Source organism: Neofelis nebulosa, chromosome 17, assembly GCF_028018385.1.
Source record: "Neofelis nebulosa isolate mNeoNeb1 chromosome 17, mNeoNeb1.pri, whole genome shotgun sequence".
In the NCBI taxonomy this organism is placed as follows: Eukaryota; Metazoa; Chordata; class Mammalia; order Carnivora; family Felidae; genus Neofelis; species Neofelis nebulosa.
Window position 1 is genome coordinate 45,737,911 of NC_080798.1, and position 288,358 is coordinate 46,026,268.

General features: G+C 38.9%; 1 pseudogene; it reads right to left on the reverse strand.

Annotated features, from left to right (window-relative positions):
• Window positions 1-4,505: 4,505 nt before the first annotated feature.
• On the reverse strand, window positions 4,506-147,034 carry LOC131499207 (UPF0711 protein C18orf21 homolog; annotated as a pseudogene).
• Between the last annotated feature and the right edge of the window lie 141,324 nt (window positions 147,035-288,358).

Genomic DNA, 288,358 nt, shown 5'->3' on the forward strand with positions numbered 1-288,358 from the left:
TGAAAAAAAAATTTTTTTTAATGTTCATTTTTGACAGAGAGTGAGCAAGCATGAGCAGGGAAGAGGCAGAGAGAGAGGGAGACACTGAATCTGAAGCAGGCTCCAGGCTCTGAGCTGTCAGCACAGAGCCTGAAGTGGGGCTCAAACTCATGGACTATGAGATCATAACCTGACCTGAAGTCGGATGCTTAACTGACTGAGCCACCCAGGCGCCCCTTCCCCACTCCATTTTTCATGTATTTCTAGTATTTCATTTTTTACCTTTAACGCTTGGATCATTTGGGAGTTTTTCTGTACAGTGTCAAGTTGGGAAACAACTTTACCTTTTCCCAAACTGCTACTCAACTGTCCAGACATTTATTAAAATGTCCTTCTTCATCTCAGTAATTTGAAATGTTATCTTTACAATATAATAAATTCCTATTTACATTTTGGTCTATTTATTTTTATTAATTTTTTCTTTAATGTTTGTTTATTTTTGAGAGAGAGAGTATGCAAATGGGAGAGGGGTAGAGAGAGAGGGAGACCCAGGATCTGAAGCGGGCTCCAGGCTTTGAGCTGTGATCACAGAGCCTGACGTGGGGCTGGAACCCACAGAGTGTGCACCATGAGATCATGACCTGAGCTGAAGTCGGACGCTTAACCGACTGAGCCACCCAAGTGCCCTATTTTGCTCTGTTTGGTCTATTTATGACCATTTTGGCCTGTCTCTTCAGTCACCAGTTACACATTTTTAATTAGTGTGCTAAGAGGTCTATTTCTTACATTTCTTCTCTTCAGAGTTTTCCTAGATATTTTAAAATTTATTTTTCTGTATGAATTTAGAATCAGTTTGTCTAGTTTTAGGTAAAAACAAAACAACAAACAAAAACCCCACCTTGTTGGTATTTTATTGGATTGCATTAAATTAACTGAGAGAGAATTGACTTTTAAGTCTTTCTTTCCAAGAATACAGCATCTCTTTTTCATATTACTATTTATCCTTTGGTAGTAGTTCTTTTCCCCTGTCATTTGGTTTTGCACATTTCATATTAAGCTTGTTCCTAGCTGTGAATAAGCTCTTCCTTCCATTATACCTTTTAACTGTTGTTTTATTATATAGAGTGTATTGATTTCTTTTTAATTCTACATACTGCCACCTGATTGAATTATCTTGTATTTTGCTGTGGTATTTCAGTGGATTTACTGGGTTTACAGATACAAAATCATATCTCAAAATAGAGATAGCTTTGCCTTGTTTCAATCTTACACCTCTCAATTCTCTCTCTAATCTAATTGCATTAGTTCAAGTTAGTGTTAAATATGGTGATGACATCTTTGTGCCTAACGTTAGCATTAATGCTCCCAATGTTTCTACATTATATCAGAAGTTGACCTTAGGGCTGATTTTATGTGTGTGTAGGTATGCACCTGCATGCACTCATCTACCCAGATCCCCCCAGCTGCCCCAGAGGTCACCTGTGGACAGTTATTTTCCATAAGGCAGGCTTCCTGGCTCTCTCTGCTTAAGCACATTCACTAACTGTGGGAGGGTGTTCTTGGCCTTTGTGAAGACAAGACAGGGTATCCTGTGGGACTCTTGGTTCCAGAGTGGCCCCTTCACCCAGTGAGGTTTGGAAGTCAGTAGATCAAATATTCAAGCTTCTTCATCTCTTCACCTCTTTAAGAGATGTGTTCCACAGTCTATCAGAACACTATATTCTAGAAGGTTTAGGAAAAGGTGAGGATAGAGAGTATAGCTGTTACTGTTGCCCAGCATCTGGCATATGGTAGACAGTCCGCATATTCTCTCTGTGGAGAGGCTGATTAGGGATAAAGGAATACAAGGTGCTAATCTTACCCAAATGGCCCTGGGTGCCCAGGTTTGTTGAGTCTTGGGTAGTCTTCTGTGGAATCCTTGATCTAAGGGCAAATGGAATGGAACTCCTGGTGCTGCTCTTAAATCAAGGCACATGTATTGGCAGTTCTCATAATGGAGGCAGAACTTTATCTGGAATCTTTTAGGATTTGCTTCTTTCTTTGACATTAGGAAAACTTGCCAGAATTTGTGTGTGTGTTTGTGTGGGTGTGGGTGTGTGTGTTACCTCCCCCACCCCTCTCACTCTTTTCTTCTTTGCCTCCTAGCAGACAAATTTACAGTTTCTGGATCTGTCTTATAAATATTTTTTCTTCCTTAATCTCTGAGGTGTTTATGTTGTGTTTTGAGTGAATTCTTGGGCTATATTTTCAACTTGAAGATTTTAATTTTCAGCTTTGTCCATTTTGGTTTTAGATAACCAATTGAGGATTTAATTTCATTGATTTTTTTTAATGTTTATTTTTTCAAAGAGCCAGAGACTGAGCTGTCAGCACAGAGCCAGATGTAGGGCTCTAACTCACTAGCTGTGAGATCATGACCTAAGCCACCCAGGTGCCCCTAATTTCAGTGATTTTTAAAAAGATTTTATTTTTTTAAGAGCAGTTTTTGGTTCACAATAAATGTAAGTGGAAGGTAAAGAGATTTCCCGTATTTCCCATATATCTCCTGACCCCAGCATGTGCCTAGCTTAAGCCATTATCAACATCCTCCACCAGAGTGGTACATATCTTACCACCTGACCTTGTCATGACATATCCTGCTTAAAGTCCATAGTTGACCTTAAAGTTCAGTCTTGGTGTTGTACGTTTTATGGGTTTGGACAAGTGTGTAATGACTTATATTCATTATTATAATATGTATGTATAATATTATATGGAATATATTATTGTACGGTAATATAGTATCATCCAAAGTATTGTCACTGCCCTAAAACCCTTATATTCCTCATCCTCTTACCCTCCAACTCCTGGCAACCACTGAGCTTTTCATGCTCTCCAAAGTTTTGCCTTTTCTAGAAAGTCATGTAATTAGAATCATAGAGAATGTACCCTTTTCAGATTGCCTTCTTTCACTTAGTAATATGCATTTAAATTTCCTTAATGTCCTGTCATAGCTTGATAGCTCATTTCTTTTTACTGCTAAATTATATTCTATTGCCTGGATGTACTTAGTTTATTTGTTCATTCAGCTACTGAAGAACATCATGGTTGCTTCCAAGTTTTGGCAATTATGAGTAAAGATGCTATAAACATCTGAGTGCAGATGTTTTTTGTGTGGATATGTTTTCACCTCCTTTGGGTAAATACCAAAGAGCAAGATTGCTGGGTTGTATGATAATTGTATGTTTAGTTTTATAAGAAATTGCCAAAATGCCTCCAAAAGTGGCTGTATCATTTTGTGGTCTTAATAGCAGTGAATGAGAGTTCTTGTTGGTCTACATCCTCACCAGCATTTACTGTTGTCAGTGTTCTGGATTTTGGCCATTCCAACAGGTGTGTAGTGGTATTTCATAACTGTTATAATTTACATTGATATGGAATATGATGTGAACATCTTTTCATATTCATGTTTTTAATATATGTATCCTTTTTGGTGAGGAGTCAAGGTCTTTAACCCATTTTTAATTGGATTGCTTTCCTATTGTTGACTTTTTTTTTGTAGTTGAAAGTATCTAGATTATTTATTGAAAGAATTTTTAAAAGACAGGTTGAATACAACCTCAGTCTATCATTTTGGTATATCTATGTTCCAGAAAAGGTTTAAGATAGTTAAACTGTTACTATGTTATATTTTGCTGTAAATTTTAGGCATAGAAATAAGTCTTCACCAGAGCAAATGAAATGCCACTTAGGATAAAATATTACTAGGAACAACAGAAAGTTGTAAAATATGAAATTTTGGGTATCTGAATGATTTACAATCAAGAATGATCCATATATTTACTTTAGCATGCAAAACAGGAATTATGTTCAGCACTCTAATACAGTTATGCCGATAATTGTGGAAAAACAAGGACACTTGATCCTTTTCCTGAATTAGCAATAACAGACACCTAGAAAGGAGTGAGTAGGTCCCCTCAGAAAGGTCTCAATTTCCTTATGAAAGAAAATGACTAATGTGCTAATTAAGGGAAAGGAAAATAATAATATAACCACTCAATGTCCATAATGTCTTTGCTGTTTACAAGGACCTTCCATATATTGTTGATCCTCACAGCCACCCTATGAGGTAGACAGGTTTCAGTTATGCATGTAAAAAAATTTCTTTTTAACATATATTTATTGTTGAGAGACAGAGACAGAGCATGAACAGGGGAGGGGCAGAGAGAGAGGGAGACACAGAATCTGAAGCAGGCTCCAGGCTCTGAGCTGTCAGCACACAGCCTGATGTGCGGCTCGAACCCACGAACTGTGAGATCATGACCTCAGCAGAAGTCGGACCCTCAACTGACTGAGCCACCCAGGCGCCCCTCAATTATTCATTTTAATGAAGTATTTTCTCCATAAACACTGAAAAATGCCCAGAGAAGTTTGCTCCTGAACCCTAGTATCCATGTATTTAAATAAGTAAAGCTTTAAAACAGATGTTTTTCTTACTACCTTTAGTTTCAGAGTTGCATTAAACATTTATTTTCACAGCGTACCCTTTACAAAGATAGTAAGAAATTTCTGAAGTCCACCTTTGAATTCTTTTGGGATTCACTCTGGCTAGCAACATTTTTAATTGAGAGAAGTGTTTCTTAGTTTTGCTCACACTCTTTGAGGAGCAAGTGAGTGTTGAGTGTTGAGATGTTGGTGTCCTGAATATCAAGGTTGAGCTCTTGCATTTGGAACCACACGTATGATTTATGTTTGTAGAACTCAGAGTCTTTCTGGTGTCTTCAGGCCAAGTTTAGTCATAGGAGTGGTAGGACTGCTCTTCAGTGTGGATAGAAAGCTTCTACTTTCACCATGATATTTAACTGTTCTGTTGCATGTTTTACAAGTAATCAACACACTTTTGGGGTCTTTGTATTTTTTCTCAATTTTTGCTTCTTTAAAACTGAGTGTATATTTTCTTGCCTCTCACTAAGAAGTTTATGTATTTTGGGTGGCAGTTTGGATTTGGGTTTGAGGTACACTTGAGAGTTATCCAAGATGAGCAACTGGAAACAGTGTGCACATGTTCCTTCAAAAGTGATGTTATCATTGTGTGATGAACTGTAGGCCCAGAGGAGATAGTGGGCCTGGCCTGGCCAGCTCTCCTGTAGTTGCCATGCTGTAGCCTCACAGTAGGGCTTCTGCCTCTTGGCTATAACTGCTGGAAGCCGCTCCCTGCAAGATAGGAGACTCCAGGATCTGGCAGCCTGCTGGACTTTGACCTCTGAATCCCTTCCTATTGTTGACTTTTAAATTCTTGGTTTATTTTGGATAGTATACCTTTATCAGATGTGTCTTTTTGTTTTTATTTTTTTTAATGTTTATTTACTTACTTTGAGAGTGAGAGAGAGAGAGAGCATAAGTGGGGGAACATAGAGAGGAGAGACAGAACCCCCGAGCAGGCTCTATACCATCAGGGCAGAGTGTGATGTGGGGCTCGAACTCATGAACCATGAGATCATGACCTGAGCTGAAATCAAGAGTTGGTTGCTTAACCATCTGAGCCATCCAGGCGCTATCAGATTTGTCTTTTGCAATCATTATTCACAGTCTGTGGCTTGTCTTCTCCTTTTATTGATAAATCTTTCTCAGACCATGAGTTTTAAATTTTAATGAAATTCATCTTATCCATTATTTCATTCATGGATTGTGATTTTGATGTTGTATCTAAAAAGTTACTGCCATTCCCAAGGTTATCTAGATTTTCTTCTACGTTATCTTCTAGTTTTATAGTTTTGTATTTTATATTTAGGTATGTGATCTATTTTGAGTTAATTTTTGTGAAGAATATAATGTCTGTGTTAGATTTATGTTTTTCTATGTGGATGTTCATTTGTTTCAGCACAATTTGTTGAAGACACTATGTTTGCTCCATTATATTACCTTTGCTGTTTATTTATTTATTTTGAGAGAGAGAGACAGAGAGAGAGAGAGAGAGAGAGAGAGAGAGAGAGAAGGAGTAGAGGAGGGGCAGAGAGAGAGAGGGAATTCCATTCCTCTGGGCTTGAACCCATGAGCTATGGGATCATGACCTGAACCAAAATAAAGAATTGGATACTTAACCAACTGAGCCATCCAGGCACTCCACTGCTTTTGCTGTTTTTTCAAAGATCAATTGGCTGTATTTATGTAGGTCTATTTCGAGGCTTTTTATTCTGTTCCATTGATCTGTCTCAGTGACAAATTTTTGCTTATTTCATTTCTAATTTGTTTTTATTCATAGTTGCCTGCTCTTATTTTATGAATGCAATGTTCTGTCATATGTTTGTGTGTGTGTATAAATAATTTGTGCATGTATAAATATATATATCAATTTATATACATTATAAACATTATATATGTAAAATATTAAATATTAAAAAATATATAGTATAAAATATTAATGGTGCAACAGTGATTTCAGGAGTAGATTCCTTAATGCCCCTTACCCATTTAGACCATCCTCCCTCCCTGTTTTTATATCACTCCAGCAACCCTCTGTTTGTACTCTATATTTAAGAGTGATACATGTTTTGTCCCCCTCCCTGTTTTTATATTATTTTTTCTTCCCTTACCTTATGTTCATCTGTTTTGTATCTTAAAGTCCTCATATGAATGAAGTCATAGGATATTTGTCTTTCTCGGACTAATTTTGCTTAGCGTAATACCCTCCAGTTCCGTCCAGGTAGTTGCAAATGGCAAGATTTCATTCTTTTTGATTGCTGAGTAATACTCCATTGTATATAAATACCATGTCTTCTTTATCCATTCATCCATCGATGGACATTTGGGCTGTTTACATACTTAGACTATTGTTGATGGTGTGGCTATAAACGTTGGGGTGCATGTGCCCCTTTGAAACAGCACACCTGTATCCCTTGGATAAACACCTAGTAGTACAATTGCTGGGTTGTAGAGTAGTTCTATTTTTAATTTTTTGAGGAACCTTCAGGCTGTTTTCCACTTTGCATTCCCACCAGCAGTGCAAAAGAGATCCTCTTTCTCTGCATCCTCGCCACATCTGTTGTTGCCTGAGTTGCTCATGTTAGCCATTCTGACAGGTGTGAGGTGGTATCTCTTTGTGGTTTTGATTTGTCTTTCCCCGATGATGAGTGATGTTGAGCATTTTTTCATGTGTCGGTTGGCCATCTCGATGTCTTCTTTGGAGAATTGTCTATTCATGTCTTTTGCCCATTTCTTCACTGGATTATTTGTTTAAAGGCTGATTTCCTTTTTTTTTTTTTTTAATTATTTTTTTAAATATTTATTTATTTTTGAGACAGACAGAGACAGAATGCGAGTGGGTTAGGGGCAGAGAGAGAGGGAGACACAGAAGCCAAAGCAGGCTCCAGGCTCTGAGCTATCAGCACAGAGCCCGACGCAGGGCTCGAACTCACAAGCTGTGAGATCATGACCTGGGCCGAAGTTGGACCCTCAACCGACTGAGCCACCCAGACACCCCAAAAGGCTGATTTCTTAATGTAATGTTAATGTTTCCAAGTTTCATCCATGTTGTAGTATGTATCAAAACTTCATTCCTTTTTATTGCTGAAAAGTATTTCGTTGTATAGATACACCACATTTTATTTATCCATTCATCAGTTGGACACGTGACTATTAGGAATAGTATTGCTGTGAATATTTGTAAGTTTTTGTGTTGACATGTATTTTCAATTTTCCTTTGTATATACCTAGGAGTGAAATTTCTAACTCATATGGTAACTCTAGGTTTAACATTTTGAGCAACTGTCAGACAGTTTTACAGAGTGGCCACACAATTTTACTATGCCGCAGTAAAGTATGAGGGTTTCAGCTTCTTCGTGTGTCGATTCTTCCCTTGTTTGATGCCTTTTCTTTTGTGATGTTGGTTTTCCTAAAATGTTCAGTGATTCTTGGTTGTCGGCTCCTTATTTTGGAGATTCTTGGTTGTTGCTGTATAGTGTTAAGTTTTGGATGTTCTATAATTCAGCAGATAACTATAATATGTACATAATTTTAAGCTACAATTAACCCAAATGCTCAGAAAATGGAAATGGATCTTCCTAATTAAAACAAAACAAATCAAGAACACAAAGCAAAAAACCAAACTCACTTTGCTTGAATTCATGTGTTGAAAATTCTTTAAAAAACATTTACATTTTTGTAAAAGGAAATTTACATAAGTTTATGTTTTACTTGGAAACTGTGTTCGTAACATAAAATAACACTGGAATTTTGGGGATTTCAAACACCTTAATGTCGGTTATGTGAGTATGAGTGGCTCAGGTTGGAGATGATGATGATGATTTTTATAAGTTCCCTTGCTAAATGGACTCTGTCATCTCCCAGCAGTTCACTGAACATGTTGAGTCCCTTCCAATGTTGGAGCATCTTCCATGCTGATGCCTGCCGAGCATGCTCCTGGCCACTTTTTGTGTCTTGATTCCAGGCTGCTCATTTGATAGAGAATAGAGTCAGTGCTGAGAGTATGCAAGGCAGTTTTAGGCATCAGAGAGAGGTACTGTTGAGAACGAGTCATGATGTCTGTGCCTCTAATAGGCATTCAGGAAACAAGGCCATGCTCTCAGTGTGGCACATGGTTGTGCAAAAGCAGAAGGCCAGTACAACTTCCTGGACAAATTTGGCATTACCTAGGGGTGAGTGCTGTAGACTACAGTTGTACCTGGGTCTGAGAATGGTACCTGGTCCCGGGGGATTCAAGATTAGGAAAGCAAAGTGAATTACAAATGTAAGTGACTATGGAGCTGGATCTTAGCTGTGAATCCTGAATGGGCCATACCTAATTTATTGAATTTGTCTTTCTTTCATGTGCGTAAATTGGAGGTGGTGCCATTCTGGGTGTGCAGGAATAACATACCTTACCAAGGCCACTAGAAAATAGGGTCTGCAAGTAAAGAATTTCCTGCTCAGAAGTCCTACATGTATTCCTATTCTACTCTGAACCACAGGTAGGCACAGTAGCTCAACTTGGTTTCATAGAAGCTGGATCATCTATATTTTTATGCTAACTACATTTCCCACTGTGAAGTTTTCTGCATAAATCCATATGCTACTTTTCTCCCCCAGAGTAAGAAGTTCCCTTTAGGTCAGGAAATTCCAATCTTATGGTAAGTTAATGTCACAAAATTTTAAATATTACTACTTAAAAATAGTATTTCCTATGTGGTGGCCATTCCTTGTGGTTACTACAGGAATATACATTACATTACAGTACATTAAAAAATACATTATTTGTACACCAATATAATTGTTGAACAAAATGGATTCCTTTCTTGTGTGGGTTGATGTGTTCTTTTCTTCCCTGGCATGTTTTATTCCAGTGGCTGTCTTTTAATGTCTAATCAGAGATATTCCACAATGCATGCCTCCATTTGGCCAATTTCTTAGAATGTGAGTGTTTCAGGTCTGTAATACAGGAAAAATAAGAATCATGCTTTTTCACTATCAGTTCTGACTACTGGTGTTTGACCTAGGAGTTGGAAAAGTACTTTGTGATTGTTGGAGAACAGGCCTTTCCTAATATATGCATGGTGTCATTATTGTTATTTTGTGATCTACTTAATGTTATCAGATTATGTCCACCACTTTCCCCATCTGTTCTCTATGTTATCTTTTGAAATATTCCCCTGGGTGGACTATGTGGGATTTGCCTTTATGGCATTGTGTACTCGCTTTTGTCTATCAGCCCATTTTTCTACAAATGGATTGTGATCTCACTGCTTGTTGAGATATCCAGATTCAGGTTGTTTTTACAGTTACGTGTACTAGTCTGTAATATTCTTGTTCCCAAAAGACTGAAAAATAAAAATTTCCACATTGTACAATTAAAGACAAAGTGCTCTAGTGGGAAGGCTTTCTGTTTTTACATGGGAGGATATAGTATGTATACACATAATTTGAATACCTTTTTAGAAAACATGCTGTTGACTTATTAAAAATGAAAATGGGGGACACCTGGTTGGTTCAGAAAGTTAAGCATCCAACTTTGGCTCAGGTCATGGTCTCATGGTTTGTGAGTACAAGCCCTGTGTCAGGCTCTGTGCTGACACCTCAGAGCCTAGAGCCTGCTTTGGATTCTGTGTCTCCCTCTCTCTCTCTCTCTCTCTCTCTCTCTCTCTCCTTCTCCTACTCATACTCTGTCTCTCTCTCTTTCAAAGAAAATTATTTTAAATAAATTTTTATTTATTGATTTTTGAGAGGGGGAGAGAGAACAAGCGAGGGAGAGGCAGAGAGAAAGGGGGACAGAGGATTCAAAGTGTATTCTACATGGACAGCAGAGAGCCCGATGTGGCACTTGAACCCATGAACCATGAGATCATGACCTGAGCTGAAGGCAGATGCTTAACCGACTGAGCCACACAGGTACCCCAAAATTTTATTTTAAAATGAAAATGAGGGATGAGATCAGGGATAGAGGAACTTCTATTTTAACAGAACAGCCATAATTTTCTGCTGCTGCTAGTGATGGGAATGTAGATACTGCTTTGTAGTTCTTCTAGAGTAATTCTGTAAACACATTTTCTTTTGGTGGAAAGAATCCTATCTCTCTAAGAGTACTTGTGTATCTTTTCTATGGACAAACTTAGTTGACTTTCATGGACCTTTAATGATTGAAGGATATTACGTTAACATTGTATAAAACGGGATATTTCAACATTTTTTGGTTGCAAGTACTAAAAAACACAAACTAATATAAACAAATAGGGAATGATGTCTCAACTACCTGAAAAGTGCAAGTGGGCTTTAGTGCAGGTGGATCCAGGAGTTCAGATTTCATCACCAAGACTTACCAAACTCTCTCTGCCTCTTTACTCTCTTATGTTGGTTTGTGCTCAAGTAAACTCTTACATGTGTTGGCAAGATAGCTCCCAATGGTTCCAGACTGATAGACATTTTCCAGGGGAAGAGATCATTTTTATCTTGAATTCTCCAGCAGCAAACTAGGAATTAAGCTCTGTTAGACTTGGGTTATGTGCCCATCACTATTAGGAGGATGTATGCTGATTGGCAAGGCATCACTTGCTCCTGGATCTGGAGCTATAATCCTCTTGAACCACCTGAACCACTGCACAGAGCATTGAAGTAGAGTGATATCTAAAGGAAATCCCACCTGCAGGATGCTAAGCAGGCAAAAATAGCAGCTGTTTACTACAAGTGGTGACTTGGAAGACACATAGGATTTTCCCAGAGCACAGAAAAACTTCTGTACACATCAAGGAAAGCAGTATATAGAAGAAACACTGAATTTTTTAGTCCTAGTGTTGCCTTACAGAATAATCAGAACTGATTCTTTCATTATGATGCACCTTATTCTTAATAATTAAATATATAACAAATAATGACTTTTACACTCAAATATTTAATTTTTGTTCCAGAATATTAAGTATAATTTGTTTAATATCAAGGAAAAATGATTAGCTACCTACACACCAAATCTTGAAACTTGACTTACTTAATTATCATCTGCCATTGAATATTTTATTTTTCAGGTGAGAAGTCTGTGAGGCAGAGAACTATACTCCCCAGAAACAGTTTATGCTTAGAAGCAAATTTTGTATTTGCTGCTATCTGACTTAGAATTGAAAAAGGTGAGCCCAGTATGGAGAAGGGAAGTACTGACATTTGCAAATTAAGCTGCTGAGAACAGTACTTTAAGTTGATCTGTGAATTTTCCTCATCATGGTGTCTCAACCCACAAACATGGTTGAGAATGACTGTCACATGGTTGATAGTCATTTAGTGAGCAGGAAATAAATGGGAGAGAAACATGGTCAGCTAATACAGACTCCCGTTATTGTGCTCCCCTTGCCAGCAGGGGGAAGTTGGTTTGCTTTCTCTGGTGTTGCGCAGGTGTAGGCAAGAATCTGATTTCTTGGTGGAAGGAAACATTCCTCATTGGTGGGTAGCAACTGCAGTACAACTTGTGGAGGAGGAAATTTCCAGGGGCAGAGGTTGCAAGAATGGGAGAGGACAGTCTGTGCCAATGTAATAGGATCACGGAATCACAGAATGTTAGAGGTAAGAGGGATTTTTGAGATCATCTAGCATGTCATTTCATACAGGAAGAGAATGAGGTGATGTGACTTATGTAGGGAATCTTTTGCTCAATGTGAGTGGCACATGGCCTAATGGGGAAAGTGTGACCTTTGGAGGCAGACAGACCAGTGTATACTTGCCTTTCTTCTCCTAAGAGTGCAATCTTGAGCCACTGACTTAACATCAAAGTGCTTGGGACATGCAGTTGTTTAGTGGGGCATTAATAGTGATAGTGTAGGTAAAGCACCTACTGGAGTGCCTGGCAGATAGTGTGTGTTCGGGAAATACTAATTGACTTCTCTCATGCTAAGAAACACCTGACTTTTTTTTTTTTTTTAATTTCCTTTAGTTAAATATGTGATCTCTATCTTTTTTTTTAAATTTTTTTTTTTCAACATTTTTTATTTATTTTTGGGACAGAGAGAGACAGAGCATGAACGGGGGAGGGGCAGAGAGAGAGGGAGACACAGAATCGGAAACAGGCTCCAGGCTCCGAGCCATCGGCCCAGAGCCTGACGCGGGGCTCGAACTCACGGACCGCGAGATCGTGACCTGGCTGAAGTCGGACGCTTAACCGACTGCGCCACCCAGGCGCCCCTGTGATCTCTATCTTGAAGAGCTCTTATGAGCCTTTACTTTATAAAACCTAGCACAGTGTCACTGATGAGTGCCAATAATCCAATCATATTTTATTGATTTGACTTCTTTGAACCTAAGCCTTTTTCATGAAGCAGGGGGATAGATCTGAGTTCATATTTACTTGATAATATTAGGTGCTTTGTTTCACATCTTAACATGGAAGTCAATGCAAATATAAGTAGAGATGACCATAGTTACATGTAACACAAAATGATTTCAGAACTTGAACCTAGTTTTCCCCTCCTTTTTTTAAATCTCCCATCTACCCACTCACCCTCATTGCTAAGTTCCCACCTTACTGGCTTTCAGTACATTCCTCCAGAACTAAGTTTCTCCTCCACAACCTTGACGCTCTGCCTGATATGTTCATTTCCCATTCTGCTTGGCTCTTTGTTGTCATTCAGCTATTTTAAAAGCTCTTTGCTGATCAGCTCTCTGAGATGGCCCTTAGTCCTTCTATATCACATGAATATGTTACATTTTCAATAGAACACTGCTTGTTTATTGATACTGTTTGCTCCCAATGAACTATTAACTTATAGTAAGTAGTTACCATAGTTATCTCTGTTATATGAATAACTACATAGTAACTATGTAGTTGTCTCTCTTGCTTCTCATTGCATAATCAGTGCCTAAGGCAAGTGCCCAACATACCGACAAGTGCTCAATAAATACCTGTTGGGTTAACAAAGGTTGATTTGAATGACCCATATAGGTGGCACTGTGCACTATTAAAAGATCTGGGCCAGTATTCTAAAGCTACTTCTACCCCAGATTATGTAATTTGGGAAGAGAATTCCACCTTTTGAATCCTGATTGCTTTTCTGATAAGCTAAGGAAGTTAAACTAGGTCACATAAGGTTTCTTAGCTCTTCCATTTTGTGATTCTGTGTCTTTTTTCTTCCCTGCTGGACAATTGACAGGGTTCAGAACACACTACCCCAAAATATGACACCAAATTTTAAGCTGAAGTAATTTGAGAAATAGCTGGTACAGAAAGGACTTTGTGACCTCTCCCTTCGTTCCTGAAGAAGGTACTAAGATCCTCATGTGAGAGGTGCCCTTCTTACACCCAGAGGAAACTGTCTCTTATCTGCCAAGATGGAGGAATGCTGAGAGGAAGTCCGTACCAACAGGCCTTGCTCAGTTTCCTCCAGTTACTATTTTTAGCTCATACCCTTTTGCCCTATCAAGTATTCCCATCATTGTTGACTTTTTATCAAACCTAGTATAAAAACTCAGGCTTAACTGCTTATTCAGGTCTTTCATTTTCTTATGAATGCTTTAGTGTAGGGCAAAACTTAGATTAAATAAATACTTACATTTTTATCCTGTTCATTTGTTTTTGTCAGTTTAATTTTCAGGCCCAGCCAGGAATCCTAAGAGGATCGAGGAAAGTTTTCTTTGTCCTATACTATCTAACAAGAATTTATTTTTATAAGTACAGGTGATCTTTTAGATGGCTTTTGTGTATCAAAACACAAAGCTCATGCCAGCTGGTAGCTGATGAGAAAGAGGTATTATCCAAGAAAGAAAGAGTAGCTTTACATGGGGTGAATTATTCCAATACTAGTGGAAGATACATCCATAAGCACTAAATAATTTTTCTGATAAATGGAAGAACTGTAATAGCAATTAAAATAAATATACCATTCAAATTATTTCTTACTATGTAATTTTAAGAAGAGTTATATAGGGGTACCTGGGTGGCTCAGTTGGGTGAGCATCCGACTTCAGCTCAGGTCATGATCTCATGGTTTGGGAGTTTGATTTGAGCCCTGCATCGGGCTCTTTGTTGTCAACACAGAGCCCCCTTTGGATCCACTGTCTTCCTGTCTCTCTGCCCCTCTCCTGCTCGTGTTCTCTCTCTCTCTCTCTCTCTCTCAAAAATAAATAAATACTTAAGAAAGAAGAGTTGTATAAAATTACAGGTCTTTTGTGATTTCCTTCATGAACAGATACTAACAATTTGCGGAATTCTTTTCCTTTCTCACACCATTTGCCTTTCACAATAGAGAGTACTATTTAAATACTCTATTTTAGTTTCCTATTGCTGCTTTAATAAATTAACACAAACTTGAGAGTTTAAAATATCACAGATTTATAATTGTTCGGGAAGTCACATATCTGAAATGGATCTTATTGGGCTGAGATTGAGGTGTCAGCAAGGCTGTGTTTCTTCTGGAGGGTCAAGGGGATAATTTGTTTTCTTGGACTTTACATCTTTCAGAATCTGTCCACATTCCTTGGCTCATGGCCCCTTCCTCCATCTTGGAAACCCACAATGTCCATATATGACTTTTTCATACCACGTCACTTTGGTACTCACTCTGGGCCTCCCTCATCCACATTTGAAGATCCCAGTGATTACATTGAGAATTCCCAGTGTATTCTCTGTTTTAAGGTCAGCTGATTAGTAGCCTTAATTCCATCTGCAACTTTAATTTCCCTTTTCCAGATAATGTGTTCACAAGTTCTGGGAAACAAGACATAGATATCTTTGGGGGGCCATTATTCTGCCTGCCACACACTACTTATGAGAAATGTGGGACCCAAGAAATTTAACAAAAGTCCCCTACCCCTGGACAAGCAGAGCAAGACTAACTCCATTTTGTGCTACACCCACCATCTCATGTATAACATCCACATGACCTACTTATTGCTTAAGACACTCCCCACCCTAGTCAAGCCACTGAGCACACCCTTACTGGAAACCAGCTCATATAAGAATGCGGAACCCCTAAACGCCAAAGAATGTAAACCCTGCCTTTTGCCCGCCAATTCTGACCAGAGTGATAGGCTAGTTCAAACAGTTACTATAGGGTAAATTGTAATTCAATTGGCCACCTGTATGTGGACTGACATGACTATGCAACTTTCTGTGTGTGTTACAATCTCATTGGCCACTGGTCCCTATAAAACTGCTACGCCTCTTAACCTAGGGGTCCAAGTCCCTGCTCCGCTGTGTCAGGTATACTTGGGCCCAAGCTCGAGCTTGCAAATAAACCCTCGTGTGTTTGCATCGGTATCGGCTCCTTGGTGGTCTCTCGGATTTGAAATTGGGGGCATTACAAGAAAAAGAACAGCCTCTAAAGAAAACCCAATTCCAAGGCATCTGCTGAACTGAAAACAATTTATGTATTAATATGTGAGGATAGCCACATTCTTGATTTAAAAAAAATTTTTGTAATGTTTTTATTTATTTTTGAGAGAGAGACAGAGTACTAGTGAGGGAAGGGCAGAGAGAGAGAGAGAGAGAGAGAGAAACACAGAATCCAAAGCAGGCTCTACTGACTCCAAGCTGTCAGCACAGAGCCCAGTGCAGGGCTTGAACTCACAGGTTATGAGATCGCGACCTGAGTGGATGTTGGTCGACTGAGCCACCCAGGTGCCCTGCCACATTCTTGACTTAGGAAGAAAGGTGATTTATGCAAAAATGTACAAATATGACCAACCGCACAATAGCAACTGAGGAGAACAAAGGCAAAAGAAAACAAACTTACTTACAACTTGCAGCCCATTAACAAGTACTTGAGGCAGGCAGAGTGACCTTCCTCCAGGACCTCAACTGCCTCATTGTAAATACTTTGCTAGACGCAAAAGGCAACCTTAGCTTGACAGTAGCCGGACCTCCAGGATCCTGTAAGTCTTTAACATAGAACAATCCCTTTAGAAACTTGTTTTATCTCTACCTCCCCAAGATACAGGTGAGCAGTCCTTCTCCAAGTATATGGCCCTCTGATATACATCTGAGGGATCTAATGAACTTTATCTGAGCAGCTAGCCCCTCAAGGTCCTGTAAGCCTTGCTTCCAAATTCCTTAGAGGCTTTAGGGTATCCCTAACCCCCTCCCAACTTGAAAGTGTGCAATCAGTCACTCCTTACAATCCCAGGGCAGCTGTTTTTGCCCGCTGGTCCTGTCCCCGTGCTTTAATAAAACCATCCTTTTTGTGCTGAAGATGTATCAAGGACTCTTTCTGGATCGTGTTGGCTCCCGGACCCCAACATCTCACAGCAGAATCTGCTAATATTCCCCTGTGGAACATCAAATGTAAATTTCTACTTTGCCTAACCGGTAGCCAGATATACAGAGGAAGGAAAAGTTAACTTCTGGCTCTGATTCATCACTTTTATTGAAGTTAAATTCTTTTGTTTTAATGCACACTTGATTGAGCAAGCATTTATTGAGGCAGTTATGGTTTGTGGGAGAAAGACAGTTGAAGAAAGAACAAATGAATATAATGTAAATCAAATACTTGGCCCTTTTAAAGTAACTACAAAGACTTAAATGTGTGTTCTTAATGGTAATTTTTACAAAACTCCAATAGGAGGCTTTGACAGTGATTGTTTTGGTGGGGAGATGGGTTTTCTTTTCACATGCTAATCACCTGCTCCTGGCGATATTTCTCTCCTTGACTGCAGTCACAGAATTGAATAATTTATGGAGTGAATTTTGTTGTAAATTTATTGTGTCACAAGCAGGTTGTAATTTCACTAACAGTTCACTTAAGTTATTAAGTTAAAAAAAATGTGGTTGATAGGATAGTGCATTTCGAGGTTTTTTTTTCCTCCCTGCAAGTTCACATCTTACATATTTTCAAAACAGAGTACTTGCCTAATTTTTATTCAGAATCTGATATGCGAGAAGGAAGCACACATTAACATAAGTGGAATTGCATTTGCACACTGTTGTTGAATTTTAGAAGTCGTAAACAAATTATTGAAGATTTTATGGAGACAGAAATAACATTAAACCCCCAGTGCTGTGGAGCTCCTGCCATTGTTTTCTGAATAACTGTCCCCGCTTGCTGATGACGAATGAAGAGTTGGTGGTATAAAGGTGAAGATGCTCCTGGGAAGGGAAAAAGCCGCATTAATTCCTTTAAATTTTGCTTCAATTCCGAGGTTAAGATAATGACAAATTATCACTCCCCCAAATCTTATCCAATCCAAATGGAATACAATGGAGAATAGAAAAAAATCTTTAAAAATCTCTCACAGGGGTATCTGATTGGCCTTCATCTACATTCAAGACATTCTTAGGGCTTCTCTTTTAATGACCATTCTGCTGTGATAAGAGGAAACATTTGGCCACTGCAGAAACCTCTGCTTAGTTTCTGCCCCCAATGCTTCAGCATTCAGCAAACACACATTTAAGGTCTCCCGTTATTTACATTGAAATTTTTCTATTGACCCTGCCAGTGTGAATGAATTTCAAACAAGTCATTTCTTTCTCTGCATAGATGATTTCCCTAGGTTCCTGGTGGGGGTCACTTTTAATTCCTCTAGGAGTACCCTCTATTCCTGTTAGCACCCTGAGGATTTGCTTTCTGTTTTCCACCCTGTTGCCTGCATGTGGCCCCCCTTTCTTCGCACCCTACCCTGAGTATTCCAACTCTTATGTGGGGGATGCTGAATAATAGCCACTATTCTTCAACAGGAATACTTTATAGGCCTTCAGAATAGACATTTTCACCATCTGTTACACAGAATCTGGAAATGTGATGGGAAAACAGGTTATAATTAACTAAAAAAGGGGCAAGACTGTGTATCTTAATGCATTTAGAGTTGAGGAAATAGCCTCTCAAATTTCCATGAAAAGAAACGCAGCTTGCACTTTTTTTTTTTTAATTAGTAGAATTTTTTTGGAGCCATTTGGGATTTACAAAAAATTAAGGGGAAAGTACATATACTCCCTCCTCCCCCACCCAGTTTCTCCTGTTAACATCTTGCGTTAGTGTGTACATTTATTACAACAGATGAGCCAATGTTGACACTAAAATCATTATTAACTAAAATTCATCATTTACATTAGGGTTTACTCTTGGTGTTGTATATATTCTATGGGTTTTGACAAATGTATGACGTGTGTCCACTATTACGGTATCCTGTTGAAGCACAAGTCTGTGAAACTGTTCATCTATTTATCTCTACTCCTAAAGCTTTGGTAATCACTCTTCTTTTTATTGTGAAGGGGTTCAGGACAAGTCTCTCTAAAATGTGCCACTTGGGCGTGTGGAATATCTTGAGTTGAAGATAATCGAGTCCCTGTAGACTCAAGAGAGTCCCTCACTTAACTACTTAGAAGACTCTAAATTAGGAGTCTTTCCCAGAGTAACCATTATCACCAGAGATAAACTTTATCTGAGTCACCCATCTGTATGGTAAGACAAACATTTAATTACCAAACATCTGCTCTTCGTATTGTCCTGTGAATTACCTTCCTCCCCTTGAAGTGCCAGGCCCCTATTCCATTCCTTAGCTCAGGATGGCATATATTCCTCATTTTACCTTTCTGTCTTTGAACTTCTTTATGTGATATTCCTATATGTATGGAATGAAATTTCATTTTCTCTGTTAATCTGTCTCATGACAATTTAATGCTTAGACTAGCTGTAAGAACCTTTGAAGTGCAGAGAAAAAATTTTCCTTCCCAACAACTGTTTCCATAGTTGGGCCTTTTCCAGCATGTCATAAAGTTGGAGTCATACAGTAGGTAGCCTTTTCAGATTGGTTTAGCAATATGCATTTAAGATTTGTCTTCTGTGGCTTGATAGTTCATTTCTTTTTAATTGGTGAATAATCAACTTATACTTTTAATTGTATAGCATTAAGTTCGAAACTCAGGTTTTCTGATACAGGTGAAAAGGAAAAAGATTAAACTTTCACTCTCCTGGGTCCAGGTTGGCATCTCATTTAACTGATTTAACAATCCACATGGGAAATGAGACTCATTAATTTGATTAGGCTTCATATATTCATATTAACATTTTCCCTTGGTTAATTATAAATGGCATACAGTGTCTAGTCTCTTGGTCACTAAGAAAAAGAGACTTGTTTTTAATGCTTTTTATACACTTTATCTGAAGCCAGTTCGGGGAAGTTACAATTCTGTGTGTCTATATTTGTCCCATATGAGGCACATAGTCAATCCACAATTTTTTTTCAACACATACTGGATATTAGGTATCAGTTTGTACACTGCAAAAAGAATGGTCAGTAAGATTGGTGAATAAGGCTTAAAACATTTTTACTGTAAAGAACACAGAGGCAATAAACAAATAATAATTTAGGTCCTAAAAAGTTCTATGAAGATGATAGTTCAATGGAGTGGAGACAGCGTATGTGTATGTAGTCTGTGCAGGTATGCATAGGTGTGTGTAGTGTTTGTGTATAGTGTGTGCATTTGTAGTGTGTGTGAGTGTGTGCCCGTGTGTGTGTGTGTGTGTGTGTGTGTGTCAGGAGGCAGGTTGCAACTGCTTTTGCTAGGGTGTTCAGGGAAGGCCTCTAAGGAGGTGACAATTAATTTCATGAGCCACAGACAACCATATGAACATCTGGGGAAGGGCATTGTAGGCAGAGGGAACAGCATGAGCTGCAGCCCTTACTTGGGAGCTGTCTTTATCCTAGGAACTGAAAGAAGGCAGTTCTGAAAGGAGCAGAGCAAGTGATGGGGAAATGGAGATGTAGGAAAGGCAGGTAGGGGCTAGATCTTATCTGGCCTTATAGACCAGGAGTTTTTGTTCTAAATGTATTGGAAACAGTTAACTTTACCCAGACAGAGGTCTGGCTTTTGCCCTCAGCTCCTGGGAGCTCTATGGGATGCCCTGCCTGATAAGTGTCTTTGTTTATCTGGTGGTCCTGAGTCACACTGGATAGTTTAACATTGTGATTTATTGTGGTTGTTTTGGGTCATAAGTAGCAGCTCAACTTCCAGAGGGACTGGAGGCTAAAGATCAGGCGTATAGATAACCAACCATATGTAGATGATTGAACCCCAATAAAAACTCTGGATACCAATGCTTGGTTGAACTTCCCTGCCTGCTTGGCAATAATACCATGAGTATTGTCACATATCTTTGGAGGGAAGAGTTAGTTCTATCCATGACTCTCCTGGGAAAGGACAACTGGAAGCTCTGTGGAGAGCTATCCTGGACTCTTTCCCATGTTCCTCTTCCTTTGGCTGATGTTAATCTGTATCCTTACTTTGTAATAGACCAGAACCATGAGTATAATAGCTTTCAGTGCATTCTTTGAGGTTTTCTAGCAAGTTACCCAACCTGAGGGTGGTCTTTGGGATTCCCAAACTTATAATTGGTGACACAAGTGAGGGTGGTCATGGGGACACTAGAACTTTGTAGTGGTGTCAGAAATGAGAGTGATCTTGGAGTCTCCTTAAATCTGCAGAAGCCATTGGAGTTTAAGCAAGGGAGGATCTACATTTGATTTGTACTTTAAGAGGATGGCTTTGACTACTCTGTTACAAGGCTGTTAGAGTAGTCTGGAAAGAGGTGGTAGAGACTTAACCAGGAATAACATCAGTGGAGATGGTGTAGTTAGATAAGGCACATTTTGTTGATTAAGTTGGTAGTATTTACTGATGAGTTGACCATCATATTTGCTGTCACAGACAAGTGTCTATGACTGGCAAATAAATGCCATTAAATACCAAAAAGTTTTAAGCTGTATAGCAGGAAGACTTTGTGAGTAATCTGGAAAACTGTTGCTGAGTTTTTTAAGCAAGCCCTTTGAGCTCATTGTCTCCTTAGGAGTATATATTTTTTTGTTATTTCAACTTTTTATTTAAATTGCAGTTAACACACAGTGTAATAGTAGTTTCAGGTGTAGAATTTAGTGATTCATCACTTCCTTAGGACTGTATTGTAGAACATTTTTAATACTGTACTATTAGTATTCACAAACCTTCCAGTAACAATTCTCTTTAAGTGTATAGTTTAGGAAAATTGGAAACGACCTGGATTTTATGTATTGGGTGTGCATTTGGCAGGTGGTACTGTTTTTAAGGTTGTTGTGCTATTGTGTCATGCCTCATGCCCTGGGGCATTCAAGAATTTCATGAATCTTCTTTTCTTCTGCATTGGATATAAAATGAGTGTCAACTTTGAAGAAATGTGTACAATTTCTAGCACTGGGTCTGGCATATAAAAGGTACTAGATAAATATTGGCAGAATGAAGGAAGAAATAAATGAGTGGCATTTTAGCCTTGACCTTCATCCTAATAAGCATACAAAGAGCTCACAGGTCTTCAGGTGTTAAGGTTTGGGAGGGGGGCAGACAGAGGTCCTCACTACTATACTCTACCCTCTGGGTAACAGTCTAAAGTTTGGCTCAACTGAAAAGGATATTATGTGAATAACACCAATACTTCTATTAGTTCAAACCCATTGCCTTTTTTTAGATAAAAAAAATGATTTTGTGTACTCACTATATCTTCCTGCTGGGTTCCAAGCATTAGGCTGGCTCTGGGGATTATAAGAGCAAAGAAGACCTCATCCTTACCTTCAGTGATCTCATGTTCTCAATGAGCAACACTTCCTTAGAGGGTAGGGAGATGGAGAGAATGGGAATAGTTTTACATGGGACAAGACATTTCCTGAGGTTGAGGCCCAGATGGCATGCTTTGGGGAAAAAATAGAAAGCAAGAAGCAAGAATACTGGAGTTAATTTTTATTTCTTATGTGACTCACTTCTATGTTGGGTAGATAAACAGGATCAAACGTTCAAGTCTGTCACTTCTTTTCCTACTTAAAGACATACATTTCATAGCACTTCTAAGCAGCTAAAAACTCTTCCTAAACATTCTCTATGAATTTTTGTTTTTCTACTCCATCTTGCTCTGGGCCCTGGGGAGTTTATGACCCCTTCCTCAAGTTCTATAGTGTCTGGGGCATCCAGGTGGCTCAGCTGGTTAAGTGTCTGACTCTTAATCTCAACTCAGGTTATAATTTCTCTGGCTGTGAGATAGAGCCCTGCATCAGCCTCCGCGCTGAGCTTGGAGCCTGCTTGAGCTTCTCTGTTTCTCCCTCTCTCTCTTCCCCTCCCCACTTTCCCACGTGTGAGCATTCTCTCTCAGATAAACTTAAAAAAATTCTACAGGGGTTTTAACAAGGAATAAAACAATGAATTATTTTCAAATGGTTTTTAATCTGTGGGTAGATAAAGCAAATTCTTAACTATATGATGAGGGGGATAATAAAACAAGTTAAATGCAAAGTGCTCTAAGGGGAGAGGAGGTTCTGGGTGGGGGACACAAATGATATCTGCTGGGAGGGGAGGTGGGAAGATGGGAAGTGGAGGGGAGGATTAGGAAAGGTACTATGCTACAGAGAGCTATGTTGCCTGTTTGTAGCCTGTTGTGTTTTCTGGAATTTTGCCTGCTGGCTGATGTCAGTTTAATGGCTTGAAATGCACCACAGTGAGAATATTGACCCTGAAGCTGGTAAATGCTACAACTCAGGGCTTCCTCCATCCAGTGCTGATTGTTGTTGTTGATTGTTTATGTTTGTTTATTTTTGAGAGAGAGAAAGATAGAATGTGAGCAGGGGAGGGGCAGAGAAAGAGGGGGACACAGAATTTGAAGCAGGCTCCGCACTGTCAGCAAACTGCCGTTTGCTGTTACAAACTGCTTGAAGCCACAAACCGCAAGATCATGACCACAGTCAGATGCTGACTGAGCCACGCAGACGCCCCAGTGCTGATTGTTAAACATTGACCATCACCCTACTGGGTGTCGGGAAACCTTGGCTCTGAGATGAACCTGGGATGGGAAAGGGAAAACTCTCTAGGTAGAGCACCTAGCTCATATCTAGGCATGGAGGCAAGTAAACATGTGTGTGTATGTGTGTGTGTGTGTGTGTGTGTGTGTGTAGAACAGTGCAACAGTCAGTATGAATGAAGGGTAGGATAAACCTAGAAGAGGATCAAGAATAAGCTGGAAGGTAAGTTAGGGTCTTAGATGTCAAAATACTCAGCTAAAGGGTTTTATAAGTTAATTTGATAAACGGTGAGAGCCGTGGAAGGTTTTATATATAGCATAAGAGTGAGACAAGCAGAGATGATGTTGCACAGTTTATTTAGTCTGTCATCCAAGATCAAGGTCTGAAACTCCTTGTCTAGGGTGCTCCATGTGCAGTCACTTTACAAAACTTACAGCTCCTACTTTTACAATTTCTGTTCATTCCATCCCCTCCTTTCCATTGAAGGTGAGGAGCCTGGGAAGGGACCTTGGGTGTAGGAAAGAGTTTCTGTCTTTGGAAGCCTTTCCACATCAAAATGACATCTTTGGCATTTGTAGGGATGTGAGGTAAGAGATCTAATTTATTTCTCTGTCCCCCAAGATGGTCAGCAAGTTATTTCAATTTATTGACTAGTTCTTCCTTTCCTCATTGATTTTAAAAGCCAGGATACAAACAGCTAATAATGTTACGATCCAGACTTAGATCATCAGACTGTGTGGTGCTTTTCCCAGTGAGTTCCAAGTATACTAGCATCCCTAAGATGATCTAAAACCCTTTCCTTTACTGCAGAGTTTTCTAACCTGTAAAATCAATTGGCTTGTTTTAATTGGGTTCCCCTACAAGCAGGCTCTGAGACAGAGTAGGACATTGGGGAACTGAAACAAGGAAGGGAAGGAAGTCAACAAACATTCTTTTATGATGCAAATTACCATTGTGGGTAATTAGTTTTGGTCTTAATCTGTGTAATAAAAATGATAACAGCTAACACTCACATAGTGCTTATTATGTACTAAGTACTGTTCTAAATCCCTCCTAAATCTTAATACATTTATTCTTTAAAAAATCTCTTTTATTGTAGTTGACATACAATGTTACATTAGTTTCTGGTATACAACATAATGATTCAACAACTCTGTATGTCAGGCTATACTCACCACAGATGTAGCTACCATCTGTCACCATACGATGCTGTTACAATAACCCTTGACTATATGCCCTATGATGTACCTTTCATCCCCGATTTATTCATTCCATAACTGGAAGTCTTTATCTCCCACTCCCCTTCACCCATTTTGCCTCAACCCCCCTCCCCTCTGGCAACCATCAATTTGTTATCTGTATTTATGGTTTTGTTTCAGCCTTGTTTGTCTGTGTATTTAAATTCCACATATAAGTGAAATTGTGGTATTTTTTTTCTGTGACTTCATGTAACATAATACCCTCTAGGTCCATCCATGTTGTTACAAATGGTAAGATCTCATTTTTTTATGACTGAGTAATATTATATATGTATGTACCACACCTTTATCCACTCATCCATCAGTGGACTCTTGGGTTGCTTCCTTATTGTAAATGATGCTACAATAAACAGGGCAGTGTGTACATTTTTTTGAACTGGTGTTTTTATTTTCTTTAGGTAAAGGGCCAGTAGTGGGATGGCTGGATCATATGGTACTTCCATTTTTTATTTTTTGAGGAATTTCCATACAGTTTTCCACAGTGGCTGCACCAATTTACATTTCCACCAACAGTGCACTAGGGTTCTTCTTGGTCCACATCCTCACCAACGCTTGTTATTTTTTGTCTTTTTTATTCTAGCCATTCTGACAGGTGTAAGGTAATATACTTCATTGTGATTTTGATTCGCATTTCCCTGATGATTAGTAATACTGAATATCTTTGTGTCTGTTGGCCATCTGTAGGTCTTTGGAAAAATGTCTATTCAGGTCCTCTGTCCATTTTGAAACAAATTATTTGTTGCTGTTTTTGGTATTGAGTTGTATAAATTCTTTATGTATTTAGGATATCAGTCCCCTTTTCGATATATAATTTGTGAATATCTTCTTCCATTTGGTAGGTTACCTTTTTGTTTTAATGATGGTTATCTTTGCTGTGCAAAAGCTTTTTATTTTCATGTAGTCACAATAATCTATTTTTGTTTTTGTTTTCCTTGCCTGAGATGTATCTAGAAAAATGTTGCTAGGGCTGATGTCAAAGAGTTTACTGCCTATGTTGTCTTTTAGAAGTTTTATGATTTCAGGTCTCACATTTAGGTCTTGAATCCATTTTGAGTTTGTTTTTTTGTGTGGTGTGAGAAAGTGGTCCAGTTTCATTCTTTTGCATGTAGCTCCAGTTTTCCCAGAACCACTTAGTGAATGGACTGTCTTTCCCCCATTGTCTTCCCTCCTGTGTTGTAAATTAATTAACCATATAAGTACGGGTTTATTTCTGGATTCTCTCTTCTGTTCCATTGATATTTGTGTCTGTTTTTGTGTCAGTACCATACTGTTGCCATTATTATAGCTTTGTAGTATATTTTGAAATCTGAGGTTGTGAGACCTTCACGTTTGTTCTCAAGATTGTTTTGGCCGTTCAGGGTCTTTAGTGGTTCCATACAAATGTTAGGATTATTCTAGTTTTGTGAAAAACACTCTTGGTATTGTGATAAGGCTTACATTGAATCTGTGGATTGCTTTGACTAGTATGAAGATTTTCACAGTTATTAATTCTTCCAATCCACGAGTCTGGTATATTTTTACATTTATTTGTGTCATCTCTTCTTTCATCAATGTTTTACAGTTTACAAAGTACAAGTCTTTCACCTCCTTGGTTAAGTTTATTCCTAGATACTCTTTTTGGTGCAGTTGTAAATGGAATTGTTATTTAAATTTCTTTTTCTGCTTCTTCGTTACAGATGGCTGTATGTTAATTTTGTATTCTAGAACTTCACTGAATTCATTTATTACTTGCAGTAGTTTTTTTTTGGTGGAGTTTTTAGGGTTTTCTGTGTATAGTATCATGTCATCTGCAAATAGTGACAGTTGTACTTCTTCCTCACCAATTCAGGTGCCTTTTATTTCTTTTTCTTGTCCAATTGCTATGGCTAGGACTTGCAGTACTGTACTGATTAAAAGTAGTAAGAGTGGACATCCTTGTCTGTTTTCTCATCCTAGATGAAAACTCTGTTTTTCTCCATTGGGTATGGTGTTAACTGTGGGTTTTCATATATTGCCTTTATTGTTTTGAGGTATGTTTCACCTAAACCCACTTTGTTGAGGGTTTTTATCATGAATGGATGCTTAACTCCTACATTCATTTTTTTTAGTGTTTATTTCTGAGAGAGCGCACACACGTGTGAGCATGAGTGGGGGAAGGGCAGAGAGAGAGAGAGAGGGAGACACAGAATCTGAAGCAGGCTCCAGGCTCTGAGCTGTCAGTACAGAGCCTGACACAGTGCTGGAACCTACGAACTGTGAGATCATGACCTGAGCCAAAGTTGGACACTTAACTGATTGAGCCACCCAGGGGCCCCAACTCCTAAATTCTTTATAACAATATTATAATTGTTCCATTTTATAGATGAGAAGACTGAGGCAGGGAGAGTAGAGTCACTGTTCAATGTCACACAGCTTGTAAATGGCAGATTCAGGAATCTTTAGGACTTGCATAGACTATAGGACTGATTATCCAGGGGGAGATATTCTTTATAGTGAAGAGGTTGAAAAACCAGGACAGTTACATCACCAGTGAAAATTGGTGCAAGGTATTGCTTTTGCCTTGTAGTAGTTGAGCTGTTGTGAAAACCCAGGCATGTCCCTTAGATATGCCATTCTAATGAAACAAAGTTTAGAAAATAATTTCCCAAAGAAAGCCTTTTTAGAAAATACTGATGAAAGGAGAGTGTCCACTTAAATGATATTAAAATGGATTTGTTATAATGCTATATATAGAATGAGGAATGGAGTAAAACACAAAAACAGAAACCTTTTATTTTTAATAGCACTGGTATATATATCCAGTTGCTTTCCTGATCTCTGTATATCAAAAATTAAAAAGAAAATATTTTTACCTTTTTTTTTTTAATTAAAAATACTGTTAGGACTCTAACATTAAACAGAATATGTTTAATTATTTTTTTAATTTGAAGACATCTTTATTAAAAAATTTATTTTATTTTTTTAATTTACATCCAATTTAGTTAGCATATAGTGCAACAATTGATTTCAGGAATAGATTCCTTAATGCCCCTTACCAACTTAGCCCATCCCCCCTCCCACAACCCCTCCAGTAACCCTCTGTTTGTTCTCCATATTTAAGAGTCTTAGTTTTGTCTCCCTCCCTGTTTTTATATTATTTTTGCTTCCCTTCCCTTATGTTCAGCTGTTGTATGTCCTGAAGTCCTCATGTGAATGAAGTCCTATGATATTTGTCTTTCTCTGACTAATTTCACTTAACATAATGCCCTCTAGTTCTATCCACGTAGTTGTAAATGGCAAGATTTCATTCTTTGTGATTGCCAAGTAATACTCCATTGTGTATATATACCACATCTTCTTTATCCATTCATCCTTCAATGGACATTTGGGCTCTTTCCATACTTTGGCTATTGTGGATAGTGCTGCTATAAACATGGGGGTGCATGTGTCCCTTCGAAACAGCACACCTGTATCCCTTGGATAAATGCCTAGTAGTGCAATTGCTGGGTCGTAGGGTAGTTCTATTTTTAGTTTCTTGAGGAACCTCCATACTGTTTTCCAGAGTGGCTGCACCAGCTTGCATTCCCACCAACAATGCAAAAGAGATCCTCTTTCTCTGCATCCTTGCCAACATCTGTTGTTGCCTGAGTTGTTCATGTTAGCCATTCTGACAGGTGTGAGGTGGTATCTCATTGTGGTTTTGACTTGTATTTCCCTGATGATGAGTGATGTTGAGCATTTTTTCTTGTGTCGGTTGGCCATCTGGACGTCTTCTTTGGAGAAGTGTCTATTCGTGTCTTTTGCCCATTTCTTCACTGGATGTGGGCATTGAGTTTGATAAGTGCTTTATAGGTTTTGGATACTAACCCTTTATCTGATATGTCATTTGCAAATATCTTCTCCCATTCTGTCGGTTGCCTGTTAGTTTTGTTGATTGTTTCCTTTGCTGTGCAGAAGCTTTTTATTTTGAGGAGGTCCTAGTAGTTCATTTTTGCTTTTGTTTCCCTTGCCTCTGGAGATGTGTTGAGTAAGAAGTTGCTGTGGCCAAGATCAAAGAGGTTTTTGCCTGCTTTCTCCTTGAGGATTTTGATGGCTTCTTGTCTTACATTTAGGTCTTTGATCCATTTTGAGTTTATTTTTGTAGATGGTGTAAGAAAGTGGTCCAGATTCATTCTTCTGCATGTTGCTGTCCAGTTTTCCCAGCACCACTTGCTGAAGAGACTGTCTTTATTCCATTGGGTATTCTTTCCTGCTTCGTCAAAGATTAGTTGGCAGAATGTTTAATTTTTAATCTGCATTTTATCTGTCCCATCGATGTAGTTGGTACTCACTTAGCCCAGGATGCAGGTCAATAACCTCCTAATCTGAATACTTCATGGTTTAGGTGACCATTTAAAATGCTATCTCTCTTCTTTAAGTAACCTATTTCATTTCTTGCCCTTTCTGCACATGCCATTTTGTACTTTCCAAAGCTCTGTTGGCCACATCATAAAAATAGCTTCAAGGCAATGTTTCCAAAAGAATTACAAATGAATTACTTTTTTTTAATGTTCATTTATTTTTGAGAGAGAGAGAGAGAGAGAGAGAGAGAGAGAGAGAGAGATAGCATGAGCAGGGGAGGGGCATTGAGGGAGGGAAACACAGAGCAGGCTTCAGGCTCTGAAATGTCAGCACAGAGCCTGATGAGGGACTGGAACCCATGAACTGCAAGATCATGACCTGAGCCTAAGTCAGACGCTTAGCTGAGCCACCTAGGTGCTCCACAAATGAATTATTTTATTTATTTATATTCAAATTAGAGCATGGTTGTTGGTAATTTGAAATACAAAGGTATTTTTTTTTCTCATACTTTAAGAGCAGTGTTAATGTGCTCCTTAAGCACATTAGCTACTTAGTCTTGTGGAAAATTAGGTAAAAATAATACAAAATTTTAAGAAATGTGGAAAAGTTGTTGGTCAAAAAGTATATGAAACCAGTGTCACTCCCACTATTATGTGTTGTAAATAAACACATCAATGTAACAGCTAACATTTCTGGGTCAGCAGCATCTGTCACAGTGCCTTGCATGTTGTAGCATTGAATAAAAGCTTATTGAATGAACAGATGGATGGATATATGATGGTTAATTTTACGTGTCAACTTAGCTAAGCTATAGTACCCAGATATTTTGTCAAACATTATTGAAGATTCTCTGTGAAGGTATTTTTTAGATGTGATTAACATTTAAATCAGTAGACTTTGAGTAAAACAGATTATCCTCCATAATGTGGGTGGGCTTCATTTATTCAGCTGAAAGTTTTTTTTTTTTTCTCAAAGTTTGTTTGTTTAATGGGAGAGAGGGAGAGAGGGAGCACACAGGGGAGGGGCAGAGAGAGAGGGAGAGAGAATCCCAAGCAGTCTCCATGCTGTCAGTGCAGAGCCTGATGTGGGGCTTGAACTCAAGAACCATGAGGCCATGACCTGAACCAAAACCAAGAGTAAGATGCTTAACTTACTGACCCACCTGGGTGCCCCTCAGTTGAAAGCTTTAATAAAACCAAGACTGACTACCCCTGAGAAGAGGGAATTCTGTAGACTTCAGAAGTGAAATACTAACTTCCCTGGGTCTCTAGCCTGCTAGTCTTGGGATTTGCCAGCCTCTACAATCATGTGAGCCAATTCCTTAAAATCACTCTTGGTGTTGCTGTTGCTTATTTGATCTGTATCTGTCTGTCTATACACCCTAATGGTTATTGTTTCTATTTGTCTGGATAACCCTGAGTAATACAGGATGATAGCTATTAAATAAATGTATTGTGACTTACGTATTTGTATTAGAGAAGCGAAGGCACAAAATGTATCCTTCCAAAATCTTGTCTCAAGATCAATACCAACTTTGTTTTTGTACTATTGAAATATTTTTGAAACTAATTTGCCTTGGGGTGAAATTTTTTCTTTGTCTTTTTTCTTTTTCATTTCATTACCCAAGCTTCTCACACCTTTCTTCTTTTCCTCTCTAGATACCCTTTGGATTTATATTTACTTATCCCTTTAAAGGTGTTTCTAGATTTGTACCAGAATTTGATTTGATCTAAGGGTATAGGAATTTCTGTAAGTGTTGGGTACATTCTTTTTCTGGGTTTTCCGCTGAGTAGCGTTGGTGACCTTGGTCACATCACTTTCAGTCTTATTTGATAAATAACAGTCTCTAAAATGTGTTGCAGCTTTAAAAGTTGACAATGGCAACCAATTTACTTAGTTACATTTAAAAAGGAATCACTAGGTCTTTGCGGAATGTAGATTAATGCTTATTTTATTGTGAAAATGATGATGGCAATAATAATTCTGTTGGCTTTTGTTACCTTGTGTTCTAGTGGTCTAGATAGGATTATAAATTAGACTAAATAAGAGGATATAAAGCCCTGTGTCCATCTTATAGGCATCCATGACTATAGAGTAGTGGCAGTCAGATGGCACCATAACAGGACAGAAACACAGCAGCCATGAAGGAATTGTAGAACAACATTCAGGAGAGACCACTTCACTGTTACTTCTGCAAATGTGCCATTGGCCCAACCCCATTAGGAGGCCATGACAAAGGTTTGGGTCCAAGTGAGGGTGAAGATTTAGGGCCAGTTATTCAATCTAGTTTATTCCATATGGTGTTTATTCTGTACTTTTAAATGAAGAATTAAAAAAAACTTCATGATGTATCTAGTAAATCAAAAGGAATCATTGTTTAGGGGTCTTTTAGTCCAGTAAAACTTAGTCTGTATATATAAACATTCTATTGGATGGATAATTAATAAGGTTATTAATTAAAAATTTAGATGAAGAGTTCCTTTTCCATGTAGGCTACTGTGATTTCTGATGCTTGATTTGATTAAATGTTTCACAGAGTTGATACCTTCCCACTGAGAGTTATACACGTTACCTGAATTCTTTGAGCCAGTGGTTGCTTCTGATGTAGGCCTCTTAACAGTGTTCTTGCAGTTGAGGGAGTATTGATCAGTTTGCCAGCATTATAGATTTTCATCAGCAACAGTGCTTCTGAAACCAATGCAGAGTTGTCTTTGAGAGAAACTCCTGTCCCATAAAAATTTTAAGAACTAGAGCAATGACTATCTGTTTTGATTATTTTAAGTGCAGCCCTTTTTGGCAGTCTGGTACAGAAGATGACCTCTTAGAGCCCTTTTCAGTAGTGTGATTTTTAAGATTCTTTGCTGGAAAAACTAACTGAATCTCTTGCAGAAGTAGATCAACTAGGGACTCATAAGTGTTCATTGTTTTTCATTTGAGAGTCTTTTGCTGCATTGAGGATAAAGACTGGCTCATTGCTGGGGATTAAAGGGTTTTGAGGCAGGCCAAATGATAACCAGCTGGCCTAAAGTAAAGTTGATATTCTAAGCCTTTGTTTTATATCCCCTGAAGATTTTATGTTTACAAAAGAATTCACGATGAATTTTCCATTAGTACATGTTGGTACCCTCTAAGTCTTATCATAGAGGAAAAGGGAGAAAAAGTTTAGGAAGATAAAAGGAGGAGGTATATAACATAGCAAATGTGAGTGAGAACCAAGAAATTTTACAGGCCTGAAAAACACTTGTGGACCTAATAACGTCTTTTTGGAAACACTGAAGGCAAGACTGGTGAAAACTCCATATTTTCACCGATCTAAACAAAAATCCTCAATTAAGGAAAATGGAGCTTGATAGTCTGACTCTCTCTTTTTTTTTTTGTCCCCCATAGTAATTCTTTAATAAAAACTGTGTGCTTCCGAGATAGAAACATTGTAATCTGAACAAGATGGCTTGTGCACAGTCCTTTAGACATGGTGCTGTGACATTTAGCTGAGAATCAACATTGCAACAGTTGAGAAAGCACCAATGACTCTCCGTTTCTAAGCAAAGGCAAGGGTTGCTGTTGGTATTTTTAGGAGTGATGTACCCACTGAGATAGAAGGTCAGTCCCATTTTCATGAGGAAATTTCACTTTGATCTTTACTTTTTACCTCATCAGGATTCTGAACAGCATGCCAGGGCAAACCTTGCTTTACTGTGAACACTTAGCTGCCCAGGCAGGGGTAAATGCAGGAGTTACAGGGCCTAAAGCTTACACAGTTTTAGAGCCCTCTAAAGGGCTCTTTTTGTGTGAAGAACACACAAAATGATTGATATAAAATTAAGTGTGAAGGTAAATACTTAGATTGAGAAAAGAAAAAAAAAAGATTAAAACAGTTAACAATAATGACATGACCCAGGAGATAATATAACATTTTTATTAATTAATTGCCCACTACACCTCAATGATACTTTTTTATTTATTTTTTGTGGCTATATAGTCTTAATTTTTAAATTTAATTTCAATTTTTCCACCCAGCTTTATGAGATATAATTGACATATAACATGGTGTCAAGTTAGTGTACAATGTGATTTGATACATGCACTTCATGATAATTTTTAAATTTTGCTTTTCATTGAGAGGACAGATAATTCAATCTTTTTTTTTTTTTTAGCATGGCTGATTGGCATTTGTTTAGAAAAAATTATTTTAAAGAAAAATTTATTTTAGCATCCTGAATCTTTATTGGTAGTGGTATTTGGAATTTTAAAATGGTTTAGGATTCAAATTGGGCAAAATTGTCCCCAAGTTTCTTTTCTGTATGGGCTATGAGATTTCCTTAGACAGTGAATAATCTTGGTCTTTGAATTGATGACAATCATTTGTTGTCAATGTCCTTGTACATTGTATGTTTTATGTGATTTTCATCAATACCAGAACTTCCTGGCAACTCAGGAAGAAATTTAATCTTTCCCCAATGTGTTCATTTGTGTTCCTCCTCTTTTTAATTTCAGGATCAAACAATCCAAGAATGTATTCATTATGGCTAGTCAACACTTATCTCTTGGTTTAATGAATTAATGCTTAGGTATGATTTAAACATTTTGGATCCAATTCTTTTCTTGATGTCAGAGTAATTTCTATTGATTTCAACTCCCATCTTTATCTCTTTTGTTACACATTCATCATTTTTTATTGGAACTTGCAGATCTTAAATAAATAAATTGAAGGAAGCCAAAAGGTACACTTAGTATACATCCAAATCAGGAGTCTTTAATTTCTTCCTTATTTGATTAAAACCTTGTAAGACATCTTTGAAAATTATAGTAAAAATGGTGTGTTTAAACGTTCCTCTTAAAGGAATAAGAATGTATGGTGTGTTTCGTTGTGCATGCTGTATTGATTCTGAGAGGAGAGTATCTATTTTGACTATGCGTTGATGAGAATCAAATCCTCTGCTTGCAATTTTATACATCTGATGATGGGAAGAATTTTTTTAGACTAGGTTCTGGCTTGATGCCTTTCAAACATCATCATATCAGGATACAACTCATGACCCTTCTCCTTCATGTCTTGTAGCTATGTGAGTGGGCACAGTGGGAAGTCAGGAGTATTCCTGGAAGCCATTCCTTTGGGAAGATGAGCAATATTTTCACTCTACATGGAAGGGACAGCAAAACACATCACTATATCCTATAAATCCCAAATCACTGTATTCACAACTTCCCCTTTCCAAAACATCAAAAATGCCTGTGGTAACTCTAATGCCACCGGACACAGGGGAAGTGTGACAGAGAAGTCAGAGTGGAAAGAGACAGCGTTTTAAGTAATTATGGTTAAAAATATCTTGGCTTTGAAAATTTTATAAAATCTAATTGTGAGAGTCCCTCCAGGGCTTTGGAAGGAGCTACGCAAAAGGAGAGGCCCTCGAGCTGAAACTTCATTAGCTGCACAGTACAGATGCCTCAGCCACAAGGACACAGCACAATTCATATGTTCCACCAAGGTCTTCTCTTGGTCGTTGATAGGTCTCTTTCTGGGGAACACGTTTTTTTTTTTTTTTTTTTTTTTTTTATAAGTTACTCAAGTTCATTTTTGTATCTAAGTAGTTTCTAAAATACTTTGCTTGTTATCGCGTCTTTCTGGCTTTTCCTCTTTCAATTCCTTCTATCCATGTGTTTACCTTGAAGGAAACCTCTATCTGGACATATGTAGTCTTACGCAGTTGTGCAGTTTCAACTCAGGTGTGAGGCCAGGTATTTTCCTTGTCTTCCATAGTTGTGTGTGAGAATGGTTCATATGTGCATAGGCTTTGGTTGAGTGTCAGAGGCTGTCTTGAATCTACCTTAAGCATCATATACGTATTGGTTTTCTTTGAGAATTTTCGTCTTTGGATTTTTTTTAATGCTTATTTATTTTTAAAAGAGAGAGAGCAAGCACAAGCAGGGAGGGGAACCGAGAATCCCAAACAGGTTCTATGCTGTCAGCACAGAGCCAGATGTGGGACATGAACTCATGAACCATGATACCATGACCCAAGCCAAAATCAAGACTCAGATGCTTAACCAACTGAGCCACCTGGATGCCCCTTGTCTTTGGTTTAAAGATAATTCTTGGGTGCCTGGATGGCTCAGTTGGGTAAGCATCTGACTCTTGATTTCAGCTCAGGGCATGATCTCACGTTCCGTGAGTTCAAACCCCGCCGTCATGCTCTGTGCTGAAAGCTCAGAGCCTGGAGCCTGCTTTGGATTGTGTGCCTCCATCTCTCTCTGCCCCTCCCCTGCTTGCACTCTGTTTCTTGCTCTCCCTCAAAAATAAATAAAAGTTGAAGATAATTCTTCAAGTTTAATTTTGCACTGAATTTTTGATTATAGCTCTTAGCAAATTTGGTATAAAAATGGCTTGTCCCCATTGTGGGTGGGAATGTGACAACTGGGATGATGGTCCCTGATCAAAGACTTGCCACACAAGCATAAACAAATGGCCTTTCTCCCTATATCATGTGCTTGCATAGCTGTGTGTAAGGAATCTTCCAGAGATTAGATAAGGGCATCAGGAGAGGTTATAAAAGTACCAGTGGTGGAGACCTATGATACTACGGTAGTGAGCAAAAGCTACAAACTCTAGAGGGCCCTTAGCTGCCTAGTCCTTGGTCTTTCCCTCTGTAGTTTTGTGAAATGAATCACTAAGCCAGACAAATGGTGGCTGGAAGTTATTTCCTCGTGAAGAAAGTTTTTTTTTTAAGGTAGCAAAGTTACTCTTGACAGAGGTAATTATTTCCCACATATATGAGAAATAATAACTAAAGATTTTTAAAAAATAGATCATTCATAAGTAAGGAAAGCAATAACTGGTTATGGTGGGGTTTTTTTGAGGTTATTTTCTTAATTAAAAAACTAAAGTTCTTTTATATTGTAGGAAATTCACTGTAGTTCAGATGTGAGAAACCAAGTGAACAGTTTATATTTTCTCACTGTATTATTCTAATCTCTCTTTAGGTCAAGGTTAAGTGGGTCTAGAAAAAACAGACATCTGTGTTTGTAATGCAATAACGTGTAATGAGTGTGGTGACTTTTTCTAATTTACCTCAGCTGGATATGCAAATGGAACAATTAAACTTGTAACCCATAACTCTATGGGGGAACTGATGGGTAATGAAAGTGCAGAGTATTTACTGTAGCTAATGGGAAAGTTGTTGGATGATAGGAATGTAATATGTTCTATTTGCAAATGTACTAAAGAGCTAGTTAGCAGTGTAAATGAGGATTTGGTTATTTAGGAATAACCTTCAAATTGGCAAAATTAGTCCCAACAGCATGATTAAAATAAAAAAAAATCAATCTTTTATTTTATGGTGTTTGGATTTGCTAACTACAGCTTGTTATGTGTATTTAGAGATCTAATTTTGGGGATGGGACAGTAGTCTCACCATGGATGTAATGCATCAATGCAGTATATTAGTGCTTTATTTTTATGTAATATTTTTCTTCAAGGAACTCAGATTCTTTACAATAATCAACTGGTTACTCTCATAACATGCTTGCAAGACTCAGAGTTATAATAGTAACTGTATAGATACACAAATCAGAGATTCAGTTATTTGCTTAAGTTCTGTCACTGAAGACCCTGGTGTACAATTTAGGTATTTTGTCTCAGCCAGTATTTAAAAATTGTTAATGTTTTTAATTTGTTTTTGAGAGAGAGAGAGAGAGAGAGAGAGAGAGAGAGAGAGAGAGAAAGAGCATGAGTTGGGGAGGGGCAGAGAGCAAGGGAGACACAGAATCTGAAGCAGGCTCCATGCGCTAAGCTGTCAGTGCAAAGCCTGATGTGGGGTTCAACATGAACAGCGAGATCATGACCTGAGCCAAAGTTGGATGCTTGACCGACTGAGCCACCCATGTGCCCTTGGTCTCACCCAGTATTTAGACAAAACAATGATTTGCTTCCTGCAGCCAGTTATAAAGTTTTCCATTTTGTAACCTCTTGTCTGTACAAATTCTCTACCCTCCAGGAGGAGTCAAGAATCCTTCTCCCTTGATACCCAAATGACCTTCCCTGAAATATTCTATAGTCACAGAAACAAATGAGTAAAGAGTTGCAGAACAGTATGAAAAAGGCAAATCCCTCAGGTTAATGAAGTAGAGACAAGTCCTTCTTCACACACGGCCTAACAGAGGACTGTGCATAAGGCATTAATAAGAATATGGATCACAGACGGTGTTAGGGCCGATTCAGCCCGCCTTCCTTATGATGACGCGTGGATTGCTTTATACTGCAACGTCCTCCTTGACCAGGGGCCGTCTCACTTTTGGGCACTTGTAATTGCAGAAAGCTAGCAGGTATATGGGATTGCCGATAGACCTCCCCTTTTGACCTATAAAATGGCATTATCCTAATTCATCTTATTACCTTCCTCCTTATCATAGGCCAAAATCTAACTTTCGGTCCTATTGCTACTTGGGAATGTTCTAAAAACTGCTCCAGAGAAGAGATTTTAAAATCTGTCTTGGGAACACTGTTCTGCTATTTCACATTTCCTCTGTTTTTACCCATTATAAGTATTAAATATAAGAAAAGCAATTTGAACCTTCATTATTTCAAATTTACATCTTTGAAAATGATCTATATATCCTAAATAGAATTTATTTTTGCTCTCATTCAGTTTTGTTTATACTCTATTGGTCTGTATACTATTTTGAAGATAAAATGAGGTAGAGGGATAGGATTTCACCATGAAATTATTCCCTGAAATTCCCTACATAAGAATCCTATTCCCTCACCATAGCTGGTAAGAAGAGAGTCTTAAATCCCCCCTTTGTCTCTGTACACTGTATTTCTTCCAAAACTATAAAGAGCACCATAAAATAAAGCTCAATGAATGTAATACACAAAACAAATCTCATCACTAGTATGCATTAGGATGTGCTGAAATCTTTCTTGAAAATGTTTTACATTCATCCCAGATTCAGTCAGAAATCATCAACGGATGATAAAACTACTGGAAAGTTTGAAGAACAGGATATTTAAATGGTCTTAAACTTTGTCCCTACAGATGATAAATGGAAAGCAACTTTAGAGTGAAGAAATCTGATGGATACCACCTTAACCAAGTCCTCAAAGTTAATATTACCCCTAAGGGGACAAAATGATAGCATCAGCCTCCTGATAGGATGGGATTTAACCAAGGACATAATATCACTTCAGTGGTATTGCTGCCCAAAATGTATTCAGTATAACCTAAATCTGTAATCTTAAGTAAGCATCATTGAACCCATACTGAGGGATATTTTCCAAACTAATTATTCCATTTTCTTCAAAAATTTCTTTATCATGCAAGATAAAGATGGGTTTCCAGATTCAAGGAGAGTAATGAGGCATGGCAACCATGTGTAATGTATAGGGCCAGGTTGCATCCCATACTAAATACTGTACAGGATAGTATTGGGAAGGTTGGAGAAATACGAAAATGGATTGTTTAGTGGATAATGATGTTAATATTCAATTCCTGACTTAGATCGCTGTACTATAGTTAAATAAAAGAATATCTCTGTTTTTTAGGAAATAAACTCTGAAGTATTGAAGTCCTAAAGGAACATGATGTTTATAATTTACTCTAAAATGGTTAAGGACATAAGAGACTCTTAAATACTGAGAACAAACTGAGGGTTGATGGGGGGTGGGAGGGAGGGGAAAGTGGGTGATGGGCATTGAGGAGGGCACCTGTTGGGATGAGCACTGGGTGTTTTATGGAAACCAATTTGACAATAAATTATATTTAATATAAAAAAATAAAAATCAAGTAATGTTGGATAAAATACAAAAAAATGTTTAAGGAAAAACTTTTTATGGAATCTTTTTATACTGGTCCTGCAAATTTAAACTTAAAATTATTGCAGAATAAAAAGTTTAAAAATGTTCTCCATTAAAAAAAATCTGTAGACTTGATGGAATTTCTTCTTTTGATTTCATATAGACGCCCCCCCCCCCCCCCGCCATAGCATTAAACAATCAGCATGTTAACTGCTATAATGAAGCATGGTAGCACATGAAGAAATGGTCCCAAATGTTCCCAAGGCCAGCGCACATTTTTTTATTACTGGGTTTTATTGATTGTAAGATCATATTTGCACATTTTCAAAATCCAAAGGAAACTTAAAATTGAAGGTGTGTATCATAGTTTGTAGCATTTTTTTTTTCTTTCTTGATGCTGCTTAAGGTCGTGATTTGATGAATGTCAGATTTGATAAAATATGGTAGTTGTTAATCCTGTAGGTCCTGGGTTAATATAAAAGACAATAAGTTGGTAGAGTTTATTTATTTATTTTTTTCAAGAAATCCTTGGGAGATCCTAGCCTGTGGAACCTCAGGCTTCTCCAAGATACATGTTATTTTGGACTGAGAATGAGATCTGTAACAAAGATGCTCCTTATCCAAGCATAGCATCTCAGTCTGGTGGTCCTTTTAGCTCTTCCAATACAACATCCTACTTAGCCTCCATAACCCGATAGGGGTGAGTGAATGGGAGACCACTGACAGAAGAGATCTGAATCATCAGCTTGTCGCTGCAACTTTCATTTTGAAATTGGGAATTTTTGTATGTTTTCCTCCCCTCTTCAATTTACTGAATATAACCATGGAAGATTGCAGTGTTACTAAAAATTTTGGTGCTTGAGTCCCTCCTGTAAGTCCAGATTCAATCGATCAGAAACGCTACATATTACTGAGTGCGGTTCTCAAAATGTGTTCCCAGCGTGGCAGCATCACTATCACTTGGGAACTTGTTAGATACTCCAAGTTCCTGGGGACCCCTTCACCCTGCCACACATCTGCTGAATCAGAAACTTTGGGGCTGGACCCAGTTACCGGTGTTTTTACAAGCGCTCCTATGCTGATACATGCTAGACACAGTTTGAGAACCAGTGATGTGGGGGAAATGTAAAACACAAAGGAAAACATGTTTGTCACTAGTGATGCTGTTTGATAGTGAAGGAAATGTGAGCATGAGGAAGATCATGATTGCCTATTTGTAAGCAGCTATGACCCCAGACACTCTTAATTAGTGCTTAATTAGTGGTCCAATGTGCATACCATCTCTAGAGGGAGAAACAGCCTGCACTTTTTTGCTTGAGTTGATAGCACATCACAGGTGAGCAGAGTGGCAGGTGTCTCAGGAAGCACTGGCCATTGTGAGTCATCCCACAGTGTGCTGGTCAGCAGTAATTTGAAGCAGCTCTTCCAACATTTGCCATTTTGATTGTAATTGTCCCTTTTTTTCAGCGGTTCTTCTATTTTCTGAGGTGTAGGATCATATGCATCATGTAAAGTCAGGGGGTTTGATATACTAGTGATTTTTATTATTTTTTCAAAAAGAAAATTTTAGGCTGTGCAACTGAGTTGGGTGCTGGCGCTCTCATGAGAATTTGGTCTCAGTTTAGACTCAATTGTTGTTGCCACACAGAAAGCATTTCCCACTGATTTTAGTTACGGGTTGGTTCAACTTGATTGGCTTTCTCTTCATTATGGGTCGTGTTTTCTTTTTGTATAATTTTTTTTACGTTTATTTATTTTTGAGAGAGACAGAGTGTCGGCAGGGGAGGAGCAGAGAGAGAGAGAGGGAGACACAGAATCTGAAGCAGGCTCCAGACTCTGAGTTATCAGCATGGAGCTGTATGCAGGGCTCGAACCCACAACGGTGAGATCATGACCTGAGCTGAAGTTGGACACTCAACCGAATGAGCCACCCAGGCTCCCCTGGGTCCTGTTTCCTTTACATGCCTGGTAAAAAAAAATTTTTTTTATGGATGTAGGCATTGTAAATTTTACTTTGTTGGGTGCTGGATATTTTTGCATTTCTATATACTTTCTCTGACATTTTTTTTTTTTTAAATTCAGTGAAGTATAGTTGACATAGAATGTTATATTAGTTTCAGGTACACAACATAGTGATTCATCAGTTCTATACATTATGTTCTATTCACCACAAGTGTACCTGCCATCTGTCACCATACAACATTGTTACAATACCATTGACTACATGCCCTATGCTGTACCTTTCATCCCTGCGATTTATTCGTTCCTTAACTGAAAGCCTTTGCTGTCCACCCCCCATTTGCCTCTCTTGTCCATCTCCATCTACCCTCCGTCCCTGGCAACCACCAGTTTCTCTATTTATGGGTCTGTTTCTGCTTTTTTTGTTTTTGTCAATTCATTTGTTATGTTGTTTAGATTCCACATATAAGTGAAATCATACTGTATTTGTCTTTCTCTGTCTTATTTCACTTAGCATTATACCCTCTAGCCGCATTCATGTTGTTGCAAATGGCTACATCTCATTTATTTATGTCTGAGTAATAATCCATTCTGTACAGACACATCTTCCTCATCCATCTGTTGATGGACACTTGGGTTGCCTCCATATCTTGGCTATTAAAACTAATGCTACAGTAAACATAGGGGTGCATATATCTGTTTGGATTAGTGTTTTCATTTTCTTGAGGCAAATAGCTAGTAGTGTAATTACTGGATTGTATGGAATTTCTATTTTTAATTTTATATATTCTTGAGGTTGTTTTTCAGAAACCGTTAATTATTAAAGGTTGTTTAATCCTTTTGGGTGTTGCTTTTCAGATTTGTGAGGCAGGACCAGTGTTACATTTAGTCTAGTCTAACTGTTCTCCATGACTGAAGCAAGACCCTCTGAATACTCTGCCCAAAGCCCCTTGAATTAGGAGATTTCCCAGTTTGGCTGATGTGAACAGGCATTGTTGACTCGGTGAGGTCCAAGTTTTGTTCCTTCTAATCCTTCAGTTGGTTCTTCCTCAGCTATGGTGTGAGGATAGTTTTCTTACACCATGTGCTGGTCAGTTCTCTAATGACCGCTTGAGGGGAGCCTCTGGAGATCTCTGAAATCCCGTCTCTGGCCAGCTCTCTCCTCTCTAGCATTCTAGAGCCTGCTTGGCCTCCCCAGGTTTTTGGCTGTATCTCTTCAACTGAGGGCTTCACTGGGATGTTCCTGGATTCTCCTGTTCATGCAATGTGGCCTGGAAACTCTCTCTTGGCACCTAGCTGGGGCAGTTGTAGGGCTTACCCTGTCTCCCATTTCTCAGGGATCACTGTCCTTTGTTGTCTGGTGTCCAATGTCTTGAACACTCTTGCTTCACACGTTGTGTCCCGTTTATGATTGTTTCAGGTGGGAGGATAAATCCAGTCTCAATTACTCAGTCTTGGCTGGAAATAGAAACTCTTATTGATTTTATATATGTAGTCAAAGCAGTTAAAACAATTCATAATTTTCAAAATATAGTGTTTCCGTTTAAAAATTAACTATAATGCGGGGTGCCTGGGTGGCTCAGTCGGTTGAGCGTCCGACTTCGGCTCAGGTCAAGGTCTCACAATTCATGAGTTCCAGCCACATATCGGGCTCTGTGCTAACAGCTCAGAGCCTGGAGCCTGTTTCAGATTCTGTGTCTCCCTCTCTCTCTGCCCCTCTCCCACTCATGCTCTGTCTGTCTCTCTCTCTCTGTCAATAATAAATAAACATTAAAAAAATTTAAAAAAATCCATAATGCTTGCTTAAGCTTAGAGGATATAAGGCAGTTACAATGCTGTAAATTTGTGGACAGTCCAGTGTGTGTGTGGTTGTGCATATGTATATGTATGTATATACACATGTGAAATCCATTGCGCTGCTTACATGTTAAAATGCTAGTATGTTGGATTGTATGTTCACTGTAGAAAAAAACATGAAAACACATCCCCTCCCTGGGTTCCCTCTTTAGCTTCTTCATTTAGTAATGCTTTCTCTAGGTGGTTCTTTGTTATACAGGTGTGTCAGGTTCATAAAACCAAAGTCAAAGCAGCGAAGAACCACAAGACTTTAATAATTTTGTTATATCATCAATCTTTATAATCAATCTCAAAATAGCAGAATTTCCTTAGTTTGTTTGTGTAAAGAGACCATACTCCAAATGATTCAAGGCAGTCCTTGAATATAAATGGAGGTCATGGAATAGTCTGGAAAAGTCAGAATAGGGCTTTGGAAATAAAAAGATAAGAAAGAGAAGAAGAAAAAACCAGTTTTTAGTTTAGATGGGCTGAACTCTTAAGTAATAAGAATGTACAGTTTCTATTTAGAAATGGATTTTTCTCTTTGTCTTTCTTTTAATGGGGAATTAAATTACAAGTAAAAATAGACCTGATTCAAAACATATTGCTAAGTTAGTAAAATGATTTGTTTTTACTGAAAAATGCCTTGTGAGTTGATGGGGTGTTTCATGTATTTCTGCTAGGTTCAGTTATTCGTATCTCAAGTACAACTAACCACTGAACTTACATTGTGGTAAATAGTCACTAAAATTTGCCTGGAGGCAATTTCTTAAATACAGATGTGTAGTGGTTGGAGAGAGTTAATTTACTTCTTGAAAGACTGGATTTGAATACTAATTCAGCATGTAAATGTCACAGTTTGCAAGCTTCAAGAGTTACAGTGATTATTCCACAAGTACAATATTTGAATAATCATAATTTCTTTTCATTATGGAAGAGAACAGATGATCATTCAGCCAGTCTTAAGCACCAGCAGCGATACTCCTGGTCGCAAACATAATCTGAATTCATTGTTTTCATTATAATAAATGTGCAATTCATAACTAGATGTTAATTACTAAATAACACGGTTTTCCAGTTTTGATCTCTATTTGTCTCAATTTCCAAAGATCTATGTTAATTAAATGATGACTCTCTTCCTTAAAATAATTTTTAAAAATGACATTTCGAAATAAGGATTTTAAACAATGTTTAAGACAAATATTGAGTATTCTATCACTGTCTCTTAAGCTAATGAAAGTTTAGTTGTCTAATAAAGGATATTAAAGTAAATCACTCCTGTGACTTACTTCAAAAGCTCGTTTTACTTGAACAAAATTATTAACCCAAGATAGGTGTATATCTAAAATGGTATTTCTCACTGTTCTCCAGAATAGCTATTTCACTATCACCTGGGATACCTGTTAGAAATGCAACTTTTCCAGCCCCACCTCAGACCTACCTAATCAGAAACTCAGGGCATAGGGTCCAGTCTTGTGTGTTTTAACAAGCCCCTGGATGATTCTGATCCTTGGTAAAGTTGGAGCACCTGTGATTGGAAAGAATGCTTCTCCAATTGCCAACAGATGACAGAAGTGCTTTCGGCAAGAATTTTCCCCAGTATCCATTTACATCTCTGAAACCCTTGTCATAAATCTGATTTTGAACTGTTAGTTGAAGCTAATTAGGATATGAACCTATTTAGAGTGAATAAGTGCAGCCTTCTCTAACCATTTTTTCAATTTAATGCCCAAATAATCATCTCATTGCTTTAGATGAAAGTAACTAATTTGTCTTCTGATTTCCAAACTGTAACTAACTCAAGCTAACCAGGAGAGTTTCATCTAATTGGATCAATTCTTGATGGATAAACTCACCAGAACTAATCCGAATGCAGAAATTTAATTTTTCATTTGTCTTTCTCCACCTGCAAAAGGGGGGAAAAGAACTAACTGCTGATAGCTATTGCTGTTATCTGTACCATTTCCACCTTGCATTGAGTCATGAAACACACTAAGACTTGCTTCCATGTAAATCTGTTTCCATAGCTGGACGACTGGCAGTGAGCTCTTACCTCTAGGAGAAACTAAGTAGATAGTAGGCTATTTCAAAGCCAGGAAGAGGAAAAAAAAACTGTTTTATCCTCTTGTCTGCCAGGGGAAAAGAAAGACCTTTGAAAGGTGAGTTTGAGAATTTTTCCAGCCTTGTAGGACATAAGTTTCTTAAATTAAATGCTGTATCACCTTAAAGGGTTGATAGTATTATGAAAATTTATGGCTGTGCACAAGTGATAGAAAATCATCGCTTGTGATGAGAAATTTCTCCTGTGAGTTGCAATGAAGGATATTTGCTCTCTTTCAAACTTGAAATGAGTACTGGGTATTAATATTATGAAATTTAATCTGACATTTAGGCACTTGTCAGGTTCTTTAATTTATTCTTATTTGGATGGCCTCATGAGATTCATGCTCTGATAAGCAAGGAAAGTTAGTGGTGGCTAAATCTTAGCATGAATTTCAGACATATTCATGATTTTTGTCCTCAGAGGTAGCTGGTGTATGCAGGTGGTATCTGAAAAATGGGTTAATTTTGGTAGTCCTGTGCCTTCTGGATTAAGCCTCCCAAAGTAGTCATTACAAAGCAACAAGCTTGGAATAGCAAATCCCTGGTAGATACATAGGAGAAAATGGTTAGGTGATTTTTTTTCCTGATGATTTCATGTGTGATCATCACTGGATGCTCTATGGGTTTTTTTTTTTTATGTTTTTGTTTTTGTTTTTCCAATTAGATGTTAATCAAACCATTAGTTATGGCTTCTACTCGGATTTCCAGCATACAATGAATATGGTTTTTAAGGGTCTGGATAGCTCTATAGATTTGGAATTATAAATTTGGTCAGTTGTATATCACTGTCCATTCCCTAGTTGCCCCTCTCAAAAGCAGCTGCTTCCAACACTTTCGGCTATTTTGTTCAGAATTTTTCTTCTAAATGATCTGTATACATTGCTATTACTTGCTCCCTACCTTCAGACATTATCCTTGACTTTGTAGCAGGAAGATGAGGAATTTTGAGTCTTTTTATACTATTCTACTCACCATCCCATACTGTCACACTTGGCTTTTTTTTATTTTCCAAATACAGTTACGCCATACTTTTTGGTTAAATTTTAATGTATGTATTATTTTGATTACATAAGTATTGTATTGTACAGCTTGATTTCCTTCTTGGGGCCAAGGGGTTTTTGCTTTCCTACAGATGATAATTGTCCTTTTTTTTTTTTTTTGCTTGTTTGTTGGCTAAATTTTCTGGGTATATGTCACTAAATCTTTGTTCAAAGTTTGTTTTGGTTACCCTATTTTCTTTCTTTCTTCTCTCTTTCATAGTTTTATTGAGATGGAGTTCACATATAGGATGCAAAGTTCAATAGTTTTTAGTCTATTCACAGATACATGAATCACAGATGCATGACCACAGTCATTTTAAGAAACATTTACCACACAAAAGAAACCCTGTCTGTTTTGACTGTCACCTGACCACACCCCCCCCAACCCGGATTCTTGTCCCTCCTCTTCCTGCCACTGCTAGCTATAAGTGACTCTACTTTCTCTTTAGATTTGCCTCTTCTGGACATTGCATATGATGAAGTCATATAATATGTGGTCTTCGGTGACTAGCTTCTTGGGCTTAGCATGTTTTTAAGGTGTATCCATGTTGTGGCATGTATCCCTATTTCATTTATTATGGCTGGCTAATTTTCCACTGCATGAATATACTGCATTTCTTTTATCTATTCATCAATTGATGGGCATTTGGGTTGTTTTCACCTTTTGGCTATTGTGCATAATGCTGCTGTGAACACTTTGGTACATGTTCTTGTGTGGATATATGTTTTTAATTCTCTTGGGCAGGAGATTCTACATCGGGTAGAATTTCTGGGTCATCTGGTAACTTTTTGTTTAACCTTTTGAGGAACTGCTGGACTATCTTCCAAAGTGGATGCACCATTTTGCATTCCCACCAGCAGTGTAGGAAGGTTCTGATTTCTTCACATATTTGTCAACACTTGTTATTTTCTGAATTTTTTTAAAAAAGTTGATTTATTTTGAGAGGGAGAGAGAGAGAGAGAGAGAGCAGGAGCATGCACGCACACATCCATGGGCGAGGGGCAGAGAGAGAGGTGGGGGAGAGAGAAGATCCCAAGCAGGCACTGCTCTGTCAGCACAGAGCCCAATACAGGGCTCGATCCGATGAACTGTGAGATCATGACCTGAGCTGAAATCAAGAGTCAGATGCTTAACCAGCTGATCTACCCAGGCGCCCCCTGAGAACTGTATTTCTAACAAGTTCCAAGGTGATGCTGATGGTGTGGTTTGAGGATCCCACCTTGAAAACCACTTTTCTAGACACTATTCCAGCCTATTGCTTGCTGCAAATATTAGTTTTCTAAAACGAATCTGCTTGTGTCAGTGCCCCACGTATACATTTCAGTGATCATCTGGGTCATGCATGGGAGGACATCCAAACTCCTTTGCATGTCCTGGGAAGTAATATAATTTGAGAAATCAGTATGTCTTTGATTAGCTCCAAACTTTTCCCTGCTCCTATGGGCATGGTAGCCAGACCTCTGTTTTCCTTTGCCTCAGTGAAGGTTGGAGTTATAGGCAGAAAGCAATAAGTATATATATGTGTATATATGTACGTATACATTTATTTATATGTTTATATTTATACAAAAACACTAATAGTTTCGTTCTAGTTTTTGTCTTCCTAAAATGGATGTACTCAAAGAGTATGCCAGGGGATGAGAAAGAAAGAATGGGGATAGAGATTCCCCTTAGCCTCGTAAGATGTTGGGTGGAGGTAGACCCGGGCTTAGGGACCTTGGCAGAGATGTCCAGGTACTCATCATGGCTCACGAACAGTCTGGGAAGAGGCTGGAAGCTCACCATCAAGTTTCTTTTGACACTGAGTGAATTAGAGGAACATTCACTGTGAACCAATATGCAGTTCAGACTCAAATATTGTGGTTACTAGTATTTGTTGGCTATCTTAGAATTTCCAGGGACTGGGGTAAGTGCTTACAGTGTGCTATCTCCTATTATTGATTATCTCTAGTCAAATGAGAAGACACACAGAGAGGCATCACTGGCCAAAGTCACACATTGATGTGACTCATTTCACCTATGACGTGAAATCTACCTGAGGGAATCCTAGCTCCCTTCCCCCAGCATATCCAACAGCTTCTCCACCTTGCCCCTACATGAGTCATGCATACATTCTTCCCCATTTCCCTTTGGAAAATGCTAGTATATGAGTTCTATTTCCATATCACTCTTATCAACTGTCAGAATTTTACTTCTAGTATATGTGAACTGTGAGTCATTTCTGTTGCTGGTATTTGAAAACGTGGGAACCAAGAGTTGAGATAGAAGCTGGTGCAATAACAATTAGAATACGTAAAATTCTGGGTCTTGTGACAGCATCCCTGATGCTGTGGGAGGAAGGACAGGGAATTAGCACGGGTGTGCACTTCCTGAGAGTGAGGGGAGGGAGGTTCAGAGATACTCTGCCATGCTGGCAAGGTTAAGTAGCATTACTCAAGGTGGTGGTGGTGGCTGCTGCTGCTTTTCTACCTCTTCTTTTTTCTCCTCCTCCTCCTATTCCTATTCCTACTCCTCATCATACTCTTTTTTTAATTTATTTTTTTTAATGTTTATTTATTTTTGAGACAGAGAGAGGCAGAGCATGAACGGGGAAGGGGCAGAGAGAGAGGGAGACAGAATCAGAAGTAGGCTCCAGGCTCTTCAGCCATCAGCCCAGAGCCCGACGCGGGGCTCGAACTCATGGACCGCGAGATCGCGACCTGAGCTGAAGTTGGACGCTTAACCGACTGAGCCACCCAGGCGCCCCAATATATTCTTAATCTAGTTACTTTGCGGCTCCCTTGCTTTGTGGCCTGGGAAGAAAGAATTTATTTTGAGTCATACAGTGAGAAAGGAACCAACCATATGGGCAAGGGACTGACATAGAAGATAGTTCTTCTTAGTTTATGCATCTGCAAGAAAGCAAAATGAAATGAGAGCATAGAGCTTCTGTAGAAATTACACATTGCCTTCAAGGTATTCTTGCCTCACTGGGTCTACTCCTGTCTGGATTCTAGTCTTGGTCATGGGACTTGATTTGGCCAATGAGATAATAGCAAATACTGTGTAGAGGCTGGAAAAGTACTTGTAATTAGAACTTACATGCTCTAGTCATTGAAGACCCTTTTGCCACTATGTAAACAAGCCCAAGGAGCCTCTTAGAGGATTAGAGAGATGATGTGGAGTGACCTCCAATTGTCCAAGCCATGCAGTGGAGGCCACAGACATAAGTGAGGCCATGCCACATCATTATCCCTGGCTGAGCCAGCGCGGATCAGAGCTGGGAGAAATAATTAATGTTTAGCTTAACTTTTGAAGTGGTTGGTTTTATACCAGAAATTAATAGTAAAGCAGCCATGAGTATGTACTTTTGCTCTGAGAAATATTGTTCGTATCCTCTTCATTTCATGTGCTACCTTTGCTCTATTTTAATTAAGTTCTGTAGGTTTGTCACAATGAGTGTTGGCTCTGTAGTTGGATTATCTGATTTAAATTTTGACTCATCTGCTAGGTGAACGGCTTTGCACAAATTGCCAAACCTCTCTAGAGTCGGTTTCCTTATCAGTAAAATAGGTTGTTGGGAGAATTAAATGAGAATGTATGAAAGGCACTTTATATTGTTCCTGACCTATAGTAAGTGATGATTAAATATGAACAATTAGAAGTAGCATGCAATGTTTATAAAGTTTCCCATAGGTTAACTCAGGCTTTTGACCCTGTTTTTCCATAAACTTGTATAAGGCTTCTTAAATGTCAATTCTATTGTGAAGTGGATTTTCAGGAATAGACTTCAGGGTTGGTGAAGGATTCCATTTTTATTAGCATTCCCTCCATAGGCCATGATTCCCCCAGGGCAAGGGATCAGGAATATAGCTATATTATTAGTATCCAGCATGGTTTCTGGTGTGCTGTAGATAGTAATTGGCAGTTGAATGACTGGAGTCACCAGGAGTTAAATAGATGCTCCAGAACTCCATATGCTTTTGGAAAGACCCTCTGGTCCCAACATTTTACCCCTTGCCAGCTGGGAACTCTACCTTGCACCATCAGGATTATTCTCATTGAGGCTTTATCCCTGTTTATGATGGTCATAAAGCCAAAACCATGGAAGGCATTTGAGTTTGTGACCCCTGACCCAAACCCTAATAAACATGAAAGCTCAGTCACATCTCTAAGCCCCCTGCTACCTTGTTGTATTATATGATAGCCTTTACATTATTGTATGCCTAAGATGGATGTAAATTGACATAAATCTTCAATCAATCAGAAAATACTAATAGGACCATGAGTAGAAACTAGGTTTCTGGAGCTGCTGGCCTGATGATGGCAGTTAAGATAGATGAATGAACTTGTTCATGTAGCAGATAAAGTTAATGTTCTGCCTCCTGTTTACTTGGCTTACAACTGAGCCCACCTGGGGCTACTGTGTCTATAGTTTCTATGCATTGTGGCAGCTTCCGTTTCTAGTCCTGTGTTTCTGCTTCTCTTCCTTTGGGAAGTGCTGAACTAGGCTGTCAAGAAGCTGGGGATTTAACCTTCTATTAAAGTATTCATTAAAATACAACAAAGATAACTCACGATATGAAGAAAATGTGAACAATATTTCAGATAACAAAAATATGCAATAGCAACCCTTAGCTCCCGGGAGATGGGAGTTCATGAATATATTCTCTAGCCTTCCCATCCTTTGGAAGGACACTTTATTTTATTTTATTTTATTAAAAAAAAATTTTTTTTTTCAACGCTTTTTATTTATTTTTGGGACAGAGAGAGAGACAGAGCATGAACGGGGGAGGGGCAGAGAGAGAGGGAGACACAGAATCGGAAACAGGCTCCAGGCTCCGAGCCATCAGCCCAGAGCCTGACGCGGGGCTCGAACTCACGGACCGCGAGATCGTGACCTGGCTGAAGTCGGACGCTTAACCGACTGCGCCACCCAGGCGCCCCAGGACACTTTATTTTAAAAGAAGTGTTTTTTAGAAGTTATTTACTTTGAGAGAGAGAGAGAGAGAGAGAGCATGCATGGGGGGAGGAGCAGAGAGAGAGGGAGAGAAAGAACCTCAAGCAGGCTCCACAGTGTCGGTGCAGAGCCAGATGCGGGGCTCAATCTTACAAACTGTGAAATCATGACCTGAGCTGAAACCGAGAGTCAGTTGCTTAACCAACTGAGCCACCCAGGTGCCCCGTAAGTTTTTTATTTTAATTCCAGTATAGTCAACATACAATGTAATATTAGTTTCAGGTATACAATATAGTGATTCAACAATTCTATACATTATTCAGTGCTCATCATGATAAGTGCATTCTTAATTATCCATCCTGATACCTACCTCCCCTGTGGTAACCCTCTGTTTCATCTCTGTAGTTAACAGTCTGTGTTTTGGTTTGTCTCTCCCCCACCCCTTTGTTTGTTTTGTGTCTTAAATTCCACATATGAGTCAAATCATAGGGTATTTGTCTTTCTCTGACTGACTTATTTTACTTAGCATTATACTCTCTGGCTCCATCCATGTTGCACAGGGAAAGATTTCATTCTTTTTTATGGATGAATAATATTCATATACATGCACATACTAATAAACACCTACCTTCTTTATCCATTCATCTGTTGATGGACACTTGGGCTCTTTCCATAATTTGACTCTTGTAAATAATGCCACAATAAACATAAGGGTGCATATATCCTTTTGAATTAGTGTCCCTGTTTTTTTTTTTTGGTAAATACCCAGTACAGTGATTACTGGATTGTAGGTAGTTCTATTTTTTTAAAGTTATTTATTTATTTTAGAGAGAGAGTGACAGTGAGCTGGGAAAGGGCAGAGAGAGAGAGAGAGAAAGAGAGAGAGAATCCTAAGAAGGCTCCCTACTGCCAGCGTGGAGTCGATGCTGGGCTCTAACTCACCAACTGTGAGATGATGACCTGAGCCAAAATTAAGAGTCAATGCTTAACTGACTGAGCCACCCAGGCGCCTTTAGGGTAGTTGTATTTTTAATTTTTTAAAAACGTTTGTCTATTTTTGAAGGAGAGACAGGGTGTCAGTGGGGGAGGGGCAGAGAGAGACGGCGACACAGAACCTGAAGCAGGCTCCAGGCTCTGAGCTGTCGGTACAGAGCCTGACATGGGTCTTAAACCCACGAGCTGTAAGATCATGACCCGAGCCAAAGTCAGATGCCCAACTGACAGCCACCCAGTTGCCCCTGATAGTTCTATTTTTAAGGTTTTGAGGAATTTTCATACTGTTTTCCACAGTGGCTACACCAGTTGGCATTCCCACCAACAGTGCACAGGGGTTCCTTTCTCTCCACATCCTTGCCAACACTTGTTTCTTGTGTTGTTGATATTAGCCATTCTGACAGGTGTGAAGTGATACCTTATTGTAGTTTTGATTTGCGTTTCCCTGGTGATGAGTGATGATGAGCATCTTTTCATGTTCTGTTGGCCATCTGTATGTCTTCTTTGGAGAAACGTCTATTGATGTCTTCTGCCCATTTTGAAATTGGGTTGTGTTTTGAGTGTTGAGTTGTATCAGTTCTGTGTTTTGGATGATAGCCCTTTATTGGATATGTCATTTGCAAATATCTTCTTCCGTTCAGTAGACTGTCTTTTAGGTTTGTTGTTTTCTTTGGTGTGCAAAACCTTTTTATTTTGATGTAGTTCCAATATTTTATTTTTGCTATTATATCAGAGGGAGACTTCTTTTTAAAACTTTTTAAATGTTTGTTTATTTTTGAGAGAGACAGAGAGCATGAGGAGGGGAGGGGTGCAGAGAGGGAGACACAGAGTCTGAACCAGGCTCCAGGCTCTGAGCTGTCAGCACAGAGCCCAACGTGGGGCTCACTCACGAACCCCATGAGATCATGAGCAGAAGTTGGACATTTAATCAACTGAGCCACCCAGGCTCCCTTTGGAGGGACACTTTTGATTCACATGGCAGCTCAGAGAGTGTCCACTGGGACTGAGTGCTGGTTGCCTATGGCAATAGCCTCTTGTTAACACATCTTTTTTTGGTTGGCTTTTCTCTTCCCATCTCATTTTTCTCATTCCTCCGTTGTGCTTCCTGAGATTACCTTCCATGTAAATGGCCTGTGCTGAACTCCTAGCCTGCTCAGGGCCTCTTTCCATACAGGGACAGTGCCTGTCTAGCATTTTCCCAAGGAGCATTTAAGCAGAAGCAAGAGTACTGTACTCCTCCATAGTAGAGCCTGAGAAAGATTGGTTTTGTTCACAGAAAAATAAAGAGAATAACTGGCAGTGATTTCTACCACATTTCATGGATTTCAGAAGACTCCAGAGAAATTGCAGGATGGCAGATGTGTTCATTTGTTTTCTGGATCCCCTCCAAGTCTGTGCATACATTACAACAGGTATCCTGCCCATATGAAAAAACAAACTCAAAAATGCTGCAATGGGACAAAGAAATCTTGAGAAATCTTTCATATCGAAAGTGACTGCTACTAGATGTCAAGTAATGTGCCAACCACCTAGGGAGAAATCTGTCCTTATATTATGCCTTGAACCCAGTGGATACTTCTATATTTTTGTTGAATTATGCTTGAGGGACTTCTAATTAAGGAGGCAAGACATGCACTCAGTGGTTAAGTACTTCTTAAAGGTGTTATTTAATTAAGAATAATAATTAACAGAGTAGGTAATAAATGCTTAGATTCTTTCCTCTGGGGTCCGGAGTCTGGAGTGAGTAGAAGAAAATTAGAAAACTGTTTAAAAATGATCTAGTCTCTTCTATTGATTTTATAGAGGCTGAAATCAAGAACATTTTTGTCAGAGTCCCTTCTACTAAATGTACTTCTGTGAATAAATCTGTATTTAGTGCTGTACTTGGAGCATAAACCTCAAAGAGTGGGATGTTAGTAGGATTAATAGCCTAACCCTCTATATTTTCAGCTTGAAAAATTTTAAAGTTAATTCTTACTCTTGTACTTGATGTGGGGTCTTCTAATGAGTCAGGAAATTGTTGAAACTGGACTATTAGTGTCCTGACTTTTTTTCTTGTATGTTTGGCTCACCAGCAAAAAATAAATAAAATAAATAAAGCAGTATCCGTCCCCTCTGTGCTCTCATTCCAACAAGATAGTAAGCTTGATTGTTCTGAAATGGCCAAGCATTTCAGGGGCAAAGAGGGAAAGGAATTAGGGGGAAAACTCTAGATTTTGAGAGTGTTTGTGACTTGTTTAGTAGTAACTATAATAGGATGGCTTATTTCATGTCCATAATAGGACGGCTTATTTCATGTCAAATCAGGGTCTCCACTATCAGTGTTTGGTATAAGATTTAGTATCAATTTTTATACAATTTCCCTTGGGGTGAGCCCAGGGCTTGTGCATCTACTACAAAAAAGACACACATCTCTGTGCAGGTTCAACTGAGGTACTATTGTGAGACCATGCGCTAGGGCCGTTTAATAGATTAGCTCTCCTGGTGGTGTCCATATCAAGCTTGCTGTGGCACTGAGTGTGAGTCATGGATTTCCACATAGCTACTGGCATCTGAGGTCTTGTAACTACAAGGTGCTGCCATCCATGGAACCTGGTCTTTGGGAACAAGTTTTCACTTGGGAAAATAAGGCTGGACATCAAAGATGCTTGGACCAATTATCCTCCTGGAATGCAGCCAGGAGAGGAGAAGAGAATGCCTTTTTATGTTTCTGCTGATGAGTTGATAGGAGGAGGAAAATAATTTAAGACATCCTTTAATTTCTCCATACCTCTGGAATGGGATCCTCTTTTTTTTGCAGTGTAAATAAGGGAAGTTGTGAAGGGGCCAGATTAGAGAAAAGCCTGATTACCAGAGTACAGAAAGGTTTGATTGCCCTAATAAGGGTATCTGGAGTTTTTCCTAAAATAGTGCATTTTTGAAGAGGGAGCTGATGTAATGAAATCATTATTTGAGGTGGTTTAACCTGGTGTTGTTTAGATAAACTAGAAAGCATGGCATTGTTTATTATATAGAAAGGGTTATAGTAACTTTTGAAATGAGATGCCTGGTTGGTAGCAGTATGATTAGAGATCCAGGGATGGATGGATGGATGCCACATTACTAACTTATTACCTACTCTATCAGGCACAGGATGGATAAGACCCACAAGGTCCTGGGGCACCTGGGTGACTCAGTCGGTTAAGTGATTGACTCTTGATTTCGCCTCAGGTCATGATCTCACATTTTGTGAGTTCGGGCACCGCACCAGGCTCTGCACTGACAGTGTCATGCCTCCTTGGGATTCTCTCCCTCTGTCTCTCTCCCTCTCTCTGTTACTCCACCATGTGCGTGCGCGCTCTCTCTCTCTCAAAATAAATAAATAAACTTTAAAAAAAAACAACAACAAAAAGACCCCCAAGGTCCCTACTGTCATGGAACTTACCTTCTAGGAAGGAAGACAAATGGTAAGCAAAACATGAATCAGTAGGAATTTCAGATGGTGATACATGCTCCAAAGATAAAAAGATGAGGTAATAGAAAGTGACAGGAGGTAGGCGAGGATTTCGACTTTAAAGTTTATTTATTTATTTATTTTTGAGAAAGAGAGAGAATGAGCAGGGGAGGGACAGAGAGAGGTGGGGGACAGAAGATCTGAAGCGGACAGCAAGAGAAACTAATGCGGGGCTCAAACTCACCAACTGCAAGGTCATGACTTGAGCCGGAGGCAAATGCTTAACTAACGGATCCACCCAGGCACCCTGGATTTCTACTTTATGTTTATTGGTCACCAGAGGTCTTTCTGAGGAGGTAACTTTTGAGCTGTCAGCCACCTTCCCCTCTCTCCTATCCCTCCTCATCATGCATGAACTCCAGTGCACAAATGCATTCGTATTAGAATCCTCCACCAGGATGCTAACTTACCACATTAGGTGATGAATATGCATTGGCTTACTTATGTGCTCTGTCATACTACTATGAGGGCAAAGATTTATCTTACTTTATAACCCTGGTACCTAGCACTGTACTGAGCACATTGTCTACATTCACTAAAGGTGAGTTGAATGAATAAATGAACAAATAATTCAATTTACATTGAGAAAGAGTCTAAAGAGAGAGCAGTGGGTAAAGGATTGAGCTTTGGGAATCTTCCATAGTTGGAGAGAAGGACAGAAAGAAGGGGGGGCCAAGATGGGGAGGCTTGTCACTTATTTTCTGCCACGCCTTCCTGGTTAACACGTTATTCTGTGCCCACCTGACATCCTTCTTCCAGTTTCTTCATCTGTGGGGGGCGGAGCTTTTTAGTGTGGTAGCTACCCATTATATGTTACATATAATATGAAATATACAAAGATAATATCTGTCTTTTGTTTTTACTTTTTTTAATGTGGCTTCTAGAAAATTTAAAATTAATATTTGGGTGACGCATTTCTACTGCACATCATTTGTCTGCATCTTGTGGTAGTTAAATTAGCTTGATATGAGCCAATCACTTCTCAAACGAGTGGTGCAGAGATTAATGGTAGCTATTACTTTATTTTCTTCCCAGCAATATGAAAAGCTCCACGCATTAAAAAATGGGCATCAAATCAGGGAGGTATAACATACATTTAGCAGCCAAGGAGACATGTCCCACTGCAAAACAAGTTTGGGAGACACTGGTTTATTTTTTAAAAGCATAAGTAATTTCTGTCAACTCTATTAGAAGATAGCTTTCAAGTTCTTGGAGAAAAAAAAACCCTCATAATTTTCAACTAAAAAGTCTCTTTTAAAAATTTCATGTCTTTATTTCTTCTCTTTGATATTTCTGCCAGATGATTATTACATGACATAAAGGGATATTTTTCCTTTTTTTTTTTTTTTTAATGATGGAGCACAATCCCCAAAGATGCAGTGAAGGATGCCCCAGCAGCCCGTCTTGTCCTGGCCTCACATAAGTGATACCACTAGGAAGATGCTTAAAGGAGAAAAGCAGATGTTAGACACTCCACTTTTATCCTGCCAATAACATTTTTAAGATGGAGCTCATAGTGCCCGGATGTTAACATTCTTTCACAGATCCCAAATTATGAATGCTTCATGTTGCTTTAATCCATTCCATTGCACTGGCTTTATTAGATGAAACACCCTGTTGAGCATCTGAAGAACAGTGGGATTATCACATTTCCCTTTGAAAATCCGGTAAAGACAAAATAAATGGTTAACAAAACAGAGCGAAATCAGTTTGCAGGTGTTCATAGGCAATGCAACCCCAGATAGAATCCAAGTGTCTCTCTTCTTCCTTGCAAAACGCCTTTTAAGCAAGCCAGAGAAATTCTTGAGGAAAAAGAAATCATGCGGTAGAAGTTGCTTTCCTCTGCTTTTGATGTGTTGCTAATTGCATTGTGTCGACTACAGAGACAGTGTGTTGGAAATCCGAAAACTTTATTTTGTTAAGCTTTACTTTTGACTCTACCCTGAGTGTGCCAATAACAGTTCTCATCATCTCTATCTCCTAGAGTGTTGACTCAAAGATGGATTTTTTTTTTCTTGGCAAATCTAATTAACTATCTGAAGTATTTCATCAAGCGGTACCCCGTTACTACACACACTTGGTGGGTGGCTCTTCGAGATAATCTTAAAAACTCAGTTACATCCCAGCACTCTAAAACTTCTTGTCTGCCAGGGCAATTTGAATTGTGTTATTAGTGTCTGCTGGAAATCATAATTCAATAAAGACTAACTCATTTAAAAATGTTTCATACTGGGCATGCATCAGGTAACAGGTAACTTAGGAGACGCAGAAAAACACACAAATGTTCCGGTCTGTACAGGATATTGGAGTGGTAGCAAACAATTTGAAGGAGACTTTTTGTTTTTTTTAAGCAGCTGTAGCCAGATGAGGAAGTGTGTGTGTGTGCGTGTGTGTGTGTGTGTGTGTGTGTGTGTGTTTATGTATGCATGCACACATTTAAATCAGTGAGCCCAGTGTTCTTTGCTTTTGCTCCCCTAATGTACTAGAATTTTCCATCAATCCCCAAATGCAAGCTGGTGGATATAAAAAGAACCTCTATCAACATTTAAAATAATAATCAACAAGGGCCCCTGCATATTTCTTTGTGTAGTGCTTGTATGACCCTGGCTTCTCTCTTGAATGAGATTGTATCCGTCTCTTGTTCTCTCTTTCTTTCTCTTGTTCCTTTTATGGACATAGGATTATTGCTATAGAAAATATGGTCTTGCCGTAGGGGAATGTACCTCCTGCTCGGGGTGTTTTTTTCAACTACATCTGCAGACTGCAGCTGCCACAGCCTTTGAAAAAAAAAAAAAAGTCTGGGTCCTTATGAAACTGTAATTCTTCAACAATGAATTCTTCCTCACAGGACACTGTAGTTTTTCACTGCTGTTTAGCACAGTCTGCCATTAGTCTCCCCTGTAGTTTATTTGCTTCCCAAGTTCACCATCTGACATATGTAGGAATATTTAAGCAGTTTTTTTCCCCAGAGAAGTTTGCTTCATCTTTGGAACCATGGGGCTTTCTGCAGACTTCACAGGACCCCTCATACTCTTCTCTTCTTTCTTTTTTTTTTTTTTATGTCTGTTTATCTCTGCCTACTCCGATACGTCCCTCTTCTTTATGATGAGTCTTCTTGCTCAGTTCTCTGTTGGCCTCCCAAACCGCATTGAGAAAATACCATCTTTTTCCTCCGTATGCCCCCGTCCCTTCTCTACCCCAAACCTCCTCATCTTGTGTCAAGCATCAGCAGAGTTGAAATTTGAATTTCTCCTACCTTTTTTTTCTGCTCCACTACATTTTATCCTTTGACCAGTTGTAATTTCCCTTGCTCTTAAAATTAAATTCTGTCCCCGGAGAGTTTATGAAGTTTTTCTGAAATCAGGGAAAAAATAAAAATATACATATTTTATTTTGGTACATTTCCCTTTTTTGTTCCCTAAACATTATTAGTTACTTGAAATGGAAGAGGAACCCATCCTGATTTGATGAACGTGTGGGGCTGAAGCCTGCTTATAAATAAAAAGATAGCTAGATTATGGTTGATGATTTGTCATAAAGAGAATACATTCTTGTTTCTTGAACTTTTCTGTACATATCAAAGGAAATCAAACTTGATTTGGTGATTTTGTGGCTCAACTCAAGGGTTTAGAAAAATGGGTGTTTTTGGATATGGGTTAGTTCTCCTTTAATCCTCAAAAGCAAGTAAAACCAAACTATTGACAGCCCTGTAATGATTGTATGGTCTTTTCCCTAAGTCTTTTAAAAATAAGAATCAAACTGAGAAAGAAATGTATACTTGTTGCTTTCTGGTTAGCATAGATACCCATGCTAACATTCAAGATTCTTGTCAGTTAATGTTTTTTAGGAACTTTTGGTCCCTTTTCTTTTTAAGAAAAATATAGAGAAAGCCGTTGGCGTGTTGACATTAAGCTGTATTGGGGAAAGTGGGTCCCTACTCTCCACATCTGTTCAGTGTTTCTGTTGCCTTTCATTTTCTAAAGTGTTACATATGGAATACATATGTTTTGCTGTTCTACTACCACAGGGAAAAAAAAGAAATAAAAAGGAGAAAAATCACAAAGAAATCAATAAACACCTGTTATTCCCAGATCTGCAGTTATTTGGGCTCCGAAGTGCCTGCAGGCAAAGTTAGAACAAAAATCCAGGATGTCTATATGCCTTCATAGATTTCTCTTAGCCTGTATGAGAGTTTTTAAATTTTATTTTATATTTATTGCATTTTGTTTCATCTTATTTTATCCCAGAGTGGATCCTTCACCTTCTGTTATTTTACTGACCTGGATTTGTTCTCTCCAATGTATATTTCCGTTTTCCCTATATGCTATATTTTGTATTCAGCAAAGTGGAGATTTTTTTTAACTGGCTCTAGATGTAACCTTGCTTTATCTTTCACCAATTCCACAGCATGTTTCCTACGTTAGATTGCCCCCTGCTGCTTCTGGAACATTAAAAATAAAACTTGAAATAAATTATGTTTTGGGACCTACCATTATAGGAGTATATATTCGATGAAATACATTGGAACATAATCATTAGGAAACAGGTTCAAATATAAGTAACATTTGGGAGGTGCTTTGGCGGGTCATATGGAGGTTTTAAATTTGAGTGTATGTGTGTGCTTTGTGCGTGTGCACATGCACAGTGTGCATGTTGGTAGCTAGCTCTCATATTGCCCTTTTCCACTGGAAGTTAGCTATGAATTACAGGGCATTGTTTAAAATAATTATGAATCAGGGGACGCCTGAGTGGCTCGGTCAGTCGGTTAAGTTTTGGACTTTGGTCCAGGTCATGATCTCAAGGTTTGTGAGTTTGAGCCCTGCATGTTGGACTCTTAGCTGATTCGGATTCTGTGTCTCCCTCCTTCCTTCCCTCCCTCCCTCCCTCCCTCCCTCCCTCCCTCTCTCTCTCTCTCTCTCTCTCTCTCTCTCTCTCTCTCTCTCTCTCTCTGCCCTTTCCCCGTTCTCTCTCTCAAAAATAAGTAAAAACATTAAAAAATTTAGAATAATTATGAATCCTATGGTCTACTCTTTCCTTTGTCTTTTACAGGCCATATAACTCCTACAAGTACATTTCTTACTTAATTGTACGATTATTTCCTTAAGAAAAAATACACCTATTTTTTTCTTAAGGACAGGGACCATACCTTGTTTGTTTTGTGTCTTTAGTCCAGTGCCTGATACATGAAAGATACCATTTGTTAATTTCACTGGATTCATTCATTCAGCACAGAGTAAGATCACTCAGGTTTAAGTCATAAAAGTAATTTTTTTGTTGGATTTAGGATCCAGAAGAATAGATAATATAGTTAATATTTTGACAGAAATAACTCCCAGGAAAGGCACAGGAAATTTTTAGTAATCCCTAATGTCAGGGCAGATTCCACATTAGTGGCTTGTATTTTTGGCTTTCAGACTTTGCTTTCTTTGTATTGCTATTTCCATCTTTCCCAGCTCAAGTTTTATAGATAGAGTTGACCTTATCTCCTGTGTACTCCTCCCTGGACCCACATAAATTTCTAGGATACCTCATTCAATAATTGGGTTACTAGAACTTGTCAGCATTCTCTGCTAAACCTTATAAGTGGTTTGCAGGGAAGAAGTCTATGTGATTCATTTCTGCATCCCACAAATTTCCATTTGCTATTAAAGAGTTGACATTGAAATGGGATTCAGATATGCTCCCAAACCCTAACTTTTAAAATAAGAAAGCAAAATGGAACAAAATTTTAGATGTGGTGCCTAGTTTTACAGGTGCTCCAACTAAAAATAAAGGAGAGCAGTGAAGTATAAAATGGCTCTGGTGCCAAAGGCAAGGATTGGTTAGTGGGATGAAATTGATCACAGTTGGATGCCATAATCTCTATCCTTCTTGCCCACCTGCAATCATTACAGCATCTTTATGTATACATCGTGACATTTCTTTTTCCCTTTTCCTCCAACAATTGAGCTCCACTAGGTCTGGCATTCCCATTGACCAGAACTATGACAGCTTGATTTTTATAGCCATTTGAGCTGGAAGACTCTAGAGTGGGCACGAGGGATCTTGATTGTGTCACTTATGTGGGTAGTATTCGCATGTAACCTTGACTGTAGACCTTTTGCTTCCTTCTCATCCTTGGCCTGCAGAGGGGGTGAGTTCCTGGGGTAAAAGTATTTATCAGGATACTGTAAAGGGGGGCTAGTTCCCTCCTGCTGGTGTCTACTCAGCCAAGAAACATGTACCCTGTGCCACCCCAGGGATGTTTTCTACCACCTCTGGTTTTAAGTGTGTGCAAATGGGGCTTATAAACACTTGGATTTTTAACCTTTTGCTATCAAAATAAAGAAGAGTTTTATTTATTCATTCATTCATTCATTCATTCATTTTTAAATATAATTTGTTGTCAAACTGGCTTACATATAGCACCCAATGCTGACCCCAACAAGTGCCCTCCTCAGTGCCCATCAACCATTTTCCCCTCTCCCCCACCCCTCCATCCACCCTCAGTTGGTTCTCTGTATTTGAGAGTCTCTTATGGTTTGCCTCCCTCCCTCTCTGTTTGTAACTATTTTTTCCCCTTCCCTTCCCCCTATGGAATTCTGTTAAATTTCTCATGATCCACATGAGTGAAAACATATGATATCTGTCCTTTTCTGACTGACTTATTTCACTCAGCATAATACCTTCCAGTTCCATCCACTTTGCAGCAAATGGCATGATTTCATTCTTTCTCATTGCCAAGTAGTATTCCATTATATATGTAAACCATATAAATAAGAGTTTATTTTAAAAAATCTCTTTGGGATGCATTCTACTTTGTTCCCAGACAAAAGTAATAAACATCCTGAAATTTTATTACCTTGTCCCTTAAAAAAAACACAACACTTGTACCACTATGTGAGATGTAGACCTTCTGTCTCCATTAGCAATGTATAATATCTCATTCTTTGATATTCTTGCCAGCCCCTGGAATCATCAGGCTCCCATATTTTTGCCTATCTAGTGACATAAAATTATTATTGTGGTTTTACTGTGCATTTCCTTGATTACTAGTGAGGTTGATCATCTTATATGAGTATCAGCCACTTGTGTTTCCTTTTGTGAAAAATGCTTGTTAATGTCTTTTGCCCATTTTTTCCTCATACATTTTTTTGTCTTTTTCTTACCAATTTGTATAATTTTCTTAGATGTTCTTGACATTAGCTAGTTGTTAGTTACGAATATACAGTTTTTTCCCCTATTCTGTGATTTGTTTTTTTCATTTCTTCCCTGGTCTTATTTTTTTCCTTTATGTTATTTTTTGAGGAAGAATAGTTCTTGATTTTAAGATATTCTTAGGTATCAATCTTTTGCTTTCTGGTTGGGGTTTTTAGTGTCTTGTTAAAAAAATAAATCTTTCCTGGGGCACCTGGGTGGCTTAGTTGATTGGCCAGGAGCGTGCTTCAGATTCTGGGTCTTCCTCTCTATCTCTGCCCCTTCTTGGCTAGTGCTCTGTCTCTCTCTCTTAAAAACAAACAAACATTAAAAAAAAATCTTTCCCTATACTGAAGCCGTAAAGATAAACTCCCATATTTATGGGACTTAAGAATTCTAAAAATTTTAAATTTGTGCTTTTCATGGCAAAATCCTTAACCTACTTGGGATTGGTTTTTAGGTATGGTGTAAGGTAGGGATCCAAACTCATTTTTTTCCCCCTACATGGACAGTCGTTTAACCCAGCATCATTCATAAAATGCTCCATCCTTTCTCCACTGAGATACAGAGCCAGCTCTGACATCCATCAAATTTTCATAAACATGGATTCTGTTCTAGGCACTCTGTTGGACTCCACTGGTCTATTAACCCATCTTCTGCCTTGGTGGATACTCTTTCCATTCTGTTTTCCAAGACTAAGAAATAATTGGCCTTGAAAAACAGAGCCATTGTTTGCATCCCCTTTTGTAAAACTTCCTTAATGTGTAACTTAGAAAGAAGCAGTTAGGAATCTCTTTGTTTATATTACCGTATGTTTGTGGCAGCTTTTTAAAGGCATATTTTCATGTGTCTAGTGCCAGTATAAGTAATTTTTGTTATCCAAATCCTTGTTATCAACTATTCAGTCTCTTGATATTTCAGACTTTTGTTTGTAAGTCTTGAGTTTTTGTCACTGATTTAGTTTCCTAAGTTGGCCTGATAGAACTCTTGGATTTTTGTTTTTTTATATCCCGAGAAGAAAAGCACATAGAAATAAATAATATTGCTTCCCCTAATGAAAACTGAGTACAATCTCATTACAATGCTGATATTGGGGAATGAGTATAACACCTGCTCTTTTGTAGACTTACTGGGTTATGGTGTGATTAGCTATGTGTATAGGGGACACTTGGTGGCACATGATTTGATTCATTTGAATCCTTGAAACAGTGAGATTGTTTTTGTTTTTACCATATATAAAACTGTGGAGGAAATAAACTTGGGATTTATTTTTTTTTAGGAAAGGATTTCCTAAAAAATGGAACTTTCATTATAAGATCCATATGGCTGGTTTCAGCAGTGTTTCTCACTTGGATCTTAATGAAAGTCATACGTTTGTATTTCAATTGTCTGCATACATATACTTGTATTTATTTTAATAAATGATAAGAAAATGGTGACTAAGGGATCCACACATCTTAACGGTCTAATGTAATCATAAACTACTCAGTGTTGACTCTAGCTAAGATAATAGGAACTGCAATTTCATTCACACACAGACACACACGTGTGTGTATATATGTGTGTGTGTGTGTGTATATATATATACATATATATATATATATATGTATATATATATATGGTCATATTCTCTTAACTCATAGCTGTGTATGTACGATACACCCATACAGATTTCAACAGATTATGGACTCCATGCACTGTATATACTCTATAAAAATTTATGTACTGATTTTTGCGACTTTATGCATCTCTCGACCTAAGAGTTGAATTTAATTATTTTTGCTTGCTGAAGAGAGTAGTTTTTCTTTCAAAATTAGTTTTGTTCCTAATTTTTAAATAAAGTATTTGTTACTCTGTTTTATTGATATCACAACTAGTCTTATTTTGGTCATAATGGTTCTTTTAAGAACAGTACCATTAAATGCATGATCTCTGACTTAGCAGCCATCAAAGAAGAAAAATAACCAATTGCTGGGTATTAAGGAATCTGGATTTATATACTTACTAGAGTTGCTGCTCTTCTGGCCTACATCCTTTTCTCTTTTAAATGCATCCCAATAAGGGAATCTAGCTGAAGCACTATTTTGAGTTACTTTTTAAAGGAAAGGACAGCACCAGACACTACTAAAACCATGTCTGAATTACTTGAAACTTAAAACGATTAAATATATTATGCCTCTTCTAAAAGGCTCAGTTTTTCTGAAAGAAAGAATGTAGATGGAAGGAAGTCTGTAGTTGGAAGCTTTGTATAAAGGTCAAGAAACAGGAGCCCAGTCTGGACTGGCATTTCCAGGTTCAGGTTTTGAGGTCCTTTGTATAATTAAGAAAAATGCAGATCCAAGCCATTGTTCTCAACGAGTGGTCTCTAAACCAAGAGGATCAGTGTCACTAGGGAACTTACTGGAAATTCAGATTCTCAGGCCTCACCCTGGACTTGTAATAACCAGTTTATATTCTTTATTTTGAAGCTTTTTACCCTTTTGTTACTTAGTGTCTGAGCTCATGGTTTACCCTCTCCTTCAGGTTTTATCACTGCAGCGAAGTAAGGCCAATTTCATCTTCTGCAAGAGGTTGGAGGACATTGCAGAAAATCTAAAGTGGCCAAGGTCATCCTAAGCAGCTGTGAGGCTTTTCCTCCTCCTGTTTCTTATCCTTCTTCTTTTCCCTTCCTCCTCTACTTCTTCTTCCTGCTTCCTTCTATTTTTTCTCCCCCTTTCTCATTCTTCCTCCTCCTGCTTTTATCAAAAATGGTTCTAAACTCTTCCCTAGCTAATCCTAAGATATAGAAGTCACTTCTTGATTATGAATTCTAAAGGAAAGAGTCAGCCAACAGGCTATGTGTCTTTATAGAATTAATTGGCCAATATATTTAGTCTTGAAATTATTTGAGAATTCAGTTTTTAATTGATCTATTCCTTCCTTTCTTACCTATACTTCTAGGCCTTGGATTAGCTCTAGACTAACTTCTGTGACCTGCTGAGAAGGCCATGACTACCAATAGGGCTAGGCTTGCCATGAGTCACCACTGGATACCCCACCCCCAAATGTCAACCCCACTAACTTATGCATGGAAAGGACTTGACCCGTGAGAAAAGAAATGGACCCCAGAGTCCAGAGGCTTGGTTTTATAATTCCTTTAAAACTTACCTGGTTTTAATTTTCTCCATTCCTCTTCTTAGAGGTATTCATTCATAGAACAGTATTATTATGGAGCACCTACTATATACTGGGTACATTGTTCCCACTAGTCACCAAGACACAGTCCTGCCCTCCAGTCTAGTAGGAGATACAGGCAATTGAAAGGACAATTAAAATGCAGACTGATGAGTATTACCACTGGGAGAGTTGTGGGCAAACTTAGAGGATGCTCTTTTCAATGGCATTGGTTTCACTGAAATTGAAAATAGGACTCCACTCTTTTCTGAAAGAGCTTATCTACTTTGCTCAATGCTGGATGTTTACAGTATGTCTTTGAAAAGGCCATAATGATATGCTTTTTAAGCTATAGAATGAATTTCCAAGTATTTACTTGGCTAAAAGTAGCTTGTGAACAGATTTTTCTCTTGTCACTTTGGCACACACGGGGAGTACTCAAATTCTGAAGAGGCATGGAAATGGCAAATAATGAGCTCTGGATGAAATGTTTCATTGTGGTTGAATTTTAAAAGCATTTTGTTTAATTTATTAACAAAGCCTGAATTTCTTCAGAGCCACAAACATTTGTAAGGAGAAGGAAAACTATCTTTGTGAAATAGAGCATTTTTCTGGAACGTATTTTTAAGAGAAAAGGACTGAATCTCATCAAAGCGGGTGCTGGAAGCTCACCCAGTGCTCAATGTACAACTTTTCCCTAACTTATTTACTGTAGGAAAAATAAAATTCTGGACATATTAGTAATGCTGTTACAGTAGTTGGCAGGGTTGTGAACAGTCATGGAAATCAGGGAAGACAGTCTGAAGACCTTTCTTTTTGTGGCTGACACATCTCACATTTGTTACATGGCCCTGCTTATTATCTGTCCTGTGATTTCACGAAGGCTAAGCAACCTGAAGATATAATATCATAGTCAACACAGCAAGATTTTAGAGTCACTTGTTCATCTTTCAACAGAATGAAGAGGGCCCATGCTCTAAACAGAGAAAGCTTTCAGGTTACAACATTGAATGAATTCTTTTATTGCCTTTAAAATCTTTGGGATTAAAAGATGCTCATGTTACACTGAAATAGATTTACGGGATGTTTGAGAGACAGGATGTTAGAACCAAGAAAAATCAGCTGCATATTTGGATAATTTTCAAGTAAGTGGAAATAATCATTCTTGGCTTGTTTTGTTTCTGGTGATCATGGTCTTCCATTTCTGAATCTTCTATCCTGTAATTCACTGAGGATTTTACTCTTTATCCCCATCATTTGGACCATTTGTTTTGCTGAACATTTTAGGAAGTAGCTTCTTCATAAAGATAATGCCATTCAAGGTCAACTTAGGCACAGCCAGAGGCAGAATTTCCTGAATAGAGTCTTGAAGGTTCCAGAAAACTCATCTCCTCTAAATAACCCTACTTTATTTATAACATGTTGTTATTGCCTTAATTTTTCAATCAGTGTGTCCTTCCTCTGGTTTAGCAAACACCATGAGAAAAAATGCAAATTATTATCAGTCACACATGCTGTAATGCAGATAATTTCTAAGATTATTAGGAGTAGAATAATTTGGAATAGAAGCTCCCTTTAGAAGAAATCAGGCTGAAGTGGGTGTGATAGGACACTATACTTACTGTAGCATTTGGGAGTGTGGGAAGGGAAGGTAGGAAGATCACATTTCAGTGACTTAATAGTTTTTTTTAGCTTCATCTCATTGAGTGACCTACAATGTTGAGACCTTCATTCTGTGATAGTATAACCTCTGATTGGAGCATAAGTTCTGCAGAACAAGTTCTATTCATTCAGTGGCATTTGTCAAGCAAGTGGTATGGTGGCAGCATATCATATGTGTTCAATAAACACATGTGAATGAATGAATAACCTTGTATACAGAAGCTACCCTAAAAATGTTTCTCTTTATACTGCTTAAGTAATTTTTTCAGTTAATTTTTAAGGTGCTCATTTTTTTTAACCCCCACCCTCAAAGGACTTTTAATAAGGTTCACTATACCAGGTATAAATAGTTTCTCCTCCTCCCCTTCCCCTCCCCACAAAATAACTTAAAACACTAAATATCAAGTGTTCTAGCACCTAAACAAGCTTATTACAGGAATCAGTCAATCAAGTATTATTGCCTACATATTCTGTGCCCAGGAATTTTTTTTTTTTTCTAAAAGAGGCCAGTCTGTTAATACATATTTTACTTTTATACTTATAAGAACCCAAGGCAAGCAATTAGGACTTTTACTGTTCAGGGATGCAAATATGCATGATAAATAATAGCCATCATTTTAATCTTTCAGATTTTATTTTATGGTTGCATTATGACCATTTGTCTGATGTATTTAATTTTCTAAATTTCTGTTACATGAAAAATGGAAACTGTATTGATTTAACATCAGAAAAATGTACAGCAGTTAATATAAAAAAGGCAGCATCTAATTTTGTTAATAAACAGTAAATGGTAAAATGACATACAGTTTAGATTTCAAAACATTGGGAACCCACATTTTTGAGTAACATTGATGGTGTAGTTTTAGTTTTGGCAGCAGCATAATTGTATAGTGTGATATTTCTACTTTATTGTTTCTCAGAGTTAGCCTGAAATGTTGATACAATATGGGAGATTTTCCCCTGGTGGTGTGCACTGAGCAAGGGGGACCTGATGTTTGTATTACAAAGGGAAGCCTTGCAGAGATTTGCAGACTAGATACTCTTGTCATCATAACTGCCCTTAACCCTGACACTGAAAGGTTATTAACGTCAAAAGGTTTGCCATTATATATCATGAATTCAAATGTATTTTGTTCTTTCTGATTGTCTCCAGAATAATAGTTAAGTTTAGTACTTAACTCTGAAACCTAATGCCCTTGGTTTGAGTCCTGATGATCTGGTTAGGAACCGTGTCATCTTTACTTAATCATCCCATGTCTCAGTTCCCTCATGCATAGGATGGGGATAATAACTGGATCAACTCTGGAGTGACTCTGAGGATTACATATGTTAATACAAATAAATGCTTAGAACAGTGAATTGCTATGGATAGATTAGGAATATTCTTGTCTTTAGAAATTTTAGCTCTGAGGAAATAGTAATGTAAGAGTACCATGGACAGGGTTAGCTCAGAAAAAAAATATAATGACACGTCTGGTGTGTCATGTCTTGGAAGAGTTATTAAAGGTTGGACTAAGCACACAAGCCTTCAAGGTGAGAAAGAACATGGGTCTCCACGTTTGAGAGTGCACAGCCTGAGTTGGTGAGGGATGAGGCCAGGTAAGAGAGTGAGGACTGAATCCTGAATGCAACATAGTGAGCTTGGCTGTTACCTTGATGATCCCGGGAAGCCCTAAATGATTTTATGTTGGAGAGGGACATGCTGAGATGATCTTTGAGTAACACCACTGTGCCTACAGTTCAGAGAAGGGATTGGAGGGGGCTTGACCTGTGCAGGAAGTGAGTTAAGAGGCTGCTAAGTGGAAAGAGTGATGGTGGCCTGGATGAATCAGGCTGGTGTGCCACTGGGGATAGAGAAATGGACAAATTTGAAATCTATTGAGAAGATGGAATCAGTAGCATCTAGTGATTGTTTCTACATTGGTGGGTGAGAAAGAGGTAAGAGTTGAGGCTGATGGCCACATTCCAAGCTGTGGTTGACCAGAACATTGCCCATCTCCCTGACCGCGTAACCACTGTTGTGGTGGGCTGTGAAGTTTCAAGGAGTCACGTGGTCAGGTGGAGCTGCTGTCAGGGGTGAGACAGCATCACAGGTGAAACTGAAATGTTTGGTCATAGGCTGGAGGTCAGGAGAGGTTATAGAAGCAATGGGTGTGGGATGTTAAACATAGAAAATGAGGGCAAATCTGGGGCCAATGTCGAGAACAGCCCAGGATGTTTCCTTCACACACTCAGGGCTCCACACAGCAGAGGGCAGCCTTTAAAAAAAATTTTTTTTAACCTAATGTGACTGTTTTCTAGTGAACATTGTCCCCAGAACAGCCCCTCTAGGCTTTAAATGCCCTGGGCAATTCCAAACCTGTGTTGACTCTCCTCTTATCTGGTCTGGAGCCTCTTTACTGGCATTTAAGGGTTGTGTCTATCCTTGAGGCAAATTGGAGGTCACCTTGAATCTGAGATTGTCTTGGGATCTTAACTCCAGGTTCTGAGGATGCTTTTTTCCCCCCTGGGACAATCGGCCCTGAGAAGTTAAAGCTGAGAGTTCTTAATTCTTCTTTGTCAGTGCCCCTTGTGACACTCCCATTTCTTAGTCTTCAAGGTTACTTTTGAGCCATTCTGCTGAAACTTGAACACTTGTGCAGTTTAAGTATGTGTTTCTGCAAGCTTAGCTCTCGAGATGAGTTAGGTTGAATTCAGCTAATTGATAAATTAACTTTCTCATTTCACAAAGTTCAAGTTTGACGAAGCATCCCCAAACTTTTATGATAAAATACATATGATAAGATACATTGGCACACATGGTGAACTGCAGTGCCAGTGGGCAGGAATGAAAAAAAATGAATGTTGTTCAGAAATGAGCAATCTCATCTTTTATGAGCCAACTAAGAATGGTAGAAATGTTAATTTATGTGAATGAAATGCGAATCTTTTTTTTTGTTTGTTTAATATTAGAAATTCAAGAAGAGGAAGATTCAAAGCATTTCAAAATATTGGAAACCTTCTTAAGGTGATGATTACAGCAAGCCTCACTGAGAGTAAACAGAGCTCTCTTGCTTCTGCAGTAGACAAACTACAGTGGAGAGAATGAAATTAACACTGAAAGTATTAAAATATTGATAGCAATCATTCCATGTCCACGCTCTGCCAATTAATAATTAATTTTACCTTGAAGGTAACTGTAAGAGTCAGACTTTTTTCCCCATGCTTTCACTTGGCAAGAATGCTTGCCTTACCCATGCCCCCCCTCCCACCCCCCGCCAATGTTATCAAGTCTCCAGCAAATAATTCACATTTTAATGTGGTTTGTAGCTGGAATTTCTTTTGTGTGGCTTCATAAGATGAAAAAAGAGTTAGCTGTGAATGGTTTAGAGAAGGCGATAAGTTGGTTGTCTGATTTATATGTGGCGTCGGTGGATTCTTTAAAAAAAATTTTTTTTTAAGTTTATTTATTTATTTTGAGAGAGAGTGAGCAGGGAAGAGCAGCGAGGGAGGGAGAGAGAGAATCCCAAGCAGGCTCCACGCTGTCAACCCAGAGCCCGATGTGGGGCTTGAACTCACGAAATGTGAGATCATGACCCGAGCCAAGACGGAGTCAGACGCTTTACAGACTGAGCCACCCAGGTGCCCCCGTCAGTGGATTCTTAATATATCATTGACAATTAGGTATAATTTCACACTATATCTGCTATTTTCAAAACTTGCTAGGGTCATATGCAAAAGTGGAAGGGGATGATCTTTGTCCTCTGCATGCTGATGATTACAAAAGGGCTATAGATGATTAGAAAATAGATATTTTCTCACCAAAATAAAGCGACATCCCTCAGTTTTTTATGGCTCTTATTTGGGAAGAGAAGTTTTCGTGGAACTTCTCCCCGAATCAGGAGTGAACAACCTTCTTGCTATGATGGTATTTTGGAGTTGAAAGAGGTTGTGCTAAGTGTTGATCTTGACCTCGTAATTTGTTAGCAAAACTGTGTCATAATTTGTTTTATACATAGAATAGTTATCTATTCAGAAGTCCGTTGGAATAAATTATGTGTTATTTTTTATTTTGGTAAATAAAAAGCAGCTAAAATATTTGCTCCTTCTCTCAACTGTTTGCTGAATGCGTGGTATGTGCTATTCTAGATAAAAGCAGACTTAAAACTGGTTCATGTCACCCTAACAAGGTTATCAAGAATGGTATTGTTTCTCATTTTCTAAAATGGGACAAGGTACTTAGAGCATTTGGATCTTATACCAAAATGTTTCCCCTTTTAAAACCACCTTTCCTTTCAATTAAGAGAATAGACTCAATTATTTTGATTACATATACTTAGTTTTAGAGTCATTGCTTACTCCAGATTTTGGAAATGTTTTATTTAAAAAATCTCTCTGGGGTACCTGGGTGGCTCAGTCGGTTATGTGGCCAACTCTTGATTTTGGCTCAGGTCATGATCTTGCAGTTTATGGTTTTGAGCCCTGCATCAGGCTCTGTGCTCACTGTGCAGAGCCTGCTTCTGATCCTCTGTCTCCTTATTTCTGACTCTTTTCAGCTCATGCTCTTTCTGTTTCAAAAAAAATGTTAAAAAGAATTTTATACGTATTAGAAAAAGATCTGCTTATGTGCAGGAACAGGAAAAGCGTAGTTGTCCTGAGTGACCCTGTTCAAATGTTGGCAAACTGCACCCACCGGAGTGCTAAGCCCATGAATTTGTTGATGGGGAGTGTGCTGTCCAGGTTAATTCAGCCCCAGCTTTGTGTAGTCACATGACTTTTCAGTAGTGCTTTCTTGACTTTATTTCAGTTTTGGTGCCTCAGCTCTAACCTGACCCAGACAATTCAATCTGCTTGTTACTACCTAATCTATAACAAGCATTTTTTCAGACTATTAATTGCAATGTTAAGAAAAGACTTGTAACTATTGATTTTTTTTTGAACAAAAAGTCAGGAACAGATGGGAGTACTTTTATTTGGGTGACTGAATGAAAGTGAGGCTACTGATAAGGCTTCATAAACCACTACCATATTTATTATTAATAGGATTTATGTGGCTTACAGGGTTTCTACCAGCTCCTGTTCTTCTGATCCAGTGGCGTAAGTGGTGAGACCCTTGCCAAGGATTTAGATACTTCTGGTTTTCTGTAGTTACACATGAGATTTATATGGTCGTGCCAGTAATTTAATTTCTACAATTTTAAGGTCAATAGGCATTGTCACTTGTGAAATGTGAGCCAGAAATTATAATAGCCTTCAGATGGATTTTATTTTGCTCTTTATAGTTACTCAAGGAGAAAGAGAGTATCTGTGAAAACAAAGATGTACCAGCATAGTGTAGTATTTATCATTTTTCCAGATTAGATAGAAAGCATACTTTGAGGTTATTTGTATTGGTCACAGTAGAGTTCCCAGTGTAAGTTGACAAGAAACACTATAATGTTTTATATTCAACCTTTCAAAATCCTGTTAATTATGCATAAGATAATACTCTTCAATAACATCAAGAGTAGACAAATGAAATCATTAGTTTTATATTCCAGAGCCCCATGCACATCTATTATAACTGTGCATTAGAATGCCTCCACCCCCATTTCTCAGAATCACTTTTTCATACATTATAATGTGATATCATAAATGAATATGAACAGTATTATATAGTGGATAAAATTGTGCAAAAAAGACCTTAGCTTTTGAAAATTAGGAACCTATTTCATTACTTGGAAGGGACAATTTGCTGACAGCCCATGACACTGGAAGAAGTGGTGTTGATCAACCATTTACCTTTGTCTTCATTTCATCAAATAGTACCTCTGACAAATATGGTGTCCCCTCCAACATGTTTAACATGCTACCATGGCAGTGACAATGTAGATACAAGTGGATCTTTGTGACGGTACTGTCTTGGGATATGAACTCTAGGTGGAGAAAGGGTCTCGAGCTTCCTGCAAAGCCTGAGTGTGATGGGATATCCAGGGTGTATCTGCATATTTCTTTAAGTTTGAAGCATTCTAGAGAATTATTTGAGACGTAAGAGAAGAAATGCACAGAGCACACTTAAAATTACTTTGTAAAATGATATGATTTGTCCAAATGCACATTATTGTAATTTAGCCAAGATAGGTGGCCAATTGAATGTTCCCGGAACTGTAATTGTCTACATGCTATTTACAAGACCCTTTCTGATAGCGCTAGCGAAATGCACCTTTTTCTTTCAATATCCATTTGGTTAGGAATGCATCCATTACATATAAATGATAACTTTCTCTCTTTTTGGTTAATGTAAATACAGGTGAAGGTAATTTCTGATGTTGCTTTTCCCCCTATTTTTGTTCATTTTTTATTTTGTTACAGAAGTTATTTTTAAATATGCTGTTGTTTTCTTAAAATTCATTCTAAACTGTGTATTTGCTTAAAAATGAAAGGGAAATAAAATTTGAGAAAGACAACCATATCCACATGGAGGTAGTTGTAGCTATGCATTTTATAGCCAGAATTTCAAAACATAGAAATTTCAAATTCCAAAGTTTTCTTTATTAAAAACTGGTTAAACTTTTAAAAACTCCACTTTGCTGACACAAACCAGAAGCAATTAAAATATAAGAAATAGAATCCTATCTGTTACAAAAATGGTACTTTTTAACTGGAAAAAGTCATGAATTTTACATTGGTAGACACACTTGTACTTTTGTTTTTTCAAGTTTATTTACTTAGTGTGTGTGTGTGTGTGTGTGTGTGTGTGAGACAGAGAGCAAGGATGAGCAGGGCAGGGGCAGGGGCAGAGAGAGAGAGAGAGAGAGATAGAGAATCCCAAGCAGGCTCGGTGCTGTCAATGCATGGAGCCCAATATGGGGCTCAACTCAGAAACTGTGAGATCATGACCTGAGCCAAAATCAAGAGTTTGATGCTTAATTGATTGAGCCACCCAGTCGCCCCACTGGTACTTTGTTGTATAGTTCTAGAGTATAAACACATGAACCAGTTTATAGAAAGGGATTTTTCTCTTGTCTGTGAATTCAACTATTAGTAGTAAATGTTAAATATATCTTTTCATTGAAATATTCTTTAGTGGAAAAATAAAGTAAAATAAATGAACAAGTAATCTTTGTAAGTTCTGAGTTGTATCATACATATTAGACCTGGATGTAGGTATCTGATCTCTCTAGTGCATAGAACGAGTTAAGTTTATAACCTAATTCTGCCTCTACTAGGTGTTTGATATTAGGCAAGTTACGTAAATTTCTCTGTGCCTCAGCTTCCTCATCTGCAAAAGGAAGGAAAAACAGTATTTTCCTCTTTAGGTTGTTATAAAGATTAAATGATTTATTACATATATCTTGTAGGAATTCAAGTAAGATGAAGTGTTGGTTATTCTCAGTTATGCTATGTTACTAAAGTACTTAATTAAAAATGCATGTGTTTTTTCAAATTTTAAAAATAGCATTTTTATTTAAAAATTTTAGAAAATGCAGGAAGAGATTAAAAGGTAATAAAAATCACTTATTCCCCACAGAGATGATCACTGTTGTATTTAATTATAAATCATTCCATTCTTGGCAACTTTACTTTTTTAGAATTTGCCTAACATGCCTTTCTTTATCAGTTTATTTTCAACCTTTCAGTGCCACTCATTGTACCTCCCTAATCAACTTATAACTGGACTTGAATTTTGATACAGTTTGTGAGTCTATGTCTTCAAAAAGGCAATCTAAATCCTTTTCATTTCTTGTGGTAATAGATACTTAAACATTTTTTAGTGTCTTTGTTTTCTGTTTAGCATTTTTCCCCGTCTTTCTTGTTGTTAGATGAATTATTTGATTTATCTCCCCTGCACATTTTCTCCCATTTACTTGATTTGTAGCTCACATTCTACCTCAATTCTTGGAATATTTACCCTAAAATGTTTGACATGCATACTAAACTATAGATTATCCTAACACAGTGTATAGTTGATGAAAAGGCCTATCCTGTTCTTAAATACAACAGTAATCCTGGAACCTAAACACCTCTTTCCCCTGTTTCATGTTACTATTATCAAGAATTCCATTATAATTGGAAACTCTCCAAAATAAGTTATTTTTGATTTAGATTTACCAACACAGGTTACTAATTTCTTTGCTTGCTATTAGTTCTTGTATCTCATTCATTCCTGTGGGATTCGTTTTTCTTCTGGTTGAATCCTTGTGTAGTTTTCTTCAGAGGGATGTGTGCTCAGTAAACTCTTAGTTTTTATATCTTTGGCAGGTTTCTTTTGTTTGAACTATTAGGTGGTTGTTTAGCTGGGTATGGAATTCTAGGTTATTTTATTTTTTCTTAGTATTTTGAAGTTACTGTTACTGTCTTTGTGCATCTATTGTTGCTGATAGTACTTGTATTGATCTGATTGTTCGTCCTTTGAAAGTAGTTGGTCTTCTTTCTTGCAGCTTTCACAATTGTTTCTCCATTTTCTTGGTGTTCTATAGTTTCAGCACAGTTTTTAGTTGTGGCTTTGGTTTTATTTAGTCTAGGAGTTGATGAACTCTTTGAATGTATGCATTCATATCTTTCTTCAGTTCCGGAGACTTTTAAAAGTATCTTTCTTTGTTGTCTTGTAGTCTCTTTTTCTCAGATGACTATCATATGGTGGGGTTTTTCATTCTCTTTGCTCTGTTTCAATTTCTCTTTCATACTTTCTATATTTTTAGCTTTCTGTGATACATTCCAGGTTATTTCCTTAGACCTACCTTCCAGTTTACTAAATTCTCTTTCTCCTTGGCTTATGTGATCTTTAACACATCATTGTTTTGTTCTCCATTGATATACTTTTAATTCCAGAATTCTTCTTTAAATTTTTCACTTCTTGTAATACCCTGTTTTTGCCACGTGGAATCTATCATATTTTTTTATCTGTTTGACAGTCATAAATATTTACTTCAAATTAAAAAATTACTTTAGTATCTTAAGTTTTTTGATGACCTTTTGTTGGATTTGCAAACTTGCATAGCATTGGGTTTCTTTGCATTCTTTGCAGTCTTTTCCTTGGGGTTTATCAATAGTGATTATATTTTTTATAGGCTATGTGCTGCATTGTAGAAGCATCCTAATGGGGAAGTTTTGTGCTTTACTTTACCATGGATGTATGGGTTCTCTACCTTTGGACCACTTTGTATATTAATTTGTGGGTTTGGAGTTTCCTTATGGCTCAAAGAATTTTACACAGTGCTTGCATACCTTACAGGGTAGGGAGTTAAGATTGTGATGGTTGACTCTGCTTCCTGTCCATACCTGGAAGCAAACCTTGTCTGTAGGCTGTGGGGAGTTTTTTGTTGCAGTTTGCCCCCCTAGTCTAGGTTTATGGAGGAAGCTCAGTACTTAAAATCTTGACTTTCTGTGTCAGTGACCAAATCTAAATCCACTTCCTCCTGAGGGCACAGTGGCTTGTTTTTCTGCCTCTTAGAAATGTGTTTTTCTTATTTGCAAGTCTGGCTGCATACTTGAAAATTTTTCTTCAAATTTTATCTAGAATTGTGTTTGAAGTGGGAGGAGAGATTTCACACTTCAGTCTGCTATCTTGGCTGGAATGGCCTTTCTTTTTTATCTTTTCTTTTTATACAATTGGGATTCTGCTCTATATAACCTTTTATTAATTCATTTTTTACCTCTAAGAATTTATCATGAGACTTTAGCCATTATTAATCTTGTAAACCATGACTCTTTAGTAGTTACTTTCCACAGAATGGATTTATCATTTATCTAGGTACTTCTTGTTGTTGCGTATTAAGTTATTTCTAATTTTCTTTGCAATTGTAAATTATGTTTCCATGAACATCTTTATGTATATATCTTTGTGGGTGTCTCTGCCAGGGCTACATTATTAGAGGTGGAAGAATTACTGTGTATAAGGATAGGATCGTAACAATTTGAATGTTTAAAGAGGAATGGGAAGTATAATAGATATAACACAAAATTCTGAGCTTTAGGAAAAAACACAATAAAATGGTAGGAGGAAGAGAAAAGTACAATGGGCTAGAAGTTTTTGCCATTATAAACTTCAAATCTCTGTTGGTTTAGTTCATTCAGAAAACAGATCTTTGTGACATTATGTTGAATATTGGACCTGATGGGGTGGGATGAGGGATAAAAACAAGGTGGTTTCTGTTCTTTAGAAGAATGTAGGCAAACTCTTAATGGGGATAAATAGAACTACAAGGAACTCTAATAAAATGGTGGGCCTAACCAAGTGATATGCTAAAGGGTACAAACTGGAGAATGCTGTGAGATCTCAGAAGGATCTACCCAATCCATTTGGAGGAGCGGACCATATCTGCCTAATAATTTATGACCCTTAAAATGACGAGAAGAAAGTTTGAGCAACAGATGAACATGTGGTTATAGGAGGAATAATTATAATTAGTTAATAATTTTGTACGTATAATTATCCCACTAAACATTTCTTTGTGTGAGTGAATTGCCTCTTAACAGTGCTCACTCCTGGTCTAAGTACTTTGTCACCATGTCACCAGTCAGAGCAACACTGCCAAGTCTGTTTTTGAGCTTCCTTATAGCAGTCACATTATAACCCTCATCTCAAGTTCCTCCTTCTCACTAGAAACTCATGGTCTGGTTTCCACCACCCTCACACATGGCTGTGTGTTGCAAGAGGAAGCTAGGCCCATTCCTGCTCTACGGTTCCAGTTAATGCAAGGTGGTCATAGAGCATTCTCCTTGCCAATGACTGGGTTAGGCACACACAGGTGGTACACAAGAGGGAAATCTTGCTGGGGACTTTCTTGAAAAGATGTATTCATGTTTACAAGGGAAAAAAGATGAGATGATTCCTCTTTCATTGGCCGCTGTTGGGGTCTGGATGTTGTATTTGGAACTACTCCCATCATCCTGCTGTCAGCCTTTGGATGAGGTCAGACAAGGGAGAAGGCAAAACTAGGAGGGAGGGAAACTAAAGGATGTTCTACTTAATGCTGTCGTGATAAATGCCCATATGATTTGTGTTTTCTATTATCTGAAGCAAAAATCTTCCTAACAAATACTGGAGGTAAGATGGGAAGACTTTAGAGTTGTCCTCTGGGACTCTTGTCACCTTGGACAGTCCCTGCAGCCCACTAAAGTGGCTTGTGTAGGGATGCAGACAAGATCCTAGGTGACTCGGGCTGCTTTTCAGTTTGTTGCCTTTGGACAGTTAACAGAATAACTGGATGTTTGTATACCTCATTGTGTGTTTCCACCCCTTTTTTTCTAGCCTAAAAGTAGGCTCTTCCAGTTGAGTTTTGAATGCCTTAAAACCAAGAGAACTATTGATGCTGCACAGAATGGATGCATCTATTTCCTATTCAATTCCTTTGGCATGAGAAGTAGGAAAAAACTACACAAAGAAAATTAGTTTCGGCCAAACACAATGAAAAGTAAAGATTTGACACTTTCAAATGTGATGAGGTAACTTGTATTCATTGTGTCCTTTGTACCTTTGCTGTGTCTTGATCATAGTTTGTCATTTTGAAACTTTTTCAAGCATTGAAACTCTTCTTATTTCCAGCTAATTTCCAAACGGTCAACATCACCTCCCCTGACAAACAAGAAGTTGCAATATATTGATTTTATGAGTTCAAATTTATGATTGGTGATTATGGTGACAGTTGCAGTTTGAGGTCACCTTGAGCAGGTGACTTGGTTTTAGGTTCCCCTGTCGAGAGAATTCTGATTCACGCTGCCAAGTAGTCAGAAATTTATGGATTTGGTTTGTTGGCTTGTTGAAGCAGCTTGCTTTGCAGTCTCTAGGTCTGAGATCAGGATGGTAAGAAATGCTTCATTCAAAGTTTTTGTAAGAGCACATTAACCTGGTTGCACAAGTTAATGTATTGAACGTTTCAGATGTATTACGATTGGTGTATAATATTCTTGTGTGTCCATGTTTTTAAATACTCATTTTATTTTTTTATTTTTTTGAGTTCATTTGAGAGAAAGCAAGAGCTGAAAGGGCAGAGAGAGAGGGAGAGAGAAAGAATCACAAGCAGACTCCACACCATCAGCGCAGACCCCTATAGGCAGCTCAAACTCACGAGCCTTGAGATCATGACCTGAGCCAACATCGAGAGTCGGATGCTTAACTGCCTGAGCCACCCAGGGGCTCCTTAAATAGTCATTTAAAAAATTCATGCTATTTAAATGAAGAAATTAAAATGACATCCTTTTTGTACCCCTGAATTACCCCAACACAACTTGAATTTGAAGACCACTGCTTTTTAAAATTATTTTTTACAATATTTCTCCCACCATGTTGCAGTTACTTAGTGAACTGCCTCTCTTGAGCTGTTTGAAGGTGGGAAAGCTTGTATCTCATTTATGTCTGTATTCCTAAATTTGGGCACCCAGTTTTTACACAGTCACCCCCTCCTTAGGCCAGTTAAGGGCTTCCCCAGGCACTGTTCCTCCTCCCCACAGCACAATGTGTATTGTATAATGGACATGTGGAATGGATCATATTACATCCCAGCAAACATTTCTCTACTATGATCTCTGTTTATAAAAGACCCAATTAGGAGTTCCGGAAGATGGCGGCGTAGGAGGACGCTGGGCTCACCGCGCGTCCTGCTAATCACTTAGATTCCACCTACACCTGCCTAAAGAACCCAGAAAACCGCCAGAGGATTAGCAGAACGGAGTCTCCGGAGCCAAGCGCAGACGAGAGGCCCACGGAAGAGGGTAGGAAGGGCGACGAGGCGGTGCGCGCTCCACGGACTGGCGGGAGGGAGCCGGGGCGGAGGGGCGGCTCGCCGGCCAAGCAGAGCCCCCGAGTCGGGCTGGCAAAAGCGGAGGGGCCGGACGGACTGTGTTCTGACAGCAAGCGCGACTTAGCGTCTGGGAGGTCATAAGTTAACAGCTCTGCTCAGAAAGCGGGAAGGCTGGAGGACAAAGGGAGGGAGAGCTGCTGAGCCCCCGGACGGACGGCAGAGCTCAGCTTGGCGGGGAACAAAGGCGCTCACCAGCGCCATCTCCCCCGCCCATCCCCCAGCCAAAATCCCAAAGAGAACCAGTTCCTGCCAGGGAACTTGCTCGCTCTGCGCAAACACCCAACTCTGTGCTTCTGCGGAGCCAAACCTCCGGCAGCGGATCTGACTCCCTCCCGCTGCCACAGGGCCCCTCCTGAAGTGGATCACCTAAGGAGAAGCGAGCTAAGCCTGCCCCTCCCGCCCCCGTGCACCTTGCCTACCCACCCCAGCTAATACGCCAGATCCCCAGCACCACAAGCCTGGCAGTGTGCAAGTAGCCCAGACGGGCCACGCCACCCCACAGTGAATCCCGCCCCTAGGAGAGGGGAAGAGAAGGCACTCACCAGTCTGACTGTGGCCCCAGCGGTGGGCTGGGGGCAGACATCAGGTCTGACTGCGGCCCCACCCACCAACTCCAGTTATACACCACAGCACGGGGGAAGTGCCCTGCAGGTCCTCACCGCTCCAGGGACTATCCAAAATGACCAAACGGAAGAATTCCCCTCAGAAGAATCTCCAGGAAATAACAACAGCTAATGAACTGATCAAAAAGGATTTAAATAATATAACAGAAAGTGAATTTAGAATAATAGTCATAAAATTAATCGCTGGGCTTGAAAACAGTATACAGGACAGCAGAGAATCTCTTGCTACAGAGATCAAGGGACTAAGGAACAGTCACGAGGAGCTGAAAAACGCTTTAAACGAAATGCAAAACAAAATGGAAACCACCACGGCTCGGATTGAAGAGGCAGAGGAGAGAATAGGTGAACTAGAAGATAAAGTTATGGAGAAAGAGGAAGCTGAAAGAAAGAGAGATAAAAAAATCCAGGAGTATGAGGGGAAAATTAGAGAACTAAGTGATACACTAAAAAGAAATAATATACGCATAATTGGTATCCCAGAGGAGGAAGAGAGAGGGAAAGGTGCTGAAGGGGTACTTGAAGAAATTATAGCTGAAAACTTCTCTGAACTGGGGAAGGAAAAAGGCATTGAAATCCAAGAGGCACAGAGAACTCCCTTCAGACGTAACTTGAATCGATCTTCTGCACGACATATCATAGTGAAACTGGCAAAATACAAGGATAAAGAGAAAATTCTGAAAGCAGCAAGGGATAAATGTGCCCTCACATATAAAGGGAGACCTATAAGACTCGTGACTGATCTCTCCTTTGAAACTTGGCAGGCCAGAAAGGCTTGGCACGATATCTTCAGTGTGCTAAACAGAAAAAATATGCAGCCGAGAATCCTTTATCCAGCAAGTCTGTCATTTAGAATAGAAGGAGAGATAAAGGTCTTCCCAAACAAACAAAAACTGAAGGAATTTGTCACCACGAAACCAGCCCTACAAGAGATCCTAAGGGGGATCCTGTGAGACAAAGTACCAGAGACATCACTACAAGCATAAAACATACAGACATCACAATGACTCTAAACCCGTATCTTTCTATAATAACACTGAATGTAAATGGATTAAATGCGCCAACCAAAAGACATAGGGTATCAGAATGGATAAAAAAACAAGACCCATCTATTTGCTGTCTACAAGAGACTCATTTGAGATCTGAGGACACCTTTAGATTGAGAGTGAGGGGATGGAGAACTATTTATCATGCTACTGGAAGCCAAAAGAAAGCTGGAGTAGCCATACTTATATCAGACAAACTAGACTTTAAATTAAAGGCTGTAACAAGAGATGAAGAAGGGCATTATATAATAATTACAGGGTCTATCCATCAGGAAGAGCTAACAATTATAAATGTCTATGCGCCAAATACCGGAGCCCCCAGATATATAAAACAGTTACTCATAAACATAAGCAACCTTATTGATAAGAATGTGGTCATTGCAGGGGACTTTAACACCCCACTTACAGAAATGGATAGATCATCTAGACACACAGTCAATAAAGAAACAAGGGCCCTGAATGATACATTGGATCAGATGGACTTGACAGATATATTTAGAACTCTGCATCCCAAAGCAACAGAATATACTTTCTTCTCGAGTGCACATGGAACATTCTCCAAGATAGATCATATACTGGGTCACAAAACAGCCCTTCATAAGTTTACAAGAATTGAAATTATACCATGCATACTTTCAGACCACAATGCTATGAAGCTTGAAATCAACCACAGGAAAAAGTCTGGAAAACCTCCAAAAGCATGGAGGTTAAACAACACCCTACTAACGAATGAGTGGGTCAACCAGGCAATTAGAGAAGAAATTAAAAAATATATGGAAACAAACGAAAACGAAAATACAACAATCCAAACTCTTTGGGACGCAGCGAAGGCAGTCCTGAGAGGAAAATACATTGCAATCCAGGCCTATCTCAAGAAACAAGAAAAATCCCAAATACAAAATCTAACAGCACACCTAAAGGAAATAGAAGCAGAACAGCAAAGACAGCCTAAACCCAGCAGAAGAAGAGAAATCATAAAGATCAGAGCAGAAATAAACAATATAGAATCTAAAAAAACTGTAGAGCAGATCAACGAAACCAAGAGTTGGTTTTTTGAAAAAATAAACAAAATTGACAAACCTCTAGCCAGGCTTCTCAAAAAGAAAAGGGAGATGACCCAAATAGATAAAATCATGAATGAAAATGGAATTATTACAACCAATCCCTCAGAGATACAAACAATTATCAGGGAATACTATGAAAAATTATATGCCAACAAATTGGACAACCTTGAAGAAATGGACAAATTCCTAAACACCCACACTCTTCCAAAACTCAATCAGGAGGAAATAGAAAGCTTGAACAGACCCATAACCAGCGAAGAAATTGAATCGGTTATCAAAAATCTCCCAACAAATAAGAGTCCAGGACCAGATGGCTTCCCAGGGGAGTTCTACCAGACGTTTAAAGCAGAGATAATACCTATCCTTCTCAAGCTATTCCAAGAAATAGAAAGGGAAGGAAAACTTCCAGACTCATTCTATGAAGCCAGTATTACTTTGATTCCTAAACCAGACAGAGACCCAGTAAAAAAAGAGAACTACAGGCCAATATCCCTGATGAATATGGATGCAAAAATTCTCAATAAGATACTAGCAAATCGAATTCAACAGCATATAAAAAGAATTATTCACCATGATCAAGTGGGATTCATTCCTGGGATGCAGGGCTGGTTCAACATTCGCAAATCGATCAACGTGATACATCACATTAACAAAAAAAAAGAGAAGAACCATATGATCCTGTCAATCGATGCAGAAAAGGCCTTTGACAAAATCCAGCACCCTTTCTTAATAAAAACCCTTGAGAAAGTCGGGATAGAAGGAACATACTTAAAGATCATAAAAGCCATTTATGAAAAGCCCACAGCTAACATCATCCTCAATGGGGAAAAACTGAGAGCTTTTTCCCTGAGATCAGGAACACGACAGGGATGCCCACTCTCACCGCTGTTGTTTAATATAGTGCTGGAAGTTCTAGCATCAGCAATCAGACAACAAAAGGAAATCAAAGGCATCAAAATTGGCAAGGATGAAGTCAAGCTTTCCCTTTTTGCAGATGACATGATATTATACATGGAAAATCCGATAGACTCCACCAAAAGTCTGCTAGAACTGATACATGAATTCAGCAAAGTTGCAGGATACAAAATCAATGTACAGAAATCAGTTGCATTCTTATACACTAACAATGAAGCAACAGAAAGACAAATAAAGAAACTGATCCCATTCACAATTGCACGAAGAAGCATAAAATACCTAGGAATAAATCTAACCAAAGATGTAAAAGATCTGTATGCTGAAAACTATAGAAAGCTTATGCAGGTAATTGAAGAAGATATAAAGAAATGGAAAGACATTCCCTGCTCATGGATTGGAAGAATAAATATTGTCAAAATGTCAATACTACCCAAAGCTATCTACACATTCAATGCAATCCCAATCAAAATTGCACCAGCATTCTTCTTGAAACTAGAACAAGCAATCCTAAAATTCATATGGAACCACAAAAGGCCCCGAATAGCCAAAGTAATTTTGAAGAAGAAGACCAAAGCAGGAGGCATCACAATCCCAGACTTTAGCCTCTACTACAAAGCTGTAACCATCAAGACAGCATGGTATTGGCATAAAAACAGACACATAGACCAATGGAATCGAATAGAAACCCCAGAACTAGACCCACAAACATATGGCCAACTCATTTTTGACAAAGCAGGAAAGAACATCCAATGGAAAAAAGACAGTCTCTTTAACAAATGGTGCTGGGAGAACTGGACAGCAACATGCAGAAGGTTGAAACTAGACCACTTTCTCACACCATTCACAAAAATAAACTCAAAATGGATAAAGGACCTGAATGTGAGACAGGAAACCATCAAAACCTTAGAGGAGAAAGCAGGAAAAGACCTCTCTGACCTCAGCCGTAGCAATCTCTTACTCGGCACATCCCCAAAGGCAAGGGAATTAAAAGCAAAAGTGAATTACTGGGACCTTATGAAGATAAAAAGCTTCTGCACAGCAAAGGAAACAACCAACAAAACTAAAAGGCAACCAACGGAATGGGAAAAGATATTTGCAAATGACACATCGGACAAAGGGCTAGTATCCAAAATCTATAAAGAGCTCATCAAACTCCACACCCGAAAAACAAATAACCCAGTGAAGAAATGGGCAGAAAACATGAATAGACACTTCTCTAAAGAAGACATCCGGATGGCCAACAGGCACATGAAAAGATGTTCAACGTCGCTCCTCATCAGGGAAATACAAATCAAAACCACACTCAGATACCACCTCACGCCAGTCAGAGTGGCCAAAATGAAGAAATCAGGAGACTATAGATGCTGGAGAGGATGTGGAGAGACGGGAACCCTCTTGCACTGTTGGTGGGAATGCAAATTGGTGCAGCCGCTCTGGAAAGCAGTGTGGAGGTTCCTCAGAAAATTAAAAATAGACTTACCCTATGACCCAGCAATAGCACTGCTAGGAATTTATCCAAGGGATACAGGAGTACTGATGCATAGGGGCACTTGTACCCCAATGTTTATAGCAGCACTCTCAACAATAGCCAAATTATGGAAAGAGCCTAAATGTCCATCAACTGATGAATGGATAAAGAAATTGTGGTTTATATACACAATGGAATACTACGTGGCAATGAGAAAAAATGAAATATGGCCTTTTGTAGCAACGTGGATGGAACTGGAGAGTGTGATGCTAAGTGAAATAAGCCATACAGAGAAAGACAGATACCATATGGTTTCACTCTTATGTGGATCCTGAGAAACGTAACAGAAACCCATGGGGGAGGGGAAGGGAAAAAAAAAAAAAAGAGGTTAGAGTGGGAGAGAGCCAAAGCATAAGAGACTGTTAAAAACTGAGAACAAACTGAGGGTTGATGGGGGGTGGGAGGGAGGGCAGGGTGGGTGATGGGTATTGAGGAGGGCACCTTTTGGGATGAGCACTGGGTGTTGTATGGAAACCAATTTGACAGTAAATTTCATATATTAAAAAATAAATAAATAAAAAATAAATTAAAAAAAAAAAATAAAAGACCCAATTAGGGGCACCTGGGTGGCGCAGTCAGTTACGTGTCCAACTCTTGATTCCAGCTCAGGTCATGATCTCACAGTTCATGACTTTGAGCCACACATCAGGCTCTGTGCTGATGGCGTGGAGCCTGCTTGGGATTGTGTCTCTCCTTCTCTCTGCCCTTACCCCCCTTGTACATGATCTTTCTCTCTGTCTCTCTGAAAATGGATAAACTTAAAAATAAAAAAATAAATAAAAGACCATATTAGGGGTTGATGTTACTGACGCTTCTCTTACAGTATATGTGTGCACATCCATTTGTGGGAACTTCGGTTGCTCTTTTCCTGCATAAGATAAATTGATGCTCGAGGTAGAAATTGAGAAAATATACAAAATGACATGGAAATGACATAGAAAGTACAACAAATAGTGAAACATTTGCATTCCTTCCAGTCTTTCTTCTTTGTGTGCATTAGCTACAGAAGTGATGTCTACATCCTGTTTTTTTCACTAACATATTATGGACATTTCTCCACACCATTAAGAAGTTTTCATTAACCTAATTTTAATTGCTTTGTGAACAATTCCATCTTGTGCAAGTCCCATGGTTTACTTAACCCATTATTTACTCTTTCTAATCTGCTTTTATAAATTATGTATTAATGCTATGATACTCTTACATATAATGTATCAACTGTGCAAAGATTTGTTTAGGATAAATTCCTCAAGAACAAACACAAGACTGTATCAAAGGTACAAACATTTTCAAGGGTCTTGTTATGTTTTTGCTCTAGATCAATTTGTAGATGGACCCATGCTATTGGAGAAGGAGAAATCATAACCTGATTGCAGTTGGGTAATTGTTAATGCCTCAGAAAATGAACTCTTCTGTTAAGAAGTGTAGACTTGAGATGACAGTAGAAGTAACAGCTAAGTTTGATTTGTCAAATTGAGCAGATAACAGAACCAGGCCACCATGCTATTGAAGAGAATTGGCTTTCTCTGTTGAGTCTCAGTTTCTCAGGGATACTACTCTCTCAGGGCTTTTTGTAGCCCTGGTTCTTGATGGATTTGCATATCCTAACTTTGATTTGCATCTGATGTGCCCCCTCACCCCATCCCCCAAAAGAGCAAGGGACAGAGAACCTGGTTAGAGATGTAATGTACTCCACTTAAGGGCCAGCACCCATTTCCTTTATCACAGGCTGACCTTGGCTTCTGGCGGAGCAATACAGTCTGGGTTTCTCTTCTCGATTTTGCATTAACAAAGCTTTTTAAAGCTTCCATGTGCAGAAAGGTTTGATACAGTGGGAACATTATTTTGTTTCAGGGGAAGGATAATATGTGTAAGGAGATACACTGAAACTGAATTCTTATATATTTAAAAAATTTAACATATTTACCCAGAGGCAGAAGTGATTTGGGGTTTAGAAAAAAAAATGACAGATAATTTGAAATTCATACATTATTATTTGATTTAAAGTCACTTCTTTATTGATCTAGATGATACCAGTGTAATTCTAAGAGAAACATCCCAGGAGTTTGAATGAGACTTTTTTTTTTTTTTTGAATGTAAAGAAACGGCACTGTTTTTTTTTTCTTTAAAACCAAATTGGCTTTTCACAGTAGCAGACCTGCAGCTGTTAACTAATCCCATAACGAGCAGTATTTACCCACACATTTTCCAAATTAAATGTGGGTATATGCAAGCCTGGCTTCAGATTTTATAATACAGACACTTTACCTGCTAAGGAAAAAAAATTTAAACCCAAATTACCCAGAGGACTAGAAGCACTGATGGGGAAGTGAGAATAAAAAAAGCCAGTGGGGGTGGGGGGTGTATGTGACTTTGTAGAATGCCCACTTAGGGCGGGGGTGGGGGGGCGATTGCAGAGATGGTTGACCAATAGTGCAAGTACCTGAGCATTGCTTAGCAGATGTGATCAGTTCCCCGAACAATTCATGCTTACCTTATTAGGACCTGGGTATTAAGGACTGCCATTCAGGCAAGACCTGGTGATCGTTTTATCCTAGAAGGCATTAGAACTTTTCCCCCCCAGAATTATTGTGTAATTTCTATTGGCCCTTCTCTTTAAAATTCTTTTTCAGATAGTGAAATGACGTTTTTATGACTTAGTTTAATTTGGATTTAGTGCAATACAGTTTTTGAAAACAAATTAATCCTGTACTGAGCTAAAACTTGGGCTTGCCAGAATGGCTGATCGTTGGATCTCCCTGTAGCCTGCAAAATTTTTTGAGAATCCCATTAAATTTTATTCTGGAGTCCCTCACCAGCCAAATGTATTGTTTCCATGGATACAATTAATGGGGAAAGCAATTTTATAAGACTGATGTAAAAAATGAGCACTTCATCAGCCCCCCTGCTGGTCGCATTTAGAGACTGGAGGAAGGAAATCTGCTTTTGTGGGCTTGGCAGAAGGTCTGTGGTATAAAGGGGGCAAAACAATGAAAGCAGAAGTCAAAAGTGTCTTTTTAAGTGTAAGGAATTACCCCTGAAGACTTTATTAGGAGTTGGACTAAATTGTGCCACTTTTTTACACGCTTTGTATTTATAGAATCTACTCTAGATAATCTTAACACACACACACACACACACACACACACACACACACACACACACCCCATTTCTTTTTTTTTTTTTTTTTAATTTTTTTTCAACGTTTTTTGTTTATTTTTGGGACAGAGAGAGACAGAGCATGAACGGGGGAGGGGCAGAGAGAGAGGGAGACACAGAATCGGAAACAGGCTCCAGGCTCCGAGCCATCAGCCCAGAGCCCGACGCGGGGCTCGAACTCACGGACCGCGAGATCGTGACCTGGCTGAAGTCGGACGCTTAACCGACTGCGCCACCCAGGCGCCCCACACACACCATTTCTTAATACGGATATCCCTCCCCTTTTCATTGCTGGAACAGGTTTTAGGGGATGTGGCACAGGATAGGTAGAGAAGAACGAAAGCCTCGATGAAATAAAGGATTCATTACCTCTTTACTGTTGCTAATTTTCACGACAACATTTAAGTTTGAGGTGTTAGGACTCAATCATCAAAACTTTTCTTGGTGAGCATCTTTATTTTCTGAAATACATTCAACGAGGTGAAATCAGTATCGCCTTATCTCATTTTCCAGAATATTAAAGGGAAAATCAGAAAACCACAATGCAGGATCCTAAGTACCAAAGAGTACTTTCACTAGCCCAGAGCGGAAACCTAGAGGGACTTCTTGAAGAATTTCGGGCCCCACTGTACAATGGCCACATGGCATTTGAATGACTATGAAATTTTTGGGCCAGGGTGGGGGGAGTGGTGGTGGTCTACTCTAATTGGGGGAAGAAAGGAGACTGAACAGTTCTGTGTTCCCTTTAATATCGCTGTGCAGATTGTGGCAAAATGTTGCCTCTTTCCTGTTTTCCTGTGGCTGGAAATATGGGATAAGTCAACTTGAAAAAAAAAAAAGAATGTGGACAAGTATATTTTAGGATGAATAAATGCAGTTTAATTGGTTGCAAGTAAATACATTGAAGAACCGATTTGTTTATATTTTCAATACCACAGCTATGCTAGGTTTTTTTGTTGTTTTTTTTGAGTTTGCTCAAAAGGGGGCTGCGACAAAGATGTTTTCCCCTGCAGAGGGCAGTGTGCCTCTACAAAACACACCCGACCTCGGCAGCGTTTGAGCGTAGAGAACAAGTATGTACAATTATTTTCTAAGCTGTAAATGTAAATAATTCTTTTTCTTTCAGATGAGGCTATGGGAAAAAAAATCTTCTATATTAGAAAATTATAGATTGTGTAGAGCTCTATTCGTGTGTTTCCCTCTTGCTCCTTTATGTATTGTTTTGCTGACCAGCTTTTTAAGATTGAAGACATTTTTGAATAAGCATTGAAGAGAGATAACAAATAAAGTCCCATAAGGAGGGGGAAAATGGTAATAAGGAAAATAAGAGAAACATCAGTCTGGGTCGTAGATTAAAAATGTATTTATAGTAAGAATTTGAGGTCCTACAAATTGGACCACAGATGCAAAGTAAAATATACCCACCTTAGGTATATATTTTGTAAATACAGAAAATAATTTTAGTTTAAGGAGGTTTCTATCTGCCGCTGGAGATACTTAATCTGAAAAGTGTGAGAAAATAGGTATTTCTTTCTGTGATATTTCTCTCCTGTTTGATATACCTCTCCAAGAGAGGAATGGATTAAATAGAGGCAGTATTCCAGAAGAGAATCGGAACCTTTCGAGAAGAGGACACAGAAATGTGTGTAACTGATGCACAGATAAATACGAGGCAACAGAATTCCCAAACAGTTTAATGGCGGGCTTCCTGCACTTTAAAGGAGAGGTTTCACTTTATGTTGACCGGGAGAAAAGTGCTTGGAGACACTGTGAAAGCTTAGTTTAACGGGGGTGTGAGGCATCATGAAGCCGCGAACGATCATTTCAGTGGATCGGCTTCAACGGGGAAAAGAAGCCACCTTCCTGGGGTAGATATTTGTAAACACTGAAAAAAAGATTTACATAGTTTTTGTTTATTGAAAAACATAAAGAAGAAATGGGTAAAACACTCCTTAAAAACACAATAACTAATACAGAGAAAAATGCTAAGAAACTTATGTCTTGGGAATATTACAGGTATCTGCAGCTTCCACTGATTTTCACGTCGTGAATGCAAGTTTGGGAATACCTTTGAGAATTTCTCTTCTGCTGCTTGCCTGTTTACTTGCCAGCGTGTTCTCGGTTCCTTTTCTAAAGCTGTTTGAAAATGTGATTTTGTGTTGAGCTGCTTTTGTGAAGGGCAATTTATTTGTTCTCTTCTCACCACATATGTTTTTATTAATGTGCAATTACTATATAGCAAGATAACGCCAGCACAAAATTGGTCTCTAAATGAAGAGGAGGGACTGTATGTGGTCTAATTTTTGGAACTTCTATTTTGGGAGCCGGCTCTCAAATCATGCAGCTTTGTAGTCTGGATTTATGACGGCTGCGGTGGAGCCAGGTGGAGCAAAGGCTGCAGAATGGCAGGACGATTACTGGACGGCAAGATCACGGAGGAGTCTTGTCAGTTCCCAATGCGAAATTTAATCAGGTTACATAGACAGTGACGTGATCTATCTTGTTAGCCCGTTCTGAACTATTTGGAAAACATAAATTACAAACCTTTCAAAATTTAAAACACAGGGAGATTCACAACTGTCATAGCTTGTCGTCCAGATGTGCATGTGGCTGCCATGAATTTTTATATTGGTGAGTCTCTTGTAATCAAGTGGCCCATTCTGTAGCATAGTGATATCGCACATACACTCATGGTTGTGAGTTTCAACAATTTAGAAGGAATTTTACTGTGGCAAGTTTATTATAATCAAATAGTCTATTCTCTGTTATATTGACATTGTTCTATCTTGTCATAGCTGCGAAGGCCAACATGTAACTCTTCTTTTCTGGAAGTACAGAACAAGTACAAAATGTTTGCATACCTCCTACAAGCTCATCTTAGAGGGGTATTTCTCCCTGTGCTGTCATGAACAGCTGGGCTTATAGCCTCTAATCTAAACAAATTTTCAAAGTTACTTACATTGGGTCCTTTATTTTAAAAGAACACAACTTAAAACTCATTGACTATTAAAAATTAAAATAAATAAGATAACAAAGTGTACAAAGTACTATTGAGCCTGTCGGATGTTTAAAGAGTTGCAACATTGTATGGATCAGTTATTTTTCACTAAAAGAACGAAGACTTTGAACTTGTGAAATTGGTGTGTTTTGTGGCACCACTATTGGTACAACTTAGGAGAATGATACTCTCTCTCTTCACTTGCACAAACAGACATAGGTATAAAATCTGTAACACTGTTTTCTACAAAAAATAGGCCTACTTTCTTCCATGGCTAGCGATTTCTAAATTAGCAATTTCTAAATTAGCACCCTTGCCAAGATATGTTAACTGTTACAGTCTTTCAAGAGCATCCTTGTCCTGTCCAGAATCCACACAGATTTGCCTTGTTTCCCCAGCACCTCGGGAGCACTGCTTATAGAGAAAAGGATTGGTGGCTTTTGTGTGGCTTGAAAATTTTAAATAATATTCTATCTTGTATCTCTATTGCTCTTAAGTGATTTTAAAAAAGATGGTCTCAGAATCTTAAGTATACATTGAAATTATGAAAAAAGCATGCTAATTTTTTTTTCATCCACTCCAGAACAAGTCGATTTAACTAACTTTCACATTTGATTTGAAAAGCAGAAGCATCCAACACTCTGGTCACCCCTGTGTCTTGACTCTGCATTGTACTGCCTCTTCCTGCCACCTTCCACAGCCGAGAGCAAAAAAAGAAACCACAGTGCGAACCTTGATTTTTCAGCCATTCTTTATCTTTGTTGCTGTTAGGCTCTTAATTCTGCTTGAGTGTATAATATTTGCGTTTGCTCTTATTACAGCAAAAGAAATTCCTTGGAAAACTTACTCACTTTCTCCCCATGCCTTTCATTTGCAGATGAAAGGCAAATGCAGATTTAAAAAAAATAAATAAATACGATGTGGTTAGGACCATTCATCACACTCCCTGTCTGCTGGGTCTTTGTTTCTGTTTCATGCTGCGTGCATCACATTACATTTCTGAACCTGTTGTGAGTTTTTTTTTTTTAAAGCATTCTTCTTTTGTAGTTTATTAAAATAAAAATATTTTCAGTCAGCAGAAATCCCATTGGTTCTTCTGGCAATCTTGCCCCACAGGCCTTTGCAGGACAAGAACAGATTGTCTGGGGCCTAATTCTGAGCATTGTTTTTATGAGGAAATCAAAAGTATAATTGTTAAAACCCGGTGTGTCCTTTTATGTCTGAAAAGGAGAATTAAATTGCTGGTGGCAAAGCAACAGGGGATAGAGAGAGTGGATGTGAGGCAGGCCCTCTGGAATTGGGGGTTTGTTGTTGAAAGTAAAGGGACATTGCACTTCAGAGTGTACCCAAGTGAGTGAGCATTTCCCAGGTAGATCGTGGGACCCAGCGAGTACAATGTGATGGGAATCGAAAAGGAATAACCAATGGAATGGTCTCTCTGGTCTTTCTGTTTGCTGCTGTCAGTTTCTTTCTTAAAATTCCCAATTTACAAATGATGGAGAAACCGTTCTGATTCAAACTTAGAAGATGGGCTGTTAGATACCTCCCAACTTTGGCTCTTTCTAGGATAAAAATCTTGATATTCTTGAGGCCTTTTTACTTACACATGGGCTTTTTCAGCAGAATTGATAACAGGGGTCCTCTAGTTCTCCAACCTGTGCTTTCATTTTTTAATTCTGCTCAGAAATAGCTTGAAATTTTGATTTTGTTTGAGCTAATTCCACTTTCCGGATCTGATCACTAAATGATGTGTTTTGATTTGCGACTTGGGGCATAACGGTTCTAGGTTCTTAAATTTAGTGAAGTTCTAAGAACATCCCAGGGGTCTTTAATTGGAATATGCAGGCAGTTGTGAATTTTGGCAAATGACGTTCAGCGTGTCTGCGCATTTTAGGGTTCACATGGAAGACAAAAAATTGTTTGAAAATGATCTGTGTTCTGAATTTAATTGGCATGTAACAAAAGAGATTTAAAAAAAAAAAGGGTGCAGTGAATCCTGACAGAACCTCAGTGGTGTGCTGTGGCGAACAAATGGTTAAAATATACACTCATTGGAGTATGAAGGCAGTTCCTCTCGGCTGTCAGATAGTTTGACCAGTGTCAGGCTATCCTGACGCGTGCAGCATACCTTCATTGCACCATAAATAAAACAGACAAATTACTTTTTTTTTTCCCTAGGATGGAATAAGCACCATGAGAGGGGAGGGAAAAGGATTAACAGGGGTGGGAGGGGTGATTTGGAGGGTCTGCAGGAGGTTGGGGGGAGTAGTGAAGAATTAGAAGAGAAAGGAAAAAAGAGCGATCCTTTCAGCCCCTCTATGAATCTTGGAATGGCAGCGGAGAACAATGAGAAAACCAGGCAATTACCTAGAATCCTGTTCCCTTATCCAGACATAGAAAATATATTCTTGCACCAGCCTTCCTTCCATCCCCCACTCGCCACCCGCCTCCTCCCCTTCCCCGTCTATCTAATTCAGTTCTTTAGTGGAAGGCCCAGCAGATATAACAAAGGGAGAAGGGTTTCCAAAGGTGGGCCCCTCGGGTGTCGAGGACCCAGCCTTCCAGGGATGCTGTGGGAAACGTTTCTTTATATTCTGTGCCTTTAGACGTTTTGGTAACCTCTCACTGCTGCAGCTTCAGAAATTATCAGGAAGGTATTTTATAGGCTAAACTCTTTCCCCGATTCTCTGAAAATCAAGTGGTCAGGACGCTCAAGCACCTGGTAAATGCACCAAGCCAACATAACCCTCCAGTGTTTGGAAATCCCATCCCAAGGTGGGACTAGGAATTCTGGGTCCTGAAACCAGTGTACCCACAAACCTTCTGGAATGCCCCTGAGAAGTTCTGTTTTATTTCTTAAGTTTTACATATTGCTGTGCTGTAAGAGGCTGGCCCTTGCCCAACTTTTCCCTCCGATTAGGCACTGCTGGAGAGTGATACTGGCAGCATTAGTGATTTGACAGGTTCTGCCACAGTGACTGCGGGAGACTGCCCCTCCTTCAGTCCTGTGCTCCCCATCACCTGGCCAAAGCACACATATGGAAGGATGAGCTGTAAATGACTGCTCCCTCTCTTGCCTTTAAGTTGAGAATGTGTGCATCCCATTGTCTGCTGAACAGGCGCATTTGGTTAACGATCTATTGAAGAGTGACATTTGACTGGGAATGTGTGTCTGAGCTCCTGTCATTTATATCCCAAGATGGCAAGAGTGGACCTAAGTACAATTTCCTGTGCCCTCCATCTACCACCTCCCACAACCAGTAAGAATTACTTTGTGTTGTCTTGAATGGTGATGGTTTCTGATGCACCATCCACACTTCTTGTCGTGACTGGTAGTTCATAAAGCGAGTCAGCTGCCTGGAGTTAGGGTGTGGTTGGCAGCTGCTTACGAAAATTCCTCTCTGTACTCACTACAGTAGCTGTGCAACCACTATAAAAAGTGGAATCCCCAGGCTTTCCATGGCAACACTTACTCAGGATAGTGCTTGAAAGAGACTTCAGTTTTTTTCTTGGAAAAACAATTAGCAAAATCTCAGAGGCCAGGAGATTGCCAAGACCACCTCCCTACATTAGCCAAACAATACTTGTTGGCATTTACTGGCTTATTTAACCTCACCCTTTAAGTCAATAGAGTTGCTGGAAATGCCATTGTTTCCAGTGGAGTGATGGTGTTTGGTTTCAAAGTGGATGCAAAGTGCTTTGACATCTACTGTGCCTTAAAGCGTGATTTACATCTTACGCAGTTGCCGCTGTATTTATTTTACAACTTGGTTGTGATTCTGGAGTGGCTGGAACCCCAGTTTTGACTTCTTTGTATCATCCTGTAGGATCTGAAGGTTTGCAATCGGAATCCAGGGGTTAAGATGCCATTTTTACCTCTTGCCTGGCGTGATGTCAAGGAGACTTGATGGCTCTTACCTTAGGTTGAGACTCGACTTGCTAGGGGACAAAAATTCATTAGCGTTCTTGTGAAGTTTAAGAAAATGAAAATGTATTCTATCACTTGGTAACCTGCCAGATGCCTAGAAATGTTGCAATTATTCCAGTTAGTTATTATCGATATTTGTTGATGGAGGCCTCAGTTATGTAAAGATAAGCCTAGACTAGACAACTATTTTCTTAAGGAAGTTACATTGTTGAGGACAAACTCCTAAAAATGAAGGTTCTTCTGGGTTAAGACTACAAAACATATTGGAAGATGACATTATTCAACTTAAAAAAAAAAGTATTGCCCGAAACAGCTTTAAATTGCCAGATAGAGCTTTTTCTCTTTTTCTTTAGAAATCACATCTAAATTTAACATAAATTCCAAAACTCAGTGCTGAGACGAAACAGAAAATAATTCAATTAATGAATCCCTCGTGCAATTTCTACGTTTATATAGCAGATTCATCATTTAAAAAACCAAAAACCAACCCTGATATTCTTTACTAGTGATTTTTTTCATATGTACACCAATTTAATTAGACCCCTTAACTGCTATGAGCATGTCTTCCTGAGATTTATCTAATCCTGACCATTACAGATACTTCTTTGTTAGGTAAGGTCACCTGATTTCTCCAAATTTAATTTCTATAAACTTTGTGTTTTAAGAAAGTGTTACTGCATTTGAGTTTTTCAGTGTCAAGATAATTGTTTCCAACTTCACTGATTTTTGTTTTAATTACCACAAACGAATTCATTCATCATAATGTAATCGCCTTCACTCCCCACATTGACACTGGGGGCCAGTTGCACATGTGGTATGATGAATCCGAGGAGAGCCCACAGAGCTGGTCAGAATCGCTTTTACTTACCAATCTCATGTATGAGTAAGAGTGTATGAAACCCAGAGAAAGTCTTCAAGTCCCACAGAATGAAGCACAAAACCTCTTCTGGGGGATTGCACTGAAACAGCTCACCCCTGTTTGTTTTGCTAGTGATGGGAGATGCCCCGGGAGGATTCTAGCCCACCTGACACCATTCACATCCTTACTTGGGTGAATTAAAATGACTATAAAACACTTAATTGAGTGAATAATTTAAAATATTATCTAAAGCAATAACCCCATCTTTAAACTATCTTTACTTTTAAAAGCATGCTATTCAACAAATCAAAGTTTTATTTGAAAGAATGGCATTAACTTGGGGAGAAGTGTAGAAACAGAAGCAAAGAGTTAAGGAAACTGCGTCGTTTAAATTGACATTAACTCTTTTTAAGATGCTCCTTGGATGTTGAGATTTGTTTTTTAAATGTTGGAGGATGACAAGTGATTCTAGAGGGACATCAAAGGACAGAGGATGCTCTATCATATTAAGATCACAGTTTGGTGAATCTGTGCAAGGCTTTTCCTTAATCTAATGTAAAGGTTTGTAAGAACCTGTCATCTCACTGCTTGTTGGCTGCGTTGTACATAATACCCTTCAGCATCATTGATACCAACCTCGATGGCATTATTGCTATTTACAGTTGTGTGCTAGTAATGTTAAACCCGAATGGGATTAATAAAATAAATTAAGTGATAAAGATTTTAACGTTATTAACAATCAGTAATACTTCTTGACAGCAGAAGAAAAGAAATAACATGCCATTAGCCAGTCTAGATGGACTCTACAGTCTGTAAACACCAAGATTCCTGGTAATTCATGTGGATAAAGCTTACTTTCTTCAGGTGGCTTTTCCTCCACCTTCATAATCTTCCCCACTTTCTCTTCTTGCCTCTCTTCTGTCTCTCCTTTTCCCTTTCCTTCTCTTTGTCATTTCTCTGTGTGTGAAGATATATTCTTCATGATCTCTCAGCTTTTACTGCTTTTGTGGTTATTCTGCTATTATTGTCTGGAAATTGACCACTGCCTAGCAGTCGTGTGTGTGTGTGTGTGTGTGTGAGAGTGTGTGACTTTTGCCTGTAAACCTGCTGGCTCAGCCTTCTTTGCTCCCAGCTCTCTTTGCTTGCCTTCCTTTGCTAGTGCTTTCCTCACTCCCACAGTCTTCCAGCTTCTACCTCAACACTCTTCATCCTCCCGTAGATGCTTCCTGGGGTTCTTTTTGAAATGGATGCTAGCCTTTTGTTCCAGTCCCACTCTGAGCTGCTAGGGTCAGGCAGCTAGCAGCCTCCCTGGGGCAGTGCTATGATGAATTTTGGCATGGCCAGGCTGTTAAACAACTCCATCATGGAGTGCCAGCGTCCTCAAAGATTGAAAGGAGCTGTGATGAGCTTTTTCCAAAGGCTCCATGCAAGTTTTGAAATGCCAAAGATTCCCGTGGATACTTAAATTATGTTGTAATTTTTTGAACCACGCCTTCCCAATAAAAATGCATTTTCTTTTTCCAGGAAACATAGGTACTCTGTGATCTTATTAGTTAAGCACTCAAATTTTCCCTGGGATCCATGCTATTTGGGTTTAGTCATTTTTTTTATTTAAAAATGTTCAAGTCCTGTCAACCTTTTTATTACTGATTGTCAATTATGTCTCATCTTTGCCATCATTCACATGCTTTCTTCTTTTTAGAGTCATAATTGTTATAAATGACTCCCTTAAATAATTTTTAAAAACCATGGTTATTTCAGAAACATTTAGAAATTTGTTCTAATTGAGGGCAAATTTTTTTCCAGCAGGTAGAACCGTTTATTTCAGCCCAAATTATTTACCTAGGTCTGCATGTATGTGAGAAATGGTTTAAATGAGAATACACTACATTGTCCTTAATGGTATCAAAAATTTATCTTTCAAAGTCACTTAATTTTTTTACATTTATACTTTTGAGTTATGTGGCCACTAAAAGAGGCAAATCATGGTCTTTTATTTGGACTACGTAAGTAGTCAGACAAGGAAATACTGCTAAGGACCTTCCGATGTCAGTCCTAAATGAGACAACATTTAAACTTAGTTGATGTTGGGGCACCTGGGTGGCTCATTTGGTTGGGCGACCGACCTCGGCTCAGGTCATGATCTCACAGTTTGTGAGTTTGAGCACTGCGTCGGGCTCTGTGCTGACAGCTCAGAGCCTGGAGCCTGCTTCGGATTCTGTGTCTCCCTCTCTCTACCCCTCCCCTGCTCATGCTCTGTGTCTATTTCTCAACACTAAATAAACATTAAAAAAAATTTTTTTTAAACTTAGTTGATATGACTGTGTGCACAAAACATAAGCATCTCACATGGCCCCACAGCAAGTCAGGTGAGTCTTTCAGCTGTGTTTCATTGTAGTGACCCATGGCTCTTCTGGAACCAAAGAATGGGGGGAAAGTACATGAAAGGTGTGTGCTCGCGCGCGCGCGCGTGTGTGTGTGTGTGTGTGTGTCTGCACTGAATGCAATGAGTGCTCTCAGGAAGGATAACTTTGGCTGAGTTAACAGCTCTGTACCCTCCTCCTTATCCTTTCTGGTATTCATTAAGTTAATATACTGTTGCCTGCATGGGGCACCTTCTTTGATGGTGAGTACAGTTAAATGCCTATTTAGACATGTCACACACTAACCAATGCAAGAAGGTGCATAAAGTGTGGCAGAAAGAGAGGGAGAAGGGGGAGAGAGAGAGAAGTGTTGCTATATATTTTTTAACTTAAAAATGCTTCTTCTTAACAATCCTTTGCAGCTGGCAGAGGCTAAGGTTTCTCACACTGTGAAAGGAAGTCAGACCATAAATAAGCCAGTTGAGCACACCTGGAAAGAATAAAATGCCTTTCTGGACTTTACACTGTGCTTAGAATGGATGCCAGCCTGGTGAGTGCATTCAAACGGTATGGAAGAATGTGTAAATGCCACATTAGTATAAAGCTAGGGAAATGTTTCGATTTTTAATCTCCAGCTTTTAAACTAATGGTTTATGAGAGAAAATAAGGAAAGGCATTTTTCAAAGTTTAATACTTAGCTGTCACGTTTGGGGCAATGGACCTCTTTGAAAAAGTAGTGGCAGATTAAGATAGAAAGATGTGCGTTCACAGCCAGATAGAGACTATAAGGAATGTTCCAGAAGTTCTCACTGTTTTCACCCTATGGATCCAATTCAAAGAGCAAAGATAAGCAGTCCATTCTTCATTTGATGTGCATAAAAGACCTAATGTGATCTGGTGATTATTAGCTCTTTTTACTTCATCCCCTTTTAGGATATTACATGAGATTTTAGTATTGTTGCCCTGGTTAGGTATGTGCTGGTGCCATTCTTGGGTTGGAAATTGTGGATGCTTCTGTTTAATCATTTGGTTGTCTGTACTGTCCATGAAGTCCATCCTATCTGGCTTACGCCTTTTGCAAATGTTAAGGTAGGGTAACCCACCTCCCCAGAAGCCGGGCACAGCTGAAACAAGTCAGCAAACTTACGGTTATACTGATTTTGTCTGAAAAGCATGTATTCACAGCCTTCCTTATCTGCACAATAGGGTTCACGTCTAGGCCACGGGGATGGAAAGGAAGCACAGTATTTGCCAAACCCAGGCATAACTGTGGGATAGACACTTCTGAGGTGAAGAGAAAAGAGTTGGTCTTGAACAACCCATTCCTGATTCTGCTTTGTCCCCAGATTCTGAAGTCCGGATATAGGAGTTAACTTTTTTGTTTGTTTAGTCTTCATTAAATTGTTACAGCTGAATGCCAACATCAAGTCAATTTTTGAATACATTTTAAAGTGTGTATGGGTCTATCAGGAAAGTAAAAGCAAGTACATCTGGGTCTAGCTGCCTAGTAGTCACATTCTTCTCTGCTTCTCAGGTTTATGTCCTGTCACTGCTTCCTTTTAATGTTGGACATTGATTCTTTGTGTCTCTTTGGCGGCTGGTCCACTTCATTAGCCGCCCCTGGTACAGAGGGAAACAGTGAGCAGAGGAGAGCTCCCAAGAGCCAACACAGGGCTTCCCTTTAGAGTGTATTAATATTCTTTACCCAGGTGGCCTCCTCCAAAAACATGGACTCTGCCTCCCCCTGGGAATCCAGAAAGGGATGAGAGGAAGCAAATAATTACTAAGTGTCTGTTTACTGAGTTTTGGAGTCACTGTGATTGTGTGAAAGGGTTTTCCTTGATGGCTTTCAGAACTTTTTGGGGAATATGTGTCTCGTTTGGAATCTTCATGGGCTAACGTTCCTGGTGATTATTGTGTGCCAGACACTTTGTTAGACTATGACGTTAGATTATACAACTTATTGTATTTGAGGGGGAGGGGTCTGAATATTTGCCTTTTTAAAAACATGTTTATTTTTGAGTGAGAGAAGAGACAGGACGTGAGTGGGGGAGGGGAAGGGACAGAAAGAGAGAGAAGGAGACACAAATCCGGAGCAGGCTCCAGGCTCAGAGCTGTCAGCACAGAGCCCAATGCAGGGCTTGAACCCATGAACTGTGTGATTGTGACCTGAGCCGATGTCAGACATTTAACTGACTGAGCCAGCCAGGAGCCCCACTATTTGCCTTTTTACATACCAACTTAGTCCTTGTGAAAAGAAGACTAGGAAAGAAATGAAAGAGGAAAAACGTTTATTGTTTGTTTATTCTGTGGAAAGATTAGTTGCATGTTTTGATTTTTGAGTAATGATAATTCCTGCTGATCTGAAGCAAAAAGCCAAGAAACCTTTTTACCTTCAGTATTAAAGTTTCTTGTTCCATTAAAAAAAAAAAAAAGAAATGTGTTGAATATGCTTACAGCAATTCTAAAAGAATAGGTATCTTAGTAGAAAGACTAAAAACTTGAGCTGGTACTTTGCTTCAATAATAATTGAAGTCCAGTGTCCATTTTAATGCAAGCCTCTTATAGACCAATTGCTAAGAATGCTTACCTTCTGATGGAGTTCATTATTCACAAAGTTATTATCTTTCCAAAAGCAGAAGAACTATATCTTTACTGTAATGTGCTGCTAATATTTAAAGTGCTGCTTTTCTGATATTATTGCTTAAAGTTTCCAGTGGTGTCAGTTAGACCCTCCAATCCCTGTCTTAACAGTAAGCAATAACTGAGACTATCTGATGGTTTTTCGTCCATCTGGTACAATGTACCACATGATTTAAAAGCAGCAAATCTCGGTATTCAGTTTATTTATATTGCATTCTTTTTGGTTTCAGTATTTTGAGGAGAGAAGGAATGGTCAAATACTATTTTCTGAAGTGCCCAAAAACAGAGATAAAAATTAAATAGAGAAATAAATGGGCATCACCTACATTAATATGCGTTTCTTGTATGTGTGTTCAGGTTATGTTCTCTTCTAGCAGCTATTTTCAACTCTTCTTCCTAAGACTCTTGGCTGATTTTGGAAACATACATCATCTTTCTAATTTTATGATCTATGTCTTTGCTTTTTTATATCACAACATTTGTAGTTCATCTTGTTTTTCCTTTTTGGCTCAGAATCAAATGGAGAAATCCAACACGAGAGTACAGGGGGCACTATTATTAGTTTGTAAGGAATGTCACATAACATACGTGAGTATTATATGTCCTGGTGTTAAATATAAATCTCTTTACTGGGCTTATAATTTTACTGTTAAAATTCACCTGAGGGGGACGCTCTATAGGTAAGAAATCTTAATTGAGGAGAGATTTATAAAATCAAACTTTAAAGAAAACACCAGAGAGTGTTTCTAATTTTCCTAAGGACAGATTTTATATTTGTGCTCCTTCTAGTATGGCTCTATGATTTTTAACACTATATTTGACAGGCAGTAAATCTAATTATTACCGAGCATATTAAAAAATGTATATATAACGTAGGAGAGTTGGCATCTAAATATTTTGCTCTCACATTCATAGAATATTTGTTCACAAAGTTTCATAAAGATTTTAAAATCCTTACATATCACAGTTATACCTCTAATAAACTAATTATATATGTTGATTCTACTCTGTAATTAGGTGTAATTACACTAATTGCATAAACAGATGATAATCAACCTGAAATTACTTTATAAAACAAGAACATTTACACAACAATAATGTCATTAAAAAACATAAGCCCCCAAGAATGAGACAAAGCGAGCACCACCAGGAAATTCAGTTAGGGATTAAGTGTCTAGCACGGTAGGTATAATAGGGGCGCTGTCACCTTCGCATTACCCTAATGCACTCCATTCCTCTTAGATATAGTATGTTTAAATCCCGAGCTGTGAATTTCTAGGCCTTTGTGCCTTTGTCTCACCACCTTAACATTTTTAATGTAGTTTTTGTTGTGTAAATCTATATAAGTGCCATCACCCGTCAGCGGTGACATCTGATGGCATGAAGCCGACCCAGTCTGCATGTATTAGGGCTTTTTGTGTTTGTGCAGTGGAACCTCCTTAAACAAATTCCAGTTGAAGGAATAAACCTGTAAAAGGAATACATTTTCCCTGTTCTGAAACAATAGCTCAGTTTTGAATGGATGCCCGTGAAAAGAATAAATCACATAGAAGGATAAAGTTCTTTTCTTCCAAAAGGGGAGAGGAAGGTAATGATGATTTTGACCTAATGAGGAAAGAAATCTCTTGATTTATCAGTTTAATGTAGAGACCAATCTAGAACACATGCCAGGAAGCCTCCTTGAAATTATTGCAGAATTTTGGAGGATCCGAAAGGAATTCCAAGTAACAAAAACATGATCAAGAGCTCAACAGTTGCATACAAAAAACGTTGAAGCTCCCTGGGCAAGAAGATACTCGACATTCCTTACATACCTCTTGAATATTTAGTCATTCTATCGGTACTAGGCACCAGGAAACCAAATACTTGGAGTTCTGTGGTTAGAGGTAAAAATTAAGCCTCCATTAAAATACAGTGTTTACATTGGAACTGCCCTTTTGTGTTGTCTGCAAACAATAGTCTAGGAACTCTAGACCTGTTATTAGATACACTTTGGGGAGGATTTGCTGTGAATTCACAATGAATTTGGGGCTTGGGAAATGCATAGATCTCTGAGTTGTTAGCTTCTAATGCTTGTGGCATCCTGGCTGTATAAAAGTTCAGTGCTCGTTATTACCTTAATTTGTAGCAGAGCAATTGAAGTATATTTAAGAGCATTTACGACTTGAGATGCCAACTCAAGTTCAGCGTAAGAACTTGAAGATGCTGTATTCTGCTTTCATCAATTAAAAAATGTTGACAGAATATTATAAACATAATTTTCCAAACTGACGGCTGCTGATGAAGAGTAGACACACACAGATGCTCAATAAATACTTGGTGAACAAGTACCTGAATAGGGGGAAAAATAATATTTGGTAGGTTCCTCCAAAAGAAAAGATAGAATGTAATCTGTGCTGGACTTGGTGATATTGCTTAAATTTTTTGATAAGACTTTATTTCTCTGATTATAAAATGACATTCACCCTAAGATTTTGGAAACTGTAAATAGGCACAAAAGAAGAAATGGAGAGCCTTTGAGGTAGGTGCTGTCTGTTTGCTCTCCAGAAATCTTCCACTCCGACCAGCAAAGGGTATAAGAATGCTATTTCCACATACCTTACCATTATTGAGTGTTTTAATGTTTAGATCTGTTAATTTTATGCACAAAGTACTACTCTAATGCATCACCCTCAGTCCTAGAAAATGACTTTTTCTTGGATTTCTGTTTCTATTTCATTCTATTGGATATACTGGGTGTTTTGACAAACATTAATATTTTTTCTGTGTTGGGAGAATTCTGCAGTGTTTTGAGTCTATTGTTGAATTGCCAACTCAGTTGAACTCATTGCCTGTTGTGAAAGTATACTGATGAAAAAAGTGAAGCCTTGAAATTGAGGTGGAGATACAGTGAAGAATTTGAATGAATTAGCTTATAATGAACTTCCAACTCCATGAGTCTACTTTGTGGGCTGAAGGAGACTTACTGCCCTGTTCTTGCTTGAAGACTTTGGAATGACCCCTTGCAAAGGGAATGCAATATTCCTTACGGCCATTCTCAACATTATACACTATCTCCAGACTTATATGCTAAGACTGATCCTAGTGTGCCCTAGAGTATCAGTTATAGACTGGAAACTACAAGAGTTTGCCAATTTTTATTTGCAAAAATCTGATTGTTGATGGGCAAATGGATTCTGAAGATAAAAGAACAAGGAAGGAGTATAACTTTAAACTTAACTGAATTAATTGATATGGATATGCTTACTGTAGCTTCCAGATTCAATATAGTGGCTTAAGTTTGAGTGCTCAGTGTCAGGCTAGGCATTCACCTGCTCAGAAGTGAGAAATGTTGGAGTAAATTTATCATGTTTGCCTAACTCTAACCATGTCCTCTAAGAGAATTCAGAAGATACTCCCTTTATGCATTTAGAAATATATTAATGAGATTATTCCAGGTCTTGGAAGAGTACTGAAGTGGCCATTCTCTATAAGCAAGGGACACTTGCGGGAGACAGCAGAGTTCCACGAATTTGTCAGCTTACGTGGATTCTGGAGTGGCAAAGTCTGAGTAGCAGCTCAGCATCAGAAAAAATAGAGTAGATATGGTTATCATAATATGCATCAAATCTAGTAAGATAATAGTTTGACCAACTCTAGTGTTTGATGATGACTAGGATCAAAATAGATGGGTAGGGGGTACCTGGCTGGCTTAGTTAGAAAAGCATGTGATTCTTGATCTCGGGGTTATGAATTCAAGCCCCATGGTGGGTATAGAGATTATGAAAAAAAAAAATAGAACTTAAAAAATACCAAAATCTGTGACTAGCCCAATAAGTTTCTATTCAATAGAAATATCAGAAAGATTACATACTTGATGAACTGTAGCCTGACATGAACCATGGCAGTAGTCATGATCCCTTTATAAAAAGTCTGAAATCTCTACGAGTTTATAATTTAGGAACTCTCTACATGCAGGGGAGGCCAGGTACCTTGACAGGGAGAAGTCTACAGTACATCTTAATTGGTATATATACATCTTTTTATCCTTTTCCAAGGGACCCGGGAAATTCACCAGAGCAACTGGGCAATCGGGCAATTGGGAGAAATACCTAGACCTTTCAGAAAGCAGTAGATGTTAGCTCTGCATTAACACAAGTCCTTGGACTCAGAATATCATGTGGTTTTTCTGTCCGAATATGGGATTTATAGAATTCACATGATAGAGATTTGATGTGATCCACTCTGATCCTGAATGCATCACTCATTTATTTAATTCATGAATTTAATTTTGAAATATATATCATCAGGGGTGCCTGGGTGGCTCAGTTGGTTAGGCGTCCAACTTAGCTCATGGTCTTGGAGTTTGTGAATTTGAGCCCCCCCCCCCCCCCCAGTCCCATCCTCCGTCAGGCTCTGTGCTGACAGCTCAGAGCCTGGAGCCTGCTTCAGATTCTGTGTCTCCCTGTCTCTCTGCCTTTCCCCTGTTCGCACTCTGACTCTCTTTCTCTCAAAAATAAATAAACATGAAGAAAAAATAAACATGTATCATTAGCAGTAGAAGAACCCTATAATGGTTTCTGGCATATGAGAAAGGACCAAGTGGAAACCACTGGAATATGTCTTACTACCAGGAGAATAAATGAAAAGCATTACTCCATCCCTGGGGAACTGCAGAAATAAGTATCATCATAAACCACTTAAAAGGGGCAGGGATGTTAAATTGTATTACTTCCTGACATAACTCTCTAGTATGAATAGGTCTTGAAGAATGCTGGTGAATTATCGCTTGAGCTTAGTATGTAGGAACTTTATTTATTTATTTATTTATTTATTTATTTATTTATTTATTTGTTTATTGTTTATTTATTTTGAGAGAGTGAGTACGAGTGGGGAAGGGGCAGAGAGAAAGGGATAGAGAGAGAATCTTAAGCAGGCTCCACGTTGTCAGCATGGAGCCCAATGTGCCGCTTGAACTCACGAACTGTGAGATCATGATCTGAGCCAAAGTCAGACACTTAAATGACGGACTTACCCATGCACCCCTGGTGGTAACTTCATTTAAATAAAGTGTTGCAGATGTGGTGTTTTTACTGAAGCAAATGAATATAATCTTATCTACTGATCTTGCGAATATTTTTTCTATCTCAATGTATGTAGAACACCAATAGTATTTTTTTACACTTGGCATGGATAGCAATATACTTTTGCTACTTTGCCTCAGAATTCTGTACATTCTCTGACCTTGAGCTGTAATTTAATGTGTAAGGACTTTCTTATTATCCCAAAGGACATCAGGCTAGGCCTTGAAATTAATGACTTTATGCTGATATAATCTGGAGAATATTAAGTAGCAGACACTTTAGGTACACATATACCAGAAAATGGGAGCCATATCCATGAAAATATAAGGCCTGAGTTGCACAGTGTAGAGGATTGCATGTAGAGGGTCTACTGGTTTGGAAATTTTCAAGATACTTGCTGAAGTTTGAATCTTGTACCATTAAGAAAGAGACACAGAACTTAGTGGATCTCTTCATTTTGAAGGCAATGTATACCACATTTGGCTATGTTGCTTGAAGGTACTTACTAGGTGTAGCAGGCGGCCTCACCCACACACCTGACGTATATCCCCTTATCTGTACCTCTCTCAGCACTCCAAGAAAACTTATAACTGACAGCACCTGAATTCTTTGGTCTGAGAGATTTCTGTGATTGCCAGAGCATACTTTTGTGTCCATTACTCTGTGTCTTGACAAACTGGGATGCTGTATGAAGACTGTATTGTTTCATTAGGAGAACTCTTGTTAATGCCCCTGGGATTCAGGATTAAAGCCATGCTCTCTTAGTTAACTAACTAGTCTATTGAGAAACTGTTGTCAAGTTGCATTAAGGCCATATAGACTAAATGTTTAAGCATGGCGTATGTAGCTATTCGACTTGAGCTACTTACAGTGCCTGCTATTTGACCTAGTCAAATATTTGGATGTGCTAAACTGCAATATAGTTTCAAGTAGAGGTGGTATATATGTGATCTAACTCAATTAGATTTTTCTCAGCTTTATACTTAAGTGTCAAGGGAAGGGTTCTATGATCAATTGATTAAGAAGGAAAGAAAAATGAAGGCTTAATTGCCACTGTTGTTGCATGATAGGTTAGTACCAACATGACATGGACAGTTTTAGTTTTACAAATATACTTAGGGATAGCTTGGCCTCAGTTTATAAACTTTATCTCATCAAGGTTGACTTGAGTTATCATCATTACTGAATGCCCAGCCTGAAGACTGTAGTCCCCAATATGGTACCATGCTCAGGGGAGATTAGCCAGATACCTAACATGCTAAACTGTAATATCATGGAGCAAAAGTATTTTGAGTTTGAATTTGCTTTTTCTTGCCTGACGTGATTAGCCAGCCCCACCATCCTTAGATCCATTAAAGGCTTTATTTTCCATCATGGTGTCCCACACCATGTAGTTACTGAATATGAACTCACTTTACGTCAAAAAAAGTAGGGCAATAGGTATAGCATGTGAGAGTCATGTAATCTTCCCGAAAGTGCAATGGAGTTTGTGAAATACAATTTTTAGCTTTGTATTGCCTTGAATCAAGGAAAGCATAAAGAAGAAAGGTAGGAATGGATATTAAGAGTCAATCGACCATTTTCTGAATTTGTATAAATACCCAGAATGGGGGATTGGCCCACTGAAGACTATTACAGCTTCAGTTCAGAGACTATTTGGTGAGGTTGAGGTGCTATCATATGGGATACAATATATACTTTGAATTAGTGATCAACATGTGATTCTGTGTCTGTCCTATTGAGAATATGTAAGTTTGGGAACCAAGGGGGAGGAAAAAATAATACCTCTTACAGGTTCAGCTAATGACCCACTTAAAAAAGTTTTACTTCCTGTGTCACTCAGTGTTTATTGCTGGATATAAAAATCACTTCAAGTGTATTAGGCAGAAAGGGCTTTAATGTGGGTAATTAGGTGCTTATGAAATCATTGGAAGGCTGGAAGAGTGAATATCAGAAGTCGTTTTAAGAATAATGGATTTAAAAAAAACCTCCTGTAGCCACTATTCTGGAATTAGGTAGTTGAAATGAAGAACATTGGAATGGTGAGTACTTACCAACTGTATATGGAACATTTCTCAGCTCTGGAACTCTGCTGCTTGAGAGGCTTAGTACCCAAAGAAAGATGGCTTCCTTCAGGGAAATAGCAACTATTCCATTGATTTCAGGCTGAGCCAACCCACTCAGTCATTTCAGACTTCTTGTGCCACTTGATAAATATGTAAAAGGGTTTAGGGTTGATATGGGAGATTGTTGCTGTCAATAGGTTGCCACATGGATCCCAGAGGATGCTCTGTGGTACCTTGTACCACATCTTGTACAAGTAGCATCTTGTACTGCTTCAGTGAGATACCTAAACAAAAGACTATATTAATATCTCACATCCCCCAGGAGTGAAGGTTTAGATCATTTCACTGGGTAAAGAAACCTGGTCAGCATAGCAGCAGAGTGAAATTGGACCTGGAAGGAGGTGTGGAGGAGTGAAGTAAAAAATAACAGTGATAGCATCGTGCCCATTTGCAGAGAACTGTAACATCTGCCATATTTTCATATCTGTTATGATATCTCATGTATATTTTTGTACTTGAACAAATTCTCTTCTTTTTCCCCTATCATTTATGTGTGTGATTTATACATGTTATTTATGTGTGGGTATATATACACACACACACACACACACACACACACACGTATATGTGTATATTGGCAATTATGTATACATTATATATAGGCAATTATTTATATATATATAGGCAATTATGTTAGTAATTGTATGTTAGTGATTAACTTTATGGTTTATAGGTTATTCTATAAACCATATTCTAGATTATAGAATATTGGAAAGTGACAGTAGTAGAGAGGATCTTGGACTTGGAACTAGATGCATTTAACTGAAAGGTCTTTGGATTGCCCACTGTTGGAGGAGGGAAGGTGCATTTTTAGTTTAGATTAGGTTAGGCAAGAGCTCCTTGTGTGCATAAGAGGGATTGTATGAGGAAAAAACAATGTAGGTTGATGTGGAACAGTTAAAGGGTGGTCTTTAAGGGAACATTTGTCATCCATTTTGGCCACTCAATATCTGAACCACCTCCTTTGTTTTGGGTACTCCCTCCTCCTATGAGACTTGTTGTGGATACTACCTACCTCTTTCTGGAGATGCTGAAAATACCAGTTATTTGCTTTTTTTTATCCCCTTTGAGAGTCCCCTTTGACGCTCTGGCAGCAGGGGTGCAAGCACATAATACAAGCTCTAGGGGCAGCTGTCTGAGAGTGACAGGGAAGGCACACCCTCAAGGGCACCACTCTATAGGGCAGCAGCTACAGAAAGAATGCATTGCTGAGACAGCATTGGTGCGACATCATTGAGACCATCTATGCTCCTGCTTGTGTTCTTGAGTGCTCAACAAGGACAGTAGGCATGTTCCCTCTCTACTCATTCAGAGGCATGATAATTGGGAGTCTTCTTGTCTGTATTGCCCCAAATCTAGCTCTCCAGCCTTCCTGGGAATTCTGTGCTTTCCCTACTATCACTTTTCTTTCTTATTCTTTTTCTTTTTAATCCTTTTCCTTTTTCTTTCTATAACCTATTCAGTGATAAGATACAAAGAGCATTGGATTTGTACACAAGAAACTGGGTTGGAAGCAGGGGTTGCTACCTAGTGACTGTATGACTTGGGGTATATTTAACTTCTCAGAGCTATAGTTTTTTTTAATCTGTAAAATGGGAATAAAAATTCTGACCTCAACCATTTGGCACAAAGATCACATAAAGGTTCTTAGACCTGTGCCTGACACATCTTGTTTTTATTATTGTCTTTGTTTTTTAAAAAGCAGCACAATGGGAAGATCCAGTGTTTGAACACAGAGTAACTGTGCTCTTATTATACTGTAGGACTATATTTAATACTGTTTTCATTAAAATGTCCTGGAAAAGAATGTTTTCTTGCTCCTGAGAGTGCACAAAATAATAGAGTTATAATTTCCAATTATGAATGCCAGTGTTTTTTACTTTTCATTCAAGCATTTCCACTGCACATAGTTCAAATTTCTGAGGGCCATCTTGGGAACTGCAGAATAGCAAAATGTGCCTTTATCTCTGATCACTGTTAGAAAGTTTAATAAAGTTGGTGAATGTATTAAGAAGTATGCCATTTGTGGTGGAAGGCATCTTGCTTATTTGTCAAATATTTTTACAAAGGCATATTAGATGTAGAAAGTAAAGATAAATTACACACCTATATACCCATCACTTAACTGAAGCCTCTTGTATAATTCTCTCCATATCCTTTCTGTGTCTTCCTTCTGGAAGTATGCATAAAAATGTCTGGAATTATATACAACAAACTTAGCAGAAGCAGGAATCAGGTGGTGCTTTCACTTTTTTTCAGTTCTTTGTAGTTTGAGCTTTTTAGGAGTACATTTTTTTCAATTAGGAAAATAATACACTAAAAAAGAAAAAAGACCCTATTAATTGCATTGGAGCAAAAGACACTAATGAATTAAAGAAGCATGACTATAGTAGACTTGATAAATAAAAACATGAAATTTCAAAAGCACATTAGCAATAATTATTTGGGCAATTTTTAATGTGTCTGGTTTAATTGCTTTCTGTGACTTGTAGTGATTAAAAGGGTGGACTTTGGGGCCATTGGGTCTGGTTTCAAACCCAGCTCCGACACAGACTAGCTATGTGCCGTAACACGTTATGACTACCTCATGTAAACTGCTTTGTGCCTTAGTTGCCGCGTCTATAAAATGTGGGTAGTTACAGAATCAATCTCAGAAGATGGTTGTGAGGATTCCATGTATAATTACCTAGGAAAGTGGTGGGATTCTGGCAAATGTAATCCATCCTAGTCACACTGACAGATGATAACGTCCTCACACTGGAGAATATCCACATTTGCTCTTTTAAAAACTGTTATTACATGGAGAATTCTTCCTGGTCTTCTGATTTACTTACTCGGTTTTCAGCAGTTGGTACTCTGCTCTTTACTGCCTTTGTTAAAGGCATCACCCATGCTTTAATTTTTTGAATCTAAATTTTGAAAAATTCATTCTTGTTCTCAAGTAGTTTCTTCTCTCTCTTATCCTTTCTTCCTTTTCTCTATTCTTGTTTTAATGATAAAATAGCCTCTTTAATGCCATTGAAACAGAAAATCAAATACCTTCTGTTTTCTGCATTAACATTAGGTCTGATGTCTTAGTTTTTCTTCTCTTTAATTTGCTCTTAATCTTCATGTGTTGAGTAACTTTGCCATATTGCCCAATCCCTAAAAATTAAGATCAGTAGAGTATGTACTTATTCCCCAAACTGAGTATGCATTAAACTGACCAGAAGGCTTTATTAAAATTACAGACGCCTGTGTCTTATTCCTGGAGATTGTCATTTGGAAGATAGGTTGTAAGACCCAGGAATCCTACTTTTAAAAATAAGTATTCAATACTTTGACACCACTGTTATGTATAGAACAATATTTGGGAACTGTTGGCCTGGGTTATTTAGTATGTATAGCTAGTAAAACTCAAATTAGCTGGAGTTGTATATTTACTCTCTTTACTTTTTCTCGGTAACATTCTCTCTAAGCATAGCAGTTGGTGTGTTTACTGGTAGGTGTTCCTTTACTCATCCACAAGCAGTAAACAAGAGCCAACCATCAAGCATTTCTTCTGTGAATATAAAGGTTGAATATAATGGGCTTTTTAAAAATAGTTACTATATGCATTAAAAATATATATGTATATATATTTGGATTTGAATATTTTAATTTATATATATATGTATATATATTTAGATTTCAATATTTTAGTTTATTTTGATTATTTACTGTTAAATAAGCTAATAATTAAGACTATTAATTTGCCTTTGGGAATAGCTTTAGGTACATCTTATAAATTGCTGTAGTAGTGTTATTATTGTTACTATTTCCTAAATGATCTGTGAGTGGTTTTACTTAGGAGACCCTAAAAAGTATTCAGGTTGTTGAAGGCTTTTGTTTTGTTGATGCTTAAAGATTTATTATACTGTAGAAAGATAATGGAGCTTGCTGCCTGTGTAATTTTTACTATTTTGATTTTATCCCGTATTTATTTTTAGGTAATATATGGTAAAATAATACGAATGTTCTGTGGATATGAAAATGTTGGCTTCATATGAGTAATCATATGTACTGTTATTTAAGTTTGACTCTTTAATCTGTTAAATTTATACTCTGACATTTCTTGAGTTTCTGGTACTTTTCCTTTATTTCTTTTAGATTTATTTTTCTATTTTGGGGCAATTTTATTCCATGTATAAAAGTTAATAGTTGTTAGAGTTATGTTATATTTTTGTATCTTGTAATATATTAATATCCTCTTTATTCATTTAATGCTTGGCCTTCATTTTTGCTTTTACTGATACTAATATAAGAACTATCACTTCGTTGTGGTTTATATTAGTCCATTATATTTTTGTTCATCCTTTTACTTTTTAACTTTCTGTGTTACTTTGTAAATCCTGAGGCAATTTTTAAATCAAATCTAAGAATTTTTGTCCATAATAGGGGTGTTTAACTCATTTATATTGATTATAATTACTAGGATAATCCATATTGCTCTTATTTCTTTCAGAAAAAATTTCCTTTTTGAAATATATTTTTGCTGTCACTTGTCTTTTCATCCATAAACTGTGCATTCTTTGCTTCTGTTTTTGTCAGTGTTTTGGAAGTTATATATCCTGCTTTTAATGTTTTAAATGATGCCTATGCTCTTTCCAAAGTATTTATTATTGATTTTTTTCCAGTTTTCAAAGCTGACTGAAATAGTAGCTCAAAACACTAATTGGAAGAATGCTACAGGAACCAGTGGGGAAGATAACAGCCTCTGAAAATTTCTGCCTCTGAAAATAGTGGTAGGAAACAACTTGAGTTTTTGTGTAGACTTGTATATAGGACTAGTTAAACCATATAGCGTATAAAAATATGTCTTTTTAAAGATCATAATGTATCTGCTCCTAGAATAGCCATCCTTTGTTGCTTTGTTTGCTGTGATTGACTAAAAATGTGGTGGAGCTAGAAAAGATTAGGGGAAAGAAAATTAATACAAAATCAGTGGAGAGGCTTCCATAGAAAGCCAAAATTTAAAATAATAGATCTATAAAAAATGAAATAAAATAATAGACTTATAGTTCCACAGACAGGACAGAATTATGAACCACAGAATGCTGCCTCAATATGAATTTGTAATTGTTTCTAACATAATGAGTTTCTTTTCAAAATGTTTTTGATTTATTAAAACAGCCAAATCCATGCATATCTCTTTGACCTGTAATAACAGTGAGATATGGAGGTCATTGCCCCTTTTATCAGAGAGATGAAGATGGGTGGAGATCATTTTTATTATGTTACCACTTTGAACCATGCCTTGGCTGACATACTTGGATTGGAGGTTAGTCTTTGGAGTTAGATGAACATGGTTCAGATGTCCACCAAATCTATCACTCTTCTTTCAGTTATATTTACTTTATACAGTTTAGGAATTATTTATGATTTTCTTGGATGCCCAAAGCCCACATTTCTGCCTTGGGGTTGGTAAAGAATAACACAAATAAAGACCTATAACAAAAGAGAGAGAAACATTTAAAGGAGCTTACTGAAAAAGCAAGAGAAATGGAGAGCTGATTAGCAGTAGGCCTGTTGCTCACTTTGGTAAGGCTTATCCTGGGAATCTGATTGGTGATAGTCATTTCCCCAGAACTTTTCATTAAGCCAGATAAGTGAGGTTGACCTGGTGGTTTGGGGAAGCAAAAATGACTAATATAAGAAAGCATGTCCATTGTGGGATCATAATTGACTGTGGTATTTTGTATATGAGGATGACCCAGTGAAAGGCTTAGATTCTACAAACTTATTGGTATCTTCATTCCTCAAAGGAATATTCTACAAGAGTCCTTTGAAAAAAGAAGTTTCGAAAGCATTATGCTCATGTCAAGCATTTGGTCAGTAGCACAGTATCTGTAGCCATGAGGCAATGTTACTAAGTAGATTGCATTGTCAAGTGGTGTATTCTTTAAAAAGTGTTCGTTTCCCAACAACAGTAGGTGAGGATCATCTGATGAGATGACTCTAAGTTAAATATTAAATTAGGAATTACCTGGCCAAGGAATTCTGAATATTTGGTAAATTCATTTGAACCAAATACGTGGAGCATTTGTATATTAGTCACTGTGAAAAAAACCACTTATAAAACCTGTTCGGCAATAGTTTTTTATATTTTAGAGAAAAACGTGGAACTACTATGACCTCTCTGGAATGTAGCCCAGGAGAAGGAAAGCAGACATATGGAAGAGTTTCAGGATATTTATTCCCCATTCACAAACAACACATTTTTTTCAAGTTAAAAGTTCTGACTATGTCTGTGTGTTTTTTGGCATTCTCCACCTTTCCCTAGTAGCTGATGAGTTACATAACTTCTGTCTGCTCCAGTTCTGTATCAGAAAGGGTGTAGCATGAAGATGGGATCGTGTTTCTCAGACATGGATATCAGTTCATAAGGGAAAGAGCCACATGCCAGACAGCTTTGAAGGTCAAGCTGTTTGCATTGTGTCCATTCTCTTTTTTCTTGTCCAGTTGGTGACCTATTTATAAGAGCAAGTAGGTTATGTGGTGACTTACCATGGTGTTCTCAGGGAATGTACTGTGTTTTGTTCAGTGTTCAAGAAAGCCATTCCAATGGAACTCGATGAGGCAGACAGAACTGTTATGTGACTGATGAGATTTTTAAAAAATTGAACTGTTATTTTTCTGGGGGCAATAATAGCAAGGGATATCTATTTCTTAAAAAACTTGAGAGACAAAGGAGGGTTTGCAAGCAACCAAATGAACATGCATTTGAAGTGAATGAAAAGAGAGAAAACCAGAATGACTGCAAGTGTTTTGCATGTCTCGGAGCATGTGTACTTATTTATGTTCCATTGTTTGTGACATGGCATATGATGTCACCCAGTACTGGCCCCTGGAGAGAAACCTAAGTGTACCCAATGTTAACCATGGTGGGATGGACTTTGCCAAAAGTTTAAAGAGAAACACATGATTCCTGGATGGTTCTAGTATCTAATTAGATACTGAGTAGTGGGAATGTTGAATAACAAGAGCAGGAAAAAAAAACCCAACAAAACGTGGCATGTCTTTTGTTGAAATTCAATCCTCTCATTTTCCCCCCTACATTCTCTGCAAGAGTCTGAAAACTTTTCAATCACTTTTTTTAAGGATGCAGTGAATTTTATCACAATTTTGTCAATCAAAACCACATGTGCTTGCTCTATTGATGACAGAGAATAACAGAATCATATTTGTTAAGACCCAAACTCAGGTAATAAATAAGTGGGATGCAATGTAAAATCTAATGTTCTTTAAAAGAAACAATGAACACGACCGACAAATTTTATTTGGAGAGTAAAATGAACTTTTTGAAGAGAAAACCACTCGAAAGTTGGACTTGTGGCTCAGTGACCTTTTTTCCCCCCTAATCAGACCAATTCTATTTTCTGACCTGAGGTCATAATAAGGACTCTCCTTCAAACTGCCCAGCATCAGCGTGATGTAGACTAAACTCCACAAGTATGGGTTATGGTCATGACCGTGTTTCAGAGCAAAGATTGGCAAACTACAGTCTGCAGGCAAATCTGGCCTTTGCTTGTTTTTGTGAATAAAGAGTTACTAGATCACAGCTATGCCCATTTATTGACATGTCATTTGTGACCGCTTTCATGGTACATAGGTAGAGCTGAGTGGTTGTGGAGGAGATCGAGTGGGCCACAAAGCCTAAAATACTTATCATCTGACCTGTTACTGAAATACCTTACTATATGCTCTTGTATCATGATCAAGAATATTCAGACAAAATACAATTGGCATAACTCCTGGGGAACAAGGAATAAGAGTTGTGGTCATTTGAGAAACATTTCCTTCTCCTTTTCAGGCTATGATATTATTTTGTTTTTAGTGGCATAAGGAAGACTAATCCTGTGTGTGTGACAGAGGCCACCAGCAGGCACTCAAAGATCTCCATTCTCTATCATTGAAATTGTTAGCTGTTGGCTTTGGCTTTGGCGAGTGGCCACAAGTTCTCTGTCCCCCCACCCCCCGCCCACACACACACCAGAGAACAGCCTGACCACAGCCTAAATGCATGGTAGCTGCTTTAGGAGTTTGGAAACTTCAAGTTCCTCTTTTGATATCATCACCATAGAATGGTTTGTCCTAACATTTGGGTCCCAGGATAGTTAAAGGGCCGATCATAGCCTTGCCTTTAAAAAGTGATGAATGTGAGAGTGTCATTTTGCCTGTTTTTATTTTTAGCTTTGGAACCCGTTTGATTTCAGGAATGCTATCAATTTTAATATGATTGCGCAAAGAGAACAAAAGAAATGTAATCATATCTTGAACAAGATCTTTGATCACCTAATTGATGAATTAAAGACTCTCAAAGGCTGGGCACCAGGCGGAATGCTTCAGATTTACCGGTAATTTTAGAAGTCCTTTGTTATTAGTTCCTTATTTCCAGCCATCCTGCAAAAGGTATTTCAAAATGTATATGAAAGTCAGAGCCAAGCCGCCTCTCTTCTCCAACAGCTACAGAGCTCCAGGGAACTTTTCTAGGAAGGCAATGTCAGGATATTTGGAAAGATTAATTCATCTCTAGGTGATAGGAACCAGGTTCTGTCCATTTGAAGGGAAAGAAAGGAAGGGGGAGGTGGACAAAAATGAGACACTAGGAAAAAAATACAGGCTACATAACTAGAGAAAATAACCATGAAATGTGTACGGCCTGTGGGCCTTTGGTTAAAAGAAATCAGGCTAGGGGCAGTTAAGAATTTGAATGGTAATATAAAAGGTCTCTACTCTGATTAGGTATTTTCAGGTGATTAATGCTCTCTGCTGTCCCCTGCATCATTGCTGGTAAGTATGGAGATGGTAATAATTTTAGCAGGCTGGTTTCATTTTGTGTGCAGCTTATCTAACAACGTGGAGATAGCAATTTCTCAGCAGCCTCTTGTAGCTCAAACTTGTTTGTATGTCTGAATTGTAGAACATCTTTTGAGCTTACCCCTGCCTCTCAGAAAACAAGCCAGATCTCTCGTGTGCAGGGAAATCCCTGGCATTGTTGGTGCCTCTGTGCTTTGTAGCATCAAGGGTGAAGGGGAAGAAAACTGGTGAGCCATCATACATCTTGGAGGCAGTGTAATAGAAATAGAGTTCTTTGTTGTACAAATTCCTATGGTCAATATGCTGAAATCTTTTTTACTTGGGGGCCAAAGTTAAATTTAATTAAAAGTAAATCTGAAGTCCTCACCTGATTTTAGGGAGGCAGTACAAAGAACACCAAATTGTGAGCCAGAGGCTTGCTGCATTCTGTACTGATATTTTATGAGTCCATATTTATATTCTCTCTATTATTTATGACATACTGAATATATGAATGGTTACAGTTACCAGTGGGAGAGATACACAGCTAGCAAATCTTATTAGACCATTTTCTTGGGGTGGTTTATGAAATAGGCTATTTTGATATTAGAAAGGAAGAAAAATTAGATGAATATGGCATACCCAGATGTCTGTGAAAGAGTTAGGCCTCAGCTGGAAATTTGAGTTTAGTTTTGGGGACCACATCTTAAGGTGTATATTACACATGAGAGTATGTCAAGAATGGTGAGTGGACCTGACTCCATGTATTCATTCATTCCGTGGAGGTTTCGGGTATTTATCATGTGCCACCCACTGTATTAGCTACTGGAAATACAACAGTAAAAGACAGATATTGAACCTGCTTTCATGGAGCTTAGTCTAAAGGGGAAAATTGTTAAACATACAAATCAGCTAGCTAACTAACTCCTGAGGGAACTGTGATAAACAGGGAGGGGTAAGTACTTCCTAATTTAGGAAGATTGTCAGAGACAGTGTCTGTAGGGAAATAAATAGAGGACTGAAGAATGGGGAGGAACAGGATGAGGAGCATTCTAGCCAAGTGGAACAGTCCTCAGATGAGAAGAAATTTAACACGTGCTAGGAACTGAGTGCAGGCTATTGTCACTGTAATGTGGCAAATGAGGGAAGAGAGAGAATGTGGTGGCATCAGAGGGGAAGGGCTTGGGTCGAGGAGTAGGGGTAGGAGGTTGAAATTTTTTGAGTGTCATGGGTTTTAAGCAAGGGAACAACATGAGGTACTTTACATTTTAGATAGATTGTTCTTGGCTCCCATATGAAGAATGGCTGAAAGAGGGGTGAGCATGGAAGGGGGAAGAGGGCAATTAGGAGACTGCATAAGCTCAGGCTGGAAATGATCATAGCAGCTGGGAGGAAGAAACTTGTATGGATTCATGTACGTTGAAAAGGAAAATTAAAAGCTCTTGTGTTGGATTGGAAGCTAGGGTGAGGGATAATAAGAAATCAAATGTGACTTTCAGGTGACTACCATTTGTTCAGATGGGGAAGAGTAGGGAAGAACATGTCTGAGGAGTAGAGTAGAGGAAATAAACAGGTATGGCTGGAGGAACTGGAGGTGTTACTTCTGGGGAGATGAAAACTCTGGAGAAGGTGAAGTGCTTCATGGTCCACTTTAAATCAATGGTTATTAACTATTGGGGAGATCACAGATAATTTTAGAATATGTTGACAGCTGAGGATTCTCTGTAAGACAAAGGGATTATGTATCTAAGATTACACATGATTTTTAGAGCTCCAGGTACCACCCAAAGCTGACCTGGGGGATTGTTCATGGACCCTAGCTTATAAAAACCCTTCCTTTAAATGTGTGAAAGGCTGCCTATATAAAGGGTATTGGCCTATTATCACCATTGATCATTAGACATTCTGGGTTACAGGTGATGTTGTATCCAAGAAACCTTTGCCTCATCCAACATCATGAAGATTTACTCCTCTGTTATCTCCTCGGAATTTTATTGGTTTTAGCTCTTACATTTAGGTCTGTGATCCATTTTGAGTTAATTTTTTTTGTCTAGTGTGAGGCAGTGATCCAACTTCGTTCATTTTTATGTGGCTCTCCATTGTCCCAGCACCGTTTTTTGGAAAGACTACTATTTCCCCATTAATTTTTCTTGACACTCTTCTCAGAAATCAATTGACCATAAATGTCAGGGTTTATTTTTGGACTCTCAGTTCTATTTCATTGATCCACATGACTGTCTTTATGTCAATTATCACACCATCTTGATTACTAAAGCATTGTAACAAGAAATCAAGAAGTGGGAGTCCCCAGCTTTGTTAGTTTTCAACATTTTTTTTTGACTATTCTGGATTTTTTGCTCTTCCATAGGAATTTTAGGATAAATTTGTAAATTTCCACAAAAAGCTAACTGGGATTTTGATAGAGATGGAGTTTAACTTGTAGATCAATTTAGTGTGAATATTGCTACCTTTGCAATATAGTCTTCTGATTCATGAACATGGACTATCTTACTATTTATTTAGGTCTTCCTTAGTTTCTTTCAGCAATGCTTTGTAGTTTTCCATCTATAAGCTTTGTGTTTCTTGTGTTACATTTATTTGTATTTTATTCTTTTTTAGGCTTTTATAAATAGAATTTTCTTAATTTCATTTTCATAATGTTCATTTCAAGTGTATGGAAACACAATTTTATTGATCTTGTATCCTGTCATCTTGCTGACTTTGTTTATTAGTGCTAATATTTTTATAGTGGTTACCTTAGGTTTTTCTATATACAAGATCATATCATCTGTGAATAGAGATAGTTTTACTTCATTTCACTTTACATGCTGTTTATTTTTCTTGCCCAATTGCCTTGTCTAGGCCCTCCATTACAATGTTGAATAGAAGTGGTGAGAGCAGACACCTTTGTTGTGTTCCTGACCTTAGGGAAAAGACATTCAAACTTTCACCATTAAGTTTGATGTTAACTCTGGGGTTTTTTAGATATCCTTTATTAGGTTGATAAAACTCCCTTTATTTTTTTTTATTTTAAAAAAAATTTTTTTTTCAACGTTTTTTATTTATTTTTGGGACAGAGAGAGACAGAGCATGAACGGGGGAGGGGCAGAGAGAGAGGGAGACACAGAATCGGACAGGCTCCAGGCTCCGAGCCATCAGCCCAGAGCCTGACGCGGGGCTCGAACTCACGGACCGCGAGATCGTGACCTGGCTGAAGTCGGACGCTTAACCGACTGCGCCACCCAGGCGCCCCGATAAAACTCCCTTTAATTGTAGTTTCTTGAGTGTTCATATCATGAAAGGTGTTAGATTTTTGCCAAATGCTTTTTCTGCTTACACCGAGATGATTATTTTCTTTTTAAGTTTTTTATTTTTTTTAGAGAGAGTGTGAGTGGGAGTGAGGGGCAGAGGGACAGAATCTCAAGCAGGCCCCATGCTCAGTGTGGAGCTCAACACAGGGCTCAATCCCATGACACTGGTATCATGACCTGAGTGAAATCAAGAGTCAGATGCTCAACTAACTGAGCTACCTAGGTGCCCCTTAGGTGATTATTTTTTGTCCTTCATTCTGTTAATGTAGTATATTACATTAATTGATTTTTAGATTTTGAATCAACTTTGTGTTCTTGGAATAAATCCTACTTGGTAGTGGTGTATATTTGTATATATTGCTAGATGTGATTTTTATGTACTATTTGTATTTTGTTGAGAATTTTTATATTTATATTTATAATGGATAATGGTCTGTAACTTTTTTCCTTGTTCTATCTTGGTTTTGTTGTCAGAGTAATAGTGGCCTCACTGAATTAATTTGTTCCTTCTTACATCTTTTGGAAGAGTTTGTGAAAGGTTGGTATTAATTCTTTTTTGAATGTTTGGTAGAATTCATCAATGAGATGACCTGGGCCTAGGCTTTTCTTTTTGGGGAAGTTTTGAAATTACTAGTGGGCTCTTTTTACTTTTTTAGGTCTATGTAGATGTTGTATTATGTCTCCTTGAATATGTTTTGGTAATTGATGTCTTTCTAGGAATCTGTTTCTTTATTTTTCTATTTTAAAATGTTTATTTACTTTTGAGAGAGAGAGAGAGAGAGAGAGAGAGCGAGCATGAGTGGGTGAGGGGCAGAGAGAGGTGGGGGACACAGAATCTGAAGCGGGCTCCATGCTGACAGCAAAGAACCTGATCTGGGCTTGAACTTATGAACCATGAAATCATGACCTGAGCCTAAGTTGGATGCTCAACTGATTGAATCAACCAGGTGCCCTGGAATCTATCCCTTTCACCTAAGCCTGCTAATTTGTCAGCATACAGCTGTTCATAGTAGTCGCCTAAAATATTTTTTCCCCTCAAGTTTGGTAGCAATGTCTCATGTCATTTCTGATTTTAATAATTGTATCTTCTGTCTTTTTCTTTCTTGGCTACTCTAGCTTAATTTTGTTGATCTTTTCAAACAAACAACTTTTGGTTTAGTTTTAATTTTTCTATTTTCCCTATATTTTATTAAAAATTTTTTTAGTCTAATGTTTACTATTTCCTTCCTTTTGTTTGAGTTTAGTTTGCTCTTCTAGTTTCCTTCACTTCCCCTCCACCCCCCTTCTAGTTTCTTAACATGGAGGGTTGATTTTTCTTCCTTGGGTACCTGGGTGGCTCAGTCAGTCCAGTATCTAACTCTTGATCTTGGCTCAGGTCATGATCTCATAGTTTGTGGGTTTAAGCCTTCACTGGGCTCTGCACTGCCAATGTGGAGTATGCTTGGGATTCTCATTCTCTCCCTCTCTCTCTCTCTGCCCCTCTCCCCTGCTCATGCTTGTGCTCTCTCCCTTTCTCTCAAAAATAAAAATAAAACTTTAACAAAATATACTTTATAAGTGTTTACAGCTATAAATTTCCTTCTGAGTACTGCTTTAGATGCATCCCATAAATTTTGGTATGTTGTGTTTTTGTTTTCATTGATCTCAGAGTAGTTTCTAATTTACCTTGTGATTTCTTCTTTGACCCATTGGTTATTTAGGCATATGCTGCGCACATGGATGCGAATTCCTTAAATTTCCTTCTGTTACTGATTTCTTAATTGTGCTGTGGTCACAGAACTACCATATATAATTTCAGTCTTTTAAAACCTAGCTGCTTTTATGGCCTAGCATGTCATTTATCTTACAGAATGTTCCATGTGTGCTTAAGAAGAATGTGTATTCTGCTGTTTGGTGGAGTGTTCTAAAGGTGGTTGTTAGATATAGTTGGTTTATGGTGTTGTTTAAGAATCTATTTGGTTATTTATCTTTTATCCATAATTGAAAATGGGGTATTAAAGCTCTCTTTATTGTATTTGAATTGTCTATTTTTCCCTCAGTTCTATAAAATTAAATTTTTTGCATCATGTATTTTGGGGCATTTGTTGCTAGGTGCATATATTATTAAAATTGCTATATATTCATGATAGAGTGCTTTTTTAAATCACTGTTTATTTTTGAGAGAGAGAGAGAGAGAGAAAGAAAGAGCACGAGCGGCGGAGGGGCAGAGAGAGAAGGAGACACAGAATCCGAAACAGGCTCCGGTCTCTGAGCTGTCAGTACACAGCCCGACACATTGCTCGAACTCACAGAGTGAGAGATTATTACCTGAACTGAAGTCAGACACTCAACTGACTGAGCCACCCAGGTGCCCCTTTTTTGTTTTAAAGTCAATTTTGTCTAATATTAATATAGCCATTGCAGTCGTTGTTGTTTTTAGGATTATTTTTTCTATCATTTTACCTTCAACCTGTTTGTATCTTTGAACCTAGTGTCTATCCTACAGACAACATATAGGTGACACGGTTTTCTTCAGTCCACTGTGACAGTCCCTGCCTTTCAGTTGGATTGTTTAATCCATTCACACTTAGTGTTGTTAGTGATACAGCTGGAATTACATCTGCTATTTTGTTTTTGTTTTCTACATGTCTCATGTGCATTTTTTTCCCTATCTCTCCTTATCGTATTCTTTTGTATTAGTTACTTTCTGTGTAACATTTTAATCCCACTAGAGATTTTTAAATTGTATTTGTTTGAGTTATTTTGTTAGTGGTTGTTCTAGGGTTTACAGTTACACATTTTAAGTTTTCAGAATCTACTTTAGATTTATACTGACTATTCAATGAAATCTAAAAGCTTTACTCCTTTATTGCTAAATTCCCTCTTCCTTTTTTTGTGCTATTGTTTTACATATTATGTGTGTACATATTACAAACACAACAGTGCATTGTTATAATTACCATATTTTAATCCTCTAAAGAAGGTGAGAGAAGAAAGGAGAACGTCCTTTAGTATTTCTAGCAGGTCTGTTTGCAGCAGATTACTTGGGATAATTTTTTGTTCATCCAGGAATATCTTGTTCATCTTCATTTTTGAAGTATAGTTTTGCTAAATATAAGAGTCTTGGTTGACAGTTGTTGAGTGTCAGCACTTTGAATATGTTATACTACTGCCTGCTGGCCTACACTGTTTCTAATGAGTAGTCTGCTCTTAACTATATGGGGGTTCCCTTTTACATGATGAATTGTTTTTTCCCATTACATATATGTCAGCGTATTTAATGGTGTCCCACATTTCTCTGAGGTTCTTTTCATTATCTTCGCTCCCTATTTTTTCTCTGGTCTTCAGATAGCATGATTTCTGTTAATAGCTCTTCAAATTTGCAGATTGTTTTCTTTCGCCAGCTATACTCTTGAACCCCTCTAGTGAATATTTCATTTGGATTATTATACTTTTCATCTCCAGATTTTCTGTTTGGTTCTTTGTAATAGTATCTACTTCTTTATGGATACTCTTCATTTTATATGTCGTTGTCATCTTAACATCTAATTATTTAAGAGTGTTTTCTTTTAGTTTTTGAATGTATTTATAATAGTTGCTTTGAAATCTTAGCATGGTCTACTGTCTAGGACTCTTGAAATCAGCTCCCAGTCCGATCTTCTTCTGCCCTGCTTTGCTTATTGCTAGTCATAGTCCCTTTTCCTTCTTTCCATATTCCCACAGGAACATGGATGCAGTGTGGGGTGGAATTTCTGTGAGGATTTGAAGGTCCAAGAGGATAGTTACATCAGTGGGGGATGAGCTGAAATTACATACTTAACTCTAACTCTTTTTCAATGTTCTTTGATCACCTGAGGATTTCTCATGGTCTACTTTCCTCTATAAGCCCTAGTCACAGTGCTAACTTACTGCTGCTTGCCATCACTGTTGCTGTCCTTTCTTGATTTCATTTTCCATATTTTCCTCTCTCCATTCCAGGATTCCTTAATCCTGTCTCTTCTCCAGCCTACTTTGTTTTCCTTCCTGAGTGTTGATCTTTAAAAACAATTGCAGTAAAATATACATAACAGTTATCATTTTAACCATTTGTAAATGTATAATTCATTGGCAATAAGTACATTTACAGTATTACACCACCATTACCACTATGCATTTCCAGAACATTTTCATCATCCCAAATAGTAACTCTATCCCCATTAAACAATAGTTTGCGTTCTTGCCTTCTAGTACCTGATATTAGTACCTGTAGTATACTTTTCTGGGTCTACGAATTTACCTTTTCTAAGTATCTCACACAAGTGGAATCATGCAATATTCCTTTTTTTCTGGATTATTTCCCTTAACATAAAGTCTTCAAGATTCACCCATATTGGAGTATGTATCAAAATGTCCCTTCTTTTTAAGGCTGAATAATACTCCATTGTATGTACATACCACTTTTATCTATTCATCTGTTGGTAGAGACTTGGAGTGTTCCCTTTGGGCTGTTAAGAATAGTGTTGTAGTAAACATTGGTGTGGAAGTATCTGTTTTGAGTCTCTGCTTTCAGTTTACTTGGATATATATCTAGGATTGGAATTGCTAGATCATTGGGTAATTCTATGTTTACCTTTTTGAGGAACTGCCAAACTGTTGTTCACAGCAGATAAACCATTTTACATTCCCACCAGCAATAGATAAGAGTTGCAACTTCTTTACATTTTTACCAACACTTGTTCATTTTCCATTCTTTTGATAATAGCCATCCTAATGGATGTAAAATGTCCTGTCCGCTTGTAATTCACCCTTTATTTCTGCCAGCGAATGAATGAATGATTTCTTTTCTTTTATTATGATAAAGCACATTTCCTATGACAAAAGGAAGAAGCTATCTATTATACATTTACCTACTTTTTAATTATGAAATATTTCCAATGTGCAGAAATGCATAAAAGATAATAAACTCATGTTTTAACATCAGATTTATCCATTTTGTCATATTTGTTTCATATTTTACCTTTCATAGTTTTCTTTGCCTTGAGGTGGACTTCCTACCTCACTGGTGGTTCCCTGTTGATAAGCTAAATGAGATGATTAGAATATTTATTCTTCACCAAGTCCAGAGTACATCCGCATTGTCAAGATCTGTTTTTTTTTTAAATTTGTTTCTTTTAAATTCTTGTTCTATCAGCTGTGCCAAATGTCTAATATCTTTGTTTCATGTATATATGGTAAAGAATGTAAAAAAGGTGTAGTCCAGAAAATGAGGTAGCAGAACAGAAAGCAATACCAGTGAACCTACTACTTGGTTTGTTCATGCGGGAGTGAGGCAGATTATAATTGAGTGTGTATACAGCAGGCAAGAATTAAAAAGAAAGGATCCCTTTATTTCAGCATATGGAAAGTAGCAGAGGTTGTGGGGAGGATGTATTGGTAAATGTGGTAGTTAGTGAATAAGTATTTGAGTGTCCGTAGGATGCTTAGTTCTTTACTAGGTGCTTGAGGGTACATATTAAAAATAGACATGGTCTAGTGCACAGTTTGTGGATCCTATGATTTTTCAGAACTCCCAGAAAAGCTGACAAAGAATTGCCTCATGCACTGCACAAGAACCATGCAGATAAAAACCATTCATACCGTCAACACAGTCATACAGAATATTGGCTATTATTTTCTCCCTCAACAAATGTGGGAGATAGATTGCCTCAGGCAAAATAGTATTTTACACATGGTTTCCCAAAAGCCTTGTGCATATTTAGAGCTCTTCTCAAAATGTTTGCATTTGTTCTTCCAAAAAGAAATTTGCATGACATTTTAGAATTGCATTCTGTCTAGAAAGCAAATCCTGGCTTTTCATATTTAAATTCAAAGCTTTCTGATGTAAAATCTGCCAGGAAAATGTATGTTCCAAATTAGTTGTTAGAGCACAGCAGACCTTTTTGACCATTAAAATACTTGGGGGGAAAATTCCTAACATCAGGCCATCCTTCTTTCTTGGTTGAGAAAACCATTGATGGTGGCTCAAGGATCCATCTAGTCTTTGACTTACAGAAATAGAGGCTGGATTTCATTTTGATGGGGCTGCCCAGAGACAGAGTCATGTGCTGTACTGGCTAGCCACTTGATGTCACAGTCGTTCCACATAAAAGACCTTAGTAGAGTATTTGACAACAGTAGCCAAAAAAAAAATATATTCTTAATTTTTTTTTTTTTTTTGCTATTAGACTAGTTGATCAATGTAATTAACAAAGATTGGTGGATTGTTCAGGTTGAACCAAAGAACTCTTGGTAATCCCTCAAATTCACCTCTCACACTGACATCCTTGGACATCATCATCAATGAGCATAATGGCTTATAGCCATGAGCCTTTGAATTTTTCATTTTTGGGCCCAATTTTTCTTGTTTAGTTGTCTGTGAACAATTGCTCAGCACCTTCCTTATACATCCCACAGCATGTTTAAAAATATTCTAGCTCTTCCTAGTTCTTTTCCTTCTTTTTTATACTGTATATTGTAGAGTACTTGTCCTAACAAATCCTAGTGTGAGTAGACACAAACCACATTTATGGTTTGTTGCCAGAGATCAAATCAGTGGGCCAGGTCCAGTAGTATGGTCACTTGGTGTGTTAGATTGTTGCAGTGATATTCCTGCCTCCTTGTAGCCATACCCACATGATGCTGGACTTGGTCATGTGACTTGGTTTTGACCAATGGGACTAAAGTGAATGCAACACAGCAGAAGCTTGAAAAGTGCTTTTGCATTCGAGCTTTCCCACTCATGCTGCTTTTTTGACTCTGAAACCACCATTAGAAAAAGCCTGGTCTAGACCATATGGAACAGAAGCCAACAGTCCTAGCTGAGGTCCCATTAGATTAACCAAGATGGCAGCCACTGGACATGTGAGTGAGGCCATTTAGCTTTAGCCACTTCATTAGTTGACTTCAAAGAACAGCCAAGTTGGCCCAAGGTAGCTGTACCATCTGGTTAACCTGTATTCCAAGAACCACCTTTTGGGTTGTTTGATCTCTACTACATGTTTTATATTACCTAACTCTGCTTTGATCTGTATTGTTGCTTTCCTGTACTCTCTTTGGCTTCTTTTTTCCTTTTCATATTTCTTGAATTGGATGCTTATCTTGTTAATTTTCAGTCTTTTAAAGAGGTTGAGAAAACTTGCTTCATAAAATTGAGAGGATTTGGTGGTGAAATGGATGTCAGGACTGAAGGAGACATAAGCATCAAGAGATTCCCAGGTTTTGGAATGTATTTAGATTGACATTTTCTTCACTCTACAGGTCCCAGATGGGTTGACTTTGTTTGTATCAGTTCAGGTGTAATAGAAGTCACTATGAAATCTCCATATGGTATGACAGATGGTAGGTAACTTTTGGTATCTTTCAGTGAGATCAGCATAGCAATAGTACTGATCTATCAGGATTGCTTGAGAATTAAATGAGATAATATGTGTAAAGCATTTGACATGCATAATAAGTATTAGCTATTATTATTCATATTGGCGGACATAGGACAGATCATAGCATGGGAATTACTTTATTAAAAAGCATGTTTAATCTAATAGGGCCTGTACCAAAGTGGGAACCAAAGGCTTAGTGTTGAGTTAACTGAAATGCATCTCCAGCTTATCTTGGGCTTGTAGAACTCATTTGTTCTTCATTCATTATCTTATTTATTCTTTATATATAAGCCATGTCCAGGTCATGTTCATTAGATCTTGTCACTTGATAACACAGTGCAGTAGTTATTCATGATGTCATTCTGTTCTGACTATGAAGAAATGGAGGTACTGAGGTGTCTAAGAGTTAGTGATGACACTGAAATTAAAAATTTGTATTCTGCATTATTTTTTAAGCTTTTGAATACTTGATTTCAACTGAAAATTTCCCAAGTCATTTGAAATATGAAATGAATATTAAAAAAAAATTGCCCTTCATTTTCATTAGGGTTTGTCCATCCTGCATGCCTTCTCCAATTGGAAACTGGGTTTCTCTGAGGCAAAGGCAGGCTGTTGATCTCCATTTTGTGGATTCGTGGCACCTGCTCTTTTGCCCCTAAGCAGGCACCTTGGCTCTTAGTTCTTGTATCCAATTTCCCTTCAATTCTGTTAAATTATAATAGAAAGTTACTCTTCCTTCTGTTATAGGAAACTATTTCCCTTTTCCCTTTTGGGCTCCCTCAATAATTACAATTCTTTATTTTAACACCTTGAATAAGCATGAGGTCTTGCATTTGTACCAACACTTGGCGCTTTTTACTAGCTCTTTCACTGCTTCCAGCAGGAATGCCCTTAATTCTGTTTGAGGTAGATGGAAGGTATGCCTTGCTTCTGGCCCTGTGGCTGCAACAATATGTTGAACAGTGCTGGATGCCCTCTTGGTGCCTAACAAACAAGCTGTAATGCTGAAGAGAATGAGCAGGCAAGGGCAGAGCCATCCATCAATTCCCTGTCATACATTATTGAAGGTGAGTGACTGGCGTGGAAGGTGAACCTGTGCAGTCTGCATGGAGGTGTAGGTGGAGTTACTGGGCACAGACTGCATTGGTTCTATCTTGCTGTGAGTAAAATACCACCCCAATCCACCTTTGATGATTGCATCAGATTATTGCTCTCCGAAATTATAGAGCTCATCTATCCCATGGGCATATTACAGAATTCTGACTTAGTTTTTCAGTCCTTCACAGAGCACAGAATAGGTGAGTGGCAGGAGACCTCCAGACCGTGCTGGAACTAAAGACCTTCCTGGTCACCTGCCACTTTTGGTACATGCCCTTTATAGATTTTGAAATGGACTTTATCTCAAGCGGGATCTTTTCTTTGCCAGAGCAAAGTCAAAATGCAGAAATACCCAGCGATTTATTTTATCTCTTCTAGTCTTTGAGTAGCAAAGCAACCAACCAACCCACAAAAGGAGATCTTAAACCTTCCAATCAACATTTCTGTGCCTGAATATGGCCTCCTGCCATTTTGAACTTGGCAGAGCACCTAACTGAGTTTCTTTTCCTGGTTTCGTAAATTTCTTTACCTTTGCTGCTCCCTTGATAGAAACTATAAATCAAATTAAAAAACGTGGTTGATTTTATTCCATTTCTGAAAAAACTTAGGTTTTACACTTCACCACTTAAAAGCGCCCTCCTTGTCACTCTCACAAAGCGTTTTGAGTTGAATAGGAAATACTGTGAACTCTGTTTTTTAACAGAGAAGACCATCTTCTATCCTGACAGTAGCTGCTGCCCCTGAAATAATTTTGAGATGCCAGTCAGCTTTCAGTCTAAGGTGCCATAAATACAAGAACCTTATTCTCCAAGTGCTTGAAGGAGAAACTGTGATTACAGTTTCTTCCATGGTTGCCTCAATTTAGAGCCTGAAATTCTTTAAAAGCACCTTCCAGATTTGAGCGGTGGAGGGAAATTCCATCTGGGCAGTTCTGTGCAGGATCTGGGAGTGGTGCTAATGGGGAAGGGGGCTGGGAGCGGGGGGCGGGGGGGGGGGTTCTTACAGTTGGAAGAAATAACTACTTAAAGCAAATGCTAATGATTTAAAATGTTATTCCTTCTGTGCTTTTAGAAAAAAAAATAAAATTAAAGTAATAAAGGCTCACAGCCTGTACCTCATCTCCAGTCACTCCACTGAAATTCCCAAGAGGGTCTCAGCTCCCCTCTCCTCCCTTTAAAAATGGTGGACCTGGAACCACTTACAGGAGAGGTTTAATAAGAGGCAAATGTGTTTTATATTTTGTATCTTGTTAAGTGAAAAAAGATGGATTCTCGCAAGTAGTCTCTTGGTGCAGATTTGAGTGGTCTGTGCATGCAAACGTGGGGATGCTTCGCCAGCTAGCATCTCCGTTCTGGTCCCCCATGGCTACTTAAAATCCCCCCCCTCCCATGCTACTCCCCCAACCCCAGAGCCAGCAAAGATGAAATTGCTTCATTTGTAGAATGGATCTGCAGATCCAGGAAACTTGTTTCTATCTGATTTGCTGATAATTTACTCCTCATTTGATTTAGGGGAGAAAAGAGCGGGAGAAGAAAAACCAGTTTCAGCTCACAGAGCCCTTCCTCAAGGAAAGAGGGATTGCCTTGCAGGTTAGAGAAAATCATGATTGAAAGCAACTGAAAAAATTAATAAAGATTTACGCAAAGGTTGCACATTTATTAGAGGAGAAGCAGGGAAAACCCAACACCTGTAAGTGACAAAAAAAAAAAAATCTTAAAGTAGCTCATTGGAAACTGGGCTAGAGAGAATGATTTTAAAAATATATATTTTATCTTAGATATATAATTTTACAATGAGACACATTCCCTTCCTGGCAATTTTTTTTATGACCTTTGGGTGCCAGATAGCGCCATTCCTGCTGTCTGCTTTCACTATTCAGCGTTGAGGAAGCCCATTATATCTGTCTTTGATCCAGAGATCGGGATTGCTAAAACTGATGGCCACAATTAAAGACAGTCCTGTTGAAAAGCTGACCTCTGCCTGCTCTCAACTGCATGTAAACTTTTCAATATGGATGTAATTTGGTATTAAATTACCCATGCTTTATTGCTTTTTAGTACAGCCCTGTCTGTTGCCTTTTAAAGATAAAGGTAACATAAAAGAAAAATTGTGGTGTGTCTGCATAATTATGTAATTATAAACTTGTTTTCCTACATTCAGAAAACCCTTTGTGTGTGTGTGTGCATCTATTGAAAAGTAATAGGCTAGTAGGATTGGAGAGAAGTCTTTTTTTTTTTTTTTCCTCCTGATCTGTTCAACTTAGACATATGCCATGCAAGATAGTTCACTGTATTTAACTGTTTTAATCTTGGCTTCCAGAAGGGATTCTTGATTTAGAAGTGAGGCAGGTTTGTAAAAGATGTCGTTGCTATGTTTATTCTTCAGAATTGGCCAGACCAGAGTGGAGTTTTTGCCATAGGTCTTGGGCAAAGCCTATCTGTTTCACCAAAGATGGGGCCCATCATAGTGACCTGATAGTATCTCGAAAGTCTGGAAGGAGCTCTGGGATGATTTAAACCTCACTGTGCTTGAAATTAAAACGATGGCTGTGATTTTCTCTTCCAACATTCTTGTTGGAGGTGAATTCTGAGAGGAACTGAGAACAGGCTGGAGGGGCTGCAGCAGATTCCCTTTCACATCACAGAGCTGCCTGCGCTGCTCAGTTCTACCAGCTACCACTCTGTTATTTCAGCTGCAAAGAGCATAAGCTATCATTAGAGTTTGATATAGGTTTCTAGAATTGCATTTTCTGAATAGAGACAGAATATCTATTTGGAGGGATCGTTGAAATCACAATCCCATCATAAAACTTCGAGGAAGACACACTCTCAGGCCTCTGGAAACGTGCAATAATTCTGGGTGTAAATGGAAATTTTTGAGCTTGCTTCCTCTTCTTGTTAAATGTTCCATGGCAAGATCTTCTAGTAGAATCACATAAAAAGCCAAGCAGATAAAAAGCTGATAGCAAAACAAACAACCCAAGGGAAGCCGAACATTCTGCTCCAGATACCTTAAAATGTAATAAAGCAAAGGTTTCAGGTTGACGGGAAGCTGTCTGCAGAATGGAGGCCAGTCCATCTCTTCCTTCTTTCCAGACCATCCATTGAGTTATGTGTCTAGTCCACTACCTCCCCTTCCCCCTCCCCTCCAGCCTGATCCTCTGGGCACACTGAAGAATTGTGGCCTGACCCACGTTGTAATTTATCTGGTTGCTCTATAAAAATTGCATCCTGTGGAAAACATATGCCATATATACTTTTATTGGCTCTCATGCAAAGAGGTAATACCAGAATATCGAAGACATGTTGAAAATAGATTCCATGTTAGATTTAATCCCCCCTTCCCCATGAGCCCCTCGAGTATAGCTTACTTTAGGGATTGAGACCAAAAGAAGGCTCAGCTTCAAGCAATCTTTTGTCAAGCTACTGTTTGAATAGGGCCCATCCTTTTTCTTTCATTCCTCCACCTTGGATCTTCATTCCTGTGACGTTGCTAGTAGCAATGATGTGATGGCTGGGGCATTAGATAGAGCGTGAGTAGAGGATGGAGCTATGGGGCTAGATCTGAGCCATCCAAGATGGTAGCTGCTACCCCATGTGGCTATGAATATTTAAATTACTTAAAAATGTATTAAAATTTAGTTCCCCACTCATGCTTACTACATTTCAAGTGGTCAGTGGCCATAGGGGCTGGTGGCTACCATCTTGGACAGTGGAATTAGGGAACATTTCTATCGCTGAGCTCCATCTCCCCTTGGCTAAGCCACTGCACCTAGGCTTATTCATCCATAAAATGGGAATAATAATAGTATCTACTTTTTCAGGTGATTGTTGGAATATTTAAATGAGGTAATAGATGTGCTGTCCCATAGCGTTTTGTGCAGTGATGGAAATGAAATCTTCTGTACCTGCATTGTCCATTAAGGTAGCCACCAGGCACATGTGGCTATTGAGCACTTGAAATGTGGCTAAGATGACAAAGAAACTGAAGTTATTAATTTTTAATTAAGATGTAAATAGCCACTGCAATTGATAATACAGGTCTAGAATAGAGGACTCACAGTAAACATTAGTTTTTGTTTCTATTGTATCTTCCACCAGTTTAGAAAAGGTAGATAGTGATACATTACAGGTTTGAAGTTTAAGTGAGAAAATATCCGTGAAAATGCTAAATAAATATTACTTATTTGATCCTTTTTTTTCACTGTGTATTAAATTTATTTCCAAAGAGAAGGCTTATGGAAATAGAAGGGTTAGGAACAGGAATCACAAGGCACTGTGAAATGTTAAAGGACCAAGTAAATAAATATGTCTTCTGTTTAAATGCTCAAATAAGTTTGGATTCAAAGAAAGTTAAAAAGTTGAAGTTCAGAAGACCAGTGAGAAGGTCATTATTTTTCTTTTTGTCCCCTTAATTTCATGTCTTATCACTAATGTATAGGCCAAAATTGATTTTCTAAAAGGTCATTGGATCATACTAGCAAAAATTATTTAAAAAAAAATAATTTAAAAATAATTTTTGCTAGTATGAATGATTTAATCTGATGGTATTTTTGCTTATTTTTGCATGTGGCCCCAGGTTTGGGGGAAAGCAGGATCCTTTCTTTTTAAATGCAGCTGCTTCAAAAGCTATGCAATGGAAAAGAGTCTCCATGGTGCTAAAGTTTGGTTTCAGCCAAATCTGCAAAGCAAGCAGACCTACTTTTCATTTTGTTCCGTGCAAAATTAGTTTGGAGGAGCATCTACAAAATCTCAGTTAGTGTTTGATTATATGGTCTCTTGTGTTATTTTGTGGGAATTTGTCCCGCTGTCCCAACTAAATCAGAAGCTTCCTGAAGGCAAAGTCCAGGATTTTATACGCAGTCCTCATCTAGCATGACACTGATAGGTTGGTATTCTGTAAATACATGTTGACTTATTATTGATTTTTCTCTACTGCTTTTCTTTTTATATCACCAAATCTTATTATGCGGTTGTGACACAGTGAATACACGGAAGGCCCTCTGTGGCAATGAATAATGATTTTGCATCTGTTTACCATCACAAAATCTCTGGTGGTTTTGCTGATGTGTGCCTGGAACTCTGACACTTATGGAGCCCTGATAGTAGAAAAATCAGAATGTTTGGGAGGCATCAGCATTGGCTATAACCGCTCTTCAAAGATCATAACTTATCTTACCAGTATAGAAACAACCTGACCTTTTTAATCTTACGAAAAGTATTCAATTTTATCCTGAAACATTTAGTAAAAATTGCAGTGTCTATTTAAAAAGAAATCATTATCAATTAAAATTAGATGTGCTAGAGATGTGGCAGTTGGGGATAACGTTGAAGTTAGTTTTATAAGAGATTGAAGAATAGTTGAGCTTCTTCTACCAAAATCTTCACATGAATATCTGGCTCTATATCCACTTTAGCATTTCTTTGCATTAAAAAAAAGACAACAACAACCAAACTTGAACATTTTGGGGGGAAATTTGACAGCAAAGCCAACTGTAAGGGAAACGTGTCTATTCAGATAGACCTGGGCCTGCCCGGTAGAATTGAAAAGGCCCTCCGAGCTCAGATGGTCTGGGACCACAGAGGTTAATGAACTGGCTCTCCATTCCACAGAGCCAAGATCAGGTTCAGTTCAACTCTGAAGGGGCCCGTTTTACTTGGCAGTGTAGACACAAGACATGATTCACTTAAATAAAAATGCATCAGTGCTGGTTTAACCCCAATTGTTACAAGTGTGCTACCTGTGGGCCCTGTGCTTCAGTTTTATTAATCCCTAACTCCTCATTGAGATTACTTTATTTAAATGTCATCACCCAGCTCTAAAATATGCTTTCAAAATAACCGTGGTGGCCATGGGATACAAAGTAGTGGGAGAAAAAAAGGAAGCAGTAGAAGCCAACTTCTGTTTGATATGTAGACAGGTTTCAGTCCACTGGGCCCCTGGTGGTGGTACTGAGGCAGGCTTTACAACCAGGCCCGGACATCCCAGCTGTCAGAGGGGGACCGCCATTGCCACTGGTAGGGTTGTGCCTTTGGAGGCACTTGGGTCATTGGTAGAGTAGGATCAGAGAAAAGGTACAAAAAGTGAGATGAAGCAAAGGGGTCTATAAACTAAAGTCTTATGATGCAAGGTGGGGTGGGGGAGGCTCCTGGCATTAGACAGAGAGAAGATCAGAGTCAGTTAATAAGTTTGGGGTGCTGGCGACTGAAACCAGATCACTGGTGGCTGTCAGCTGGAGAGGGGCGTTATCCCAGGTGGATGGCGACCTGGTCATCGCTGTTGCAGCGTGTGCCTTAGTATTCATTTCTCTCCACTCCTGTTCACTTTTTTCAATCCTTTGTCAAAAGACAGTGGAGGGTTGGCCTTTTCTCCCCCATGCTGATACAGGTAAAGGCAGAGACTGATGGTGCCAGCCTTAATTCCCCAAAGAAAAGGAGATCCAGATTTATGTGAATACCTTTAGTTCTGAAACAAGAAAAGATAAAACAGGTTGCATTCATGTATTCATGAAGCAGGCAGTATGTGTATTGGTGAATTCTGTACAAATTCACTTATTGTTCCATCCCTCTTATTTCTGAAGACCCAGTGCTCATTTTCCCTCAATAACATAAAAGCATTTTGAGCACAACTGAATTTTCAGATTTAAAACGAGGTATCCACAGTTTAAAAATGCCTTTGTGTGTGTGTTTGTGTGCAAAAAATTGATTAGAAGATCAGTGTGATTCCACTGGGAACAAAACTTTTGTTGCTGTTTTGTTATTGTTTGTTTGCTTTTGGTTTAGGAGATTTTTTTTTTAATCCAAACTAAAACAAGAGGATGTCTTCCAGCTAAGAGAATCGTGGTCACGGGTCAGAACTTTGACATCTTGGTAAAGATGGTGAGCTGTTACAAGCAGCCTGTTTTCCTTTCTTGGTCTGGATAACTTGTCTTGCTTTTCCATTGATAGATGTTCTATCTTTGATAGCTGAATGACAACTTTTATAAGGATGAGGAAAAAACTCAGTTTAGTAACGGTGTTCCTCAAATTTGTATTTCCATAAATCACCCAGAGGACTTGTTAGAAAAGAAAAAAACAGATTGTGATTCAGTGTGCCTGGAATGCAGTCTAGGAATCTGTAATTTATACAAGTAGCCCAAGCAATTCTGACCTGTGGCCACACTTTGAGAGGTATTGGCCTGTGTTAAGGGTGGGCAGACTATAACCCATTGCCTGTGTGTCCGAATGGAGTTGTACTGGAATTCAGCTGCCCTAATTTGTTTTTATGTTGTCTAAGGATACCTTTGCTCTGTGATGGTAGCAGTGGAGTAGTTGTGACCAAGACTATACGGCCCCCAAAACTTAAAATATTTATTTTCTGGCATTTACAGGGAACATTTGCTGACCTCTGATCTAGGAGTAGAGGAAAAATTCAACTTGTTGATGTAGGTCAGTGTGTGTGTGTGTGTGTGTATACACATGTATGCGTGCATATACACATGTACCTATATATGCTATTTCAAATGTCCTGTGTTTGTTTATGCACATGAAAAGTACATAAAGGGCTGAATGATTGGGTTTGAGGGCTAGAGGTTGAGGGTGGTGGTGTCTGTTACTGTAACAGGAAGATTGCGATGTAGGACTTAGTAGTGTCATCTTTGTGTTCATGCAGACGGTGATCCAAGAGCTGGCTTTGTTATATATTAGACTTGTGATCTTGGACAAGTTACTTTAGCTCCGTAAGCCTTGGTTTCCTAACCTGCGAAAAGGGGTGATAGTAGCACCTACTGATGGGGTTGTGAGGATTAAAAAAGAAAATATGAGTGAAATGTGTGGTATTATGTCTGGCACGTATCAAGTACTCACTGAGTGTTGGCTCGTAGAATCATCGACATGCTCACCAGTGTTGTGCATTGTCACTTAGCTGCAGGGTATTGAGGTCAATAGATTTTGCTGCCATGCATGTTGTGGCCCCCTAGGCTGACAATGTGGTCCAAAGTTCAGGACTCTGGACAGCCCGGACCCTGTTGATTCTGAACCAGGCATTTTTTGAGGCATGATCTTCTCTTATTACATGTCATTTCCAATTTCCCCCTTGAATACACAACTTCAAAGTGGTGCCTGTACCTTTGGAAGTGGTTATTCCCATCTCCTTTAAAAATATTGCTTAATTGTAGCCATGAAACCCTATTCCCCGTCAAAAATTCCATCAAACAACAGCCAATAAATGGTAAATTGAGATAAGAACTGTGAAGAACCCGTGTGCTTTGTTACACTTTCTTCAATCTACAGTGAATCATTGATGCTGGATATGATAAAAATAAACACTTTATATGCAGTTGTGAAAAGATCTGCCTATGATCCAATGGCTATTTTCTTTCTGCTCTGCTTATTAACGATGGGCTAAGTGGGTTTTAAAAAAAACTGAAGACACAAGACTCGGGTTAAACACTGTCCTATTCACAAAAGAGGCTGAATGAGTCTGTGAGTGAGGAAAAGAACAAATAAAACATCTACATCATTGTCACCACAAGTTCTTTATGTACGTGTTGGGTGCAGGACCATGTGTGGGTCTCTGGACATAGCCCTCCAACTTTTACTCGAAGTCATTGATTATCTTTGGGGAGGGTTTTGCCGCCTCACTGCAAACATTTTGGTTGTCATAGTTAGGGGAGGGGAATGCTACTGGCATCTAATGCATACAGGCCTGGGATGCTGCTAAACACCTTATTGAGTACTGGACAGTACTACCCTGTCACTACTGGAGAATTATCTGGTTCAAAATGTCATTAGTACCACTGTTGATAAACCCTGATTTCTGGGGGGGAAAGAAATCCAGATCCTCCACTTCCTGGACCAGTTCCTGGCATAGGTACCATATGATTAGTAATTTTACTCCATTTATTGTCTTGAGACCCCCTCTAGAATCTTCTTCTGCTTTTGTAGCTGTTCTGTCATCGACTGCTTTGATATCCCAAGAAAGTATGCTTCTTGATTAAAAGCAGTTTGTAAAGTAAAATGTATTAACCTGGGGGAAGGTTATAACAGACAAGGAGTGATTCATTCGGGACACAGTCCCTAGATTTTTGGAGGTAAATGAGTCCTTTGCTTTGTGGTCAGTCAGCATTGTATACCACAGTGATTCATGATGGTTTCAAGTGGCTTATACCAAACACTGACTTTGATTTTAACCACTGTGTATTTATTCTGATGCAAAGTAATACGTATTCTGGTTATTTAAATATTATATTAAAACAAAGATGTGGTTATTGAGAGGAAAATGCCAATAGCTAATAGTATTTAGTAAGATATTAATGAGATATTAATGAGACTAATATTAATATTTGTAAGATATTAATGAGTAAGATATTAATAAGATGAATTAATTAGTAAAACACACTTGTTCTAACAATTCTAACAAAAAAACTTTGTTCTAACAATTAATTTTAGTAAGCATATTTAAGTTTCAAAATTGAGGTTGTTTTAAGAAGAAACATTAAGTAACAGTCCATTGACACAGGATATCCCCCTTCTTGTGCCCATCAGGATAATATTAATAATGATGTACCTGTTCCACTTACCTGTTGCTGTGAAATGAGACACCCCGGTGCTTGGGGTCTCATAAGAACAGTAATGTTCATTTTCCTCATATACAATACGGGCAGGGCTTCGTGGAGACAGCTCATTTCTGCTTCTGTCAGTGTTCGTTGGGATGGCTGGACAGTTGGCAACTGGAACACTTGCTCATTCACATGTCTGGTGGTGGATGCTGGTGTCAGGACCTCAGCAGGGGCTGTGGCCAGAACATCTGCATATGGCGTCTGTATGTGGTGTTTGGCTTCCTCGTAACATGGTTGCTGAATCCCAAGGGTGAGTGTGCATGACAGAGGGCAAAGGAGGAAGCTGTTTGGCCTTCTGTCTGTGGAGGAGTGTCAATGCCATATTGTTAGAATAACATTTGGGATGGGATATATCGTTGCTACCCATCTCTGGTAAAAAGACTTTGTCATAAGCACCATCACATATATTAGTATATTTAAATTTGTGTGTTAGTTTTGTATGGATCCTTTTATTGCTCTCCTGCTCTGCTTTTTTCTGGATAAGAGAATTGAGGCTCAGAGAGCTAAAATCGCATGTCCATTAACACGTAGTTTGTGGCTGAAACAAAGCTGTTTTGGGGTCCAGATGAGACGCTCTTTACCAGGTGGCCAAGTTTACAGAGGTCTTTCTTACATTCTTGCTCATCCTTTTACTCGGGATGTTGCTTTCCTTCCACCTGGGCCTATTCATTGTAGAGCTCTAGAATACCTCTTAGAAACAAAGATCCCTATTACAGCCTTTCCCAAATGTCATCAAATAAGATATTTTAGTGAGAGGCTGTTTACTGTTTCTTGTTCGAGCAGCGTAATTTCTTTTAGGTGCTAAGACTGGAAGGTCAAAATCTCCTGGTAGCCTAATGGACAGATAATTGTATTGACCACATTTTCTTGAGTCTTCAAAATGTTTTAAGGTTTTTAATTCTGACATATTTTGATTTTTAATGTTTATTCTTGAGAGAGAGAACACAAGCTGGGGAGGGTCAGAGACAGAGGGAGACAGAGAATCCCAAGCAGGCTCTCCACTGTTAGCACAAAGGTAGATGTGGGGCTCAAACCCACAAACCATATCATGACCTGAGACGAAGTCAGATGGTCACCTGACTGAGCCACCCAGGTGCTCTGTGAAGTATTTCAAATAAAATACAAAAATAATACTCATTCTCCACCACCTAGCTTTAACAGATCTTTACCATATTTATTGTTTTACTTAAAAAAATAGGACATTAGGGGCACCTGGGTGGCTCAGTCGGTTAAGGGTCCGACTTCGGCCCAGGTCATGATCTCATGGTTTGTGAGTTCGAGCCCTGTGTCAGGCTCTGTGCTGACAGCTCAGAGCCTGGAGTCTGCTTCGGATTCTGTGTCTCCCTCTCTCTCTGCCCCTCCCTAGCTCATGCTCACACTCTCTCTGTCTCTGTCAAAAATAAATAAACTTAAAAAAAAATAGGACATGACATTCTCTACTTTCCTTAGAGGTAACCACTATTCTAATTTTATTTATATCATTTCCAAGGACATTTTCATTGTTGTTTCAAATACATAAATATTTATATAGAAGATAATATATTCTTTTGAATATACATAAATTCATATATTTTGTTCAACATTATAGGTTTGAGGTTTATCTGAGTTTAAGCTTTTAGAAATAACTTAATCTTTTATTTGATCCGTTCTGTAGTGTTCCACTCAATACTGAATTTGATGGGCTTAAGATGACATTTTAGTATTGTTTTAATTTGCATTTTTGTGATTACTCGTGAGTTTGAACATCTTTTTGTAAATTTACTGTTCATTTGAAGTTCTCATATTAATTGCCTGTTCATTTTTTCTGCCCATTTTTTCTATCAAGTTTTTTTTCCTTATAAATGTGTAGAATTTCTTTATACATTCTGATTAGAATAATGTGCTAATTATATGTGTGGAAAATATCTCCTTCTGCTTTGTGATGTGTCTTTTCACTTTGTTCTTTGTGTATTTTGTCACAGAAGTTTTAAATGTTTGTACAACCAAAATTCTCAGCCTTTTCCTTTACGGTTTGTACATTTTGTGTGTTGTTTAAGAAATTCTTCCCTACTGGGATGTCAGAAAGATACTCTTCCATGTTTGATTGTCAAGTTTGGATAATTTTGCCTTCTCATGTTTAAGTATATAATCTATGTGCAATATTTTCCCCATTTGGGGAGAAAGTGATATAATTTTCTACTTTTCTGAATGGATGGTTGATTGTCCTAGCAGCATTTGTTGAAAAGTCCATCATTTATCCCATTGATTTGCAGTGCAGTTCTGTCATATGCCAAGTTCCCATACATGTATGAGACTGTTGGAAGTTTTCCATGTCTATCTATATGTTAATACTAGATGGTTGTAATTACTGGAGCATTGTGATAAGCTTTGTTATCTGGTGAGTGAGACTCCCTCCCTTATTAATTCTTCTTTCGGAAAATTGCCTTGCCTATTTCTTGACTTTTTGCTTCCATGTGAATTTTAGGGTCAGCTTGTCAGCTGCTAAGAAATGCCCTTTTGGGGGTTTTGATGGGCATTGTATTTAATTCTTAGATTGTTTTAAGGTCAATTACCATCTTGAAATAAAGTCTTGCTGTCCATGCACAATGCATAGCTCTCCACATACTCAAGTCTTTTATTCAGTCTTCAGGCATCTCTCTTCTCACATCTGTGTGTGTGTATTGGTCGGAATGCTTTTCTAGAAGTGTATTCTTGTTCTTCCCATGCCCACCTATCTGCTCAGCCCAGTGAAGAGCCTCCCAGTCAGTGATGATATACAGCAGCTCTGGCAGCCCATGGACAAGGGCACTGTGGTTATGGGGATCCTTGCCCACCCTTCTAGTCAGTCCATTTGCTGCTGGAGTCTGACTACTGTGATGGGGGCAGGGTAGAAGATGAGGAGTTGGAGGCTGAGACCCAGGCAGTAGGTCTGAGGAAGGTGTGTACACATTGTGAGTGTACAGTTATTTCCTGGGCCCATTTGCTTTCTGTGTTCTAGCAGCAATGTGCCATTCCTTGGGACATCATCTCCAAACTGCTTGGGTTCACATCACACCTCTGCCACTTGCTAGCCTGGAAAAGGTGCTTAACTTATTCATACCACAGTTTCTTCATATGTTAAGTGGGGAGCCTCATGGGGTTGTTTTGAGGAGTAAAAGAATTAAAATCAGTAAAGTTTTGAGAATCCTGGTATGCTTCTTGAAGGCTACCTCTTTCTCCAGCATCACCATTGTATTGTTTGGATTGTACTGAACCATCTTGGATTTGAACTGATGTTTTCCTGTATGTACTTTCTCTTGAAGTGAGCTTCCTGGGACATACTCAAGTTTATTGGAGGTTTATGGTATCTATTGGCATATTCAAGTTTCTTAAAATATTCGTAGTAAGAAAACTGTTTAGTCTTACTTAAGCCACTATTTTCCAAATCCAGTTGTTCATCAAACTTGCTTTTTCCAAAGAGTATCCGTGAACATCAGTGTCATTAGTATTCCATGGAAGATCATTTCAGGAATAGTCCTTAGGGCATTACTTATAGCAATTATCTTTATTTTGGTGTATGGTACAAAAAGACATCCCAAGAAAATATATCCTTAGGGAAGGGCTTGAACACAGAGGTTAGCTAAGGAAGAGAGACTGACACTGGTAAACAGTCTCTGATCCATAAAACATCCTTGAAGTATATTTAAAAAACTATACCATACGTTAGCCAAAGAGCTCCCATTGATTGTAAATACATTCACATAACTCAGGCCATCGAAAAGGAGGGGTTCATCAAGGTTTTAAGTAAAAACGTCTTATTTTTGGTGCCCATATTGCAACCTGGTGCTGAGGTAAATTGGATTCATTTTGTGGAAGCCCCATTGCAGTTTCTCCTAAAGGCAGGAAGGCCAATTTATTGGTATTAACCATAGTTCATTTACTGCTTGTTTTTGTTTCTTCAAAGAACTCATGTTGCAATTGGGAATGGCATTTTGGGAATGCTACTGAGATACTCCCCTATCCTTCACATGTGTTTTCTTATTTCCTTCCCCATGTCCTCTACCGACAGCCTGTGAAATTGTTTGACTAGTTAATTGCTCTGAATCAGGAACAAAATGCAAAGGCAAAGCCGAGAGGAGGCAGCTCCACACTGCTGCCTCCCCTGTTGCTGTCCCATCACTGCTCTGGCTGCTCTTAGCTGAAGGAGAAGTGGATCATGCTAGTGTTTGATCTAAATAATTTGCTCTTTATCAAGCAAAGCAAAACCAAGTTTAAACATGATCTCCTTCCATTTCCTGGAAGATCTCTTCTTAGAAGAGCTTCCTCCAACTCTTTTCTATTTTTGCCCCCATGGCACCTTTCATTGCAGTAAGGTGGAATATGCTTGTCGGCCATGGATGAGTTTGAAAGCTGCTGGGGGCAGGACCTGGTGGGAAAGGTTTAAGCACAGAGAGAACTGGAACTGAAGTGAGCTTTCTGGCTGTGCCCTTAATTATTCGTCATGCATTCTCGGTAATGCAGATTCCTCCCATTGAAGTGGTCTATCAGATAAAGTCAGCAATAAAAGCCAGGTGATTTGCTGGTACCTGTAATACCTCCAGTTCACATATGTCTACTTAGAGTTCTAGGTGCCTCTAGAATCTTAAAAACAGTTAGTTTATAGCCTTGGTTTCCATGGCTTGTGTTGAGTTCTTCCAACATGCTCATGCTAAGATGTCTTGGGTTAACTTGAATTAGGTACATTTCATTGCACGGTTTTGTGAATGAAGTTTTATAGATGTTGTCTCATATTTCTTTTCAAACAAACTTAATGTAGGTAGTTAAATATCTATGAATTACTCAGAAATCAAGTTAAACTAATAACTTTTGGCTTATCTGTCCACGATTGGTTTTTATGGGACTTAATCACTCCTTAAACGGAAACATTAAAATACAAAATGAGGCTTGATTTTCATTAAAAAAGAACTGGTAACACCTGCAATATGTAAACATTGTTGCCTAGTAAATTATAATCGGATTGCTCTTGGATTACATATTACATTGTGCTAATGCTAAAAGACCCGTTCCCAGTGATGTCATTTCAGGCTCTGCGTAGACAAGATCTGTTACTACTAAAAAAGGCTGTGTTAACAATTTGCAACAGACCAGGAGTAATTTGGGGGTAGGATGGGCTGGAATTGTAAAGAGGTATTTCTTTTTATTTGAGAAAAAAACTTTTCACATGTTAGATTTTAACTCTGTTGGGGCAGTATTCATTAGACACAGACCATTTTATTAATTTAGAAAGTATCTTGAGTACTGCCAAATTTGTTTCTCTGTGCACAGTTGACTTTCCAATAGGAGCAGATGAAGGAAAAGTGGAGGCTTTCAGAAGAAAGTTTTTCTCTTTGCGCGTGCCTCTCTCATCACTGCAGATAAAATAAGAAGTGAATGGTCACGTAAATGGTTTTTAAGCAGATGCTTTTTATTTTATACTCTTTTTTCACTCCGCGGGGACAGGAGGCAGCTGTGATTCTTGGATGTCCACTAGTGGGTGCTGCAGTGCTTCCGACCTGCTTTATATTGTTATCTGGGCACAGTATTAAAAAATCATACAGTGAATCGTGAGTTTCCCTTTAGAGCTACTGTCCTGTCAAGAAAGACACCAAAAATACATTTGGAAGATTGTATCCACTGAAATTATTGACTAAAATTTTAGAATAATGTGCTTGAGATCGCCCTTGCTCACTTTTTGCAAGAATTCATGTATATTAGTGAATTGTCACCTCTATTCTTGTCTGATCGGTATATAGGTTGAAGTCCACATTATACAGAAAAGGAAAGCTACTTAATGCCATAGTACAAATTAACAATATTTATTAGAAAATCCTGCCTTTTTCTATAAAAGAAAAACATGTAACATGTTCAGTTTATCTCATTTTGAGTATGAAGCAGGGCCATTGTGGCTAAGATGTCTATTTGATATTTAGGGAAGAATTTGATGCTTTAATAAGGGAATCCTCTGTCTCCCTCATCCATCATCCGCCATCCTCATCCATCCAAACAACACTGTAAATTTGTCAGAGCCTTTTCCATATTCAGTACTTGTATAAATAATGGCTGCTGTGATTTGAAAAAAGGGAAATGTGCACTTTCAAGCTATGTTATATATCTGATCACAGTCATGGCGACGTCTCGTAGTTTTTGTTTTGCATTGCTCAGCCTCGGTGCATATAATTTAAGCTCCAGAGCCAAAGGACATTTTTGAATGTTGACCCTTATTGTGGTTAGTACTTGCCAAAATGAAATTAGTTTGCGGGGGGAAAGGGGGTGCTTTTCTCCAGCAGATGAAACACAGTCTCTGCTCCATTACTACACTTTTATCATTGCCCATCGCTTCTCCTTCTCTCCTTTGCTGTCTTAGGGATTATGCAGGTTCTGTGCAATATTCTGAAATTAATCAAAGGAAGAAGAACCCCATGCCTTATTATACATCACAGGAAGAGAGTGGTTTCCACAATCCAGACAGCTTTGTGATGTTGTCTAGTTATGTAACTAGAATTTTATTATCTTTAAAAAAAGGTTTTCGTTTTCACACAATAAAACCTTTTCATGTTAAACTTGTGCAAGCAATGGATCACTCCATGTGAGTGTAACAAAGGGTCTGAATTTAACTGATAGGCTGTTTCCCTTATTTAAATAAGGAACTGATCTGTGAACAATGTTCATTTCTTTCTTTGATTTTTTGGCTTAGCAGAACAGCTGTATGTCCTTAATGCATTTTGGGTCATAGAGCCTTTCTATGCATTGAGATAGGAGCAAACTTGCAGGATGCTTATCCAGTCTGGACCTTGTGTTCTATCTCGTCTTTTTTATAATCATGCTCTACAAATTATTTTTTTCCCAGTAAATTAGTGGCCATTGTACAGATTGCAGACACTTAGTTTGATTGAAAGTAATAAAAGGAGATTATCCACCAGGTTGGTTGAGTGAGGTTCTGATTTGACCCATTGCCTGGAGAGAAAAGAATTAATCTTATAAACCAGACTCACTTCTGCCATGCTTTGAAAAACTGCCAGGAATGCATTAGATCCCTTTTGTCTTAAGTTCATAGAGAACTAAAGGTGGAGTGGGACAGATCCGATGTATGAGCCACAGAGACTGTGGCCTCTGTGTTGTGCTTTGTGTGGTATCCTGAACTATAATGAGGGCTTTCCCTTGCTCCCTGAATAAATTCCTACCATGATAGTCTTTGAGTTTTGTGGAAGAGGAAAAGAAGGGGAACAGTTTTCATATATTACATAAATTCTTTGTGTTGGGTGTTGTTTTAGGTTTTAAGCTTGGAATATATTTATTTAGATTATGTATGTGTTTGTATCTTTGTTTTAAAGTTTATTTTGAGAGAGAGAGCACGAGTGAGCTGGCGAGGGGCAGAGGGAGAGAGAGAGAGAAAGAGTGGGAATCCTGAGCTGATAGTGCAGAGCCTGACACAGGCTGGATCTCACGACCGGAAGATCATGACCTGAGCCGAAACCAGGAGTCAGACGCTTAACCGACTGAGCCACGCAGGTGTCCCTGTATGTTTTTGTATCTTATCCTCATGAGATAAAGTGCTCCTGTGGCAACTTTATGGGTGTGGGTCAGGTACAGAGAGGTGAAGTGTAAGATCCTACAGCTAGTAGGTGAATGATTTGAGGTTCAGACCCAAGCTTTCCACGCCCCCCACCACCGACACAACACATGCTTGTAAACACCGTGGTCTCCTGCCTATTCTGAGAGAGCAAAGGAGGAGATCAGAGTTGGATCCTGCAGCATGCCCTGAATGAGCCGGCGTACGGAGGCATGCAGAAGAAATCAATGAATGAGTCGAGGGGAGAACCTTGTGTCCTTCTTAGCAGATAGCACGGTTTGGAGCTTGCCTGACCTGGGTGCATGCATTCTCTTCTTTTTTTGTTGTTGTGGCTGGGAGCACACTGCTAACCTCCCCAAGCCTCTGTTTCTGTCTCCATAGCATCCCTTGGAGGTTGTTGCAAGCATGAGGAAAAGATGGCCCAGTGAATGCTGCACAGCTTCTAATAGCCTGCGGGGTTGTCCAAGGATGTGATAAGCTGCCTTGGGTAGGAGGTTGGAGGCTGGGGATGGTATTTAGCACCAAGAAAAAGGTGATGGGAGCTTCCCGTATATCATTTTGGAAGAACCTTAAGAGCCCAAATTCGAATGGAAAATCCCAACTTAGAGGTGACACATAGGAGGACTCACACTACCTTGACAACCTTTGAACCCCCAAAAGACAACTGTTCCCCCAGAGGTATTTCAGGATATGCTTTAGGCAAAATGGTAGTGTCAACTCTGACCTTCATTTCAGCTATAATTTCCAGTGGTCATCTGGAACGTTTCTGAGCATTTAGTACCCATTCTGCTTCCTGAGGTTTATGGAGGCAACCATGGTTGACTGGGGTAGGCACTGCACCAGCCCGTCTCACCTCCACTTCTCTCTTCCTTTGTATTTTGATTTCTGTCCTATTGTGTGAACCAGAGAAAGGGAGATGAAGAGAAAACAAACGCTGTGCTGGAGACAGTTCCTTTCCCTCAAAGGCTCTGGGCCTTCTGTTGGAGGGTGGTTTCTTTTGATCTTTTGATTTTTCTTATTGTTGATGGTTGCAGTCCACCCTCCCAGAGTTACCCCCTTTCTAATCTTGACATGTGCTAGTATAGAAAGAAGAGTGAGAGGCACAGGAAGGAGTGAAGGGGTACGGAGGCCAAAAGGATAAATGACTTGGGACCAGGCTGGGAGGCCACCCAGGGAAGGCCCTTGCTTTGCACGTTAGTGTGCCAAGGGCTCTCTGTGGACTGTTTTCGCTGTTGCCTTCTTGCCTTTGTCTTAGCCAGAGTCCGCCTCGTGGTCTGCAAGTTGTTCCACAGGTGGTGTGCCAGCAGACTCCCAGCATGGCCCATTTAACCCACAGAGTGATCGTGTTTGTGCTTGATGGCCAAGACAGGGAGCAGGGAAACTGTTTTCATTGGGATCGGCTTCAGTCCTTTCTCCAAAAGCAGCCGGTTGAACTGCTCCACTGTTTCTGGAGCCATTACGCCATGAAGTGAAGTTTGGGTGAAGGACAGATATATTATCTAGGAAGGAATCCTCAGACTTCTTCCAGAGAACGTCCAGTCATTGCCTCTGCCAACGAATGAAACTGTTCTCCAGTGTTCTGTTTTATAGAGGCTCTTTCTGGGGAAGGGAAAAAAAAAACCAACCCCTATGACATTAATCCTCCTTTGCTGTGAAGCAAGTAAGTAGCAAGTGTCAGTTAATATCCATTTTATAGGTGAGGAAATAGAGGCACTGAGAGATTAAATAGATAAGTGCTTCTCAAAATTGCATGTATTCATGAAGTGCCTAGGGATCTTTTTATAAATGCAGATTTTGATTCAGCAATCTGGAGAGGAGATCTGAAAACCCGCATTTCTAACCTGTTCTATGAAGGGAGAGATGCTACCCGTCTGTGATTCATTTGAGTTTCCAAGATGTGGTTCATTTACATACACAGCAAGTTAGCAACTTACTAGATAATGCTAATTGTCTCTGTCCCAAGGAGGCAAAAATGATACAGTCTTTCAGTGAAGACTGTTTCAGACTTTTTTCAAAATAGTTAAAATATGAAGCCTACCGTTTACGGATTGTTCTGACCACAGGGCATAAAATAACCAGACTGACAGATTTGGTTTTCTTAGCAGAATTAGGTAGTTAGACTGGTTTCATGCAGCCATAACTAGGGCCTGCCTTAGATAACAGAGGCATTAGGAATTGTATCCAAGCATCAGGAACAAAGTGGTGCTTTAAACAGAAGGCAACTGCTAGCTTATAAATTCATATTTCATTCCAACTGGAGCCCGTAAACTGTGCATGTGTATGTGTGTGTATAGGTCCAGTGTTAACTCTAGTTCTAACTCTACTCCTGTCGTCTATTTCCTTATAACATGTTATCAGAGCAGAGTTGGCCTCCGCAAAAGACAATCTTTCCCATGTGCTGCTACTCACTAGGATTCCACAATTTGTTGATGACTCACACATCTGTGTGGAAGAGTATGCTACCACCCTCAGCTGTAGTAGTTTATCCTTTTCTCCCTTCTAGAATATGATTACCCCGAAGTACGTAATAGTCATCTAATGGGGAGCAGGTGTAAGAAGAAATGCAGCAATTTTGAACAAAAGGAATGGATACAAAATGCAGCATGAAGGATTTAGGTTAGACATCCATGTGTGGGAAAAATTCTCTTCTGCTAGTAATAGCAGTGAAACATTGAAACACAGGATCAAAGCAGAGCTGTGGCACATTCTTAGGACATTTGAAAGAAAAGGGCAGGTGGTTCTGTTTCAATGCTTTTTGTACAGCTCCTCGCAGAGGGAGGCGAATGAATTCTGCAATTGCTGGAGATCATTTTCAGTTCTGTGATTCATGAGAGATGAATTCTGGGGACATTTGATTAAAAACCATGTCAGAGAGCCACATATTCCAGAGGTCTTTTGTGATCATCCTAACTGATACCGGGATGTCATTTTTTGGCGTGAGGACAGGAACCCAACAAGTATTTAAGACCAGTTTTTTTCATGTGATGTTGTTTCATTTGGATGATTCTCACCTATACCTTCAGTGATGATAAAAATTACCTTCCCTAGGGGCTTCTAAGACACTGAACAGAGAGTATCATCTGAATACACAAGGGAACCAAAGGGCATCAGATATTTTTCTCCCAGTTTTATTTGGAATCTTCCAAATTCTAATAGTCTATACAATAGTTTAAAGTTGAAATAGTGGTCCTTTATTTTCCTAATTAGAATTTCAACCAGGGATGCTTACAGGCATTCACTTTCCTCACTTTGAATGATTTGATGCAGTAGGTACTGACTAAAGATGTCCGTACATTGGTCCCAAATCGCTATAGTGCTATCATTTTTGGCATTATACCATACTAAAACCCATGGCTTGAGAGAGCATGACAGTGCCTAAAAATAATGGAGATTAAACTTTATCAGCTTTTTGGAGGATCCTGAAAATAAAATACTATGTGTCTTGTAAGTGACTAATGGCACCTTAGTATAAACAGCATTGTGAGATAGCACACACACATACACACACACGCAATCACATAAAGATGAGAAATGGGCATTTGAGTTTCTAGTGAGTATTTCGTAGGTCCATTATACATGGGGTCAGCAGCAATATACATTCGATAAAATTCACAGCAGACAAATAGGAATGTGGAGGAATTTTCTAGACCTTTTGGAGTTGGATACTTCAAACATCAAGAAAGGGAGCCAACGTGCAGCTTTTGAAAGCAAGAATTAGGAAGGTGGGCAAAGAGGGCAGGGGAAACTGATAACATGTTATAAGGAAATAGACGACAGGAGGAGAATTAGAACTAGAGTTACCCATAATCACAGCTAGCACCAAACAAATTTAATGTGTTAAATATAAACTTGGAAACAAAATCCAAAGTCAAAATTTGAAGGAAAAAATGAAGAATACGGAAGGGCTCCTTTGAACTCTCAAATCATAAAGAAAAAGCATTGTTTTGTAAAGTTTAAAGATGGCTCTTAAGTAAGCTGAACTGTTTTGCCCTCAGTTCAGCTCCTCTTTGTTTTAAGAGGAAACCACTGACCATCTCACACATTTGTCTTCTTCCTTTAGAGTATCAAACCTTAATGGTGAGAAAAATAGCTCTGAAAGACACACTAAGAAAGATTTCCTGGGTCACAGGTTACGTTGGTACTGTTGTCTTTATCCCAGTCACAGAATCTACCCCTCAATGAGGTGACCCATCAACCAGACAGGGTCTGGACAAGAAGACTGAATTCTTTGGTGGTGGTTTTGGTTATTAAATTCAAGGTTCTTAAAGCTACACCAACACAATTCATTCTCATCATCTTGTCAGATTACTTTGCCCCTAAAACGTTTTTCCTACTCCACAAAATCCCAGAAATTTGAACTTAATGGATTTTTATAATTTTGCCAATTAAAGTGTTTCCAAGAAAGAGGTTTCCAAATTAAAAAACAAAACCCAACAAATAGAAAACAAAATAACTGTCACTTGTTATACCCACCATTTCATAAGAGAGAAGACATGAATACTCAGTGTGGGAAAGAGATATTTTTGAAAAAAGTACTGCCTGTATGTTCAGTCAATTCACCTTTATGACAACCTAGTACAAAGCACTGGAAATTTCGTCATGGACTAACAGTGGCCAACTGGTTGGGATTTGGGAATCGCTTGTGCAAAAACCCACTGCTTGTTGAGAAGTTGATCTGCTTGAGGGGAATGGGGTGACTTCTGAAGGCCCATGAGCCTTGGGCTGTTGGTGACCTTCACCAATGAGAGTATTTGTACAAAAAACATTTTCATAAATGAAAGTACATCATTTTGACTCAGGTGGGCTCGAAGAATTTCCCAATGCCCAATTTACCTTTTGATTGTTTCACCAAGATTTAGCAATTCTCTGTCCCATTAAATATGGAAAGATGTGAAACCTACCTCTGTTGTAAACCCTTCTCTGTTTTCCATTTTACAAACATGCGATGACTTAGCAATTTCACTGCAAAAGCTAAGGCATTATAATGTTTGAAATGAGAAATCTTCATGTCATTAGTGTATAACTCTCAACTCCTCTTACTATTGTGGAATATGTAAAGCTTTCTGAAGCAGGAAGCCTTGCTTGAGAGAAAATGAACACCAAAACCTGAGGTTTGAAAACGAGTTGCTAGTCCAAGTGTTAAATACTTTCCCTCTGTTTTGTACCTCACTCAGGTATGATAGTCCATTTTTTCCACCCATATTTTGTGTTTGGAAAACAAATTCTGAGGATAAGGTAAGTGTCCCAGGACAAGTTCCCTTTAACCATTTTAACTGTTTATAGCAATTGTTTTACCGAAGAAGTCTGGGCCTGACCTGGTAGTAATCACATGGCCTGGTACGGCAGGGGAGACTAGAAGGATACATTATTTTATAGACGAAGAACAAGTAGAGAAGGGCTCAGGGAGGGATTCAAGTTGAAATGCAGATGTCTGTAAAAAGGTATAACAGGACGCAGAAGTGGAAAATGGAGGAAGATGACAGAACTGAAAGGTACAACAGTATTTCAGATAAAGCTTTATGGATTCCTTCCAGGAGTGTGTGGATTTCACTTGGAGCTAAGTCAACGTTTTGTGTATAATGTGTTCCACAGCCGTCGGGAGATGCCAGATGTGTGTATTATGCTCTTTGGAGAGACAGTGCTAATGAGGGCCTGCATATGGTCACTTACCTATTTTTCCAATCAGCTACAGCTTTAGAAGACCCAGGCTCTTAAGGGCATGTTCTGGGTTAATAGCAACACGGGCTGTCCCATTGTGTGCTCTGCTAATTTTGGCAAAAAGAAGATTTTGCTTAAAACATTTGCATATTTAAATACTACGTGGACATTATGCACAGGGTCTGCTCCAGCTTTAGCATTCCTTAAACCTCTTGATGCAGTTCTTTTAGTGTGGACTCCTTTGGCTTAAAGGACAATTAAAAAGGTCAAGCACCACTGCGTTGACCTTAAAGGAATAAACAATTAATCTAAAGATCACAGTGTAGTCCATTTATTAAACTCATTTTTGTTTGCTTTTGTTTTTTGGGCTTTTTGGCCAGCTATACCAAGGCTTTCAAGTACTTAGGTCTTCATAAAACTGTTTTCTTTCTTCCACTTGTGTTAATACAGATATTAAGTCTCATAATATCTACTTAGCATAAACAAGAAGATAAAAATGATTTCTATGATTGAAATGTTTGTTATTTAGCATTAAGCATCTTCCTGCTCCCATGCGTTTTGCATTTAATCCACTCGGTGCTTGGTTTGGGGATTGCTAGATTAGTTTTAATCCCCTGTCTAATAGTGGAGTAGTGGTGAGATTTATTACACAGGCAGGGTTTGGTTCTTGGATTTAAGAGGGCTCACGTGCACTCCATGCATATTAAATTTGGGAAACGACCGGTTCAGTATAAAAGGTTGAGAAGACATCCTTTATCTCAGAATGGTTCTCTTTAGGCACACAAAGTGCAGACAGCATTTATTGCATTAATGAAAAGAAAATTGATTACAAGTGTTTCTCTCTTTTGGGGTCAGACTAATGTTCTCAGAATATGTTTTTTTTTTCCCCTTTTGAAATGTACTCTACCATCATTTCAAAGCATTCTAGATGTTTTCTTTATTTCTTCGGAGGTCACCTCCAGGGAAAAGATAAATAGCTTATTATATAATGGGTTCTTCCTAAGAAAAATGGAAAAGGTTGGGTACTACCCAACCAGGGGAATAAATATTTGCAGAAATTACAGAAGAATGGGATAGCTCACTACTCCTACAGAATCTAATAATTGCCAAATTTTCCCCAAATGGATGTAAAAACCTGTGCTTTTCAAGATGGGAGGTTTATGATTTTAATATTTGCTATATTTCACACGATGCAAAAAGATTCTGGTTAATAGAAAATGTAAAAAAAATAATCACTATACTGTGACCTGTACATTTTTGTGATTAATGAATGAAAGTCATGCTGGAATAAAACTTGTAGCTTAAGTTTTCTTCTGTTTTGGTTCTCTTAAGTAATTTTACCTTAAGGAAGAGAATGGATTGTATTATGTAGTCAAGAGATGAATAGACAGGTACTGTGAGCAACAGGATATTGGGTGGAAAATACAGATTTTTATGATGCTAAAATACTGTCTGATATTTTGAATGAATCTTACCCAGAGAACTTGAATCTGATGAACGTAACCTGTGACCCAGGAAATCTTTCTTAGTGTGTCTTTCAGAGCTATTTTTCTCACCATTAAGGTTTGATACTCTAAAGGAAGAAGACAAATGTGTGAGATGGTCAGTGGTTTCCTCTTAAAACAAAGAGGAGCTGAAATGAGGGCAAAACAGTTCAGCTTACTTAAGAGCCATCTTTAAACTTTACAAAACAATGCTTTTTCTTTATGATTTGAGAGTTCAAAGGAGCCCTTCCGTATTCTTCATTTTTTCCTTCAAATTTTGACTTTGGATTTTGTTTCCAAGTTTATATTTAACGCATTAAATTTGTTTGGTGCTAGCTGTGATTATGGGTAACTGAAGTTAGTGTAATTGGTTTCCTTGAGAGACCAAAATAAGAAAGAAACATGTTCTTTTGGAATGTTACTACTGCTGTATGATTTTAAGTCCCCCTCAGCATGACTTTTAATGTATACATTTAATAATGTAAATAAATGGACTTTGTAGTAATTTTACCAAATATGGACCCCTAGTTCAGATAAAAACATGTTTTTAATGTTTATTTATTTTTGTGAGACAGAGACAGAGTGCGAGTAGGGGAGGGGCAGAGAGGGAGGAAGACACAGAATCCAAAGCAGACTCCAGGCTCTGAGCTGTCGGCACAGAACTGTAAGATCATGACCTGAGCCGAAGTTGGACGCTTAACTGACTGAGCCACCCAGGAACCCCTAAAACATTTTAACTTTGTTTATTTTGAGAGAGAGAGCACGAGTGGGGTAGAGGTAGAAAGACAGGGAGAGAGAATTTGAAGTAGGCTCGGTGCTGTCAGCGCAGACCCCTGTACAGGGCTGGAACTCATGAACTGTGAGATGACTTGAGCCGAGATCAGGAGTCGGATGCTCAACTGACTGGGTGAGCCACCCAGGTGCCCTTATGTATTGAGTTTTTTAACATCTCTGAGACTCCAGTAAGAATATGGTGTAGGTTTTGATAGTCTCTAAGGTCCTTTTTGGTTCCAGGATTTTGTGATCAATAGAGTTACTTTCAGACAGAAATCTACAAACCTATTAAATTCCTGCTTTGAAACTTCAGCCAAATGAAGTTGTGAAATATTTTTTTCTTATTGAATAAAACATTAATATGGTTATGTATATTTATATATATAATATATATTATGTGATATACCTATATATAATATATATTATATATATATGTATCTGTATAAATATTTATATATAGATTATCTTTTTTTGCATTTCATCATCCAAATATGTGCTCCTTGAGAGCAGACACACTTTCCTCTATTTTGTTCACTGTGGGGTTTGCCCCAGAGCTTTGAATAGGGTCTGCAACATGTCATGTTTAATCAGTGAATAAATTTATGGATGGATCTATGATGGGGGGGGAAGTGTCTGAACTTCCTCTGAATAAGTTGTCAGCTTCTTTTGTTTTCCAGTTTTATTGAGAAATAATGAGCATGCCTCACTGTATAAGTTTAAGGTGTACTACAGCATGGTGATGGATTTACATAGAATGTGAAATGATTATTGCGATCAGTTCAGCTAACGTTCATTATCTAATATAGGTACAATATAGAAAAAAGAAAGAAGAAAAGAAAAAAAAAATTTCTCCTTGTTGTGAGAACTTTTAGGAGTTACTCTCTTAACAACTTTCATATATCCTATGGCAGTGTTAGCTTTAATTGTCATGTGTGTTACATCCCTCATACGTATTTATCTTATAACTGGAAATTTATACCTTTTGATTACCTTACTCCTATTCTTCTTACCCCCACTTTTCACCTCTGATAACCATGGTGACCATGTCTGATTTCTTTTTCTATGAGTTTCGGTTTAGTTTTTTGTTTGTTTTTTTTTAGATTGTATATATAAGTGAGATCATACAGTATTGGCCTTTCCCTGTCTGACTTATTTTACCTAGCTTAATGCCTTCAGGGTCCATCCAAGATGTCACAAAGAGTTACTTATATTTCCTTATTTCCTTATCACATACGTGATATGGTCTTTTTTTTTTTTTAATGGCTGGGCACATAAGTGATACATGTAATCACAATTTTTTATCCATTCATCCATACTTAAGGTCGTTTCTGTGTCTTGGTTATTGTAAATAATGCTGCTGTGAATGTAGGGGTGCAGATAGCTTCTCAAGTTAGTGTTTCCTTTTCCTTTGGGTATATTCTTAGACATGGAAGTGCTGTCCTACATGGTAGTTCTATTTTTAATGTTTTGAGGATCCTCCATACTGTTTTCCATAGTGGTTGCACCAATTTATAATCCCACCAACAGTGTACAAGAATTCCCTTTTTTCCACATCTACACTAGCATTTGTTATGACTTATCTTTTTGATGATGGCCATTCTAACAGGCATGAGGTGATATCTCATTTTGGTTTTAATTTGCACTTCCCTAATGAAAATTTGTTGAGCATCTTTTCATTGTACCTGTTGGCCTTTTGTATATCCTTGAAAAAATGTCTGTTGAGGATATTTTCCCATTTTTAATTTTAACTGGGTTATTTATTGTTTTGCTTTTCAGTTGTATGAGTTGTTTTTTTATTTTGGATATATTCACCCTTTATCAAATAAATCGTTCGCCTATATTTTTTCAAATTCCATAATCTGTCTTTTCACTTTGCTGATGGTTCCTTTTGCTGTACCGAAGATTTTTATTTTGATATGGTCCCACTTGTTTGTTTTTGATTTTGTTGCTTGTGCTTTATGTATCACAGTCAAAAATTCATTACCAAGATCCATGACAAGGAGCTTTATTTCTGTGGTTTTTTTCCCTAGGAAGTTTATGGTTTCCAGTCTTACAGTTAAGTCATTAATTTATTTTGGGTTAATTTTTGAGAGTGGTGTAAGATAGGAGTCCATTTTCATTGTTTTACCTGTGAGTTTCCAGTTAATTCCAGCACTATTTATCGAAGAGACTGTCCTTTCTTTGCTGAGTTTTCTTGGGCCCCTTGTCAAATATAGTTGATCATATATGCTGGCATTTTTTTCTGGACTCTTTATTCTGTTCCATTGGTCTATGCCAGTAGCATACTGTTTTTGATTATTCAAGCTTGAAAAGCTAGAAAGCTTGAAAGCAGGGGGTGTGATACTTCCAGAATTTCTTTGGTATTTGGGGTCTTCTCTGGCTCCATATAAATTTTAGGAGTGTTTTTTTCTACTGCTATGAAAAATGCTATTGGAATCTTTGTACGGATTGTATTGAATCTAAATTTGGCTTTTGGTAGTATTGTCATTTTAACAATATTAATTCTTCCACTCCAGAAACATGACCTTTATCTTTCCATTTGTATGTGTCTTCTTCAATTTCTTTCATCAATGTCTTACAGTTTTCAGAGTAGAGATCTTTTAATTCTTTGGTTAAATTTATTCCTAAGTATTTCATTGTTTTTGATGATACTGTAAATGGAATTGATTATTTTTTTTTTGAGAAAATTCATTGTTAGTGGATAGAAATGCTGCTGGTTTTTTGTATGTTAATTCTGTACCCTTCTCCTTTACTGAATTCATGAATTAGGTCTAGCAGTTTTTTGGTTGAGTGTTTAAGATTTTCTCTATATAAAATCATGTTACTGTGAATAGAGACAATTTTACTTCTTCCTTTACAATTCGGATAGATTTTATTTCTTTTTCTTGCCTAGTTTCTGTAGCTAGGACTTCCAATACAATGTTGAATAGTTGTGGTGAGAGTGGGTATCCTTGTCATCTTCCTGATCCTAGAGGAAAACCTTTGAACTTTTCACCATTGAATATGATGTTGGCTGTGGGCTTGTCATGTATGGCCTTTATCACGTTGAGAAATATTCCTTCTATGCCTAATTTGTTAAGAGTTTTTAATCATGGATGATTGGATTATGTCGGGTGCTTCTTTTTGCATCTGTTGAAAGGATTCTATGATTTTTTTTCTTTCATTCTACTAATACGATGTATCACAATGATCGGATTGTGTATGTTGAACCATCAAACCATCTTTGCATCCCAAGGATGAATCCTACTTGATTATGGCAAATGATCCTTTTAACGTGCTGCTGAATTTGGTTTGCTGGTATTTTATTGAGAATGTTTTCATCTATATTTATCAGGGATATTGGCTTGTAGTTTTCTTTTGTAGTAGTGTTCTTTTTCTGATTTTGGTATTGGGATAATGCTTGCCTCATAAAATGACTTTGGCAGTATTTTCTCTTGCTTGATTTTTTGTAACACTTTGAAAAGGATTGGTGTTAATTCTTCTCTAAATGTTTGGTAAGATTCACCAGTGAAATTCTCTGGTCCTGTGTGAGTGGGTTTGCTTTCCTTTCCTTTTTTTCTTTTTCCATTTCTTTTTCCTTTTTCCTTTGCTTTTTCCTTTCCTTTCTCCCTCTTTCTTTCTTTCTTTCTTTCTTTCTTTCTTTCTTTCTTTCTTTCTCTCTCTCTCTCTCTCTCTCTCTCTCTCTCTCTCTCTCTCTCTTGTCCTTCCTTCCGTGATTATTATCTGGCTTTATTTCATTTTTCAATCAATTTTTAATTTACATTGTAGTTAACATATAGTGTAACATTGGTTGCAGGATTAGAAGTCATTCATCACTTGCATAAAATACCCAGTGCTCATCTCAACAAGTGCCTTCCTTAATATCCATCACCCATTTAGCCCATCCACCACCCACCTCCCTTCCAGCAACCCTCTGTTTGTTCAGTTGTACAGTTAAGAGTCTCTTATGACTATTTGGGCTTTTTTCATTAGGAGATGTTTGATTACTGATTCAATATCTGCTAGCAATTGGTCTATTCAGCTTTTTTTATTTCTTTCTCATTCAGTCTTGGTAAGTTTGTGTTTCTGAGAATTTTTCCATTTTTTCTAGGTGGTCCAGTTTGTTGGCATATAGTTACTCATAGTAGTCTCTTAGGATCTTTTATATTTCTGTGCAATTCATTTTGTTGATTTGGGTCTTCCCTCTTTTTTCCTTGGTTAGTTTAGCTAAGGGTTTTTCTATTTTGTTTATTTTTTCAAACAATCAGCTCTTAGCTTGGTTAATCTTTTCTCTTGTTTTTCTGTGCTCTGTTTCATTTATTTCTGCTCTCATTTTTATTCTTTTGCCAACCTTGAATTCTGTTCTTTTTCTGGTTTTTAAGGCATGGAATTAGGTTGTTTATTTCTTATCTTTCTTGCTTCTTAACGTGGGCATTTATTGATATAAGCTTCCCTCTTAGAACTGCTTTTGCTGTATTCCGTAAGTACTGGTATGTTGTCTTTCTATTATTTTCATTTGTCTCAAGAGACATTTTTACCTCCCCTTTCATTTATTTTTTGATCCATTTGTTGTTCAGGAGAGTGTTGTTTAATTTCCATATGTTCATGAAATTTTCAGCTTTCCTCTTGTGACTTTAGTTTCATGCTTTTATGGTCAGAGAAAATACTTGGTATGATTTCAGTCTTCTTGAACTTGCTAAGACTTGTTTTGTGCCTAGAAAATGTTCCACGTGCACTTGAGAAGAATATGTATTCTGCTGTTGGTGGATGAAATGTTCTGTTTATCTCTTTTATGTCCATTTGGTCTGTAGCATTGTTCAAATCTGCTGTTTGCTTATTGATTCTCTGTCTGGGTGACCTTTCCATTGTTGAAAGTATGACGTTGAAGTCTCCAACTATTATTATATTACTGTTTATTTCTTCTTTTAGCTCTGTTAGTTTTTGCTTTATATATTTAGGTGCTCCAGTGTTAGCTGCATAAAAGTTTATAATTGTATATCTTATTGGAGGGTTGATCTCTTATTATGTAATGGCCTTCTGTCTCTTTTAACCATTTGCAGTTTAAAGTCTGTTTTGTCTGTTACAAGTATAGCTACCCCTGCTTTTTTAGTGGAGTTACCATTTGCTTGAGATGACTTTTTCTATCTCCTCACTCTCAGTCTTTAAGGCTAAAGTGAGTTTCTTTCAGGCAGCATATGATTGGATTTTTTTTTTTTTAGTCCAACCATTTTAGTCCAATCTTTTGATTGGATAATTTAATCTGTTTATGTTTAAAGTAATCATTGATAAGGGCTTACTTACATTGCCATTTTATTAATTTTGTTAATTTTGTTTGTAGATCCATTTCTCCTTTTGCCTTATACTTCTATTTGTGTGTGTGTGTGTGTGTGTTTTGATGTCTTTTGTATTTGCATGCTTTGACTTCTTTGTCATGTTCTCATGTGTAATTGCTACCAATTTTTCTGCTGTGGTTACCATGAGGCTTACATAAAATACCTTAAAGTTAGAACCTCCTATTTAAGCTGATAATTTCCATACATTTTTAGAACTTGACACTTTTTCTTCTCCTCACATTTACCTTATTTCTGTTACAATTTGTGTATTTTCATATTGTATAACAGATAAACGTACAGTTATTTTTACTGTTTATTTTTAAATATTTTGTTTTTAATGTTTGTTTATTTTTGAGAAAGACAGAGATAGAGTGTGAACAGGGGAGGGAGACACAGAATCTGAAATAGGCTTCAGGCTCTGAGCTGTCAGACCAGAACCTGACACGGGGCTCGAACTCATGAGCTGTGAGATCATGACCTGAGCCAAAGTCGGATGCTCAACTGACTGAGCCACCCAGGTGCCCCTATTTTTTAATCTTAGACTATAGTTTTAAGTGAATTATACACCACTGTTATCAAATTACAATATGTAACTTTGACTATATATTTACTATAACCAGTGAGTTTTATACTATTTTTTTTTAATGATGTTAATTGGCATCCTTCCACTCTAAGAACTCCGTTTAGCATTTCTTGTAAGGAACATCTGCGGGTAAGGAATTCCCTTAGATTTAATTTGTTTGCAAAAGTCTTTATCCCCCTTTTGTTTTTGAAGGACAGCTTCATTGGATATAGTATTATTAGTTGACAGTTTTTGTCTTTTAATATTTTGAATATGTAATCCCTTTCTCTCCTGGCTTGAAATGTTTCTGTTGAGAAATCCACTGATAGTCTTGTGGGGTTCCCTTATAAGTGATTTCTCTTTGCTCTGGTTGCTTTTAAAATCTTAGTCTTTGACTTCTGAGCATCTAAATATAATGAGTCTCTGTATAGTTCTATTTGAGTTCAACCTATTTGGAGTCCTTTGCCTCATGGAACTGGATGTTCATTTCTGTCTCCAGATTTGGAATATTTTCAGCGATTATTCTTTTAAATATATTTTCTGCCTCATTTTCTTTCTCCTCTCCTGGGAGTCCCATAATGTGAATATTGTTTCTTTTCATTGTGTCCCATAAGTCTTCCTTCACTCTTTTTTATTCTTTTTTCGTTTTGCTCCTTTGAATTGATAATTCCTAATGTCCTTTCCTCCAGGTTGCTGATTCTTTCTTCAGATGGTTTCTGTTGCTTTTCAGTATGATTTTTTTTCATGCATTATTTTCTAATTTCATTTAGTTGTCTATGTGTTCATGTATTTCATAAAAATTTGTAAAGAGGATTACTCTGAATTCTTTTTTGATAGTTTATAGATTTCTGTTTCTTAAAGATCAATTATCAGAGATTTATTAGTTTCGGTGGTATCATTTTTACCTTGTTTTCTGTGATCCTTGATTCTTCACATTGGTATCTGTACGTTTGAGTAATCAAATTGCTCTACCAGACTTTAGAGATTTGCTTTGGCAAGGCAGAGACAGATTTTTACCAATCAACTCAGTTTCAGTACTGTGTGTGTCTGCTGGTAATGTCTTTGGGCAGGTAGGGTCTTTTTTATTGGTGTGGCAAACTGTTCTGAGTTTGGTGATGGTGAGGGTGTGCTCTTGCCTGAGAACACTTGTATAGGACTGGTTGCTTTGTTTTCTACGCAAGTGAGGTTGTAGGTTGAACTTACTTGTTACCTGGATTCTCTGGTCAGGTTTACTAAATAGTTGGGACTGGGTAGTATATTCAGTTGTAGCTGAAGCTATGTATTAGCTTCCGTTCTCAGGCAAGGCATTAGGACAGGACCCAGAGCCTGTATGCCTCATTGTTTGGGGACCTGAATCAGGAAAGAGTGTGCAATAAATACCCTGGCCAGGTGAGGCCACCAATTTTGCTCTCCAGAAGGGGAAAGTCACATGTTGTGCTCTCACTTCAAGTGATACTGTAAGCATGGCTGTTGAACGGGTTATGCAGAGTACTGTGTGCTCTGGATAGGTTACCTGGTTAGACAGGCTGGAGGCTGTATTCAGTAATGAGCAGGTCTAAAAAATTACTTTCCCTGCCAGGATGCTGTGGGAAAGGCAGGTCTAAAGCTGGTGAAGCTCTTTGCTGTGTCAACTCGAGCCAAACCACACCCTAAGTTCACTGGCTTTGCTCTCCAAACTGTCAGCTTTCTGCCTCCCATTCTCTCTGCTTGACTGCCATTCTACCACACAGATTCCAGATATTTTTACCTGTCCTTTTGGTCAGATGGGGCCAGGTGCCACAGTAGGTAGGTAGGGCTGTGTCTCAGTTCCCTTGCCTGGGTGGGGAGAGGAGGGCAGGGGCTGCTCTATGCCACTATTTATTTCTCCAATACACCTACATTTGGAGATTATTCCCCAATAATCTCCAAGTATTCATGGTCTCCATTTGAGAGGAACCAGGAGTTACTCTCAGCCTTGGCTATGAATTAATCACCTGCCTATGTGTAGTACAGGAACTTTGCATGGCATGTTGACTTTGCTCTGGGGGATCATCACCTCTGCCCACCTGTCTCTTGGCCTGAGCCCCACTGGGCACACAGCTTCCAGGTGTTCCCATCAGCTCTCCTCCACACGTGGTCAGATTTGGCTGGAAAATATTCTCCACAGAGGTGGGACCGTGAGTCAGCTCCTCATCTGGGCATGAGTAAGTCAACCTCTGAGGTTGACAAAACTCTTCATTTGAGGATTCAAATCAAACCGATCTTCATCCTGTCAAGTTCCTTTGTCAGTGGTCATGACTCACTTATTCTGCAGATAAACAAAATTGCTGGTTGAGATTACTACTTGGGACTGCAGGTGATGGGTCTTGGTTGTTGCAGGGCCCTCTTCCCTTCTCTGTCTTGGTCAGATTTTTAGTGGTTGAGCCCTTTAAATTCTCCTGAAATCCCAATGAAGTGAGATCAGAGTAGTGGCTCTCACACAGCAACCCACAGTGCTGGGGGATGCTAGTTGTCCCCACCCCTCTAGTTCTCTGTTTGCACTGGATGAGCTGGAAGCTCAGGGGAGACATCTCTTTGTGGTGCTACACTGGTCTACAGTAACAGCAATGCGGTTAATGTGTAGCTGCTTCTCTTACCCTTCTGATGAGGACTGTCATGGTCTCTGTGGTGCAATGGGATGCTTCACCCTCGCCCCCAGGTTCTAGGATTCTCTCAATGGTGTTTTGTTCTTGAATAGTTGTTAGCTGTTCCTCTTGTGATGGGGAGTGAAGTCAGGAATGACCAATATCACCATCTTGGTGACATCACTCCACACAACTTCTTGATATCTTCTGCAGACTTAGAGAACATGTTTTTTTAAACAGTAGGGAATTAAGGGGCACCTGGGTGGCTCAGTTTGTTAAGTGTCCAACTCTTGATTTCGGCTCAGGTCATGATCTCATGGTTCATGGGTTCAAGCCCTGTGTTGGGCTCTTGTGCTGACAGAGCAGAGCCACCTTGGGATTCTCTTTCTCTCCCTCTCTCTGCCTCTCCCTGACTTTGCTCGCTTGCTCATGCTCTCTCTCTCTCTCTCTCTCTCTCTCTCTCTCAAAATAGACATTGAATTTCCTAAGGTTTATTTTTTAAATCTATGGTTAGCCATACCACACAAAGGGGGATGGGAGTGTATTAGAAAGGAGGGGTTGCAATCTTGGGGCCAAAATGGAGGTATAGCATATTTATTTCTATTAAATACATAAAAAACAGAAAGATGTTATTATGTGATTTATATAATATTGAAAATATAAAATTTCTTTTAATACATAAAATATATTTAGAATTAAAATATTATGGTATATAATATTAATGTATGAAAATTATTGTTTCAACATATATAAAGTAAAATATATGAATATATAAAATATATATAATTGAAATATACCCAATATTTTGTTGTCTGACAGGTAGTTTCCATCTATTTTTAGTGTGTTGAGCATTTTAATTATGAAAGAATGTTCCATTTTGGAATATTTTTTCTCTGCATCAATTGAAATGATCATATGATTTTTTTTCTACCATTCTTTAATTCTTCATGTAGTCTATCCAGTTCTCTAGTGGTTCATAATGGAATGGGGCAAGTCTGATTATCAGTCATTCCATCATGGCTGGAAGCCTCAGGATGTTGAAGTATTTAAAAAAATATATTTCTTCATATCCATCAGTTATTAACTATAAATATCCTGGTTTTAGGGGTTTTTTTGATAATTATTTGGATATAGTTAAATAATGTACTCTCCAACAAGTCATTGTTTCCCAAACTTTTATGTAAACCTTCAAGAATCTTGTACTGTCATTGTTCACTAGTTTAGATCTACTTTTTTTTTGTTTTAAATAACACAAATTGTGTCCTCATTATCACTGGTATTATTGTTTTATATAGACAGTATTTGTTTGGATTTAGAGCCATGTTTACCTTTTATTTGCCTACCATTTTTGTATCTCAGATCTCCTTTTGGGGATTATTTTCCTTCTTTCCGAAGGACATACATTTAGTGGTTCTTAGATGTAGGTTTGTGCATAGTAACATTCTCAGTTTCTGTGGATTCATAAATATATTTACTTCACTACTCTTGAAAGATAATTTTGTTTGAATATGCAATTCTGGATTGAAAATACTTATCATTCTGAAACATGATTCTAGTATCTTCTTGTATCTACTGTGAGTACTGAGATGTCTGTTGTTGTTTCTTTGTAACCATTCTAGTCCTTTCTCAGTGATTTCTCCTAAAATATTTTCTTCGTCTTTGGTATTCTGTAACTTGAAGTTACACTTCAGTATGAAGTAAAAACTACTTTTTTTTTTTTTTTTGACGGACGAGCCGTTTTTATTCTATTGGGTCAAGCGTGGGAACGTCTCTCTCAGAAACATAACAAACCAAGCTGTGGTGGGGGGGGGAGACAGAAAGGGGGTGATGGATAAACGAACGACCACGGATAAAGCTTAAGCAAAGTCCTTTGCCGCACGGGGCCACGACGAAGTCCAAAGACCACAAACAGGTACGGGGAACATGGGTGCAAGTGCACCGCGTGGCAAGCGACAAGAATATGGCTTTCACCATTACTGTCCTCAATAAACACTACTACGGCAGCGGTGGCGGCAGGTGGGGATGGGGGGAGATGGAGAACGGAAGGTGTTAATAGCCACTCACTAAAAATGTCCCGGTTCCCAGAGGACCCTACAGTAACTTCATTCAATGAAGTAGTTCATTCTGTAGTAGTGTAACTTCATTACTTGAAGTACACTTCAGTAGTTCATTCTGTAACTTCATTATAATGTGTCTAGGAATGGGTCTCTTTTTATTTGTCTTGTTTGGAATATGTTATAGTTCTTTGATTGTTGGAATCATGATTTTCATTAACTCTGGAAAATTCACAACCTTTATCTCTTTAAAGTTTCCTTTGCTACATTTTTTTAAAGAGAACTTTCCAACTTTATTTGCTAAGAATCCCTCCTTTTTTCCCTTTTCCCCCCAAAACTCATGCAAAATACTTTTTATATTTCATTTTTTAAACATTTATTTATTACTGAAAGACAGAGACAGAGCTTGAGCAGGGGAGCGACTGAGAGACGTCGAGAGACACAGAATCCGAAGCAGACTCCAGGCTCTGAGCTGTCAGCACAGAGCCTGATGCGGGGCTTGAACTCACAAACTGCGAGATCATGACCTGAGCAGAAGTCGGATGCTTAACTGATGGAGTCACCCAGGCACCCTTCATGCAAAATACTTTTGATTAATGATAACAATAAAGATTAAGAATAATTTCATACATTAAGAAAGGTTGATAATTTTCCAGTTCTTCACTGTGAATTATTTTGTTTGAAGTTTACAAATTTACAAGAGCATTAGGTGGCCATATTTCACTTTTTGTACCAAAATACTCTAAAACAAAATAAAAATTATATTTGACTGATTTTGGATTATCTGTTCCAAAGTTTTTAATGAAAGGTCTCCTTGCTATTGTATTGAATGAAAAAGTATTTTTTTTTATATTCAAGTTTTTAAAATTTAAATCCAAGTTAGTTAACATATAGCATAATAATGATTTCAGGAATACAATTTAGTGATTCATCACTTTCATATAACACCCAGTGATCATCCCAACAAATGCCCTCCTTAATGCCCATTCCCCATTTAGCCCTTCACTTGCCCACCTCCCTTCCAGCAACCCTCAGTTTGTTCTCTATATTTGTGTCTCTTATGGTTTGCTTCCCTCTCGGTTTTTATCTTATTTTTGCTTCCCTTCCCTTCTGTTCATCTGTTTTGTATCTTAAATTCCATATATGAGTGAAATCAAAAGATACTTTGTCTTTCTATGACTAATTTCGCTTAGCATAATACCCTCTAGTTCCATCCACATTGTTGCAAATGGCAAGATTTCATTCTTTTTGATCACCAAATAATACTCCATTGTATATATATACACCACATCTTCTTTATCCATTCATCCGTTGATGGACATTTGGGTTCTTTGCACACTTTGGCTATTGTTGATAGTGCTGCTATATACATTGGGGTGCATATGCCCCTTCAAAACAGCACTCTTGTATCCTCTGGATAAATACCTAGTTGTGCAATTGCTGGGTCATAGGGTAGTTCTATTTTTAATTTTTTGAAGAACCTCTATACTATTTTCCAGAGTGGCTGTACCAGTTGGCATTCCCACTAGCACCGCAAAAGGGTTTCCCTTTCTCTGCATCTTTGCCAATATCTGTTGTTTCCTGAGTTGTTCATGTTAGCCATTCTGACAGATGTGATGTGGTACCTCATTGTGGTTTTGATTTGTATTTCTCTGATGATGAGTGATGTTGAGGATTTTTTCCATGTGTCTTTTAGCCATCTGGTTGTCTTCTTTGGAAACTATCTATTCATGTCTTCTGCCCATTTCTTCACTGGATGATTTGTTTTTAGGATGTTGATTTTTCTTTATCCAGTATGTCATTTGCAAGTATCTTCTCCCATTCTTCCAGATTGCCCAGTTTGTTGGCATATAATTTTCATAATATTCTCTTATATTTTTGACACCTGGGTGGCTCAGTTGGTTAAGCATTTGACTTCAGCTCAGGTCATGAACTTGTGCTTCATGAGTTTGAGCTCTGCATTGGGCTCTGTCCTGACAGCTCAGTCTGGAGCTTGCTTCAGATGCTATGTTTCCCTGTCTCTCTGCCCCTCTCCTGCTCACTCTCTCCTTCTCTCTCAAAAATAAACCTTAAAAAATTAAAAGAAAAACTTACAAAAAACATTCTAATTGTTTATATTTCTGTGGTTTTAGTTGTGATCTATCCATTTTCATTTGTGATTTTATTTATTTGGGTCCTTTCTCTTTTTGATAAATCTAGCTAGGAGTTTATCAATTTTATTAATTCTTTCAAAGAACCAACTCAGTTTCATTGATCTGTTTCTTTTTGTTTCTATATCATTTATTTCTGCTATAATCTTTATTATTTTCCTTCTTCTGCTGGCTCTAGGCTCTATTTGCTGTTCTTTTTCCAGCAAAGACAGATAGTTTCCTTACACCTTCCAGGTGTAAGGTTAGGTTGCATATTTGAGACATTTCTTCCTTCTTTTTAAAAAAACTTTTTAATGTTTATTTATTTTTGGGAGAGAGAGGGAGGGAGAGAGAGAGCAGGAGTGGGGGAGGGGCAGAGAGAGACAGGGGGAGACAGAGAATCTGAAGCAGGCTCCAGGTTCTGAGCTGTCATCACAGAGCCTGATAAAGGGCTCATACTCATGCACCAAAGATCATGACCTGAGCTGAAGTCAGACACTTAACCAACTGAGCCACCCAGGTGCCCCTGAGACCTTTCTTCCTTCTTTAGGAAGACCTGGATTGCTATATACTTCCTTTTTATGATCATCTTTGCTGTATCCCAGAGGTTTTGGGCTGTCATGTTATCATTTTCATTGGCTTCCATGTACTTTTTAATTTCTTGGTTAACTTATTCATTCTTTAGTAGCATGTTCTTTAATTTCCAAGTGTTCATGATCTTTCCAAATTTTTTCTTGTAGTTGATTTCAAGTTTCATAGTGTTGTGGTATGAAAATATGAAAGGTATGATCTCAGTCTTTTTGTACTTGAGGGCTGATTTGTGTCCTAGTATGTGATCTATTCTGGAGAATTTTCCATGAGCACTTGAGAAGAATGTATATTCTGCTTTTGGTTGAAATGTTCTGAACATATCTGTTAAGTCCATTCCTTCCAGTATGTCATTCAAAGCCATTGTTTCCTTGTTGATTTTATGCTTAGATGATCTGTCCATTGTTGTAAGTGGGGTGTCGAAGTCCCCTGCTATTACGGTATTATTATCAATGAGTCTCTCTATGTTTGTGATTAATTGATCTATATGTTTGGGTGTTCTCACATTGGGGGCATAGATATTTACAATTGTTAGATCTTGGTGGATAGATCCCTTATGATACAATGCCCATCTTCATCTCTTGTTACAGTATTTATTTTAAAATCTCGTTCATTTGATACAAGTATGGCTACTCCAGCTTTCTTTTGATGACCATTAACATGATAGATGGTTCTCCATCCCCTTACTTTGAATCTGCAGGTGCCTTTAGGTATAAAATGGGTATCTTGTAAGTGGCATACGGATGAGTCTTGTTTTTGTAACCATTCTGATATGCTTTTTCTTTTGATTGGAGTGTTTAGTCCATTGACATTTAGAGTGAGTACTGAAAGGTATGAATTTAGTGCCGTTGGGTTGCCTGTAGAGTTGGTATTTCTGGTGATGTTCTCTGCTTCTTTCTAATCTTTGTTGCTTTTGGTCTTTTTTGTTTTGTTTCATCTTTTCTCCTCTCAAAGAGTCCCTCTTAAAATTTCTTGCAGGGCTGGTTAGTGGTCATGCACTCCTTTAGTTTTTGTTTATCTGGGAAACTCTTTATCTCTCCTTCTCTTTTGAGTGACAGACTTGCTGGATAAAGAATTCTTGGGTGCATATTCTTCTGATTTAGCACGTTGAATATATCCTGCCATTCCTTCTGGCCTGCCAAGTTTCTGTGGACAGGTCTGCTGTGAACCTGATATGTTTTCCCTTATAGGTTAAGAATTTTTTTCCCTTGCTGCTTTCATAATTCCTTCCTTGTTGGTGTATTTTGTAAATTTGACTGATATGCCTTGGTGATGGTTGGTTTTTGTTGAATCTCATAGAAGTTCTCTGTGCTTCTTATATTTTGATGTTTGTGTCCTTCCCCAGATTAGGTAGGTTTTCTGCTCTAATTTACTCACATAAACCTTCTTCCCCTTTTCTCTCTCTTCATCTTCTGGGTCTCCTATGGTGCAGATATTATTTGTTTTTAATGAGCCACTGAGTTCTCGAAGTCTTGTATCATGCTCTTTGCCTTTGTATCCCTCCTTTTTTCTGCTTCATTATTCTCCATAATTTTGTCTGTATTGCTGATTCGGTGCTCTGCTTCATCCATCCTTGCTGTCGTGGCATTCTACCTTCTTTTTTTGGTTTAACCTCTACTTTATCTGATATAAAAAAGCAGCAGTGACTAAATTTATATCTTTTTCCACCCATTTACTTTCAACCTAACTGTAACACGTTTGAATGAGTTCTTTTTGGACAACATATAGTTGGGTAATTTTTTTTTATAAACTGCCAATCTTTTTTTTATTTGATACACATCAAATAGATGTAGATTATTTACATTTAATATAATGATTGATTATGTTAGGATTTAAGTCTGCCATTTTCTTTTTTGTTTTCTGTCTTTGTTTCTGTTTCCTTTTACTCATCCTGACTAGATTTTACATCTTTTATCTCCACAGAAAGGGATTCTATGTGTTTTTCAACTCTAGCTAGTATTCTTATTATCTTGGTTCTAAATTCTAGTTCAGACATCTTGGTTATATCTGTGTTGATTAAGCCCCTGGCTGTCGTTTATTCCTATTTTTTATTTTGGGGTGTATTCCTCCATTTTGTCATTTTGGAGGAAGAAAACACTTAATAAAACTAAAAACTAGAAAGTAAAAAATTAAAAACAAAACAAAAAAATCAAATAAAGGAAGCTAGATCCTAGGTGTAATTTGGTCTGCTTGTTGAAAGAAACTTGATATAAAAGAGAAAAAAGGGAAAGAAAAGAAAAAGAGGAAGAAAAAGTTAAAAAATTAAAAAATACATAGAATAAAATAGGATAAAATAAAGAAAATGAATAGAATAAAAGGAATTTTAAAAGTAAAAAATAAAAGTAATTTAAAAAATTAAAATAAAATTTTTTGTATCCAAGAGAAAGGGGGGGAAAAACCAATTTAAACAAAAACAAAAGCAAAAAAAAACACACACACAAAAAATAAAAATGAATAAATGAACCAGCAAACAGAATGAAACCCAAAGGAATTTACATCCAGTTTTCCCTAGAACTGAAACTATGAAGCACTCTATACTCTGTACACTAAGAAGGTGGAAGGACTTGTGCTGGTCTTCTAGGGGATGTGCTTGGAGAGTATAGTTGGGTGGAGCTTGGTGTAATGGCTCTGTTCTCCACTAAGTGGAGCTGCTTAGCTTACTAGAGTGGATCAATGTGGTGTGCATGCATGTGTATGAGTATGTGCATGCGTGGGAGAGGTGCAAATGGGTTTACCCAGCTCCCTAGTCTCTGGCACAGGCACTTCAGGCTCTCACTGATCAGAGATCAAGCACCCCTCCTTTGTCTCAGGCCACTGTCCACTCCCCACCTCTACCCTGTCTGTGCCCAAGCCATCTGCCTGCCATGTGGCACCTCCCTCCAGAGTTTTATCTCAGATGGGGTTGTGTTTCAAAACCCCATACTTGAGAAGACCCCTGAAGCTTGGACCTGGATCGTGTTGATTCTCTGGGGGAGGGTCCCACTGAACCATGGCTGGGTGCCAGCTTGCCCCAGAAAACGTTTGTGCAGTCATGCAGTGGCAGAGGTTCAGAGATTATGGCAAATCACAACATACATCCGCATCCAGGTTTCAGTGAACTCTGGTATCTTTGTTCCAATACTAGCAAATGTGGCTGCTCTCTGGGGTCTGTTGGGCCCTTTGCCTGTGGGGAAGCTTTATGGCCTCTACCAAATGGTTTCCAAACAGGGGAACTGTTTCTCCTCACGTGGCACATGGACCCCTCAGACCCTGACACCCATCCCCGGGGAATTGCCCTACTTCCTCACCAGAGCACTGCCAGGCACTGAGCTCTGGAACTCTAGACCCTGTCTGCCCTCCACTGTTTGTAGATTCCTGGTGGTATTGAAACCCTTTGCTTTCTTCCTGTCAGTGGTTTTGGGGAACATATTTCTTGGTTAGTCCCCTGAGAATGTTTTCACTTTGTTTCTCTCCAGCTACTTTTGGGGGAGGAGTGTTTGTCCTGCACTCCCAATGTGCCACGTTCTCCCCCTTTCTCTGTCCTCTCTCGGCAAAAAAAGCTCCCTACTCTCCATGGCTTTTCTCTCTCCTAATTCATCTCTCAGCACTGTGTACCTACTGAGTTCTGGGCTCAATTTATGCAGATTGTTGTGTTAATCCTCAGATCAGTTTCCTAGGTGTGCAGATGGTTTGGTGCTGATCTAGCTGCATTTTAAGGACAAGAAAGACTAAGGGTCTCCATGCTGCTCTGCCATTTTAACTCCTTATTTTCCTCCATTTTCTTTTATTTTTCCCCACAAGTATTCCATTTAAATATATCTTATTCCATCCTCTCTACCTCTGAATACCTCTTTTATATCCTCCATCTTGTCTGTAAATTCTTGGTAATTTCTTCATATGCATTTTCCATTTCATGAATTCTCCCTTCAATCAGCATGATTCTGGTTTTTAACTCACCCATTAGTATTTTATTTCAACAGCCACATTTAAAAATCAAGTTCAATTTATTTTTCTTTCAAATTTATCTAATTCTTGATATCTTCTTGTTGCTTTCTTATCAGTGAAACAGTGTTCTTATTTCTTTAAGCATTTTTGTCCATATATGGCTCTCTATTCTGTATCTGAAAGTACCCTGTTTGCATACCTCAAGGGTCGGACTCTTACATTTGCTTTTTTTTTTGTCTTTCATTCATAGAGTGTTCCCTTCTGATATGCTTATTGATGATTTCCTGGGAGCCCCACTTTTTAATCTTAATCAATGGGACTCCTTGAGACCTAATTTGTGGATATACTTCTTTAGAAGGTTTTTTTTTTTTTGGAGCCAAGAAATGCATGTAGTCTCTTACCTTTCTTGAGGGTGTTAGTTTTTCTTTTTCTTTTTTTTGCCCAGAGTCCACTACATTTATTTACTTATTTTTTTAATTCTTTTTTTAAAATTTTATTTATTATTTTTTTTTAATTTACATCCAAGTTAGTTAGCATATAGTGCAACAGTGATTTCAGGAATAGATTCCTTAGTGCCCCTTACCCATTTAACCCATTTCCCCCTCCCACAACCCTTCCTGTAACCCTCAATTTGTTCTCCATATTTATGAGTCTCTTCTGTTTTGTTCCCCTCCCTGTTTTTATATTATTTTTGTTTCCCTTCCCTTATGTTCATCTGTTCTGTCTCTTAAAGTCCTCATATGAGTAAAGTCATAAGATACTTGTCTTTCTCTGACTAATTTCACTTAGCATAATACCTTCCAGTTCCATCTACGTCGTTGCAAATGGCAAGATTTCATTCTTTGTGATTGCCGAGTGATACTCCATTTATATATACCGCATCTTCTTTTTCCATTCATCCATCGATGGACATTTGGGCTCTTTCCATACTTTGTCTACTGTTGATAGTGTTGCTATAAACATTGGGGTGCATGTGTCCCTCGGAAACACCACACCTGTATCCCGTGGATAAATGCCTAGTAGTGCAATTGCTGGGTCGTAGGGTAGTTTTATTTTTAGTTTTTTGAGCAACCTCCATACTGTTTTCCAGAGTGGCTGCACCAGCTTGCATTCCTAGAGGGTGTTAGTTTTTCACAGAAGTCTCAGGCTCAACTTCCTTTTTCCTTGCTAGCCCAAGTCTCAGTATGTTGATAGGAGTGCTTCAACCAGCTTTTCTTTCAGGGTAACTTTATGCTTCCTCACTATCTGTTGTTCTGACCTCAGCTAAAGGTTTTTGGTGGACAGCGTTAAATCCTGTGCTTTGAATTCCTGTAACTTGTGAGACCGATGATGCCTTAAGAATGTGCCACATTCAGCAATATAGTTGTTCTGAAATAGTGAGGCTCCCTAAGGGCTTTCAGACAGCCATAATGCTAGAAAGAAAAGTCATGTGGTTGCTTTTTAAATATTAATATTAAATACTAATTGTTTTTAGTGTACATAAATGCATTAAGTTTATCTTTAATTCAGCTATTTTATCTCTGAATTCTTACAGAATTTCTCTATACACAATTATGTTTCTTGGAAATAATGATAGTATTGTTTTTTCCTTTCCAGTCCTTACAGCTTTTAATTCATTTTCTTCTCTTACTATACTGACTAGAACCTTTATTACAGTGATTAACAGTAGAGCTGATAGTGGGTATCCTTTTCTCATTCTTCATCTTCAAGGAAATCCTTTCCTTTTCATCACTAAGTATAATCTTTGCTACAATGCATGTGTGCATGTGTACCTCTATGTGGAACAATTAATTCTTATTTGAAAAGTTAGAGCTTTGTAAGAATTTAAATTTGATCTTGAAAATGAGTAGGTTGTAATATGTCATAGCTTTATGGCATGTACTAACTAGATTACGTTGATTAATGAAAGAAAAGGTTGGAAGATATAATAAAATTTTTATCTTGTTTGCATATTTTTATTCATTTTTATATCCAAGCATAACAAAGCTAAGCCCCGAATATTTGTTTCCTAGATTTCTTTCTTTCTTTTCTTTCTTTCTTTCTTTCTTTCTTTCTTTCTTTCTTTCTTTCTTTCTTTCTTTCTTTCCTTTCCTTTCCTTTCCTTTCCTTTCCTTTCCTTTCCTTTCCTTTCCTTTCCTTTCCTTTCCTTTCCTTCCTTCCTTCCTTCCTTCCTTCCTTCCTTCCTTCCTTCTTGTAATTGATATATGCATGGCCTTTCTCTGTGTGTAATCCTAATGTCAGGCAACATTAGTGTACTAGAACTCAGACATTCATGAAGTTAGGGGTTTCAGAGGGGAGTATTAATGGGGTAGATTTGATTAATTTTTCTGTTTTTTTTTGCAAAGTTTATTCTTTTACTCAGTTACCCTGATCAGGAATGGGTACATTCAGCCTTTAGCAATAAGAATTTCATCAACTCTTGAATTTGATGAGCCTGAGAGATGTTCTTTAGGTGGTATGTGTTATTTGCTTAGCTCTCAACCACCTGCATTTGAGGATGTACTTCCCTTTGCCTGTGTGCTACCATGTTGTTCTTCATGCTACCAGCACCTTTCTCCCCATGGTTGATAAATGAAGGTGGCCTCTGGCCTAAACATATTTTCTTTTCTGAAAATTAGGAAGTGGAACCCAGAGAAGCCAGATATTCTGTCTTTAAATGAATAAACTTGAAACATACATTTCCTAGCTCTGGTATGGCTATCTGTACCCACTCTGGGACTTATGGATAAGAGAAAATGATTCTGCAGAGAATGAGAGAAGAATTCAGAGAGAAGTTGAGTTGAAAGATGGGAAGAAATAAGTGCCAGTGTTACTAACAATATACCTCTTTCTTACTCTAGTTTCTTTTTGAACTCAGCTGCCCTACAACTTTGAGGTTTATGAGACACTTCCATATCTTTAAATGACTTACTTTTTCTTTTTTGCAAAGGCCTTATGGGGCCACAGGCTTAGGCATCTAATACACCTGGATTTAAATTCTAGTTCTAGTGACCCTGAGCAAGTTCACCCCTCTGAACCTCACTTTCTGCATCTGTAAAATTAAAATAGTGACTTCTGCTTTGCAAAGTTCTTAGGAGAGTTTGAACTAATGGAAGCAGTAGAACAACTAGATCAGAGTAGATTTTTTTTAAAGTTTATTTATTTATTTTAAGAGAGAAAGTGTAAGTGGGAGAGGGGCAGAAAGCGAGGGGACAGAGGATCTAAAGTGGGCTCCATGCTGACAACAGAGAGCCAGATGCGAGGCTCTAACTCACAAGCTCTGAGATCATGACCTGAACCAAAGTCGGATGCTTAATCCACTGAGCCATCCAAGTGCCCTGGCTTAGAGTGGATTTTTAATAAATAGTCACTAGTTTTACAATTATTTTCCTGGTCCAATATGTTATCTCATAATGCACTGTTTGCATTTTTTTTTTCAAAAATCCTATTCTACCTGTGTTATTGCTTCTTGGTTGTTGATCCTGTCTTCCCATTAGATTTCAAACTTCTTGACTGGATGAATTCTAACATGTATATCTTTATACCCTATCATAAACCATCCTGGAATTTATGCTCAATCAATAGTTATTAAATGGGATTGATACTTTTGGGGTTTCTTGTCAGAGAAAACCAAAAGGGCTAAGAGTAGACCACTTAACCTATTACTTATGATTGCTTCCTTTATAAAGCTAGCCAAGCACAAACTGTGATGACTTCCATTGAAAAGAACTGCCCTTAAGATAATGGTTCTCCTGCCTGGATAGACCCTTGAGGACTCTATGTTGTTTTAGTTCTAGTTTTTCTAATGAAACCCTATGAGGAGCTCCAGAGTACAAAACAGATTTAAGCAGAGGCTTTGTGGCTGAGCGGAAGTGAGGAGCCCCAAACCCCATATCCCATTCTCATCATATACCACAAGGTACCTGAGGGCTCTGTTGAAAAGATTTTGAAAACCATTACTTTGGATTATCAAGGATAGTCTATGTAACCAATAGCTATCAGGGGTTTTTACTGAATTAAAAAAAAATGTGGAACCAAAGGAGCAAGATGCCATAACCCTTCCCAGAATGATTATGAATGTTTTAAAAAGCTTTAGGGAATTGTTGTCAAGCTTGTTGAAATTGATGGTGTGGGAAATTTGGGCCATTGTTACAAGCAAGAGTGGTTTTGATGAGATAGGATGGAAAAGGTTTCCGGCTTGACATCAAAAGACAGGGGTTTGAGCTCTCTTGTTTTTTCTTAGTGACCAGTCACTTGAGGCAACTCTGGAGACTCAGCAACTCTCAATTGCAAATTGGGAATTATCATCCTCACCTACTTCACAGGTCTCTGAGCTCACATGCTAGAGAGGTAAAGCAGTTTTATAATCTGAAAAAATAGTATTATGTAAATATGACACATTTTTTAGTAATAGGATTAAGGAACCAAAGAAAAAATACAGTATATATAATTAATGACTGTCTCTAAACTCCCTTGTGTTTGTCTTGTGACTTAGTGTACACATATTTCTTTTTATTTTCACTAAAAGAAAAATCCAAATAACTGTAATATCATTAAAGGCCTTCTTGTTGGACTGGAGGTTTCTTGTTTCTCCAAATCTTTACTTTTTGGGAATATCTGTCATATTAACCAGGCATTGAAAGCACATTATGAACTTATGCTTCTGCAAAGATGAAGCAAACATGTTTTTATGCCTCCCACTGAGTATAGCTAAAAAGCCTGGACATCACATATGAAAAAAAAAACAACACTCTGAAGAGTAGAGGGAATAAGCAGACTGACTAAGGACCTCAGGGTCCAAGGAAAGACATGGTGGTGAGTTTCCTAGGCTTTCTTTTCTGATTCATATATCCCAGACTCAGTACTGGAGAAACTGGCAATCTGGAAATGCTGATGGGAACAGACAAAACAGGACCCAAGAAAAGATTGCTCTTTCTAGCCAAAGGATCCAGAAGGAGACAGTCTAGCACAGCAGAAAACTTTCTGACAGTATATTCATTTGCTTGTGTTGCTGTAACAAAGTACCACAGACTGGGTAGCTTAAACAATTGAAGTACATTGTCTTAAAGTTCTAAAGGTTAGAAGTCCAAAATCAAGATGTTTTAGAATTGGTTTTATCTGTTGTTTTTTGAAGGAAGAATCTGTTCCAGTCTTCACTCCTTGACTTGTAGGTGGCCATCTTCTTTCTCTGTCTATTCACATTTTCTTCCTTCTATGTATACCTCTTTGTCTCCATTTCCCCTTTTTATAATGATCCCAATCACATTGGATTAAGGCCCATCTTAATGACCTCATTTTAACGTGATCACCTTTTTAAGGACCTTATTTCCAAGTAAGATGACATTCTGAGGTACTGTGGGGTTAAGACTTCAACATAAGAATTTGAGGATGATGTAATTCAACCCATAACAGTAACTGCTCTAGTCCAGCCAAATATCACAGAAAAGTCCCTGACCTTATCCCATTTCCCATGAGCAAAGGCCAAGTGCAAAGCTTATACTTCCAGTCTTGCCTAGCTATAACAAAGTACCCCCTCACCCCCAATTTCCCATTAGTGAAGACCATGTGGGGAGTGCTAGGACTTTCACTCTTATACAGTGATAAGGAGGTACCCTTCTGTTCTCATTATGGTGAGGTCAGAGTCAGAGGTCATAGCTCTGACTATGGTCAGAGAAGTCAGGAAGACTACCTTTGCTCAGGAGAGCAAGATGTCAGCAGGAGCCATGTGGGGAGAAATAATGATCGGTCACAGGCTTGGTGGGAAGTGTTAATTCTTGCTCATTCCAAATAATAATAAGAAATTCTCTTGGTGTCACTGGAGGGTGAGTGGAGAACCTGGGCTTCTATTTGTACTTGGCAATAATGAGATGGTGTCCCCCCTTCCCTGCTGAAGCTGTGTCAGAGGAGCCCTGCTAAAAGAGAAGATTTAAATGTGATCCAGAGTCTTACAGATTTCCATAATGTCCAAGTATCAATCAAAATCACTCCCTTGTACAAAGAACCAAGTAGATCTCAACTTCAATGAGAAAAAACAATAAACACTACTACTTACATGACACAGATGTTCAAATCACCTCCTAAAAAGGCTTCAGTGAGCAATTAGGAGTATGCTTGAAACAAGTGAAAATATAGAAAGTCTCAGCACAGAAATAAAAGAGCCAGAAAAGAACAAAATAAAAATCTGAGAACTAAAAAAACAATGGAAATAAAACTCAGTGGATGGGCTCAACAACAGAATGGAGGAGGGAAAGGAAAGAAGAATCAATAAATTTGAAACCAGAACAGTAGAAATTACCCAATCTGAACAACATAGGGAAAAGAGACTGAACAACAATAACTAACAAACCTTTAGGGACATATGGGAGTATAACAAAAGATCTAACATTCAGGTCATTGAAGTCTCAGAAGGGGAGGAAAATAAGGATAGGGCTGAAAAAGTACTTAAACAAATGGCTGATCATTCCCCAAATTTGGCAAAAGACATGAAACTTAGAGACCCTAGAAGCTGAGTGAACTCACATAAACCCAAGTAAGCTCACATTAAAAGCACATTGTACTTGAACTTTTGAAAACTAAACACACACACACACACACACACACACACACACACACACACACACACACACAAAAGAACTTGAAAGCACCCAGAGAAGAGCAATACATTATTTATAAGGAAAATTATTTGAATGGCAGAATATTTCTCATCATAGACTGTGGAACCCAGAATGAAGTGGTGTGAGGTTTTCAAGTTCTGAAAGAACAGTGAATTCAAATTCTATTTCCAGTAAAATATCCATCAGGAATGAAGGGGAAATCCAGACATTTTCAGATAAAGAAAAGCTAAGGAAGACAGGTAAGTTGCCAGAAGTGAATCCTGAAAAAATGACCAAAAGAAGTTTTCTAAACAGAAAGGAAATGAAACATGAAGGAATCTTAGAACATCAGGAAGAAAGAAAGGACAATAGCAGAATCATGAGTATAAATGCAGTAGGCTTTTGAGTTTCTTTAAAATTTGATGGTTGAAGAAAAAAAACCCCGGCCTGTTTCTCGATATATGCAAGGATAATATTTAAGACAATTACTTTATAAACAAGGAGGCTAAAGGCAAGTAGAGTGCCGTAAGTTTCTTAAACCACTTTCACTGGTAAAACATCAGTAGACTGTGATAAATTTTGTGTGTGTGTGTGTGTATAAAATTTAATAGCCTAGAACATACACTAAAAAAAGCTGTACAAAGAGATACACTTCAAAATAAAAAAACACTAAAAATTAATGAAAAGTGAATTAAAAAGTTGTTCATAGGAAGGCAAGTAAAAGGAACAGAAACAAAGAAAATAAAAAAGAATATGGCAGATTTAAATCCTAACAATCAATCATTATATTAAATGTAAATAATCTACATCTATCTGATGTATATCAAATAAAAAATAGATTGGCAGTTTATAAAAAAAATTACCCAACTATATGTGGTCCAAAAAGAACTCATTCAAATGTGTTACAGTTAGGTTGAAAGTAAATGGGTGGAAAAAGATATAAGAAAGCAGCAGTGATGAAATTTATATCAGAGAAAGTAGAGGTTAAGGCAAATAAAATTATCAGATACAGGAGAAGATCAGAAACAGACATAGTGATGAGAAGATCAATCCAACAAGAAGACATAGCAATGCTAAATTGTGTATCAAACAACACATTTGCAAAATGTATAAAGCAAAACCTGATAGAACAGAAGGGACAAATAGACAAATTGAAAATTATAGTTGGAGACTTCACCACTGCTATCTCAACAGTTAATAGAGCAACTGGACAGAAATGATCAATAGTATGAAAAAACAACACTATAAACCAACAGGTTGTAACTGACAGTTATAGAATATTGTGCCAACAATGGCAGAAGAAACATTCTTTTCAAGTGCCAGTGGAGCATATGCCAAGATAGTCCATATCTTTGGCCCTAAAACAAACGTGAACACATTTAAAAAGAATTGAAATCATACAGAATACATTCTCTTACCACAACGGAGTTAAACTGGAAATCACTAACAAAGGTGACAGGAAAATCTCCGAACACTTGGAAACTAAAAAACACATGTTTGAATGATGTGTGGATACAGACAAAGTCTCAGGTAAAGTTTAAAAATACATGGAATTGAATGAAAATAAATATAACACATCAAAACTTGTGGGACACAGCTAAGGCAATGCTGAGAGGAAAAGGTATAGCATTAAGCACTTACATTAGAAAAGAGGGGAAAAAGATAACAAAATCAATATTATAAGCTCCCACCTCAGTGAAAAAGAAAATCAAAATCAAAAACAACCAGAAGGAAGGAAATAATAAATAAACAGCCAGAAATCATGGACATAAAAGGCAGTAAAATTGTAGAGAAAATCAATAAAGCAAAAAGCTTGTTCTTGGGAAAGATCAATAAAATGGACAAACCTCTAGTAAGACTGACAAAGGAGAAAAGAGAACACGCAAATTACTAGAATGAAAACAGGAGTATCACTATACCCCACAGACATCAAAAAGATAATAAGAAAATAGTATGTTAGACTCTATAACCATAAATTTGACACTAAACAACTAAAACTCAAAATAGATAATTTTAATAGTCCTTTCACTCTTAAGGATCCTGAATTTTTAATTTAAAACCTCCTGAAAAAGAAACCTCTAGGCCCTGATGGTTTCACTGGATAATTCTACCAGATACTTAAAGCAGAATTAACTCTAATTCTGTAGTCTCTTAAAGAAAATAGAAGAGGAGGGAACACTCCCCAACTATGAAGCCAGTATCACCATGATATCAAAGAAAGTACAAGGAAAGAAAGAAAAAGAAAATTATAGACCAATATCCTTCATGAAAAAAAATTTTCAAACTAGGAATAGAAGGGAACTTCTTCAATTTGACAAAGCACATCTATAAGAAATGTACAGCTAACCTCATACGTAATGGTCAAAGACTGAATGTTTTTCCCCCTCAGATCAGGAACAGCACAAGGATGCCCACCAGTGGTAGTACCATAAGTTATAGTCAGGACAATAGAAAAAAGGAATAAAAAAGGCATATTATTAAGTAGAAAGGCAGAAATAAAACTCTTCCTATTTACAGATGACATGATTGTCTAGAGTATCTCAAGAATTGATTTAACAAAACCTCTTAGTACCAGTAAGTGAATTCAGCAAAATCTCTGGATACAAGCAACATACAAAATCAATTTTATTGTATACCAGCAATGAACACTTGGAAACTGAAATTTAAAATACAATACCATTGAGAGATTGAGAAGACAAGCTACAGACTGGGAGAAAATATTTGATAAGCACATGTCTGATAAAGGTCTGATATCTAAAATATCCAACACTCTTAAATCTCAATAGTAAGTAAACAAACAATCCAAGGAAATAATGGGCCAATGATCTGAACAGATATCTCACTGAAGAAAATGTCCAGATGGCAAATAAACATATGAAAAGATGTCCAATGTCATTATCATTAGGGAATTGCAAATTATAATAGTAACAAAATACCACTAAATACCTATTAGAATGACTAAAATCCAAAATGCTGACAATGCCCAATGCTAACAGGATGTGGAACATAGGAAGTCTCATTCATATGTGGTGGAAATGCAAGACAGTACGGCCCCTTTGGAAGACAGTGTGGTAGTTTCTTTAAAAACTAAGTATAGGTAGGGGAGCCTGGGTAGCTTAGTCGGTTAAGTGTCCAACTCTTGGCTTCTGCTCAGGTGGTAATCTCACAGTTCATTGCATTGTGCATTGCAGCACATGCCCTGCATTGGGCTCTGTGCTGACAGTGTGGAGCTTGCTTGGGATTCTTTCTCTCTTCCTCTCTCTCTGTGCCTCCCTTGCACTCTCTATCAAAATAAATAAATTTTTAAAAAGAACCAAAGAAAAACTTTAGTTTTATTATATGATCCAGCAACCATACTTCTTTGTATTTACCCAAATGAGTTAGAAACTTAAATACACATAAAAATCTACACACAAATGTTTATATCAGCTTTATTCAGAATTGTTAAAACTTGAATGTTGTTCAGGAGGTGAGTGGATAAACTATGGTACATCAATTTGATAGAGTATTGATATTGATATTCATTGGTAAAGAACTATCAGGCTAAGAAAAGATAAGGAAAAAACTTAAATATATATTGCTGAGTGAAAGAAGCCAGTCTGAAAAGTTTACTAGTTTATGATTCCAATTGTGTGATGTTCTGAAAAAAGCAAAACTGTGAAGAAAGTAAAAAGATGAGGTAAAATGGCTGGAGATACTGAGACTAATGGGGCCTCTTTCCCTGTGGTCTCTCATTTTCTAGGAGGCAGATCCAGGCTTTTTCACATGATGGTGTCTGTGCTCAATAGCAAGAAAGGGAAGGTACTTTTTGAGCCTCTGAATGTATCATGTTTTTAATACTACACCAACTCAAGCATCCATTGGCTTGTGTGATGTTCAAGGCCAGATTTAAGGAGAGGAGAATTTGTCTTCACTTTGTATAGGAGAAGCTGCAAAGTCATATGAAAAGAGACATGGATATGAGAAAGGAGTAATCTGTGGCTATTTCACAATCTACCACATGGAATTATGGTGGGAATCTTAGCACATATGACACATGATTCATAATCCAGACACTCAGCATGGCTGTGGGTTTCTTGGTGTCAGAGGTGGCCTACTTCACTGGAAAGAAAACTTTATCTTTCCTGGCAAGCAGAAAATTACCTGCTGTAATTTGCCACTTGAACACTGTCGTTTATTAAACTATTGTCTTTTATCTCCAAACCCAAATTTATATATGCTGCTTTGTGATTCTGGGAGCTGATGCCCTGCACATTCCCTTTTTGCCTTGCTAGCAGGTTCCTTTGAGCTCTGCCAATGGAGACCACTACAACGTTACTGAAAGGCTGGAGAGGAAGAAATGACACACTCCTTTGGTCTGCTTCTTAGGGACTTCCTGTAAGCATTTCTTCCTGTGGGCATCATTCCAGAATCATTTTGTCATTCTGTCCATGGAAGTTGCTTCCTGTAGTCGCAGTTGAATCCAGTTGCAGTTTTTGTGCCATCTTCAGAGCTGGTTTCATCAGCCCCTATTCAGTTATACCGGTACCAGCCACTCATCAACCCCTCTTCAGAGACCTGAGTTTGGCGCCTCCTCACAACCCCTTAGTTGTAATAATTGCAGCCTCTTCTCTTCATTCTCTCAGTCTTTGGAGTGGTCAGTACTTATTTGAAAAGTTAGGGTTCTTTTTGTTTTTTTTTTTAGTTAGCTGGTTGGAACTCTTTAACTCTTTAGGAAGAGTTAACAAGTCTTTATATTAAATTTTCTTTGTGAAATTAACTCGTGTAGTTTCTATTTTCTGCCGGAACCTTGACCAGGGAGGAAGAGGAAGACAAGGAGGGGAAACTGGCTTGATATGTACAAGGCACCACTAGTTTTCTGCATGAGTTTCCTAATTACAATTATCAAATGCTTAGGACATTGTTTATCTTATTTTGTGGGGCTAGCATAACCTTGATAGTGAGACTTGACAAGGATAGTATGAGAAAAGGAAAGTTATAGCCCATCTCTCTAAGAAACAGAGATGCAAAGTATTAGCAAACCAAATCTAGCACTGTGTATAAAATGTTTTATGGCCTGGGCTTGTTTTTGAAGTACTATTTTGGTTTAACATTAATAAATCAGTTGATATATAATGATTATATATTATATAATAAGATACATTATAAAGGGAAAAATGATCATCTTAATCGATACAGAAAAATAATTTGATAAAATTCATTATATCCAATGTGAAAATTTTTAGCCTACTAGGAATAAAAAGAAACCTATTTTATCTGACAACTAATATCTAAAAAACCTGCAACAAACATCATTATTAATGGATAAACAATAAAAATCTTTTGTGATCAGGAAAAAAATAGAGGTACCTATCATCACTTCCATTCAACATGGCACTGGATTTCCTAGCCATTTGAATAAAGTAGGAAAAGAAAATAAATGGTACAGGACTATAAAGGAAGAAATAAAGCTGTCATTCTTCATAGATGATATGACTGTGAATATAGAAAACTCAAAAGAATCAATTGACAAACTATTAAAATTAGTAGGAATTTTTTAATATATTTTTTTATTTTAGAGAGTGTGTGTGTGAGTGGTAGGGAGGGACAGAGGGATTGTTAGGATCTTAAGCAGGCTCCTTGCTCATTGCAGATCCCAATGCAGGGCTCAATCCCATGACCCTGGGATAGTGATCTGAGCCAAAATCAAGAGTTGGGCACTCAACTGACTCAGCCACCCAGGGGCCCCTAAAATTAGTAAGAACTTAACAAGGTTTCTGGAAACAAAATCAATATGGAAAGATAAACCACATTTATATATATTAGCAACAAATAGAAAATGCAATTTAAAATATATACCATATCTAAGATTATCAAAAATATGAAAAGCCTAGAAATCTAAAGTTGTATAATGTCGCTAACCTTAAAGTTAAAAACTTAACATTGAAAAGGACTTAAATAGCCATAGCATGTTTATGAAATATACTAGTTCTCCAAAGATTAATCTAAAACTTTAATGCAGTCTTAATCAGAATCCCCAAAAAAGACACTTATATAGAAATATAAGGAATGAAGTATTGCCAAGAACCTTTTAAAGGAAAACCTAGTTGGGACAGATATAATATTGGGCCACAATTATCCAATGTAGTAATGGCATAGGTATAAAGAGGCCAATAGAACAGAATAGAAAACCAAGAAATGGGATAACCCTTCTATATACATTAGATACATAACAGAAATGGTTTTATAGATCAGTGGGGAGAGGAGAGATTTTCCAGTAAATGGTTTTGGGAAAATTGGTTATTTATATGAAAAAAAGAAATGAAATTGAACCTCTACCTCATAATATACAAAATAATTCCAGGTAGAACAAAGCCCTAAAGATGTAAAAGGGAAAGCAATAAAGATTTTAGAAAGATACTTTAGAAGATAACTGGAGAAAAATGTCTTAAACAAGGCACAAAAGCATTAGCCATAAAGGATAAATACCCTGACTAGACCTGCATTACAATTAACAACTTAAATTTATCATGAGACACCATAAAGAAAATGAGAAAAACCATATCATTGGAAAGACACTTACAACACATATAACTGACATAAGAATAGTATCAAGAACATATAAAGAATTCTGGCAAATGAATAAGGAAAAGACAAATCCAGTGGAAAAATGGATGAGAAATCTGGACCCTTCACACAAAAGAGCAAACAGAGTAAAACATATGAAAAAATGTTCAACCCCATTGTTAATCAGGCCACGACAAATTAAAACCCTAAAGAGATATCATTGCATACCCATACCCTTAACAGCATTTTAAAAAGTTGGCAGGGACAAAGTTTGTTGCAACTTGGCTGACAAGAATGTTACTTGAGACCACCATATTGGAAAAGAGCTGGGTTTACTTTAAGTTGAGCTCACTTCTGTACTAAGACATAGCGTCCCCACTCTAGAGAAAATCTTGTTCAAGAGGACTAGAAGCTATAAAAAAGAATGTTCACAGTAGAACTGTTGGTAATAGCCCAAAACTAGAAATAAATGCAATGTCCATCAGCAGAAACTGACTAACAAAGGCTGATCTATTCATAAAATGCAATACTACAAAGGAACGAAAATGACTGCACCATGGGTATGCATGACACAGTTATAATGTTGAGCAAATGAAGGAAGCTCTGAAGAATAATGATTTTGTTAATGTAAAACAGGCAAAGTTAAAATCTTCTCGGGATTAATATACAGATAGAAAAACTGATAAACACCCAGAGAATGACTACCTTAAAAGTCAGGACGGTGGCAACATTTTAAAGGGTTGTGAGAAGGAAGGAATTATTGTGGAGTCCAAGGCAGGGACCCGTGGGCTGGTTTCTAAAGTGCTGGCAAAGTTCTGATTCTTAATCTGGTTGGAGGTAATGTGTCTGTGTGTGTGTGTGAGTGCGCACGTGCGATTTTTCTTTCAACTGTATATGTGTATATACACTATTCTGCATGTGTACTATATTTTGGTTAAAAAATACGTTTTGTCTCTTATAGTGTTTAAGAATTGCAGAAAAGGAAATGTGGGACCTGCAAAAGTTGCTTTGTCTTGAAAGTTGCCCCTTAAAAAAAAAAGTAGTATTTTTATTCCTTTACTTGTACACAGATGTTGATGTTAATTATCATTATTAATCAATGTTAAGTTGGTTCATAGTAGATTTGGCATGGTGTTGTCTTAAAAATTCATGAGATACTAGTCCGAAAACAGCTATTCTCATGGTTCTCAGAAGCTTAGCTTGTCACCATCATGGAAAACATTGACCATAACCCTTGAAAAAGACTTGTATGGGGCTGAGAATGCCCCAGAATGCATTGCTAGGAGCACCCCTCCATTTATAACCCCAAGTAGAACTCCATTTTGTCATTGTAACATTGATGCTTTGCTTTGGGGAACAAAATTTCTACATTAAAAAAAGCAACAAAACAGCAATTATGTAAATTGAATGGAAGGAAACCTATAGTGTCCTGTTTGAGGTAATTTTCCTCATAATGACTGTTGGGGAAGAGGAGAATGGGAAAGACTGGAGGTTAAAAATGGGAAATTGTGTATGTGTATGTAATAAGCTTGCACAGAGAGCAGATGCACGGTGTGGAAGTCATGTATAGAGGCAATAATCTGTGACAGAAAGATTTACATAATATTCTTTCAGGGCAAGTTCCCCATTTTAAAAAGATGGTGAAATGCAGACGGAATGCCTGACTATAATGAATCTAAATCAGGTAAATAATTTGCACTATCAGATTATGCCCCCCCCCCTCAATCCACACTTGGCTAAATGGATCTATTACAGCTTAGAGGGTAAAGAGAATTGAAGTTACCTTGAGATGCACATGTGACCTAAGTGAAAACACTGCATTTTGAAAGGCAGAATTATAGTGATAGGAATTCACAATTTTTATCTTGCAGGTCATAATTAATAATTGGTGAATTTATAAGTGGAAGATAAATATCCCCAAATCATGAAACAATTGCTGTTTTACACACACACACACACACACACACACACCCCTCTCAAAACTGGCGTAGAGGATTCTGGGTTTAATGGGATGCTGATTCTTCCTGCACTAGCTTCGTGCCATAAGATGAACATTATGTCAAACATCTATCAATAACCATTCCTGTTTTCTGCTCCTTAGTAGTAAATTTTCATTAGGAACTGGAATGCCTTTTGGCTAAAGAAGGAAAACCAAGAATGCAAGATGCTGTTCACTTCATGTGATGTCACTCAAAATAGGATAAGAATGAGATCCAACTGCCTTACTTCCTTTAAATGACAGTCCCTACGTTTTGAGCTTTCCTGGCTTTTATTTATAAACACTTCTCTTGTCTGTTATGCTCTCTATTACAATTCATATAATTTGGAGTGACTTATCCTCTGCTTTTAAATTGAGGCTGGATATCTTTTTTTGTGTGGGTGCATTTGACTCAGGGAGACTAATAGGCTTGACTCCATCAGCCCCTGATGCCAGGTTTACAGTTTCTAACTTTTTATGGTGCGATGGTCATAAGTTGTTAGAAAGTCTTGACTTGGATACTTAATACCCTGTCTGTATTACACAATTTTCAATTAACCTACAAACCTCTTAGTGAAATGCTTAACTAGAGCTAGAGTAATTAACTGCCTATAATTACTACACAAAGCAATTTAAAGTATTGTTTCACATGTGTAGGACTTGGGTTTTTTCCTTTGCGTGTTGTACATGACTCATATTGTCTATTGTATGTGCATGGTTATTTCTTTTTTTCAGGTAATTACAAAATACTGAAAGGGGAAAGAAAATCATAGAATGTGCCTCAAACACCAGTGTTGTTGTGTGTCTTCCATATTTTTACTTTCTTTTTTAGGTTATCATTATGGTTACCAGAATAAGGTGCGCAAAGGAAAGCATTCTAATGAGGTTTAAAAAAAAATACAGTTTATTTGGTGAGTGTGTCTGATTTGCCAAGACACATCCCTGTTTCAGATGTAGACAGTCATCAGTTATTACTACACATTTATCATCATAAAATCCTCATTTTGAGTTTTTTTTTTTTTAGGGAAAGTGAAAATATATGTATGTGTACACACAGACACACATACACATAAAGAGCTGTCTCTCAGGGCTAGGCTATTACTTGCCCCCGCCTGGAAGAAAAGGCTTTCTCAATGGGATTATGTTGTCTGTCATAACCTATCAGTTGTCTGATCAGAAATTCATAATGCAGCCCATCTATTGCTCAGCTCGGCCAAGGCTGTGGGATGGAATTTAAATAGACAAATGCCAGACTTGGGCGTTGACATTCTCTCTGTCTCTCTCAATCTTTTTCTTTCTCTGTTCTTCCTCCCAATCATACTGTCTTTCTTTTCTTTTTCTTACCTTTGTTTGTTTGTTTGTTTATTTGCTTGTTTGTTTTTAAATTCCTCCACATACTAACATTTTATATTAGGCATGAATTAACGTGATGAGAAGGTATCAGGAAATGGAGAATGGATGGTGAGTGGAGAGGCAGAGGGAGCGAGAGGCAGAGGGAGGGAGGATGAGAGACTGAGATGGAAGGAAATTGTAAATTGTTGCTGTGGTACCCTCACTGGATAGTAAAACCTGGTTGATTTTTTTCTTTCATTTAAAAGAAAATATTTCAGGATAAATTACTTACCACATACCCTTACTCAACCAGCACGATGCCTGTGTATAGATAGGGTTTACATCTGTCCGTATCACACCCCTTCTTTTTGTGTGGCTGCTGTGGAGAAAATGCATTTGAATGTGTACCATCTTGGCTTCCTTGGATTGCGTAGCCGCTGAGGGTATCAGTTCTGTAGAGTTATAACTTGATGACGTTTCACTTTGGTCTGATAAAGTAGTGATCCAGGTTCTCTCTTCCTTCTCATCTTCTCTAACCCCAGTAGAAGTAAATCAGATTTTTCTCTCAGACCACAGCGAAAGGGAAAACTGGTTTAACTGGTAATACATTAAAACTCTCTGTAGAACTTCAGTGTGGCAAGTTGAGGGCTTTTGTGTTCAGGCAGATGGGTGAATGTGAATCACACTGGTCGGGCTCTGCTGCAAATGATTAAAAAATGAAAATCTCTATGAGAAACCTGCCCATTGCCCTGCCTCTCTTCTCCTTTTTTTTTTTTAATTTTTAATATTTATTTTTTGAGGGGGGGGCAAGGGGTAGAGAGAGAGGGAGACTTAGGATTTGAAGCAGCCTCCAAGGCTCTGAGCTGTTAGCACATAGCCTGACACCGGGCTCGAACTCACAGACTGTGAGATCATGACCTGAGCCAAAGTTGGAGTGAGATCTTGACCTGAGAAGAAGTTGGATGCTTAACTGACTAAGCCACCCAGGCACCCCGCCCTACCTCTTTTCTTGAAGGAAGGTGGGAACATTCATTCCACTTTGTGTCACATTACTGGCTTTTAATGTCATGCCTCCTCCTTCTCCCTCCTGGGTATCTTTTCCATGGGCTCAAAAGTGAATCCTGAACTAGGAGTTTCATTGTGTTGGTGCGGCAAGTCCTGTCCTTGTGGCTACTTCTAGAAAATTTTACCCCTTGATTTTAATGTTTTTGTCAGTAATGTTAAAAAGAAACATTTATAAGTATTTATTATTTTTTTTTGAATCAACATCAATTTTCTGGTATTTAAATTTATTTCAGAGGACAAACTCCCAATAAATTTTGTCCCCATAGGAAAACATACAGAATGGGGGATTTTGCACAACCTTGTAACAAATACCTTAGGCTTAACAAAAGTGACATTCTGCACTATAATAATACTATTTCTGCCTGGAGAAGGATAATGCTATATACCAGAAAGTGTTGTTAAATATTTCTATATTTAAAATGATCTCTGTTCAAATGTTACAGCCTTCTTAGGTTTTAAGTGATGAGAGCTTTGGTAGCCAGCAGAAAAAGTATCAGATGAACTGGTGCCAATTGTCCAATAAAGAAACTCACTGACCCACTAGGGGTAGAATTTCTTTTGTTGCCATGTTCGTTTTTGATGTCTTCACTAACTTGTGGGCACTTGACCCATGGAGAATCCAATTAGTACAGTATTTAGTCCAGTTGCTATAGAAAAAAAATAAATTTAAACCAAATTCACCGAAGACCCAAGTAAGTCTCCTTCCTTCTGAGGTTTATATTGGTAAATAAGGGAGCCCTTATATTTACCCTCCTTGGCATTTTCTCCATTGCTTCAGAGTTTGATGAGCACTCCCTCCAGTTGTTGCTATTTTTTAGAAAGGTCCAAAGGTATATTTCTGGTGGGTCAGGGTTTTAAATGTGTCTTTTTTTTTTTAAGCCAACAGCTTTAATGAGATAGAATTCACATATTATACCATTCGCGCATTTGAAGTGCATCATTCATTGATTTCCAGCATATTCAGAGTTGTGCAATCACGATCATACTTAGCTTTAGAACATTTTCATCATCCCCAAAAGAAATCCCATACCCATTAGCAAATGCTCTCATTTCTTCCTGATTCCCTATCCCCTAACATTTCTAGGTAACCACTGTTCTACTTTTTGTCTGTATGGATTTGTCTGCTCTGGACATTTCATGAATGGAATCATATAATATATGATGCTTTGTGACTGACAAATGTGGTTCTAAATGTGCTGGGGACACTAACCTATTTGGGAATCCAGAAAGATGCACACGATGGGGCACCTGGGTGGCTCAGTTGGCTAAACGTTCGAATCTTGGCTTCAGCTCAAGCCATGATCTTGTGGCTTCATGGGTTCAAGGCCTGTATCAGGCTCTGTGCTGGCACTGTGGAGCCTGCTTGAATTCCCTCTCTCAATCTCTCTCTCTCTCTCCTTCCTCAACTTGTGTTGTCTCTGTATCTCTCAAAATAAATAAATAAATAGATAGATAGATAGATAGATAGATAGATGTACACACATAAATATTGAGACACAAATGTAGAGAACAGTGTTGGGGATGGATCGACCCTCCTCATGTCCATGGACCCTGATTTAAGAGCACCATTCACTGGGCAGAAACATTCTTTGTCTACATGAGTAGGCAGATTTAGGGGAGGAGAGGTAAAAAGATACCCCTTGAGACTGACATAGTGGGTCGCTGTGTCTTCACTGGCCCTGAGGTTTTCCTGTTGTCCAGTACTGCTTATTTTCTTCTTGAGTGCATTTTGGTAAAGACCAGTAGAGTCTATCTATGGCTTTCCCAAAACAGCAAACATTCATTCGGTAATTGCTGGGATTTACATGTAAGTCATATATTCGTTACTGTTAAATAAAATTGTACAGCCTAAAAAAATTAGGATGGATCTAAAAGAAATAAAAATTGTGAATATGATTTTATATCTTAACTGTTTTGCTTTATAATTCACCTCTGCTACAAGCCAGGTGAACGTGGAAAAGATGGATGAATGTTCTGGCAGTCCCTTAGATGAATAAATAAATAAGTAAAAGCCACAGGCAGAGCCCCAAAGATGCTTTTTAGGAACCAAAGGCCTTGCCTTTTCGCCAAATGGCCACTGGTCACCTTTTCTCTCTGCCTATTTACACACACACGTTTCTTTTCTTCCTGCTAGCTTCCTGTAAGCTGGCTGTATAAGTACAAGATAGTTTGTCTTACTCTGTTCAAGCTTGGTATGTATCCAAACCTGCCTCTGTAGGCCTAATTGTTCCATTTTTAGGCGAGCGGCTTCTAGCAGGCATGTGACAGTCTGGTATCTTTTTGCAGACCTTCCGTGCCATGCAGGACATGCGTAATTGCAGCCAATCCATTGAGCCATTCTTAAGATCGTTTCCCATGCATGCCTTCCCATTTCCTATTTCATTGTGTCTGACTTGCTCAGCTTCCAAGAGAGCTGCCTGGAGAGAAGCCCAGGTAGATCACTATGTCTTTCCTCTATGTTCTTTTCCCAGAAGGGAGTCGCGATACAGTTCCAACCCATCCACCTCTCTTAGTTCATGGGGGAAAATTTCTAGCCAAGTAATGCATGTTATTTTTTAATAACATTTACTGTCTTTTCTTTCTTTTTTCTCTATTTCTTCCTCCCTGTTTTGATGGTTTGCTCTCTCTCTTTTTTTTTTTTTTTTTTTTACCTTGGGAAACTTAAGAGCAACAGAATTTGTTGGAAAAACAATTTTACACACACAATGAATATTTATCTCCATGTTATTATAAACAGGAAGTACTGGAGGTACATGGGACAGAAAGCACAATAAATTTATTTCTCATTTTCAGTTATAAGCCAGGATCTAATTCTGTCTTGAGATTAATTAAAAAGAAATACTGGGTTTCTCAGTGCTCAGGCAGGAATGGGCATATACCTGTGGTAAAAAAAAAGCTGGCCCTCAGACATCACTGCCATTCCCCTCACTCCCTTGATTTCATAACTGGGATCTTCCTGGGCACCTTGGGGACAACCAGAGCTTCGTCTAACAGGTTACAAGCCAAGGTCTTGGAAAACTGGGATTTCTCAGTTCCTTGTCATCCCCATGAGTCATTTCGATTACCAGAGGGAATATAAACCAGGCTTTCTTCTTTTCTTTTCCACAGTGTCAGGAAATGAAAACTAAAAATTGGGAAAAAAGAAAGAAATTCACACGCATGACAAGAGGGGAGAGTATCCATCTCAAAATTGACCTCCTGATATTAGGTCAAATGGGGTTTCTTTGCCTCAGTGAAGAAGTTGCTGATTCGGAGAAGCCTAAGAGAGGGGAAATTGAGTCATGCAGGGACTGTCAGGCTTATCCACATGTCAATTGACATTATTTTGTCCTTTGAGATTTAAACTGATGGTTAGATAATATGTCCTATAGGAAACCCAAGGATCTTACCAAAAATGCAATTAATTTCTGGGGCCTGTGTTTTTGTGGCCTCTCATGGCGTAAGTACTTGATTCTAGTGACTTCCAAATCCCCACATAAACCATACTTTATCAGGCTTTTTTTTTTTTGGTTGTGTTTTCTTTTCTTTCTGAAGATCTCTGCGTTCCACAGCAACCTACTTAGGGAGGTCAATCCTTGCCTTCATTTTCCTCTAAACCACTTACCTAAGCTAAGCTTTAGCAACTCACTTGGTTAAAGGTTTGGAGGCAAGGGGAGTTTCCTTCGCAGTGATAGAAGCAACTTACGATTGAATATTCTGTATATTTGTGCAAAGAAGTCTTTGGCCTCTTAACTACAGAAATTTCACTGCTTTTCTCTGGAATCACTTCTTTTTCTATTTCAAGCCTTTCTCACTTCTTGTCTCCTTCTCCCACCTCCTAAATTCTGTGTTTGTGCATGAAAAGCATTTTAGCATTTTCTTGCTGTTTTTATCTTGCAATTGGGTTCATTTTCTGCATGCAAACTGGCATATGAAAGTGTTTCCTGTCCAGAGATGGGAATCCAAAGATACCAGAGAATGAAAGCTACTCCTTGTTGTTAAAAAAGTAAGAAAGAGAGAGAGGGAGAGAGAGAAAGAAAGAAAGAAAAAGTCACTCTGCTCCATAGCTCCCTGAGGACTGAGGATCATGAAGGCAGAGCAAAATAAAGCCACTCTTTGGTGAAGGAACAGCTTTGGAATAATCCTATCATGTTTTTCTGGATTGTCCTGCTGGTGACACTATATATGACATTTATAGTTTTTGTATTGCATCACTGAGTTGATTTTTAAATCACTGAAATATTTGTTTGAATTCTTTAAGTGGAAAAGTAAGATTTGCCTTCCAAGAGTAGGAAGCAGTGGAAGCTACAGAGAAATAAGAAAGGAACTGTTTGAAGCTTCCAGAAGTAAATATGAAAAGATTGTTTTGTATCCTGATTACTAAATAAAAATGGTATCTGCTGATATCAATATTAAGAGTTTCTCAGGCTGGTTATGAAGCTTTATAAATGAGTAGGTAAATAAATCTTGTGAATGACCAAAATGAAATTAAAAATCCAAACCCATTTGAAATATAATTTGAAATGAAAGTTCTTAAAAAAATGAAAATTTCAGAGGAATCTATCCAATAGTTGCCTATATAGAGAAGTGATCAATGTTTTTTTTCATTTTTTTAAAAATATAATTTATTGTCAAATTGGTTTCCATACAATACCCAGTGCTCATCCCAACAAGTGACCTCTTCAATGCCCATCACCCACTTTCCCCTCTCCCTCACCCCCCATCAACCCTCTGTTTGTTCTCAGTATTTAAGAGGCTCTTATGGTTTGCCTCCCTCCCTCTCTGTAACTTTTTTTTCCCTTTCCCCTCCCCCATGGTCTTCTGTTAAGTTTCTCAAGATCCACATATGAATGAAAACATATGGTATCTGTCTTTCTCTGACTGACTTATTTCACTTAGCATAATACTCTCCAGTTCCATCCACGTTGCTACAAAGGGCCATATTTAATTCTTTCTCATTGCCACGTAGTATTCCATGGTATATATAAACCACAGCTTCTTTATCCATTTGTCAGTTGGTAGACCTTTAGGCTCTTTCCATAATTTGGCTATTGTTGAAAGTGCTGCTATAGACATTGGGGTACAAGTGCCTGTATGCATCATTCCTCCTGTAGCCCTTGGGTAAATTCCTAGCAATGCTATTGCTGGGTCATAGAGTAGTTGTATTTTTAATTTTTGAGGATCCTCCACACTGTTTTCCAGAGTGGCTACACCAGTTTGCATTCCCACCAAAAGTGCAAGAAGGTTCCCGTTGCATCTACATCTTCCCCAACATCTATAGTCTCCTGATTTGTTCATTTTAGCCACTCTGACCAGCATTAGGTGGTATCTCCACGTGGTTTTGATTTGTATTTCCCTGATGATGCATGATGTTGAGCATCGTTTCATGTGTCTGTTGGCCATTTGGATGTCTTCTTTGGAAAAGTGTCTATTCATGTCTTCTGCCCATTTCTTCACTGGATTATTTGTTTTTCGGGTATGCAGTTTGGTGAGTTCTTCATAGATTTTAGATACTAGCTCTTTATCCAATATGTCATTTGCAAATATCTTCTCCCATTCCATTTGTTGCCTTTTAGTTTTGTTGATGTGCCTTTGGAGATGTGTCGATTAAGAAATTGCTGCAGCTGAGGTCAAAGAGGTTTTTTCCTTGCCTTCTCCTCTAGGGTTTTGATGGTTTCCTGTCTCACATTCAAGTCCTTCATCCATTTTGAGTTTATTTTTGTGTATGGTGTAAGAAAGTGGTCTAGTTTCTTTCTTCTGCATGTTGCTATCCAGTTCTCCTAGCACCGTTTGTTAAAGAGACTGTCTTTTTTCCATTGGGCACTCTTTCCTGCTTTGTCAAAGATTAATTGCCCATTTGTGGGTCCAATTCTGGGATCTCTATTCTATTCCATTGGACTATGTGTCTGTTTTTGTGCCAATACCATACTGTCTTGATGATTACAACTTTGTAGTAGAGACTAAAGTTTGGGATTGTGATGCCTCCCACTTTGGTTTTCTTCTGCAATATTACTTTGGCTGTTTGGAGTCTTTTGTGGTTCCATACAAATTTTAGGATTGTTTGTTCGAGCTTTGAAAAGAATGCTGGTGCAACTTTGATTGGGATTGCACTGAATGTGTAGATTGCTTTGGATAGCACTGACATTTTAACAATATTTATTCTTCCAATCCATGAGCAGGGAATGTTTTTCCATTTCTTTGTGTCTTCTTCAATTTCCTTCATAAGCTTTCTGTAGTTTTCAGCATACAGATCTTTTACATCTTTGGTTAGGTTTATTCCTAGGTATTTCATTATTCTTGGTGCAATTGTGAATGGGATCAGTTTCTTTATTTCTCTTTCTGTTGCTTCATTATTGGTGTACAAAATGTTTTTTTAAGAGAGAGAAAGAGAAAGAGTGGGCAAGTGGGGTAGAGGGACAGAGAGAGAAAGAGAAAGAGAAAGAGAGAATCTCAAGCAGGCTCCACACTGTCAGCATAGAGCCCAATGCGCGGCTCAGTCCCACAACCCTGGGATCATGACCTGACCCAAAAATCAAGAGTTGGACACTCAACTGACTGAGCCACCCAGATGCTCCAGTGATCAATGTTTTAAAATTTACAACTCTTTACAAAAGGGTACTATTTATTAGCTATTACTAGATTCTACAAAGCTATAACATGAGGTATAAATAATAAGCAAAAGTTTAAAGTTTATCATCAGAATTAAATGAAAGCAGATCCTGGGCAAAATTTCCCCTCTGATGAAAATATACTGGTAGACTCATCTCTGCCTTTTGTGTTTTGGTTCTGGCCAACCTGTATCCCAACTTCAGCTCACTGGATTTCTGATTAGGTAAAAATCCAGTGTAGAGAATCAGAATCGAAAATTATGGAGCCTGTAATAACCATATTTTCCTGTGTACTTCAGATTCATTTTTTTGGCCAGAAGCCTGCTGCTTTTCATCTGTATTTCTCTGCTGGTAAAGCTTCAGTCCTCCTTGTTTGTAAATCTTGGTAGGAATTACTTGTAGGTTAGCAGAGTTTTCATGATGTCATCAGATATTTCCTGATGATAACTCCTGGACATCTCATACCCACTCTATCTCCACATGAATATTTCAAATTGGTGGGACTGTGAAGCACAAGGCTTAATCTCTTGTTCAAACATCTTGAAAGGTCTAAGCATTTAATATGTGCACACACTTCTGAGAGGGCTCTGGTGGTGTTGAAAGCTAGTTTAGTTTGGCATGCAAAAGGGCTGATGGATATGTACCCTGATGTAAACATTTTCTATTGTTTAGTGGGGTTTCTTTGGAAGGTATCCTGTAAGAGAACACTAAGTGAGTTTCTTCAGAAAGCTTAAGTGCTTTTGACAGAATAAAACAAGAAGGGATGATTTGAGGGCTCATCACTAAACTGAAAACTACAGCAAAGTTGGTTTGGTAGAAATGTACCATTTCCTGTATCTATATCTGGCCTTCAGAACCTTTGAATATGTTTTGTCTGTGTACATAGGTGTGTGTGTGTGTGTGTGTGTGTGTGTGTGTGTGTGTGTGTGTGTGTAGGTGTTAACTATTGATGATGGATGTTTGTTTAGCTGACACATTCAATGAATTGAGTTTTATTTATGGTCAGGGAAGATACAGAAGCAACACCAACTATAACACATGTAAACCAATATTGTATCTGCCATGTCCTATCCAATATAAATACTTCTAGAGACAGAAGATGGAGTGTCAATCACAGGAATTTCCCAACCTTAGTGTGCTTGGTATATACTCACTGTTCATCCCTCATGTCTTTTGGTTAGCTGATAGTGACGGAAATAATGGGATTATTCTGCAGCATTATAAAAGATAGAACTCAGGTCCAGTGTTTTCAGTATTATCCTGTCAATTGAGTATGGTGTTCATTCTTTCTTTTCTGCTAACATCCTTCCTTTTGTATTGTAGATTTGAGGTGGCTTTTTCTTGACTGTGTGATGCCTTTCCCCACCCCTTTGGGGTACATTATATATCACAATGTACTTGAATGTATGTATCTGTTTGCATGTTGTGTTCTAATTGGGTAGTTGAGGGGCAGTTTTCATCCTAGTTAAGGTGACCATGAGCACCTCCCTCACAGTTGGTGACCTGTAATTCCAACAAATCCCCTGACCTATAAGGAAAGCTGCAAGGGGAATCATTCAAGGTAGTCACAGTGCTTTTTTTCCCCCTGTGCCAAAGGGAGAGGGGTATACAGTGGCTTTAGCCTCTAGGGCAGTGATTCTTTACTTTTTTATGGTCATGGATTCCTTTGAGATTCTGATGAAAACTGTGTCCATGTGCACACACACATACATTCTTCCTCTCTCACGCACATCCACATATCCTCTCTCTCTCTCTCTCCCTCTCTCTCACACACACACCTCTCAAGTTTTATGTAATATTTCAGAGGATTCTTGTACTCCCTGAGACTCATCAATAATCCTTAAGCTTAAGGCTTAAGCATCCAAGTTAAGGCACCCTCATGTAGAGAATCCACATACTGAACATTCTGCATACCAAGACAAAAATCCATTTTGACTTATTATAAGATTGAGTGAATAAGTGACCACTATACCTTGTGTCTCTTGGGATTTCCCCCCTTCTGTATCCTGCCTCTGGGTCTTTTCCATTCATTTTCTGATTTTTGTCCTCCAGTCCCTTGCAGCAGTACCCCAATCTGGATATTTGACTCTAGTTTCTATCCAGATTTCCTTCTGATTCGAGTTCTATTCTAATGAAATCTTTTTTTCCATTCCTCCTCCACCAGGCTTTTCTCCATCTGTTTCCCACATGACTTGTTCCTTTAGGGGACTTGACAAATTTGATGGTGATGCTTACAGGAAACGGGCGTTAGGGTGGGTTACATAATTTTGGTAGCAGCCACTGTACAGTATGACAAAAATGTTATGATCCCAGTTTCATTTTGTCAATATCAAAATGCAGAGAAAAAAGTGCGGGGAGGAGATGTGGTGGTGACATTTTACAGACACACAAGTTTTGATATAAAACAAAGGATATTGATGTTTTATCAAAAAAGGTTTAATATTTAAGAAGTCACTGTGCTACATGAATTATGATCCAGGAAAATGAGGCACTGACTTTGTTTTCAAGCATGTTTAACAGGGGCTTTCAGTTTTAGAAGTGAAGGTCTGATGAACCATAGTTGGTTTTTAAGTAATTTAATTCTGGCCCACATTTTAAGCAGACTTTGCTGAAACAACTGAAAATGAAAACCAATGAAGTGTCCATTTCAAGATACATCTTAGAATTAAGCAAGTTAAATCAATGGAAATCAATAGGATGTTAGGAGAAGCAAGAAAACTACCTAGCAGGTCAGCAGTAAAGTAGTGAATTAACTTTTCATGCCAGAATCAGTGTATTTCCATTGCAGACCTGGGGTTCCATGGGCTCACGTGGGTGAGCATGTGATTTCTTGCATTGTGATTTTCCTGCATATGATTTCTTAATTTAACAATTTGAAGCCCATACTTGTGTGACACTGCTGTGCAATATCATCTGTTACAGGGCTGGAGCTGGAGTAGGGACAGAACTTGTGTTTCGAACTTAGGCTCAATCAGGCCTGAGATCCAGGGATGTGTGAGCTTTCTTAAATGAAAAGAAAGCTCTTGCTTGCTTTCCTGTGAAATGCTTGGTAGAATTCCTGTGTTGAGATTTTGGTCAATGACTGTAATAGGTGATTGTGACTCAGTATATTGAATGTTGTACCTTGTTTTGATAGCATTGATAGCATCCATTATTTAAACAATTATTCAAATATTAGGTTAATGAAATTCTATATGCACTAAACAGCTTCTCCTCAGCTATTTATTTTTAGAAGCCTAAGGGTCTACTCCCATTTAATTTAATTCCGGTTCTTGTCCACTAAGAAAAAAAATGACAGGAAATTAAGATGATGTAGAACATGAAAGATTTAGGCTAAATATATGGAGCAATTTGATAATAGTGAAAATCACACCAACATATGAATGGTTAACATGAACTTCTTTTTCCTGAAACCATAACCATGGTTTTTCATTTGTCTGGGACGGTTTAAATAAGGCCTCAGTCAAATTCTGAAGAATGTTTTAGTGAACTTGACTGAGAATAATGTATTTTAAAGAGTTGAAAATTGATCAAGGCATTAAAGCGTTCTTAGTTAGAGATGGCGATTCCCAGGTTACCTGTGTACATTTTAAAAAGTACATTTAGATGGTTTATCTTTTGCTGACATGAATTCTTAACAAGTAATTGTATATTTACACAAGATATGCTGTAGTATATTAGATAAGGAGATTAAAGAAGGGGGCCTATGCCCTACATGAAAGTACAATATCATTCATGCTTTTTACTATCTTTGTAATAGTGATGGACAATTTATTGTATGTTTCTGCAATTAAAAATCTCAAAAGTTTGGTGCAGAGTACAAAACCCAAGACTTGATTAGATGTAGACGTAAAAGCCAATTCCCCTGTGTTAGAAAGAGTGAGGATGCTTAGATTTTTGCAGACTTCCTAATTAAGACACAAAGCCATCTTTATCCTCAACCTGAGAATTGTAAGTGGAAGATGACTCTGTTAAGAATCCACCAGAACTTTCTTAAGTTGGTAGATGAACTGGTGACCTGGAAATGGGTAAATGGGGATCTGGTTGTTCTTCACTTCAAGGAATAATATTTAGACTGAACTGTGTCTTGGAAAGTTTTTATTTTTACTGCATTTCAAATACTCTATCGACAATGGTCAATACTCAGTTTTGGCCTAAACAGTGACGATTTTGTCTTTGCATCTTATTCAGTGTGTTTGCAAACTATATGTGCTTGCTGGAAGTTCTCCTTTTAAAAATGGAGGTAACAGTTATACTTGCCTCATCAGGTTTTCTGAGGATTAAGTGAGATAATACATACAGCTTGCTCAGAATGATGCTCACGAACCATTTTAACAAGCATTATTGTTACAATTTTTTTTTTTTTAAAAAAACAACCCATTGTATTTTTTTGGACAGCACCGCCACTAAATTTTTTAAAACCTTTTTTTCTTCTTTTAGTGGCTTGAAATACCATAACAGCCACTGGATCGTGAATGAAACGTGACCTCATTTAAAACTGCTTCTGTGTTGTGGCGCGCTACCTAATTTAGCTGTCTATCCTTAATGCTTTGTCAATGTCTTTTACCTAGTAAGTGCTAGTATGTATTGAACCGAATTGCTTTGAATTGAGTTTTCTCTTAGGATACAGAGCAGTTTCTAATTGCACCTTTTTTTTTTTTTAAACCTTCATTGTAAGAGGTATAAATTAGGCATAGGAAGTATATTTTGAGATACTTGTAAAAGATAGTTGTGGTAAGAAAATGTCAGAAGATAGTAACTCTGTCATTACTAGATATGTGGGAACACATAAAATACACAAATGGGATCCTTGGGGGCAGAAGGACACAAGGGGAAGATTTGGCTGTTGGTCACACCGCTGGCTGGACAGCTGAGGAATCATGCGTGGATGACCTGTAATTAGCCTACATGAGCTATTAGAGGTTCTCCTGTTTGAGACCTTGTCCCAGGAGAAAAGGCTGCCTGATAGGAAGGGACAGTACGTGTCCAACTCTTCTCTTAAAGAACCAAATCTGGTTTTTGTTGAAGTGGTGTATTCTCTGGGACTCCTGGTATTGATGGAAATCATTTTTAGCCATTTCATATGATATATTGTTTAAATTTGGACAAACATTAAATTAGGCATTAATTTCCTATGCGTGTAGCTTTTATGCAGCTATAAACCTAAACTGTATTTACAGAGTACTATATAAATTTCCTATAAAAACCATTAAAGTTTAAATTAACAACATTAATTTAATGTTCTATGTGATGTTTTGTTGAAACTAAAGCATGATGATGGATTGAGTCATAGAAAAAATGTACTTGCGTATTTGATACTTTACTTATTAAGTTGATACTTTGAATTTTGAGCCTGATGGGATTATCATTTTAATAATTTGCAGCATCATGGTTATTTTTCCTTTTACACACTGAGTTCATTTTAAATCACTGATTCATCATTTTGATGACCCATTCAATTTGATAGTGCTACTCAAAATACAATATTGAAATTTAAAAATATGCTTTAATGAAAATTTCTTTGCTATTATTTTCTATGCTTCTTGAAAATGAAGTTTTGCAAGTTTCTTATGTATAAATATGGTGGTCTCGCTATTAATTTAAAGTGGAAATCTTACAATGGAACTGTTATGGGATTTGGCCTATGTTAATATGTGCTGTGTGATGATTCCATTTTCCCACATTTTGTTGCATATCATTTTTTATAGAACTTTTGTTTCTACAATGTCCTATGAAATCTTTTAGCAAGAACCTGGCATATATATGAAATCAGCCTTTGCTTTTTTCTCATTAGATTTACTTTAACTATTTAATTTAACTATTAAAAGGAACATATATATCTACCACACTGTCATTTTCATGATGACAAATCAAAAGCTCAGTTTATCAAGTAGCTTAGGAATCTATGTCTTACACTACAGAAATAGGTCTCAGTAATCACCGCAAGAAAGGTTTGTCTTTATTGTGTAAAGAATTTCACACGACCATCATGACAGGCATGGCTTGGTAATTTTGTGTTTGGATTTTTCAATTTTGTAAAACTTCAGTGTAGCACATGAATATGTTATTTGAGTACATTGGGGACAGGGATAAGGAGAACTGAAATGGAAGGAAGTTTCATTGTGAAATAGATGTATCTGCTACCATGACCATATGTAGGGTTGATTTTTCAAAAGAAAGCCATCAAGTATTCGTTACAAAAAAAAAAGTGATTCCCCTGGGGCCGCTGGGTGGCTCAGTCAGTTAAGCCTCCAACTTCAGCTCAGGTCATGATCTCCTGATTCGTGGGTTGGAGCCCCTCAGAGCCTGTAGCCTGTTTCAGATTCTGTGTCTCCCTCTCTATCTGCCCCTCCCCGACTCACACTCTGTCTCTCTACATAAATAAAACATTAAAAAATTAAAAAAAAAAACAGTGATTCCCAAAGCATTTTAGAATCGAGATAACATTGCACATTATTCAGGTCAGCACCAGAAACTTCAGTGGTTGAACCCTGCTAAATATGTCCATTGATACTTTATACTTAGCTTATTTTATTGCATATTTTAGTTATTTCCTAAGCTTCTCATAAACACCCTAATTCTGGTAGTAAATTTTTACTCTATGGCATTAATTTGTCTTGAAAACAAACTCTGTGTGTGGTGTGTGTGTATATGTGTATTTTAAACAGTAATTTCATTTGAAGGAGTGGCTGGAAGTATCAGAAAGCCTGAAGGCCATTGCTGGCTCTGCCACGCACCAACTCAGAAATGTTGAAAAAGTCCAGGTGTCTCAGCCTCAATTTCCTTATCTGTGAAGTGGGACTGATACTAATCGCTCTGCCTCATCAGGGGGTTAGTTGTAATGAGATAGAGTAGATTTAGTATACTTGGAAAGGGTGAAATCTTAGGTGTATATATGTTATTACACTAAAAAGAGATTCCAAATGCTGATCTAAGGGGTTAAAATCTTATTTGCAATCATTAAGATTCTTTCATTCTTTTTCTTCTATTGGACAGCTTGACGTATTATGCCATCCTTCAATCACATCATTTAAAAAGGTATTATAGATCATATCTCAACAAACTTCAGGTTGAGTCTTGCCTACCTATCGTGTTTATAAATAAAGTTTTATTGGAACACAGCTGTGCTCACTGGTTTAGTATTGTCTCTGGCGCTTTTTTTTTTTTTATTTTTTACTACAATGGCAGTTGAATAGTTGTGATGAGACTGTTTGGCTTGCAAAACCTAAAATAGTTACTGTCTGGCTCTTGGCAGAAAAATATTGGTACACTCTGTTACATAGCACTAAAAGCCTAGAACCAACTGTAAAACAGCCCTGCCTGGAAACTAAGTTTTTCATAGGTGATGTAATTTTGTTCCAAGATCTATACTCTGTGGTAAGTGTCCCTGAGTGGGACCCTCTTGGTGTAGGCATCAGCCTCTATCTCTCCTCTTCTGATCCATGACTTCAAAGATGGGGTCGCCTTGTGATATTGTTTATTTTCTTGCTCCTTTCACTGGTTGTTTCTTTAAAAGAGTATTTGCAGTGACTTGTATGATGTTGCTGAAAATTTCATTTAGAAATCTATCTAGGTTCATTTTAAATCGAGTTCATTACTAGGGTACACCAGAATACGCAGGCTACTGTCGCACAAGTTTTTAAACTAAAACGGCACATTGACTAATGTAAGTTATCAACCTAGCAAATAACGTGGAAAGATAAGATACAGTGGGTAAGTTCACATTGAAAATGCACTTAGATATTTTTTCCTGTTTCCAGGTTTTCATATGTCTAAGTTTTTGGACTTAGTATGTTACGTTCATGTGACTTTGGAAGAATTAGGAGTGATGGGGGGATTTGGCAGTGTCTGCAAGTTTACATTCCACTAATTTAGAAAAGTCAGAGGCGTTTCATTTACAATATAGAATTTTAGAGCTGAAATAGACCTCAGAGATCAGCATTTCCCAACCTCTTTTGACCCATGGATGATTTTCATAGTAATTTATAATCTTGTCAACCCTCTTAGGAATTTTAAAGATCAGTTCATCATTTTTGTGTGGTATATTATGAAGAGGTAATTTTAAGGGAAAACTATTTCATCTTAGGTTAGTACATTATTAAGGAGTATATTATAAAATTTATTTTGATGCCGTCATCAGTGATGTTGTATATAAACAAATACTGCCTTTTTTTTCACTTAATGAGTGGTAAATACTTTTTAAATTTATAGAGAAAAGATTATGAAAGGAAAGGGTGACTTGTCAAAAACTGGAAACATGACATTATCTTCACATGTAGTTTTGGAATTGAAGTGTATAAAAGAGGTAAAATTTGCTTTAATAATCCAATATATTGAAATTCTTAGATTTTATACTATAAAAATTAATTTTAAATAATTTTTGTATCTGTGCTTTATTTTTAAAATAGGTTTTAATGTTTATTTTTGAGAGAGAAAGAGAGAGTATGAGCAGGGGAGGGGCAGAGAGAGAGGGAGACAAAGAACCTGAAGCAGGCTCCAGGCTCTGAGCTGTCAGCCCAGAGCCCAATGCAGAGCATACCTACCACCTGTGAGATCATGACGAGAGTCAAAGTCAGACGTTCAACCCACTGAGCCATCGAGGCACCCCTGTATTTGTGCTTTAAATGATGATAGCAGGGAGGTTTGGAGTTTCCCATTTCTAAAGAAATCATAATGACAGACAAGTCCTGTTGAAAAGCCAAATTGGATATAATTGCTTGTATGTATGCACACATATGTACATAAATTTTACTGGAGCATTTTTCAAGTACTAGACATATTTGATGTGCTATATAAAATTTTTGGTCAGGTAAATATATCTTGTGAACTTGAGGCAATTTGGCATAATTATTTTAATCCCCTCATGAGCTTCATTTCAATCTCTCTCCCCCTTTTTTTGGTCTTTGGCATGAAGCAAAGGCCTATGATGATTATGCATTACATTCCACATGACTGTGGCCAAGACATCTTAAAACCATGTGATGTTCAAGGACCTTTGGTAGCTGACTGGGTCTAGGTCCAGTGTGCACTCGTCACTGCTGATCTCATGCTCATTCTACATCTGCTTGGAGGCTCTCGAACGCTCTGACTTGAAAGGGAATTTCAATTATTATAGGTCTTCCAAAGGAATGTAAACAGATGTTATTGACAAGAACCCCATAGTCTGCTCATCTTATATATGAGGAAAGGGGAACCAAGAGAAGTGAAGCAGTATTCCCAAGTTCACACAGTAGCCTAGTGGCTGTGCCAGGCCTACAAACAGGACTCCTCACTCTCAGTGCTCCATTCATGTGTCTTGACTGAACCATTTAGCATCTTGCTACCTGAATGCATGTGATTAAATAACGGCACTATGCCCTTCACAAACCACGTGAAGTAAACCTGATTTGATTTTTAATTGGCGGCTCACCAATTACTACACTCTGCAACATGTATTGTGTTATAAAGCTATTATGTAGCAGATGGAAGCTTGTCCAAATATTTCTAAGACCTCTCTTTTGAAGATGTTGATTCTTAATGTGCCTTCCGTTATGGTATACCAGTGGTTTAAAGGTAATTATTTGTGTATAAGTTCACTCACAGCAAACATCTATTCCATGGAAGTCACTTTGTAACAAAGGGTATTGAACCTGAACTAATGAACTATTTATTGGCAGCAAGTCATTGACTGAATTTATAAAATGACAAAAAATTTGGAGGGTAACCTGCTGCAGTAGATTTCAATAGAAACAGATTCTCCTCATAACATTATAGAATAATTTATTTAGGTCATTTCTCAAAGTTCATAGTGAAGATTAAGGAGTGTTTATTGTAGCATATGATCTCTATTGGTCCCATAGAATTCCATTCAAGAGATAACTGTGCATTTGTAAAGTTGCTTTGATCACGGGTGGTTTTTCCTACAGATTATAATGAAGGCATTCTTGGGTGTCTTCAACTGATTGATTGTTAACTGTTCATTCAGCGTATATTTATTGATTTGTAGTCCTTCCCCTTCATTGTTAAATTTATCAGATTGCATTATCACCCAACTCAAGGCCATACTGTCATCTGGTTGGAGATGATTTTAAACCAATCTGTGACTACCGGTAGGAGTGGACAATTGCCTGTTTGTAAGGTAATATGTTTAGTGGCTGGTCTATACTAAAGATGAAATGCTAACATGAAAGGATACCAAAGATCAGAAAGCATTTAGAATTTATTCTGGCCAAAGTATATGTCTTTATGAATGGGACTATACTCTGGTTCTCTGAATTTAGATTTCATATTTTTTAAGCAAACTTTTAGGATGATGAGGAAAACAAAGTCAACTAGGTAGTCAACAATTACTACTGTGTTTTCCAGCATTTTCTGCTACTCATAGCTGCCTGCATACATTCTTGATTAGGTCATGCTGCACCGGTGCACTTTCCCAAAGAAAAGTGCCTTCTTCTCAGGTGGAGTGGGAGACAAATTCTGACTACGTTTAAACCTTTATCCAATAAAGACTGTATTTATTAGCACCACAATTCAAAACGACCATTGTCAAAGGTAATAAAATAATCCTTGTGTCCATTTGCCCATTGTTTAATTCTCTATGATCAATTGTGAACATGATCATTATTTGGAAAAATAATTTTTTTTTACGTTGGCATAGTGATATATTAGAAGAAAACCATTTGTGTTAGAAGATTTTTGCCTAAAATCCTAAATAAACACGTATGCTCTTGGGTTGTGTCATGAGGCATTTGTCTCTGCCCTCCATGTAGGGGTCCCTAGACTTGATGGACGGTGGCATCTCCTGATGCCTTAAAGACTTTAAGACTTAATAACACCATGCTCTTGAAGCAAACTAAGTTGTTACAGGAACATTAAAGCCCATCCTTAAAACATATTATGTAAAAACCCTTAAAGTTTACCCCCTTTGTCATGATTAAGAGCCATGAAGTTGTAAGTGAGATATATGGTTACAGAGTAAGTCCTATTTATGAAAACTTCGTAGGCGATTCCCCAGGGTGGATCACCATGCCATGCTGACCATACTACCAAAGTTAGGCACCTTTGAATAACACTTTGTATTCTATATGGCCTGTCTCCCTTCCCCCTACAACTGGAATGGGGAAGGAGGAGAATATAAAAATAGAAGATGTGACTTCTTTTCCTGCCACTTTACTATCTCAGTGGGAGTCACCAATGGCAGATTATTCACATGACTATGTTGTAAAATCGTAGGTTTTTAATGTCTGGACTACTGAGTACAAACATAACATTTAAATAAAAATAATGCCGAGTTATTTATCTTCACCAAATCTTCTCTGTCCCATATTGGATGTGAGCTGTCTCTTTAATAATGCAAAGGAGTAGTAAATTTCAAGCTGAGGATGGGCAATAACAAGGAGAGTGATCTGCACGCTGCCCTAATGTCAGTGGAGTGCCTTAGGAGAACACCTTATTAGTTCTAACAGGCTGGTTACCGCAGGGTCACCTCTCTGCCTCCATCTTTCCCAGCAGGGTCACTCATCTCTGGGCTCTGTTTGGGAGAAAAGAAGTGAGGGGGAGGGGAAAGCATGTATTTAGAGCTTCTCTCATCTTTCCAGCATTGAGAGCTGTTTTTGTTGTTCAATTGTTACTTACCTTTTCTTTCTCTCTCCTTTTCTCCTCCCCTTCTCTCCTCCCCTTTTTCTCTGTCCCTAGCCGCCCCTCCCTCTCCTCTCCTGGGGTGTCTGCTTACATTCTCTGTGTAGAGTTAAAACAGAAACCTCTGTCAGGGTATTTTTTTTCTCATTGTTTCATTTTTAGAAGTCATCTGAAGTAACTGTGGTTTATAAATCTATATTTAAATAAGTATTTACTGTGTTGAAAACATTAACTGGAAGTGGGGCCTAACATAGCTAAGCTTCCAATTAACATGACTAGAAAAAAAAAAAAAGGAATATAGACATATGTTTGCGCACCTTTTACTGTCTTAAAAAATTGAGAAAATATATATTTTAAATTAATCTCATTTTAGTATTGCACTTAATACATTTTCACAAAAGGAAAGATTAACTCTCCTCTTTTTAAAAATGTATTTTTGTGCTCTTTGATTTTTTTTTATCATAGCTACAAATATCAACCTCCCTAGCTCCCGTCCCCATCCCCATCCCCCATCCCAAAATGAATGCAAAGAAATACTATTAGACTGTCTGGTTATGTATTTTTTATGAGGCCATACAAGACGCTGTCTGACCCCTTGCAGCTCATGTTATAAGCACACTGAAGATGCTTTTCATTTGGGTTTTGCTTTTCAGCCTGGATGACCTCTATTAAATAAAAAAAAAGGGGGGGGTGGGGGTGGGGGGACAGGCCTAATATGTGACCCCAGGGACTAGTCGCTTCAAGGATTACATTTAATTCATATGATAATATTGAAATATAATGTTCCTTGGTCTAATGTTTTGGTTATTTTCTCTTTCTCTTTATTTTGGGGACTCATTGATCAGTCTCGTCATAGATTTTTTTTTTTTAATCAATTTTGGATAGAGAGCTATAATTCATGCATTAGGGTCAGATTCTTAAAATTACATTTTTCTCCTCCTTTTCAAATTCAAGCCATGAATACGAAACATATCTCTCTTTTCATGGTTTCTTTGAGAGACAGAAATTAATTTTTCTGATGTGTGTCTGCCAGGAGTTATGTTTCAAATAAAGAACACCTTTTTATTTTATTTTTTTTATTTTTATTTTATTTTTTTTTAAGAACGCCTTTTTATTTTGGCATACTTGCTTAACCATCCTCAACAACTGATCCCCAAGTTCTCCATTAGTTGAACACTAACACCTTTTAACCTCCTTCCTTCCTTCCCCTGCAAAATCATTTGTACATGTAAAATGGTGTTCTCTCATATGTAATATGTCATGATCTAGATAATGATCCACATTTGGGTCCTTGTGTGTGGTACACAAATATGCTATAATTTGTATTTTTACATTGCTTTTATAATGATCTTTGTTTTATAATGCCCCTATTAGTTACTGAATGCTCGTATGCACACATTTTAAGGGACTTAAAACTTCCCTGTGCATCTTTTTTTTTTTTTTTTAAACAGGGATATATATTGTTCATACCATTTAAGTTTAAGATTAATGTTCAAAACCAATTTGCAAAAGCATCCCCCTGGCCAGTTAGAATTCTATTTCTATTAAAGTTTCTCACAAACCGGATGCCTTTTTGTCTTTGCTAGTTGAAATAAACAGGTTGAGAAAGGGAACTGAACAACACCCCGTTTGTTGTATTTTGAAAATGTTTTTATTCCTTTCACTTAACAGACTAGCACTTAATTTCTTTGAATCGGCTGCTGTTGATCAGTGCGGTAGTGGTTCACTTGTCTTAGAAGGCAGGTTCCTTGGAGGGACAGTAACATTTCACCGGAGCTAATAAAGTCAATTAGGATAATATTATACAGTAGGCCACTAGAAAATCAGCTGCATTTTGCACGAATCATTCCATGTTTTTAATTCATACCAATTTTATGCTTCATAAGGAATATTTAAAAAGAACTATTATTATTAGTTACATCAGTTTGCACATATATTTAATTGCAATCTTTCTTTCTTTCTTTCTTTCTTTCTTTCTTTCTTTCTTTCTTTCTTTCTTTCTTTCTTTCTTTCTTTCTTTCTTTCTTTCCTTCCTTCCTTCCTTCCTTCCTTCCTTCCTTCCTTCCTTCCTTCCTTCCTTCCTTCTTTTCTTTCTTAGTAGTTGCAAGAAAATTTGTGGACATGTTCACACATTTTTATTACCATAAAAGTACTGATGAAAACTGATCAAAGCTGGGAAATTCATCTCAGTAGCTTGAAACCCCTTCTCAAGCCAGTCCCTTATTACCCAGGTATTGCCACAAATGTGATTCAGCAAATAAAGCCCCTAGCTGCCTGGCCCCCTCTGCAATCAGCAGCAAAGTGATTCCGCAATGGGGTTTTCACAATGACTCATAATTTTCCTACATTTGTTTGCAGAACAGTCTTAACATTTTTGACATCTGAGTTACTGGTGAAAACGTTCATATGTCTCTATGTATACATATAGTATATATATTTTTGTCTTGGTTAGTCACAGTATGTGAGAGGGATGTTTTAAAAACAGACTCCAGGTTCTCCTTTGTAAAGCATTAAGCTGTGACCCTCCCCTCCTCTCTTCCCTCCCCCTGTAGCCCTGGACTTCATGATGCCTTCTTGACTGGTAGCTGAACATGGACTTGTCTTTTTATTTTTTTTTTTTATAAACCCAGTCACAACACAGAAAGAAGAGGAGGAGGAAGAGAGAGAGAAAGAGAGAGAGGGAGAGAGAGAGAGAGAGAAAGAGAGAGAAGTAAAAACCCTGAAGGATGGTTCTCAAAAATTCTAAAGGAACCACAGGGAATTCCTTTTAAGAGCAACAGAAAGCAAGCTAGCTGAGGTAAGGCAGATGTGGACAGCCTTTCTTTTCTTCTCTTTTCTTCCCTTCCCTCTCTCTGTCTCTTTCTGTGTCTTCCTCTCCGTTCCCCCTTTCTCCTCATATTCTCTCCCTCTCTTTCCCTTTCCATTCATGTGTTCTCCCTCTCTCGCTCCCCCCTCCCCTTCCCCCCCACCCCCTCCAGAGCTGTTTCTTTCTGGCTCGGGGAGGGTAGTTGGGTGGGGGAGCTAGCTAACTTCTTCCCTGCATAAGCAATCTGAGAATGGAACTCATGTGAATATGCAAATAAGACTGCCTGGGCCGCGTTGCTGACACGTGTATGTGTTGTATCCTTCTCCCCACCTCCCTGTCTTAGCGTCTGATCTTCAACAGATTGCTGTTGTTTCTTGTGATCACCAGCACAGCGTGCTGGAAAGAGAGATGGGGGGAGAGGTGGGGATTGGAGGGAGTGTTGTGGGGCTGGAAGGCAGGAAATCAGACATGATTGCTGTGACTTTTTTATATTAATGTGTGGCTTTTTTCTAGCTCATTTGCATGTCAAAGTGGCGGAGGTGTGAGGGCAGAGATTAGTATGGAGATGACAATGAATTAAATGTGATCACTTCTCAGAGCAGGGGGGAAGGGGGGTGAGGGGCTGGGGGGGTGGGTGAGATGGGGGGGCAAGCAAGGCAGAGTGAGAGCAAGAGGGGAGCGCCGCTTCTGATCTTCACCACACAGTTGATTGATGTCACCAGCGAACAGAATGCATCTTTTTATTGTGATGATGGTGATGGTGGTGGTGGTGATGCTGATTGCCATGATTACACTTATCGTTAGTGTGAAATTTGAATTTTAAGTGGTCAGTGCTGCAGCTCCAGTGCACGTGATTGTTGGGTCCATCAGTGCAAACCCTTTACTGTCAAAATGTAACGCAGCTCTACGTGTGCTTTTATTTAAAAAGGAGGATACAACATTACTGGGAAAGAGATTACTAATTTGTGATGTTACACAGTAGGCTGGGATACCAAGGTTTTTCCTTGTAGCTTGAGTTCTATTTTGCATGTGACTCCCCCCCGACCCCACCACAACCAGAAAAAGAGGGAGGTTGAGATTAAAAACATTTTTATTATTGCAAAAAAAAAAAAAATCTTTCACTGGATCGGTGGGGTGGCAAGGGTTTCAACCGTTGACAATAAAGAAAATGCAATTTCATCTCTGGCATTCGGTGTTATCTCCCTTTAATAACAAAACCAAACCAGACTGATTACGGAACAAAGCAAATTCTCAGGCGGCTAGTTGCAGGTCTGAATGCCGGAGTAAAAACTGAACATTTTTTCCCTTTCCTTTTGGCTATTTTGTACGCAACACCTGCAAATGTGCGCTGAGTAGTTGTGAAAGGATTCGTGGGGGAAGAAAGGGGAGGTTTTTTGTTTTTTTTTTAAAAAAAGAACTCTTCCATAATTAAAAGAAGAAAAAGAATATAAACACAGACTACAAAGATTTTTAGACTGCGTTGATTTATTTGTCTTAGAAGTCAAATTCGTTCTGCCAGTGAGTTTTCCTCTGATTAGTCTCCTCTCCTGCTTCTTCAGGAGGACGGACTTCCTATAGTATAGACAAATCAGTATAGAAATTTAGGACTAATTGTTATGTGTGCAATAACCCTGATGATATAAATGAGCACTTAAGAATCCACAGAACATCACTAACATTAATTTATTGAAAAAGAAAATCCAAAGCAACTCCATTAGTTTTTCCCTGTTATTGTTAAGGACTTTAAATGGATTTCCTAATTGGATAATTTTATTCACAAGAATAATATATAAATGGAAAACAAGCCCTAACTCTACGGGTGGAGGGGGTGGGTCTGCATGAGGAGGAAGAGTCACTGTTAAGAGTGAACCACTGTCAGCTTCTAGAAAACTGGCTCAGATGGTGCCCTAAAGAGAAAGAGGAGGCGTTTGGAGAAGAACACCCATGCGTGAGAATGAGCTGACCAACTTAAGCCAGCGCAGAAGGTGCTTTAAGCCTATTTAAGCAATACAACCGATAAATCCCCTTGCCTTCTTTTTATGATATTTCAGAATCCTTGTTGCCCCTTTTTGACCATAGGCACTTCACATTCGTCTAAGTTTTCCTAAGATGGAGCATCATATCTACCCCCCTCCCCACCCCCCGCCCTTTTACTTGTTTTCTTCCGCCTCTTTGGCATTTTCTGTCCACCACCTTCATCTGTTTAGAAGGGCGCTTGGGTTTGTGTTGTTTAGCGTGCCTTTGCCAGGTGGAGGTAGCTGTGCTCACTGAATGCTGTGACGGGCTACTATTAATAGCAAAGTATCCTGTGTCCTGTTCTTACACCCTTTGCCTGCCAAATGCATAGAGTGAATCAAGACAGTCAGAGAAAAGTTCTTGAATGCTGGTCTGGAGTGGCTTTCCTCCCACACATCAACACCTGTATCCTGGTTCTCCATCTGTCCCCAGGTTGTATGCCTGCTTCTTCTACATCCCGCTTTCTCCTTGCCTTAGTCTTCTAGGCCAATAAAGAAGAAAGGCAGGGATGAGGATTGTTCCTATTGATCTGCCCAAGGGGATCATTAGGCATCTGTATCAATCTACAAATCAGTGGGCCTGTGTTACTAGCTTGGGCAGTCATTGCCAATTTGTTCCTATTAGATGGAGGAGCCTGGAGGTGTTTGATGAGCAGATTGGGTCTTTATCTCAGCACTAGAGAGTATGCAGGCTTGCCGCCAGACAGCAGAGCTTTACGGGACTTTTTTTTTTTTTTTTTTTTTTTTTTTGTAGAGGGGACAGGGATCCTTATGGGTATTGGTTTTTTATAGCCTGAAATCTGTCTGCACCTTAACTAGACCTCCAAGGTGGATTGCATCCTGTCCTCACTAAACTGTCTGTAGTTATAATTAACCCCCACGTTGCCTTCTCCAGCCCTGACATCTCCTGGAAAAGCTGCCTCAGAAATCTCTTCTGGAGGATTCTTTTGTAATTCTTTTCAGGACCGGCATCTGAAGGATTGAAATGTAAACACTTTTCCCATCCTTCCTTCTGTTTCTTTGCTCAGAGGAGCAGAGGGTTTTTACTATTGAGCAGGTGACATTTTTAGCTGTGATTTTCTCTGCAGTTCAGTTAGAGATAGTAAAAGTTAAACTCCAGGTAATTTTGTTGGGGGAATCCTGTTTACCTCTTTGAATTGAACTCAAGATGGAAATGTGTTTCCATTGACATCTTTTTATTTAAAAAAAAAAATCTTGAAAAATCATCCCCGTATTTAGTCTTTGGCTTTGAAAGAGCAACAGCCATGGCGAAAGCCATGTTCTCTTCTATGCATGTAGATCTGAAAAATAAAAATTATGTTTCCACGGGGGGCTGGGGAGGGGAAAAGGATAATGAGTGAATAAGCACAATTTATGCTGTTACCGCTGCTGGCATGACATTTCTTCTTCATTATTTGGTGAAAACCTCACTTTTAAACCTGGTTTTACTCATTCCTGACGTGAGCATTATTCAGTATAAATATCTGTCCATTGCCAGGCCATGGGGATGCTCTCAGTGACATTTCTGCTTTATAGCTTGTGGTGGGGGTGGAGGAGGGGAGGCCAGGGAAGGTGGACTGATGCAGATGGGGAGGGAGGCGACCAGGCAGGGTTCACTTCGTGGAAGCTCTGTTTTTATCCTGCCCTTGAATTTATTACTTGCCAATAATAAACTGTTTTTGGAGCTGGGGCTCCGGGGAGGTGGGTAAAGTGGTCACCCTGAACTGTGTACTTAGCAGTTGTGTGTTGCCTTGAAATTTGTTCATCATTCCACAGGGGCAAAGTGTTTTGTTTTGTTTTGTTTTTTTAAGTAGAACCTTTCATATTTTGAGTATTGAAAATGAGACGAACTCTTGGGACTGGACACCAATTTCCAAGTGGTTTTGGCCTGTTTTTAGTTCCCTAACATACTTGAGGTAATTGTTAAAAAACAAAACAAAACAAAACACCCTGCATTTTCCTACTTTGCCCTTAGTGATGATTACTGCTTATTAGTTTGTATTTGTATTTTCTCACCTGTGTATCCAATTCATCCTCTCTAAAGAAGCCCTCATTTTCTTTCATTTGACAAGCGCCTGCTTTTTTTTTTTTTTTTTTGGTTGTCGAGTAGCTCACAGAACTTTACACAAAGACATCTGTGTGGGGTATATGATTGCTGGAAGTTAAACCATCTTAATTTATCATAAACCAGACATCCAGTCAACTTTTATCTTTACAGTGCCTGTACAGAAATCGATTTGGAGTGGACTCAGAGGAATGTTTTAAGAGTTTGTTTTGCAAATATTTATAAACCTTTTTCTCTGGAGCAACATCTCATTTAGAAGAGTCACCCTGCTCTTAAGAGCAGGGCTTATTTTCAGGGAGACCCTGCCAAAATCTGTTGCTTGTTTTATCCTGAGGGTTGGGAGCTCAAATTTATTTCGCCACCGATGTATTGTGGAAGCTAGATACGCGTGTGAATAGGCTGGTTATTTCATCCATCTTTGGGATGCCCCGCTCCATTCTCTGAGCCCCACAAGAACTTTAAAATGAGCGAAACCACCCAGGTGCTCAGTGGGATTTTCCGCCTGAAGGACAGAAACTGGATCTTTCTTGCGTTTTTCTTCAGGAGAGAAAATAAACCCGTTATTTTCTCCTCACCTAAATGCTTATTACTTAAGGATGTGGACAGTATGTTGCAACTTGATAGAAACTTTTAATCACGGAGAGTCTGGCTCTTGAGCCTGGGCGTGTGTGGTTTGCAGTTCACCTAGTCCCCGCACGAGGGACACTGTTTTGCCTTCTCTCATAGCGATACAACACGTTTTCATTCCTTAACACGCTGTTTGTTTATCTATCCATATATCTCCCTGGTTTTTCTTGTTTTATTTAGTGTGGCTTCCAATGTGCCATTCTTCCACGAAACAATTGATACATTCTCGGCACGCTGTTGTGAGTAGAAAAAACTCCTAGATTAATGGTCAGTGTCTCGCACACGCACATTTGTGTTGTGATACTATGGAAGAGCTGCGAATTACTGACAAGATCTAGAATAATTCCTAATGCTGTCGAAGGCTTCATTTTCTCCTCGGCATGATGGATGAGGCATAAGAAGTGCTTTCTGAGATCATTATGTGCATCATTCTGTTAAGTGTTATTAAAGTCCGTCTGTCTTAGGCAGCAGAAACAATATCTTTGCCCTTATTTTGCTCGTGTTTTTAAAAACAGCAACTGCAGATTCTTTCCTTCCTAATGGGAGCTTTGCTTTTTTGAGATCATCTGACTATTAATTTGTGCCATAAAATTATTAAGGATTGTATTTTTCTTTCTACTTAAAATTTGATACTATTATTCCATAAACAAATTCTAGTCCATTTCGAAACCTTGAATTCACAGTGTCTTAGAAATGCATTTTACGAAAAATAGAGATATGGGAAGTGACTAGAATTTGGGGTATGAGTTTCAGTCTGTAACTTCAAAGAGCTTTATTAGCCTTTTATTTTCTGGCCTCCCACTATTTTAAATATCTTGACTATTTGTTATCTCAAATTGATTGTGTAAGAAACAGGGTGAATATGATTTTGACCGATATTTCTTTGAATTCCTCCCTTATAGGCAGATGTATTTAGAGCTGACAATGCTAAGACATGTATATGGGGACGAAAACTTTGCTCTAACACTCGGTCAGGGAAAGTTTGTTTTTATAAAATTGTGCATTTGGAGGGCAAATTTCCCTTAGTTGTTTGGGGGCACTTGAATGGGAGTGGTTGAATGGGGGTCTGGGAGTGAAAGTGGAATGCCTGTTTAATAGGGCAGCCCAGGTAAATTACAGATGGTTCGTATTATATCTCCAGCAATTTCACCCAAACAGAAGAATTTACTTTAAATATTTGTAACCTTCCTTTAAGCCACAGATTTTTCTTTTTGCAATAATAAAATACAATCTCCTTCACAGAACATTTCCTATATTCCCCAGTTGCCCTCCCCCATCACTGTGTTGGTGTTGTTGTTACTGTTTTTGAAGAGTGTGCTAGAGCATTTTTAGACTCTGGCAGGTTTCATCAAAAGAAAATGAATCAAGTGAAAAGAAGTAGATCTTCATACTTTGTTTTAAAACACTGCTTTGCCTGTTCAGAGATTCAGTGAGATCTAGCAAGGCTCCCTTTTACACTTTTAATAGAATTCTAGAAGTTTCTGCACAGCTGGGAGAAGCTCAGCCATCCACAGCATAGCACATTTTTGAACATTTAATTTTATATTTGAATAATTCTCCAGATCAGGCTATAATCATGAATGTCATATAAAAAGATTTTTTTTATAAATTACATTATTTCACAGATGTGCAAATACTTCTGAGAAAAAAATTACATTGATCAGTTTTTAATACCCCCCTGTCTCACCCTTCAGTCAAAGGGAAAAATAGCTTTTTTCCCATCTTTGTCTTCAGAAAGGTGCTAGATTGTAAACATCTGAAGGAAATGAAAGGGGGTTGGCCAGTCCACCCCAAACTCTTTCCAGATTTTCAATCCTTTCAGCAGCAGCCTTCAGTTTTCAGAAAAGAGGGAGGGTCTAGGGGGAAAAAAAAAGAAAGGAGATGTCTCTGTTTATTATTAAAATTTAAAGCGAGAAGCATTGCTGTAACTGGCTAATTTTGAATATACTAATTTAGAGGGCTTGCACAACAAGAGGCAAAATTTAGACAACGTGTGTACTGTGGTAATTGGGAAAAGATAAGGCATTTGCAGCTAATTAAGATCTAATTCTGGAAAAAGAACAATAAGCAACAGATGGCTATCGTTTCTTTTATAGTTTCTGAAACAATAGCATGTGGATATTTAATTCAAAAACTCTTCAGACACAGTTATTTTTACTTAGGCAGAAAGATGATTATTCTTTGTGTAGTGTTTCCGAAGCATCCGGTATTTATTTTAGTTTAAATAAGGGCATTTCAGAATTTGTATTTTGTAAATATTGGAATATTTCCCGAAGCAACAATTGAAGTCGTGAACCGTGGTCATTTTGGGAACAGTCACCTGTGGTTGGCAACACCACTGTTACTCAGGGCTGAACGAACAAGTGCTTTTGAATCTGAAACAAACAATTTATTTAAAAGTCCTGTGTTGTTGTTGTTGTTGTTTTTTTGTTGTTGTTGTTTGTTTGTTTCATGTTTCTTTCCTTAACGGCTCTGACTGAGGAGTATGGCACAGCCTTCGAACCCTTATAATATTTGGATATTTGATATGTTGTCATAAAGATATTCTGAAAATGGAAAAAAATTGCATTAGCATTTGGCCCATGGATAATGCTCTGGTTAAGCTAGCTGCAGTTTTTCAGTACTGTTTTTTGACCCAATATAAGTTTTTTTCTTTTTGGACCCAAAACACTGAGAATGATATACAAAAATAAAACAAGGTGTATTCAGATCAGTAGGTATGAAATCACAATCGCCTCTTTGTCTTGCAGAAGCCATACATGCCAGACGCACTATGAGAAAAATAATCTAAAATGTTGGGTTTATTTTCAATATGCAAGTAGTATAAAAATATGCAAGCTCTGATCGCAGTGTGCTGGAAACCACTCCACAAAAAAATGTGTAACGAAAGCTGTTACTATAAGTGCGGTTCATGTATTGGAACAGCTGTGACAGCCTGATACAGTTTAACACTTGTTCAATTATAAGAAAAAGAAATTCAGAAGGGAACTTGATTTAGATAAGAATTTTAAATAATCCTTGAAATTTCCAAAGGAAGTTTTCCTTGCAGTCAAAATCCTATCTTTTCTCTAGTTTGTCTTGTTGTCTTTTCCTATGTTTAGTGTCCAGCCCCCTTCTAGAGACCTTGGAAGGAACAGCTGTGCTTGACTTGACCACCTTCTCTTTCCAAACTCTGCTCATATTTTATGTTTTTTAGGGTCTGGGTTACAGCGATTTGCAAATTATTTCAGGTGTCTGCTTTTTTATATTCACTTGGGAAATTGCAAAGAAATCACTTAGTAGCTGGCCACCCTTTATGTCCACTCCTTTTTTTCGTTTTCAAGTGATTTTACTGTGTTTTTAATGCAGATATATTCAAGTGCATATAAGAAAGTCTGACGCTGATATTGACACCAAATCTTTAGTTCTGGAAATTTGAACACATGCCCCTATTTTCTCTTTGTTTAGCAAATGCTTGACTGATGTGGGTGCAATGTGTTGATGGTTTGAATAGATCATATATATGTTTCATATATGTGTGTATGTCTCTAATACATACACATACACACATATATGTAATAGATATATAATGTGTTGTAGCTATAATATGCTATATAATCTGCTACATCTAAACTAATTCCTGGAGTAACTGACAGAAGGAACATATGTTCCATGTGTAAAATTTGTTTAGCTAAACTTTTATTTTGTGAGTTGAGGTGTCTCTATGGTTTGTTATGTGTGTAAGGCTTAATTTGCTAATACTGCATATTTTGAAAGTAAAATATTAATAATGTTTGCTTGGTGTTCTCAAAAATCAGCATTTTCATATCATATTGAAATTTCCTTCCTCAAACAACAACAACAACAACAACAACAACAACAACAAAAGAAACCCCAAACAAACCCAGAAGACAAAGCCAGCCTTTAAGCTAACAGAAATTATTTAGTATTTATAATCTGAAAGACTACTGTTTTCTTAACTTGACAAAAAAATAATACTCTCAGGCATTTTCAAAAGGAGCCCGAATCCCCAATGATTATGACCAATGCCTGCTGGTAGACAATATGGGGAATTTTGTGTTTGTACCAGGGAGACAGATGGCTCTCAAACCTCCATTTACAGAGACGTCTGTCTCAGCTTCATAATTTCCCCCAACTTTACATTATTAAGTCTCTGAACGTGGACAGGAGAAACAAAATACTGAACTTTGTCAAGTGTTTTTTTTGGGATACTTAGTGCCCAAGAAGCTTACGAAAGGATCAGTGCATTGTAAGTCTGGCTGGAAGGGGAAAAAATGGTGAAAGCTATCTTTTTTCATCCTGTGGTGGTTGGTATGGGCAATTTAAAGTAGGATCCTGGAATTTCCAGACCCTGACTCTATCTTCTAAGTCATTTCTGTACCTGGAATAAAATGTTGCTGTAGAAATTATTGACATAATAGTCCCCATGAGGACTCATAGCCATCAAAGTGAAATCTCACAATAAATTCAGAGGCCACCTGGAGAACCACCGTTAAAGAGCTTTTTAGAGGAGAAAAAAAAACTTTAAAAGCTTAATTCTTCTTAAATATAAGTTCACTGATCATGTTTCTGTACCACTTTCCTAGAGTTTAGTTCTTTACTTTTAGCTTTGTTAAATAATCCTTTAAAGCTTTTTTGACAGCAAAAATGCTGTGTTTTGTATAGATGACATCACTAGCCCAACTCCAGCCACGTTGAAAGCCAAGGGGTTACTAAGCAATAAACCTCAGTCGGGATTTCTGCGTGTCTCGGGGCATAAAAGCCTTAAAACGTGAGGTGGGTCTTAGTGATCTGCGGGACAAACATTTCTACTATAATACCAGAAGCATTATTGATCAGTTTGGGGGGAACATTTTTTTTAAAAGCTAATTAGTCTTTGCAGAGTTGAATAACTAATGCTGTTTTACACTTAGCACTTAGGCGGTGCTTTTCATCTTCAAAGTGCTTTGAAAACATTAACTAATTAATCATTAGCTAATTTAGCAACTGACGATAAAAGTTAAGAGTCTGAAAGAGGCTGGATTCTACCAGTGTTTTGTGCCAATAGCCCCTCTGTGGAATCAAAGGGAAGGCTCTGTCTGGATGGTAACCGTGGGGGCAGGTTGCCAGGTGTGGGGGACTTTTGGAGTCACTGCTCAGGTAATCTCTATAGAGAACTGAAACAGAACCCTTTAGACCCACACCCCTGAACAATCTTAACAGGTAGTGATCAGCTTTTTTTTTTTTTTTTAACCATTTTTTCTTTAAAGCTACCTTAGTAGCAGGAGCCCTAGAAAATATCCAGAATATGTTGGAATACTGAAAGTGACTAGTATGGCAGTCAAAGGCAGAATGGGAAGTATATGTGTGAATGAATGATCTTTACCAGTAAACCTTCCTGGGTCCATTGCAATGTAATCCATGAATGCTACCCTGGAAATCTAGCTTCATTTAGGAAACTTAATGCAGAAACAGAAGAGAATTTTCTTGCATCTCATGACAAACAGAATGCTTTCTAGGGGGCTTGTCTGCGCTGCACTGTAGTCCCATCCATTATGTGAATGAGATGTGAAAATAGTTCCTTGTTTCCCTGAGATATCAGCAGACCGCACAGGCTGAGTTTCTTTAAAAATACGGAGACAGTTCATCTATAGACTTATTCTGAATGAGTATGTGTGGTCCAGCTCATTTAAAGAAAGAAACACTTCACAAAGCCACCAGTATTATAGAAAGTGGCCCCAGTGACTGCAGTTTTGAAGAGTGAATATACTTTGCTTTGCATTCAATTCCTTCTCAATCCCGCATACCATTTTCCTACAAGGAAAAGCAAGATTTCAGAGTATTAAAAAATGTCAAATGTTAAAAATTTGTTTTCTTTGCTCTTGCTTAGTATCACCGAAGGGTTGGTAAACAAGAAGCAGAAGACAGGTGCTGTTTGTATATATTTTTTCCATTGTGAATGCTACAGAGGGATGAGTATTTGATTGAAAACTTCCAGCCAACTAAACTTAGATGATAAAAAAACAACAGAACAGACAATATAGATCTACTGCATTCTGTTAGTTGCTGCAGAATTTCTCGGTTCTGTTGGAAACATTTGGATGGAGACTGTATGTGTCCTGGGACAGTACTTAAAAGACTGGAATCCTAGTGAGAGGTGTTTCAGGTTCATACAGATCTACACTGGTCTGAGCCTGAATTTGGCTATAGCTTTAACTTCCCTACTCCTCTTGAATGTTGACTTACGTCGCCCCTGCCCCTGCCCATGCCCCGAATCCACTTTGTCCTCTTAACTTCATCTTAAGCCCATCTTTTCTTACAGAGGGATAATTTTAGAAAATCCTCAAAGTTTCAGGTTATGTTCCTAATTTGAAAATTTCAACAATGCCTGTTAAAATGTTCTATTTGGGAGGAAAAAGACTTCATGTTTAAAGATCACTTATTTTTCAGTTCACTTTTTGACTCTGGATAGTGAAGTCCCTTAATGTAAACGCTGAAAAGAACAACTGCCCATGCCCCTCCCCATCCTCCACCTGAACCCCCTGCTTGGCCGAATATGTCATCAAGATGGATGGGGCGCCTGGGTGGCTCAGTCGGTTGGGCGTCCGACTTCGGCTCAGGTCATGATCTCACGGTACGTGAGTTCGAGCCCCGCGTCGGGCTCTGTGCTGGCAGCTCAGAGCCTGGAGCCTGTTTCAGATTCTGTGTCTCCCTCTCTCTCTGACCCTCCCCCGTTCATGCTCTGTCTCTCTCGTCTCAAAAATAAATAAACATTTAAAAAAAAAAAAAAAAAAAAAAAAAGATGGCAAGTTTTCCCTCCTTGATTTTGGGGCATATCCTTTGACAGCTACCACACTTGAGCTAGCTCTCCCCTTTTGCTCCCTCCCTAGAACTTGTAAGGGAACCCATTGGAAAGGTCAGGAGCACTGATTAGCCCTGAGGTTAAAGAAATTATTAAATGGAGATTGTCACTTTTCCATTGATATCTTGAATCTTTAAAGCATATTATTTCATGCAACATGAATCATAGCCAGATAGAGAATCATGTGAGAACTAATTTATAGAACACTGAAGTTAGTATCCTACAACAGTTACCAATGCACAGGGCAGGATTTTTTTCCTGAGGTGGCCTCTGGTAATGCGTGTGGACCTTGTTGATTGTCACAGCTGTGTGTGTGAGGGTGCCGTTGGCGTCTCTTGGGTAGAGGCTGGGGATGCTGTTCACCACCCTACAAGCACAGGACAGCTCCCTGGAAACAAAGAATTAACTATCCTCCTAATGTGAATAGTGTGCAGGTTGAGAATGTCTGCTTTTGACTTATGCCTATATACTGTACTTGGAATATACTTGGTGGTAGCTTTTAGGTAGGAACATCTTTTCTTTTTAATAGTGCTTATGAGATAAATTCTTATTTAATTGGGCTGATAGTCCCTTCTTGTTTCTTAAATATGGCTTTCTTCAACTTGAATAATTCTGCATAAAGAGTGAGAAATGGTGGCCCTGCATCCTTTCTGTTGCTCATTTAAAAATTATGGAGCAAGCCAGCCAGAATGAAAGAGAAACGCACAAATGATGAGCAGAGGACGCGTTGGTGGAAACGTGAGAAACATGGCTTGTGAAACCTGGACAGATTTTTACCTTCTAAAAACTACCTTAGATTCTATATCTCCTACAGCAGAAGAAGATATAAAAAGGGACTTTATGCTCATGATGTCAGGGCTCTCCCTGTGTCCCCTCCTCACCCAAACTCTGGCCTTTTCCCATTGTGATTTTCAGGGATAAAAAAAAAATCTTGTGCAGAGAAGATTCTGCCACAAACTGCTTAAAAAAATCACAAGCTAGAGATTGCAGAAAAGAACCCTAAGGTCACTCACTGCTGGTGATTATTTTTCTGGGTGTTGTTAACTTGTTACTCAAGAGTAGTTGGAAGGAGCTGAAGAGAGGCTTTTAGCTGGAAATTAAGAAGCAAAATGCTGGGAGGAGATCCCAGACGAAGAACAGAATGGTATATAATAAGAACTGATGTTTCAATGACTATATATATATATATATATATATATATATATATATATATATATATATATATATATATAAAACCTTTTTTAGCAGTGAAGAATGCAGAACTGGATGTCTCTCCAGTGAAATCTCTCTGCTTTTTAAACTGGCCTTGCTGTTTAAAGTGAAGTTGAACTTCACTTTCCCAGTAGATGGCATTGTAGTCTGTTCAGTGGAAAAGAGCTTCCCTTAACCAATAGGACTTGAATTTTTTTTCCCCCAGCTTCCTCCTTGATAATGTACCCTCCCTCCCCCTTGCATTAAATACTAGCTTGAGGTTATAAATAAGAATCTTGTTTTCGCTAGTTACCTGTAACTCTCAAAAGATTTGATTTAAAAAAAGAAAGATACAGTAGATAATTTAATATCCCTATATCAAATGAAAAAAATATATAGACTAGATCTGGTATTGTGGCATATGGAAAATTTATGCAAGCATGGAATATTTTCAGGCTACACTGTTTCAAAATGAGAGCTTCCTCTGGTCTGCCTAAGTACACTTTTCAGTATTAATCCGTTATACTTATAGCCTTTTCGAGTCAGTGTGAAGAGAAGCCTTGAGAAAGTTATTCTGTGTCAAAGATATTCAGACACATTGTGTTCTTCTCAGCTGAAACCCTAACACACTTTGAATCTTCTTTAGTAATTCTTAACTAATTACTTAGCCTCCCCCCCCCCCACCCCTTTCTGAAGCCATCTTTATCTGTCTTTCATGTATATTATATGTAAGACAAATAATAGCATATTTTTTTGGGGGGTCAAATATAAATATTTTTTCATGGTATTAGGTTTCCTTCTTTTAAACCATTGAACCTAAAAAAATAACATCAGTAATTGATTGAGCTAGGGATAGTTTTCATTGCTTGGTGTGAAAAAGATATGCCTATGTGTGCCTTATTATTATTATTCTGCTTATTATGAAGGTCCCTGAAGAGTAGTCAGAACATTAAACTGGGGTTTTAACCAAAGAGAGAATTGATGATATGAAGAATAGATACATTGTTCTTAAAAAATACATAAAGAAGATTTACCTATGTAAATACCCTTTAAAAATAGATTGTATTGATAATTACAATCAAATGAAAATGGATTTCTTTTTTTTGGATGAACTTTGAAATCAAAACTATGTTTGTGTGTGTCTCTGTGTGTGTTTTTAACAGAATCTGGGTTGACCCTTCAGCGTCTTTATCTCTCTGTGGTTATTATGTTCTCTTTTTAAAAATATGTTGCTAAGACTGTAATTTTTTTCTCCCCAAACAAAATCCTCTTTCCACTGAATATAATCTATATTTTGCTGATAGTCATTTGGTAATAATGTTTGACTTCCATTTATCAATACTGTTTCTTTCCATTATTTTTAATCACAAGATTATAAGCTGTGTATTTAGTTATTATTTAAGCTAAATGGTGTCTTTGGCTGTTAGCTCGAAAAGATAATATCCCAATATCAGGATTAAGTTTTCATCTGTATCAACTGGCTTAAAAATACCCGACTTGATTCCTTTTGAATTAACTGAGTCTTATTTTATTTTATTTTTTTTTTCAATATCACCTATCACCATAGTAACCACTAGCTGTCAGTTCAGCTTCTGACATTTTTCTCATTTGGTAAGATTTCAGAATTGCCATCCTCCCTGCCAACATGTCATGAACAAGAAAAAAAAATTGCATGAAAAATCTAATGGGTGTCTGGTCTGATTGTCCTCATTCGTGGCAGGAAAGACAAAAACTGATGAATTGTGAAATGTATTCAGAGGGATTCAAGGAAGCAAGTGCCTGGGACCCCCCTCCCCCCCACACCTCGTTTTCATTTTGTTATGCTTGATGCACCATACATGCTTACCCTGACACTTGGGTTTGTAGAAATTTAAGATGAACAATTTTTACATTCACCCTGCTGATCTCCCTCCCCTACTTTGTGTGTGTGTGTGTGTGTGTTTTGTTTTGTTTTGTTTTTTTTTTGTAAAAAGTCATCATTAAAAATAAAGTTACCAGGGTTCATATTTAGCTTGATTTCTCACTCGGATCATAGATTTTTTTTAGTAAGTTCAAATTGGCTTCCAGTATTTAAGATGTTGTTCTTGCAAAGGTAAAGCCCTGTTTTGGAGCCACATATGGACCGTGGATGCACATGGTGGGTTATGTGTGTGTGCGAGTGTGTGTGTGTGTGTGTGTGTGTGTGTGTGTGTACACAAGCGGGTGGTTGAGAAAGGATATTAAACCCATTTGAAAAAAGAAACAAAGCTGATTCTAGACCTTTTCTAGGGCTTTTCATTGCAAAGAAAAGTAAGAGAAATGCTGCATGTTCTAATTCTTTCCAGCCTTTTGGTTTAACAAATGAATGGGGAAAAAATCTTGCTAATGACTTTCTACCCTAAATACCTGTCTGGATAGTGGATGAAAGGAGCTGTTTCTGTACTTATTTCCTTCCTTTTGATTGCCAAACTTGTTAGAGAAAAATACAAAGACGAAAGGTAAGTGATATCATGTATGTTAGCTGATATAAACATGCAAATTACTGAATAGGTGCTACTGATAAGACACAAACGTATACCCCATATATGGATCCTATCACTGATACTTCAGCAAGACATGTGATACGTATGTGGTCTCAGTACAAGTAAACATATATTAGCATGTGTTTGTATGCACACAGATGTTTGTACTGTGAATCTATCCTAAAGCTATCTAGGCGTACATGGGTTTGATAAAACTTACGTGTCTTTCCAGAGGTTTTGTTTTGAGCTAGATCAATCTTACAGGGTATTTTTTTTTCCATGACAGTCTACAAATTCAGGCTCAGCAGCAGGAACTCATTCCAGAAACATAAAGCTGATTTGATAAGCAGCTGCAGAAACCAGTGCCTTTTTACGAACGGGTGGGCAACTCCAGGATCATGTGTGTAGATGTCGGGATGTTTCCATTGCACATCGCCTATGCTGTGGCTTTAGCTCCTTTAAAAAAATTCACACACTGGATAGTTTGGGGGCACGTTACAGAATTTACTGTAGATTTTTCTTCACAAGTACATTTAAACATTACATATGGGTAAGAAGGAATGGAAAGGCCCAGTGAAAAATATCTCCATTAAGGACCAAAGTCTCTTAATTTAAAAAGCAAAATCACATGTATATTTTTGATGCAATTTATATGAATATTAAAACATTTAATGCTCAATGTAGGTGGATTGATAACATGATTTTGGCATCCATGATTAATGATGGTGCTAGAAATATACATGCATAAGTGCATACATATGTATATGGCTATAATGTGTGTGTAAAATAAGCAATTTGGTTCATCATGCTTTTGCTATTTGATTATTTTTAAATTTAAACACTTTGGAGAAACCAAACGAATAATGCTTGAATGTTTGCTGCTATTATTATGAACAAATATAACCCTTGAGAAATAACTAGAAAATTGATATTGAATCTCAGGGTATATTTCAAACACATACTTGGAAGTGGAAAAATAGAAAGTATTTTTTTTTGAGTGCTGGCAAATAAATTTACCTCATAAAAGAAAAAAGCTAGAAAAATATAAATCTTTTAATAAGAAATAATAATATTTTTATAAGCTGTATTTTAAAATGAATGGTATAAACAGAATACACTTTAATGCCTTTATGCTTTATAAGATTTATAACAATAATCAGCAAAACCTTGTAACTGTGTTTGCACCTTATGTGCCTTCAAGCCATTGGACCTTGCAGTTAATTGTATAAATTCCATACACTATGGGAAATCACGATGTATCATTCATATTCAGCATGTGTCATGTGTATAAATATTAAAATATATTAGCCAAAAATGGCTGATTATTCCTCAAACATTTTGTGATAAACCTTATCTTTTTATGGGTTGGGTGGGGGAAACTAAATATTTTATATTATTTGGAAATATTCTTTAAACAACCTAGATTTATTATTAACATTTTAAACATTTATAACTGTGTTAAAATATTCTGAGACTTAGCTCACTGAACAGCTATATACCTGGGTAAAGTTATTTCTGCATGCAGCATATACAAATGGGTCAGACTTCACTGTTTTCTGGTAGGGTGCCTAATGTGACTGTCCATTGGTGCCAAACTTCTGCATATAAAACACCCATTGGGAGATATGTTGAGAGTTACATGGAATCTAGGATACAGATCCAGACAGGACCTACCGTATGATCTGTATGTGCAGGCTTGTTTTGAAACCTCTGTAATTACAATTCTTGTCTTTAAAAAACACTTTTAAATAAGGCAGCTTATTGGTGATTTTTTTTTTTGTATGTGGATCCTTTATTTTCATTGTGTATTTAAGGAGATCTTTTTAAAATGTGGGTTCAGTACACTCAAACATAAACACAGAAAGTCAGATCTACAAATGTCTGATGTAATAGCAAATGTAAAAAATTAGAGTGATACATATTTATTGAGACTGATAGAGATGCCTAATGAATAAACAAACACAGGGTTGAACTGTTTTACAAATGTGTTTGGCAACTGCCCGTAGCAGTGAGTGTGTACATTTTGAGGGGAGGAAATGTCAGAACAGAGTCTTGTAAATACATGCAGCTGGAAAGAATAAAATAAAAAATGATGACTAGTGCTGACAGGCAGACTTGGGGTGTATGATATACTTTGTTCATTTGATTCTTAGAACTCAGTCGGGGGTTAAATTGGAATCCAGACATCAAAGAATTCTTCCACCAGACCCAAATTTTGCCCGTATAATTTTTTTTCTTACAGTTGTCATAATTTTAGCTAATTTCACAGTGCAATAAATTTTTACCGTTTGAAGTCTTTTTTTTTCTCCTTAAATATGCACACAGTATGTATGTAATATATCTCATATGAACTGCACACACACTTGCTATTAGGTACACATACACATAAAAGGGACAGACATACACACATATGTATATCACACACGTGCCCGGACATGCACATTCACGCATGGAGAAAGAAATGGCGCAGGCAGCCACTGCATTCATCTGACGTTAATCTTGAAATATTAAAGAGAAGGCTAACTGTTTTCAGTAGCAACGTGTTTGTTTCTTTTTTCTTTCTTACCTATTTTTTCCCCCTTCCTCACTGTTGTGTCTGAAAATGTTGGAAGCATGTGGTGCTGCATATTTGGAGGTTTTGCAGGTTTCTGTATGATGTTTATCTGAAGGTCAGGGCTGAGGGAATACATCAGGTTGGGATGTTTGCTGGTTGCCATTTAGCCTTGCTCCTCTTATCAGATCGTTTCGTCTCGTGGGCCACAAACAAGAAACTCCTCTGAAGAGAGAGTAAAAAAGAAGCATTATTTTACTTGTATGCAATTTTTTCCTTTTTTAAAGAGTCACAACACCATTTCTGTATATACTTAACTTTCAGGGGTCCTTAGGTTCATTGGCTTATGATTATAATTCCATTTACCATTTGTATTTCTCAAGTAAAAATGTTAAAGGTACGTGTGCTATTTCCCTTTAAAAAGTAAAAACAGCGATAAATCACATCCACGAGGTAATGTGTCATTTCTGAGCCACTGGGATGCGTTCACTATACCTGGTTTTATCTGAGTAAATGCCACTTCTGCCGAGTCTGGTAAAGCAACACATGGAAGTTGCTTAAGAGGGTTTTCTTTACTTGTGCTTTCCATAGATCTAAGAATCTTGTTTTGTTGATGGTGAACCTGCCTGTTTTCAAAAGGGCTCTGCTAATGCGGGCCTGTATAATTTGGTCACCACCACCACCAGAGAAGGTAAACAGGCTGTGGCTCTCAGTCCATGAAATTAACATTGTTAATGGAAGCCCCAGGTGGAGAGAGTGTTTCATACTAGGAGTGGTGTAAATTTATTCAAGGTAACTGTCCAATATCCATCACTTCATGCACTGTTCAAAGGGCATGCAGAACCAAGGAAAATGAACTTCTGGTCTCCTGCTATTAAGAAAAGATCTCCTCCTATTTATATGGAGCGTGATTAGATAGGAGCCATATTGGAGAATGAAAGCCATTTACGATTAAGTGTTGGTCATGGCTCTTGGGAACCAGGTAAGGGATGCCTGTTGGCTTTCAGGATTATTGGGCAAGCGATTTTGGTTCTAATTCCAACGAGTCCCTCATCTACAGTTAAAAATTAGAATATGGATCTCAAAGTTGGCTATAAAATCCTGTGTTTGGACCTGTGAAAAATCCTAGATGACCCTCATTATGGTGGGCCTGCCATTTTTCACCAGTACAATTACTCTTTGAATTTCAAAGGAATGGATCTCATTGGGAATTCCTGGAGGAAGCCAAGTTTCATTTCCCTAAGCATTTATCTAGCTCAGGGGTCTCTGAAGCTGCTTGTTGCTTTTCAGAGTGATTATTTATTTTGTTAGCTAGCCTGGCTGCAGTCTCACTATTAAACAACTACTGTCGGAGGTATCCATTAAGGACTTGATTTTTTTTTTTTTTTTAAATAGGGACTGATGAAAGACTACCATAAGCTTTGTTATGCTGTCCTTTGCAAAAGATAAACATTTGCTTTCCATCTTGATGTCATCTTTTCAGGTTATTATTTGGTCACTAATTTATCTCACCATTAGCGAATTATGGTAGATTATTGCTTGGATGCATTAAAAGCACCAAGGAGCTGTGGTCCTGTGGCTATTTCGGGCAAAGTCATAAGCACACTCTTTTTTTTTTTTTTATTGTCCTCCCAGGGAGCAGAATTTGAACTTAATATTCCATGAAATAAGCCATTGTAATCACGTTGGGTTAATAGAAGAAGTAAAATTGCCTCTCCTCTCACAAGACATTAGAGCAAGGCTGCGTTATTAAAGTTTTCTTGCGGACAGGCGGTTTAAAATATATCCTCAGTGGCTGACGCAAGTCCTTTCAGGGTGGATGACAGCTTTTCAGACCTTAATAGGCTGCTCACTCCTGGCCCATGAGTTTCCAACAATTCTTCCTTTCGAGCCAGGCTATGACATGATGACTAAAATGTGACATAACAGACGACCATGGGCTATGGAAACCCTTCCTCATTAAGGGGCTTTATGCAAATTTGTATCAGTAAGTAAACAAAACTTGTAAACACTATTGATTTAGACCACTGCTTCTCACTTGTCTGACCCGAAAAATTCTCTGTTGGATGGCCCCCTTAGAATCCACAGCCCACTGCTATATACGGTAATAAAAGTCTAGCAAGGATGGATTCTCTATTTGACTGGCCCAGGAATTGGTGAGTCAATGGGCAACATTATTCAAAGCTTTTTTAAAAACAATCTTGCTATGAAGTTGCCCTTGGTCGTACTGTGAGCTAAATTTAGGTAAAGGTAATAAGAAGAAAGTAGTGAGGTATTTATGTGTCTCTCCTCCTCCCACACCGGGTTGCTACCCGCCCCCCCTCCCCCCCCCCCACACATACTGATGTTTGTATTCAGGTCCAGCGAATACCAGGAAGGCAGGTATTATAAACCTTCATAAACGAATTCCAACATTTCCACGGTTCTGAATCGACACTGAACTTAATTTGAATTGGGGACTCAATCTCAGGATGTATTTTCCTCTTAGTGACTTTATGAGCAAAGAAAAGGAAAAGGAGTTTGTTCACAAATGCTTCATAAATGCCATTTCCAAGTCAGATCTTGTCCATGAAATAGAATAATGGGCATTCATCTGGGTATTTTTCAGCTCCTTAGGACAAAGAAAGAATTGTTTCAAGGGTTGGGGTGGGCTAGTGTGAAGCTCGCTTTGGCTTTTTCCTCTCGGCATCCTTGTTGAGGTTTCTCTTTCCTCACAGCTTATCTCTATAGGACTGAACAGCTGAGTCACCTGCTACCTGGTGGTGATGCTTCGAGGTTCTAAGGATTAGCTGGAGGCAATTCTTTGTTACTAGCATTGCCTTCAGCCTGCTAGTTGAGAGGGAATACCTACCTCGTGTGGTGTGTCCAATGCCCAGTGGTATGGGAGATTGTCTCAAGGTCCCGGTGTTAATGCAGGATACAAGCAGGAAAACTCAGATGTGTCTAAAATGATTATCAGGGAACTATCTTTATCCCTAAATGTGATGGAAAAATAGATACATAGGGAGATGGAAAAGATGAGATTTTGACCTATTTAACATTTTGACGTATGAGATTTTGACATATTTAATATTTGGAAATAGCTCAGTAAGGAGTCGAATGGTTTATTTTCCAGTGAATCAAGAAGCTTTATGAAACTGACTTGAGGCCCACTTAGAGTCTGGACACAGAGGAGATATAGGAGAATTGAACCAAACCTATGTGCATTGTACATCTGCTGTGTTTCAGGCATTTTCCTAGGCTCCTAAGATTCCAGCTGTAAAAGAAGTAGTCCCTGACCGAAAGAAACTTGCTGAAGCATAAGACTACTCCCTCCCTCTGAACAAACAGGAAACAGGGTTGAGATATTGTGAGATGCCTTGGCTTCCCTTCAAGCCCCTCACATCATGCACAGGCTACCTTCCCAGACCCCTACTTCATCCCACAGTAGCAGGCATCACTAGGTCAGTGCCAGCCCTTGTAGATGGAAACATGTTAATAGCCACCCATTTTGTCGTTATTTTCTTGCCCTGGTGTATGTGTATGTGCCTGTTTCTTTCCCATGATAATCCTTAACTATAGTCATGCAAATACACAAATAAGTTATGTATGTATATCCCACAAATTCGAAAAGCATTTTTCCCGTTATCTTTTGCATGGGCAGGTCCTTTGTAGTGGAGTGCATTTTATCTGTGGTGCATAAACAGTTAGCCTTTTGTCTGTGTAACTTTTACTTGAAGACAGTTCTCTGCAGATGCTGAGCTTTTTTTCCCCCGGTATTGACATAATTCATCTCAGCTGATAAGTTTTAGTCCCTTTTCCTAGTCAAATGGCATCTAAAATTTAACTAAACATTCCCTCTGTGTTTACTCTTCAAGTTGATTTGGGTGGTCGGGGCTGTTTGCTTATTCATGAGTTGTATTTAAAATGCTGTCTTTTCTAAAACAGCCCGTAGATTGCCACACTCGGAATCCGCAGTGCCGCTTCCGACTGCGTTTCCAAAGTTGTACAATTTATGTGTGCCTTGACCATGATAAGGTTTTTTAAAAAAGTGTTGTAAACATTACTAGCTACTGGGGAGGTTAATGCGACACATTCTTAAAGAATACTGACCTGGATGAATCTGTCCCGGGCTTTCAGAGAGCACTGGGCATTTCATCCTCATTTAAATTTAATAGGACAACATTCACCATGTTCAAAGGGTAGAACTTCCAAGGAAGGGAAGTGGTATAAAGAAGATTATGAAATCATGGGAAAGAATAAAAGTGTTCTTTAAAAAGCAGATCAATAGCTGGCTTAAAGTCCTTAGATTATAAACTGATAATGCAGAGTATTGAAGGAAAAATATGGAGCCTGGGCATGTGATGGAACTAGAGGGGAAAGCCAGCTCATTAAAAAAGGAAAAAAAAAAAGGATGTAAAGAAACCCTTCAGAGCGCCCTGTATAACGTTTGCACTGGGACATCCTCCGCATTCAAATGAAAAAATAGGCTTTAGTTAATATGCTTAGGTTTGTTAGAGTGTACAAGGAGTTCGCTGTACTGCCAGGTAAATTTTGCGTTCACGTGGTAAAATGTAGAAGTACATACAGTTTCAGAGGGGTCGGAGAAAAGCTTCTGTGGATACCAGTGAGAACCTTTGCATGTGTATAAACCTTACTGTTTTCACTGCGTGACTTGGACATTACTGATTCCACTATAGGTTGTCTGTGGTCTGCATTGGTTATGACTCTTGGTTACAAATATTACAACTGTGGGAAATTAAATAAAGGGGTATTTATTGGAAGGAAAAAAAGGGGAGCAGTGAGCTGCGTCCGGGCACCAGGTTTAGGGCAGGGTAGGAAGAACAAGGAAACTACTCAAAGGGCTGGCGGTGTGAAAAAGGAAGCAGGACGTGCCACTCCCATGACAGTGGTCTGGCTGGAGGGCCATTGTTGCTGCTTTGATAAAAGGCTCACCATTTCTCTCTGTTTTTGCATCACTTGCTCAAGAGGGAAAGTTCTATGAGAGGGTATCATCTTGATCAAGCTTAGACCACAAGTCCATCTCCAAGAACGATCAGGCCACTGTAGATTCTCAAATGAAAAGCAAGTCCCGGGACTTACCTTCTGAGCATGCTTACACTACTGAGGGAGAGGCAATTGTTCATGAAAGGCAGGGTGCACTTGGGGAATGGGCATTGGGTGCCCAGAAAAATGATAGGTGTCTACTATACCTTCTAATTAAGCAGTGCTTATTAAATAGCACAACTGCAAGGTGTTAAGTACCCTTTGAATTAGCTTATAAAGAAACACAAAGTGGGGTGCCTGGGTGGCTAAGCTGTTAAGCATCCAACTCTTGATTTTGGCTCAAGTCACGATCTTATAGTTGGTGGAATTGAGCTCTGCAACATGCTCTGCACTGATAGTGTGGAGCCTGCTTGGGATTCTCTCTCTCTCCCTCTGTCTCTGTCCTTCCCCCACTCATGCTTGTACTCTCGCTCTCTGTCTGTCTCTCTCTCTCTACCTCTCTTTGTCTCAATAAATAAGTAAATAAGACACAAAGCTTTCAACACATAACATTTTAAGAGGCTAGACTAACTAAGAAGTAAAAAACTAAAATATAGGGGATAAAGTTACCATGACCACGTGTGAGGTTGTGAATGACTCCCAAGGCAAAGGTCATGTCTATGGTCCTTCTGGTATTTTTCACAAAGCTAGAGAGCATTTGTTTTGCCTACAGTTTGCAATCTGTGTTATCAAGCTGCTTGATGTTCAAGTGTATGAGTGAGTGAAGCAGAACCAGATTTAGGATCTGGCTCTGCCTTACTTACTCAGGAGAGGGGCCTCAGTTTCCCCATTTGTAAACTGGAGCTCACAATTTTGGTTTGAACATTTTATGAGATAATTGACATGATGCATCTGATAGAAGACTTGGCTCAAAGAGCATTTTCAGTAAATGTTAGCATAGTGGATGCTGTCAATGTGTTGCTTCAAATCCCTTTGACTTGTTTCTTTGTTCACCTATAGTTTTTTTCTTAATATTTGTTTGTGTGTGTGTGTGTGTGAGAGAGAGAGAGACAGAGACAGAGAGAGAGAGACAGACAGAGTGTGAACAGGGAGGGGCAGAGAGAGAGGGAGACAAAGAGTCCAAAGCAGGCTCCAGGCTCTGAGCTCTCAGCACAGGCCCTGACATGGGGTTCAAACTTGGGAACCACAAGCTCATTAATGTGTTGAGTTGGACGCTTAACCGGTTGAGCCACGCAGGTACCCCTTTGTTCACCTGTAGTTGAGGTGGACAGTTCCAGGCTGCTGATAACTTCTGCACTCCAGGGTCTCTGTCTCTTAGTCTATGGGCTATTTCCAGACTACAGGCACTAGCCCAGTTCAAGCCCTGGGCAGCACGAAGTGACAGGGATATATGCCTCTCGGGACAACTTCCATGCCTTTGAGGACAACTTCAAACAAAGAAGGATCAAGAAGGGAGTTGGGAGATGAGCAGCTGGTTTCTCCAGCCCTTCATGGGACACTTCTGAGGCTTGTCATACATGGTTTCGTCAGAGATGTCCCTGTAGGACTCAGCAGTCGGTGAACGATTATTGTATTATCTCTTTACCCTGCTCCCTCACTTGTCCTTCCTGGGTTCAATTACTGAATGAGTTCCCTGCAACCAAGTCCTTGAATTGAAGTCTGCTTTTGAGGGAAACCGAACCCAAATGGCTGTCATGGTCAACTGAGAAATTGTTAAAGGAGGGAGCAACCAATAAATGAATTTTTGACCAAAAAATGGTTTTACCTTATTTATTTTTTGGTGCCTGGAGTAAATAAAGAGAGAATAAACAAGGATAAAATTCACCTGGAAAGGATAAAGTTCACCTTTGAAAAGTGCAAGACTTTCATAGGAGAGGAGCACTTGTTAGCATTTGAAGAGAAAAAAATTAAAACTTTTCAGTTTATTTGTTTCGAGAGAGACAGACAGCATGAGCAGAGAAAGGGATGAGGTAGAGGAAGAGAGGGAGAATCCCAAGCACACTCTGCACTATCAGTGCAGAGCCCAACAGGGGCTCAAACTCATGAAATTGTGAGATCATGACTTGAGCCAAAACTGACTGAACCAACGTGGGCGCCCCCCCCCAATTTTTTAAGAGAATATGAGTGAAGGGGGGCAGAGGGAGACAGAACCATATGCGGGCTCCACACCTAGGGTGGAGAGTGATCTCAGGACCCACCATGAGATCATGACTTGAGCCGAAATCAAGAGTTGGATGCTTAACTGACTGAGCCACCCAGGTGCCCCAGAAATTGAGTTCTGAGAGTAAGAGCATGATGCTCAAAGCTATCAATAGGTCAGTAGTATGTTCTTGGACAGAAGTGGTTGCTTCTCTGAGTCCTAGAAGTTCACGTTTTTCCCAAGTCAGGACCAGGATGCTGTGCCAGTGGCCTGCAAGTAGGAGTGAGTGGGAGGAAGGAAACTGACAGTAAGTGTGTAGTTAGCACAGCAGAGAAGCTACCTAGAACATCAGACAGTTGGGAGATTGAGGAGACACGCTCCCAGGAAACAGGATATTTCCTAAATGAACACATGGCATGCAGGCTTCACACAGGTGCCTCATTCCCCCTCACTGAGCTCTAGCCACACCTGTCTTCCAGTTTCGCAGATGTTGTTAGTGCCTCAGGAGACTTGTCTTGTGATTTCCTCAACCTGAGTTCTTAGGCCCTCCAGACTTTTTATTTGTTTAAGTCCTTATTTTCAGATCCTAGTTGTATGAGCTAATATTGGCTGCATAACATACCATCCCAGAGCAGTCATCGTATAGTTGCTCATGGTTCTGTGGTCAACAGTTTTAGCTGGTTTCACCTAGAATGATTGGTCTCTGGTGTTGACTTTGATGACTCATTTGGGCCCTCAGCTGCGATGCGGGGCGCCTCTCTCATGCAGATGTTCCAACAGCATGAGAAAAGAAGCAGCAAGATCACTTGAGACCTAGGTCCCGGACTCACATAGTGCCACCTCTATGAGATTCTGTTGGTCACAGCCAGTGAGGCAGTAATCATTGCTTCTTCCTGAGCCGCAGTGACTGCATGTCCATTACCACTCTGTGACACTGCTAAATAGTGTTTCTTCAGGGCTGCCGGGACACTCCATTGCCAGCCTATGTCACATCACTCTGCACAACGTTTTTAGTCCAAATGTGCTATTCGATTATTTGACTAATGTGTGCCCCACTCTTCCATGTTTATCATTGTATCCTTAGAATTTAGTGTAGGGCCTGGCACAAAGTAATTAATAACTCTTTGGAAAGAAGAATGGTTTGGGGGACAAGTGTAAAATTGACTGTGGTGGTAGAGAAAACTATTAAGGTGGAGGCGAAAGAAATTTGGCTTGGAAGCTGAGATAGTTGGGAGTAAAGCCATGAAACCAGAAGCAGCAAATTCTGGCATTGGACCATAATCTATTCGAAATAGATAGGACATATACCAAAATAAAAGTAATTCTTTGGAAAGTTTAGATGAGGCAAAGCATAAAGCAAGAGTAACTAAAAAAGCCTTGCCTTCTCAATGTGAAGCTGGAATCGCTACGTACTGTGCTATCATTTTACTGTCAGAAAAACTGGACCGCATACGTATCAACCAGAGTTTAGTTACTAGTAAGAAATTATGAAATCAAGAAGGCTGTAGGAATATGCATCATTTATGTACTCGTTCACCCTTTGACGAAACATCTTGAGTCCCTCCTGAGTACAGGGCAATTGGCCAGATGCTTTGCAAGATGTAATGAATATAAAAAAGGCCCGTGTATTATAGGGTATAGTAGAGATCAAAGATATGCATACACGCCTAATTCAGGATCTGGAAAGTGATTTATGTTGGGAAGAATCCCTCTGTAAAATGACTGGAGAATTTAGAGAATGCTAAAGGGGAACTTAGAGTCCTCATCACTATACATCTTCTTTTTTTTTTTTTTTGCCTTTCTCGTAATTTCTCAGATTGAAAACTTAATTGCTCCTCTCGCAGGTACTCGGTTCTCTGTGAGGAAGGTCTCCTGTTGGACTTTACAAAGGCTGGGACTTTGTAAACCACGTCAACCATCTCATGGTCTTAGGCAAAGACTGCATTTCTCTTTGACCATTCATGTTCTTCAGCCCGGATACCTTCTGGGTCATCCTCCAGGTGTGGTCTATGCTCTGGGGTCATTGTTCATGATCCCTCACTTTCTGTCCGTTGCCTACATACTAAAACTTAACTTTCAATACTTGTTCCTCTAGGGAGTGCTTCTACTAATTAATCTGTCCCAACTGTGCCAACCAGGGGTCTTTTGGAGGTAAGAGCTTACTTTAAAGTTGTATGACATGCAGATATCACGTCAGGCTGACAGGTAGCGATTTTGGTCTAGATAGCTTTCTTTACATCTTTCTGTTCATTTCTTGTCTTGCTAGTGAGGATGGGATTCCAGTACCTCTGGGGGTAACAGACAACAGGTACAGATTGTTCACTATATGTCAAGCACAAAACCAAGAACTTTGACATGTATTTGATGAGGTTCTTCGTTACAGACAACAGAATCCACTGTAGGAAGTTAAAGTCACTGGAGATTTCCAGTGGTAAAGATAGGTCATAAATTCAGAGAGAAGGCCTAAGGTACAGACCCCCGACTGGGCTTCCAGAAACAACTCCTAGAAACCGGCCTCAGAACAGATTAGCCATAGGAACTGTAGCTTTTGCTACAATCAGAAAGCTGGGGACCCAGTTGCGGGTTCAGAAACACATAGTATTTAGTGATCTATGCCCACAAAATGTACATCCAACACTTGGTCTCTCTGTCTCTCCATGTAACTCATGTGGGTGCTTCTAATTAAAAGAATCTAAATGAGCCGGGGGCGGGGGGAGGTCAGAAAATGTAGCTTTTAGATTCTTCTCTGGGAGGCTGAGATGGTATGCTGTAGGGAACTATCACATTGTGGAAAGGAGCTTCGAAAATTTTTGGGAAGTGACACTTGCAAATGATCTTTCCATAAATATGAACCACACATTTTGAATATTTCATTTCCGTATGATTGATTTTCTCTGTACTCTGGCAGGCAGGGATTAGTACTTCCTCTTCTAAGGTTAGAGGAAAAGGCACAGAGAACCAAATAACATGTACAAAGGAGGAAATAGAATGGCAATTAAAACCTGGAGTACTCTGACTCCCCAATCCTCTGATTTCCTTGGCACCATTTTTGGTCATATTAAAGAGCATTTTTCTTCGCTGGCCTCAGAATATTTCAAAACGCAGTCATCATGCTCATGTTAAACATACGATTTTGATTCTAAGAGTAGAAGTTCTGTAGAAATATTTACAAATACATCAGTAGCCTTATTTCCATTGGGGAGTCTAGCAAAGGGAACTAAGAAAATCCTGCTTGCCCTCCTCCATCCAGAATGTCTAGGAATGTGTGGAGTAGAGGAGGCATGTGGTAGGAGGTGGGGAGTCCATCCCTGACACTTGTTGTTTGGGCTTTTATGGTGAAGCTGTGCTAATGTCTTTAATCACTTCCAAAGAAATGACAAGCAGAGTTCTGCACCAAAAAGGCCTGAACTTTTATCAAGTAGTAGCGTCTTTAGGAGGCAGCATGGGACAAATAGAAAACAGGCCCGAAGAAGGTGCAGAGTCTGCTTTGTCTCACTTTTTTTCCCCCTGGCAAGATAGAAGTGAGATCTTTCTATAAAGACCAAAATGGCTCCATGAGAATTGCCGTATTAGACAAGAGGTCTTTTTACTTTTTATGCGATGCATTTGTATTGAAAACATATGTTGAAAGGCCAGAGTAATTTTCTTTACAGACAATGAATCTTACAACTGGTTTGAACAGTTTTTCAAAACGCAAACTCAAATGTTTTAGCACTCCCTGTGATGGGCTGGACTAGAAAAATTGAAAAGAGAAAAATCCGTGAGGGAGAGCAAGAAGACAAGAGAAGCGAATTCGGCATGGAACTGTTTGAGAAGTGGCATATTCTAAGAAACTCTCAAGTGCAGAGAACCTTCAAAAGGCAGAGATTCCCTTGCTTGGGAAACTTTTGGTTGTGGTCGTTGCTCACAATTTTAGGGACAGTTGTATTTATCATTTTTTGAATGTGAGAAATTTGACAATTCATCATTTTTTATCTAGAAAAGCAAGCAAGCTCTTAGAAAAAAATAGCACTTTCGGGTGCTCTTGGTTCGGATGGTCTAATCCTAGGTTCCTGTTTGCTATTGTGTGTGTGTGTGTGTGTGTGTGTGTGTGTGTGTGTGCGTGCGTGTTTTGTCCAGCAATGATCAAGGCAGTATCTTTAAACAAAAGTGAAAAGTTGTTGTGACCTTCACTGTCAGACTCAATTTGAACCAGGCCACAGGACTTTGCGTTTTATTTTTTAAATTAGCCATTCCTGTCTCTTGGTGTTTGTCTACAGGCTGCTCCTGCTGCATGAAAAAGACGTGCAGTGGGATGCTTTTACTTTCCTTCACATTTCCACCTAAACAGCAGTAGACTACCTTTTAAAAATGCTCTGAACCAAAGCATGACTCACTGCCATTGTGTGAGTTTTATATTAGGCTTTATTAGTATGTTAATATGCGAAGCATTTTGTCTTTGAGTCTTCGTGATCTTGGTCAACTTCTCCCCAGGTTTTCTTCTCTCTTCGCTAGAAGAGAGCATGTTTCCCTTGCGTGGCTTCTGTTTTGATGTTTTTGCTTTCTTGTTGTCATCTTTCTCTTGAATTGATGGGTATTGCTTTGTTAACAGATGTTGGAATTCTACTTTCCAAGTTTAAGAGCAGGACCATACCTTGGGCAGTGCTCCTCAAGTCTTCCTAAATGTGAAGGCAGTTGGGTGCTGTAGAAGTAAAACGACTTGTTCAAGGTCATACCTCTAGTTAGTGGCCACTTCAGTCTCTCCCTTGTGCCAGATGGCTGATAGGCAGAGGGGTGGTGACGGATAGAGATGCTGCTTTCCCACTATTGGGCACATCAGAGATTGGAAATAGACAGGCTTTGATTCACAAACACAATTTAATTTTGACTCCCCCGCTGCAGCAATGTGACAATAAGAAGATTCAAATTTAGTGGTACTCTTTTACTGTTTTTGGCCCGGTAACATTTATCATTTTATGAAGCAGGAGCTAAGGGTCATTTTGGAAACTTATTTTGGACAACAGGGGACTTCAGTCCTTCCCTGGGACTTGCAGGTTGTTGTCAGGGAAACTTTAAATGTAATTCCTCATCTCAGGCTGAAATTTGGAAATATTTCCTCCCATCTAGCCATACAACTGCTCTTCTCTGGGGAAAAGATAGTGATTTATACTCTTGTTGTCTTCCCTTGGGTATTGTTTTCTTTCTCAATAGATAAATGGAGTGTACACAAATAAAGACTGAGAGAAAAACAAAGGGAGGAATAGATGGCTGTGAATGGCTAGTTCACTTGGCAAGAGCTGGGTCAGAATGAGGTCTCCGTCTCCTTTCCTCTGCTTCTTACATGCCCCATAATTTTCTGGAAGTTGTGGATTATTATGGAGCTAAGAATCCCATCATCACGATACATTCCCTCTGGAAACCCTGTATTAAAACCAAACCAAGCTGTGTTTACCTCCTGCTTGCAGAAACACCCTGGACATCTTCTGTGATAGCTTTATATTTTTGTATATCGAAAAGTTTAATGTAGGATTATTCCTCCTAAATCCAAATGCTAGATTGGCCCGTATATCCTTTTACAAGAAAGATCCCGTGATACTGGTTTTCTTTTATAGTGAGTATGGTAGTGTTTCGTCAGTGCCTAACAATGTTGCGCAGTATCCTAAAAGACAGTGTGACAGTGTGGTGCAATTCACAAAAACGTTCATTTCCTTTCGAAGTGGCCAATGGGGTTTTGGTGCTAAACAACCCAACTCTGGCCATTGCTGCCAATGGAAATTGCCTGTTGTCTTTGGAACATCCAAGACTCCATCAAGATCAGCAGCCGTTCTCCCCAGAATGGTGCATCTTTAGACATGCAGGCCTTCCCGGGAGTTCTTTGATGCGGTCTGAACCTCTTTCTATTTTATTTATCATTCTTGGTCTTGTAACACCACTGTTCACTGGTTTTTACCCACTGAGCTTTTCCTGTGTAGGACCCCAAACTCACATGTACCTGGGGAGGCAGACATTGTAGGACAAGTTCCTTTGCCTGGTTTAGTCAGGGACGCGTTTTCAATTTCGTGTAAGGTGTCAAAAGTTAGTATCCAGTCTCTACCACAGGAATGGGGATCCTGTTTTTTTTACAGCCCAGGGAAAGAGAATCTTTATGGAGTCTCCATCTTATTAGAAGGCGCCAAACAAGATTTCTGGTACAGTATATTCAAACTTCTACAGTGTCCAGCAGCTCTGTTGAGGGTTCCTATGTTAGCATCTTTTTCTTAGAAATTTTCGATCCTCGTTTCATGGGGTTTCATCACAGAACACATGATAGGGGAAAATATTGCACCCACACTGCTTTAAACATTTTTAAATATTTTTTTGTCAATGGTTTAGAATAAGGAAATCCAAGAGCAAAGAGGAAACTTTGGAAAGAAGTGGAAGCAATGGGGTTATTTTATCCTGGAGAGGGGACATGGCCCTTCTACCAGAGGACTCAGCATCCTCACAAACAACCACTGTTTCAACTGGTAAATATATTTAGGAAGAAGTGCATTTAGATACCATCTTTACTCATTTATTCTTCAAACTGTAATACAGCACATTTTGGGTTTCAGTATATTGCATTTTAAAACTAATGATGCATTCATTCCAGAGCAAATCTTATTTCTAAGCCCTAATTTAATAGAATTAAACTCTAAGCTGAATTGGTTTTATGAGATAAAACTCTGAAGTTGATAACTACATTTAGGCATAGTTCAGGTATTGAGTTTCTAATTTGCTTCCTGAGCATGGAAATCCCTCAGATAATCAATATTGACTACCTTTAATTGGTAGGAAAGGCTCTTGCTGAGTTTTCGGTCTTCTACTGAAGGAATTGCCTCTGCACATTGGTTGTCTGTGCTGCTCTGATTGGTCATGACTCTAGAGCCCTGGGCTTGAGTTCATTTGAAGTTGGATATTTGTTCCTAACCATTTGACCACGCTACATTCAGTTCTGTTCAAACCACAATGGGGCGTGGAAATCTTTTTTTCTGTATGCCTCAGAGAGTTTCATCGTTCACTTTAGTTTTCCTTGAAGGCTGTAAATTTAGTCTTCATTGCAGACATTATTATTTTTGTTTCATGGGGCAGAAGGCAGGCTGGTCGAGATAAGATCAGGAGCTTTCCCAAGGTTGGGGACATTTCTGATTATGGCATGACACTTTGTAAATCAGTTCTAATACCTTCTGAAAATGAAAATCCTGCTAATTGTTAGACGAAGTATTCACAGATGCTACAGGCATTTGGAAATGGATTTCTCCAAATCCCTTAAAAATCAGATGGTGGCTTAATTTGGTAAAGGAAATATACTTTACATGTGATTTTAAAACACAGGCAAATGTGTATTTTTCTTTCGGAGCTGAGGCCACCTATTCATCCCATCCTTGATCCAAATCCTTTGAGGAAGATTTTTTTTGTTGTTGTTCTTGCCAATCTGGGAGGAATTTATTTAAAGGAATTAAATGTGAATACTATAGACCTGCTCCTGCATCCAATCTCATTTTTTAGAAATAAGGCAATTTAAAATTTTTATTGTTTCTTTTTTCTTATTATCTAGGTAATACATATTTAGTGTAAAATATTTTTTGAAACTGGAGTATAGCATACAAAATTGGACAAAAATAAAATGTAATCCCACCACCTCACATAATCATTGCCAACATTGAAGAGTATATATCCTCTTTTTTCCTCCATGCATATACGCTTTTGTACAGTTTATGAAATTGGGATCAAATGCACATACTTCTTTGTAGACTGCTTTTTAAATTTAAAGTTATGTTGGGAACATTTCCTCATGCTATTAAATACACTTTTACAACATGATTTTTTACTGGTTCCACACTACGGATGCACCATAATATATTTAACTGATTTCCTGTTATTGGGTATTTATTTTCTTCTACATTTCTGAGCATTATAAATAATGTCATGATAGATAAGCTTGAACGTAAATCTTGGAAAGCTGTTTTAAGCTCCATACTATTTTATATGTATAGAAGATCTTGCCCCACGTACCCATTTTGCCATGTTTTTGCTCTGGGTTCTTTGACTTATTTTTTCCTGTCTTTGTCATTTCAGAAATTCTCCGGCATGATGATGAAATGTTTATACATTTAGGTTATTTGTGAAGTTTAGTTGAGCTCTTTGAATTCTGTGCTCTAGTAAACACTTTGTGAACTGCTTGTATTTTCCAGAGATGACTAAATCTGTGTATTTTATTCTCATCGATAAATTTGCACTAATTTCAAGGTATATGTAGGAAGCTGAACTGGTTCTCAAATCAGAAGAGCTTTGGCATTTAAGGTTTATAGGAGTCAGTGTTCTTCCCCTGTGGAAAAATCCCTGTGGTATGGGTGACCTTGCCAGCTGCTCCCATGGCCACTCACCCGCCACGCCCTGGATATTTGCAGCCCAGGGAAGTTGGCTAGCTCTCTGCTAGATCAGAGGCCACTGAATATGAAATCCAGACTGAGATGCTGGAAAAGTAAATCATGGATCTGGCAAATTTTAATGCAAGTAAATTACATTTTGTCAGCTTCATTGCCCCGAATTTCATGCACAAATGTGGGACATTGAACGACTGGCATTTGACAAAAAAAAAAAAAAAAGAAAAGAAAAAAAAGAAAAGAAAAGCTAACATCTTATTAATGCAAGCAATCTCTGATTCAAATGGCTGCAGGCAAGAAGTCATTACTGTTTCAATGGGACAATTGCTGTTTTTCCTTCTGTTCATATTTATCAGATTTAAGGAAGCTTTTGTTTTCCAGTTTGCTCCACACTGGACCGGAAGCACCAGTGGCTTTGGAAAGATACTGGTTTTTGGATGCTGGTGGAAACTAGGAGATTTGGGGTCCTCACTCATCCCAGAGTGCTTATGTGTTGTGATTTATGTAACAACACGTACATCCTCTTGAGTCTGCATCTGGGCATGCCTCCTTCCACTGCAGATCCTTGTTTTTTCTTCTCTGTGGTTAACCTCTCGGAAAAGCTCTTGTTGAAAAACCCAGGTACTGGATCAACACAGCAGGTGCTTTACGTCCTGTACAAAGAACTAGAGGTCTTAGGTTGCCATCTAGAAATATAAGAATTGGTGTTCCTTTTTTTGGTGAGGGAGGAAGGAGGGATAAATTCCTTTATCTCATCAACCCCAGCAAACTTGGGATTTTGTGCTTTCCTTTCTGTTAGATCAGAGAAAATACCCAACTTCAGAGAAGCAAAAGTCCATTCCTGGTTCAGTTCTGTATATTCATTCTTATTTTTATCAATCTAAAATAGGAACAAATGTGTACTTTTTAAAATAGTAACTTTCCATACCAGAGAGAATGTGACACTCAAAATTCCAGCAAGTTTATGGATGGGTTTGACCTGACACTACCTGTTTGTCTATGGTAATCCAAGAAAACATCTGTTTTATTTCCTTAAACATCTGGCTTGCCTCTCAGAAACATATACACAAAACATCTACACAAGCAAAAGACCTAGTGTTGTAGATGTGTGTTTCCATGTGCTTTTTTTGTGTTCAGCTGAAAGTTCCTGCAAACGTGTACTCTTCAGAATCAAACAGTGGCTCTTTTATTGTAGTCTTGACTGAGGTGCAGAATGCAGACAAATGACCAATTCTAGCACATGTGACAATAAGAAATCCTCAGAGGTTTTGGGGAACTTTGTCAGTCTTAACAGCAAACTTCACGATGTGCAAAGTTCTAGTCGCAGCCAACATGTTGCATGGAAATGAAACTTTGACCTCGACTTTTGAGCATCCTGCCATGCTTTCAGGCATGGGCAAGAAGGCCTAGACTTTTAGGAGGAAAATCTGACAGAAGGGTCAGGGCTGAAACCCTGGTGGTTGTATTACAGTGGTGATGATGACCAATTTCATCAGCTGGAAGCAAAGAGGGCATAATATCAGTTCACAATCCTATGAGACCTGGAACTCCTCTTTCGATAACAAATATTTTATAACATTCTCTTTACTAGCCTACAAGAAATACATAGGCATTATAACCTACCATTCACATAATTTAAAAAAGTCAATAAAGTGCCCCAATAGTAATATAAAACAAAATTGAAAGGAAAACAATTTATAATAAAACATGCATTTGCATATGAAAATACTCAGGACAACCATACTAGAAAACATAATGGAGAAGTGAATAACTGTACCCGTGTGTAGCCTCACCATGAGTCAGTGACAAATGCAGACTTAGAATATGTTGTTTTGGCGATTTTGTTTCATTAAGTGGCTCTATCATGACTTTGACATGGGGAACAACTCTTGGGAGAGGTAGGAACAAAACAGCATACAGTTGTCCCTTGATTTATCTGGCAATTCTATTCCTGGACAATTGAGGAATTAGGAGAATTCAGGAATATAAACAAACTATTTACCATTCAGTGTGAATTTCTATTCGCACTGAATGGTAAATAGTTTGTTTATAGGTGAAAGTACTTAGGTTCCAGGCTCAGATAACGATAAACAAATTTTTACCTTTGTAAATGTCCAGTGGAGTATTGGAAAGTCATGAAGGAAGCAGGTGAGACTGTTCTTCATTGTGAGAGGTTGTTTTGGGTCATGCTAGATGTTTCACATTCCTGGATCTGCCCACTAAATGTCAATAGTGCCCTCCCCATGCTATTGCTGTGATAATCAAACCTGAGTTCAATGAATTCAATTCTATGAATTCAAGCACAGAGTATACCCAGGTAGGCTGTATATTGGTGTGTTCTGACATACAGTGGTAAAGGTTTATTACCATAAGATTTCAGTAGGAGTTCTTCAGTTTGTAGCTCCTTAGTCTCCTGGGAGGTACTTTTTGAAGGCATTAAATATATGCTACATTTGAAAGCTTAACATGTGCCTAGCATTCCATGATGCAGTATCTATACATTATTTTATTAACCCCCTACCTGTAACTTTTGAAGATGCTAGTGAAAACAGAGCCCATAAGAGGAGAAGGCCCAACAAAACTTACCCAGCTGATAACTCTCAGAGTAAGATTTGAGCTCAAGTTTGTCCAAAGAAGTAATAGAACAGCGGCCTCAGTGAAGATAACTTCAGGAGAGTACAGTTGTTAGATTTTCCCTCCTTCTATAAACTGCCCTTAAAATATGCTTCAGGAGTGGTGTCTAGAATGTGGCCACACCTTAGCAGAACTTTTGGGCCCTTGATTATCTTACATGCTGTGCCCTGTTGAAGGCTTTCTTATGCACCATGTTCTAGTGGTTAATTTTCTTCTCTCTGAATTGAGTTCTATATTTTAATCTATGTTCAAGCTCTTTGTAGAAAAAAAATAGTTTGTAACCATGTTTTGACAGCAATAAGACAGACTGTAACTCGGAAGTGGAGATGTTGTGGTCTTTTGTAATTGTGCTTAATCACAACACATTTCAACAAAAGGAAAGTTTAGAAGGAGGATAAAAAGTAAGAAAGGATAAAATAATGGAGGCGGCATAGAGCCTTGCATGTTTTGCCCCAGATCACCCTGGTTGGGGGATCCCACATTTTGGTGGAGTGATTGGCCATGTCTCCATGATGGATGCTAGAGGGATGTGCCACCTAAATCCTCTGTGGTCCCTTTTACCAGTGGGGTGCCCACTCCCACTCACCCTCAGCTTCTGCTGAGAAGCCTGCTGATTCCATGTGCAACCTTCTCCAGAAGGTTGGCCTTGGCCAAGCAGAACTGCTTCTCTGGGAGGTTCTCGGAGTTCTCTCTCTCAACCTGGAGGTGAGACTTCCCCTGAAATTACATTCTTGCTCCCTCCTTCCCCTTCCCCTTCTTGATACCCTCACTCCCCTTTTCCTGAGAGCTCTCACTTAACAACTCTTATGAACGATGACTCATGTGCCTGTCTAAAGGCTCTTTCTTTGGAACCACACCTGAGACCCACCCAGTTTTCAGAAAGTAACCATGCTGATTGCCACCCAACTTCCTGAAAGACTCATTTAAAAAAAAAAAAATGACCATCTTATTAAACATTTTCTCTGCCTACAGTACTCTATAAAACACTTTATATATACTTTCTCTTTTATTCACTCTAAAAATTTTCATGGTTGAGGAAACTGGCTTAGAAATGTTAACTTGCCCCAGCTGCATGCAGGTTAGTAATTGATGGAGATGGGCTTTGACTTCAGACCCTGTGGTCTGAACCACGTTATTCTGCCTGCGTGGTTAGTAATTACCCAAACAGTGAGCCCTCAGCAAACTCAGCCATGATTTTCAAGATTCAGCATTGTTTACTAAAGATAAGTCTTGCCAAACTAATATTATTTCTTTTTGTTTAAATTTTTTTAATGTTTATTTATTTTTGAGAGAGAGAGACAGTGTGTAAGTGGGGGAGGAGTGGAGAAAGAGGGAGACACAGAATCTGAAGCAGGCTCCAGGCTCTGAGCTGTCAGCCCAGAACCTGATGTGGGGCTCGAACTCACGAACCACGAGATCATGACCTGAGCTGAGGTTGGATGCTTACCAACTGAGCCACCCAGGCGCCCCTATTTCTTTTTTTATTTTTTATTTTTATTTATTTATTTTTTTTAATGTTTATTTATTTTTGAGACAGAGAGAGACACAGCATGAGCAGGGAAGAGGCAGAGAGAGAGGGAGACACAGAATGTGAAGCAGGCTCCAGGCTCTGAGCTGTCAGCACAGAGCCCGACGCGGGGCTCGAACTCACGAACTGTGAGATCATGACCTGAGCCGAAGTCGGAAGCTTAACCGACTGAGCCACCCAGGCGCCCCCTATTTCTTTTCTTTTTTTTTTTTTTTTTTTTTTTGGACAGAGAGAGACAGAGCATGAACGGGGGAGGGGCAGAGAGAGAGGGAGACACAGAATCGGAAACAGGCTCCAGGCTCCGAGCCATCAGCCCAGAGCCTGACGCGGGGCTCGAACTCACGGACCGCGAGATAGTGACCTGGTTGAAGTCGGATGCTTAACCGACTGCGCCACCCAGGCGCCCCAGCCCTATTTCTTTTTTTAAAATGAGTGCAGTGTCACTGGACTAAGGGAACATCCTGGATTTTAGCAAGACTCTTGTTAAAGTCTCTTACAAAATGGAGAAATGTGGGCTAATTGGTGGAATATAGTTAGTTGAATGACCACACTCAGTAAGTTTTCTTAACCAGAGAGAATTACCCTTCTTTTATAACTACTCTCAAATTGGAGGACTTGTTATTTTTAAAAATTTTAAATCCATAGCTTAGATGACAGCCCAGAACCTATACTTTACCAGTATGCAAACTGATAGAGAACTAATACATTGGCTATGGTGTTCTCTAGAACATGCTATGGGAAGCACTGCTTTAAAGGATTTGCCAATTTTTGTTTTTATTTGTTAGAGATCAAGTATCAGGCATCATTGGTCTAGTTTCATAATAGCTTTTTGCGGGGCGCCTGGGTGGCGCAGTCGGTTAAGCGTCCGACTTCAGCCAGGTCACGATCTCGCGGTCCGTGAGTTCGAGCCCCGCGTCAGGCTCTGGGCTGATGGCTCGGAGCCTGGAGCCTGTTTCCGATTCTGTGTCTCCCTCTCTCTCTGCCCCTCCCCCGTTCATGCTCTGTCTCTCTTTGTCCCAAAAATAAATTAAAAAAAATAAATAAATAAAAAAAAATAATAGCTTTTTGCTTGGGCTCAGGCTTGAGCACAGACCCAGTATTAAAAATAAGACTGGAAATGTAAAGCTCCTGAGTGACCCTGACAGAGTCTCCCTTCTGCTGGCCATCTTCAGTCCTGCATCACACATGATGCTTCAGTTCTGAGATTCAGACCTGTTCCAGCTGACATTTTGGGAAACACTGACTACATTGAAATAATCCCATGTCCAGGCTAGATTGGGCATAAACTGTATAAAACAAAACTTACTCTTCCTCTGAGTCTTAGTAATGTTACTAATGGGAACCATTCATTATTTATTAAATACTATGTGCTGGATGTAGAACTAGTTATTCCATATGCCTTATCTAATTTAATCTTCACGGCAGCCACGCAAGGTAGCTTTTATTCATTTTATGAGACAGATGTGTAAACTGAGGACCCAGGAGGGTAACAGACTTGCCTTATGTCACTCAGTTACCAAAGGATGGCTCCAGGATTTCACTCTACCTGAGTCCAGTAACACTCTGGAGAGACTCAACTCACCATGCTGTATGACTTCATCAGGCCCGAGGCGAGTCTATAGATGCCTTCTGAGGGAGTCCTCTCCTGGCATGGTTCCGACAGGAATACTTTTCCCGGGGACCAAGCAAATCCCCCTTTGACCCTGGGGTTGTAGTGTGACACTGACATTACCAGATTGGGATCAATACTTAAGGGCTTTTAAAATCCTAGAATCTTGGAAAACCAAAGAGATGGGTATGACTCCTAATGGGAAAAGAGAGAGAGAGAGAGAGAGAGAGAGCGAGCGAGCCAGGGAGAGGGAGAGAAGGAGGGACAGAGAGAGAAATAAGTTAAAAACATTTCAAAAATAAAAAAGCACCTGATGGGAAAGTTTATACCAAGAAGTCAGTTTACTATTTGTTGGGATCCAAAAACTCATGGTAGCTCCCCCTTCAAGGCTGAATTTGTCCTTTTTTGGGGGTTAAAATGTGTCTTTTAAAGTATGTGACTCTGGAGGATTAGTTTTCTGTCCATGTTGAAAGGTTTTCTCTGTGGATGAGAAGCCCCAGCTTCTACTGTAGGAACTTCACGGTCACATATTTTCTCATGCGCAAGTAGGTAGCAAGAGGGCGCCCAGACATTTGGCTTGCTGCTGAGGAATCTGTGCTTATTCATGCATATTTACAAGGTAATTAGTTGTCCATTCATTCATTAGCGTGTTTATAGGGCCGCTCGCAAAGCCTCTCAATGCGGAGGAGAGAGACAGCCAAGGCAGGCCTCCGGGGAACACTTGGGTTAAACAGAGTCACAGCTGGATTTAGTGGAACCCACCAGCCCCAAAACCAGAACTAGTTTAGTAATCAAATGTAGCTTGTCAGTCACCCTGAAATGAGGCGTTGAATTGGCTTATTCACATTTCCCTTCCAAAAGTCAGACGCTCAGGAAGTTTCTGTTTTTCAAGACTTTCACTACCAGGCAGAAATTTCAGTATTTCCTTTTTTTCTTTTTTAAGCAACTCTTACTCAAATTGACATATAATTTGCTTATACTTGAATTCACTTTTTAGCATATGGAGCTGTGAATGTTGATAAACACATATAGCCCTGTAACTGTCACCACAACCAGGGCACAGAACAATTTCCATGTGTTTGAAAAGCAAAGAGTGGTTGCGTTTTATCTTGTTCACAATCATTTGAATAGATCTGATGTGGACATGCCTTACTACCTGGAGCAGGAAAAGATGCTATTGTCAGAAAGAAGGGTCTGTGGTGGGAAGGTTTGGATCCATGACAGCACAGGATGGTTGCAGGGGCCATTTTGGGGAAATCCTGACGGAGCCAGCCTGTCTCAGTGGAGTGATACATCATCAGAAGGGAGGAAATCGTTCTGCTGGCTCATAATTGATTTAGGATGAGTTATCTAGTTTTCCAAAGCTTTTTTTTCTCCCTCCCTCCCTCTCCCTCTCCTTCTCCTTCTCCTTGTGTATAAAACAAGGATAATGTTTTCTGCTGTTGTGGCTTGGTGTGAGTTAATAACATTCTCTTGACCCCCTGAATGGTTGGGAGTGGTCCTCCGTATATTTAAAAGATGCACTTGAGGCTGGATCCACCATGGAGGAAGATGCTTCTTGCCCAGGAATCCTTTGCGTTCCTGATGAGCCACTCCTGGGTATCAAAGGGAGGCACTTTGTAGACCCTGTGGTTTTGAAAAATCTGTCCCTGTGTTAGAACTGAGGGGGAAAAAAGCCATGGTCATGGGCTTGCTTCAAGACTGAATTCCTTTAGTAATTTTGAAACACCTTCAAATTCACCTCCTTGAGGAAATGTTTATCCAAACTCACCTTGTGAAGAGTAGAAGGTGTCAGTGCATGGCTGCTTGTAAGAAAGAGAAGTTCCTCTAGTGCCTCCATTTCCTCAGTTCCTGGTGTGTGTTCCAGCAGCCTTTCACTTCCTGTCCGCAGAGCCCAGCAGGGGGAGCAGTGTAGGGGCCAGAGCTCCGTTTTAGAGTGGGGCTACTATCTATTTATCTGTCTGCCTATCCATCTAACCAAGCATCCTTCCATCCATCAATCCATCCATCATCTCTATCATTAATTTGTACCTATCTATTTATCATCTCTATTATCTATCATCTATCAGCCATTTCTGTATCATCTCTAGCATTTCCTCATCTATCATCTGTTTTTCTCTTCATCATCTACCTAGCTCTTTCTTTATCCATCCACACCTTGGGCATCTTATTTATCCTCTCAAGGTCTCAGTTTCCTCATCTGTAAAATGAGGTGAACAATAATGCCTCCAGGGGTGTTACGAGGATGAAATGATATAACGTATATAGCATTTAGACTCATTCCTATCACATAGGAAGGCTCTATCCTATGAGCCTTCCATGTCCTAGTTATTTTCAGGACCTCCTTTTCTCTTTCCTTCTCTCCCATATTCCATTCACAAGAGCAGGGCCTCGCTTTCTCATTTGGGACTTTCCTCAAACCCTACCTTCAATCAAGTCCAAGGGTTGGTGGCAAAACAGCTGTTATTTTCACCCCTTTTTCGCACACTCACTTCATCATCAGGACTGATACAAATAAGTATCAGCAGATTTTTATAGCTGTCTTTTCTATTTGTGGTTTGCTCATTTACGCACCTCCCACACCTTTCTTTCTGCTGTAGTTTTGTGTGGTGACCAGCTCAGTTTCTGCATTCTTGGACATGTGTTCAGAAGTATGATTCTCAGTGTTTAGGTCATTAAAGAGTTTGTAGCTTATGCAGCAGAAGGAGAGCTCTCCTGCCCACCTCCTAATTTCACATGGCCTGTCAGCTAAGGATGGTTTTTACATTTTTAAATGGTTGGAAGAAAATAAAAAAGAATAATATTTCCTAACATGATGATTGTGTAAAATTAAAATTTTGGTGTCCATAAAGTTTTATTAGAACACAGCTCTGCCCATTTGTTTACAAATTGCCTATGGCCACTGTCACACATTGTAATGGCAGAGTTGAGTAGTTGGGACAGAGACAGAGTGGCTTGAAAAGCCTGAAATATTTACTGTCTGGCTCTTTACAGAAAATGTTTGCTGACTTGGAGTCTTGTTCTAAGTAAACCCAACGATTTTAAAATCAGGGAGTATCCGGATAGGAAAGGTAGGAGATTGAAAGCAGATTATTTTAAGGAGAGTTGCCTTTGTGGAGCTGTTGTTTCCCCTTTTTGGGATTTCCTATTCCTTGTATGATGCCCTTAACATACTTGATGGCGTGTGTGTTAAGTCTGTTTGCATAAAACTTTCACATCAAGTCAGTTTCCCGATGCTGTGCCTGCCGGTAAAAGACCCCATCATCTTTGAGAACTGGGTTTCTCAGGACACAATCGCTCTCCTCAATGGCAAAGGCTTTGTTTCTTTGTGAACTGTGGTAGCTCTTCCTGAATCTCTTTCATTGATGTTCAACACCGGGCCTTTTGTGTCGAATATCTTCACACGTTTTAAAACAGTGCAACATCGGGGCTTTTCAGCTGTGCACACGGAAGGAGCCTACGCATTGTCTTTCTATTGGGGTGATTGACTTGTTCTTTAAATAAAACCACAGCCTTTGTTCTCAGTTCCCTACTAACTGCCATATTCAAATTGTTTGTTCTTGTCTAACATCGCTTGTTGGTGCCAGTTTTTCTGCAGTCTTGCAAACAATTAAGTGCAATGTTTACAATGTAAATTGACACCTATTCTGGAAAAATTCTGCAAAAACAAAGAAAGAAATCCAAATAACAAAATGGGGGAAAAAAAGAAATCAGGCAGTCCTTTATTTTGTACATAATGTGTTCCTGAAAACTTGTCCAAGAGTGGAACAATCGACGCCCGCATTGTTAAAAGTGGGGGTTCCGTTTACAGAGAATTAAAAAAAAAAGTCACAAAAGGCCTCATTCAGATCTGGGCAGACTGTGCCTGCCTGGGATCCTCAGAGCCAGGTCATGATTGGTGGCAGTGGGTTAGGGAGATGACAGCACAGGCTAGATCTTAGGGAAATTGAACCAGGCTTCTACCCTAAGTGTGGTTGATGGTCAGACAGCCCCTAATCTGGAGTCTCTACAGAAAGATGTGTTAGGTGTCTGGAATAAAAGTACGGGGGAAACGTGGGTTGTTGTTTTTCTTAATTCTTCTAACCTGTTACTAGTAACATGGATTCTTATCCAGCCCCCTCCTGTACACACACAAACACACACACACACACACACACACACACACACACACACACACACGTAGCTATCACCTAACTGTTTACAAAGGGAGAACCATTGTAAACTAGGAGGGGCCTGATGTATTGAGACAGGGATGGGACACAGGCTGGAGACTGCCCCCCCCCCCCATCAAAAATGCTGACTCCAGGTGACTAGCTTCCGGCCACGTGTGGTCTACCTGCTGAGTCACCCCATTGCTACAGCAGCTCTTGGAGTCTAAGGTTGGCGGGATGCTTCCTCCCTGCCAAGGTCCTGTACAGGCACTGGTTTAGCTCTCCAAGGATCTGCCCTTACTCAGTCACCTTTTCTGTTGGTGGCAGCGTCGTCAGGCAGTACAGTTATGGGGTGGCTTCAAGTCATTGTTCTCTGTATAAATCACAAAAGGTCATTGAACTGGATCACCAAGTTATATACTATATACTGATGTACAAAGAAAATGTACTTTTTAAAAACATTTTGTAACATACCTACTCTTCCCTGGTGACCCCCCCAAACTGAAAAATAAAATTGGGTTTGATTTGACAATTTGAACAGGTACCTTGGGTAAAGTTGTCTTTTGGGTAAAGATTGGTCTTTCATATTTCTTCCTCTGCTTCTGTTCTCCAAGAGAGCCCTTGAGTGGGTGTTAGAGGAATCTCAAGTCATGGTAGGGGTGTGGCTCATGCAGGCAGGTATTACCCACTGGATCCTCCTGTGGCCCCAGCCATGTCCTAAATCTGTGCACTTGTGAGGTGCTGGCCCGGGTGCTGCTGGTTACAGCTCTGAAATCTCAGTGCCTTCTCTCTTAGCTTGGGGAAGCCAGGAACTCTCCCAGCCAGCCTGGCCCCTCCTGAGCCCCGGCCGTGAGCCACATCATTCATGAGGTGGGGCATCTCCCTTGCAGTCCTTGGCTATCAGGATTGCTCAGTCCCTGCTGTGAGCCTCCTCTCCCTACAAGCCCATCATCTATCTTTTGGGTCTTTCCACCTGGTGCCCAGCAAGTAGTAGATACTTGCTGTGTAATGTATAAGCTGAAGGGTTTGCTGGAGAACTAAACTCAGGCTGTCCTCTGCCAGTCTTGCCACCCCCCATATTTGACTCTGCCATGGACATCCCAGGTTGGTATGGGGTAGGAGGAGTCAACTTGCACCTAGTGCAAGGAAGTCCTTTTTCTGTTCTTTGCCTTGAATGTATGTCACATGCCTTTCCCCCTTGAGGATTCTAGCCTAGAGAATAGAGTCAGGACAGACAGTTATTACCACCTGCTTTCATGTTGCTTGTCCTCATATTCTGTCAGTTCCCCTGGGGTGGAAGGGATAAGGATTCTCTTGTTTTCCTCCCATTTAGAATATTTTTCTTCATCCAGCCTCCTGCTCCCCAAACTGTTACTCCCTTCCTCCAGCCTATCCCTACCCCTTAAAGCTGTAAGAGTGAAATGGCTGCCACAGGACATGATTTATGGGGAGAAGGAGTAGAATTCACATTGTTTACTATTTTAAAAATATTGTCTTAGTTTTAAGCCTCAGGTTATGATATGAAAAGCAGTTTAGAGTTACATTGTACAATGTGGGACACCTCAGGGTATACGGGAATTTACACGGAACGGTTGAGAACCACACCATCATGTACCCTGTAGGTTCATTAGGTGCTGAGGGCACAAAATGTTTCTGTCCTTGAATGAGACGTAGGGCCCAACACTGTCTGGGACCTAGGGAACATGAAATCCTCTACTGTCAGATGATGTTACGAGAAGGTTCCTATATCAAAGGAAATTGTTGTTGTTGAGAAAAAGCGGTATCAGGCCAGGGAAAATTACATTGTGTGCCCAAGTGAAATTGGGTTGCAATGAATACCCAGGTCATCTTTAAAGGAAAGAGAGTCACATTACTTTCAGCTGAGTATCTGTAGCCTGTTTGTCAGGCAGCCCCACTGCTGTTCTTTCATGTGGTGGTGGGGGCTTTTGGGACTGGGGGAACGCTTTTAGCAGCAGCAAGAGGACATGAGTGGACTCTTGTCTCCTCCTGCATTTTCTCCTCTTCTCCCTGTTTTCCACGTCCTGCCATTTCCATCTCTACTCCCTACAGCCTTAATAGTGGCCTTACTGTAGTGCGCAGGTTACACAGTCTTTCATTCATTCAGCATGTATTGAGTGCCTACTGTGTGCCAGATGCTGGGTTCGGTGGTGGAGAGACCAAGATTAAGTCCCTGTTCGACTCTGATACTTGGATAAGAAAACGGACTTGTGTCAAATAGGATTTGAGGAAGTTGTTGAACAATGGAGGAAGCTGTCTTGGGGGAATGGAGAAGAGAGGGAGGGTCTGTGGAGATGGGATATGGGGAAGAGAAGGGCTACATCTACAGAGATGGGATATGAGGAAGAGAAGGGCTAGGAAAAAGTTGCTAGCAAGACTAGCAAGAACTGCCTGGTACACTGAGCATCTCCCTCAGAGATTAGTTTGGGCCACAGTTTCCAAAATTAGGGTTAGGGTAATGGACATGGCTGCAATTATGAACTCACGTATCATATTACAGGGTAGGCAGCATGTCTCCTTGGGACTAGCCCACTGGGAGAGGGTAGTAAGGTTCTTGGGTGCTGATGGGCCATTTCAAAGCTATGGCTGCGTACTTCCTCTTATCCTTGACTCAGAGAAGTGGGGAGAGCTTTAATTCTATAAATTTATCCTGACGGACTCAAGATAGAGTCACAATAGTGGACATTAAACATGCCCTTGAACATTTCATTCCATTTAACTATATATGTATTCTATTTGGCTGAATTTTTAGCAAGATTATTTGATTTTTTTCATTCATAGAATTTTCTTAGGTTCATGCAAGGATTACCTTCTAAGCTGTCAACTTCTCATATATTCTTGTGCCTCTTGAAAGTTTCTAAAAATGTACTCGGAGTACTCCAGAGCATATTTTCAGTGCATTGTCCATGCAGTCCTAACTTTTTCTCTGCTTTCATAAAGCAAAGCCAGGAGAGCCCACCCCAGCCAGTGCAGCCAGGAAGCTACAGTCTATCTGCCAATATTAATTAGAAGCAGTTGTCCTTGAGTAGTGATGTCTCCCATGCCTATTCTTCATAGGATTTTGTTCTTGTGCCTTTCTTACCTGTCTCTGAGACACTGATCCTTCCTTAGTCTTCCAGCTTTGGGATTTGAGCTTTAGATTTTCCCTATGGACTTCAACCTGGACCACTCTTTACAGTCAGTGAAACATTGTAAGAAGCTTTTTGTTAAACCTCTGACTTCAGAGAACTCTAGCCCATTCCTGACCTCTCAATGTACACCATACACAAGAACACAAACACACAGCTACCTGTACAATAACACCCATGAACACACTTTTCCCACAATACACACATACACAGAGGCATATACCACACACATACACAAATTTGTGCATACATAGTAATAAAAGTCAAGCTGTAGGACTTTACTAAAGTACACACTGTTCTTGCCTCCCTTCTGTACACTTTGATGTTTGGAAACATCTTCAGTGAGACTAGACAAGGCCCTTTGTTGTTGACATCTGACACTCAAATGGGAATGTCCCCATTTAAGAAGCACTTTACACTTTGTAAAACTCTTTCAAACTTATTATGTCTCTTAGTTATCTAGAAGCTATATTAGAATTCACTGGAGTAGACTGAGCTGTGGACCTTCATCAAACTGCATGTATGTGATTTTTATGTGATGTAAATTAAATTGGCAACATGTGTTTTTTAATTTTTTTGAGCTGGCAAGTGTGGGAAACATTTTCTCTATTTGCACACATATCTAATTTTGTTAAAATCCATTAAAAATGACAGCAGATAGGCTTATATAAACAATATTTTATCTGCCATTTTTTCCCCAAGAGAACAGAGAGAACTGCACAACAAAGCTATGGCATATATTGGCTTCAGCTCTGGACAGATCAACCCAAAACAGGAAAAGCATGGTGTAAGTCCTAATGGAAGAAAGGCTCTCTGGGCTAATTTGGAGTACTGCACATGCATTAGCAATTGACTACATTCAGTAAAAATCTGACAACACTCACACATTTCTAGTGGAACAAACACCCAGTGTCAAGTGGTCAAATTGAAATGGAGATCGGGAAATGCTAACAAATAGCCACACATGTCATGTTCAAGTGCATGTAACATTGACACTGGGGCTTTAAGGAGAGTTTTTTTTTAATCCCTACGCCATTGTTGAAAGAGCAACAAAATTTTTTTGAGAATAGCAGAAGTGGGGAAATAGAAATATAATTCAGCCAGTGTGTGCATGTTTTCAAGAATTCTTGTACCCATTGTGACTCTACAGCATGGGCATAGATTGCTGCTTGAAGAAAGTTGAAGAGATTTGAAAAGCAAAACACTATTAAAATATTTCAAATGGTTTGTGTCTTTACCCAAACACCTTTTTTTCCAGCAATTCCAGGATTTTTTTTAACCAAAGTAGTTGAATGGGGTCTTGGCCATGAAATGGAATATCACAACATGTTGGTCAAAAGGTAATCATCATCAAGGGGTATGTGGCTGACTCATTCAGTAGAGTATGTGATTCTTGATCTTGGGGTCATAAGTGTAAGCACCACATTGGGGATAGAGCTGACTTTAAAAAAAAGGCAGTCATCATGTTGCTTTGATGAAAGTCAAAGAACTGAAATTGAGTAGAAGAAATTCAGGTTTACAGAGATATTGCACCGGGCAGGTTGGGCTAGATCAAGCCAGCAATCCATTGATCCCAACACATCGATCGTAACTCTTGCTTACCCATTGTCTTCACCAGCTCAAGCGGCAACAACAGAAGTATCATTTATTGGCTAGCTTAAACAACAGGAATTTATTTTCTCATAGTTTTGAAGGTTGGAAGTCCATGATCAAGGTGCCAGTATGGTCAGGTTCTGATGGGAGACTTCTTCCTGGTTTGCAGACAGATAGCTGTCTTCTTGCTGTGTTCCTCACACAGCATAAGGAGAAAGCATCTCTCGTTTGTTTTCTTAGGAGGGCACTAGTCCCATTCATGAGGGCTTCATTCTCATGATCTAATTACCTCCAAAGGCCCCATCTCCAAATATCACATTGGACATTAGGGTTTCAACACATGAAGAAGAGGAAGAGCACAAACATCCAGTCTGTAGCAGCCATACAGATCGTTACCTGTGGGCAACGAGCTTCTGTACATTGTCACTCCTAGACCTGCTCTGTGGCAAGCTATGTTTTGACATGAGCATTAACAATCCCAGCATCAGGGAAGAGAGAGACTGTGTTAAGCCATGAATGCTTAAAATTTACACTTCATTGTGATGAGTCAATGCTGTTCACACCTCATTTGTTAAGCGAGTTGTGCTGCCACACCAGAGTTCAAGTAGATGGAGAAATGTGATCTTGCCACACCACTGAGAATGTGTACTGGATATTGGTCAATTGCGTCAGTGACTACCACAGATACAATTAAAGATCATTTGTTTTTTATTCTCTTTTGCCTTCTTGAATCCTGAGTCCATCCTATTTGAAGTATAATTTTCCCTTTACAAAAGCTGAATAACGGCTTTTGTGCTTTTAATTTTTTTTTATTTTTGAGACAGAGACAGAGCATGAACGGGGGAGGGCCAGAGAGGGAGGGAGACACAGAATCTGAAATAGGCTCCAGGCTCTGAGCTGTCAGCACAGAGCCCGATGCGGGGCTCGAACTCACGGACTGTGAGATCATGACCTGGGCTGAAGTCGGACGCCCAACCGACTGAGCCACCCAGGTGCCCCGGGCTTTTGTATTTTTAAGAACCTCACATTGAATTGATTGGGCCTAGTATATTTGTTCAGTTTTTTCTGTTGTAGGCATTATATTAAATGCCATCCTCAAATTGCTTACTGTCTCATTAGGGGATGGAGTTTACAGACAAATGCTAGCAGTATACTAAGATGACCGTTCCTCTGCAGATGGGTTCATGAAAGTAGTGGAGAAGGTGCTTTTAAGTCTGGTGGGGACACTCGAGGCAGTCTACTTTGGTTGAAAGAAAGTTTCTCATGCCGCTCTCCTCTTCTTTCTTGTTTTGGCCTGAACATTGTTATTGTATCTGAGTGAAAAGCTTTCACATCCTTGAAATTAATACTATTCTACTTTCCTCCATCTTCTTCCATGCAAAGTGAGTGTGATTCTTTTCATTTTCATGGATCGATTTTCTTTTCCTTTGTGGCCCTTTAGAACCCTAACTTGCTCCCAACATAGATGTGGATAAAGTTATGGTAGAGCACAATAAGTAATGCACATTTGGTCAAAGATTGAGCTTCTGGAAAACACCCTTGACTACTTCAAGGGAAAATGGGAAATTAAGCCTAGTTTTCTTGACTACCTGGAGGGAATGAGTTCTCACGCATATTAGAACTGAAGATACCCCAGAGCTAGAGAGGGTCTTCCTTTTATTCTTTTGGTTTCCTCCTAGATCCCTCAAGCAAACAAGACAAAGGAAACTCTAGCCCATTTCACATCCCTATCTCATTGGAATCCTCTCTGGGGAGTACTTTGCCTTACGGCTTCTCCAGCACTGCAGAAGTTGCTTCAGATATTGGGTTTGTTTGTTTTGTTTTCGTTTGTTTGTTTTTAATTTTTTTAATGTTTGCCTATTTTTGAGAGGCGGGGGGGGGGGGAGAGAGAGAGAGAGAGAGAGAGAGAGAGAGAGAGAGAGAGAGAGGGAGGGAGGGAGGTATGGGGCAAAGAGGGACGGAGACACAGAATCCGAAGCAGGCTTCAGGCTTTGAGCTGTCAGCACAGAGCCTGATGCAGGGCTCAAACTCAAGAACCATGATATCATGACCCAAGCTGAAGTCAGAGGCTTAACCACCTGAGCCACCCAGGTGCCCCTGTTTTATTTTGTTTTTGATAGCAGGGAAGCCATAACAGAGTTGCACCATTTGTGACTGGAATACCTTTTCCCATCATTTCCGAGTGTAATCTTACTCTACTGTTCTGTCTTCAAGTCTTTCCCAATTTACAAGTAGTCTGCAAAATTTAGCATAGGTCATGTTTATTCATTGTTGAATGTAGTATCTCTGGCCAACCCTGTTGGGAAAGGAAGTATCAGCCAACTGATCGAAAAACCAGCTGATGTTTCCTTCTCTGAGAAGAGGTGTTTGCTAGTATAACTTCTGGCTTCACTTTGACCCATAAACACAGATTTGACTGAGCGGTAAATTTGGGAAGAAAACACAAGACATCTGCTGTACTCTGTGCCTCTTCGTCTTGGGACCCACCTTGCCTTCGAAAGCACTTGATATGCTCTGACTCTGTAGGGAAAAGTCCACCTAATTCCAGGGTTCACATATCAGACTCTTGGCTCTGTGTCCTCCAATTTGCCTTTTTTCACCAGTAAAGGTGATATCTGGACTTTTGTCTATCCCTCTTATTTTTCCATTGATTCAGAAGCTGAGCGAGAAGGAGGGGTATTATTTATTGAACTTCAATCATACCAGGACATTTTAAAAATTCATTTCATAACAAAAGGCCAGATAGGTAGTACCCTGGGTAGTGAGTAGAGTAATCCAGACAATCCAGAATCAACCCCATTCCCTTAATCCTCTAGAGGCTCACCTTGGCCGGTTCTTCCAGAAAAACTTCTCTAGTGACTCAGACTCCCCACTCACCACTCATCTCTCCTTTCTCCTCCTTTCTAGAACAGTAGACTATATAGCACGTTATAGTGTGATTTGCTTAATTTCCCGGAGTCTTATTTTCTTCATCCATTTTAGATGATAATACTTTCTCACTGTTTATTTTGGGGAGGGGGGGTGGAGAATAGTTGAAATTACACACACACACACACACACACACACACACACACAGATAATCACCTACAGTAGCTACACACATACTAGATGCTCATTACACAGTTACTATTCTTAAAATCTTTGTGATTTTGCATAAGTTGATGTGTTTTAATTAAGATCCTCAGCTTCTTAAGGGCAGGGCCTATGCTTTATATTTCTTTTTCCCATCTTTCAAGGACTTGGTAACCACTTTTGGATAAAGTATTGCAAGACTTTCTAGAAGCCTATATAAAGCTGATCTAAACTTATTTTTGAGAACTTCTGAAAGTCTAGTTTGGGCAGGAAATATCTCTGTTCCATTATATTTTCTTGGTATAAGTCTGCATTAGGTAACAGAATACTAAGTTTTGCTGTCAAACAGTTTGCTTTCTTCCTTCAAAATTCTCGCTAAGTCTCTAACCCTTATATCTGACACTGTACTGAAGAGAATTGATGAGAAAAAGTAGCAGTATTTCTCAAAAGACGGATTTGTCTATGTCTTTTTCACATGTAATGCTAGCATGTGATCAAACAGTAAAGAAAAGGGGTGCCTGGGTGACTCAGTTAAGCGTCTGACTTTAGCTCGAGTCCTGATCTCGTGGTTCGTGGGTCTGAGCGCACGTCGGGTTCTGTGCTAACAGCTCAGGGCCTGGAGCTTACTTCGGATTCTGTGTCTCCCTCCCTCTCTGCCCCTTTCCTGCTCATGCCCTGTCTTTTTCTCTCTGTCTCAAAAATAAATATTAAAAAAAAATTTTTTTAAAGAAAAACAGTAAAGAAAAAAAAAACCTAGCTAAAAGCTTAAAAGGACCTTGCTTAACATATTGCCATTTATTAGAAGTTTGATCTCAAAATATGCTTCTTGAATATATTGTATGTCATATACTCACTTCAATCTACTTCTTTTCATAGTTTTAAGGAATGGGCAACTGTGGGCTCTTTTTGCCATTTCTTAAACTCTTAGGTTAACGTTCTTTATACTGTAAGCATAGATGCTTATGTCCAAACAGCCCTGAGTAAACTGGAAGTCTGTTTAGGGACTGTGGGTAATGTCACCATGTATCAGGGACCCAGCGGGTTGGTACCATCTGGAATGAAAACGAATGGCTTCACAGATGCTGCAGAAGCATATGACACTGTAGTCACGGAGGGTCAGTCCTGGCCAGATGGAGAAAATGGACGTCCAACTGCTTGTCCCTGTCCCCGAAGCAAGGTCTACAATAAACAAACTTCCTCCCTCCCTCCCCCTTTCCCCACTTCCCAACCAATTTCCCCTTGGCCCCTTGTATTTCTACCTTCCCCCTCTCCCAGGGGTGCAAGGAGCAGTGAGTTGAAAACAGTCACTCTTGGTGGGAGAGTTTCATAAGAGAAAGTTGTGGGATTGCCATTTATTTTATAATTAGGTATCAGATGAACTGTCTTTGTGAAGGAGAGAAGGCTGAGGAATGAATTTTCAAGGAGCTGTAGAGTCTGTACCGCGGTGCTAGGAAAGCAGTTCGCATTACTGTTAACAGGCTCATGTAGACGAATCTGTGAGTGCCGCACACGCTCGTCTGCGGAAACCTCACCCTTCCAGCTGTCATTTTGCCCATTCCCATCTGTTTCTTATGCTCTAATAAACGATTGCACTAATTTATTTAGCACTTCTCATCAGAGCCCCCAGGGCTGCTCCGACCCTGCAGGGATTCTCTGCCAATGTGTGACGACCTCGGAGTGGACACACAGCCTGCTGCTTCTGGACGTCAGTACCAGACTCTGAAACAGGACTTTGCCTTCAGGGATGCTCACCATCAATGGTGTGATTTTTCCATTGCCCTTTTCAAATCCCTTTAGCCTTGAGAATGGAAAATTTGGCCCATTTCTCCAGGGCTGTGACTACCCTGGGAGTTTGCTTGTCTATAGAGAGTCTAGAATGTTTGTAGATATTTATGGTTTGCTTTCGAAAATGTTTATTAGACTCCTATGGAGTCTTCTGGAGGTAACGGAAAGAAAAAAAGAAACCTATAACATTTGCATTCTTGAGGAGAGTGTCCGTCTTTGAGCTGGTTACTGGTTGGCCAGATGCACAGATCTATTTCTTCAGCACATTGAGATGGTGGACCTGAGAGCTGTGAGTCCAAGGTGGCTGGTTTGTCCATGACTGATTTCTTTTAGATTTGGAGGCTTGCAGGCTACAGTTCATTTGCATATTAAATGATGGGATGAGAAAGTATCTTTTGCAATATTTAAAAGGAATTTGGCATACAGGATTTGGGATGCAGTGAGACAGTCAATTCAAGAAGTTAAAAACGCTCATTTCTCATAAACTGATGCTTTGAATTTGGAATTTTTGAGCCACATGCAATTGTTGATGTTGATACTTTGTGGAAGATAGAAGGGGGGGGGGCAAATGCCTGAAGCTTTAAAAACTGAGTCAGGGAATCCCAGACACGGGAGTTTTTATGGGAAATGGGAACAAAATATCAGGGTTTGTGTGGGAGGAATTGGAAAGGTTGAGAACAGAAGAGATTTACTTCTTGTGTATCTACAGGTTTCTAGTTTGCCACAGCTAACCGTTTCCTCTTCTGGCAGTTCTGAAGATATTTTGAAAGGATACTGTTTTGGAGAAAATTAAGAAAAGGAGATTGGCTTTATAAAGTTCAGAGTAGTATTTCCCAAAGTATGCTTGAAGCAACTCTAGGCTGATAAGATGTTGGAAAAGGAGTGTGTGATCAACTAAATTTGAGCTGCGCAGCATGTGTATTTTTTTTTTTTCCTGGAGATTTACAAAGCGTGTCGTAAAGCAAGGCTCTGATAAGTCTTGCAGTAAATGCGCTGGTCCACCTTTGGTTATCCAGTGTTCTCAAATTTATAGGACTATAGTATTTTTGCGTGTTTATTTTCTGGATCACATCTGTGTGTGATTCTTCTCAGGGAACAAACTTTGGGAGATGCCAGTGCACAATTAACTTTCCTGGAATATAATCATTCTGTGAAGCAAAATATGCCTAAATGCTTGAACCCTGTCTAGTGTGATTTTGGAGGTGTCATCAATAATCTCTATGATGTGCGCTTTCCCTCTTAGGATTCTTTCAGTCATTCAGAGCATCCACGCTTAAGCTTTCTTCTTCCAGGTACCCCAGACAGTAGGTACTGGCATACCTTTCCTCTGGTCTCATGATTTCACATTCTGCTCATCCTTTTAGACCAGGGCTCAGCAAACTTTTTATGCTAAGGGCCAGATAGTGAATGCTTTCATCCTGCCAGCCTAATGGTCTTGGTAGCAGCCACAGAATTTTGCCGCTACAGTGAGAAAACAGCCACAGACACTGCAAATGAATGGGCGTGACTGTGTCCCAGGACAAGTTTACTCGCATAAACAGGCAGTGGCAGAATTTAATCAACCACCGTTCCAGACTCTTCAGAGGTGATCCCATTCTTGAAGACTTTTTTGAGGTTCCAGCCACTGTTCCCATGTTAGCATGAACTTTTGCTTAGCACTCACTTTATTCTTTCTGGCTGTGGTATCTGTCACCTGTCATTGACATTATTATGAGGGACAGAGGGACCCAGGGATGGCATTGTGTCTGCATCTCCTCTCTCTTAACAGTCTTTTCCTTCCTCCCTGCACCATGGCCTTTCTGGCCATCCTTTGATTCTCAAACATGCTGTGCTTTCTCTCTTTGAGCATGCTGTTCCCTCTCCCTCAGTCCTTCCCCCCCCCCATTTCTCCCTGCCTAATTAGTTCCTACTTTGGCATGAGGTCTTAGCCTCCTCAAGCTTTTCCTGAACTCATGGATTTGTTCAAACTCCCCCATGGTAAGAACTCAAAGCTTTGTGCATCTCATAGACCTTGTCTCAAATGACATTTCCTGTTTATTTTTAAGATTAGATAATTCATAGCTGTTTTTTTCTCTAGGCTCTGCCCTCCCTAAGTACAGGAATCCGGCATTGTATTGCTCTCTTTTACATCCCTCACATGTGGCCTTGTGCCTGGCATATAGTAAATGCTCAATAAAAATTTTTTGAGAGAATGGATGCATGAACTAATGCTTGAATGGTTGGACTCATTCAGTCATTCACTTACCCCTGGCTCCTTGTTTTGTCTAAAAACTTGCACAGGTGTGGTTAATAGATACTTTAAGGAATAAAAATTAATGACTTTTGTTACTCTCAATATATACAAGGGACTCCCTTTGGCATCAGTTAGGAATTTATAAGTTATGCCTCATGCTACATTTTGGCACTTTCATCCAAATATTAGATTTCTTTTCAAATTGAACTCAGCAACAACTGCCAGGCACAAGCTTTACAATAAATGACAGAGAATGATCGTTTTCTACTTTAGGAACCTTCAGTATCCATGCTGAGCATAACTCAACTGGACATTAGCACCTAAGAGTAAAGTGTTACAATGTCCTTTAGTATTTTTTTAATGAAGAAAAAAAAAAGACAGCAAATGGTGCCTTGTCAATGACAGCTGACCTGAGAAAAGCCAGCACCTGGAAAATTCTGAGTTAAGATGCAATTGTGTTTTTAATTGTGTTTTAGGGTCGTTTGCAAAAGTCATAACATGGTGAATTTGGGATGAATAGTTGCTTTTCCTTTGAAACTTGGGCTTCTTAGCTGGTAGAAACTTAATGTGACTGAACTATAGTGCATTTCCTGGAGAAGAAAGCCTCCAGCCTGGGGTGGAACTGTGAATGGAGATCATAGCCCCAGTTCTGGGTTCTCATTCCCAACCCCTCCCCTGATGTGAACAAGCTTCAAAGAGAAAGAGAAAACAGATGCTTGAGGGGCACTGACAGGAAAGAAAAATCTCACCTGGGCTGGCATTGGATCCTGTTGGAAAATTTTGATTACACTTGTTTGTGCTGATCAGTGAAGATGCCAATGGAAGTGTCTTTCCACCTGATTAAAGATTGCCTGATGGTCCAGGTATGAAGTGCTCTCAGAAGGCAGCACATCAGGGGTGCGTTGGTGGCTCAGTTGGTTAAGCATCAGACTCTTGAATTTGGCTCAGCCTGTCATCTCACGGTTGGTGAGTTCGAGCCCCTGCACTGTCAGTGCAGAGCCTGCTTGGGATTCTCTCTTCCTCTCTCTTTGCCCCTCTCCTGCTCTCTCTCTCTCTCTCTCTCTCTCAAAATAATAAATAAAACTTAAAGAAAAAAGAAGGCAGCATATCAGCTGGGCTCAAAGATAAATGTAGAGGGTAGATCCCTTTGGAATGGGACTCCAAGCGTCAGGAATTTTCAGGCATGGGATCTTTGGGCTGCATCCATTCTAACACACACAACATTGGATCCATGGGTATCTCAGAAGTGGGTGAGCAGTGTGTTGGCAAAGGGCTGCTCATGTATGTGCATTTTAGACTAGAGTGTCTTTGACTTGCCACTGAGCCCACACTCTGACAAGTATCTTCTCTCTGTTGCGTGTCTACGTGGGCAGTCCAGTATGGCTCTAAATTTCCAGGCATTAATTTAAGCTAGGTGTTAACATTGTAATCTGACATCCTCATGCCTCAGACTGCATGGGCCAGACATAGGTCCTAGGTAGGTTACTGCTTTCGCGTATCCCTCATGTGGCAGCAGTATGCTGGGCACTTGAATAGTCTGCCTCAAGTTGTGATAGCAGCTCTGATGGGTAGGTAATTTCCATTTTATAGTGAGGTCTCTGAGGCTCAGAGGATTTGTGAAATGCCTATGGCCACCCAACAAGTAATAGATAGAGATAAGCTACAAAGATAGCGGAAAGGATAAGGATCAATTCCTTAAAACATCGTACGGGGTTTTCCAGTCCCGTTGCTCCTTTGCGAATGCTACCAAAGATAGCACCTGATCTCTGCACCTTCCAAGTGTGCTGCTGGCTACATTTCTCAATAGTTGTCTTCCAAAGAAGAGACCTCTATGCCAATCCATGGGGAAGAATGATGGCTGAGTATATTACTCTGGGAATCTGTGATCACAGGATGGAGTTCTCTGATAGGATTCCTTGAGTGACATTTGACAGACTTTCTGCCCCCATCTGACCTCAGCACTGGTTGTCTTTGGGAGAACATTTTCGCAGGTCACACTATTAAGAGAGGATCCTAGTTATCGCTGGGCCATTGGTGTTTCACTGCATATTGGCTCCATTACCCTTGGTCTTGTTGCTAGATGGAAGGAACACTAATTTCTTGGGAGACCTGAAGAGTTACTTCGGCATCAACTTTACCGCATCGATTCCCAAAGCAAGTATAGCAGTTGATTATTTCAGGGTCCGTCTCTGCAAGGTTCGTACGCATTAGTCACTGTGTCTAGTCAGCTTTTCTTAGTCATTGTGTGTGTTGTCGTTGTTTGTCTCAATGAAACTCTGAAGCTTCCTGAACTTCTCTGAATCATCATTCTCTGGCTCTTCAGTGCCCAAATTGTGAGCAATTAAAGTTTGAGAACAAATCCAGGGTTCAAGGTGAGAAACTGCTGCCGAGCCATGACCATTCTCCAGTGTGCATTTTCATCTCCCTTTTCTTGGATGGATTTGGTGTTAATCATCCTTCACTGCACCAGCAGGGACCCAGAAGAGTCTCTTTAGAACCTGTTGTGGAATTGAGTGTGGATGTCTGTTTCTTTAATGCTCAGATAGGAAGTTTAGCAGAGTTGCCAGACGTCTGAAACCCCTACTGAACCTTTCTTGAAAGAGCAGGGGGTCTGAGCTTCATAAGAGCTTTGGCTGGTATCGTATAATAATGCTGTGTTGGTGCAAGTGCTTCTTAAACGTGCCATTTGTTCATAAAATCGCTTAGCACGAAATCCATCCTCCTCTGTGGTATTGGGGGAGGGGCTGAGTTAATGTCATCTAACCTGATGAAAATCACCTTGCCATGAACTCCTTTATAAGCTGAAAATTCATTGACATTTTCCTTTTTCTCCCTTGTGGCAAGGGGTGTTAATTGGCTACATTGCCCCGAAATAAGTATTTGCTTCCCAACCACCCCCCCGCAACATTCAGTAGGATCTCTGTTTTTCTGTAAACAGTTGCAAATGATAAAATAAATCAATATTTGTTAATGTTATGATGCAGCAGCATCCCCCAGATCTGCAAAGAATGATTTATAGACTACAGCATTTCAAGCCTGACCCGTTCGGGTCTCAGAAAGCACTTAAAAAATAAATTTACCCTGGCCTCTCTCACCCCATTTCAAAAAGGGTGACAAAGATGAAGTAATTTATAAGTCACACTTTTATTAATGCTTTTAACTTTCATACACTTGGCTTTGTTGGCCTTCGAGTGGCTTTAGTGCAGGCCCTGGTTGAATGGTAACCTTCGGCACTTTGGGGGGGTTCGGTACAAATGATCAACTCATAAATAGGTGCTGGGCTCCACATTATCCTGCCATAAATTCACCAGACCTTTCAAGTACATCAAGTAAGAGCGAGTTGAACTAGGCGTTTCACTCTGAGTTTACAGACTAATGCAGTACTAATGAGTATCTGGGCAAAGGGTTCCCAGAACGATGTCCAGCACTTTGCAACGAGAGATGCTGCTTGTCATGAGGGAGACAAGAGCCTTGTAACATAGGAGTCATGGGGAGCAGGCCTGTCGGTTTTCAAGGGAACCAAATGGATGTTCCTGAGCTGTTAGAACTCCTCCCTTGCAGCCTGAGCAGGAAAATGAGGAATTGACTTGAACTTCACAATCTGCCTGTCAAAACTGTGATTTTAAGACTTACTGTTAGGGTGTCTGAAACATGAAAAGGAGAATAGCCTGAGAAACTCCCCGAAAGATGATAATAGCCACCTATTTGCTTGAAGTCTTTAAAAAGGAGTCTGTTGTGGTTTGCAGGATTAGTGATGACAGGGTATTGACCTGTCAGGGTAACTTTGAGAAGCAGCAAACCACTGCTTTTCTCCTTCCCTGGAATAAGGCGAATGAGTCAATGTATTACATTGATTAGAAGGAGTGGGGGGAGAAAAAAAATCACTGAAATCATTGACCCTGTACTTGAGAATTGCTTTGGACTTGATTCATAGCGTGAAACTTTCAGGCACACCTCCATCTGTCAGCTTAAGAAATCGCATGTGCCACTGCATGTGGCTGCGTGCAAAGTGGTCAGCCCTGTGCTTAACCGGATTGGAACTCCGCTCCTCTTTCCTCTTCTCCAAACCCAGTGGCTACGAAGTCACGGTGTTCAGTCTTTCCTGCTGTCTCCCTTGTTCATACCTTTAAGCCCAGCCCCGCAGCTTGTGGGGCTGCTCCAGACCTCAGTGTCGTGTGCCAAGAATCTCCTACCATCCAGAAAACCACTATCTGCTTGGGTTTCTCTAAATATTCACTTTTATTTTGTCAACTCTCTGCTCTGAAGCCCTCACTAATGGACAGGTCTCTGCAGAGTCACCTCCAGTCTTCTTGGTCTAGATGTCTGTGGTTCTCTGGCTTGTGCAGTATCACCCAGGGCATCTTTCATACTTTCTCTGACTGACCCACCTCGCAGGTCCTGCAATGCCCAGGCCCGTCTCTGCTCAAGTATCAGTTACTTCTCCTTGGGGGAGCCCTGTGCCCATTCAGTCCCTACCCATAGCTAAAGACAGGCCTTTTTTGGTTCTTTGTTTTAAACTCCCTTTGTGAAGCCTGTTGATGGATCAAGGCCAGATAGTAAGTATTTTCAGCTTTGTGGGCCATGCGGTCTCACCTGCACCTTCTCAACTCTGCCACTGTACAGTGAAAGCAGCCACAGACTGTGCATAAATAGGCGGCTGTGTTCCAGCACAACTAGACAAAAATAGGTCATGGGCTGGACTCTGCTCGTGGGCCCAGAACATGATCTTTGACCTCTGACTTACATACATGGTCACCTTCCAAGAACTCACATGACAAATTTAACCTTTCTGATATACTTTGCTCGACAGCTTCTACAAGATTATGTTAGGTTATTGAATGTTTCATGACTATATTATCTCCATAATTAGATTTTAAATATCTCCTGCACACATATCGTCCAGATAGTTTAACGTAGAATAATAGAGCTGAGGGTCTAGTCCTACCCCTTTGTATCTATATCTATATACTGATATCTCTATCATTCTGTATCACCTATGTTTATATATAACAGTTTATCTCTATCTATCTATATCCCTAAATATATATATATATATATATATATATATATATATATATATATATATATATATGTTGTTTGTTTGTTTGCTTGTTCGTTTTTCGGCTAACTGGTCTTGTAGTTCCAGATTCTGGGTCTCTCCTGCCCATCCCATTCTGTACCCTTTTATTTTCACAGATGAAGACATAGATATTGAGTCCATGAAAGGCTAGGGTCAACTACTTGAAAAGTAGTAGCTTTCCCCAGGTCCCCTGACACACGTAAGCCTCAGCATAGTGCCTTGGAAGAAATGCCACAGTCTTTATGAGGTTAGCTTCATTGGGGACTAGAAGATGAATAATCAGTAGATGAGATTTGGGTCCTCATAGGTCCTTGCAGATAAATTCTGCAAAATCGACACAACGTGGGATGTTCTGGTTAGAGACAATGAGGTGAAAGATTTCCTCTGCAGCTTGGGTGTTTCGGGGCCACTTTTAAAGTTTTCCTAGAGACCATTTCCTACATGGGGTTTCTGCAGCTAAGTTCAAGTTTACACTGATGGTGGCTTTGCCTCTAGATGCCACCACCTGTGGTGTAATGCATTCTGGTCTATGGGTATCAGAAGGATCAGCTACTCTACTTGGAATTATGAGCTTCAGAAAGATGGATGCTGATGGCGTATTTTACCTCAGAGATAAGGAAGTCAAGCTGGATGGGCTATTGTAGGTGGTAATAATGTATTCTATTATAGTTCATATTTTTCTCATTCTTCTGCTCTTTGCTGAGTGCTTGCTATAGATCAGACACTGGGCTATGTGCTTTGCACGTGTTTGTATCTGCATGTTAAGAACTATCTGGCCTTCTCTAATTATACAGGCACATCTCAGAGATAGTGCAGGTTTGGTTCCAAACCACTGCAGTAAAGTATATATTGTAATAAAGTAAGTCCAGTGAAGTATTTGGTATCCCAGTGCGTATAAAAGTTAGGTTTACACTAGGGGTGCCTGGGTGGCTCAGTCGGTTGGGCATCCGACTTCGGCTCAGGTCATGATCTCACAGTCTGTGGGTTCGAGCCCTGCGTCGAGATCTGTGCTGACACCTCAGAGCCTGGAGCCTGCTTCGGATTCTGTATCTCCCCCTCTTCTGCCCCTCCCATGCTCATGCTCTTTTTCTCCCTGTCTCTCAATAATAAATAAACATTAAAAAATTTAAAAAGTTATGTTTACACTGTAGTCTATGAAATGTGTAATAGCATTGTGTCTTTAAAAAGGCACATAATTTAAAAGCACTTGATTGCTAAAAAAATGCTTACGATCATCTGAGCTTTCAGTAAGTTGTAATCCTTTTGCTGGGAAAGGGCCTTGCCTCAGTCTAGCTATGAAACTCCCAGATGGCATCTTCTTCCGGTAGAAGGCTGTTTCATCTACATTGAGAATCTGTTGCTGGGGGTGCCTGGGTGGCTCAGTTAGTTAAGCATTCAACTCTTGATTTTGGCTCAGGTCATGATTTCATGGTTCATGAGCTCAAGCCCTGTGTCGGGCTCTGCACTGACAGCTCGGAGCCTGCTTGGCATTCTCCCTCTCCCTTTCTCTATGCCCCTTGAGACCCCACTCATGCGTGCTCCTCCCCACCCCCCAAAATAAGCTTTATTTAAAAAAATCTGTTAACATAGCCATCTTCATTAATGATCTTAGCTAGATCATTTAGATAACTTGCTACATCTTCTACATCGGCACTTGCTGCTTCAACTTGGACTTTTCTGATACAGAGAGGGCTTCTTTCTATAAACTTCTGCTAGCTTCAAACTTTTCTTCTGCAGCTGCTTCTCTTCTTTCAGCCTTCATAGAATTGAAGAGAGTTAGGACCTTGCTCTGCATTAGGGTTTGGCTTAAGGGAATATTGTGACTGGTTTCATCTTCTTTCCAGATCACAAAAATGTCCTCCATATCAACACTAAGACTGCTTTACTTTCTTATTCCTGTGTTTGGTGCAGTAACACTTTTAATTTCCTTCGAGACTTTTCCTTTGCCTTCACAACTTGGCAAACTGGTGCGAGAGACCTAATGACTTTTGACTTGCCTTCCTCACTAAGCTAAATCATTTCTAGCTTTTGACTTAAAATGAGAGATGTGCTACTCTTTGACTTGGACACTTAGATCCATTCTGGGGTATTGATTGGCCTAATTTCAATATTGTTGTGTCTCAGGGAATAAGGAGGCTTGAGAAGAGGGAGAGAGGGCGGGAATGTCTGGTTGATGGAACAGTCAGAACACAGGCAACAGGCAACACTTATCAGTTATGTTTGTCATCTTATAGGGGCATGGTTTGTGGTGCCCCCAAGCAATTACAATAGTAATAGTAAATATCACCAATCACACATCACCATAACAAACGGAATAATAATGAAAAAGTTTGAAATATTGCAAGTAATACCAAAATGTGACACAGAGACACTAAGTGAGCAAATGCCGAAAAATGATGCTGAAAGACTTGCTCTATTTAGAGTTGCCACAAACATTCAATTTGTAAAAAACAAAAACAAAAAACAAAAAACAAACCCAGTATCTCTGAAGCATAATAAAGTGAAACACAATAAAGCAAGGTATGTCTGTATTAGAGAAATGTTCCCTAAAACTGGTGACTATCTCCTACCTTTACATACGGTGATTTTCAAATGATTTCTTTAAGGATTTTGGAATAAGCCTAATTGATTGCAATGTGATAAATACTGGTGTGTTGTACATGTGGGCTGAGATCTTACTTTTAAGAATTTGTGAATTATATAAGGTCAGAAGACCTTCCAGAAAAGAAGCGTTAAGCTTCCTTTGAAAAACACACCTATTACCAATTTTAAAACTTGCATAGAAAGGCATCTTTACACAAAGTCCACCTGCTGAGCAATTTTTTCATCGAATCATGAAGATCCCCCAAGATTACTTCTTCACAGAGATCCAGAATAATCACAACCATCCAAATGATCTAGTTAAGCTTTAGGTGTCATTTATTTTTTTGTTTTAATTTTTGAAAATCATTACTGTGTGTTTGGTTTGGGTTTTGTAGCTTTATGGTAATACAGAGGACCTGTCTGGCTACTGCTGTTTGTGTATCTGCTGGTTGACGTTGGTGGTGGGGGAGAAGTAACTTGTAACCGTTTGCCTGATTTCATTTAGAACACAGAAGCTAATGCAAAAAATTGTGGATACAGATCCCACTCAGCTTTCCCACCACCCTGTCCTCCCTGCAATTCTGTACATAAAACTGCAGCTATTCCTTGCAGGGAGGAATAGCTGGGCCAACAGACTCCAACGTGATGATTAGAGAAGGCGAAATCACTTACAACTTTAGAGTGATACCCAATAATAGAAGATTGAGAGAAATGAATTGCTACAATGAGTTAAATTAAATTCAGCACAACTAATAGTAGATTAAGCAAACATTACAAATTAAAACCGAAGCTCCAGACAAACAAGGGAACAAATCTTGCCTGGAGCTGAGCTGCCGACAGACCCATCTGATAGCCATGATGTGTGCCTTTGCTCAGGGATGCAGTCCTTGACTCCTTATTGGGGCTGGGGTGCAGGAAAAGGAAGGAAGTTGCGCTAATAACCATTGTCACAGCTAACAAAGCAGACTTGTGTTTCAGTGCAAAGAGCCATCCCTACATAATGACCACAATGACCACCACAGGAGGGGCTTGTGGGGAATTTGCCTCAAAGAGCTTGAGGTTGGTGAAAATCCTAAAATGAATGGGAAAAAGGCTTTAGATTTTTAGAGGGAGGTCCTTGCCCACGTTTTTTTTTTTTTTTTTTTTTTTTTTGGACTGCATGATTTACCTTTTTTCCTTTTTCAAAAAATCTTTTATTGAAATATACATATAAAAAAAGTGCACACTTGGTGAGTGTGCAATGTAATCTGTGTTTACCTTTGCAGCCAACTTCCAGATCAAGAAAAGGAACGTCACTAGAATCAGCGGCACCCCACTACCCCTGGCCACTACCCCCATGGATAACTATGTTACTGAGAATCTTGGCTCACTTAAGCAGTGCATTCCACCTCCCACCCAAAATGTTAACTTATAATGGGAGAAATAGAGAGGTGGGGAGGGAGAGGGAGGGAAGAAGAGAGAAAATGGCAACAGAGAGAGTAGAGAGGGGTTTGTTTGCTCTGGGAAAGGTGCTACAAATTCCTAGTTTGGAAGCTGATGTGTTGGTAGAGCCAGAAGGAAAGATCGGATAAATCATGGTGTTTAGTTTGCCAGCTTTAATTTTTAATTTTTTTTAACGTTTATTCATTTTTGAGAGAGGAAGAGAGCGAAACCGGGGGAGGAGCAGAGAGAGAGGGAGACACAGAATTCCAGCTCTATTTAAAGTGGATTCGTTGAAGGCCCAGAGCTGAGCATTCACAGTAGGACTAATAATCTTAGTACAGATAATGCCTTACAGACATTAACTAATTATTTCATGTGGCAACCCTAGCGAGAAGTAGGTAAGTATTAGCACATCTGCTTTATAAATTGAGTTAACAGGCATAAGGAGATTAAGGCAGCTCCCCGTTTTTCGGGTTTGCCCATTGAGTTGCTGCCTTATCTGCCACCTCTGTGCTCAGTAGATCTTTCAGCTGCCTGCCAGTCTTCATGTGTCCATCTGTTCATTTTACTTATTCATTCATCGAACATCTATTGGGCTGCTTTTCTGGTACATGCATGGAGGAAGCTAAAATGAATAAGGTGTAGTCTATACTCAAAGGGATCATCTTAGAGGGGTTAAATCTTAAATCCCATCAGGGAGCCAGGCAGGTAATGCTGATGCGTGACCTGGTAGGGATAGGACAGCAGGGAGTGAGGAGTGTTGTGGCTAGCTGGAGGTGCCTCCCTATCTCTCTATTATAACAGGACAGCTGTCTCAAACATACATGTCTGTGATGAGGATTCAACAAAGGCAGCCAGTTTGCAAGACTTTTTGGAGGAGGAATATACTATGTTCCAGGGCAGTGTGGTGAATACTTTGATCAGAGTCGATGTAATACAATGGAAAGTCAGGAGAGCTATTGATGATGACAAAGAGACAGAGGAAGGGTGTTAGCAGTAGACACAAGAGCACCCCAAGAGGGAGGTAAGAGGGCTTTCAAGACAGATTTATGACCGTAAGATCCTAGAGTGTGAAGCCAAGTGGAGGTCTAGCCTATACTTGGATGCCTCCAGTGATGCGGAGTTCAGTACCTTGAATGAACACTCCACTGCTTGGTTAAGGGTAAGTTGGCAGCAGTGTGTTGGTGAAGACCACTACAGGCTTGGAATCAACTTGTCTGGGTTTGAATCCTGAACTACACCACTTATTAGCCAGATAACCTGGGGGAAGTTATTTAACCTCTTTGTGTCTCAATTTACTCATCCGTAAATGGTGGTAATAAGAGAATTTGTTGCAAGGACACAACGCAGACACAATCTCAGCACAGTTTCCACACATAGGAATACCCTGGCAGAGTTGTTCCAACACAGCCGGGGCCAAGCGGGACTTAAGAATTGGGCAGGGTTCTCCAAATGGTGATAAAACATCGAGCCCCCGAAAGGACCAACATCCACAGTGAACAGAGTCATTATAAAATAAGTAGTCTCCTGCCTCTTAGCAAGGGAAGGGACTGAAGATCATCTGTGATGTTTCATGGGTGTCCTGCAGGCTATATTGCTTTGGTGCGCCCTGGGAACACTTGGGCTGTGCCTGTCACTGACCTCATAGAAGAGATGAGCACAAGGTAGACTCAGGTCTCTCCAACTGAGGGCTCCAATTCAGGAGAAAGGCAAGAGCTAAAAGCACATTCTAGATTTGTTTTCATCATATCAAAGGGACAAAGATATTAATTAAATGTCATTGGAAGTTGAGAGTTCTGATACCTTTACACCATAACAGGGATATTAGGTGCCTATGCTCTGAGCTTTCTATGCTGAAGTCAATTTTTAAAAAATCTGGTATATTTGTATTTGCAAAGTTCCTGAGTGTGCCACCCTGTTTTTTTTTTTTAATTTTTTAATGTTTGTCTTTTTGAGAGAGAAAGCAAGTGAGCAAGTGGGGAAGGTACAGAGAGAGGAGGAGACGTAGAATCTGAAGCAGACGCCAGGTTCCGAGCTGTCAGCACAGAGCCTGATGTGGGGCTGGAACCCACGAACTGCGAGATCATGACCTGAGCCAAAATCGGACGCTTAACCGACTGAGCTACCCAGGCACCCCCCCCCCACCCTGTTTTTAATCTCAATTCTCCTGAGTGGTTGATAATACCCACTTATTTTTGGACAGAGGTACAAGGCTCACAGATTTAGAATAAATAGGATGGTAGAATTTTGGGTTTTCAAACCATGATAACATCTAGTCAACCCATTTTACAGATTGAGACAATAGAGCTCAGAATAGCAAATGATTTACATAAGACCATTCAACCGTTTAGTCCGAAAAATCTGGACTTGAATCAGTCCTACAAATTCCCTCATAGTTTATATTCACGTTCTTCCAGTTTTTAGTTGAAAGATCTTGGCTAAATCTTTTAACCTCCTTGAGCTTTGATTTCTTTTTTTTTTTTTATAAACGGAGGTAGTAATCATAGATACCATAATTCACAGGGTTGAATGAAGAATCAACTAGGATAATGAATGGGAAAGCATTTTATGAACACTATAAAATGCTATACAAACTTTAGGTATAATATTGTGTGAAGTAATTCGGCATAATAGTAGGAAGTCGACACATTTAACTCAAGTCGCTGGAGTTTTACAGTTGGAAAGGATCCTTGGAGGCTATCTAGGTGAATAACTAAGTAATTGAAGACATCGTTACATGTCTTGTTAATCAATCAAAGGATCTTTTAAAGTGTATACTTGTAAACTGACTTCCTATGCAGATAGGACCATTTTGATCATCTCTGAAAAGGACTTTCCTATCAGGGGCTCGGACACTCCCAAGAAGGATCTACAATCTAACTTATTAAAGAATGGCACCAGTTTGATTGAACTGTCTGGCTTCAATTTTGTGGGGCTGGGTGTGAGTCATATGGTCCCACTTTTCAGGGGTAAATGGGACTAAATGGAGGAGAGGCTACAGCAGGATTTGGGGCAGGAAAAAACTTAGCTTCCGATCTAGCATCCAACAACCAGGACATGCGAAGGCCAAAGTGCCCATGACCAAGTTCTCCTTCCTAGATTTGCTCCTTACTTGGTTACAAGAAGCTTGGAGGCTGACACTGCAATGTGTGGGCTGTAAGAAAACGCCTTTCTTCCCTTGCACTGCTACTAAGCAAAGCACACAAAGTCCAGATCAGTAGGAGGGAGAGCAGGCGGCACAGGGAAAGCGGGGCAGGGCTGACATTTTCGCCAGGCTAAGTAGGGTTTTGAGGGTCTGGCGATTTTTGAAAACTATTGGAAGGTGAGGTTATGTCATGGAGATAATTTTTTTTTTTAATGACCAGAGCAGGAAGAGAAAAATCACTTTATAATCCCCTCCCTGGTTCCTGTGCATGTTGGGCACCACAGATCAGAGCCGGGAAGGGTAACATCTGTAAGAGGGTGGAACTGCTTTCCCGTGCTGCCCACCCTCTTAAGATCCTGCCTTCCGCTGGCTCCACCCCCAGCGTGTTTGCACGCCCACTGTGAACAATTCGAGTGTTGAAGCCGGCTCAGTGAGAAGAGCACCAGGAAACACAGGGCCCTGTGGACCAGAGTTCATAAATCCGTGACAACTCGAGCCTGGTTTTCAGAGCATTTGAGAGGACAGTGGCCGCCCACTGTGGCCCAGGTGAGGGGACGCGGGCACCCTTGAATGACGCTGCAGGCCAGGCCGCCTATCCTCCACCGAGGAAGGCACCTCCCTGGGTCAGGTTCATGTTCACTGCCTCTTTGGGGAGGTTGCTGTAGCACTGCCTGCAGCATCTGCCCTGTGCAGCTGACCTGCATTACAGCTTTGATGATGCTTGTCACTGAAGAGCGGTTTCAGCCTCGGGAATAGCCTTAAAGAGGCCTTTTAATTCCTCCTGGGAACTCTATCTGCACCTCGGGATTGCAGCAGGGTCACCTCCGTTCTGACAGCTGAGGAGAGCGGGAATCTGCCATTTGGTTCTTCCTCCTGTCTTCCTCAACCCTTTGCTCTTAAGGAAACACCACACTATTGCTTAGTACGAATGCCTTCTGAAAACGCAACAAACAACATAACAGAAAAGCACACCCAAGTCAGAAAACTATGATAGAGCAAAATCTGTCCAGCACTTTGTCATTAACCAAGGGCCTCGCTTCTTTGACAGCAAATTGTCTTACACCTCCATCCATTTTGCCCAGCCTTCTCCCCCATTCCCTGACTCTGGAAATCACTAACTTGTTTTCTATCTCTTAGTTTTTTGTTGTGGTGGTTTTGTTTATTTGTTTAGATTCTACATATAAATGATATCACACGGTGTTTGTCTTTCTCTGTATGGGTCATTTAACTTAGCTTACTGCCCTCAGGCTCCATCCATGTGGTTACATAAGGCAGGATTTCCTTTTAATGGCTCAGTAATATTTCTCTCTCTGTCTTTCTCTCTCTCTTCTCTCTCTCTCTCTCTCTCTCTCTGTGTGTGTGTGTGTGTGTGTGTGTGTGTATGTCTTTATACATTCAACAATTAGGTTATTTCCATGTCTCGAATATTGTAAATAATGCTGCAGTGAACTTGGGGATGCAGATAGCTTTTTGAGATGGTAATTTTGCCTTCATAAGATAAATACCCGAAGTGGAATTACTGGCTCATATGGTAGTTCTATTTTTAATTTTTTTTTAAATTTTTTTTTCAACGTTTTTTATTTATTTTTGGGACAGAGAGAGACAGAGCATGAGCGGGGGAGGGGCAGAGAGAGAGGGAGACACAGAATCGGAAACAGGCTCCAGGCTCCGAGCCATCAGCCCAGAGCCCGACGCGGGGCTCGAACTCACAGACCGCAAGATCGTGACCTGGCTGAAGTCGGACGCTTAACCGACTGCGCCACCCAGGCGCCCCAACTATTTTTAATTTTTTGAGGGACCTCCATACTGTTTTCCACAGTGGCTGCCCCAATTTACATTCCTACCAGCAGTGCAGTAGAGGGTTTCTTTTTCTCTCTATCCTCATCCCACTATTTCTTATCTTTTTTATAGTAGCCATTCTAACAGGTAGGAGGTGACACCTCATTGGGGTTTTGATAGCCATTTCTCTGGTCATTAGTGATGCCGAGCACCTCTGTATGTACCTGTTGGCCATTTCTGTGTCTTCTTTGGAAATGCTTTTCCAGCAGGTTCTTCTCTAAGGCTGCTTAGAATGCTGGGTTGTTGCCCTCGTGGGTTGTATTCTGAACACTATATACTCCTTTTGGGCTCTTGATTCTTCTTTCTCTTCTAAGCTGTTCCCATGACTTTCTGAAACCAGTGTATCCTTTCCATCCCCCTAAACTCTTATGTTCAAATGGTTGCATGTCATATAAGCAAAGGCATGCACTTCAGGTTCTTCTTAAATCTCTTAACCCATACTGCTATCATCTAAGTTTAGTACCTTCAGATAGATTCAGTTCAGTCAAATTCAACTGACATTTATTGGATGAAACCAGTTCTAAAGCCCTAGACTAGATGCCTGGGCTGTGTGTGTGTGTGTGTGTGTGTGTGTGTCCTGTTTGTCACTTTCCAGGTATTCATCCATATTCTATTTACCTGAGACATAAGATAGAAGGAGTCCCTGCTTACTGAAACTTATAGATTGGTCTCTTAACATTCCCTAACTTTTCTTCTTTCTGATAGTTAAAACTATTCAACAACAGTAATGGTGGTACAACAAGAATCTTAACCATCTACCATCACTTTCTCTACCAAAATGGGATGAATGAAATTCAACAGGTTTCCTTATAATATTCCCTTTTTGATTATTTTCCAAAAGGAGCATTTGTTTCATTCTTACAATGCAAATATACTCATAATTCAAGATACGGGTTTAACTGTTTTCCCCCTTCTTTTTCCAATGTTTCCATCATGGAGTATTCTCAAGAAGGAAATTGGACTGCTTTCAGTGGGCACATCCTTTTCTGCCTCTGCCCTTTTCCTAATAGGAGGTTTACATTGAGAGGTAGAGTGACTGAATGTGTGCTCTCAACCATGGACATTAAACCCTGCATGTTCCATTGCTTAAGTATGTGATTTGGGGCAAGATCTAGTCCTTGAATGTAAAATGGTGGCATAGTAATAGTACCAAGTTCATAGGGATTGTATGGAATGAGTCAATACATATATCTAGCACAGTCCCTGACATAATGCCTTCTTCAAAGGTGTGTTGGAGAGAAAAGAGATGTTAGAATCCTAAGTGGGTGAGTAAGGTATCTTACATTTAAAAATGGTTCATTCTTAGCAGCGCTTAACAGATTATATTGATGTACATAATTTGGTGGTTACAGATATTTCTGAAACATGTATTTGGATTTTTCCTAAATTGGGATATCAATGGATCTGAAGGCTCTTGGACTGAGAAAAGAAAGAAAGGGACGAAGAAAAGGTGGGAGGGAGGGAGAGATCAGTCAAAGGGTGTTGGTTGTCAGATGGACTGTCTCACATTGCAGGACAGGTTTGTATAATGAAAGATTCTATATGTACATAACTCAACATTCGAGGCAACTGCTATGATAACATAGGTACCCACATCTTGAGTGCCGGTGGTCCCTGATGGCTCGCTGGGAAGTGCCCACTGGATGTGACCACCTTCTTTTCTCAGTTCAGAGTGTTTATTTATATCCCTTAAAATTTTTTTTTCACATCCTTGTTTCCATTCCACTATTGTGTATTTTGTAGAAGCCCAGTGCCTCTTTGCCCCATCATATGGTGCATGGAATTAGACAGAATGCTGCCATGAACTCGGGCGAGGCTCAAATCTGCTGACAGGATGATGGATTCCTTCCAGTCCAGGGCCAGTAAAACCCTAACAAGGGTTAGGGCAGTGCCAAAGCTGGAGGGGTATTACAGAGAGGGATTGGGAACAGTTGCTCCCCTTGGTCTCATTTTCCAAAAGTGGCATCTTTCATCAGTTTTTAAAAGGTACAACATTCTACTTGAAAGTTGTCAAGATGACGGTGAAAAGAGGAAGCAGTGAGTAAGCGAAAGTCAGTGTGGGCAAAGAGTTAGGGTGAAGCCTGGAGACCTCACAGCAGGATATCACAGTGTGGCCCCTTTTCTATGCCCTCCTCCGCTCCCACCCCCACACCAGCCAGTGTTACAGGCTGAGAACCACCCACCTCTCGCCCCCATAGTTGCCCTTCTTGTGAAAACCTCACTGTGCATCTGTATGAGGGCCAACCCACTTCTCCCCAGATTGCCCCGGAAGCTCCCGCAGTACCTAGCTGAACTAAAGCCATGGCCTCAGGACCCTTCAGGGTATAGCCCGGCCTTTGACTCTGATCTCTTTCTCTCTCACTGTGCTGTGGCCATATGGACTTCCATGCTCTTCCTCAAATGTGCTCATCATATTCCTGTTTCAGGGCCTCTGCACTTTTGTTCCCTTGCTTGGAATGTTCTATTCCAGATGTTTACATGGCTGACACACTCCCTCATTTCATTTGAGTCTCTTATCAAGTGTCACCTTCTCAGAGAGGCCTTCTCTGACAACCTGAGCTAAAGAGCTTCCCCTGTCATTGTCTTTTCTCTGTGTTACAACTGTCTTCACACACCTCTGGGCAGCATACTACACCTGCATCAGATTGTTGTCTGATCCCCAGTAGAGTGTAAGTTCCGTGATGGTGGGGACGTTGAGTGTTTTTTCCATTGCTATATCCCACTGCTAGACCAGTACCCTGTACCTCATAGGTGCATAATACATTTGTTGCAGAAAGGAATAGTGAGTGATTTCCACTCACCCATCTAATCATACATCCGTTCATTGCATGGTGACTAAATTAGTCGACATTGAGTATCAACAATATGCAAAGATGGAGATGTCATGGTTCTTTCTAGGAGCTGGCAGTCATGATGGGGAGATTGATACATAAACAGATTCAGATACACGAACAGGCATTTGTCAAAAAGTTCTGCAGGTGCAATGATAGAGCTGTAAAAAAAGACATTTTCTTGGGGTGCCTGGGTGGCTCAGTCATTTAAGCGTCCAACTGTTTATTTTGGCTCAGGTCATGATCTCACAGTTCTTGAGTTCGAGCCCTGCCTTGGGCTGCAATGTCAGCACAGAGCCTGTTTAGGATTCTCTCTTTTCTCTCTGTCTGCTCCTCCCATGCACGCATGCTCTCTCTCTCAAAATAAGTAAACTTTAAAAAAGGATATTTTGTCAAATACAATGTCACAGAAGCAACAGATAATATGCTGACATTAAGTATACTCACTTAAGAATTGAAGTCACACATAAGCATAGTGTGCGTGTGTGTGTGTGTGCATGTTTAATGGTTTGGCCATATTAGATTTCACAGAGTTTAGAGAAGGGCTCAAAATGGTTTTGTAGTGCTGTTGCAGTATGTCAAAATGGTGAAGAATTCACTCTCTTTCCCCCCAAATGAAATAGAAGCTGCTGCATTTTTCCCAGGTGGGCCCAGGCATTGTACAAGACCCACATATTTTTCAATAAGAGACTCACATTTGCTGTGATGCTAGAAGCTTCTAATGGGCCTCTGAGGGTTGTAAATTATATCAAATAATTTTCCAGATACTAAGCTGTTGTTTTTTAAAGGATGGAGATAGGAGGGGTGAAGATAAATCTTTCTTTGGACCCTGAAATTATACCTTCTTTCAACCATATTCAATAAATCTTTTTGAATGTTCATTCATTCAACAAACATTTACTGGGTATCAACTATGTGAGAGGTGCCATACTGGATGATGGGGCCATTGTTGGCGGGTTAAAATCTGTAGATCTTTTCTGGAAAACTGCTAGAATTTGGTGTAGCTTTTTGTTGTTTGTTTTAGCATTTCCATTTCGTTGTTGTTTTATTACATCTTTATTGTAGTCAGATAATACAGAGGTATAGAAATACGTATAAAGGAAAAATAAGTAATGTTCTTCTCTTCCTCCTCATTCCTACCTCCCCTTGTAATTAATCTTTCCAGTAATTTGATGGATATCTTTCTATTCCATTATGTTAGTGCACGCACACACACACACACACACACACACACACACACACAATATAGTCTTTGCTTTTTAAAAATTCTATTATAAAAATGAAATCATATAATACATATCACCCTAAAATGTACTTTTAAAAACATATGTAAAATGAACATCTTTCTAGGTCTTATTATTTTTAGTAAGTTCATAATTTTCTGTAGAATAGGTATAACATGATGCAGCTACCCATTTTTCTTTTCTTAGATTTTTAGGGAAGTCATATTTTTTTCTATAAGATTCATGTTTTAAGTAAACATTCTCATATTTTCATTTTCAAACATTATTTAAAGTTTATTTATTTAGAGAGAGACAGAGAGCAAGAGTAGGGGAGAGAGAGTCCCAGGCAGGCTCTGCACCATGAGCACAGAGCCCGATGTGGGGCTTGATCTCACAAACTGTGGGATCGTGACCTGAGCTGAAACCAAGAGTATGATACTTAACCAACTGAGCCACCCAGGTGCCCCATATTTCCCTTTTTTTTTTAATGTTTATTTTGAGAGAGAGCATGAGCATGAGTGGAGGAGGGGCAGAGAGAGAGGAAGAAAGAGATCCCAAGCAGGCTTCATGGAGTCATTGCAGAGCCCCCTGTGGGACTCCATCTCACCAACCGTGAGATTAGGACCTGAGCCAAGATCAAGAATCAGATGCTTAACTGACTGAACCACCCAGGTGCCCCCCTCATACATATTTTTTTTGTATTGGTGCTTTTATTTCTGTTGAGTGGATTCTGATGTGATGGTCATGTCAATGGGTAAATGAATTTTTAATCTTTTAACAAGTGCAGCCTGATGACCTTCCTAAAACACTGCAGCAATTTATATTTTCTTCAGAAATGTACAGAAGTGCTCTTACCCCTGATATTATCCCCAGCCCTGGATGTCATCAACACTTGTAAGTTTTGTCAAGAATGATGATAATGGTACCTCAGTAATGATAGCTCATTATTGCTTTAATTTCATTTACCTGACTATCCCTGGGATTGGGCATTGTTCACACATATTTTGGGCATTTGCATTTCATATATTATCAATGCCCGTTCATATCCCTTTGCATGTTTTTCTATTGAGTTTTTTTCTTCTAGATATGTAGGAACTGTATATAATAGAAATAAGGCTTCTCTGGTCGCATATTGTAAGTATATAAAGTACATAAAGATAAATTATCTTATATACTTAAAACATGTGACCGGTGAAGCCTTATAATTTCTCTTATATAGAGTTCCTAAGTATCTGTATATATCTGCTTATTTTTATGATTTCTTTCTCTGTTTTGCTTAGAAAACATCCCCTCATCAACCTTTTGGATATGGTACTCATCATAAACATGGCCTGGCTAAGCCGGAATCTTTGAGTTAGACTCATATCCATTTATGGTGTCTTGTGGCTACAGTGTAATGTTTCAGGATCTGGTGGTACTTCCTGACGAAGATACCACCTGCATTAGCCTTTTCCTTCCCCCTCTTCTCCCTAATTTTAGAGGGAGGTTTACTTGGTAGCCACAGACCTTGTGTCTTGTCATCAATACCTGGGATACTTCTACTGGAAAACGTTTGCGATGCTCTGAAACACAAAGTAAGACTACTGAAAGTCACGTCCATTAGAAGACATTGTAGCATTTCCTAACATCTTAAGGCCATCTTAAGGCATTTCATGCCATCAGGCAAGAAAACTGAGGCAGAGAGAAGTAAAATGGATGCACTCAAGTCTCATAGCACATTAATACACACTAGTAGTCTTTGAGGACTGTGACAGCCACAGACACCATGCATAATAACGGGATTTACATCTGGATTCTGGTAAATAGAAATCCGATAGCTACACATCCGCATATGGTTCATCTTCTCAGTGGGACCACTTCTAGAATTGTTAAGAGTAATTCAGACCACAGTTCAGAGCAACAAGACCATCTGGACCTTTCCACCCATTTTACAGCTGTGGAAATGGAAACACGGGGAAATAAAGTGACGTGCCCCAAATTAGTACAATAGCCACATTGTCAAAACTTAGATCCATGTGCCCTGGTTTCTGGTCTTAGTCCTCTTTCTACTGCCTTATGGTCCACCTAGTTGATGTACTTACTTGTAGGAGTCATTTTTTCCCCGAGAATAGTAAAGTTTGAACATCAGCTCTTTTGGGGGACCATTATCTGTTGGGGGGCAAGATATATTGCCTTGGCTGCCTTCCAGCCAAGGAGGATTATGTTGGCTTGTTTCTTTATTCAGAAAATATGTATTGGTCATTTCTTATGCTAGAGGCTTAATAAATATTTGTGGAGTTATATTGAACTGATGTGCACTGTTAAGGCACCAGAGGTAGGCGCCTGAGCAAGTGCCTAAGATTTCATTTTACCGGTTAGGATAAAAGATGCAGCGCACTGAAAATAAACAAATCCCTTTTTAACAACTTCGTTAAAAACGTGTGTTATATAATTGAATAGAAGTACAAATAAAAGGCACCTGGTACAGCTTGTTCCAACTTCTCTTTTATTAGAATCTAAGTGGTAACATTCATTTCCAGGCAGTGTCACTGATGTTGGCTTTGTTCATTATTGGATATTGTAGTTATTGCACTGTGAAGGGAGAAGCCCTGGGCTTATAACCGCCAGGCCTGGCAAGTGGCCGAAGAATGAGACGCACTAGCTGATGGGCCTTTTATAGAGTCAGTGTGTCAGAAATCATCTTCAGGAAGCAAAGTGTCCCCTCCCGGTGGCCTGCTCTCCTGGGGGAGGACGGGTGCTTTTTCTCCTTGGGCTGTAGATGTACTACGGTTCTCAGCCTTGAAGATGCTGCCTGATTCCCAATCAGGTGCCCAGGGGCAGCTGGAGGCGGGCAGCCAGGATGCTGACACAGTTGTGGTCATGTGCCCCGTGAAGCCAGCTGCAATACCACCAGGGTCTGTGGTCCTGCGGGATCCTGACTTTTCATTATTCTGATTCTAACTGGCATGAGTAGGATTTGTGGATAGGCTTCAGGACAGGGGCCAAGAGAAAGAAGAAGAAAAAAGGCAGACTGTAAATTACAATGGTAATTTATGGGCAAACCTCGACCACACTTGCGCCGTGATCTCAGCCCCTAATAAATACGTTCCTGTGACTTATGAGGCTGTAATAATCCTCCTCCTGATGATTTCTGCATTAAGTAGTTGCTGTTAGTATTATTGTGCATGTTTGGTAATGAAGGGCAAAAATCAATATTGGGTGTTTTGGTTCTTTTAATAAGGAGAATAAAATTCTCTTCCCCTCTCACATCCTTCACCCCTTAACTAGAAACTGTTTCAAAACTGGAAGATAGAAGATTGGTTTTGGGGTTTATCCTTTGCTTTTCCTAACCTGCTGGGGAGGTTTCAAGGCAGAAATATAGTCAAATCAAATCACTTTCCTGTATTCTTCTTCCTCCTGAGAGGAAGGGAGAGGCTATTTTCTTCTCCTGGGAAGCTCTGTGTGGAGACTTAGCTATCTCAAGGGGATCCAAAGAAGCAACAGGTGCATAGGGAGCCTGTACCAACTTCTAGGCAAATTGAGCATCTCTCCTTTTTTGTCCATTTTTGTGCATGAGAACCTGCCCTAAAGGGAAGGTTGAAGAAACCCATTGCACTTTCGGTGTCCAACTCGATGCTTTACAGGCATACCTAAATGTTGTTTGCTCCCACAATGTGGGCCTACTTGGGAATTCAGCTGTGGGCTTTTAAATAGGACATACATCATGTAGACTTAAATAGTGTCTTACCATTTTCTTAAAAAATTTTTTTTTAATGTTTATTTTTGTGTGTGAGAGAGCACAAGCAGGGGAGGGACAGAAAGAGAGGGAGACACAGAATCAGAAGCATCTCCAGGCTCTGAGCTGTCAGCACAGAACCCGATGCAGGGCTCAAACTTGCGAACCGCAAGATCATAACCTGAGCTGAAGTCAGACACTTAACCGACTGAGCCACCCAGGCACCCTGTATCCTACCATTTTCAAAACCATTTTTATTGATATTTCTCATTGAATCATTATGTCAACCCTTGGAAGTGCCTATTCGTCCTTGCCATTTTTGGGTCAGGAGATTGGGGGTCAGGAAGGAGGTTATGTTTCTCAAGGGTGCAGATCCAAGTTTCTTCAAAGAAAAAAGAAATATCTCTACCTGCCCTGGTTTGTGCCTCTGGAATAGCACAGCATTCACCAGCGGTGTAGACATGGGCTTGCTTTTACTCTCCACCACAGAGTTGCAGTAGACACGTCAGACTCAGTGGAAGCTCTGAAGACTCTTGGTGTTTGGAGAGGCTTCCCTTAGGGGACATGGGCAACAGGGAGGCTTTGCTATGTTCTGGGAGTATGTTTCCAATGACTTAATATTAGCAGACCATTTTAACTTAGACATTGGGCAGGGTTTTGCGTCCTAAAATTTCTAGATAAGATGGCTAAACTCCTACCCCTTCCAGATGTGTTCCATGCAAATATAGTGCCCTTTACAGTGCTTCTGAGATTTTCAAAGGGCTTAAGCATTCTTGTGGTTACTTTTGGCCCACAAGTTCCTGCTTCTGCTGAACCAGTTAGTCTTAGAAATTGTCCTGATGCCCCTCTGTTGTCTGGGATGTATGATATGGCCAAGGACCTTGCCCATCTTCCTTAATTTCTTTCAGACAAAACACTCACATAAGAGGGGTGTGTGTGTGTGTGTGGTATATAGAAGACTACGGGTGTTTTGGTAGGATAAGAGCATTTACACATCACCGCTTGGCTCTTTTTTCAACTCAGTTCCCATTTCCTATCTATTTCCAAGACTCCCTATACTCCTGCCTTCCTTCCTCACTTGTCCCCCTCCTGCAAATTCCTGTCTGTCTTGAATGCATTTCTTGAATGCTACCTTCTTAGTTTCCTTTTGACACATGCCCTAAGGGGCTCACATGACCCCCTGCAACCTGCCCTGCAATCAACTTAACAGGGATATTTTTCTCAAAAAGACTCTTTACTCCCTGAGAGGAATTCTGATGCCACCTGAGGTCCTGCTTTCCAAAGTACTACCTAAATAAATAGTCAAACCAACAAACAAAAGAACTCAGTCTTGGATGTACATTATAACAGTGATAGAAATGATACTAATACCTCACAGGTATTGAAAGTTTTCACGTTGTCAGCATGCTTTGCCTATATATTAGTGCATTTTATCCCTGTAGCAATTCCTATGATCGTGATTTTCAGATAAAGAAACTGAGAGTAATATAGAGCCAGGAATAGAGTGCAGGCTCCCTGGCACTTGTAGAGCTCTTTCTCCACCATATCAATGCATGTCTCATTCTATTCGAGTCCACACCACTGTGCTGGTTGGCTTCTGTGTTTCATTGTCACACAGTGAGTCAAACTGGAACATTTCAGCCATCTCTGATTTTTATTTGCCACTGGCCTCCCTGGACCTTAAGCTCTGAGAAGTTGACTTTCTGGTTTTTGACAACCCTAAACTTTCAACCAGGAGTCCCAGGTGCACCCCTAGGTCCCTAGCCTTTTGTCACTTTCCAGAGTTCCAGAAACACTGCGCAGTGAACGTTGTGCTTAATAGGAGTAGGTCATGAAGCCATGTTGACATGTGTAACCTGGTTCTTTAAAATTTATGCACTATTTCTCTCTCTCCATTGGCTGCTACAACCAGCCTGCATGGACAGTCTTTAGTTAGTTTTTTTTTTTCTATGTTAACATTTCTTCAATCTGGGAATACTGTATCACATAGGTCAAGGATATGTTATAACCCCAGTCAGGCAGGGGTTAGAATGATTTCACCCACAGGATTTCATGAACCAGCTGTGAGCCAGTTTTGGTCCTCTTTGCCATTTCTTTATATAGTTGTCCCCACTTTCTCTCCCAAGTATGCATTATCTGGACCATTATGGAACCCATCAGCGGAGGGGC